This window comes from Enhydra lutris, unplaced genomic scaffold (assembly GCF_002288905.1).
Source record: "Enhydra lutris kenyoni isolate GAN:26980312 unplaced genomic scaffold, ASM228890v2 scaffoldscaffold28, whole genome shotgun sequence".
NCBI lineage: Eukaryota > Metazoa > Chordata > Mammalia > Carnivora > Mustelidae > Enhydra > Enhydra lutris.
In genome coordinates this window covers 11691665-11904163 of record NW_019154112.1, presented here as the reverse complement: position 1 = coordinate 11904163, position 212499 = coordinate 11691665, and the positions used below count along the sequence as shown (strand labels likewise).

General features: G+C 35.8%; 1 protein-coding gene across 1 annotated transcript; it reads right to left on the bottom strand.

Moving 5' to 3' along the window:
- Positions 1–43168: 43168 nt before the first annotated feature.
- LOC111152167 (LMBR1 domain containing 1) lies at positions 43169–197192 on the bottom strand. Its single transcript, XM_022510527.1, has 16 exons — positions 197002–197192; positions 189686–189862; positions 178691–178751; positions 163931–164028; positions 161676–161743; positions 150768–150856; positions 147700–147773; positions 130492–130617; positions 125635–125787; positions 100749–100813; positions 100302–100404; positions 99634–99738; positions 97212–97361; positions 94918–94996; positions 43876–43967; positions 43169–43734 (listed from the first exon to the last, which is right to left on the bottom strand). The coding sequence occupies exons 1-16, from the start codon at positions 197077–197079 to the stop codon at positions 43618–43620; spliced, it is 1635 nt and encodes a 544-aa protein (XP_022366235.1). The 5' UTR covers positions 197080–197192; the 3' UTR covers positions 43169–43617.
- Between the last annotated feature and the right edge of the window lie 15307 nt (positions 197193–212499).

The window sequence follows — 212499 nt, the reverse complement described above, 5'->3', positions numbered from 1 at the left end:
AAACCAGACAAGGATCCCATCAAAAAAGAGAACTACAGACCAATATCCTTGATGAACACAGATGCAAAAATTCTCGCCAAAACACTAGCCAATAGGATCCAACAGTACATTAAAAGGATTATTCAGCACGACCAAGTGGGATTTATTCCAGGGCTGCAAGGTTGGTTCAACATCTGCAAATCAATCAATGTGATACAACACATTAATAAAAGAAAGAACAAGAACCATATGATACTCTCCATAGATGCTGAAAAAGCATTTGACAAAGTACAGCATCCCTTCCTGATTAAAACTCTTCAAAGTGTAGGGATAGAGGGCACATACCTCAATATTATCAAAGCCATCTATGAAAAACCCACCACAAATATCATTCTCAATGGAGAAAAACTGAAAGCTTTTCTACTAAGGTCAGGAACACGGCAGAGATGTCCGTTATCACCACTGCTATTCAACATAGTACTAGAAGTCCTAGCCTCAGCAATCAGACAACAAAAGGAAATTAAAGGCATCCAAATCGGCAAAGAAGAAGTCAAACTATCACTCTTTGCAGATGATATGATACTATATGTGGAAAACCCAAAAGACTCCACTCCAAAACTGCTAGAACTTGTACAGGAATTCAGTAAAGTGTCAGGATATAAAATCAATGCCCAGAAATCAGTTGCATTTCTCTACACCAACAACAAGACAGAAGAAAGAGAAATTAAGGAGTCCATCCCATTTACAATTGCACCCAAAACTATAAGATACCTAGGAATAAACCTAACCAAAGAGACTAAGAATCTATTCACAGAAAACTATAAAGTACTCAAGAAAGAAATTGAGGAAGACACAAAGAAATGGAAAAATGTTCCATGCTCCTGGATTGGAAGAATAAATATTGTGAAAATGTCTATGCTACCTAAAGCAATCTACACATTTAATGCAATTCCTATCAAAGTACCATCCATTTTTTTCAAAGAAATGGAACAAATAATCCTAAAATTTATATGGAACCAGAAAAGACCTCGAATAGCCAAAGCAATATTGAAAAAGAAAGCCAAAGTTGGTGGCATCACAATTCCGGACTTCAAGTTCTATTACAAAGCTGTCATCATCAAAACAGCATGGTACTGGCACAAAAACAGACACATAGATCAATGGAACAGAATAGAGAGCCCAGAAATAGACCCTCAACTCTATGGTCAACTAATCTTCGACAAAGCAGGAAACAATGTCCAATGGAAAAAAGACAGCCTCTTCAATAAATGGTGTTGGGAAAATTGGACAGCCACATGCAGAAAAATGAAATTGGATCATTTCCTTACACCGCACATGAAAATAGACTCAAAATGGATGAAGAATCTCAATGTGAGAAAGGAATCCATCAAAATCCTTGAGGAGAACACAGGCAGCAACCTCTTTGACCTCAGCCGCAGCAACTGCTTCCTAGGAATATCGCCAAAGGCAAGGGAAGCAAGAGCAAAAGTGAACTATTGGGATTTTATCAAGACCAAAAGCTTTTGCACAGCAAAGGAAACAGTTAACAAAACCAAAAGACAACTGACAGAATGGGAGAAGATATTTGCAAATGACATATCAGATAAAGGGCTAGTGTCCAAAATCTATAAAGAACTTAGCAAACTCAACACCCAAAGAACAAATAATCCAATCAAGAAATGGGCAGAGGACATGAACAGACATTTCTGCAAAGAAGACATCCAGATGGCCAACAGACACATGAAAAAATGCTCCACATCACTCGGCATCAGGGAAATACAAATCAAAACCACAATGAGATATCACCTCACACCAGTCAGAATGGCTAAAATTAACAAGTCAGGAAATGACAGATGCTGGCAAGGATGCGGAGAAAGGAGAACCCTCCTACACTGTTGGTGGGAATGCAAGCTGGTGCAACCACTCTGGAAAACAGCATGGAGGTTCTCAAAATGTTGAAAATAGAACTACCCTATGACCCAGCAATTGCACTGCTGGGTATTTACCCTAAAGATACAAACGTAGTGATCCGAAGGGGCACGTGCACCCAAATGTTTATAGCAGCAATGTCTACAATAGCCAAACTATGGAAAGAACCTAGATGTCCATCAACAGACGAATGGATAAAGAAGATGTGGTATACATACACAATGGAATACTATGCAGCCATCAAAAGAAATGAAATCTTGCCATTTGCGACGACGTGGATGGAACTAGAGGGTATCATGCTTAGCGAAATAAGTCAATCGGAGAAAGACAACTATCATATGATCTCCCTGATATGAGGGAGAGGAGATGCAACATGGTGGGTTAAGGGGGTAGGAGAAGAGTAAATGAAACAAGATGGGATTGGGAGGGAGACAAACCATAAGTGACTCTTAATCTCACAAAACAAACTGAGGGTTGATGGGAGGAGGGGGGTTGGGAGAGGGGGGGTGGGGTTATGGACATTGGGGAGGGTATGTGCTATGGTGAGTGCTGTGAAGTGTGTAAACGTGGCGATTCACAGACCTGTACCCCTGGGGATAAAAATATATTATATGTTTATAAAAAATAAAATTAAAAAAAAAAAAGAAAATGTAGTTTTCTCAAAATTGTTGTCAATATCAGCTGCCTGGCAAACAGTAAAACCTAGGAATAGAGAAAACAATGTAACATTCAGCTTTTAATCTCTGTCCTCTCTTTTGTTCAGAATATATCAAAATAATACTTTGTTTTATATTATAGAAGAGTAGCTTCTTGAAGTTTTAAGAAGGATATTAAAACATGGATGTCATACAGCTCATTAAATGGGGAACTTTTACTTCCATACCACAGAATAACTTTTAAAATTGGAACCTGATATTTTTATTAAGGAATTGTGATCTTATATTTTAAATCCAAAGTAATAAATGTGTCCAATATAATAAAAATAAATTTTATATTTTTCTGGAAGTATTTTTTGTGCTATAATTATATAGAATTAAATGTACTTACTGTTTGCATAATTGTGAATTTTAGAAAGAAAATTGAGTCAAATTGTAGGCTGACATTTTAAAATATGTAGTATATACAAATTAGAAGTAGAGTAACATGTACTTTTGTAATTATTGAGCTATAGTCTTTTGTATTCAGGGCAGGAAATATATTTGTGTGTCACTAAAATCAATACCATGCATGTTGTCAGTTCTGTAGATATAATAAATTCTGTGCACATTTATGCCAAAGTTTCACTTATAATTCACATATTTGGTTTCCTAAAATTTCCCAGTCTAATTATAATATGTTTAACAACTTGACTAGATCAACATTTGATCCTACTTTTGAAATTCAAGAGGTTTTAAATATTGATAACTAATTCCACTTGTAAATCATTAATTATCTTTGTTTCTCTATTCATTCTCTGACTTGTTTATTCCTCTTTCCCCCACCCTACCTCCCACTTTTACCTCATGTGGCCCAGGATCTTGATGAGCACACATAATTCTTGGCCCTTGTGGTCATTATCCTCATGGTGGTGTCCTGTGTTTGTCCAGGAGAAGTATAATCCTAGTCCCTGAAGAACTTCCTAAAAACTTCTAAATTAGAAGAAAAAGGAGTTTAATTAGAGTTCAAAAGACTGAGGTAAGTGAATTCAACAAAGTCCTATAAATATAATGACTGAAAAGGCAAACGGACCCTTTACACAAATTGGCAATTGATAAAACTGCTATCCAATCTACCATCTATTTTGGATCTTAATCTTTATATTCTTTCAGTGAGATGTTAAGAAACAAAGGCATTTTTAGCTAGCTGCTACAGTGTAGACTTATAGACATACACACACATTTCAGAATCTGTTGGTTCTTTTAAAAAGTGATATGTACATTTTTTCATGTGTCAAATGTTCATCCTCACTAGCCATCAGGGAGATTCAAATTAAAACCACATTGAGATACCACCTTACACCACTTAGAATGGCCAAAATTAGCAAGACAGGAAACAACGTGTGTTGGAGAGGATGTGGAGAAAGGGGAACCCTCTTACACTGTTGGTGGGAATGCAACTTGGTGCAGCCACTTTGGAGAACAGTGTCGAGATTCCTTAAGAAATTAAAAATAGGCCTTTCCTATGACCCTGCAATTGCACTACTGGGTATTTACCCCAAAGATACAGATGTAGTGAAAAGAAGGGCCATCTGTACCCCAATGTTTATAGCAGCAATGGCCACAGTTGCCAAACTGTGGAAAGAACCAAGATGCCCTTCAACAGACGAATGGATAAGGAAGATGTGGTCCATATATATTATGGAGTATTATGCCTCCATCAGAAAGGATGAATACCCAACTTTTGTATCAACATGGACGAGACTGGAAGAGATTATGCTGAGTGAAATAAGTCAAGCAGAGAGAGTCAATTATCATATGGTTTCACTTACTTGTGGAGCATAACGAATAACATGGAGGTCATGGGGAGATGGAGAGGAGAAGGGAGTTGAGGGAAATTGGAAGGGGAGAGGAACCATGAGAGACTATGGACTCTGAAAGACAATCTGAGGGTTTTGAAGGGGTGGGGGGTGGGAGGTTGGTGGAGCCAGGTGGTGGATATTATGGAGGGCACATATTGCATGGAGCACTGGGTGTGGTGCATAAACAATTAATTCTGTTATGCTGAAAAGAAATAAATAAAAAAAATTGATATGTACAAAGGCTTTTATTTTATAATTGAGGGGAAAAATTAGCTAAAATCCAGATATATGTACATCACTGATCTCTGGGTTAACATCCTACAATGTCTCTTAGACTTCTAGAATGTTAGTGGACATACTTGACTAGTGGGCATTTGCAAATGCCTAAGTAGAGGAGCCGAGAGAAAAGATTTCATCTCCCTGCGTGGAATATGAAAAAATGCTCCAAGGAATCTTAGACCACCCTGCTCCTTTCAGCTGTTGATGGAAATCGAGACCATGGCCATGAGTTTCCTGGGAGTACTATTTAATTTAGATTACAGCATCATCATCACTGGGACCTAGGAAGAGCCTGAAAATCCTCTCCTTGTGGCAGTGGACTTCCTTGGATTTGTCCTGTGACAAATGTCCATTTTGCTACACTTCAAGCAAAATCTATAACGCATTAGAAAGCTACAACAAGAAATGAGCTTCACCTCAGAAAAGATAGAGCCAATGCGTTAATTATAGATAATTAAAGGTAGTCCTGGGTCCAGTGTCTCACGGGAAGACACGAATATAAGAAAGAGGAAACCTCAAACCAGAACTCCAAAATAAAGACTAAGGATAGGTTCAGTTTAAGTTCCTATAGCTGTAACTATTGACCAGTCAAATAATATTTTATATAATTTTGTGCTAGTTCTGAGAGCTCAGAAATTATATCATATCAAGACACTGACATCAAGAAGAAGCCTATAATAAGGGCTAATACTTATTAAATGCCAGGCATTTCCCTGGCATTTCCCACATATTAATTTATTTAGGTTATTTAATTCTCACAACAAATCTCTCTGATCGCATTTTACCTGTAAGATAATTGTAAAGAAACTGGCATTCAACTCCAGTTGCCCTGCTCCAGTGCCCATTTTTAAAAATTTTTTTTAAAGATTTTATTTATTTATTTGGCAGACAGAGATCACAAGCAGGCAAAGAGGCAGGCAGAGAGAGAGGGGGAAGCAGGCTCCCTGCCGAGCAGAGAGCCCGATGCAGGGATCGATCCCAGGACCCTGAGACCATGACCTGAGCCAAAGGCAGAGGCTTAACCCACTGAGCCACCCAGGTGCCCCTCCAGTACCCATTTTTAATCAGTATACTTTGCTTTTCTAGCTTTTGCCAGAAAAAAGTTTTTTTTTAATTTTTTTAATATTCTAATATGTGTATATATAAATATATAAACATAATCAATGTTTCTCTAATTTTCATAAATGATCTAAAGAAAATAAATCAATATAGTGGTATAGAAAGCAACTTCTGGGTGAGGGGATGCTACTTTCAATAAGGTGGTCAGGGAAGGCCTCTTTGAATCTGACATGATACGAAGGACATAGATAAGTGAAGAACTGGAGATAGAGCATTCCCAGCAAAAAGGGACAGCTAGTACAATGACCATGATGGAAGGACATTTTTGAGGAAAGGAAAGAAGGCAAATGTGGCTTATCATGGTTAGAGATAAAGCGAAAGAGGTAGAGAGGGGCAAAATTATCTAGGACTTTCTAATTCTATAGTAACTATTAAGTCTTTGGCTATAAGAAAAAGTTAAGGTCCCCTATCATTAATTTTAGCCAGTAAATGTATGGAGGAAATCCCCCTGGAGAGAATCTAGATAAGGGGAGTGATCCAAGAGAAATCCTGAGGACTCAAGGCAGAAAGAATTAATGCTTTTTTTCCAAAGCAGTGGAGCTCTTGTTTCTAGCTTGTCATAGACCAGGACCGAAGATGGGAATTTGGGAAGAACAAGAACAATGGTTTATTCCAAGAATATCATCCCATGGTCCTGAGAGACAGAGAAAACACTACAACTTGTGTTTTTATGCATCTCTTTTATTTTGGATTGGATCTAAGATAGGTAGAAATTCAAATTTGAGATAAAAAATGCATTCAAAGAGGTTTTTTTCTGTATCTGTTCCTACATCCAAATTTGCAGTACTTTTCTGATTTGATGTCTCAGTTATGAACTTGCTTCTCTTATACTCCAACTTATTGTCTAAGATACAGAAATGCAGGGGCACCTGGGTGGCTCAGTGGGTTAAGGCCTCTGCCTTCGGCTCAGGTCATGACCCCAGAGTCCTGGGATCGAGTCCCGCATCGGGCTCTCTGCTCGGCAGGGAGCCTGCTTCCTCCTCTCTCTGCCTGCCTCTACCTGCTTGTGATTTCTGTTTGTCAAATAAATAAATAAAATCTTTAAAAAAAAGAAGAAGAAAAAAGAAATGCAGAGTAACCTGCTTATTAGCCAGAAAGAGGGAGGATTTCAGATTAAAACTCTGGTACAAAGGAATAAGGGTGTTGCTGAAATTGGAAATGGTTGGCCACATCCTACTGAGCTCAGAAACTAGAAAAGGCAATTTAAAAGGAAAGCAAAAGTGGTCAAAGGCTGAAAGGGCCTGTGGATATTCTACTACTTGCACTGATTTTTATTCATTTACTGATATCATCAGTAGGGGAGAGGGCTAGTCCCAATTGTCAAATGTATGGTATCTCAGAGCAATAGACAAATAGTGAATGATGGGGTGACATTTTAGATATTTGGGATATTTTAAAAGTTATTTCTCAAGAGTCCTCTCAAAACCACGTAGATATATAATAGCTTAGCTGTCTCCATGATAACATCCTACCAATGCTGCTAAATCTGAAATCAGTTCTAGGACCTTCAGTTCCTTCATCTTGCCAGGACTATGTTAGGAATATTTCCTCCCCTGCCATTTGCTTTGCTTCCATTTTCTACTCACAAGTTTCATTTGTCTTTTTCAATTTATCTCAAAAAATGTAATGAACACTAGCCAAAAAAGGGCATAATTTAGTGAAATTGCACATACTGAAATTTTGCATAGGCAAACTCAGTGTTGTGCAGGTGATTTTTGGCTCCTTACAAATTATAAGGTCAAACATCCTATAAAAGATCTTTATCATTATTTCCATGTATAGGAATTCCTCAATTTTATATAGTCTTCCCATCCCTTCTAAGCTACCCTCGTCAGTATACTTAAATACCAGAAGTTTCTTAATAACTTTCTGATACTCTGTCTCTTTGATACCATGTACATCAATTTCTATAGGATTTATTTGCTTTGGTGTAATGCAGTAACTCACAAGACAAGTTCACCCAAGGTTGAGATAGGAGCAGCCTTTCATAGACACTGTTATTAATGAACACATTATCAATCACTTCGTCTCCATTCTGAGGTTTGTCACCCTTTATCTCCCAGCTCTTCATACCTCTTTTGCTCCCTTTCCTTTACTTTTTACCACATCTTTTAATAGATCTACTTAAGATCCCTGTCATGCCTGCCCAACTAGTTGACATTTCTGGGTGATCTGCTTCATGTATTTAGTATTTAGGTAATGTAACTTACTTAGGTATTTAGGTAATGTAACTTAGTAGGCTCACTAAGCCTGTATTTCATTGCTTATACAATCTCTGGAAGGAAGAACAGAGAAATCTAAGTACCAAAATTCGATCTTGGTTAAAAACTTATTTAAATGAATTATTGGAATGTTGTTTGGAGACACAAACATAATTAGAAAAGGTTTGATAACCTTCGGATTACTTTCCTGAAAATTTATGCATCCCTAAGATTTAACCCCTCTATTAATTTAATTTCTGAAGTAAACCTAACAGGTTATAAGTGGGAACAACAAAGATGTCATTTTTAATCATCCTGAACTATTTTTAGTCTGAATAATTTGACAACAGAAGTAAGGTGGGGCGAAAGCCAGCTTGCAAACCAACCATGTTTGAGAATGATAGATAAATGTTTTTCTCTCCTCATATATTTAGTTAAAGTGAATCGCTACATGTAGAGTTTACTTGCATAGCAAGAACCATCTGTATAATGTAAGACCAGGCTATCAATTTCATTTCATATAAGTCACTGGACAGGAATAAGGAGCCCTGATTAATTTAGTTTCTTTTTTGCTCCAAGCCAAACACTTCAAAACAAAGTAGTTCAAATGAACAACTAGAATATTCCTCAGTATTATCAGACAAGCAGGAAGTAAAGAGATGTCATGTAAGTGGATATTTTGCAGGTACTAATCAGTTTTTTTATTCATGATAACTTGAGAGCATCTACTGAGGATAATCTAGTTTCCAAATCTAGTTTCCAAAATTTCCAAAATTTTAACCGTTGTTATTTGAAGGGTAGTTTTAGAATGTAGAATTATAATAATGATTGAAAGATCTTGTAAAAATCATAAGATACTAATTGTGATGTGGGGAAGTGGTCCTACCTTATATAGAATTGGGCAATTTAAGGGATAGTCAACAAAAATAATATTGTTTCTTTAAGGCACAATCATCCTTTACAAAAATGTTGGAATATTTATGTAAGTTTGTGGATTTGTCATGTTATGCAGGTATGTATTTCTCAAAAGTATATAAGCAAGCAAATAAGCAAAAATGATAGGTACATCTCCATGTATGTATACACACATACACATATATATGTTTAAACACACACACACAAAGATCATTTTCAGCAGAAACACAAAGTTCCACAGATTAAATTCAAGACTGTGTTAGTATAAGAAAAAAATAATCTGTATCATTGAAAAACTTTTGTAACACTAAAGTAGAGCAAAACTGTGGGAGCTCAGAGATAAACATAACCCCAAAATAGATTTGTAGCAAGAAGATTTTAGAAAAGGGATAAAATCTATTCTCAAAGAGATAAAAAGGGACAGGACATCTATTAAACAAGAACAGTCCAGGATAAAGTAAAAAACAAAATGAAATCTGTAATAGGCCAAATAAAAGCACTGTTGGAAGCAGCCAAAAGCTGGTTATTATGGGGAGCTGTTGTATGATAGAACAAAAAGAATGTGAAAATCGGAGTCCAAACATCTGATATTAAAACTGGCTTGGCTATTTATTCACCATATGATCGTGAGAAAAATCACTCAACCTCTCTCTGTTTCTCCATATGTAAAACAAAGTTAATGGTATGTTCTAGGCTAATCAGAAACACCCCACTGTACAATCCTGAGGATTATAAAGTAAATGGTGTCCTGCAGTTGTATAACACAACATGCTAAAGTTCTCCAGTGGAAAATACTATTAATATTGAACCTATTCCTACTATACAGTAGGCATTTTGAACATGTTAATTTTGCCTGAAACCATACAAAACCAAGCTCATGACTAAATGTTGAATCAGTAAGATAGAAGGCAAAAGTGACAACCATAAACTTGTCACTGAAGAAATAACTGTATATATTATAAACTTGCAGAAAGATGAATAAAGAAGAATAAAGCAAGAACTCTATCCTAAAAATGATAGCATTATCCTAAGAACACAGGATGAATGGATGTTGGCATCACTAATAAAATCTGTAACTTAAAAAAATTTCCACACATAAGTAAAATTGTAACTTAGAAATAGGCATCATCATGTTTCAGGTTTTAAAAAATAATTGGCTACAAGTAAAAATGATTTTCAAACATATAATTTGAAAGGGGTATTATATTAAAGGAGTCAAAAATAAAAAGTCAGAAACATTTTTCTCCTCTGGATCAATATAGGCCAGAACAAAAGAGTTATATCTGAAGAAATCTCGTAAATAATCCAAAAAATGAATCAAGGTATTATTTGTATGGAAAGTCACCAATATGACATTCTCTGGTATGCAGAGTATCTGAAAACGTATTAACCTTTTTAAAGGAGCCAAGTGAAGACATGCTCCAGAATATTGGGAACGAAGATAAACTTTTTAATGGAGATGATACCATTAAAAAAACATAATCAACACTTGATATACATTGAATTTAATGAGAAAAAAAATAAGGCATGTAAAGAATAATTATTTGAAAGTATAAAGAAAAATAATCCACAACCCTGGAATTCCAGGAAGATAATGACCTGAATGTAGCATTCTTCTTCTCCAGCACCAATTTCAATCATTTGGTCCCACTTGAGTCAAATGGCAACTAACAGGCAACCAAATGAAGTGAAGCTTTGGATCCAGTGGGCCACCTAGATGAAAGAAATGGTGTGAGGCTAACTGTTGCAATAGGGTTAAAACCTGGAAACCAGCACCAGAAAGCCCTAGGTGGAGGATCATAACCAGGTTCTTATGAATCCCAGATGGAAAGGTCAACAACAACACTGGGCAAGCATGTGAAGACTCCCTGGCCCTGAAAAGACCAAGGAGGAGCTAAAGTGATGGAATGAGTGATCTTTGGCCTGGAGCATGCAGAGTATAAAGACAGCAGAAGGTAGGCAGTCTCCCTCTGGGTATCTTGATTAGGAGACTTACAGCTTATCTGATTTTCCATGGCTGGATTATAGATAGAGATAGCTGTGCATTGTACCAGTTGTGGATTTCCCAGTGAGCTGGCAAGGAAATATAATGACACATCATGTAGGACCCAGCAACCAAAAAAAGAAGTGTATCAGTCAGGACAGAATGTTCAACAGTAAAGGAGGCACAGGAAAACATGAATATAAAAATAATAAGTACACCTAAGGATACTTAAGAGTGCACACAAAAAAAGAATTTTTAAGATAGTGGAGTAGGAGCTTTCTAAGCTCACTTCTTCCCATGGGTATACCTAGATAACATCCACATCAGTGTAGCTAACCCCCAAAATGACCTGGAAATGGGAAAAAATATACTCTCCATATATTACCATAGAGAGGCTGTCATACAAAAAATAGTAGAAGGACAGACTCTCACTCAGGAACCAAATTCCCAGAGAGACTAACCACAAATGAGAGGGACACCACAAGCACAGAGAATAGAGAGGAATGGACCCTACACTAGGCACCCACATACTAGGGACCTACACTGAGAAGCCAAGTCCCATAACATTTGGTTCTTAAAAACAGCAAGTCTTAACGTTGTGAATTTTTGCAATTAGTGGGACTTAACTCCAGGTTAAAAATCAGCCAAGGGATAACACCCCACTTACATCAATGGATAGATCATCCAGCTGAAAAATCAACAAGAAAACAGTGGTTTTGAATGACACATTGTATCCCATAAATCTGACAATTATATTCAGAACATCCCATTCAAAAACAGTGGAATATACATTCTTTTCAAGTGTACATGGAACATTCTTCAGAAGAGATCATGTTAGGCCACAAAACAAGACTCAGTAAATTCAAAAGCATTGAATTATATTGTGCATCTTATCTGACCACAACAGTTTGAAACTAGCAATCACAAGAAAAAAATATAAAAAAGAACACTAATATGCAGGGGTTAAGTAGCATTAAAAAAATGAATGGGTCAACCAAGATCTCAAAGAAGAAATTAAAAACCACATGGAGACAAATAAAAATGAAAACACAGTGGTGCCAAATCTTTGGGATGCAGCATAAGCTGTTTATGAAGGAAGATTATAACAATACAGGCTTCCTCAAGAAGTAAGAAAAATCTCAAATAAACAACCCAACTTTAACCTAAAGAACAAACAAAGTCCAAAGCTGGTAGAAAGAAGGAAATAATTAAGATTACAGCTGAAAAAAAAAAAAATAGAAACTAAAAATAAAATAGAACAGGTCCATGAAACAAAGAGCTGATTCTTTTAAAAGATTTTTTAAAAATTGATAAAACTTTAGCCAGACTCATGGAAAAAAGAAAAAGAAGGAAGGGATTCAAATAAATAAAATAAGAACTGAAAAGGGAGAAATAACTGAAACCACAGAATACAAAATATCATAAGAAAATATACCAAAAAATTACATGGCAACAAATTGGAAAACCTAATAAAAATAGATAAATTCCTAGAAACATATAACCTTCCAAACCTAAATCAAGAAGAAATAGAAAATTTGAACAGAATGATTATTAACAATGAAATTGAATCAGTAATCAAAAACTCCCCACAAACAAAAGTCCAGAAGACAGATGGCTTTACAAGTCAATGTTATCAAACATTTAAAGAAGAGGTAATTGCTATTATTCTTAAATTATTCCAAAAATAGGGACACCTGGGTGGCTCAGTCAGTTAAGCATCTGACTCTTGGTTTCATCTTAGGTCATGATGTCAGGTTTGTAAGATCAAGCCCCCATGTCAGGCTTCACACTGGACACAGAACCTGCTTAAGATTCTCTGCCTCTCAGGAGGAGTCAAGATGGCAGAGGAGTGGCAGACTGAGATGACATCAGGTCACAGGAGTACAGCTAGATAGTTATCAAACCATTCCAAACATGTACAAACCCAACAGGAGATGGAAGAGAAGAAGAGCAGCAATTCTAGAAACAGAAGATCGACCACTTTCTGAAAGGTAAGATGTGTGGAGAAGTGAATCCGAAAGCCACAGGAAGATAGACCACAGGCGAGGGGCACACTCCTGGCAAGTGGAGGAGCAACAGAGCACAAAATCCGACTTTTAGAAGTCTGCTCAACTGAGGGACATCACTCCAGAGGCTAAGTGGGGGTGGAGCCCTCATGGGGACAGTGTGGTCTTAGGTCCCATGGGGTCACAGAAGGATCATGGGTGTCTGAGTGTAGCAGAGTTCACAGGTATCAGAGCAGGGAAGCTGACTACAGAGAAGGAGCCAAGGAGTGAGCTCCCAGCTTGGTGTTACCTTAAACTGTGATCTGTAACACAGTTGGGCAAATGCTCTTTGAGCAGGGACCCCCACAAGTGGCAGATCTGGGGAGATCCACCTTCCTCCACCAAAAAGCTATACAGCAGGAATCTGTGTGCCAAACACGGCTGTGTGCCAGAGAAAGAAATGCTCAGTCACAGGCCAGGTGAGCTCAGAGTGTGGCCAGAGACCAGGGAGATGGGAGTGATTGACCACTTTTCTCCAAGGGCACACTGAGGGATGCAGCTCTGAGCTCTTGGCTCCTCCAGGCAGGAGACTGGGAGGCTACCATTTTCTTTCCAGTCCTCCAGAGCTCTACAGAAAGTGTTCAGCAAACAAAAGTTCCCGAGAGTGAACTCGAGCAGATTACTTAGCCCAGCCCCTGGCAAGGGCGGCACAATTCCACCTCAGGGACACATTTGAGAATCACTGTAACAGGCCCCTCCCCCAGAAGATCAGCAAGAACATCCAGCCAAGACCAAGCTCACTGATCAAGGAGAACAGCAGAATTCCAGAGGAGGGGAAAGCAAAGCATGGAATTCATGGCTTTCTCCCGATGATTCTTTAGTCTTGCAAAGTTAATTAAATTTTTTTAATTTTATTTTTTTCTTATTCTATTTTTTTAACTTTTCCTCTTTCCTATTTTAATGTTAACTAGTTTATCTTAACAATATCTTTCTTAAAAAAAAACTTTTAAAATCTTCATTATTACAGTCATATTTTATTCTTCATTGTATCTAACTTTATTTGTTGTTTACATATAAGGTTTCTTCTTCTAAAAAAGTTTTGGGATACAATTTCTTCTAATAGATCAAAATATATCCTAAATCTAGCACAGGGCTTTGTTCTAGTCTCTAACCCGAGAAAATTCTCTCCACTTTCTTTTTCATTCCTTTTCCAACCAACTTATCAACTCCTTTTTAAGAATTTTTTTCTTTACAGTCATATTCCATCCCTTCATCATGTTTACCCTTCTTTTTGTGTATATATATAAGTTTTTCTTTAAAATTTTGGGAGGTGGTTTCTTCTAAGATACCAAAATACACGTAAAATCAAGTGGGTGGCTCTGTTCTATTCACCAGTCAAATTTATATATATGTATATATATATAATATATATATAATATATATATATTTTATTTTTAATTAAAAAATTTTTTTTTAATTTCTTTTTATGCCCTTCATTCTCCCCCTGATTTGGGGTCTCTTCCGATTTGGTTAGCATACATTTTTCTGGGGTCTTTGCCACCCTTTTAGTATTTTATTCTCTCCTTCATATATTCTTATCTGGATAAAATGACAAGGCAGAAAATCTCACCACAAAAAAAAAGAACAAGAGGCAGTACTGAAGGCTAGGGACTTAATCAATATGGACAGTGGTAATATGTCAGATCTAGAGTTCAGAATGACAATTCTCAAGGTGCTAGGTGGGCTCAGGAAAGCATGGAAGATATTAGAGAAACACTTTCTGGAGAAATAAAGAACTAAAATCTAACCAAGCTAAAATCAAAAAAGCTATTAATGAGGTGCAATAAAGAATGGAGGCTCTTACTGCTAGGATAAGTGAGGTAGAAGAAAGAATTAGTGATATAGAAGACCAAATGATGGAGAATAAAGAAGCTGAGCAAAAGAGAGACAAACTACTACTGGACCATGAGGGGAGAATTTGAGAGATAAGTGATACCATAAGATGAAACAATATTAGAATAATTGGGATTCCAGAAGAAGAAGAAAGAGAGAGGGGGGGAAGTATATTGGAGTGAATTGTTATAGAGAATTTCCCTAATACGGCAAAGGAAACAAGCATCAAAATCCAGGAGGCACAGAGAATCCCTCTCAAAATCATTAACAATAGGTCCATACCCCATCATCTAATAGTAAAACTTACAAGTCTTAGTGACAAAGAGAAAATCCTGAAAGCAGCCCAGGAAAAGAAGTCTGTAACATATAATGGTAAAAATATTGTATTGGCTGCAGACTTATCCACAGAGACCTGGCAAGCCAAAAAGAACTGGCATGATATATTCAGAGTACTAAATGAGAAAAACATGCAGAATACTATATTCACCTAGGCTATCATTGAAAATAGAAGGAGAGATAAAAAACTTCCAGGACAAACAAAAACTAAAAGAATTTGCAAACACCAAATTAGCCTTACAGGAAATATTGAAAGGGGTCCTCTAAGCAAAGAGAGAGCCTGAAAGTAGTAGACCAGAAAGGAACAGAGACAATATACAGTAACAGTCACCTTAAGGCAATACAATGGCACTAAATTCCTACCTTTCAATAGTTACCCTGAATGTAAATGGGTTAAATGTCCCAATCAAAAGACACAGGGTATCAGAATGGATAAAAAAAAAAAAAAAAAACCATAAATATGTTTTCTACAAGAAACTCATCTTAGACCCAAAGACACCTCCAGATTTAAAGTGAGGGGGTGGAAAATAATTTACCATGCTAATGGACATCAGAAGAAAGCTGGGGTGGCAAACCTTATATCAGATAAATTAGATTTTAAGCCAAAGACTATAATAAGAGATGAGGAAGGACACTATATCATACTCAAAGGGTCTGTCCAACAGGAAGATCTAACAATTTTAAATATTTATACCCCTAACATGAGAGCAGACAACTATATAAAACAATTAATAACAAAATTAAAGAAACACATCGACAATAATACAATAATAGTAGGGGAATTTAACACCTCCCTCACTGAAATGGACAGATCATGTAAGCAAAATATTAACAAGGAAATAAAGGCCTTAAATGACACACTGGACCAGATGGACATCACAGTTCTATTCAGAACACTCCATCCCAAAGCAACAGAATACACATTCTTCTCTAGTGCACATGGAACATTCTCCAGAATATATCACATCCTGAGTCACAAATCAGGTCTCACCCAGTACCAAAAGATTAGGATCATTCCCTGCATATTTTCAGACCACAATGCTCTGAAGCAAGAACTCAATCACAAGAGGAAATATGGAAAGAACTCAAATACATGGAGTCTAAAGAACATCCTACTGAAGAATGAATGGATCAACCAGAAAATTGAAGAAGAATTGGAAAAATTCATGGAAACAAAATGATAATGAAAACACAACTGTTCAAAATATGTGGGACACAGCAAAGGCAGTCCTGAAAGGAAAATATACAGAGATACAAGCCTTTCTCAAGAAACAAGAAAGGTCTCAAATACACAACATGACCCTACACCTAAAGGGGCTGGGGAAAGAACCGCAAACAAAGCCTAAACCCAGCAGGAGAAGAGAAATCATAAAGATCAGAGCAGAAATCAATGAAATAGAAACCAAAAGAACAGTAGAACAGATCGACGAAACTAGGAGTTTGTTCTTAGAAAGAATTAATAAGATAGATAAACCCCTGGCCAGACTTATCAAAAGGAAAAGAGAAAGGGCCTAAATAAATAAAATCATGAATGAAAGAGGAGAGATCACAACCAATGCTAAAGAAACACAAACAATTATAAGAACATATTATGAACAACTATATGCCAGCAAATTAAGACAATCCAGAAGAAATGGATGCATTCCTAGAGACATTTAAACTACTAAACTGAACCAGGAAGATATAGAAAACCTGAACAGACCCATAACCAGTAAGGAGATTGAAGCAATCATCAAAAATCTCCCAACAAACAAGAGCCCAGGGCCAGACGGCTTCCCAGGGAAATTGTACCAAACATTTAAAAAAGAGTTACTAGCTTTGCATAGTGTCAGTATCGTAGCCAATGAGGTTTATCCAAGGTGCGATTATTGTTAATTAAAAAAGAATTACTACCTATTCTCCTGAAACTGTTCCAAAAAATAGAAATGGAAGGAAAACTTCCAAACTCATTTTATGAGTCCAGCATTACCTTGATCCCAAAACCAGACAAAGACCCCATCAAAAAAGAGAATTTTAGACCAATATCCTTGATGAACATAAATGGGAAAATTCTCACCAAAATACTAGCCAATATGATCCAACAGTACATTAAAAAAATTATTCACCATGACCAGTGTGATCCAACAGTACATTAAAAGGATTATTCACCACGGCCAAGTGGGATTTATTCCTGGGCTGCAAGGTTGGTTCAACATCCACAAATCAATCAATGTGGTAAGTACATTAATAAAAGAAAGAACAAGAACCATATGATACTCTCAATAGATGCAGAAAAAGGATTTGACAAAGTACAGCATCATTTCTTGATCAAAACTCTTCAAGCTGTACGGATACAGGGTACGTACCTCAATACCATCAAAGCCATCTATGAAACACCCATATTATTCTCAATGGGGAAAAAAATGAGAGCTTTTCCCCTAAGGTCAGGAATATGGCAGGGATGTCCACTATCACCACTGCTATTTAGCATAGTACTAGAAGTCCTAGCCTCAGCAATTAGACAGCAAAAAGAAATAAAAAGCATCTGAATCGGCCATGAAGAAGTAAAACTCACTCTTTGCAGATGATATGATACTTTATGTAGAAAACCCAAAAGACTCCACTCCAAAACAGGCATTCAGTAAAGTGTCAGGATATATAATCAATGCACAGAAATCAGTTGCATTTCTATACACCAACAGCAAGACAGAAGAAAGAGAAATTAAGGAGGCAATCCCATTTACAATTGCACTCCAAACCGTAAGGTACCTAGGAATAAACCTAACCAAAGAGGCAAAGAATTTGTACTCAGAAAACTATAGAGTACTCATGAAAGAAACTGAGGAAGACACAGGAAATGGAAAAACGTTCCATGCTCATGGATTAGAAGAACAAATATTGTCAAAATGTCTATGCTACCCAGAGCAATTGACATATTTAATGCAATCCCTATCAAAATACCATCCATTGTTTTCAAAGAAATGGAACAAATAATCCTAAAATTTATACGGAACCAGAAAAGACTCTGAATAGCCAGAAGAATGTTGAAAAAGAAAGCCAAAGTTGGTGGTATCACAATTTCAGACTTCAAGCTCTATCACAAAGGTATCATCATCAAGGCAGTATGGTACTGGCACAAAAACAGACACACAGATCAATGTAACAGAAGAGAGAACCCAGAAATAGACCCTCAACTCTATGGTCAAGTAATCTTCGACAAAGCAGGAAAGAATGTCCAATGGAATAGACAGTCTCTTCAACAAATGGTGTTGGGAAAATTGGACAGCCACATGCAGAAGAATGAAACTGGACCATTTCCTGACACCACCCACAAAAATAGACTCCAAATGGATGAAAGACCTCAATGTGAGACAGGAGTCCATCAAAATCCTTGAGGGGAACATAGGCAGCAACTTCTTCGACCTCAGCTGCAGCATCTTCTTCCTAGAAACATCACCAATGGCAAGGGAAGCAAGGGCAAAAATGAACTACTGGGACTTCATCAAGATCAAAAGCCTTTGCACAGCAAAGAAAACAGTCAGCAAAACCAAAAGACAACTGACAGAATGGAAGAAGATATTCACAAACTATATATCAGATAAAGGGATAGTATCCAAAATCTATAAAGAGCTTAGCAAACTCAACACCCAAAGAACAAATAATCCAATCAAGAAATGGGCAGAGGACATGAACAGACATTTCTGCAAAGAAGACATCCAGATGGCCAACAGACACATGAAAAAGTGCTCTACATCACTTGGCATCAGGGAAATACAAATCAAAACCACAATGAGATACCATCTCACACCAGTCAGAATGGCTAAAATTAACAAGTCAGGAAATGACAGATGCTGGCAAGGATGCAGAGAAAGGGGAACTCTCCTACAGAGTTGGTGGGAATGCAAGCTGGTGCAGCCACTCTGGAAAACAGCATGGAAGTCCCTCAAAAAGTTGAAAATAGAGCTATCCTATGACCCAGCAATCAAAGTACTCGGTATTTACCCTAAATATACAAATGTAGTGATGTGAAAGGGCATGTGCACCCAAATGCTTATAGCAGCAATGTCCACAATAGCCAAATTATGAAAATAACCTAGATGTCCATCAACAGATGGATGGATAAAGAAGGAGTGATATATATATATATATATATATATATATATATATATATATATATATATACACACACATACATATACATACATACATACACTATGCAGCCATCAAAAGAAATGAAATTTTGCCTTATGCAATGACATGGATAGAACTAGAGGGTATTATGCTGAGTGACATAAGTCAATCAGAAAAAGACAATTATCATATGATCACCCTGATATGAGGAATTTGAGAGGCAAAGTGGAGGGTTTGGGGGGTAGGGAAGGAAAAAATGAAACAAGATGGGATCAGGAGGGAGACAAATCGTAAGAGACTCTTAATCTCACAAAACAAATTGAGGGTTGCTGGAGGAAGGGGGGTTTGGAGAGGGTGGTTGGGTTATGGACATTTTTGAGGGTATGTGCTATGGTGAGTGCTGTGAAGTGTGTAAGCCTGATGATTTACAGACCTGTACCTCTGGGGCAAAGAATACATTATATGTTAATTAAAAAAAAAAAAAAAAGATTCTCTGTCTCTGTCTCTGTCTCTGTCTCTCTCTCTCCCTCTGCCCCTACCCCTGCTCACACATGCTTTCTAATGTAACACTGTATGTTAGTTATACTTGGATAGATGGATGGATGAATAGATAGACAGATATTTTAGTAGGAAAAGTAAGAGACAGACTAAAGTTTTTGATACTTGAATTAAAGGCATAAAGAATCAGCACAAGAAATATCTCAATTATGGTTTAAAATATTAAAAATCAGTATATTAATTTCTTATTGCTGTTGTAACAAATTACAATAGACCCAATGGCTTAAAACAATACAAATTTATTACCTTATAATTCTGGAGGTATTTAGAAGCTTAAACTAGGCTATTAGGGCTATTTCTTTCTGAAGGCTCTTGGAAAGAATGTGTTTTACTGTGCTTTCCAACTTCTAGAATCACCTATATCCTTAATTCATAGCTCCCTCCTCCACCTTCAAACCAGCTATACAACATCTCTCTTTTATAACACTCTGCTTTCCTTAAAAAAAGGAAGATCCATATAAAAGTGTTCTTGTCATTATCTTGGCTCAACAAAATAATCCAGGATAATGTCCTAAGTCAAGATCCTTAACTTAATTACCTCTGCAAGGTAACATATTCACAGGTTCCAGGGATTAGGATATAGACAACTTCAAGAGGAGGCATTGTTTAGCCTGCCCCAGAGAGAATGATGGAGAAGATACGAGTTGAATGAAAGAGTTGGGAGATATAATATGAAAATCATAGTAGTTTCCATTGAAGACAAAAAAAAATTACAAAACCCACAGGGAAGATGAAAAATTATTTAAATATTTGATAATAATAATAAAATGCCTAGACTGAAGAAATCTTTAATTTGCAGATTCAAATGACACGATGAGTTTCAGGCAGGATCCAGTAGGAAAGGAGACATCTAGGCATATTCTGGTATATTATGGCATATTTGCAAGCTCTTAAGATAAAGGAAAAATCTAGCCTTGGAACAGAACAGCAAGGTATTTTTTTTAAAGATTTTATTTATTTATTTGAGAGAGAGAGAGAGCACAAGTGGGGAGAGAGTGAGAAGCAGGCTCCCTGCTGAGCAGGGAGCTTGATGCAGGGCTCCATCCCAGGACCTTGGAATCATGCCCTGAGCTGAAGACAGATGCTTAACTGAGTCACCCTGGCACCCAAAATAGCAAGTTATGTAGATGAAAGAAGACTCATGTTAGCATTGAACTTCTCATATATAACACTGGTAGTTGGAGAAGGCAGTGAAAAAAATCTAGACTCTGAGAGTTCATGCCTTTCCTGTCACCAGCATTGCTTATGAAATCCAATGATATATAGACTCTTTCTCTCCAAACAAACTGTAAGAGACAACTAATGGGAAGAAAGTATTACAATCTAAGAATTCTCTAACCAGCCAAAAATACTACCTAAAAGACCTTTATATACATGTAAGAAGTTAGAGAGCATATCACATACTCCAGTTGAGAACAATACCTAGAAAACAACTTCTACTCAAACTGTAAAAAAATGAAGCAAAACAGAGACCTCAAGATTGAGGTGTAAGAAAGAAATAATGGAGAACACGGATTAGTGTGAATAGATTTATCTCTTAGACCTTCTGGAAATGTTAAATATATGTAATTCTAATATATTATATATTTTATAGGTGATATTAAATCATATTATTATTAATGTTAATATTATTTAAACACAAAACAAGCACACTAAAACAAAGTAGTTTTCTTGCAAAGAAAATTCAGTGGAAATTCTAATCGTGATCTTGAACTAAAATACACAATTAATACACCAAAACCTAAGATTTAATATAGTGAAAAGGATATAAGGAAAGCAAATTTTTTCCAGATATTTCATGTATCTGGGAGTGACACAGAGAAGAAGTCAAGATATTACATGGGTCTCACTTAATAAAAGTTGGGAGCAGGGGAAAAAAAACAACTAGGTAGGAAAACAGAACATCTGAATAGACAAAATAATTGGCAATATATTTTAAATAATAGCAGAGAAATAGATGACAGATTACGAGTGCCAAGAAAAGCAAAGTAATGATTCATGAGAAATGGAAAAGTGTACTTGAGCTCCAAATTAACAAAGGAAAAAAACAGCAAATTGATGCAAACTACAAAAATAAAGAAGAGAAAAAAGCAATGTAAAGCAAATCATTCAAACAAAACAAAATAAGACAAATCATCAAATAAAAATGTTTCAACCCTGGGATGCCTAGATGGCTCAGTTGGTTAAGCGTCTGCCTTCAGCTCAGGTCAGGATCCTGGGGTCCTGGGATCCAGCCATGCATCTGGCTCCCTACTCAGCAGGAGGCCTGCTTCTCCCTCTCTCTCTGCCCCTCCTCCCCCTCATGCTCTCTGACTCTCTCACTCTCTGTCTCTCAAACACAATAAAAATAAAATGATAAAGATATATTACAAATAAAGAGAGAAGTAAAGAGATTCCAGTCAAATGCAACAAAAATAAAGATGTTATAATATTAATTTCAGACTAGGTACAACTAAACTTGAAAGGACCAAGTAGAATTAAAGAACAGTATATAAAAGTAAAAGGCACAATTCATAAAGATGTTACAGTAGTCAAAAACTTACACATGCAGTTTAAATATTAAAAATACAAAGAGAACAAAGTGAACAAAGTCTTTGCATGATCAGGGCTCTGCATTTCGTTCCACCCTCATCCAAAAACAATTCTTGCTTTCCCTGTTCATTTAGTTATTAGAACACATCTTTTCTTAGTTATTAGAATATATCAAGCACATTTATTAGAATATATCTTTTATTAGAATATTAGAATATATCAAGTACCTTCTGTCTTGAATGTGGTTACTATTACAAGCAGGTTAAAGGTTATAATCCAAGTCATACCTAGTTCTAACCAAGTTGTAATAACAGGGGCCAGATTTACCTTCCAACTAAGACAACTAAAAAGTAAAAACAGATAAAGTATTAACAGTTTTTAAGATATTGAGTACCAGGCAATAAAGGGCAGTGATCCCTGAGAGCCAGGAAACAAATGAGGATAGCTCTAGAATCAAGCCATCTCACTACCTTGGGAGAGAGTTCGATAGTGGAACCAAATTTTTAAAATGAGATTAAAACATATACATTAAACATCAGATTAGAGATCTGGATTAAGGTGTATAGTGATTCTGGAGAAGTTATTCAGAATGAAGCCCAGAGAAACAAAGAGATTAATACTATGAGCAGAGATTTAAAACCACAGAGGAGAGTCTAAAATACATTTTACTGGAATTCTAGAAAGAAGGTAAAGCCTAAGAATCTCCCAGAATTTTTTTTTTTTTACAATTATAATCCTCATTTGGAAGAAGGCCAGTGAATTCCAAGGGAGAATGATGATACTGTATTCTCTGATTGATTACTCCCATCCTTAACTCTCCAACGTTTCTCACACTCCACATCTAATCTAGCAGAAATCCTGTTGGTCCTACCTTCCAAATGTACGCAGAATCTGAACACATCTTATCACCATCACTGCTGCAACTTCAATCTAAATCACCATCATCTCTTACCTGAGTTACTGTAATAAATTTCTGTAATTCTTTCTGCTTCTACCTTTGCTTCCTAAAACCGATTCTCAACTTAGCAGCTGGTCAGTGATCCCTTTAAAACAGGTGACTTCTTGTCACTCCTTTGCTCAAAATGTTGAATAAATATCCACTCCCTACAGACCCTGCATCATGTGCCCTCTGTACTTCTCTATTGTTTCTTCCTATTGCTCTATCTCATACTTGCTCCATTTTAGCTCATTCTAGCTACACTGATCACAATGTCATTACTTCAACACAATAAGAACATTTTGACCTAAGTGCGGTTGTTTCTTCCACCTGGAATGCCTTCCCCCACGTGTCCATTTAGCCAATGTTCTCATTCATGTCTTCCCTCATCAACTATCATCTTCTTAATGAAGCATACTCTGACCACCTTGTTTTCTGCTGCAGTTAGATCCATTCTCTCAGAAATCCTGATTACCTTTATTTACCATGATCCACATTTCCCCATAGAACATAGCTAACATATTGTTCATGAAGTTTATTTTTTTATGTCTCTTCCTACCCCCACAGACTATAAACTTCCTTGGAGGTTTTTGTCTTCATTCTTCACTGATGTATTCCAAATTCCTAAAAGTGTGCTCAACATAGAGTAGATAGTCAATATATCTGCTAAACAATTGAAATCCAGAACAAGACACATTATGATGAAACTGCCAAAGACATTTTAGGCAGCTAGAGAGAAAGGGCACCAACGGAGAGCTGCAGTCTCAGCAGCAAACAACAGAAGCCAGGAGGCAGTGGAGTAAGTTTTAACTATTAGATAATTATGCATAGAAAAACTACTCTCCAGGAATGAGAGTAAAATAAAAAACATTTTCAGATAAAATGAGTTTTCGCCAAAAGATATTCACTAAAAGAAAATCTAAAAATACATTTCAAGATAGAGAAAACAATTCCAAAAGTAAGATCTTGGAAATAGGAAATAATAGTGAAGAAAATGGTAAATACATGGAAAAAACTAAATACATATTAATGTAAAACAACAGTAAGTAAAAATTTTTAAAAAGCAATAAAATATTATCCAATTTGTAGAATTTTTGAAAAAGAAATTGCTAGATTGCATGGTAATATTTTTTTAAAGATTTTATTTATTTATTTGACAGACAGAGATCACAAATAGGCAGAGAGGCAGGCAGAGGGAGAGGAAGAAGCAGGCTTCATGCTGAGCAGAGAGCCCGGTGCAGGGCTCGATCCCAGGACGCTGGGATCATGACGTGAGCTGAAGGCAGAGGCTTTAACCCACTGAGCCACCCAGGCGGCCCATCATGGCAACATTTTTTTATAAAGATTTATTTATTTATTTGAGAGAGAGAGAGTTGGGGGTGGAGAAGAAGAGGGAGAGGGAAAGAGAATCTCAAGTAGACTCTAGGCAGAGCACAGAGCCCGGAGCCAGGCTCAATCTCATAACCCTACAATCATGACCTAAGCCAAAACCAAGAGACACGCTCAACCAACTGCCCCACTAAGGTGCCCCATCATGGCAATGTTTGAATGTAGACTGTAAACGAGTGGAATGGCTAGTTTTGAAACATTCTAAACTATTTGATCCTCCTGACAGACGTTGCCAAACTACAGTGCTTGGACTAAACCTCGTTTTTCTCCTATTTTATTTTAAGACAATAGAAATTTCTTCTCTCACAGTTTGGGAGGCTAGAAATCCAAAATGGTGGAGTTGGCAAGGCCCTGATCCCTCTGAAGTTTCTAGGGAAGAATTCTTCCTGGCCACTTCTTAGATCCTGGTGGTTGCCAGCAATTCTTGGTGTTCCTTGGGTGTAGCTGCATCACTCTAATTCCTGCTCTGCCTTCACCTGGCCATCTTCTCTTGTATCTCTTCATGGCCCTCTAACAGGAACACCAGTCATTAGATTTGTGGTCCATCCCAATCCAGTATGGCTTTACCTTAGCTTGATGGTATCTGTAAAAAGACTCTATTTCCTAATAAAGACACATTCACAGATACCGGGAGTAAGAACTTCCCCATATACTTTTGTGGGGGCACAATTCAACTCACAATAGTCTGTGTCTTGATATTCTACCTTCCGGACTGTTGGCATTGGAGGAGGCTCCACCCTCTAGGCAACTGGTGGCAGCTCAGCATCTAGTTTTATAAAGTTTCACTGGCACACCACCATATTTATTTGTTTATTTAGTGTCCACAGCTGCTTTCATACTACTATGGCAGAGTTGTAGATGCTGAATGACTCTATGACCTGAAAAGCCTAAAATACTTACTATCTGCCTCTTTACAGAAAAAGTTTACCAATACTCTGGTACTAAAGATACTGATACTGACTATAAAGATACTGACTATATCTAGACTTTAAATTCCCTGAGTATGAACTGAAATAATAGGAATAGAGATAATTCCCAGTGCAATACAGCTTGATCAATTCAAAAGAAGAAAAGAAAGGAGAGAAGGAAAGAAGAAAGGAAGAAATGAAACTAAAAAAAAAAATCAGGATAAATAAAAATCTCAATAAAATACGTAAGAAAAAAAATCCATGAATAATCATTGTTATATATATGAATAATCATTGTTAGACAGAACTAAGAAATCAACTAAAAATCCAGCTATACTGAGATTACAAGGGACAGAGAAAGTGTTAAGTAAATGGATAGCAAAGATATACCAAAAGATTGCCAATCAAAAGAAAATTCATAAATCCAAAGTAATATCAGATGAAATAAGTTTTAAAACACGGTTAAGTCTTAACAATGTTAATATGTCATTTTCATTCAAATTTAAGCTATATATTTAAAGAGATTCTAGAAAAATATTCTAGAATAAGAATTTAGTTGAAAAACTGTATGTTATCAGTAACTTTCTAAAATTTCCATCCCTAAGCATTCAGAAATAGAAATTTTAAATATCAAAATATGAAGCTACTATAATAATGCAATATGGAATGAACAGTTATATTTTAAACACTAATCAGCTTCCAGAAGTATTTTAGTGTATATGACGATTAACATGATCACTTTATATTATAACTCAGTGGGAGGATGAATTAGTTAATAAACTGCAATTCCAACTGAGTATTCATTGGGAAAAAAAATTAAAATGTTATCTTTCTCTTATACAACAATCCAAAACCAAATTTCAGATATATTAAGTATTTCACTGTATAGAAAATTAAGAATTATAAGAAAATCTAAGATATGCACAAACTAATGTTTAGGAAATATATTAAAAAATAAAAGCCTACAAGTTTTTACAAAATTGTGTATTAGTCAGGATCCAATAAGGAAAACAAGAAATGCACTGATTATTTCAATGAAGGGAATTTAACGTACCAACACAGGTGTTGGAGGGCTCAGTGAGCAAGAAGACACTGAGTAACTCAGAGACAGTAATTGCACAGAGAAGTGCGTGCGTGTGCACTCACTCACTCACTCACTCCAGGACTGGGAGAAAGACGGAAGAGATTGGAGTTATCAAAACCTGGACACCAGGGCTCTTATAAGCCTGGTCTCAGACGCTGCCTCACACCCAACAGGAAGCCAGCTCCAAGGAGAAAAGTGGTTTGCAGAGTCTCAGCTCCAACATTTGGAATAACTTTGGAGCTAAAAAGAAAAATTTCATAACTGGTACAGATAGAGTTGACTACATAATCCTTGAATGCTTTATATGGCAAAAAAGATCATAAACACAGTCAATAGACAACAGATTTTCAATAAGGACAAAATCACCATTTTCTTGGTGATCTATCATACAATGTGTAAGAGCATCATGGAGAACCACCTCTGACACCTTCTTGCATATAATAATCATAAATTCTGAAAAAAATGTAATATTAAAAAAGTATTTAAAAGCAATGGAGAGTGACCAGAAACAGGCAAAAATTGGAAGGGATTCAAGCCTTGAAAGAATGGAAATGCATGGTTGAGACCTACGTTTAGGCAGCTTTTTTTCCTGAGAGCCCACTTTAACCCAAAAAGAACAGAGCCACTAGAATTCAAGCAGAAAATACTTTATTTGCCTGAGATGTCAAGGATAGAATTTGGGGCTACCAGAGTAGCTGAAAATTGAGAGGGGAAAAAAATCCTCAAAAGAAACAACCATTCATTGGAAGTAGCCCCAAAATTTGTGAAAACAAACAAACAAACAACTTTCAAATCACTGGATGATATCTAAATTGAACTTGTTTAGGGAAGACTCCAAAGTCAGTAACAAGAAATTGTCTATTGAAAATTTAACTTCTATAATAATTATGTAATTTGAATTAAATTTTAGTTAAGTGGTTACATATTAAAGTTTAAATGATCATATGCTAAATATGTTAAATCATTTAAATTATATACACATATTTTTCCTAGAAAGTCTGTTTTTGCGTTCTAACGTCATCTCTTTAAGATTTATTTTTAGTTCTTTTGTGTCTTCACTTCCTCAAAAGGAATGCTGTGTTCTCTATGATCCATTTGGCTTTCCTTTTCTGGGGTTACACAGTCGCCTGAAGTGTACTCTGATTTTGCTCTGCTTGCTCATGTTATGCTACTTCAACATTCAGATTGCTTGGCACCCTCCATCACTGTCCCCAGTGAGTGTCTGTTTTGGTGAGTCAGTGGTGAATCAACTGACCAGTTCTAGGAGAGAGGGAGCCTCTGTCAACAGGGACAGGAAAGAGGGCAATTAAGTCCACCAGGTGGTCCTCCCCTGAGCTTCCCCTCAACCAAGCCTGTTAAGATGTGGCAAGTCCTCATAAGACCAAAGACAGCAAGCAAGCAGATCCATTCCCATGCTGGGTCCTGTGCTGCCTCAGGGAACCACAGAAACACCAACATTCTTGAGTCCTGGAGGAAAGACAGGGCCTCTGAGCCACCGTTGGTACATCAGCTGTTTCAGTCATCAAGGAAAATAATTTCTATGCCTACCTTCTCCACTGGGGATCATGCCTCCTCAGATGTATATGCTACCCTCTACCAGTTTGTCTGCCTTCTTGTTTGAGTCCACCAGAGAAGAAACGAAAGGGAGATACAATCAAACTACTAGAAGAACTGTATTTATTAGATGACTTTACTAATTCTAATAGTTTCCTTAGCAAATACTTTTATATTTTCAATGTACACAAAAGTATAAACCATATGTAATAAAATTTTTTCTTTTTTATGAAAAAGGGCTGAGTCATTCATTTTATTACTTTTCCAAACAATTGTGACTATTAGTTCTATATAATTTAGCTTGAACTCAAGCTTTGGCACAGATTAACCACATCATTACATTATGAAGGAAATGGAGACATTGCATTGTATTTCCTTGCAGGAATCAGATTTAGGCCTAAGTGTAAGAAAAGTTTAAGATATATTTCAGGAGCTTTAGATCCAGTTCAGAAGGCATAAATAAAATTTTAAATACCACACTGCTAGAAAGGAAGTAAATACCTGCCACGAAGAGAAGTCTTTCCCTACTAAGAATTGATTGGATTGGTTTATGATGGAAGTAATAGCCCCTTATTTTATTTCATTTTTTATAGCTCTTTTTAAAATGTTGTTTCGTTTTTGTTTTTTTTTTTTTTTCATATATACACTTTATGAAGTACAACTGCACTCCATAACCTCTCATGTGAAATATTCCTCCTGGGGTTGTGTCCTGTAGCACCCCTGGTCCACATATAACTTTATGTAAATGTATACACGTGATCATGCATGTACACTGATCACAACTTAGTGAAGTCTCTCTGGGTACCCCTCTTGCTCAGCTGAACTCTATCTACCCTTCATCTCTTTCTTTTATACTGTTCCCTACCTCTGCAAACCATAAACCATGTATTGACCTACCATGTTAGAAACGTCTTATATTATTCCGTGTTTAAATAACCATGTTTATACTATATTTAAGCAATTATAGGTAATCTACAGAATCCTCTTTTTTCTTTTTTTTAAGATTTTTAAATTTATTTAAGAGTGAGAGCACAGAGGAGGAGAGAGAGGGAAAGGGATGGGGGCAGTGGGGGGGGGAAGCAGACTCCCTGCTGAGCAGAAAGCTTGATGCAGCGTTCAATACCACCCTGAGATCATGACCTGAGCTAAAGGCAAATGCTTAATCAACTGAGCCACCCAGGTGCCCTCTACAGAATCTTTCATTTTAACCTTTGTTTTATAGGAGATATTATACATTTATTTCTTTATTTCCTTATTTCCTTACTGGTTGTACGAATGTCAACAAATCATCTGGCATATATCTATTTTCTTTTTAAAAACCTTTTTTTTTTGTTTATTTTACATTTTAAAATTATTTTTCAAGTAAAACTTGCATCTGTGAAATACACAGATCTTAAATGCTTAATCTTTAAAAAATATTTTATTTATTTATTTGAGAGAGAGTGAGCATGAGAGAGAGCATGCACAAGTGGGAGCAGGGGCAGAGGGAAGGGAGAAGCAGACTACCTGCTGAGCAGGGAGTAAGACGTGGGGATTGAGCCCAGGATCCTGAGATCATGACTACTTGAGCTGAAGGCAGACGCTTAACTGAATGGGCCACCCAGGCGTCCCTAATTTAATGATTTTTGACACAATATACACATCCTTGTAATCAATACCCCAATCAACACCTTCCATCATCTTGGAAAGCTCCTGAGTGGCACCTTGAAGTCTGGTTTTCAGTTATTACTAATAAGGTTGCTACAAACATTTGCATACAAGTTACTGGACAAATGAATTAACTTGCCATGGAAGGATTAAAAATAGCTAAAACTAAAAGGATGGGCCAACATGAAGTGTTGGTGAGAATGAAGAAGCAAGTGAACTGTCATGAGCTACTGGTGGGAATGACAATGGTACAGTCACATTAGAAAATAGATTGCTTCTTTAAAAGCTAAATAGGCATTACTGTATGATCCTGCCATTCTATACTAGATAGTGTTGAATGAAATGCATGCATCTGTCTTTCCTTCAGGACTCAAGAATGTTGGTGTTTCTGTGGTTCCCTGAGGCGGCACAGGACCCAGCATGGAAATGGATTTGCTTAGTTGCTATCTTTGGTCTTATGAGGGCTTGTCACATCTTAACAGTCTTGGTTGAGGGGAAGCTCAGGGCAGGAATCACCTGGTGGACTTAACTGCCCCCTCTCCTGCCCCTGTTGACAGAGGCTCCCTCTCTCCTAGAACTGGCAATCACTGGTCAATTGATTCACCACGATCCACCGGAACAGACACTCACTGGGGACAGTGATGGAGGGTGCCAAGCAATCTGAATGTTGAAGCAACATACCATGAGCAAGCAAAGCAAAATCAGAGTATACTTTAGGGGACTTTGTAACCCCAGAAAAGGAAAGCCAAACTGATCACAGAGAACACAGCATTCTTCAAATACAGATAACAAACCGGTGATTGCAGGGGGGAGGCGGAGGAGGGAATGGGTGAAATTAATAAAGGTGATTAGGAGGTACAGACTTCCAGTTATGAAATAAGTAAGTCATAGAGATGAAAGTACAGTATTGGGAATATAGCCAATAATATTTTAATAACATTGTATGGTGACCACACTTATTGTGAGTACTGAGTAATGTATAGAATTGTAAAGTCAGTACATTGTATATATGAAACTAATATATAACTTGTAAGTTAATTATGCTTTAATAAAAAAAAAACCAAAGTATTCTTTTTGAGGAAGAAGTGAAGAAACAAAAGAATTAAAGATAAATCTTATAAATGACATTAGAGCACAAAAATAGACTTGCTAGGAAAAATGTATATGTTACTTAATTAAATGATTTTATTTAGCATGTGATCACTTAAACTTTAATATATAATTTAACTAAAATTTAATTAAAATTATATAAGTATAACATATAATTATATGTATAATTAGTAGTTAGAAATTTCAATAGACAGACTAAAAAGGAAGACAGTCACAGCTGAGAGCAGGTTTACTAGTCTGTAACATAAAAAAAAAGTCTAAAATACAGAGAAAAACATGGTGCTGAAGAGGACAGAAGGGACAAGGGAAAGACTGCTCTGGAAAGCTGGAAAGTGTGGGGGTCTTTTCAGGGTACCATCTGGATAAATCATCTCCATTTGAGTCTCCTTCTCCCATCACTTTTCTTGTGATGCTGATGCTCCTGGTATGGGAGTCACACTTTGAGAAAAATGAAACCGGAGAAACCAGAATGTTCACCAAATAAGTTACCACAAAGCCTAGCTCTTCTGCCTTGTAAATATAACTTAGTTTTTAACAATTGAAACTTCAAAAAAAATAATTGAAACTTCATCAAAAAAATATATAAAAAGTAAAAATTTAAATATATTTAAAGTGAGAAAATCATAGAAATAATGAATTTCACCATACTAACCAATTCTTACATTTTGTCCAAAGTAAGGATACAGTACAAGGAATTTGACATGAAAGATTATTATCCAAGTTGGCAAGATTCTATAACTTTTTAAGTCAAAATCATAAACCTAATGTTAATGCATACACCAGATTCATCTCCTTGCACAGCTTAAAATAAACCTCCCAAAAGTTATATTCATAGTGAATTTCTGAAAACTAAGCTTTCCTCACTGACCATTTTTACTTTTAAACAGGAATGTTTCCCTTTCAAAAATAAATGGATATCCCAAGTCTTAATAAGAACGAAAGTATAAGATTGAACATGTAGGTGAAAAGTATTTTTTTGAAAAGTCAATTTGATTAATGTTTTTAGTATGGTTTATTAGAAAGTACAAACTACAGTGAACCCAAATCAAGCCTTTGGGCTCAAGGAACATGAGAGGGAGACAACACAGAGGTCACAGCACTGTTTCTAATCTCTCCAAGTATAGGAATGGAGCCCCCTGCTTCTCTCTGGTATGAAAGAATCTATTTACATGTCTGTAAATATTTATTTTTAAAATCTCAACATCATAAATCAAACCTCAACATTAATATTTCCTAATCCTTTACTTTTGACAGGGTGTTTACCTAAAGATTTTTGTATTTAAAAGGATCCACACCTTCAATTTATTCGTAAAAACCCTGACTTCTTTCATGCTCAATTACCAGTAAGGTACAATAAACAGCCACAGTTGGTATTCTGGCCAGAAAAAAATGATGAGGAGTATGTCAATTACTAGCTTGCTGGGTACAGTTAAGAGTTGAAACAGAGGTACACACATGCACTGTATAAGGTGTGTTCTAGAATGCCTGGTGATTGATGGAAAATACCATTACAGATCAAGTGGCTTACAATCAAATAAAAAACTTTTTAGCAAAGTCCACCAATTATTTGTGGAGAAGATGCTGGAGGACTTTGGAAACAATGTCTATAACCAGCAATGTCCAGCCAAAGGTGGACAGAAGTCACGGTGATGCAGACTGCCTCACACACTGTCAACTAGAGTCATACAATCTGGTTTTCTGAGAGCTTCTGTGTAAACCCATTTGTGAAATGTGACTTCCTCAAAGGTGTGGAAGGATTCTGTCTTGCAGGTTACATTTGTCTTTGTAATCTCAGCATTGCCAGGAGTCTGGCACACAGTAAAAGTTCACAACATGTTTCTGACTGAAAGAGCTTTGCATTTGGAAGTCACCATGACTCTTTAAAATAATTGCTGTTCTCTGGCAAATAATGTCATAGGAATGCTGCTGTAAATGTAAAGAAAGATACATCTTGAAATGTCAACATAGCTACAGCTAGATTACCTTCTCAATATCTGTTAATTGAAGGTTGAACAAAAGACTAAGGTCTCTACACTTTCAAAAATTATGTAATTCTTGAAATAATTGCACAAGTTCCTTTTCACAGAAAACATCTGCTGTGCCTACATGCCTAAACATTCCCAACAGGGATGACTTTTATCCAGGGAGGGTGGGGGAACGTGGATGGATGGAATCAATTAGCAAGTCATTATTCCAGGTACGAAGACAGAGAGACTGTTGGGAAGGTCTAGCTCTGTTTGCAGGAATACCAGTGTGTGTAAAATAATGGCAGCTACCTTTTGTTGAATGCCTACTACAAGTCAGGTATCACACTAGGCACTTTACATATGCTGTCACTAATGTTGTTGAAGCAAGCTGCCCCGGATCCCAGCATTAACAAGCAACTGGGCCAAATGCAAGCCCAGGATCTGCCAGAATTCCAAGTCCGTATGTTCAGGTTGGTGGGCTTCTCTAGGGGCTGTTCCAGCAAAGCCAAGGTGCAGGGGGGGGATCAAGCAAAATTGCTGGGCAGCAGACAACCGAAGGTGGGGTAACAAGCTGAGACTGGGTGGGAAATCAGAAAGATGGAGACTGAGATGGAGGGCTCAGAGGAAACCATGTCTGAGGAGAATGACAAGGCAGGGTTATTCAGTTCTCATTAAATATCAGTCAAGCTTCAGGGATAGTTATGTAAATGATGACACAGAACTGGAAAGCCCTCACGGGGCGGGGGGGGTGGTTCCTAAGGCTATAGCCAGGGCCTTCCCCTTGACCCCACTTTCTCTTTTGTGGGGTCATCTGGAAATTTGTAGATTCCAATTATTTTACTTTTCTTTAATGATTCTAAAAGTGCTTTATCTAACAAATACATGCTATTTATATCTCTATTTCAAAAGGACAGTCAGACCAGAGTATGTAACTTTGATGTTGGTGTGATTTTTATGTAGTGAGAGAAAACTGATTTTTGTTTGGTTTTTGATTACTTCATTTAAAAATTTATAGCAAGGGAACAAATTCATATCTAGCTTTAAAATGTGTTGAGTTGTTTAGGTGCATTTTCCAAAGTTTTAATATATACAGGGGAATGTATGATGCTTTTACATAAGGACAACCTGGATCAAGGCAAAAAATTTGCAAAAGCTATAAAGAAATTCAGGAGAAAGTTTACTGTGACAGAAAAAGTGAGAAATTTTACTCTATATTCCTGAGTAGAAAAATAGTGTCATGCTGGGAAATGTAGAGCCTCCACAGTTGAAATTTCTTCTTTTTCTGTCAAATTAAAGAGAAGAGAAAGATAGTTTTGAAAGGGAGAAACACAAAATCCTTGGAGATTACTTCAACAACTAAATAGGGAGAGGCTGACATAACAGACAGCTACCATGTTGAGAAAGGCTCCTAGGGGTCGTTCATCTTTGATAGTGTGAAGCTGTATTTTTATACCAAAAATTGACACTTGATGTAACATAGGTGAAAAATTAGAGTTCAGTCTTTATTTTTTAAAAGATTTTATTTATTTATTTGAGAGAGAGAGAAAGAGAGCAAGAGAGTGAGAGAGCACAAGGGGAGGGCAGGTCAGTGGGAGAAGCAGACTCCCTGCTGAGTGGGGAGCCTAATGCAGGACTAGACCCTGGGACTCTGGGATCATGACCTGAGCAGAAGGTAGTCACTTAACTGACTGAGCCACCCAGGCACCCCAGAGGTTCAATTTTTAAAGCTTTAGGAAAGGATTAAGACTAAGAAGACATAAAGGTGAAATAGAAAATTAATTCACTATGTTTTGGTATTTACATTCTTTCAAATATTGCCACACCAATTTGCCCTAGTCATAATATACTACATAATTTTAATTCCAAATTTCAGAAAACTGTGGAATGGAATGGAAAATGAATGGAAGAGCTCCTTTGACAGGGACAACACTATATATCTTTGTGGCTCTCCACTTCTGTTCATAGTCAGTCCACGGGAAGTGTTAGTAAATGAATGAGGAAAGAAATCTGTGTTTTTCACATTACTGCTCCTTTGGGAAGCTCATCCTTTGAACCTAGACCAAGAACCCAGGTCTCAAGGCCAAACTCAAAAGCCTTCTTAGAGCATGTATTTGCCCATGTGGTGCTATTGGGTTGGAAGTATGGCCAATTGGAGAATATATGCCCCACCCAAAAGTATTCTTATTCATTTTAGGTTTAAAACCTGTGCCTTCCTAAGGCTGCAGGTATGCACAAGAGTCTTTGGTGACATTGAGTGCCTACTATGTGCTGGGTGCTTTGAATTCTTTTGAAAACTCAGAAGGGTGGGTAATGGGAACCCATTTTACAAATGAAGGAATAGGCCTATAGAAGTAAAATAACTTACTCAAGTTCACGCAGCTACTAAGTAACTCAGGTTGGATTTTGATCCATGTCTATCTTTTCTACTTTAACCACACTGCTGATGGAAGCAAGCTTGTTGGAGGTGTGAGTATGAGGAAAAATCTTACGTAATAAATTGCAAAGTCCAGCCTCTGAAGTGACAGCAAACATTTCATTTCTCTGTTTTTGCACTCGGTAATGATAGTACATGTATAGTATTTTATTCACTGTAAAAGAAAAAAAAAAAAAGCTTTACAAGTGTTATTTTTTAAATTCACAATGTTCCCATGATGAACTGAAGAGAAATTCTTCCCTTTCTGCATTTAAGAGAAAAAAACAAACAAACAAAAAAAACCACCAAAAAACCCTACATGACAAAGACTATAATGTAATCTTTTCAAAGCAACCCAGCAAGGGAGCATAATGGCTTGGGCTTCCTCAACACACCACTGCTAGGCTGGAAATAACTGGGACGTTGCATTCTCGAATTTCATTATTCGGAGGTTTGAAATACAATTGGAAGAAAATAAGATCTCTAAAAAAGAGAGACCTTAATAGTGATGAATTATATTATAAAAGTTCTTTAATGCCTCAAAAATATTTACTCTCTAGGGTTTCTTACACTCTGAGCTTTCATAATATAATCAAATGCTTGTTTTTGAATCTATTAGGTACTTAGCCTATAGGCCGAGGTAGAGGATCATTTCTCAAACATAAAGTGTGTGGAGACTTGATAATTAAAGAGCATTACGAAATAAAGGAAACCATCTTAGAAATAACAATAGCTAAGAAATACTGAAGGTTAGCCACCTAAAAAAGCACTATACTAAACATTTCATACTAATTTAGTGTCTCTAATAACCCCATGAAGGGGATAGTATTAACATCTCAATTTTACAAATGAGGGAACTGTGATACACACAAAAATTACTAGTACAATTTTCAACCCTGGAGTCACATATATAACTCTCTATGACCAAGAGAGGAATAGTATACAAACATTAGAAGTGGAAGGTACCTTATAGATCATGTTGTCCATCATTTCTCCCACAGGGTTCCATGTAAGAAGATATGGGTCAAACAGATTCCTGTCAAATAGATTTGGAGATCACTGCCTTCTCCTCTCTTGGTCAGTCACAACTTCAGATTGTTTAACTTCTTTTACAAGTTCACATCACCTTAGAATAAAAGTTAAGTGTATCCATTAAAAAAAAAAAAAAAAAAAACAAAAAAAACTGGGGCACCTGGGTGGCTCAGTGGGTTAAGGCTCTGCTTTCGGCTCAGGTCGTGATCTCAGGGTCCTGGGATCGAGTCCCACATCGGGCTCTCTGCTCCGGAGGGAGCCTGTTTCCTCCTCTCTCTCTCTGCTTGCCTCTCTGTCCACTTGTGATCTCTGTCTGTCAAATAAATAAAATCTTAAAAAAAAAAAACAAACATGAAACATGCTAAAAGCATTTGAAAAAGTTTTTTGTATATATTAACAATTCTCCTTCCATAATTTTATATTTTGTATGTCATTAGCCAACTTCACTTTGCTTAGCAAAACTACCTTAAGCAAAATAATTAATTCAAGATTGGCACACTACAACTACGAATCCAAATCCAAGAGAAAAAAGTTTTTAAGTTTTTGTACAGGTTATAAAAAGAAAAAAGGAAGGAGAATATATGATAGAGTCCTTATGTGACCCTGCAAAGCTTAAAATATATAGTATCTGCTCCTTTAGAGAAAAAGTTTACCAACCCTTGGAATAATCAAACACCAAAAGGGGAGGTACAGTCTAAGGAGGCTTTTCTTGTTTGAAGTAAATATGAGGTTGTTTTCTCTATTCCACTACTGGAATAACTAATTTACAGAATTAAGTGGCATTCAAACCAAAATGTTTACTAAGTGTACTTAGCTTTGACAGGCAAAAACGTTTAAAAATTTTTTTTTAAGATTTATTTATTTGAGAGAGACAGGATGCGAGTGGGGTGAGGGGCAGAGGGAGAGGAGAAGGAGAGAGAAAATCCTCAAGAAGAGTCCCCACCAAGTGCGGAGTCCGAAGCAGGGCTTGATCCCACAACCATAAGATCATGACCTGAGCTGAAATCAAGAGTGGGACACTCAACCGACTGAGCCACTCAGGTGCCTCCGAAAAACACCATTCTGAAAACTCCGGAGTATAAGAAATAGAACTTATTTCTGTAACAACTTAATTTCTATTTCTCATTCTACCCAGGGAGTTGAAAGTTAATGCCAATTTGGGATTCCCTTCTTTTTCCCAGGGTTGAAAGTAATTTTGAGAGGACATTTGGTTACAAAGTACCACATGTGGCTACTGCTGAAACAGGCCTTCCCTTTTCTGCTCCTTGATTATTGGTCTGTCTTACCTCTATGCAGCCTTCCTTCCCACTCACATGGCCTTTTCAAGACTTCCCCACAGTTACCTCCTTACTGTCTAAGGCCATTATAACCAGTCTCTTTCTGGTTGGAGAATTTATTGCCTGTAATTGTTAACACTTGCTTGTCTCAAGTCTTAGGCCTTCCCTAAGCTTCAGAAGATACCACTCTTAGCTTCACTATATTCAGTAATACCTCTCATAGCATTTGTTTACATTATAATTACCTATGTTTTAATTTGTTTGCTCCATGGCTTCTAAATACCTTTTGAGAATAGGCACCATTTTTTTTTTCATTCATGTGTCTCTTGTTCATAGCAGTGTCTGATACATATTAGGCCTCAATTTTTGGTTCATATTAATGAGTCACTAAAGTCTCTCCATTATAGAGGACTTTTCAGACTTCATCATAGTTCGGTCAGCATTTGAGTTACTGTATACATCAGGAGTAAGCATTACACTTCCCTTATTCTTCTACTGGACAGACTGGTATTCCTTTACATCAAATGAGATTTTTGTGAACGTGTGTAAATATTTACACACATACACACACTCCTGAGGTCTTTAATGGAACAGTGCATCAAAAACTAATAATGTGTTTTATAGTGACTATCATAACACAGTTAAAAAAGTTGCAGATAAATGTAGTAAAAAGTGGAACTAGAGCTGGTGAGAACATTAGATATTACCAAATTTGATAGAGCTTTTCATTAAATATTAAAATAAGGTCCAGATAGCACATGGTAACCACCAGCTGGATAGACGCTGAGTGAACTTAGTACAAATATAACAATTATTTACTTTAGTACACATTTTGTCTTGGCCTACAAATACCCTAGCTCTTGATATGAAAATAGAATAGCTCTAAGTGCCTCCTAATTTCTCCAGGTGTTAACTTTGTTGCTTGCCCATCCACTAAACAATAGAAGACGTTGCTTTACATACCTGTCAAGTAGCTCAACCTTGATCAGAGTTCCATCCAGTAGCCTCAATGTAGAGCTGAAGCAGGTATGAGCTGATGAAGGAACCATGTGGAAAGCTACATACCTCACTATACTAGCTTAGTTCTCTACAGAAACATTATCCCTAAATCATGACTTAATATTTGCTTATTGGCTTTGTTTTGAGAAGCAAGTTTAACACACTCCCCGTGAAATCACAGTTGAAAACAATGGGTGGTTTTAGAAGGGGGTCAGCTGAAATTCAGTTAAACACATTGATATGTGTCCAGGACTGCGTCCAGAGCAGCACAACTCAATCTGGGGAAGTGGACAATCTGGTCATTTTGGAGGTGGTCTCCGCTGAAAAAGAGGGGGGTACTTAATCAAGCATCACCAAATACCTGAAATGCCCCTTAAAACTACTTATCTCACATCACTTGAACTCCATGCTCAAATAGCATTCTGATTCTGACATGAAGAGAGAAGGTGTTGTGGCTTAGAAATGAGAGCATTCCAGTTACTGGAATGTTTTCCATTTTAACTCAAAGTTGATAAAAGTGATTTTTAAAATGTATTTGTAACAGACACATACAATCTTAGTAATTATTGATAAGGTCCAGTTATTGCCAAAAACCACTCAGCTACAAAGTCCTAGACCAAGTTCTGAAAGGTTGGGGAATATTTTCCTTAATCCTAGAAAATCAGTAGCTGTCATCCAATGCCTGGAATATGTAGGAGATTGCGTATTTGCTGAGTGGAATGAATAAATGATGTACACATGAAGCTAATTCATTTTGAGGCTTCTTGGTAGCCAACCATATTTCTTCCTGTTGTTCCCAAATTCTGTCTCCTTGTATATGCCTATTTAAATTTTAGCAAAGACATTTGTTCATTGTTAACATTCTTTACATAAGAACTCACAATGTAACTTCCTTCTAAGTTTTGGTGCCAGAAAAATTGTCTCCAGGAAAAACTACGTGCTTCCTTTTATCAAATGCAAAAACTTCATCATCCATCATAGTCTTTTTGTCCTTGCTGCCAGGAAATTCAAAGATATATTTACATACTATTGCAATGATTATTTTATCTTCTGATAACATTTCTCTTTTAAATACTTGTTTTAATATTTTGTTACATTTTAATATACTATTTCTAAGTTTATCCATCTGAAATATCTACTAACTTCCCATGGAAAAAGAGAATTTTTGCCTGCTTGAGACAGTTTCCCCTTGCTTTCTTTTCTCCGCCCAGCCCCCAAATTATTAGTATTTTATAATGCCTTGTTGGTGTCCTTTATAACTTTTTTATCTTTATAACTTTAATATGCCCAGACCTTTCTTCTTTGCTCCCTCTACCAGAGATAGTGTCTCTCAATTTCTTTCTTCATGTCTCCCCTTTACGACTCTCCTGTGAAGTAAGGATATTAATACTTTCTCCCCTTAGGTCTTCTTCCATCAGCTCTTTCAATCTTCCAACTTTTAACGGCCGTGTTTTTACATTGTCAAGGTTGCCATTTACATTCAGCGCTATAATCAATGCCCACTGTATTCTATAGATTAATTCTGAAACAGTGTATTACTGTAGCTATCATTCACTGAAGAGCTCAGTCGTATACTTTGAAATATTCTTTTCTTGTATTGCTTGTTGTTTTTCCTGGAGCTCCTTTTTTTCCTTTTCCTTTAAAAAAAAACAAAAAACACTACGCATTTTAATTTTCTTTGGTATAGGGGCACTGAGACAGAAGTCAGTTCCAGTCAGTTGCAGTCGGCTCTTTATTTTGCCAGTATCTTGCTGCATGGCTGAACAAATTAATTACTTGTTTGAAGTTTACATGGAATAAGAGGGCTTTGACCTTTTAGAAAGTCATCACTATGGATGATCTCTAAATTAGGCATTTTCAGAGGACTTCAAAGAAAATACATCCTTCATTAGTGAAGTCACAACACTTAAATGAGCTTCATTTATATATATTTATATTTATATTATATATATGTAATATATATATATTATAAATTATATATATTTATATTTATATATAAATATAAAGTTAAAGCCATTCCATGACTGAGAGGAAGGAAAAAAAACTTTGTTAGAGTAAAAGTAAACTTCTAAGTAGGCAAGAGGCAAATGTATAGGATGTAAGAAAACATATTTAAAAAATACAACTAGCCAAATAAAAAGCTAAAAGGTTGGTCTAACACAAAAACAGAAAATATTCCTAGCAGTAGTAAAATGTATACATAGTATTCAAGACAAACACGGCAGTTATTTTCAAAATACAGCAAAATAAATCTTAAAAATAGGCTAAATATACATTCCCCTTAATCTAATGCTTTATTATATAGGCTTAATCCATATATTCAGACTTCAAGCTTCTAACTAGCAAATTCAGCTATCAACTGTGTGCCTTCCGTGTGCAAGGAACTATTCTAGATACCAAGGATGACAGACCCAGAGGGGTGTTTAAGGACTTACTGTCCAGAGGCAGGAGACATGAAAGCCATAAATCACAACACACTGTACAGGGTGCCATGTGAGTATAGAAAAGACCACCTAACTACCTGGAGACTTAAGGGAGGGGTACCTGAGGAGATAATGTTGAAGCTGAGATTTCAAGAATAAGGATTTTCTTAGATAAAAGGAAGGGAAAGGTATAGGAAGAAGGAACAGTTCAACACACATGGGATAGGGGAAATCCGAGCCATTTGGATAATGCAGAGATATTTTGCTCATATAACCAGTGTGACGATGACAGAGAAGCAGGATAGTCAGGTAAGAAATACACCAGAAAGGTTTTATCCATTACATTAAAAAAAAAAAAAAAAAAAAAGGATTTCATTATAAAATAACTGAAAGCTTTTCACAGAAAAGAAATGAAATAATCTGATTTATATTTTCATTATCAAGGAAAGACTGAAAGAAGTCAGGACTTGGCACAAAATCCACTGAGAAAGTTCAAGAAGTAGTGTGTATTAGTCTGTTAGGGCTGCCATAACAAAATACCACAGACTGGGTGGTTAAACATGAGAAATTTATTTTTTCAAAGTTCTGGAAGCTAGTAGTCCAAGATTAAGATACTGGCAGGGATCGATTCTCCAGAAGCTTCTCTTCTTGGCTTGCAGATGGCCTCCTTCTGTGTCCTCATGTGGTCTTTTTCTCTCTGTGTATACATCCCTGATGTCTCTTCCTCTTCCAGGAGGGCATCAGTCATACTGGATTAGGGCCCTACCTAATGGCCTCCTTTTACCCTAATTACCTCTTTAAAGACCCATCTTCAAACACAGTCATAGTTACTTGAAGTTAGGACTTCAATCTAAGAATTTTGAGAGAACACAACTCAATCTAAAACACAGTGACTGGCAATGAGAATGGAGAAGAAAGGACAAATGGAAAGACACTTAAGAAGTAGAAATCAAATACTTGGTTGATTGAGGAGTTGGGGTACACAGGAGATAAGCAGGTCTGCCTGATTTCTGGTTTAGGCAATGAGGTATATGCTGGTACCATTTGTAAAAACAAAAACAAAAAACTAAAAACGATATAGAAGGAGGAGGAGGAGGAGGTTTGGTATGCCCAGTAAAATGAGGAGTTCAATTTGTAATTGAAGTCATAATTTCTAGTTAACAGGTAAGTTAAGCTTTGGAGTTTAGGAAAAAATAATGTACATATATTAGTAATAAGACATATAGATGGAAACCAAGGGTATAGGAGATAGTCCAGAAAGAAAATACAAAATAAAAACAGAAGGGAAGGGAATTTGTTAAATAACATTAAAGGCTGCATGAAGAAGCCAAACATGAAGGTTATGAAAGTATATCTAGACAGACAATCAGAACAGAGCAAAGTGGCACAAAACTTAAGGGCAAGAAGAACTTAGTGGGAGATGGTTGCTAATTCCTAAGACTTTTGCAGAAAGTTAATGATATTTTATTTCAAAGATGTGTTTTTTATGAATTCTAATTTGTGCTTTTTATGAGTTCTGATTTGCTTATGTGAGTAAACTATAATACCATTTGTAATGATTTCTCACTACCCAAAGTGTGTTCAAAATACCCTATCAATATTACATAGCATTCCTTATAACTTTTGAAAAGAATAAATCTTTAGAATGAAAAAATTAATTAAGAAAATTTTTAAAGCCAAAATATGATGTCATATATAAGTTGGTTCTATGCTGGCGAGGAGTCCAATATGGGGCTTGAACTCACGACCCCAAGATCAAGACCTGAGCTGAGATCAAGAGCTGGATGCTTAACTGACTGAGCCACCCAAGCACCCCAATGTCACATACCTTAAACTAATCAGTCAACTAAATTTTTTTTCCCTGAAGATCAATTATTCTTGACAACATTCCCATTTATGTTGGAAGGCAAATTTTGAGGTTAGCTATCTACAACAATGTATATGCCTTAAATATGACAGAGATGGTAAGATACCTAATGGATTAATATCTGAACAATACAACACATCTTGGAATGAATGCTGTGATCTTACAGCACAAAGTAGCTTGAAATCTGCTCATGAAATATATTTGAATGGCATTAATGATTTAATGTAGAAAATAGGAAACTAACTGCATAGAGGAGTAACATTTATTTATCAGCTATATCGTATTATACTTAGACAATCAGTTATAGACACTAGAATTCCACATTACTCTAGAGACCCAAATGCACAGGTACAAGTGATTTATTATGTTTTTAAGAAGTGACAAGAGGGAATATTAATTCTGGAAGATTTTTAATCAATTTAACACTATTATACACTAGAGAAAAAAAATTTCCACAAACATTCCCTCACAAAGTCCATAGTTTTATATTTACATAGAATTATTACAGCAATTTTAAATGTTAATCTATGATACAATAATGTTACTTCAGATAACATAAAAAATATAGTTTTTTTAATAGCCATGCTCCCATTTTTGACGAATCTAGTCAGTTCATCCTAATGTTAGTTTAACACTTAAAAAATGCATAATAGACATTCAGTCAGCCTTATAAAACCCCTAAGACAGAGGCTGTCAAACAGAATAGACAGAGGGCTCATCATCACTTATGTCTGAATCATCTTCATCTACTCCTTCAATGACTGATTTCTTCCCTTTACAACAGGATACAATTAATCCAATCAAGAATACCTGTAAATTTAAATAAACTCCATGTTATTTCTTATATCTAAAATCATTCAGAAAGCAATGAATTTAAAATCCAATGGCACTACTGTTATACAAATGGGCAAGTAAGAATCAAATTATCACCAGGATACCTGTACTACTTACCACAAGAAAGGCCCAGTTACCAAAATAGTATGCAGCACTAAAGAACCAGAACTTGTGAAGGAACAGGTATGTCCGGGTAACAGTACATTGATCTATAAGGTAAATAAGGACAACAGTGAGATAGTTTCTTTCTTGAAATGGACTATTAAAAATATATCTATAAGATTATTAACCAAAACATAAAGTCATACAGTCAATAAGTTTAAAGATAGGATTGAAATCTAGGTTTTTCTCCAAAGTCCACTCCTCCAGTGTTAGTACAATATTAAATTACCAAATAATATGACATTTAAAAAGATGAATGCCAACAATGTAATCCTGGCTCTTTGGTATAAGAAAAATTATAGTGGATAGTTCACTTTATTTGAAATAGAAGCAGCATTTTAACCTAGAGTTCCAGACATGTCTTAAACTAAAATAGATAAAGTTTTCCTGATGAAGGTAAGAAATAAAAATGAACAAAGTAATCAGATGTGATTATAATTAAGTTGTACTTTTCTAAGAATCCAATTCTTAGGACAGCTCAAATTTGAGAGGTGTTTCGAGATTTTTTTTTCATTTTAGGAATGCTATTGAAAAGGCTGCTGGTCCTACAGAAATACAAAATTGTTATTTACTGATACCATTTGAATTTTAGATTAGTATTTAAGCTTGAATTAAAAATAGATCATATACCAAATGCAATCAATCATATACTTTTCTCTTTCAAAAAAAAATGCAACCCTAAAGAGACAGTGGCAGACTGGTTATTTAACATTTGTGTCAGACTTCATACTAATTTTATCCAAATACATTATTTCCATTAGCTTACAAAGTCCTCTATATAGACATAGGTCTGAGAAATAATATCTAAGGAAATATTTACTTAAACCATTCAGAAAGGTCTGGGACAGCAGAATATAATGTATTTGACTGAAAAATTATATATTCTGCAGCTAGCAGAGGATTCTAACCTTCCAAACTTCAGAGGGCCTTTACTCATTACAGAAGAAAATCCTTATCTTACAAGGCAACTTCTTTTTTAGTCTATCAATTACAAAAATGATTATGATTTCTTCATATTTTAACCAATATTGACAATAGCAAGAAATTCCACATGCAATTAGGAGACTAATATCACACCCTATTGGTAATTAAGAAAATGTATTATTGGTTTCTAATTTTATGAACTCTCTTTTCAGTGTCAATACATAAGTGCTATTTTCTCTTAAAACATAAAATTGAGCTGGGAATTCTGTAGCCCAGTTTATTACACAAAGGTTCTAATACACTTTATTTGGGGGGCTATTGCATGGTTTTCTGAAAAGTAGCCTTTAGGTTATAGTTTATGCAGATCTAAGACTTGTTACATAAAGTTTTAGATATGTTATATAAATATATAGATAATCTAAATCTTACCTGGTTTAATCCCTTCCACTATACTTCAACATTTACTTCTGAATTATTCACTACCAACTGGACAAAGCAATCTTTTTTTTTTTTTTTTTCTGGCAGAGAAACATGCAGTTTAATAAAGAGGCAATATCTTCCTTTCACAAGCTGGGACTACCAATCTAATGATGATCTATTGATCCCCATCCCCACAAGGGCCTCCTTCAAATTTTTGCTCTCTTTCTCAACAGAGAAGTCTAGAAGGAATATTCAAAGCTTCCTAACAAAACCCAAAAAGGTTTTAAGCAATAGTGGCTGAATAAATGTTTCTCTCCTCTCCTGCGGTTACTAGCACCCAACATTATAGCTGGGTGCTGTGCTGGGAGCTCAGTCTAGCAGAGGAGAAACCTAGTCAGGAAAGCTGTTAGTCATTTACTCTGCTTCCACAATATTCTACTCTCAGCTCTATTACAGAACTTGTTCAAAGTAATATAAGTACAGCCATACCTCAGAGATACAGCAGGTTAGGTTCCAGGCCACCTCAATAAAGTGAATATTGCACTAAAGTGAATCAAATGAACTTTTTGGTTTCCCAGTACATACAAAAGTTATGTTTACACCAAATTGTGGTCTATTAAATGTGCAATAACATTATGTCTAAGTAAACAATGTATATGCCTTAATAAAAAAAAATACTTTATTGCTAAAATCTAACCATCACCTGCGCTTCCAGCAATGCATAATCACTGATTGCAGATCACCATAACAAATATAATAGTAATGAAAAAGATGAAAATTTTACAGAAATTACCAAATATGACAGAGATATGAACTGAACAAATGTTGTTGTAAAATCTGTTCATGCAGATTTGTTCATGCAGGGTTGCTGCAAACCTTCAATCTGTAAACAATATAGTATCTGCAAAGTGCAATAAACCCAAGTGCAAAGAAATGAGGTATGCCTCTATTCAATTTGTCACTTTTAGATAAGCCTGAGTATTCCAAAGTATGCATCAGTGTACTTGGCATTCATATTCAACATTAACTGCCAAACCAAGCTAAACTTTTTAAAAAGGGTATTTTATTTAAAAATTATATTGCTAAATAATACATTTTCTAATTTAACTAAAATCTGACAAGATTCCAAGGATGTCAAAACAAGATACCTGCATATGTCTTGAAAATGAAAGTATAACTAAAATGTCCAGTATGGTGAAGGAAGAGCCCAGACTGTGGTCTCCGAGAAACTTAGTGTCAAATATCATTTGGCTCCTTCTTTGCCATGTGAATGGGAAAATCTGAACTCTTCAGACTCTGTGCATGTAAAATGGAGATACCACCATATTTCCTTATAGGGTCATTCAAAAGATGAAAAGAGATATACCAAAATCTCCATACAGTTAATATTAATTTTTTTCCCACTTCAAGGTATAACTGAACCCATGATAAAGAACACAGTTCTCAAGAGCTGCTCAAGTGGTCTCAAGGAAAACAACTAATATAAAGATTTTATAAGTAGTAAAATAACAGTTTTGTAAACAGTAAACAGTAGTAATGCTTAGGCATCAGTATCATGACTACAGCATCTATGTTCATTATTTTTCTGTATCTATAGTCAAAGTGTCACCAGGTAGACCCCAACACCTGACCTTTACTGCCCACCCCCTTACATTCACTAATCTCCATTTTACATTTTTCCTTAAGCTCTTCTTTCTGGCTTACTTCTTAACTCAGGCAAATGAAACTGGAAACCACCCCTCAGGTGACGACAACTGCCCTGAAAAGACCTCCCGCTGGCCTGCACCACTCAGACCATTTGAACTTAACTTGTGCCTGTGCAGATGGACCAAGGAGTGACACTTGGAATGACCAGCAATCACCTTTACCTCAATATAATACTAAAATCTCTGCCCAAAGAAGAGCCACAGCCTCATTCACATAACATCTAACATATGTGTAGACATGTTTTCTTAAGGTGCATGCGTAACCTTATGCTTACCTCCACACAAAGACAAGGCTTCGCTATCTAAATATTCATTCATCCTAACTCTAAACAAACAAACCCAAACAAAAGGTACTCATTCACCCCTTCTTGAGGAGTCACAGCTTTGGAAGCCATTCTTCATGATCTCCTTTTTGCCACAAATAAAAGTCGTCTTTGTGCGACTCAATCTGGTGCAGTTCCTGACTAACCAAGAAGCAAACTTGCGTTGGTTCAGTTACAAATACAGATACAAATGGATTTGGTGAAATCTGTATCTGTATAATTCAGTAATGTGCTATCTCCTAAGCAGTAATAAGCCTTTAAATAAACATAACCAATTTGAATGTTTCAAAAATGAAGAGAAGAACAGGCTGGGATTTATGCAAAGAATGCCTATTCACAATTACTTTAAAAACAAGAACAGTATGTTCCGTGGTTTAAGCATTACATGAGCTTCATCTTACAAGTATAAACATATTTGAAAAAAGTCATTCAACCTTCTCAGCATTGTTACAATGTTCTAAACTTAAAAAATAAAAGTTCTATTAGCCATTGCCATACTTAAAGATACTTTGGGGTCAAAAATTCACTGAATTAGAAATCTCAGGGCCAGAACAAAGATTTTAAGACAGAGGCTGAGCTAGCAGAAGCAAGTAAAATCAAATCATTTTTCCACAGAGGTCTAATAATCCATCCAGTGACATTTTAAATTGACTTATTATATTCACTGATTCTTTTGCCCACCACAATAAATATACCTTAAGTATTTTTCCTTATCATATTATTTTACATGTTTACCATTTTCAAAGGTTGTAGATTTGATGCAAACCTTCTAACACAAGATTAAAAGGTAGTCATTGTTAGGTATATGTCATTATGTTTATATTTATATAAAGTGGTATATGACCATAGAAGAATTCTAGTTAGTAAGTGCATGCATATATTTTATATTCAAGTGATGATTCCACACTGAATAAACAGAAGGGGCTTCTCTCCTCACCATCTGTCATCTTCTAGCTGTTTACCTGAATCACAGATACCTAGGAGAACTATAGATGTCTTTCTGCAGTTATCTAAAAAATAATAATTAGGTATTTTGAATTTGGTTTGACCTTCAAAGTCACTAGGTGTTTAAATCACTAGGTGTTTCATTTAAGGACTGTGTTCTAAAATCAAAAATGTTCAGGAAACTTCTGACTGTTGTTCCTCAAAAGGACATATAAAAGTTCTAATTAAACTAGAGTACAGTTAACAATGAAAAATTAAAATAGGGGAGCACCTGGGTGGCTCAGTGGGTTAAAGCCTCTGCCTTCGGCTCAGGTCATGATCCCAGGCTCCTGGGATCAAGCCCTGCATCGGGCTCTCTGCTCAGTGGGGAAACTGCTACCCACCCCCCCCCCCCCCCCCAACTCTCTCTGCCTGCCTCTCTGCCTACTTGTGACCTCTGTCAAAGGAAAAAATAAAATTTTTAAAAAAAAAAAAAAAAAAGAGGGGCGCCTGGGTGGCTCAATGGGTTAAGCCGCTGCCTTTGGCTCAGGTCATGATCTCAGGGTCCTGGGATCGAGTCCCTCATCGTGCTCTCTGCTCAGCAGGGAGACTGCGTCTCTCTCTCTCTCTCTCTCTCTCTCTCTCTCTCTTTCTGCCTGCCTCTCTGTCTAGTTGTGATCTCTCTCAAATAAATAAATTTTTAAAAAAATCTTAAAAAAATTAAAATAGGGGTTCAGATAAGACATTTTTTTCTAAAAAAAAGTACAAAAAAGGTCAAAATTAAAGGAGCCAAGAAAGGGCATCTGGAGCACATAATATAAATCAAAAGTCTTTTGAATACCGACACTACTACCCTTCCTCCATCTCTTCTCATTTATCATCAAATAGGTAAATAACATAAAGTGTAATTAAATCTGTTTTTCAGTGTAGCAGCAACCTTTGTAAATATAACAGATATACTTTTACTATATATTTGTTTCCTTTTGGATTATTTGTTACGTTATTATTGATATATGTTGATTGCCGCTAAGATAACTTTGGTTATTAACTATGATAAATCACACCTTCTACTTCAAATACATTTCTAAAAGATTTAGTGTTGATTTAAGCCACAATTAAGCCATCATCATGTTATACTTTTACCTGAAATCAACTTAGAATTAATTACACTCTATATTTATACTTTATTTATAAAACAAATCCTTATATTACATATGCATATATAAAAAAGGCCTTGGAGCAAAATCATGTATCATGGGAGAATGAACTTTAAAGCGAATATTTTGTTTGACTAGTGACAAAAAACTGGCAGAAGACTGGACTCTTTAGAATACCACCTCATTTCTCATGGTTGTCCATGATTATACTAATTTTGATTTCTGATTAGCGTCTTGATACTACTGAATATTTAAAACAGACATGTAAATCTTAACTGTATACAAACTAAGGAGGCTTGACTTTATTGTGATATGATTAAGAATTATTTATCAAATGATTTTAAGAAAGAGAATTACATGAGTGGCGTATAAACTAGCAAAAGGGATTGAGAGTAGACAGAGGCTTACTAAGTCAGGAGACAATCCAAGAGAAAACGTGAGCTGTCAGGACAGAAAAAAAGGGTTGGATTGAAGATTTTGAAAGTAAAATCCCAGTTAATCACCACTGTCAAACGGACTTATAGCACAGAAAATATATACACATAAGAAGTTTTGAGATACAACACACATCTAAATTTAAAAAAAAGGGGGGCACCTGGGTGGCTCAGTGGGTTAAGCCTCTGCCTTCAGCTCTAGGTCATGATCTCAGGGTTCTGGGATCGAGCCCCGCATCAGGCTCTCTGCTCAGCAGGGAGCCTGCTTCCTCCTCTCTCTCTCTGCCTGCCTCTCTGCCTACTGTGATCTCTGTCAAATGAATAAATAAAGTCTTAAAAAAAAAAACTCATAAAAAAAAGGGCAGAAAAAATAAAATATGTAATAAAAACCAAAGTTCTATATTTATCTTAAAATTTAACAAGGAGGATATTGTTAAATCAATATTTTGTAAATTTTAATGGGGGGATGGGTAAAAGGGAAAGAATTGGTAAACATACAGAATCACAGAAATTCTAAAGGAAATAGTTTATTATATTTTATGAATATACAAATTATATCAGGTTAATAAAGATAGGACTTGCCAGATACTTTACCTTAAAGATTGAGTTTTACAGTGATTATTTTTAAGAACAAATGTAATTTGTGTTGAGCTCTGTTACATTTATGTAACTTTAATGTATTTCAAAGGTGCTAAAATACGTAGTGATCCAAGAAAGAATGTTCCTAATTTCATTTGTATTACTCACTGTCCACATAAGACTTATAAAAAAGGAGCTACAAAGATAAGCATTAGCATATAACCTATAGAAATAATCACAAACTTATTATTAAACTCTAAATTAAAAAGATTTGCTATCTATTAGTCTTAATTGACCAAGGATAGTCAAATATAAAATAAACAGAAAACAATTGTTTTCCACTTCTTTATTTCTTTCATAAAACAATAATAGTTTAATGGGTATAGTAGAAAATATTAAAGGTCAAGATAGAAAAGTGAGATTTAGTTCTTGAGTCTGCCCCATATACCATGAGATTCTGGGGTGAGTCATTTAACTTCTAAGTATCAGTGTCTTTGTAAGTGACAATGAGATAATATCCGCTTGTGGTATATAGTGACAGGATAAACTGATCTTTCAAGAATTAAATTTAAAGAGAAATCTACATGTGATTTTTTTTTTTTTTTTTTTTTTTTTAAAAGAAAAGACTGTTTTAGGAGTTAGCAGCCTTGATTAAGAATCCCTATGTAAATGGCTGAGAAGTTTCACAAAACTAGGTTTTGGCATAGACTCCAGAGAACTTAGGTTGGCTTTGGCATAGACTCCAGAGAACTTAGAAAGCTTATACCTAATTAACTTTCCTATTCTGTCTTAGTTTAGCTTTTATCAACACAATCAAAATGTCACCTAGACAATGAACTTTAACATCAAGAGACTTTCTGGGTCTCAGGCAAAATCCAAGAAAAATGATGCTCTGGTCAATACCTAATTTTCTGGTCTGCATGGCAACCTCACTTCACAATGGACACTACATCAAGCTATCTCAGCTGGATGGTACCAGTCAATAAGATCAATGAGACCCTTTTCTTGACTACATGCCTACCTAGAAAGAATGTGACTATAAATTTGGTTTCCCATACAGATTCCTTCTCTCTGGTGAGAATTCACTAACCCTGAGCCTCTAGTCTCTTTAATGGTTATACTTCCCATGGCAAATTAATACACTTATATCTGGCTAATATATTAGTCCCTTCTCTGTTCACTCAGTTATCTGAAGCCAAATACAGATAATGAAAACAAAGGTATGGTAGCATTTGATGGGTAGATTGAAATCAAATAAAGTTATCAATTCACAAACTTATTATTTGTCAAGTAAAAGATTATAAATTTATAGTACTTAACCAAGAAGAACTATTTCAATCTGCTGAGAACAAAGCTTTTTGGTTCAAGATGACAGACTGGACACAGTCATTTGTTTCTTGTCTTTCCCAGGACCTCATTAAAGTTATAGTATAGGAATAAAGCCAGCACCAATCTTTTAACAGCAAACAGAATGGGAAGAAAGCCATCAGGTGATGAGAGATGTCAATAATAATCTGGAATATGAAAAGCCACACTAAAAGGTCTCTAATCAAACAACTGGTTTCCCTTCCATTTATTTTAAAATATAATTTAAGGATCACTAGAAACCCCAAGTCACAGAGTTCCCATGATGAGGCTTCCTAGAAGTTTCCGATACTTAAATACAAATTAACATAAATATGAATACATCATCAGATATATATAGAAAATATCAGCATGAAGAAGAAAGAACAAGATCAACAGAGCTGTTCCAAGATAAACAGAATTATAATTTTATTTAAAGGAAACCATTAAGATAAAGGTTTAGACCATCAGGAATTGAAGAAAATATTACATCCATAAAACAAGGACGCTTAAAAGATCAGAACAAGTACTTGAGGAAAGTTAAGACTTTGTTATATGAAACAAAAAATTTGGGATATAGTTTGAAGATAAAGCTAAACATACACTCAAGAATCCAAAGTAAAATGGTAGGCATAAAATATAAAATACAGATAAAACAGATGATCAGCTGAAGATACTCAGCAACTAATGAGGACGAGCTCCCCAAGAGAGGGTGGAGAAAAGAGAACTTATAAAGTTAGCTTCAAAAGAAGAAATAGACTGGCATTAGATTTCTCACTAGTTAAAAATGAAAGAAAGATGATGATGCATGCCTTTAAAGCTCCTGAATAAATAATAACATAATAATAAATAAAATAATTTAATAATAAATACATACATACATAATTTCTTATGTAGAATTCTAAGCACAACCAAATTACCCATCAATTATATCAGTTGAGGGCAAAATACTTTTCAGACATACAAGGTGTTTTGAGTATTTCACATAAGCATGTCTTTTTTTTTTAACTCAATCAAAACTAGAGGCTTGGGGGAGGAAATCAAGAAAAAAGATATGGCTTATAGTGCATCAAAAGTCCAAAGAACAGAAATTATAACACTATAGATGAGCAGCAGAATCAGGAAACATAAGGTACATAAGGAAATCATAAGGTACTTAGAAGGTACAATGGATTTCTTCCAACACATAAAGTAAGCAAGAAACTATAAGATGATAGGTATACTAATATTTTGTGATACTTTAATAACACTTTTTAAAATATAAAAAAATTAAAAACTGGCTTATTTCTAGAAACTGTTGCTCTGAGGGAGAAAGAAAAATATATTTTTTTCTTATCGTCAAGGAGCTTAAGTTCCTATAAAAGACAAGAACAGGGGCATCTGTATGGCTCAGTCAGGACAGCATGCAACTTCTGATCTAGGGGTTGTGAGTTTGAGCCTCATGTTGGGCATAGAGATTACTTAAGAAAATGTTTTTAAAAAGTAGAAGAGGAAAAAAAAAGTATAAGTGAGATAATATATATAAATGACTATAGGGACGCCTGGGTGGCTCAGTTGGTTGAGCCGCTGCCTTCGGCTCAGGTCATGATCCCAGCGTCCTGGGATTGAGTCCCACATGGGGCTCCTTGCTCAGCGGGGAGCCTGCTTCTCCCTCTGCCTCTGCCTGCCATTCTGTCTGCCTGTGCTCACTCTGACAAATAAATAAAATCTTAAAAAAAAAAAAAAGACTATAAATTAAGAGAGTAAGGTAATGTCATAAAAAGTAAATGTCATGAGAATTCATAAGATAAAAAGAGACTGAACATGTGTAAAGGTTCAAAAAAGAGGGTCAAGTTTGATATAAACATCAGATAGGACTCCGAGTGATGAATATGGGCTGGGCGGCACAGAAACTAGTTGTGAAATTTCAAGAACAAACAGCTGAAAAGCAAAGGTGGAAAAGATGACCATGTTCAGAAGATGTATGAAAAAACAGAGGTAGTCCTTCAATCCTAGACTGAATTTGTCAGAGGTACTTAAGGTTTCTAACTGGAGGAATGGCATTAGCAGAGTACTTTAGAACAGTGGTTTCCACAGTGTGGCTCCCAGACCAGAACCCTCAGAAAATCCTGGAGTCCCACCTCAGATTTACTGAATCAACAATCTGCCATCTGTGTTTAACAAGCCTTCAAAACTCAGATCATGTGTAAGTTTAATAATCACAGCTTCAGAACAATTAAGCTAACAGCACTGTGTAGTGTGGGTCAGAGTGGAGCACTAGTTAAAAGGTAGAGCAATTCATGTGAGACATGAAGGTCATTCTGGCAACAAGCTGCATCCCTTAGCAACTGACAGGGCATGGAGAAAGAGCGAATGAAGGTAGGTGTGCTTCGAAGACTGGTGGTAGTGTGAGAAATAGTGAAGTTAGTAAGTATAGTTCAAAGGCTTTATCTAATAGTTTATACACACTTCATCAAGAACTATTCATTTTAAACATTTTAAAAAACACATTATTTTTTTTTTTAAAGATTTTATTTATTTATTTGACAGAGATCACAAGTAGACAGAGAGGCAGGCAGAGAGAGAGAGAGAGAGGGAAGCAGGCTCCCTGCTGAGCAGAGAGCCCGATGCGGGACTCGATCCCAGGACCCTGAGATCATGACCTGAGCCGAAGGCAGCGGCTTAACCCACTGAGCCACCCAGGCGCCCCTAAAAAACACATTATTAAAATAAGGCAGCTCTTTATATTATTTTCATAGGATTGGTAAGTCTTCTAGAGCAACCCTTAGATAGCTAACAGGCTAACATCTTTATTTTGCTTGCTTTCTTGACCATGGGTAATGCCCTAACCCCACATACCACATGACCACACTTGCTTTCAGCTGTGAGGGAAATCTAATGAGAAAATGTGCAATGACCAACAGTGAGACTAAGAAGTTAATAGGTTATCTTAATAGTCCTCAATTTACAAAGGCATACCAGGAACAAAACAAAGGCTCAAAGAAAAAAAAAAGATAATCTAAGTAGCTACAAACAGATTTTAAAGACAATTATTCTAGATATAACCTAATAGGTAGAATATAAAATATTAAGTAACATTTTCTAATTAAAATGCTAAAAAACATAGTCATCACCCCGACTCCTTTTTCTCTCCTATCCTATAGCAGATTCCTCAGCAAATCCTATTGGCTCTACCTTCAAAATACATCAGCATCTGACCACTTCTTGCCACCTGCATCACCACCACAAGCCCTCTGCTGATTACTGCAAAAGCTTCCTGTCAACCTGTTTTTGTCCTTGGGTTTATTATGGTCTATATTTCAGGGGTTGGCAGATTATAACCCAAGGGTTACATTTAGCCCATCAGCTGTTTTTGTAAGTTTTACTGGAACATGGCCACAGCCATCCATAATGTACTGTCTATGGCAGCTTTTATACTGCAAGGGCAGTTGAACAGTGTGTCTCACAACACCTAAAATATTTGCCATCTTATCCTTTTTTTAAAAAGATTTTTTTGAAATTTTTTATTATTTATTTGACAGAGATCACAAGTGGGTGGAGAGGTAAGTGGGGGAGAGGGGAAGCAGACTCCCTGCTGAGCAGAGAACCCAATGTGGGGCTCGATCCCAGGACTCTGAGATCATGACCCGAGCCAAAGGCAGAGGCTCAACCCACTGAGCCACCCTGGCACCCCTTTGCTATCTTATCCATTTACAGAAAAAGTATTCCAAGCCCTGGTCCATATGCAATACACTAATTAAATGATCATGAGTATATCATGTGATTCTTCTGCTCACAATCTTGTATCTGAAAGTAAAAGCTAAAGTCCTTAAACTTGACTGTTCTTTGTTCCTCTACTTCCTCTAGCATACGTCCGCTCTGCACTTGCTGTTACTTCTGTTCTAAGGCAGTCTTCCCCAGATAGCTGCCTTTGCTCCTTACTTCCTGAAAGTCTTTTTGCTCAAATCACAGCTTCTTAGTAAGAATTTCCTTTCTACTCAAAATTTTAAATCATCTCTACTTCTGGCCACTACTCACTCTCCTTTAGCACTTTATTTTTCTCCCTAATACTTACCACTTGACATACTTATCTCCTTCTACTAAGTAAGCTTCATGGAGACAGGAATATAGGACTGTTTGGTCACTGTTAAATCACTAGCACCTAGAATAGTGCCTGACACACAGTGGACGTTAATAAACACTTGTTAAATGAAAAAACACAGGAATAATAGGTAGTAAAACTAAATGACCATATCGAATCCTAGAAATTAAGACATCTATAAATTTACCTTAGAATTTCAAGACAAATAGGACTATGATTCTCAGCAAAATATGTCAATATCTTCTAAAAGTGTGCGAACTGTAATAGCTATTAATGTTGTATTCCTCAAAGAAATGATGTAACTTTCTTTAAAAAGGCTATCAAAATTATCACTATTCTAAGAGCTGATTTATCTTCATCTTATGGACTAAATCTTTGTCTTATAGAATAAATCTAACTACGCTTAACTTTCCCATCCCCACCCCCATATTTTCAGACTATAAAACAAAAAGACTATATACAGTTGTGTGTGTGTGTATGTGTTTTAAAGGCCATTGCATGAATCCTGAATTGGATCTTCTTATTTAGTGACAAAATTCCTGAAAGCTAAAGTTAATTAGCTTCACCCAATATGCGGTAGAAGGTGTTAAATTGATAGTCCATATTCAAATAGTCCATATTCAAATTGGCCTTCTAAGAAATCACCACAGTAAGAGTCTGGTACCATTTTATTTCAAATTATATTTATGGACCACCCAAGTGGGCACACAGCACCACAGGAGACATTAACAAATACTGTCATCACAAAACAGCAATGTCCTTTTTTTGACCTCAGCCCTTAAGGCTTACTTTCTAATGAAATCTCTTGAGCAACTTCATTTTCAGACTGTTAAGACTGGCTTTCTTAAAATGTGCATTTTATTTATAATTATATAAATCAAACATCAAATGTCAACTAGTGTAGTAACTCCTTTAATAACACTGGTTTTTAAACAGAAATAAACGTCTCCTGAAAAAGATTTTTTTCAATTCTTTTTTCTTTTCTTTTTTTTTTATTGCTTACAGGCCTAAAAATGGGTGAGTGGGTAAAAAAATCACCTGAATCCACTGTTAGTGATCATGTAAAGAGCTCTGAGCAGTACTGCTTAGTAACCTAGACCTCTAAATAAAATTTCCTGGAACCTCAGAAGCTCAAGTAGGAAAAAAACAACATTCAACAACCTGGGCGAAATGACGGTACTAAGAATTCCAGAATTAAATTTTTCAAAGTCTCAGTAACTACCCAACCTACTCCCACATTTCAATAAAATGGGACAAAAAAGTCTTCTCTAAAACCAGTATGTACGGTAGATGTATGCCACTATTTTATCTGTCATTATTTTTATCCATAAAAAGGCTTAACAAGGTCTTTAAATTTAAATTTAAATAGAATAAAATCTATTTATTAAAAAAGAGTAATATCTATTTATTAAAAAGGAGTAAATATTCACTTTCTGTCTTTACTCCAAATTTCATTTCCTTGAGAAAGCAGCCAGACTTCTAATGTGTTTATGTGCAACAGCATAAAAAATGAGGTAATAGATACACTGTTCTACCTACCATCATATCATCATACAGTATATATTTTTCTATATTGAAAAATAAAGCTATATCATTACATTGTATGTAATGTTATTTCAAGTATTCTCACTGATGGATAATCATCCAGTTGTTTCTTTTTGTTTGCTATTTCTATCAGTGGGACTTGGGAACTGGTTAGCTATTCAAAGGGCAAAAAAATGTGAATATGATTTCAAGACTTCCAATTGAGAAAGTAGTTGTGGGCACAGAAAGGGAATAGGACAACTTCTCCTACCCCATGACATGATGGTGACAGGTGGGAAAAGTAGGAGAGGGAAGAAAAGGAGTTCAGTCTTAGACTTGAGGTTTGAGGGGTTGGCAGGACATGCATTTCCATATAGGTAAACCAGCAGGCAGAAAACAAGAACAGAGATTTAAGATTCTGAATCTACTGACTATATTATTAATCCTCCTTAAATTATTCAGCGTGATTAGGTTTATTGTCAACTAGCAAAGCTAAGTTTATTAGACTAAATGTAGTAAGGGAAAACAAGAAAGAGAAAAATAGGATATTTATAAAAATTTAAGGGATTGGAATGGGCTGGACCACTTTAATTAAGGCTTTGAAAGGTGAAGAACAGGGTAGAATTGGGCTAAATGTATGATGTAAGTTTTGGATTAGTGGATATAATGAAATGAGAAGTCTTGAAGTAAGTCCTACTGAGCCACAAAGCTATTTTAGTAGTTTCATGGTCAGGAGCATTTCCTAAAGGAAGCAGATTAACTATTTTTGTTCTCAGTATTATTTAATACAGGGATAGGGAAATATTTCTGTGCCCAGAATTACTGAACATTAGCACATTATATTGGTGTCAGTTCCCTACCTTTTATGAGATTAAAAAGGGTTTAAAATTTATTGATGAGCATTTGGGAATAGTTTGGACTTTAGATAGTCTATCATGTATTGTTAAAATATACTCTGTAGTGGACAATATGCTAGAGTTAAAAGAATAAATTTGCAAAGTTTTCAGAAAAAAGGCTAGGTTGCTGACATGATCATAAGAAACCACTTTAGTTAGAAAATCCACCTGTTTCAGCTCATAGCTTTCAAAGCAAAAGCTTCACATAAGAAAATGTAAAAATTGTTCTATCATTAAAAATAGGTAATAAATTTATAGAAAAATCTTAAATTGTTTAAAGCAGTTGGATTATATTACCAAATATAGAATATAATCTTTGCACTTACTGGATTATTAAAAATATGAAAAAATTCTTCAGTAAGTTTTTTTTGTTTTTTTTTTTAAAGATTTTATTTATTTGACAGAGAGAGATCACAAGTAGAGAGAGATCACAAGTAGACAGAGAGGCAGGCAGAGAGAGGAGGAGGGAAACAGGCTCCCTGCTGAGCAGAGAGCCCGATGCGGGACTCGATCCCAGGACCCTGAGATCATGACCTGAGCTGAAGGCAGCGGCTTAACCCACTGAGCCACCCAGGCGCCCCTCTTTAGTAAGTTTTAAAGTACTATGTGCCTTTAGAGAAGAGGTTTAATTTCTGAAGAGTTTTTAATATGTTCTTTGTGGATATAAACTGTCCTTCTGCATAGAGCCTCAATAGGAATACGTTCTGTAAACCTAGCCAAAGAATAACTCATTTTACATGATTGAATAGGTCTATAATTAAATCAAGGTTTATCTGATGCTAGAAATTTATACCAGAAGTGACAGGAAAATATGAGAGATGAATTATTTTGTAGCAGATTCAAAATTAAAAATAAACAACAAAGATTAACTCACTTTCATAAAAAGTTATACCTTCTATTCTAAATTGCTTAGGGAATTCACTAACTTTTACGTTCAAAATGTGTTCTGTCATTTTGTAGGGCAAATACATCATGTCGAACCTGGATATAAACTGAAATTTATGGAATTTAAGAAAAATAACATTTAAGTGTAAATTTTTAACAGTATAAAAATAACGTGAAATTATATAAATAGTATAATGTTTACTACCCCCTAAACAGAAGCTAGAAATGATTATCTTTAGGAGTTTCATATCTTGGCCTATACTTGGGACTACGTTTTTAAAAAAGTTGTCATTTGGTGGTGTACAGCAGGTCTCATGTGGTTTTTTCCCCCTTTTATCATTCTCTCAATATATACACACTTATGTTTTCTGAACCATGTATGGTGACTTAATATTTCATCATTTTTTTAAGCAGAAGGATATTTTCTTACATAACCGCAGTCAGTATAGCTACTGAAGAATTTTAACATTGATACTATATTTTTAAAACTTTACAGTTAATATTCTAACTCTGCCATTTATCCCAATGTATTCTTTCTAGAAGTTTTATCCTCTAGTATTGGATCCACTCCACGATCATGTATTACTTTTGGTTAACATGCCTAATCAGTAAGTTCCTCAACCTGTCTTTTATGAAAATCTTGACATTTTTAAACCATACAAGCTACTCACTTTATACCATGCTTGTCAACTGTCAATTTGGTTTTGTCTCATATTTCCTCATGATTTGAATCATGCTCTCTGTTCTTCTCAGGGTGTCATATCCTTAGGTATGTCATGCACTGCCCTTCAGCGATGGTAATTTTGTTCACCTGATACATACACTGCCCAGTTTCTCTGATGTATAGATATGACAGCTACTACATTTCCTCTTACAACTAATATTCAAGTACGCAGAACTTACTGTGGTTTTAAACTATAGTTCCCTGAAGTGTGTTTAATTCCCATAACTGTATGTTCATTTCTAAATATTATATTTGGGTCCATTATAAATCTGTCACACTTTCTTTTATTTATTCTGTTTGTTGTTCCCTGCCAATATTCTGATCTGGTCTTATTCCTTTTATCATAACTTACTGTTCTATAATCTGTGTTGATAATTCCAATATCTGGTCTTAGCAAGTCTCTTCTTGCTGCCTGCTATTTCTTCTACCTTTCTTTCATGGTGTTTTGTTGCCTTGTGTGCTTAAATATTTGGCTCCAATGTCTTCATTTGTGTTCCTTTGCAGGAATTCCTTGAGGCCGAGAATTAAGGTACATCCCTTGCTAAGCATTTTATATTTACTTGTGCCCTGTGCCTAGTATGCCAGTCTGAGATGACAATGAAACAAATTCACTCTGGTGATGGGTATGTAGACTGCAAATCTGCAAAGAGCTGGTAGTTCTGTAGTTACAGTTTCATGGGGATGTGATTCTTACCTTCCTGTTCTTGACATTAAGGCCAACTTTGCCTTCAGTTTTCTGCAAGTAATATAACTTTGCTACTTATTCACCTCAGATAGTAATGTAATACTTGGGAGATGGAAGGGCTCAGCTTTACAAGAGGACACATGCATCTACAAGATGCCACCACCCATGTGTGCTCTACATTTGCATGTCCAATATAATAGTAACATGTCTATTAAATAATTCACATGTGACTACTAAGGAACCGAATTTCTAACTTTATTTTGAATTTTAATTCAAATATAAATTAAAAACTGAAGCAGTATAAAATATTTTTTCATAAAACACAACTTTATTGCTTTGGTAGAACTGTATTTTACTTTAATAAATTGTTTCATTTAGATGATGAAAATTTGGAGTTTGAATTATGGTGTTATTTAAGTGCAAAATATACACCAAATTTTGAAGATTAGTATGAAAAAGGATATAAAGTATCTCAGTAAAACATTATGTTAGTTACATGTTGAAACAATATTTTGGATATAAGTAGGTTAAATATAATGCCATTTAATAAAATCAAAGTCATCAGTTTCTCTTTTAATGAGACTGCTAAAAAAATTTAAATCATGTATATGATTCACATTATATTTTCATTGGACAGGACTGCTCTATTATTTTCTGTTCCTTTTGCCTCAAAAGGCTGTGAAAATTGGAGCTTAAATCACTGGATTTGGTAAGTACCCTCAGAACAAAGCAGCTCAGCACTCTACTTACTACTTTGTTCTGGTTTCTTTCCTTCACTCAGACCAATGCAGCATCAGAATCACTTGGAGAGATTTTTTTTTGTTTTTAAGATTTATTTATTTATTTTAGAGAGAGAGAAAGAGTGCGCATGTGGGGTGGGAAGGGGGTAGAGGAGATTGAGGGAAAGAATCTCAAGCAGATTCCACTCTGAGCCCAAAGCCCGACCCAGGGGTCCATCCCACGACCCCTAAGATCATGACCTGAGCTGAAACCAAGAGTTGGACATTTAATTGACTGAGTCACCCACGCACCCCTCCTGGAGCAATTATTTAAACAGACTGCTAGGTTACATCCCTAGAGTTTCTGATTCAGAAAGTTTAAGGTGGGGTCTAATAATTTACATTTCTAACAAGTTCCCAAGTTCCCAGATGCTGCTGGTCTAATGATGATGACTGAGAACAACTGAGATTTTTGTCTTAAGACCTTATCAGCACTTTGATACTTTCAAGAAATTTGGTTACTTTACTCAGCAGTTATTTTTTCTTGATAATTATTTCAAACTTTAAGCTACTCCAGTCCCCATTCCATCTTTAACCTGCTCCAATCAGGTTTCTGCCCCACAATCCCATCAGAACTGTTCTTGTCAGTCACCCAATTAACCCCACCAAGAGTCATTTCCTAGTCCTTGTCTTACCTGATTTATCCTGACAATGCTGAACTTGACCAGAGCCCTGTGATTCTGGAAACATGATTAAAGAAATCTCTCTACTCTTTGTGCATTTACTGCAAGAACTCCCCTTCCCATAGGACTTGGTTAAGACTCATGGATGTCCCCTACATGCTTACCTTTGACAAACCAGACATAGGCTCTCTAGATTCCCAGTCTCTGCTTCAAAAAAGATTACCTCAGCTGTTTGTCCACACTGGTCAATCAAAGCAAAAGGCTTATTAATTGACTTGCCCAAAATTTAAAATCCTCTCCTTCCCTAGACACCTGAAATTTGGCTTACCCTAGCCTACACCCACTCCTGAACAACACACCTCTTCACTAACCTCAGGGAAAAACATTCTCTGATCATCCTACTCCCTAACACCTGGATCTTTCTAGCCTTATTTACTCTTCCCTACCTAGAAAACATACAAACAAACCAAAAAAAACCCTTTTCTGCCTGATCTTGAAACAATTACCGATCTCACGGTCAGAGAAGTTTTCCTTATTTTAACAGTCCCCCTTTTCCTACTGTTATCATCTGTTTAAATCCAGTTTCTTTCTCTCTCTCTTTTAATATGACAAATGCTAGCACTTGAAATGGTTCACTCTTCCCTTGCCTAATTTTCCAGCTACCTCACTGTTTGTCTGTTCTTAGTTCTTCTCTGGTTGCTCTTCTCTCTAACCTCTTACCATTGGATAGTCACAGAGCTCAGTCCTTGTACCTCTTCTCCATTTATACTCAGTCTATTGATGATCTCTCATCCAGTCTCACATCAAACCCTGACTAATCCAGCATAAACTTCTCCAGAACATTAGATCCAATTCAAATTCTAACTCAAGACCTCCACTTGGATTTTAAGGAATTCTCAAATAAAAATGATTCAAAACTGAACTTTATGTTCTTCTTCAATGCATGAATTAAGGAAATAGAGATCTGAAATTAAGAATACATTAACTTTGCAAAAAGACTCAAGGACCTGGCCAAAGAGCAAGCTCCTGAATGCATTTTAATATGATTTCATACTAGAAATTAAACTGATATACAGCTTCGGTAATATATCCATGCTTTTAGTTCATGTGCCATTAAATATATGGGATTTTTAAAGGCCATGTAGATAAGCATGACAAAAATCACAAACCAAAACTGCATCAAGGTAAGATAACTATCTTCATTGTTAAATCTTTTTACTTAATTCTCTACTACTTTAGCCCCATACTCAACCTGCTAAAACTGCATTCTCAAAGGTTTAAGATTTGCTTGTTAAATCTCTCTCTGAAGCATCAGCACTACTGACTCATGGGTACAACACTCTTGGATACCATAATGCTATAGTATTCTGGCTTTCATCTCTCATTTTCCAGATTCTTATGTTTCCTTCTCCAATAATCTAGTTTCAGTTCCTCAACCTCTGAATTTCCTTTATATTGTCTGTGACTTTCATTCTCTCATGGCTTCAAATGGCTATCTCCATTAAAAAAGCAGTAACAGTCTTATTTTTAAAATTTAAAGGACAGACAATGCAAATAAAACACAAAACATAGAATGTACCTAAAAAAAGATATTGGGAGATGAATGGAAAAAGAAGATGTGGGGTGTGTGTGTGTGTGTACGTACATATATGTGTGTATACACACACACACACACACACACACACACACACACACTGGAGTATGATGCAGCCATCAGGAAAAAAAAAAAAAAAAAGAAATCCTGCCATTTGCAATGACATGGATGGAACTAGAGGGTATAATGCTAAACAAAATAAGTCAGTTAGAGAAAGACAATTTTCGTATGATCTCAATGATATATGGAATTTAAGAAACAAGGCAGAGGACCATAAGGGAAGAGAGGAAAAAATGAAAAAAAGATGAAACCAGAGAGGGAGACAAACCATAAGAGACTCTTAATCATAGGAAACAAACTGAGGGTTGCTGGAGGGGACAGGGGTAAAGAGATGGGGTAACTGGGTGATGGACACTGGGGAGGATACATGTTATAATGAGCAATGGGTATTATATAAGACTTATGAATCACAGACCTGTACCCCTAAAACCAATAATACATAATACCTTAATTAACTAAATTAAAGAAAAAAAAAACTGGGAATCCAGACACTTGCATTATCGCCCCAAGTCTCATCTGTACACCTTTTAATTGTCATTTTCTAGGGCTTTAGTTTCTGTATCTGCAATAAAGAGGATTACCTGAGTTAGATGGCCTCTCTAAAGGTTGTTTTTTGTTTTTTGTTGTTTTTGATTTAACATTGTAATTTGTATTTTAAAACAGTTTACAATTTATGTATCTCTTTGTGGCCTGTATTTCCATTTCTGTAATTCTCACAGAGAAAATGGGGAGAAAAAAAATTCTCTAACCCAGACATACTATGTTGGATAAATGTTTTTAGAAGGACAGGTACTTGAGGTTCTAAGAAAACAGGTCAACCTGTTTATTTGCTGGCAACACAGAGACCTAAACAAGTTTTACTTATAGAGACCGTATTTTGAATCATGTCTTGATGATGGGCTTGTTTACTGCAGAATTTAGTGTTTAACAACTTTCTTAAGTATCATACACATTTTACTTTATTAACTTTTTTCCAACATTATCTTTAGTGATTCAAAGTAATTCTCACTTTCCCTTTGTACTTAGTGTATATAATTATAATCTCACTTTGGCTTTTTAAGTCTGCTCAGTTTTTTGTAATTCATGTGGTTTAGTTTAACACATCAACTTCTATTTTAGCATCACCAGCTAACTTGAGTCATCTTAACCATTTGTCCTAGTAAAATTATATCCTAAAGCTAAAATCAAAATTATATAGATCATTTGATTATTTAAGACCGGCTATATATATTTACAAATATACTTAACCAGAATAACCTAATAACAAAAATCAAGTTTGACTTATACAGATCACTTCATTTCCAGTTCCAAGTAAGTCAACACAAATTTATGTCAAGAAAAGAGAATTAAATAGAACAGCACAAGTCTAAGACTTGGGATTCATGGATTTTTAAAAATAGTCATTTGGAAACATATTATCTTCCTTCATCCCTCACTGGAGCATATTCAATGCTCCTGCCATAATTTATTGTTACTATAACATGCCAAATATATTTATGTCTTTAGGCCTTGTTAATGCAGGTGCCTTCTCTGCTTGGAATATCCTCCAATTTTTTGTTGTTGTTGCTCATTTAGATTTATTTAACTTACGCTTTTGGGCCCAGCTGAAATGTTATACTGGCCCCTGGGCAGAATAAATCATTATCCCCTCTTGCTTTCCCACAGCACTTTGTCTATCATTGCTTTATAGCTTGACACTTACTTTTCCTTCTATTACAATTATTTATTTTCATATCGAAGTCCATTAGGCTGTATGCTATTCAATGGCAGAGAGACATATAATAGGTATCTGTGTTTCTCTGACACTTTTCCAAAATCTACCCCAGTAGTACTCAAAATGCCTATTGTGTTTATCCATTAAGGGACAATGATCTCTCATCTTCCTATTTTGATTCAAGTATTTATGTACATTTATGTTACTTGTAATAATTCTGTGTTTAACTATTTTATTCACATTAACACATAAATTGTGTATTAATGTTTGTTAGATTAAATAGCAATTAAAGAATATAAAACTGGAATGCAAACATCCTTTTTGCCAAAATGGCATACAAAATTCAAAACTTGATTTCTGATTTGCCAAGTTGACTCACTTTAAACATGTCAACAATGCACTACCTGTCAAGATAAATTATATAATACTGTCACTTTAGGAGAACTTTATAAACATAGTATGATAGGTATTCCTCATAAATCTGCTCAACTATTCTATTCTGAAGAGGTTATTTTAAACAGAAAAACCTAACTATTTTTAGATGAATGACTCTCTTTTGAATCTTAGATACTATAAGCACTTAAAACTAGGGTGTCAGTAAAGTTTTCTATATGCTTAATAAGTGCAAGACTATCTCATACATGAACAAAGTATTACTTAAGGAAAAAAGTCTCTAAAATACACTGACTGATAAGAGATTCATATATGTATTTTTAGAAACTGCTGCTTTAATATCTTTCCAGGGAGATTATCTTTTTTCAGAAATAATTTTAAGTATAACATTGTAATTTTTGCTTCTTTTTTTTTTTTTAATTTATTTGACAGACTGATCACAAGTAGGCAGAGAGGCAGGCAGAGAGAGACAGGAGGAGGAGGCAGGCTCCCTGCTGAGCAGAAAGCCCAATGCGGAACTCGATCCCAGGATCCTGAGATCATGACCTGAGCCAAAGGCAGAGGCTTTAACCACTGAGCCACCCAGGCGCCCCGTAATTTTTGCTTCTAAATCTAAAGCTCACGCTTAAAGATTCTGTTATTTGCAACAGACATATAACAAAGGTGCCATCAAGTGTCTTATGGTATATTTATATGATAGCACCATCTACTCTAGTCAAATGTGCCCACCAAAATGTCAAAATAAGAGTTTTTTTTTTCTCTGTATGCTGAGATTTCCAAGTTTGTGTTCAAATGGATGCAGTCATAGCAGCCTGTAATTATATATTCCACACACTCCCCACCCTATGTATCAAATCTCATGTCCTAATCTGCTCATCTTTCTCCATCACTATTTTTATTTAAAAGAATCTACCCTACTACCCCAGATCAATGATATTTCTGCCAAGAACCTAAGGATGAGCTAGAGAACAAAAGAAAAGGTTGAGAAAAATTAATCAAAATCATAAACCTAAAGGGTATGTTTTGTACTGCAAAGTAACATTTCAAAGGATAAGTCAACTGAAATATTTAAGAAAAATATTCAACAGTTCAGAGAGAGTCATTTTAACTACTGTAAATGAGATCAGACTGAAAAAGAAAAATGCTAAATAGGATTCATAAAAAATTATGGTCAAGCGTATCATCTGACTGAAGCTTATTGAGCTATAATACACAAATTCACTCAGTTCAGCAGTACAGGAGCATCTGAATTCCTTTTACCAGTGCAACATAATTTTGAAATCTTATTTTGTTTTTATTTATTTTTCCTGCTAAGATTTCAATACTGCCATAAGAACTTTTAAAGCAGAATCTATTTTAGATATTTAGGGTCAATGTCTTCTTAGCTCAAAAAAAAAAAAATTACAAATCAACTCAGCAGTAATATTTCATTCTATTTTCACTTAGCTAAAAATGACAATCCAAAGCATTTCAACTATCCACTCTGTGATGTGATGTATGTGTACATTTCAAAGAAAAAAATCTGGGACTAAAGTCATTACAAAAGGAGAACTGGAAAGTCATATTTATTTAAACTAGAAATATTTTACTATTATTTCTTTAGGCGACAAAAGATGTCTCACTGGATTTGTTTTCCCATCTCTTCTCTATTTTGTTCTTTTATCCCAGTTTTTGTCTCTTCCCTTATTTCCTTATGCATCCGAGGCTCTGTGGTTGGTCACTTTATTCTGTCACTCTTTTGCTTTGCATTTACTTTAATCCTTCAAACTACCCTCCCTAGACAACTAAGCGTTGATGGAGAATAATCACACTGGTTGTACAGATCTGTTCAATAAAAACACAAATTGATAACTTCATCTCTATCCCCTGACATATTTATCTATCACTGATTTATTTTCCCTCTTTATTAACTTCCATGACCTATCAAAAACTTTTGCCACTTTCCTCAATTATGTGCCCCAATGGCCTACTCAATTCTCAGCATGTGACATGAACTCACACTTCACAGCAAACTAAGACAATCAGATACAAATGACAACTTCCTGTCCATACTCACTAAGAAATTACTATCTGAGTAGTTCCTTACAACCTAGAGGAGGTACCCTTCATTTTATCTAAAGCACCCTGTCTTGGATGTTCTTAATACTCTCTCCTCTAGAACTGTATATTGTCCCATCATTCAGCCCTTCTGATATTTTTCAGCTTCTCCTATTCCATTAGTTTCATCCCATCATCCCTGAAGTCTCTCCTAATCTATAAAAAAAAAAAAAGAAAAGAAAAGAAAAATAAAAAAAAAGAGAAACAAAAATTTCCTTGACCCTGCATGCCTTATTTAGTTTCTGCCTAATCTCTCTCAATCTCTATGAAGAATTTCCATGAAAACTAATATAAACTCAGTCAATGACTTAAATGCATTTTTATTCAATGCAATTAGATTTCTCTTCATCAACATTTTTCTCACTTTTTGTTAGTCTTCTCCTCTATACCTTCTTTTTCCGATTCCCCTCAGATAACACTTTTTCTGAGGTCCAGTCTCTGTGCTCCTTTCACTCACTCTCTTCCCTCTCAGTTCCTTACGTATACATTCAACTGCCTATGAAACCTCCACCTCAATGTTCTGGAGATATCTCAGGTCAACTAATCATTTCTTACAATTTTCTCTAATCTTAGTATTTTTATCTCAGTGCGCTGATACCAAAATTTACCAAACTACTCAGTAACTACAGGGTTATTCTAGAATCTACTGTCTTTCTCGAAATTGCTCTGGATCCAAACAATCAGAAATCCTCTTAATTCACCCCTGAATTTCTTTCTTCATTTCATATGCTCATTACCACTGCTTAATTCAGGCTTCTACCATTTCTCCTGGATTACTGTGATAGCTCTTTCTGGCTATGTCTCCCATCTGATCTATGCTTTGGTCCCAAATCCAGGCTCTATATAACTGTTATCATTATGTTATTGACAATAAACCAGATCATAACTTCTACTTTCTAGTTTAAAACCCTTCACTGAAAAAACAGAACAAACAAAAAATCCCTTCACTGACTCTTTACTTTCTAAAACATTTTGCAATCTGACGCCTAACTCTTCAATCTCATTTCCTCCCTCCCTCCAACCTCCTATGCCTGTAATATAAAATACAAAACAGTAACAATGTTTTAAATTCTTTAAACACATACCCATAATATAGTTTAAGACAATTTTGTGTATTTTGTTCCTCTGCTCAAAACAACTTCCCTTGATGCACACAGCAGATAAATTCTGCTTTAACCTTTAAATGCAGCTCTGATGTCATTTTTCCAAAAACCCTTCTTTTGACTACCACTGCACAGTGATCTCCTCCAGGTAGAGGTAATTACTTTCCCTCTGGGCTTTCTCTGTATTCCATGCTTATTCTTCCTATTACTCCATCACAGTCTGTAGTAAAACTCAGAATTTATCTTTATATAATGGTACCCATGAGTGATTTATGAAGAAATTTACTGTATCTGACATATTACTTATCCTGATATAAAAGCATTTTGAAGATAAAAGTAGGGAAAAAGTTGCAGGGATGCCTGGGTGGCTCAGTTGGTTTTAAGTCTGTCTTCTACTCAGGTTATGATCCCAGAGTCCTGGGACTGAGCGGTCTCCCTGCTCCATGGAAAGCCTGCTTCTACCTCTCCCTCTGCAACTCCTTCTGATGCTCCCTCTGCTTGTGCTCTCTATCAAATAAAATAAAATCTTAAACAAACAAAAAAAAAAGAAGAAAAGAACCACAAATTCTGAGAGAATGAGCCTGGAACCCTTAATCAGGAAAAGAATAATACTCAAAAGAAAAAAAATCACCTTAATGAACAGAAAGAAGAAAAATATTCTCTAAAAAAACAGAGGTTAAAAGCATAGGATCAGAGAGTTTTTCTCAGAATACACATGAAATCTTAGCATAGTGCCTGGAACACAATTATATGTTCTTAAAAGTGAACTGCTATTATAATTAACATTATTATTATTAAGCAAAATAACTAGACGTGTATGAATGAAAAGTTCTAAGTCATAGGTACTTTTGGTCTTGGTCCTAGGAATTACAGGTTCCACCAAAACTATCTTGAGTTTTTCAAGGAAAAAGACAATCATTTAAGAGTGATTTCTTATTATATTACTAAATGTAATAAATAAGAACTACCTTTTGTTACTTGATAAGTAACTAATTTATAACGGTCCTTTCCCTACTGGAAATCAATAGATCACCAAGAAATTCTATTGAAAAGACTTACCAATTTGTTCCTGCCAGAAGTTCCTTTATCACCACATATTAGAACAGATGCATCAAATGATTAACACAGAAAAATGCAAGCCAACTCTTTCCTCATGGAGTTATAAATTCTAAGATAGTTGATAAGAGCTGCCTTACCTTCAGGGGCATCAGCATCACATCTCTTTGGCACAGGGAAGGCTGAATTGTTTTTATGGTCATCATAAGTTATATTGCTCTAAAAGACAAAAATAAGGCTAAAATGTAAACAAATTAATAAATATTTGGATCAAAAAGTAATCACATTATGAATTTTATACTCTGTTTTCTATTAAACTACATCTAGCTAATATTCTAAAAGGTAAATTTTACACAAGATTACAATTAGAAGAAAAAGATTTATGGTAAATTTTAACATTAGGGCTTTTTTGCAACAATCTTTAGATTCTGGACTGAACAACAGAGCTTCTTCCCAAAGAAACAGCCTACTTATTTTTCCACTGTGAAACGAGAAAAGGCTATCTTTTGTTCATGCAAATCCATGATCTCACTTCATTTATTCATAGGAAAAACTTTAATAAGCATGACCTAGTGAACTAGGTGGACACAATAAGGCAAGAAGAGAATAAAAAGATTTATGAAGTGGAAAATAGGATTCAGGTGATTTTCTAGTACTGTGTTTCTCAAACTCAGGTTACTCATGTACGTCTATTACAATTTGTGCCTTTTATTTGTTCCACCTACATTATTACTTACTATTTGTCAATGAACTAATTTTTCAACCATTGGTAATATTATGTATAGTACTGACGGAAACTTTGATGTGCTTGTTAAATTTTTGTTACTAATTACATGTTAAACTAAAGAAAGAACAGAGGAATACAGTATAAAAAAAGGGGTGATCTGGACAGAATAGATTAGTAATCAAAGACTCCATTAAAGCAAGGCTCTAACTAGAACCTGAAACACATACTTGATTTCCATTCTTAAGTAGAGGGAGAGGTATTTTAGGAAAAAGAAACAAATGACACAAAGACTGAGTCAGATATAGTCAAAATATTTTAAACTGTCAAAAAAAACAAATTAGCTGTCCAGTTACAACCAGGAGCCACAGCTGGTTTCTGAAAAATTAACATAGAGTATAACAGGTAATACCTATCATGTTGAAAGAAAGCTCAGATAACCACAAATAAAAATTTGGGGGGGGTTCTTTTTAATTTAAATTCAATTAATTAACATATAGTATATTATTAATTTCAGAGGTAGAATTCAGTGGTTCATCACTTGCGTACAACAGCCAGTGCTCATTATATCATGTGCCCTCCTTAATGCCCATCACTCAGATATCCCAACCCTCCACCCCCCACCCCCTCCAGCAACCCTGTTTGTTTCCTATGCTTGAGAGTCTCTTATGGTTTGTCTCCCTCTCTGATTTCATCTTGTTTTATTTTTCCCAGGTTTGTTTCTTTTACTAACCAGAAGCATACCGTGTGTATTGTTCTTTGATGTGCTTGTTGGGAGATGTTCTCAGCCTAGCACACTCCTTTTATCCATCATACATTCCACATAAGTAGTACCACTGTTTTGGGTTGCTTCGTTCTGCTGTTATAATTATGCCACCTTTTGTGCACAAACTTGAGCACAGGGGCTGAAATTTGAGGGGGAGAGTGCCAGTTTGAGTTCTTGGCAATGTGAGGTGAAGGTATGCTGACTTGACATTGATCAGGTGGCAGGCCGTGCATGCTGACTCGGGCAGGAGGGCAGCTAGACTGTGAATTTGAGACCCACAGGCTGATGGCATTGTGTATGACAAAGACGTAGCTGGTTTTGCTTGTAACATTTGTTTTTCTGGGAAATTCTCTCTTTCTCCTTCTATTCTAAATGAAAGCCTTCCTGGATAGAGTATTCTTGGCTGTAGATTTTTTCCTTTTAGCACTTGGAATTTATCATGCTGCTCCCTTCTGGCCGATAAAGTTTCTGCTGAAAAACCCACTGACTGCTGTAAGGGGTTTCTCTTGTATGTCACTGCTTTCCTTTGTAACACTACAAATAAAACATGTTTTAAAGAATCTCCTGTGGGATTCACAGTACTGGTGACCAGACATACTTTGTTCATCAAAATTTTGGGGAGCCATATTAATAAAACTACTTAAAATAGTATTTTAGAGAAAATACTCTGAGTTTTAATAAAGTGCTGAGATAAAGTTCAGTAGCTTGGCATCATGGGATCCATTTAAGGAACTATAATAATAAAATTCAGTGCGGTTATTAAAAAAAACCTGAATAAAACAAATATAAATATGCTCAAAAATAGGAGTGAAACCCGTTTTAGTGATATTCAACTTGATCTGATGAGCTATTATCTTATGCCAACCTTCACACATTAAAATTTGGTTTTAAATACCACCCTCTTTAAAATATCAAAATAATGAAGTTAAACATTTTGTACTTACCTCTATTAAGTAATTTTGGCTTCCATACATGACATATTGGGGAGCAAGACTATAAATCATGTAGCTAGTATGAAGGACAATAAGCAGAAGTATCATGCAAAGAAATAAGAGGGCCTGGGGCCTGGTTCTACCTCTTCTAATTTTATATAGCTGGAAAGAAAAAAAGACAGTAACAGTATTTCAGCAATATGCTTTATTTGTAAGGCATTAAGTTCTGCTTTTGTGTTAGAGGTAATGAATACAGGTCAACCAATGATTTCTTTTTCTAAAATAAATATTAAAAATTCTTAATCATGGGGCGCCTGAGTGGCTCAGTGGGTTAAGCTGCTGCCTTTGGCTCAGGTCATGATCTCAGAGTCCTGGGATCGGGTCCCGCATCGGGCTCTCTGCTCAGTGGGGAGCCTGCTTCCTCCTCTCTCTCTCTGCCTGCCTCTCAGCCTACTTGTGATCTCTGTCTGTCAAATAAATAAATAAAATCTTTAAAAAAAAAAAATTCTTAATCATTTCAAATGATTATGAGATTGACAATTTTTTCTCTGCAAAGCTTTTAGTTTTACATTCATGTTTATTTAAAAATCACAGCAAAGCATCTATATTCAAAGGATTCTATAAATGATCCATGAAAAACTCAAGACCTAGAGAACATATAGAGTATTCATCTGGTTTGTTTCCAGGCAAATCTAAACTTATTATGTAATAGCATCTATTAGAAGTTTATAGAGCTAAGAAAAATTATGAACTACCACTAATGCTATCTGAAGGTTAGAGGAAGGAGTTTAAACTATATGTATTAGTAATATATTTGTGGTTTTACATATTACTGCACAAGAACAGACATGTCATACATTTATAAATACTCATTTCTATGAAATACTCATGACATCCTTCTATTATACTCTAAGTTCTAGTTTATCACGATTTATATCAATCTGACTACAAATATTTTCATATACATTTACAATAAAGGAAAACTAAAACATGATAACAAATACAATAAGCCAAGGGACTTGCTTCATTTCAATGGCAAGAGCACATTTTTATTTTAGCAACTAAGAAATCACCACGCTATTTTATTAACAGATGTTAGTACAACAAAGAGTAGAAGAACTTCAGTTCTGGATGGGATGACAATAAGAACACCTAAAAATTGACACTTCCCAGCTTCCCTTACATCTAGTCATAACTAACAGTGATAAAACATTAAACACTGAAAGGAAAGAAGTTTGCTGGGGCCTTCTGGGAAAGTGTTTTTTTAATGGAGCATGAACAAGATAAATGGAGCTGCAGAAGCCATATTACAGTCATGAGGAAGAAGCCAAGAGCAATACAGAGATGTTGGACTTGACATTTTTGAACTAAAAAGCAATGCTAGATTTTTAAAAATTTTCACAGGAAATCTTTTATTAGTTCAACTTTTATTAGTTAACTGTTTTTTCTTTTACTCCCGGGTGGAAGTAATCTCTAGTCAAATCATCTTCATTTTGAAAAAAAATTTTTTTAAGATTTATTTATGTATTTATTTAAAAGAGAGAGAGAGAGAGAACATGAGCAGGGAGAAGGAGCAGAGGGAGAGGGAGAAGCAGACCCCCCTGAGCAGAAGCCTGATGCGCGGCTCAATCCTAGGACCTGGAGATCATGACCTGTGCTGAAGGTAGATGCTTAACTGACTGAGCCACCCAGGTGCCCCTTGAAATTCTTAATTTATCTCAAAATGAGTGTAAGAAGAAAATAACCCTTCTCCAATCATATAGCAATTTTAACTTCTAGTAGGAAGGGTCATCTTGAGAGCTACAGTGTATTCATTTATACTTCAATGTGTTTTCATGCAGCCAAACACTAAGGAAAATAATGTAACTTCCAGATCAGGTTTTCTCAACCTTGGCATTATTGCCATTTTGGGCTGGATAAGTCTTTGTTATGGATGGCCACCCTGCACAATCCAGAATGTTTAGGGTTTCTATCCATTAGACACCAGTAGCACCCACTAGTTTTTTGGTTGTTTGTTGTTGTTGTTGTTTTTTACTGTGGAAGGAGCCAAGATGCCCTTCAACAGATGAATGGATAAAGAAGACATGGTCCATATATACAATGGACTATTACTCAGCCATCAGAAAGGATGAATACCCACCATTTGCACTGACATGGATGGAACTGGAGGAGATCATGCTAAGTGAAATAAATCAAGCACCCACTAGTTTCAACAACTGCAAATATCCCCAGCATAGCCAAATGTATGCAGGAGGTAAACCTGCCCATTTAAAAACCACCACTTGGACAAAAAGCACCTTTATGCTAATGTGAAGTGAAAAAGCTAGTATTTCCTTTTAATATCAAGATATTTACAAATTTATATTATAAATCTAAGTTAACATAGTAATGGAGATTATGTACAAAATTATGAAAACAATATTGTTATACTTACTCTAACCCAAAAGAACCATATGCCAATATTTCGAATTCCCGCCATTGAAGTAAAAATAAAGTACATAATAATAATTGTTATAAGAATATAATCAAGAGGAAACACCTGAAAAAATAAAATTTAATTTAATACATAAACAAATAAATACACAAATTTAATACACAAAATACACAGGGGTCTAGAAGTCATATAAAATTAACTGAAACTTCATTATTCATATTTGACAAATGTTTAAAATATCAACCCTGATTTTGATCAGGTTACTATGATAATACAAAAGAAAAGAATCCTCCAAAAATCAATTACTACACTGTTACTAAATTGTTTAGTACTCATTATCCTAAGGAAAATCCTATAATGAATTAAACTAAAATTATACTTATATATGGAATAAAAGACTTCATTAAAAATTAAAAATAGGGATTGGAAAAGTTCATTAGGTATTATAATATATCCCAAATCAAATTATGTGTAAGAGTTCAGCAATGTATCAATATAATCTTTAAAGTAATGTATCAATGTGGAAATTACACATGAATGAAGAGCCAAATCAGTAGAGGGCACAGCCTATATTGCCAAGTATTACTAGTTTGTTAATATAGTAATTTGACAGAATGACAATGTTGGCTGAAGAATAAAATGTTTTTTTGTTGTTGTTGTTTACTCACTGTTTGTAGTACAGGCAAAAGCATATTCAGTGGATTACTCAAGTTAGCTCCAAAAATTATAAAACCAGAATCTATTCCAGCTGAATGAAGGGCTTTATCCAAACTAAAACAACAAAAATGATAAAGAGTGAATTTACATATTATACTGGCATATTTTCAATTAACTTAGAAAAAATATCCTAAGTTAAGCATGCAGATTCAACAGAGTCAAAGAAAACCCCAGGTAACAAATTAAACCTCACTTAAATATCTTACAGATACTGCTCAACTGAAACAAAACAAAGAAACACTGTCTATTATTGCACCTTTTTAGTCAGTCTTTGAGTTAATGCTGTAGAAAACTTCAAGTAAAACAGCTAAAGATGAATAGGCTACTAATGGAATCAAGTATGGAAAATGTACGACATACAGGATGTGTGCTTTGGAAAATACGTATACTATACTTACTTTGACAGGAAGAGAGAAATTATAAACAGCAATGCAACTAAGATGAAAAATATTCCCCAAATGATCTAAAAGTAAAAAGAAATTCATTAAAATATAGTTCTAGAAGTTGATATTAAAAGCACAAAACCATTATGCTCAATATGAGTTGCAAGCATATGACAATGATCTAAACACAATGATCCAATGTCTATTTCAATTTAGTAATCTTAGACATTTGTCATCTAAATTTTCATTATGAGACTGTTTGAAAACACATACACAAAAGAGACAAAGTATTTAAAAGTCTTAATTAGTAAGTAAACAAATGAGATTCTGCTAGGCCATATAAAAGGTTTATATTCAGTTACAATGAAATATAAACTTCAAAGATAACTGAAAACTAAATTAAGACTTACATACATACATAAAAAACCAAACCCATGAAACTCATCAAGTTATATAAACCTGTTATTAAAAAAGGGAACGTGGAACATTTCCCATGGAATTTTTATATAAACACACACACACACACACACACACACACACACACACAGAGGTATATACACACACATATATACACATGCACACACAAGCATATAATTTACAGTTTTTGTCTACATGTTTTGTGTGTGTTTGTATGTGTGTGTATATCTATCTATATCTTAATACCATGGCCCAGAAAAGTCTATATAACTGCTACTATTCCTGAAATAGAAAGTATTAACAGCACTGAAGAAACTGTCACCTTAATAATATTTCTGGGAAGAAATGTATTAAGCATTGTAATTGGTAGAATACATTTCCTTCTACCATATGAACTTTACATAAGAGATAGTAAAAAACAAGTGAAAAATTTTTGAAACTGGGTCTCTAAGGAATAAAAAAAAGGGCTGCAATCTATGTTAGTAATAACCTTGGCTCTTTTTTTACCTGACATCTTCTCTAACTTCTAGCAACAAGAAGGCTGAAGAATCCACAAAATCAGAACAAAAAAAGAAGATTCTGATTAAGCACAATTAAGTGTTTTGGGCTTCTCTTTTGGAGAAAGAATTGGAATTGATAGGAATAGATGGATAATATCATGAATGTGAAGGTGATTTTCATCTTATTCCACATAACTGCTAAAGTATACTTTAGAATTCTGCCAGGATAAATGAAACAAAATAGTAACACATCAGCCTCCCCACATATAAAGATGAATTTTGGAATAAATTTTAGGCTGTGTTCTAGAATATTCTTCAGTTCTGAAAGAGTGCCTCTGGAACCACTGGGAAAGAAAACTGGTAAGAGAGAACCAAAAAGGATATAGTCATTACCTGAAATAGAAAACACCACTTGTATGTATTTTACATACTGGAATTTCATGTGAGAATTCATTTATTTAAAAAAGGTATCACTGCTGGTGTTTCTGGGTAGCTGGCTGTTGAACAGCTAGCTCTTCACTTTGGCTAAGTCATGACCTCTGGGTAATGGGCTTGAGCCCCACAACAGGCTCCCTGCTCAGCATGGAATCTGCTTATCGCTCTCCTTCCCCCCTCGGCCCCTCCCCCTACTTGTGATCACCTGCTCTCCCTCTCTCTAAAAGAAATAACTAAATCTTAAAAAAAGGTCTCATTGCTAAAGAAGTTTGAAATGACCCCTTTATAGTAACAAAAGTTCATTAGTAGAAGGTATAAAAGAGCCTACACAATCTTTTTCTACTAGATTTGAGCACCTTTATTTGATACCTAGGTGAACCAGAAGACAATATAATTACACTGAGGATCTACAACTGAAACAAATTATTTCCTAATAGATTGCTAATAAGAAATAGTTTGTAGCATGAGGGCATATAACTGCCAGATGCCAATTAGTAGTACAAAGACATAACACAGAAACAGCAGAAGTTAAAATTCCCTTTCCTTGATGTACATTTTGGGGAAAGAAAAAAAAAAAGGAAAAAAAAATCCTGGACTATTTTCCCAATCTGTTGGGATGAATGACCAAAAGTTACATTGTTTAATCATAGCCACCCAACAGAAAACAGAATGTAAAAAATATAACTTTTACAAAAACCAAGAAAACAACATACATTTCAATGAGACCCTAAATTAGCACTTCCAGAATCATGTCAGTGATGACCCCCTTGAACTGACCTAAATATCCCACTCTTAGGTATAATGTCAATTTTGAAATAAAGATTAAGCTATAGAGGTGACATCAGTAAAGAGAGAGAGGGTAAGAACGTCTGAAAATCCTCTCCTCCCTAAAAGCAATGAAGAAACTGGCATAAATTCTCAGAATCAACTTTTTCAACACTACGGAAATTTACCAAAGCCATGCAACAACCTAAGGACATTTACCAAGAAAAATGACTGATTCTCAGTAAGAACACAGAGCATTATGGCATTTTAACTTGTAGTCCCAAACACTTCTCTCTAGTGTATGGTAGAGCCTTGAAAGATAGTCTGTAAAAGCCAGAAGCCTAGCAGCCACCTGAGGAAACAAAAAGGGGATGGAGCTCTTTCAAAGTCTCATTCGCAGAGTATTGTTATTATTTGACCTGTTGGTTAATTCCATGGAAGATCCCACTTGCAAGACCATCTGTTTGACAAGAACTGAAGCTCACACAATACAAAAATCCCTTCTCAGGAGTGTCTGTCAAAAAACTACAGGCAACCAATTAATATTATGGCCATAAGAACTGGTAAGTAACAGGCAAAAAATAAACTACCCAAAAAGATGACTTCACTAGTGAATTTTACTAAAGGTTAAGAATTAATACCAATCTTTTACAAACTTTTCCAAAAAAGAAAGGAAGAAAAGGAAGGATGACTTCCTAGCTCAATCTATGATACCAGTATTACTCTGATACTAAAACCAGTCAAATACAATCACAAAAAAATGAAAACTATAGACTAATGTTCCTTATAAAAATGACTGCTAGAGTCCTAAACAAAATATTAGCAAACCAAATTGGGCAACATGTGTAAAAAAAAAAAAATTATGTACATAATCATGTGCAATATATCCAAGGAATACAGGTTGATTCAACATAAAGAAATCAATATTATACAATGTTTTAACAGAAAAAAGGTCAGAAACCACATGATCTCAACAGGCACAGAAAAAGCACTCGACCAAATGCAACACACTTTTATTAAAAAAAAAAAGGCACAATAAATTAGAAATACATGGGATAGTCCTCAATCTGTTAAGTGTATCTACAAAACTTATACAGCTAATATTATATTTAATGGTGACACACTAAAAGCTTTCCCATTAAAAGCAAGGAAAAAGCAAGGATGTTCACTTTTTTTTTTTTTTTTAAAGATTTTATTTACTTAGAGAGAGAGAGACAGACAGAAATAGAGACAGAAAGCACAAGCGGGGAGGAGAGGGAGAAGCAGGCTCCACACTGAACAGGGAGCCCAACTTGGAGCTTGATCCTAGGACCCTGGGATCATGAGTTGACAGCTTAACTGACTTCGCAAGCCAGGTGCCCCAAGGATGATAACTCTTGCCACTTCTTGTCATATGTGTATGTGTGTGTGTGTGTGTGTGTGTGTATATAGAAAGAGAGAGAGAGACCTATCTCTCTCTCTCTATATATATATATATACCTCTGCAGATGACATTTTATAGACAGAAAATCCTAAGAATATTACAATAAAACAATCGGAACAAATAAATGAATTTTAAAAGACCGCAGGATACAAGATCAACATACAAAAATTAGCTGTATTCTGTATGCTAGCAGTGTACTGTCTGAAATGAAAATATACAAAAACCCTCCCACACATATGGAACAATAAGGCTAGCTTGAATAAAACAGGAGATTCAAGGGAGACAAGAAACATGAGAAGTTGGGAAAAGGTCTATTACCAAATGGGGACAGAAAAGAAAGACACCCTTAAAAAAACTGGCATTTAAAATTAGGTACAAAGGTTGGATAGAAATTTAAAAATTGAATAAGCCTCATTACTAACCCCTAAGTCTTCAGTTCCACCCCTCAGTGGTAACTACCACTAATTCTTACAAATCCTGTCCAAAAGGTGTATGCTGAGGGGTGTGTGTGTTTCAAAAGAGTATCTACCATACACAATATCTGCAACCTGAACATTAATTTCAATTAAAATACAACACACATCCTGTAGACTACTTTAAGCATTTAAGAAATGATTTCATTTTATATATAACACATATAACTTCATTTTAATGGCTATAGATAGAGTACAATACTTCCAAGTATGGAGGTAAATAATTCATTAAGCCAATCTCCTACTGATGGACACTAGTTATTTTTACATGTGTTTATTAGAACCAAAGGTGCAACAAACAAAAAGTGATTCTTAAACACTTAATAGACTTTTATAACATTTTTGAGTTTACAGAAAAATTGAGGTAACAGTACTGAAGTTCTCATAAACCTCTCCCATATAGTTTCTCCTTTTAACATTCTGCATTAGTGTGGTACATTTGTTACAACTGATAATACTGACACATTACCTAAAGTTCATAGTTTACATTAAAATTCAATTTTTGAAAAAAAAAATTTTTTATGTTATAAAGTTCTATGGGGTTTGCCAAATGCATAACCTCCTGTATCCACCACTACAGTATCACACCAAATAGCTTCACTGGTTTAAAATCTCCTGTTTCGGGGCACCTGGGTGGCTCTGTGGGTTAAAGCCTCTGCCTTCGGCTCAGGTCATGATCCCAGGGTCCTGGGATCGAGCCCCGCATCGGGCTCTCTGCTCTGCGGAGAGCCTGCTTCCTCCTCTCTCTCTCTCTCTGCTTGCCTCTCTGCCTACTTGTGATATCTGTCAAATAAATAAATAAAATCTTTAAAATAAATAAATAAATAAATAAAATAAAATCTCCTGTTTCACCTATCCATCTTATTTTACCTCACTCTAACCCCTGACAACCAGTGATCTTTTCTCTGTCTTTACAGTTTTGCCTTTTCCAGAACAGAGCTAGAATCATAAATTATGTAGTGTTCATACACTGCCTCCTTTGCCTTACTATACATACATACATATACATACACACATATATATATACACACACACATATGTGTGTGTGTGTGTGTGTGTGTGTGTGTGTATATATATATATATATATATACATATATATATATATATATATATTCCTTCATTCTTTTGTGTGGTTTGGTGGGTCATTTCTTCTTCTTTACTGAGTAATATTCCATTGTATGGAAATACCATAATTTGTCCATTTACCATGAAGGATATCTTGGTTGCTTCAAAGTTTTGGCAATTATGAATAAAGCAACTACAAACATTCATGCACAGATTTTTGTGCAGACATAACCTTTCAACACAGCTGGATAAACACCTAGGAGCATACCTGCTGGATTGTATGAAAAGACCAAGTTTATTTAGTTTTACAAGAAACTGCCAGTGGTGCCTGATGGTGCAGTTGATTAAGTGACTAACTCTTGGTTTCAGATTGGGTTGTGATCTTAGGGCTGTGGGATAGAGCCCTGCATCACACTTTGTGATCACCCCCAAGTCCACCTGGGATTCTCTCTCTCCCTCTGCCCTTCCCGCTTGCATGCTCTCTCTCAAATAAATGTTTTAAAAAGAAAAAAAAACCTGCCAAACTGTGTTCCAAGATGGCAGTACAACTTTGCATTTCCATCAGCAACGAATGAGTTCCTGTTGTTCTACATCTTTGCCAGCATTTGGTTTTGTCAGATAATTTTTAGTGTGAAATTTTTCACTGGTTTAATCTGCAATTCCTTAAAGATATATTATGTTAAGTATCTTTTTATATGCTTATTTTCCATTTGCATATCTTCTTTCGGGATGGGTGTGTCAACTTTGGCCCATTTTAAAAAATTATATATTTTTTTCAGTGTTCCAAGATTCACTGTTTATGCAGCCCACCCAGTGCTCCTCCTTAATACCTGGGCGAAATGACGGTACTAAGAATTCCAGAATTAAATTTTTCAAAGTCTCAGTAACTACCCAACCTACTCCCACATTTCAATAAAATGGGACAAAAAAGTCTTCTCTAAAACCAGTATGTACGGTAGATGTATGCCACTATTTTATCTGTCATTATTTTTATCCATAAAAAGGCTTAACAAGGTCTTTAAATTTAAATTTAAATAGAATAAAATCTATTTATTAAAAAAGAGTAATATCTATTTATTAAAAAGGAGTAAATATTCACTTTCTGTCTTTACTCCAAATTTCATTTCCTTGAGAAAGCAGCCAGACTTCTAATGTGTTTATGTGCAACAGCATAAAAAATGAGGTAATAGATACACTGTTCTACCTACCATCATATCATCATACAGTATATATTTTTCTATATTGAAAAATAAAGCTATATCATTACATTGTATGTAATGTTATTTCAAGTATTCTCACTGATGGATAATCATCCAGTTGTTTCTTTTTGTTTGCTATTTCTATCAGTGGGACTTGGGAACTGGTTAGCTATTCAAAGGGCAAAAAAATGTGAATATGATTTCAAGACTTCCAATTGAGAAAGTAGTTGTGGGCACAGAAAGGGAATAGGACAACTTCTCCTACCCCATGACATGATGGTGACAGGTGGGAAAAGTAGGAGAGGGAAGAAAAGGAGTTCAGTCTTAGACTTGAGGTTTGAGGGGTTGGCAGGACATGCATTTCCATATAGGTAAACCAGCAGGCAGAAAACAAGAACAGAGATTTAAGATTCTGAATCTACTGACTATATTATTAATCCTCCTTAAATTATTCAGCGTGATTAGGTTTATTGTCAACTAGCAAAGCTAAGTTTATTAGACTAAATGTAGTAAGGGAAAACAAGAAAGAGAAAAATAGGATATTTATAAAAATTTAAGGGATTGGAATGGGCTGGACCACTTTAATTAAGGCTTTGAAAGGTGAAGAACAGGGTAGAATTGGGCTAAATGTATGATGTAAGTTTTGGATTAGTGGATATAATGAAATGAGAAGTCTTGAAGTAAGTCCTACTGAGCCACAAAGCTATTTTAGTAGTTTCATGGTCAGGAGCATTTCCTAAAGGAAGCAGATTAACTATTTTTGTTCTCAGTATTATTTAATACAGGGATAGGGAAATATTTCTGTGCCCAGAATTACTGAACATTAGCACATTATATTGGTGTCAGTTCCCTACCTTTTATGAGATTAAAAAGGGTTTAAAATTTATTGATGAGCATTTGGGAATAGTTTGGACTTTAGATAGTCTATCATGTATTGTTAAAATATACTCTGTAGTGGACAATATGCTAGAGTTAAAAGAATAAATTTGCAAAGTTTTCAGAAAAAAGGCTAGGTTGCTGACATGATCATAAGAAACCACTTTAGTTAGAAAATCCACCTGTTTCAGCTCATAGCTTTCAAAGCAAAAGCTTCACATAAGAAAATGTAAAAATTGTTCTATCATTAAAAATAGGTAATAAATTTATAGAAAAATCTTAAATTGTTTAAAGCAGTTGGATTATATTACCAAATATAGAATATAATCTTTGCACTTACTGGATTATTAAAAATATGAAAAAATTCTTCAGTAAGTTTTTTTTGTTTTTTTTTTTAAAGATTTTATTTATTTGACAGAGAGAGATCACAAGTAGAGAGAGATCACAAGTAGACAGAGAGGCAGGCAGAGAGAGGAGGAGGGAAACAGGCTCCCTGCTGAGCAGAGAGCCCGATGCGGGACTCGATCCCAGGACCCTGAGATCATGACCTGAGCTGAAGGCAGCGGCTTAACCCACTGAGCCACCCAGGCGCCCCTCTTTAGTAAGTTTTAAAGTACTATGTGCCTTTAGAGAAGAGGTTTAATTTCTGAAGAGTTTTTAATATGTTCTTTGTGGATATAAACTGTCCTTCTGCATAGAGCCTCAATAGGAATACGTTCTGTAAACCTAGCCAAAGAATAACTCATTTTACATGATTGAATAGGTCTATAATTAAATCAAGGTTTATCTGATGCTAGAAATTTATACCAGAAGTGACAGGAAAATATGAGAGATGAATTATTTTGTAGCAGATTCAAAATTAAAAATAAACAACAAAGATTAACTCACTTTCATAAAAAGTTATACCTTCTATTCTAAATTGCTTAGGGAATTCACTAACTTTTACGTTCAAAATGTGTTCTGTCATTTTGTAGGGCAAATACATCATGTCGAACCTGGATATAAACTGAAATTTATGGAATTTAAGAAAAATAACATTTAAGTGTAAATTTTTAACAGTATAAAAATAACGTGAAATTATATAAATAGTATAATGTTTACTACCCCCTAAACAGAAGCTAGAAATGATTATCTTTAGGAGTTTCATATCTTGGCCTATACTTGGGACTACGTTTTTAAAAAAGTTGTCATTTGGTGGTGTACAGCAGGTCTCATGTGGTTTTTTCCCCCTTTTATCATTCTCTCAATATATACACACTTATGTTTTCTGAACCATGTATGGTGACTTAATATTTCATCATTTTTTTAAGCAGAAGGATATTTTCTTACATAACCGCAGTCAGTATAGCTACTGAAGAATTTTAACATTGATACTATATTTTTAAAACTTTACAGTTAATATTCTAACTCTGCCATTTATCCCAATGTATTCTTTCTAGAAGTTTTATCCTCTAGTATTGGATCCACTCCACGATCATGTATTACTTTTGGTTAACATGCCTAATCAGTAAGTTCCTCAACCTGTCTTTTATGAAAATCTTGACATTTTTAAACCATACAAGCTACTCACTTTATACCATGCTTGTCAACTGTCAATTTGGTTTTGTCTCATATTTCCTCATGATTTGAATCATGCTCTCTGTTCTTCTCAGGGTGTCATATCCTTAGGTATGTCATGCACTGCCCTTCAGCGATGGTAATTTTGTTCACCTGATACATACACTGCCCAGTTTCTCTGATGTATAGATATGACAGCTACTACATTTCCTCTTACAACTAATATTCAAGTACGCAGAACTTACTGTGGTTTTAAACTATAGTTCCCTGAAGTGTGTTTAATTCCCATAACTGTATGTTCATTTCTAAATATTATATTTGGGTCCATTATAAATCTGTCACACTTTCTTTTATTTATTCTGTTTGTTGTTCCCTGCCAATATTCTGATCTGGTCTTATTCCTTTTATCATAACTTACTGTTCTATAATCTGTGTTGATAATTCCAATATCTGGTCTTAGCAAGTCTCTTCTTGCTGCCTGCTATTTCTTCTACCTTTCTTTCATGGTGTTTTGTTGCCTTGTGTGCTTAAATATTTGGCTCCAATGTCTTCATTTGTGTTCCTTTGCAGGAATTCCTTGAGGCCGAGAATTAAGGTACATCCCTTGCTAAGCATTTTATATTTACTTGTGCCCTGTGCCTAGTATGCCAGTCTGAGATGACAATGAAACAAATTCACTCTGGTGATGGGTATGTAGACTGCAAATCTGCAAAGAGCTGGTAGTTCTGTAGTTACAGTTTCATGGGGATGTGATTCTTACCTTCCTGTTCTTGACATTAAGGCCAACTTTGCCTTCAGTTTTCTGCAAGTAATATAACTTTGCTACTTATTCACCTCAGATAGTAATGTAATACTTGGGAGATGGAAGGGCTCAGCTTTACAAGAGGACACATGCATCTACAAGATGCCACCACCCATGTGTGCTCTACATTTGCATGTCCAATATAATAGTAACATGTCTATTAAATAATTCACATGTGACTACTAAGGAACCGAATTTCTAACTTTATTTTGAATTTTAATTCAAATATAAATTAAAAACTGAAGCAGTATAAAATATTTTTTCATAAAACACAACTTTATTGCTTTGGTAGAACTGTATTTTACTTTAATAAATTGTTTCATTTAGATGATGAAAATTTGGAGTTTGAATTATGGTGTTATTTAAGTGCAAAATATACACCAAATTTTGAAGATTAGTATGAAAAAGGATATAAAGTATCTCAGTAAAACATTATGTTAGTTACATGTTGAAACAATATTTTGGATATAAGTAGGTTAAATATAATGCCATTTAATAAAATCAAAGTCATCAGTTTCTCTTTTAATGAGACTGCTAAAAAAATTTAAATCATGTATATGATTCACATTATATTTTCATTGGACAGGACTGCTCTATTATTTTCTGTTCCTTTTGCCTCAAAAGGCTGTGAAAATTGGAGCTTAAATCACTGGATTTGGTAAGTACCCTCAGAACAAAGCAGCTCAGCACTCTACTTACTACTTTGTTCTGGTTTCTTTCCTTCACTCAGACCAATGCAGCATCAGAATCACTTGGAGAGATTTTTTTTTGTTTTTAAGATTTATTTATTTATTTTAGAGAGAGAGAAAGAGTGCGCATGTGGGGTGGGAAGGGGGTAGAGGAGATTGAGGGAAAGAATCTCAAGCAGATTCCACTCTGAGCCCAAAGCCCGACCCAGGGGTCCATCCCACGACCCCTAAGATCATGACCTGAGCTGAAACCAAGAGTTGGACATTTAATTGACTGAGTCACCCACGCACCCCTCCTGGAGCAATTATTTAAACAGACTGCTAGGTTACATCCCTAGAGTTTCTGATTCAGAAAGTTTAAGGTGGGGTCTAATAATTTACATTTCTAACAAGTTCCCAAGTTCCCAGATGCTGCTGGTCTAATGATGATGACTGAGAACAACTGAGATTTTTGTCTTAAGACCTTATCAGCACTTTGATACTTTCAAGAAATTTGGTTACTTTACTCAGCAGTTATTTTTTCTTGATAATTATTTCAAACTTTAAGCTACTCCAGTCCCCATTCCATCTTTAACCTGCTCCAATCAGGTTTCTGCCCCACAATCCCATCAGAACTGTTCTTGTCAGTCACCCAATTAACCCCACCAAGAGTCATTTCCTAGTCCTTGTCTTACCTGATTTATCCTGACAATGCTGAACTTGACCAGAGCCCTGTGATTCTGGAAACATGATTAAAGAAATCTCTCTACTCTTTGTGCATTTACTGCAAGAACTCCCCTTCCCATAGGACTTGGTTAAGACTCATGGATGTCCCCTACATGCTTACCTTTGACAAACCAGACATAGGCTCTCTAGATTCCCAGTCTCTGCTTCAAAAAAGATTACCTCAGCTGTTTGTCCACACTGGTCAATCAAAGCAAAAGGCTTATTAATTGACTTGCCCAAAATTTAAAATCCTCTCCTTCCCTAGACACCTGAAATTTGGCTTACCCTAGCCTACACCCACTCCTGAACAACACACCTCTTCACTAACCTCAGGGAAAAACATTCTCTGATCATCCTACTCCCTAACACCTGGATCTTTCTAGCCTTATTTACTCTTCCCTACCTAGAAAACATACAAACAAACCAAAAAAAACCCTTTTCTGCCTGATCTTGAAACAATTACCGATCTCACGGTCAGAGAAGTTTTCCTTATTTTAACAGTCCCCCTTTTCCTACTGTTATCATCTGTTTAAATCCAGTTTCTTTCTCTCTCTCTTTTAATATGACAAATGCTAGCACTTGAAATGGTTCACTCTTCCCTTGCCTAATTTTCCAGCTACCTCACTGTTTGTCTGTTCTTAGTTCTTCTCTGGTTGCTCTTCTCTCTAACCTCTTACCATTGGATAGTCACAGAGCTCAGTCCTTGTACCTCTTCTCCATTTATACTCAGTCTATTGATGATCTCTCATCCAGTCTCACATCAAACCCTGACTAATCCAGCATAAACTTCTCCAGAACATTAGATCCAATTCAAATTCTAACTCAAGACCTCCACTTGGATTTTAAGGAATTCTCAAATAAAAATGATTCAAAACTGAACTTTATGTTCTTCTTCAATGCATGAATTAAGGAAATAGAGATCTGAAATTAAGAATACATTAACTTTGCAAAAAGACTCAAGGACCTGGCCAAAGAGCAAGCTCCTGAATGCATTTTAATATGATTTCATACTAGAAATTAAACTGATATACAGCTTCGGTAATATATCCATGCTTTTAGTTCATGTGCCATTAAATATATGGGATTTTTAAAGGCCATGTAGATAAGCATGACAAAAATCACAAACCAAAACTGCATCAAGGTAAGATAACTATCTTCATTGTTAAATCTTTTTACTTAATTCTCTACTACTTTAGCCCCATACTCAACCTGCTAAAACTGCATTCTCAAAGGTTTAAGATTTGCTTGTTAAATCTCTCTCTGAAGCATCAGCACTACTGACTCATGGGTACAACACTCTTGGATACCATAATGCTATAGTATTCTGGCTTTCATCTCTCATTTTCCAGATTCTTATGTTTCCTTCTCCAATAATCTAGTTTCAGTTCCTCAACCTCTGAATTTCCTTTATATTGTCTGTGACTTTCATTCTCTCATGGCTTCAAATGGCTATCTCCATTAAAAAAGCAGTAACAGTCTTATTTTTAAAATTTAAAGGACAGACAATGCAAATAAAACACAAAACATAGAATGTACCTAAAAAAAGATATTGGGAGATGAATGGAAAAAGAAGATGTGGGGTGTGTGTGTGTGTGTACGTACATATATGTGTGTATACACACACACACACACACACACACACACACACACTGGAGTATGATGCAGCCATCAGGAAAAAAAAAAAAAAAAGAAATCCTGCCATTTGCAATGACATGGATGGAACTAGAGGGTATAATGCTAAACAAAATAAGTCAGTTAGAGAAAGACAATTTTCGTATGATCTCAATGATATATGGAATTTAAGAAACAAGGCAGAGGACCATAAGGGAAGAGAGGAAAAAATGAAAAAAAGATGAAACCAGAGAGGGAGACAAACCATAAGAGACTCTTAATCATAGGAAACAAACTGAGGGTTGCTGGAGGGGACAGGGGTAAAGAGATGGGGTAACTGGGTGATGGACACTGGGGAGGATACATGTTATAATGAGCAATGGGTATTATATAGACTTATGAATCACAGACCTGTACCCCTAAAACCAATAATACATAATACCTTAATTAACTAAATTAAAGAAAAAAAAAACTGGGAATCCAGACACTTGCATTATCGCCCCAAGTCTCATCTGTACACCTTTTAATTGTCATTTTCTAGGGCTTTAGTTTCTGTATCTGCAATAAAGAGGATTACCTGAGTTAGATGGCCTCTCTAAAGGTTGTTTTTTGTTTTTTGTTGTTTTTGATTTAACATTGTAATTTGTATTTTAAAACAGTTTACAATTTATGTATCTCTTTGTGGCCTGTATTTCCATTTCTGTAATTCTCACAGAGAAAATGGGGAGAAAAAAAATTCTCTAACCCAGACATACTATGTTGGATAAATGTTTTTAGAAGGACAGGTACTTGAGGTTCTAAGAAAACAGGTCAACCTGTTTATTTGCTGGCAACACAGAGACCTAAACAAGTTTTACTTATAGAGACCGTATTTTGAATCATGTCTTGATGATGGGCTTGTTTACTGCAGAATTTAGTGTTTAACAACTTTCTTAAGTATCATACACATTTTACTTTATTAACTTTTTTCCAACATTATCTTTAGTGATTCAAAGTAATTCTCACTTTCCCTTTGTACTTAGTGTATATAATTATAATCTCACTTTGGCTTTTTAAGTCTGCTCAGTTTTTTGTAATTCATGTGGTTTAGTTTAACACATCAACTTCTATTTTAGCATCACCAGCTAACTTGAGTCATCTTAACCATTTGTCCTAGTAAAATTATATCCTAAAGCTAAAATCAAAATTATATAGATCATTTGATTATTTAAGACCGGCTATATATATTTACAAATATACTTAACCAGAATAACCTAATAACAAAAATCAAGTTTGACTTATACAGATCACTTCATTTCCAGTTCCAAGTAAGTCAACACAAATTTATGTCAAGAAAAGAGAATTAAATAGAACAGCACAAGTCTAAGACTTGGGATTCATGGATTTTTAAAAATAGTCATTTGGAAACATATTATCTTCCTTCATCCCTCACTGGAGCATATTCAATGCTCCTGCCATAATTTATTGTTACTATAACATGCCAAATATATTTATGTCTTTAGGCCTTGTTAATGCAGGTGCCTTCTCTGCTTGGAATATCCTCCAATTTTTTGTTGTTGTTGCTCATTTAGATTTATTTAACTTACGCTTTTGGGCCCAGCTGAAATGTTATACTGGCCCCTGGGCAGAATAAATCATTATCCCCTCTTGCTTTCCCACAGCACTTTGTCTATCATTGCTTTATAGCTTGACACTTACTTTTCCTTCTATTACAATTATTTATTTTCATATCGAAGTCCATTAGGCTGTATGCTATTCAATGGCAGAGAGACATATAATAGGTATCTGTGTTTCTCTGACACTTTTCCAAAATCTACCCCAGTAGTACTCAAAATGCCTATTGTGTTTATCCATTAAGGGACAATGATCTCTCATCTTCCTATTTTGATTCAAGTATTTATGTACATTTATGTTACTTGTAATAATTCTGTGTTTAACTATTTTATTCACATTAACACATAAATTGTGTATTAATGTTTGTTAGATTAAATAGCAATTAAAGAATATAAAACTGGAATGCAAACATCCTTTTTGCCAAAATGGCATACAAAATTCAAAACTTGATTTCTGATTTGCCAAGTTGACTCACTTTAAACATGTCAACAATGCACTACCTGTCAAGATAAATTATATAATACTGTCACTTTAGGAGAACTTTATAAACATAGTATGATAGGTATTCCTCATAAATCTGCTCAACTATTCTATTCTGAAGAGGTTATTTTAAACAGAAAAACCTAACTATTTTTAGATGAATGACTCTCTTTTGAATCTTAGATACTATAAGCACTTAAAACTAGGGTGTCAGTAAAGTTTTCTATATGCTTAATAAGTGCAAGACTATCTCATACATGAACAAAGTATTACTTAAGGAAAAAAGTCTCTAAAATACACTGACTGATAAGAGATTCATATATGTATTTTTAGAAACTGCTGCTTTAATATCTTTCCAGGGAGATTATCTTTTTTCAGAAATAATTTTAAGTATAACATTGTAATTTTTGCTTCTTTTTTTTTTTTTAATTTATTTGACAGACTGATCACAAGTAGGCAGAGAGGCAGGCAGAGAGAGACAGGAGGAGGAGGCAGGCTCCCTGCTGAGCAGAAAGCCCAATGCGGAACTCGATCCCAGGATCCTGAGATCATGACCTGAGCCAAAGGCAGAGGCTTTAACCACTGAGCCACCCAGGCGCCCCGTAATTTTTGCTTCTAAATCTAAAGCTCACGCTTAAAGATTCTGTTATTTGCAACAGACATATAACAAAGGTGCCATCAAGTGTCTTATGGTATATTTATATGATAGCACCATCTACTCTAGTCAAATGTGCCCACCAAAATGTCAAAATAAGAGTTTTTTTTTTCTCTGTATGCTGAGATTTCCAAGTTTGTGTTCAAATGGATGCAGTCATAGCAGCCTGTAATTATATATTCCACACACTCCCCACCCTATGTATCAAATCTCATGTCCTAATCTGCTCATCTTTCTCCATCACTATTTTTATTTAAAAGAATCTACCCTACTACCCCAGATCAATGATATTTCTGCCAAGAACCTAAGGATGAGCTAGAGAACAAAAGAAAAGGTTGAGAAAAATTAATCAAAATCATAAACCTAAAGGGTATGTTTTGTACTGCAAAGTAACATTTCAAAGGATAAGTCAACTGAAATATTTAAGAAAAATATTCAACAGTTCAGAGAGAGTCATTTTAACTACTGTAAATGAGATCAGACTGAAAAAGAAAAATGCTAAATAGGATTCATAAAAAATTATGGTCAAGCGTATCATCTGACTGAAGCTTATTGAGCTATAATACACAAATTCACTCAGTTCAGCAGTACAGGAGCATCTGAATTCCTTTTACCAGTGCAACATAATTTTGAAATCTTATTTTGTTTTTATTTATTTTTCCTGCTAAGATTTCAATACTGCCATAAGAACTTTTAAAGCAGAATCTATTTTAGATATTTAGGGTCAATGTCTTCTTAGCTCAAAAAAAAAAAAATTACAAATCAACTCAGCAGTAATATTTCATTCTATTTTCACTTAGCTAAAAATGACAATCCAAAGCATTTCAACTATCCACTCTGTGATGTGATGTATGTGTACATTTCAAAGAAAAAAATCTGGGACTAAAGTCATTACAAAAGGAGAACTGGAAAGTCATATTTATTTAAACTAGAAATATTTTACTATTATTTCTTTAGGCGACAAAAGATGTCTCACTGGATTTGTTTTCCCATCTCTTCTCTATTTTGTTCTTTTATCCCAGTTTTTGTCTCTTCCCTTATTTCCTTATGCATCCGAGGCTCTGTGGTTGGTCACTTTATTCTGTCACTCTTTTGCTTTGCATTTACTTTAATCCTTCAAACTACCCTCCCTAGACAACTAAGCGTTGATGGAGAATAATCACACTGGTTGTACAGATCTGTTCAATAAAAACACAAATTGATAACTTCATCTCTATCCCCTGACATATTTATCTATCACTGATTTATTTTCCCTCTTTATTAACTTCCATGACCTATCAAAAACTTTTGCCACTTTCCTCAATTATGTGCCCCAATGGCCTACTCAATTCTCAGCATGTGACGTGAACTCACACTTCACAGCAAACTAAGACAATCAGATACAAATGACAACTTCCTGTCCATACTCACTAAGAAATTACTATCTGAGTAGTTCCTTACAACCTAGAGGAGGTACCCTTCATTTTATCTAAAGCACCCTGTCTTGGATGTTCTTAATACTCTCTCCTCTAGAACTGTATATTGTCCCATCATTCAGCCCTTCTGATATTTTTCAGCTTCTCCTATTCCATTAGTTTCATCCCATCATCCCTGAAGTCTCTCCTAATCTATAAAAAAAAAAAAAGAAAAGAAAAGAAAAATAAAAAAAAAGAGAAACAAAAATTTCCTTGACCCTGCATGCCTTATTTAGTTTCTGCCTAATCTCTCTCAATCTCTATGAAGAATTTCCATGAAAACTAATATAAACTCAGTCAATGACTTAAATGCATTTTTATTCAATGCAATTAGATTTCTCTTCATCAACATTTTTCTCACTTTTTGTTAGTCTTCTCCTCTATACCTTCTTTTTCCGATTCCCCTCAGATAACACTTTTTCTGAGGTCCAGTCTCTGTGCTCCTTTCACTCACTCTCTTCCCTCTCAGTTCCTTACGTATACATTCAACTGCCTATGAAACCTCCACCTCAATGTTCTGGAGATATCTCAGGTCAACTAATCATTTCTTACAATTTTCTCTAATCTTAGTATTTTTATCTCAGTGCGCTGATACCAAAATTTACCAAACTACTCAGTAACTACAGGGTTATTCTAGAATCTACTGTCTTTCTCGAAATTGCTCTGGATCCAAACAATCAGAAATCCTCTTAATTCACCCCTGAATTTCTTTCTTCATTTCATATGCTCATTACCACTGCTTAATTCAGGCTTCTACCATTTCTCCTGGATTACTGTGATAGCTCTTTCTGGCTATGTCTCCCATCTGATCTATGCTTTGGTCCCAAATCCAGGCTCTATATAACTGTTATCATTATGTTATTGACAATAAACCAGATCATAACTTCTACTTTCTAGTTTAAAACCCTTCACTGAAAAAACAGAACAAACAAAAAATCCCTTCACTGACTCTTTACTTTCTAAAACATTTTGCAATCTGACGCCTAACTCTTCAATCTCATTTCCTCCCTCCCTCCAACCTCCTATGCCTGTAATATAAAATACAAAACAGTAACAATGTTTTAAATTCTTTAAACACATACCCATAATATAGTTTAAGACAATTTTGTGTATTTTGTTCCTCTGCTCAAAACAACTTCCCTTGATGCACACAGCAGATAAATTCTGCTTTAACCTTTAAATGCAGCTCTGATGTCATTTTTCCAAAAACCCTTCTTTTGACTACCACTGCACAGTGATCTCCTCCAGGTAGAGGTAATTACTTTCCCTCTGGGCTTTCTCTGTATTCCATGCTTATTCTTCCTATTACTCCATCACAGTCTGTAGTAAAACTCAGAATTTATCTTTATATAATGGTACCCATGAGTGATTTATGAAGAAATTTACTGTATCTGACATATTACTTATCCTGATATAAAAGCATTTTGAAGATAAAAGTAGGGAAAAAGTTGCAGGGATGCCTGGGTGGCTCAGTTGGTTTTAAGTCTGTCTTCTACTCAGGTTATGATCCCAGAGTCCTGGGACTGAGCGGTCTCCCTGCTCCATGGAAAGCCTGCTTCTACCTCTCCCTCTGCAACTCCTTCTGATGCTCCCTCTGCTTGTGCTCTCTATCAAATAAAATAAAATCTTAAACAAACAAAAAAAAAAGAAGAAAAGAACCACAAATTCTGAGAGAATGAGCCTGGAACCCTTAATCAGGAAAAGAATAATACTCAAAAGAAAAAAAATCACCTTAATGAACAGAAAGAAGAAAAATATTCTCTAAAAAAACAGAGGTTAAAAGCATAGGATCAGAGAGTTTTTCTCAGAATACACATGAAATCTTAGCATAGTGCCTGGAACACAATTATATGTTCTTAAAAGTGAACTGCTATTATAATTAACATTATTATTATTAAGCAAAATAACTAGACGTGTATGAATGAAAAGTTCTAAGTCATAGGTACTTTTGGTCTTGGTCCTAGGAATTACAGGTTCCACCAAAACTATCTTGAGTTTTTCAAGGAAAAAGACAATCATTTAAGAGTGATTTCTTATTATATTACTAAATGTAATAAATAAGAACTACCTTTTGTTACTTGATAAGTAACTAATTTATAACGGTCCTTTCCCTACTGGAAATCAATAGATCACCAAGAAATTCTATTGAAAAGACTTACCAATTTGTTCCTGCCAGAAGTTCCTTTATCACCACATATTAGAACAGATGCATCAAATGATTAACACAGAAAAATGCAAGCCAACTCTTTCCTCATGGAGTTATAAATTCTAAGATAGTTGATAAGAGCTGCCTTACCTTCAGGGGCATCAGCATCACATCTCTTTGGCACAGGGAAGGCTGAATTGTTTTTATGGTCATCATAAGTTATATTGCTCTAAAAGACAAAAATAAGGCTAAAATGTAAACAAATTAATAAATATTTGGATCAAAAAGTAATCACATTATGAATTTTATACTCTGTTTTCTATTAAACTACATCTAGCTAATATTCTAAAAGGTAAATTTTACACAAGATTACAATTAGAAGAAAAAGATTTATGGTAAATTTTAACATTAGGGCTTTTTTGCAACAATCTTTAGATTCTGGACTGAACAACAGAGCTTCTTCCCAAAGAAACAGCCTACTTATTTTTCCACTGTGAAACGAGAAAAGGCTATCTTTTGTTCATGCAAATCCATGATCTCACTTCATTTATTCATAGGAAAAACTTTAATAAGCATGACCTAGTGAACTAGGTGGACACAATAAGGCAAGAAGAGAATAAAAAGATTTATGAAGTGGAAAATAGGATTCAGGTGATTTTCTAGTACTGTGTTTCTCAAACTCAGGTTACTCATGTACGTCTATTACAATTTGTGCCTTTTATTTGTTCCACCTACATTATTACTTACTATTTGTCAATGAACTAATTTTTCAACCATTGGTAATATTATGTATAGTACTGACGGAAACTTTGATGTGCTTGTTAAATTTTTGTTACTAATTACATGTTAAACTAAAGAAAGAACAGAGGAATACAGTATAAAAAAAGGGGTGATCTGGACAGAATAGATTAGTAATCAAAGACTCCATTAAAGCAAGGCTCTAACTAGAACCTGAAACACATACTTGATTTCCATTCTTAAGTAGAGGGAGAGGTATTTTAGGAAAAAGAAACAAATGACACAAAGACTGAGTCAGATATAGTCAAAATATTTTAAACTGTCAAAAAAAACAAATTAGCTGTCCAGTTACAACCAGGAGCCACAGCTGGTTTCTGAAAAATTAACATAGAGTATAACAGGTAATACCTATCATGTTGAAAGAAAGCTCAGATAACCACAAATAAAAATTTGGGGGGGGTTCTTTTTAATTTAAATTCAATTAATTAACATATAGTATATTATTAATTTCAGAGGTAGAATTCAGTGGTTCATCACTTGCGTACAACAGCCAGTGCTCATTATATCATGTGCCCTCCTTAATGCCCATCACTCAGATATCCCAACCCTCCACCCCCCACCCCCTCCAGCAACCCTGTTTGTTTCCTATGCTTGAGAGTCTCTTATGGTTTGTCTCCCTCTCTGATTTCATCTTGTTTTATTTTTCCCAGGTTTGTTTCTTTTACTAACCAGAAGCATACCGTGTGTATTGTTCTTTGATGTGCTTGTTGGGAGATGTTCTCAGCCTAGCACACTCCTTTTATCCATCATACATTCCACATAAGTAGTACCACTGTTTTGGGTTGCTTCGTTCTGCTGTTATAATTATGCCACCTTTTGTGCACAAACTTGAGCACAGGGGCTGAAATTTGAGGGGGAGAGTGCCAGTTTGAGTTCTTGGCAATGTGAGGTGAAGGTATGCTGACTTGACATTGATCAGGTGGCAGGCCGTGCATGCTGACTCGGGCAGGAGGGCAGCTAGACTGTGAATTTGAGACCCACAGGCTGATGGCATTGTGTATGACAAAGACGTAGCTGGTTTTGCTTGTAACATTTGTTTTTCTGGGAAATTCTCTCTTTCTCCTTCTATTCTAAATGAAAGCCTTCCTGGATAGAGTATTCTTGGCTGTAGATTTTTTCCTTTTAGCACTTGGAATTTATCATGCTGCTCCCTTCTGGCCGATAAAGTTTCTGCTGAAAAACCCACTGACTGCTGTAAGGGGTTTCTCTTGTATGTCACTGCTTTCCTTTGTAACACTACAAATAAAACATGTTTTAAAGAATCTCCTGTGGGATTCACAGTACTGGTGACCAGACATACTTTGTTCATCAAAATTTTGGGGAGCCATATTAATAAAACTACTTAAAATAGTATTTTAGAGAAAATACTCTGAGTTTTAATAAAGTGCTGAGATAAAGTTCAGTAGCTTGGCATCATGGGATCCATTTAAGGAACTATAATAATAAAATTCAGTGCGGTTATTAAAAAAAACCTGAATAAAACAAATATAAATATGCTCAAAAATAGGAGTGAAACCCGTTTTAGTGATATTCAACTTGATCTGATGAGCTATTATCTTATGCCAACCTTCACACATTAAAATTTGGTTTTAAATACCACCCTCTTTAAAATATCAAAATAATGAAGTTAAACATTTTGTACTTACCTCTATTAAGTAATTTTGGCTTCCATACATGACATATTGGGGAGCAAGACTATAAATCATGTAGCTAGTATGAAGGACAATAAGCAGAAGTATCATGCAAAGAAATAAGAGGGCCTGGGGCCTGGTTCTACCTCTTCTAATTTTATATAGCTGGAAAGAAAAAAAGACAGTAACAGTATTTCAGCAATATGCTTTATTTGTAAGGCATTAAGTTCTGCTTTTGTGTTAGAGGTAATGAATACAGGTCAACCAATGATTTCTTTTTCTAAAATAAATATTAAAAATTCTTAATCATGGGGCGCCTGAGTGGCTCAGTGGGTTAAGCTGCTGCCTTTGGCTCAGGTCATGATCTCAGAGTCCTGGGATCGGGTCCCGCATCGGGCTCTCTGCTCAGTGGGGAGCCTGCTTCCTCCTCTCTCTCTCTGCCTGCCTCTCAGCCTACTTGTGATCTCTGTCTGTCAAATAAATAAATAAAATCTTTAAAAAAAAAAAATTCTTAATCATTTCAAATGATTATGAGATTGACAATTTTTTCTCTGCAAAGCTTTTAGTTTTACATTCATGTTTATTTAAAAATCACAGCAAAGCATCTATATTCAAAGGATTCTATAAATGATCCATGAAAAACTCAAGACCTAGAGAACATATAGAGTATTCATCTGGTTTGTTTCCAGGCAAATCTAAACTTATTATGTAATAGCATCTATTAGAAGTTTATAGAGCTAAGAAAAATTATGAACTACCACTAATGCTATCTGAAGGTTAGAGGAAGGAGTTTAAACTATATGTATTAGTAATATATTTGTGGTTTTACATATTACTGCACAAGAACAGACATGTCATACATTTATAAATACTCATTTCTATGAAATACTCATGACATCCTTCTATTATACTCTAAGTTCTAGTTTATCACGATTTATATCAATCTGACTACAAATATTTTCATATACATTTACAATAAAGGAAAACTAAAACATGATAACAAATACAATAAGCCAAGGGACTTGCTTCATTTCAATGGCAAGAGCACATTTTTATTTTAGCAACTAAGAAATCACCACGCTATTTTATTAACAGATGTTAGTACAACAAAGAGTAGAAGAACTTCAGTTCTGGATGGGATGACAATAAGAACACCTAAAAATTGACACTTCCCAGCTTCCCTTACATCTAGTCATAACTAACAGTGATAAAACATTAAACACTGAAAGGAAAGAAGTTTGCTGGGGCCTTCTGGGAAAGTGTTTTTTTAATGGAGCATGAACAAGATAAATGGAGCTGCAGAAGCCATATTACAGTCATGAGGAAGAAGCCAAGAGCAATACAGAGATGTTGGACTTGACATTTTTGAACTAAAAAGCAATGCTAGATTTTTAAAAATTTTCACAGGAAATCTTTTATTAGTTCAACTTTTATTAGTTAACTGTTTTTTCTTTTACTCCCGGGTGGAAGTAATCTCTAGTCAAATCATCTTCATTTTGAAAAAAAATTTTTTTAAGATTTATTTATGTATTTATTTAAAAGAGAGAGAGAGAGAGAACATGAGCAGGGAGAAGGAGCAGAGGGAGAGGGAGAAGCAGACCCCCCTGAGCAGAAGCCTGATGCGCGGCTCAATCCTAGGACCTGGAGATCATGACCTGTGCTGAAGGTAGATGCTTAACTGACTGAGCCACCCAGGTGCCCCTTGAAATTCTTAATTTATCTCAAAATGAGTGTAAGAAGAAAATAACCCTTCTCCAATCATATAGCAATTTTAACTTCTAGTAGGAAGGGTCATCTTGAGAGCTACAGTGTATTCATTTATACTTCAATGTGTTTTCATGCAGCCAAACACTAAGGAAAATAATGTAACTTCCAGATCAGGTTTTCTCAACCTTGGCATTATTGCCATTTTGGGCTGGATAAGTCTTTGTTATGGATGGCCACCCTGCACAATCCAGAATGTTTAGGGTTTCTATCCATTAGACACCAGTAGCACCCACTAGTTTTTTGGTTGTTTGTTGTTGTTGTTGTTTTTTACTGTGGAAGGAGCCAAGATGCCCTTCAACAGATGAATGGATAAAGAAGACATGGTCCATATATACAATGGACTATTACTCAGCCATCAGAAAGGATGAATACCCACCATTTGCACTGACATGGATGGAACTGGAGGAGATCATGCTAAGTGAAATAAATCAAGCACCCACTAGTTTCAACAACTGCAAATATCCCCAGCATAGCCAAATGTATGCAGGAGGTAAACCTGCCCATTTAAAAACCACCACTTGGACAAAAAGCACCTTTATGCTAATGTGAAGTGAAAAAGCTAGTATTTCCTTTTAATATCAAGATATTTACAAATTTATATTATAAATCTAAGTTAACATAGTAATGGAGATTATGTACAAAATTATGAAAACAATATTGTTATACTTACTCTAACCCAAAAGAACCATATGCCAATATTTCGAATTCCCGCCATTGAAGTAAAAATAAAGTACATAATAATAATTGTTATAAGAATATAATCAAGAGGAAACACCTGAAAAAATAAAATTTAATTTAATACATAAACAAATAAATACACAAATTTAATACACAAAATACACAGGGGTCTAGAAGTCATATAAAATTAACTGAAACTTCATTATTCATATTTGACAAATGTTTAAAATATCAACCCTGATTTTGATCAGGTTACTATGATAATACAAAAGAAAAGAATCCTCCAAAAATCAATTACTACACTGTTACTAAATTGTTTAGTACTCATTATCCTAAGGAAAATCCTATAATGAATTAAACTAAAATTATACTTATATATGGAATAAAAGACTTCATTAAAAATTAAAAATAGGGATTGGAAAAGTTCATTAGGTATTATAATATATCCCAAATCAAATTATGTGTAAGAGTTCAGCAATGTATCAATATAATCTTTAAAGTAATGTATCAATGTGGAAATTACACATGAATGAAGAGCCAAATCAGTAGAGGGCACAGCCTATATTGCCAAGTATTACTAGTTTGTTAATATAGTAATTTGACAGAATGACAATGTTGGCTGAAGAATAAAATGTTTTTTTGTTGTTGTTGTTTACTCACTGTTTGTAGTACAGGCAAAAGCATATTCAGTGGATTACTCAAGTTAGCTCCAAAAATTATAAAACCAGAATCTATTCCAGCTGAATGAAGGGCTTTATCCAAACTAAAACAACAAAAATGATAAAGAGTGAATTTACATATTATACTGGCATATTTTCAATTAACTTAGAAAAAATATCCTAAGTTAAGCATGCAGATTCAACAGAGTCAAAGAAAACCCCAGGTAACAAATTAAACCTCACTTAAATATCTTACAGATACTGCTCAACTGAAACAAAACAAAGAAACACTGTCTATTATTGCACCTTTTTAGTCAGTCTTTGAGTTAATGCTGTAGAAAACTTCAAGTAAAACAGCTAAAGATGAATAGGCTACTAATGGAATCAAGTATGGAAAATGTACGACATACAGGATGTGTGCTTTGGAAAATACGTATACTATACTTACTTTGACAGGAAGAGAGAAATTATAAACAGCAATGCAACTAAGATGAAAAATATTCCCCAAATGATCTAAAAGTAAAAAGAAATTCATTAAAATATAGTTCTAGAAGTTGATATTAAAAGCACAAAACCATTATGCTCAATATGAGTTGCAAGCATATGACAATGATCTAAACACAATGATCCAATGTCTATTTCAATTTAGTAATCTTAGACATTTGTCATCTAAATTTTCATTATGAGACTGTTTGAAAACACATACACAAAAGAGACAAAGTATTTAAAAGTCTTAATTAGTAAGTAAACAAATGAGATTCTGCTAGGCCATATAAAAGGTTTATATTCAGTTACAATGAAATATAAACTTCAAAGATAACTGAAAACTAAATTAAGACTTACATACATACATAAAAAACCAAACCCATGAAACTCATCAAGTTATATAAACCTGTTATTAAAAAAGGGAACGTGGAACATTTCCCATGGAATTTTTATATAAACACACACACACACACACACACACACACACACACACAGAGGTATATACACACACATATATACACATGCACACACAAGCATATAATTTACAGTTTTTGTCTACATGTTTTGTGTGTGTTTGTATGTGTGTGTATATCTATCTATATCTTAATACCATGGCCCAGAAAAGTCTATATAACTGCTACTATTCCTGAAATAGAAAGTATTAACAGCACTGAAGAAACTGTCACCTTAATAATATTTCTGGGAAGAAATGTATTAAGCATTGTAATTGGTAGAATACATTTCCTTCTACCATATGAACTTTACATAAGAGATAGTAAAAAACAAGTGAAAAATTTTTGAAACTGGGTCTCTAAGGAATAAAAAAAAGGGCTGCAATCTATGTTAGTAATAACCTTGGCTCTTTTTTTACCTGACATCTTCTCTAACTTCTAGCAACAAGAAGGCTGAAGAATCCACAAAATCAGAACAAAAAAAGAAGATTCTGATTAAGCACAATTAAGTGTTTTGGGCTTCTCTTTTGGAGAAAGAATTGGAATTGATAGGAATAGATGGATAATATCATGAATGTGAAGGTGATTTTCATCTTATTCCACATAACTGCTAAAGTATACTTTAGAATTCTGCCAGGATAAATGAAACAAAATAGTAACACATCAGCCTCCCCACATATAAAGATGAATTTTGGAATAAATTTTAGGCTGTGTTCTAGAATATTCTTCAGTTCTGAAAGAGTGCCTCTGGAACCACTGGGAAAGAAAACTGGTAAGAGAGAACCAAAAAGGATATAGTCATTACCTGAAATAGAAAACACCACTTGTATGTATTTTACATACTGGAATTTCATGTGAGAATTCATTTATTTAAAAAAGGTATCACTGCTGGTGTTTCTGGGTAGCTGGCTGTTGAACAGCTAGCTCTTCACTTTGGCTAAGTCATGACCTCTGGGTAATGGGCTTGAGCCCCACAACAGGCTCCCTGCTCAGCATGGAATCTGCTTATCGCTCTCCTTCCCCCCTCGGCCCCTCCCCCTACTTGTGATCACCTGCTCTCCCTCTCTCTAAAAGAAATAACTAAATCTTAAAAAAAGGTCTCATTGCTAAAGAAGTTTGAAATGACCCCTTTATAGTAACAAAAGTTCATTAGTAGAAGGTATAAAAGAGCCTACACAATCTTTTTCTACTAGATTTGAGCACCTTTATTTGATACCTAGGTGAACCAGAAGACAATATAATTACACTGAGGATCTACAACTGAAACAAATTATTTCCTAATAGATTGCTAATAAGAAATAGTTTGTAGCATGAGGGCATATAACTGCCAGATGCCAATTAGTAGTACAAAGACATAACACAGAAACAGCAGAAGTTAAAATTCCCTTTCCTTGATGTACATTTTGGGGAAAGAAAAAAAAAAAGGAAAAAAAAATCCTGGACTATTTTCCCAATCTGTTGGGATGAATGACCAAAAGTTACATTGTTTAATCATAGCCACCCAACAGAAAACAGAATGTAAAAAATATAACTTTTACAAAAACCAAGAAAACAACATACATTTCAATGAGACCCTAAATTAGCACTTCCAGAATCATGTCAGTGATGACCCCCTTGAACTGACCTAAATATCCCACTCTTAGGTATAATGTCAATTTTGAAATAAAGATTAAGCTATAGAGGTGACATCAGTAAAGAGAGAGAGGGTAAGAACGTCTGAAAATCCTCTCCTCCCTAAAAGCAATGAAGAAACTGGCATAAATTCTCAGAATCAACTTTTTCAACACTACGGAAATTTACCAAAGCCATGCAACAACCTAAGGACATTTACCAAGAAAAATGACTGATTCTCAGTAAGAACACAGAGCATTATGGCATTTTAACTTGTAGTCCCAAACACTTCTCTCTAGTGTATGGTAGAGCCTTGAAAGATAGTCTGTAAAAGCCAGAAGCCTAGCAGCCACCTGAGGAAACAAAAAGGGGATGGAGCTCTTTCAAAGTCTCATTCGCAGAGTATTGTTATTATTTGACCTGTTGGTTAATTCCATGGAAGATCCCACTTGCAAGACCATCTGTTTGACAAGAACTGAAGCTCACACAATACAAAAATCCCTTCTCAGGAGTGTCTGTCAAAAAACTACAGGCAACCAATTAATATTATGGCCATAAGAACTGGTAAGTAACAGGCAAAAAATAAACTACCCAAAAAGATGACTTCACTAGTGAATTTTACTAAAGGTTAAGAATTAATACCAATCTTTTACAAACTTTTCCAAAAAAGAAAGGAAGAAAAGGAAGGATGACTTCCTAGCTCAATCTATGATACCAGTATTACTCTGATACTAAAACCAGTCAAATACAATCACAAAAAAATGAAAACTATAGACTAATGTTCCTTATAAAAATGACTGCTAGAGTCCTAAACAAAATATTAGCAAACCAAATTGGGCAACATGTGTAAAAAAAAAAAATTATGTACATAATCATGTGCAATATATCCAAGGAATACAGGTTGATTCAACATAAAGAAATCAATATTATACAATGTTTTAACAGAAAAAAGGTCAGAAACCACATGATCTCAACAGGCACAGAAAAAGCACTCGACCAAATGCAACACACTTTTATTAAAAAAAAAAAGGCACAATAAATTAGAAATACATGGGATAGTCCTCAATCTGTTAAGTGTATCTACAAAACTTATACAGCTAATATTATATTTAATGGTGACACACTAAAAGCTTTCCCATTAAAAGCAAGGAAAAAGCAAGGATGTTCACTTTTTTTTTTTTTTTTAAAGATTTTATTTACTTAGAGAGAGAGAGACAGACAGAAATAGAGACAGAAAGCACAAGCGGGGAGGAGAGGGAGAAGCAGGCTCCACACTGAACAGGGAGCCCAACTTGGAGCTTGATCCTAGGACCCTGGGATCATGAGTTGACAGCTTAACTGACTTCGCAAGCCAGGTGCCCCAAGGATGATAACTCTTGCCACTTCTTGTCATATGTGTATGTGTGTGTGTGTGTGTGTGTGTGTATATAGAAAGAGAGAGAGAGACCTATCTCTCTCTCTCTATATATATATATATACCTCTGCAGATGACATTTTATAGACAGAAAATCCTAAGAATATTACAATAAAACAATCGGAACAAATAAATGAATTTTAAAAGACCGCAGGATACAAGATCAACATACAAAAATTAGCTGTATTCTGTATGCTAGCAGTGTACTGTCTGAAATGAAAATATACAAAAACCCTCCCACACATATGGAACAATAAGGCTAGCTTGAATAAAACAGGAGATTCAAGGGAGACAAGAAACATGAGAAGTTGGGAAAAGGTCTATTACCAAATGGGGACAGAAAAGAAAGACACCCTTAAAAAAACTGGCATTTAAAATTAGGTACAAAGGTTGGATAGAAATTTAAAAATTGAATAAGCCTCATTACTAACCCCTAAGTCTTCAGTTCCACCCCTCAGTGGTAACTACCACTAATTCTTACAAATCCTGTCCAAAAGGTGTATGCTGAGGGGTGTGTGTGTTTCAAAAGAGTATCTACCATACACAATATCTGCAACCTGAACATTAATTTCAATTAAAATACAACACACATCCTGTAGACTACTTTAAGCATTTAAGAAATGATTTCATTTTATATATAACACATATAACTTCATTTTAATGGCTATAGATAGAGTACAATACTTCCAAGTATGGAGGTAAATAATTCATTAAGCCAATCTCCTACTGATGGACACTAGTTATTTTTACATGTGTTTATTAGAACCAAAGGTGCAACAAACAAAAAGTGATTCTTAAACACTTAATAGACTTTTATAACATTTTTGAGTTTACAGAAAAATTGAGGTAACAGTACTGAAGTTCTCATAAACCTCTCCCATATAGTTTCTCCTTTTAACATTCTGCATTAGTGTGGTACATTTGTTACAACTGATAATACTGACACATTACCTAAAGTTCATAGTTTACATTAAAATTCAATTTTTGAAAAAAAAAATTTTTTATGTTATAAAGTTCTATGGGGTTTGCCAAATGCATAACCTCCTGTATCCACCACTACAGTATCACACCAAATAGCTTCACTGGTTTAAAATCTCCTGTTTCGGGGCACCTGGGTGGCTCTGTGGGTTAAAGCCTCTGCCTTCGGCTCAGGTCATGATCCCAGGGTCCTGGGATCGAGCCCCGCATCGGGCTCTCTGCTCTGCGGAGAGCCTGCTTCCTCCTCTCTCTCTCTCTCTGCTTGCCTCTCTGCCTACTTGTGATATCTGTCAAATAAATAAATAAAATCTTTAAAATAAATAAATAAATAAATAAAATAAAATCTCCTGTTTCACCTATCCATCTTATTTTACCTCACTCTAACCCCTGACAACCAGTGATCTTTTCTCTGTCTTTACAGTTTTGCCTTTTCCAGAACAGAGCTAGAATCATAAATTATGTAGTGTTCATACACTGCCTCCTTTGCCTTACTATACATACATACATATACATACACACATATATATATACACACACACATATGTGTGTGTGTGTGTGTGTGTGTGTGTGTGTGTATATATATATATATATATATACATATATATATATATATATATATTCCTTCATTCTTTTGTGTGGTTTGGTGGGTCATTTCTTCTTCTTTACTGAGTAATATTCCATTGTATGGAAATACCATAATTTGTCCATTTACCATGAAGGATATCTTGGTTGCTTCAAAGTTTTGGCAATTATGAATAAAGCAACTACAAACATTCATGCACAGATTTTTGTGCAGACATAACCTTTCAACACAGCTGGATAAACACCTAGGAGCATACCTGCTGGATTGTATGAAAAGACCAAGTTTATTTAGTTTTACAAGAAACTGCCAGTGGTGCCTGATGGTGCAGTTGATTAAGTGACTAACTCTTGGTTTCAGATTGGGTTGTGATCTTAGGGCTGTGGGATAGAGCCCTGCATCACACTTTGTGATCACCCCCAAGTCCACCTGGGATTCTCTCTCTCCCTCTGCCCTTCCCGCTTGCATGCTCTCTCTCAAATAAATGTTTTAAAAAGAAAAAAAAACCTGCCAAACTGTGTTCCAAGATGGCAGTACAACTTTGCATTTCCATCAGCAACGAATGAGTTCCTGTTGTTCTACATCTTTGCCAGCATTTGGTTTTGTCAGATAATTTTTAGTGTGAAATTTTTCACTGGTTTAATCTGCAATTCCTTAAAGATATATTATGTTAAGTATCTTTTTATATGCTTATTTTCCATTTGCATATCTTCTTTCGGGATGGGTGTGTCAACTTTGGCCCATTTTAAAAAATTATATATTTTTTTCAGTGTTCCAAGATTCACTGTTTATGCAGCCCACCCAGTGCTCCTCCTTAATTAACATAACATAACATAACATAACATAACATAACATAACATAACATAACATACGTGCTCTACTTAATACCCACCACCAGGCTCACCCTTTTTAAAAAATTGGGTAATTTCTTATCATTGAGTTTTAGGAGTATTTTGTATATTTTGGATTGAGGCCCTTTATCAGATATGCATTCTGCAAATATTTTCTCTCAGTCTGTGATCTTTTTATTCTCTTAACAGTGTCCTTCACAGAGCAGAAGTTTCTAATTTTAGTAAAGTTATCAAGTTTTTCCTTCATGGATCAGGCTTTAGTGATGTATTCAAAAACTAAGGTAAGCTAGATTTTCTTCTACATTACTTTCTATAACTTTTATATTTTTTTAATATACTGGGTCCATAATTCACTTTGAGTTAAGTTTTGTGAAAGGTATAAGGTCTATGTCTTGATTCACTTTTTTTTTTAATAAATGCCAAATTTTTTCAGCACCACTTGTTGAAAAGACTATCCTTTCTCTAATGAATTGTCTTTGCTTCTTTATCAAAGATCAGTTGACTACAGTATGGGTCTATTTCTGGGCTCTCTATTCTGTTGCACTGGTCTATACGTCTCTTCTTCCACCAATACTATGCTGTCTTGATTACTGTAGCTTTATAGGAAGTCTTGAAGTTGGGTGGTATCAGTCCTCTGACTTTGTCCTTAAGTATTGTGCAGGCTATTCTGGGTCTCTTTTCCTCCACATCTGTTTTAGATCAATTTGTCAATATCCACACAATATTGCTGGGGTTTTCATTGGAATTGTACTAAATTTACAGATCAAGTTGGGAAAAAATGTTGTTTTAGAAATATAAATATATAGAACAGAAACCAATTTTTTCCTGTGTATTAATCAGATAAAAATCATGTTACTTTCGTTAAAGCACAGTAAAAAGTGAAATGTTATAATCTATGAAGAATACCAAGTAAGACATTACTTTTGTCGAGTAAAAATACTGTTAATGCTACTAACTTTATATGCGATGTTTTCTAAACCAATGATGGATCAACTGGCTAGAAAATTCTCCATTACCTGCAAAGAAAATTTAAGTTCCTCTATGTCATGAAAGCATTACCATCCCCCAAAATCTCTTCCCTTCCCCTTTAACATTAAGTTTTAAAAACCCTGTGTTCTTTTCATTTAAATCAGTAGTTCTAAACTGGACAAATCCCCCTTCAAAGGACATTTGACAATGTTTACAGAAAGCCTGTCATGATTTAGGGGGAAGGGAAGTTTACATCAAGCAGTTAAGAATGAGGCTAAAGGAATGCTGTTAAACATCCTACAACACACAGGACAGTACTCAGCCTCTCCAACAAAGCACTATTGGGCCGCAAATGTCAAAGATGCTGAGATGGGGAAAGTGTGATTTAAATTGAACCCTGCATGGTATTAGAAAGGAGCATGAGTAAGCTATCATTTTAGCAAAAATAAACTTATCATTCTCTTCAAATTATTTTAAGATGCTTATTAGCTTAAAATAGATCTCTTATCCTAGAATTTGATATCATCTGACAATGTGAAACAAAACTTCCAACCAATATAAAAGAAATAATATAGGTGAGCTGGTTTTTTTTTTTTAGACACACCTCTTATCAGATTTCATAGGTTAATTTCCCATATCCATAAATAACTTTTGTATATCCAGGAATATGATAAAAAACAGTAGGAAGGTGCCACACATCTAGAAATTCAAACAAAAGTTAGAGGATAAAATTACAGTAATTTCTATTGTATTTTATTATTAAAATATATACCTTATATAAATATTTATTTATTTATTTATATATTATATATTTATATATATAAAAATTATACCTTAAGTAAAATACCATGTACTTTTTCCTTTTTTGTCAAAAGCAATAGCTGGTATCAAGAATGTTTTAAAAAAAAGTGTAGTTTTCTAACTCTTTAATAAGAATGAGGTTAGGAAACAGAAGCATTCCTTCTTTAAAATTGCTTAGAATCTTGTTAACCAAAGAGTGGTCATGGACCAGTAGAATCAGTATCACCTGGGAGCTTGTTGGAAATACATACTTTTGGGGTCTAATTCAGGTGGACTAGATCAGAATCTGTATTTTAACAAGATTCCTGAGGAATACTTACATTAGAATTGAGAAGCTGTGCCTTAAAAAAGTCATTTAGAATGTTAGATGACTACATTAAAAAGATACCAAGTAAACCCAGGTTAAAAGTTTGAAAAGAGAATTTTGGAATGGAGAACTGAATTGAAATTTTAACCCAAACTGAACTTTCTTCTCTCCAGAGGCTATCAGACATCATATGTCAAGTATTACATAGCACCATCTGACTTTATATGTTAAGTATTACATAGCCAGTGGCCATGGGTCTCAGTCTCCTAACTCTAGAGCCCAAATCAATTAGTCTTCAAGACTTTCCTCATGGGTAGAAGGTAAGAACATACGATTTCCACTATCAAATTTGATATAGTTTGTAAGTTATAGTTTTATAGGTTGTTTTTGAAGTTTTATAGGTTGCAAATGTCCTACAAAAGTTTTTTTAAAAAGTTAGAAAATCAGTAATATTCAGCTCTGGCTATAAATTATATTACAAATAAAATATTTGCAACATATTGCATGGAACACTGGGTGGTTACATGTAAACAATGAATCCTGGAACACATCAAAAACTAATGATGTACTGTATGGTGACTAACATAATAAAAATAAATAAATTTAAAAATAGAAAATTATTACTATTGCAAAGATCCTCACGGTGATTTGTCAATGTAGTACCAGCTTATGATACTTGGTCATGGTTACAATTTTCCTTATATTAGAAGCAATTTCTTCAGTTCAATACTATTCTGATGGAAGAGACTTTCAAATGGAAGTGGTAAAAGGATAATGCCAAAAACTGGGGGTGAGGAAGTAGGGGAAATCTAGTAAAAGTTAAGACTTTAATGCTTTATTTTAGTATAATTTCAGATATATGGAGAAAACTGCAAAAATTGCACAAAGAATTTTGATATATCTTCCAACCAGATTCAACAAATCATAACATTTACTTTGCTTTATCATTCTCCATCTGGCTGAACTATTATTATTATTATTTTTTTTTTTTATTTATTTGTCAGAGAGAGAGGGAGAGAGAGCGAGCACAGGCAGACAGAATGGCAGGCAGAGGCAGAGGGAGAAGCAGGCTCCCCGCCAAGCAAGGAGCCCGATGTGGGACTCGATCCCAGGACGCTGGGATCATGACCTGAGCCAAAGGCAGCTGCTTAACCAACTGAGCCACCCAGGCGTCCCTGAACTATTATTTTTGAGAATGAGTTACAGAAATATATTTTAATACCTATTCTCTAAAAGCAAATTCTTTCACATTATCATATTTCAATTGTCAAAATCAAGAAATTAATACTGATAGAATGCTATTATCTAATCTATAGACCTTATTCAAACTTCAATTGTTCCACAAAAAAAAAGCTGTTTTTTTTTTTTTTCCTGGATCAAAATAAATTCAGCATTATACATTGCTTTTGTTTAGCATTTCTGTTTAGCATCCTTTAATTTGGAACAGCTCCTAAATCGCTTTTATTTTCATGACCTTTAGATCTTGAGGAGTAGAAGGCAGTTATCTGTGTTGTCCTTCAACGTGGATTGCCTATTTCCTCACACTTAATTCAGCTCATGTATTTTTTAGCAAAAATGACAGAGGAACAATCATACCTATTGTCTCATTACTGATGAGCTTAACTTGGATCACATGGTTAAGGTGGTTCTGGTCATATTTCTCCACTGTAAAATGACTACTGTCCTCTTTGTAAAATTAGTAAGTCTTGTAGGGATATAGTCTGAGATTATGGGAATATCCTATTCTCTCCAAACTCTCACCTTCTAATTTTAGTATTCATTTATGTCTCTTGCAAGAAGCAGTATGTGGTGTTTACCAAACATTTTCTGATACTCATTCTACATTTATTAGGATTCCATAGCAGGGAAGAGCCTTCCTTTCTCCATTTACTCATTTAATAAATATCAATATATTCATATATTTTGATACTTAAATGGTCCCAGATTTAGGAAGTGGGAGTCCCTTTAAGCTAGTTCCTTTAATCATACCCCAGCTACTCCTCAGAACATCCCCTCCTTCTGACATAAGCAGGTGTGGGCTTATATATTTTCCCAGCACCTGTCTCAGTACCATTTCTCCAATCAGCCCTGTCTTCTTTCAATGCAGTTAGTGTTTTATCTATTTATTAAATTAATGTTTTATTATTAATTAAAACATACACCTAGAAATTATATTAAATGATCTGTTTTTCCTCTCTGATTATTTTCTGCTTTTATGTTTGTTCTTTTCCTTGTGTTTTCTTTTGGTATACTTTGCTCACCTTTTGTGCTTGGAATTTAGTGTGTGTGTTTTTATCCTTTTATTTTTATGAATAAGTGTGTTTATGGCTTTGAATTTTGTGATCACTATTTCCTGAACACTGTTTTAAATGTATCCCATAGATTCTAATATGGTGTTTCCATCATTAATTTTTAGAAATTTTGCCATTTGTTTTTCTCCTTTCCTTTCACCCAAGAGTTGCTGAATAGAAGGTTAATTTCCAAGTGAAAAGTGCCTTAGCTTATTGATTTTGTTGTAATTTCTAGTTTTAATGCTGCACTGCAATCAGGGAAGAGTTGTTTGTAATACATCTACTCTGTAGAATTCACTGACAGCTTCTTCACGACACAATATATGATCAATTTAGTGAATATTCCATGTGCACTTGGAGAGAAGGTACAGTTGCTATTATTGGGATGTAAAGTTCAAAAGTTATGATACACCTTATTGATTAAATTTAAGTCTTCTATAATCTTACTCAATTTTGTGCACCTCAAAGTCTTCCCCTGAGTATGGTGTTATGTTATTCTCATACCGTTAACATATTTCAACCTATGTCTTCTTGATCTCTCATACTTCTTGCTTCATAAGATTGGCTGTGTTCTTTGGTACATAACTATTTTATCTTCCTTGCAACTTGTGAATTTTCATATTAACAGGTATATTAGTTTTCTATTGCTACACTGACAAATCACTACAAATTTAGTGGCTTAAAACAGCAACTACTTATTATTCTGTAGGTCAGAAATACACACACAGCACAGTTCTGCTGGTTCTCTGCTTAAGGTCACATAATACCAAGTTGTCAACAGAGCTGTAATCCCTTCCAGAGACTCTGGGGAAGAATCACTTCATGCTCTTTGAGATTGTTCACAGAATTCAGTTCCTTGAGGTGACAAGGCCAATAGTCTGCTGGCTATCAACGGGGAGCCTCTCAATTCCTTAAGCTGCTGGCATTCCTTTTCACACTGCACCCTTCATTTTCAAATTAGTAATGGCAAGTCAAGCCTTCTCACATTTTTAACTCTCTCTCTCTAACCTAGCCAAAAAAAGTTCTATGATTTCAAAAGCTCATGTTATTAGACTGGGCCCACTCAGATAATCCAGGATAACCTCCGTAAAGTCTGTAACCATAACTGCATCTGCACAGTCCCCTTCACCACTTCATGTAACATTCTGAGGAAAATTAAAATTTTTCTTTTAATAGTGAGTTAGTTCCATTCATATTTATTGATATGCCTGAAACATTAATCTCAACAGTCTTACTGTCTGAGAATTGTGTGTATATTTCCTGTGTTTCTTACTTAATGTGTGTTCTTCACTGTTTTAGTTCCTTTTTGTCAAGAGGCTTATACTTTTTTTTTTTTATTTTTTATTTCTTTTCAGCGTAACAGTATTCATTGTTTTTGCACCACACCCAGTGCTCCATGCAAATGTGAAGAAGGTTTATACTTTTGTTTTGGTGTACTTCAATTTTCTTATTTAGCCCTTTGGTATAGAGTTGTTTAGTTTTTATGTATCCAACTTCCACCTAACTCCCCACACAGTAATCTATAAGAAATCCTACTTCTTTTTCCTTTCTCAATTGCATGATTTGTTTAATCAGAACAGTGTTTATACATAGTCTCATCCTTGCCCACATCTTTTCTTCACAGATCTGCAATATTAAATATTCCCCTTTATTTCTTTTGCTGATGTTTCTCCTCTCACTTCTTGGTTGGTTAGAACTTGGCAATTAGTGGCTTTCTCAAGAGCACATGAGTACAGAATTCTCTGAGTTTTAAATGTTTAAAAACTGTTTTTCTAAAAGATAGTTTGGCTATATATAAACTTCTGGCTTCATACTTTTTCACTGAAACTTTTTTTTAAGTTTCCCCCATTCTTGCCTTGCTTTATCATGTTTTTTGAGGAGTCTGATTCTAACTCTGTTGCCCTTGTAAAGTCAGTTGATTTTTTTACTTGGAAATCTGGAGGGCTCTTCGTTAATTTTGAAGTCAGTGTTATAGAAAAATGCACATAAAATTTTCCCAGGTACAAGGTGGCTATTTCAATATGGAGATTTATGTATGTCTATTTTTAGGTGGATTTTTGGAATACGGCTTTAAATATTAGTTCTGCTAATTTGTTTTGTTTTGCTACTGCATGGACACCAATTAAACATGTAGTTTCTCTTTCTTCTCTTCCATTTCAACACTTTTTGATCCTTTTTATTTCACCTTGTTTTCTTTCTCTTGGTTGTTACATACCTTTATTCAGTGCCACTTACTAAATTTTATTTGCTTCTATTCTCCTTTGGACACCCTATAATTTTTCTTCATTTCTGAAATTAACTGTGTTTTCCTCCCATTTTTTTCAGACAGTCCGACTCTTCATTTCTCCCTGGTTTTTGGCCATTTGTTTTTTTTTTTTTTTTCTATTTTTTAAATAGTGGTAAAAGATACATAACATAAAATTTACATCTTAACCTTTTTTAAGTGTACGGTTTAGTAGTGTTAAATACGTTCACATGTTTGTGCAACCAATCCCCAGGAATTCTATCTTGCAAAACTGAAACTCTGCATCAATTCAACAACTCTCCATGTCTCTCTCCCCAGCCCCCGGCAGCCATCATTCCTTCAGTTTCTATGAATTTGACCACTCTAGATATCTCACATAACTGGAATCATACAATATTTATTGTTTTTTTGTTTGACCAGTTTATTTAACTTTTACGGGATTTCAGATCACTCTTAGGCTCAACCTCCAAATTTCTTCTATCTCTCATGCAATTTTCCCCAAATTATCTTTGTTTAAACACAAAGTTTTACAGTAAGAGCTGGAGATAACACTTGCTGGATTTGGGGATTTTTGTTTTGTTTTCACTTATAGGTACAGTTGAGTCTCATTTGCAGATCTGCATCTGCAAATCCATCTACTCATTAAAATTTATTTATAAACTTAAAATCAATACTTGGGGCACTTGTGGTCTTCTGGGATATGTGCAAAGTAATAAAAAATGTAAGTCACCTGATTTGCAAGTTCCCAACTTGCACAACAAGGCAACACTTTATTTCAGCTCACATACTGTAAACAAGTATCCTTTCTCTATTTAGTGTTACATTCTTTATATTTTTGTGCTTTTGTGTTGGTAGTTTTGCTCTTTCAAACAGCCCCCAAGCACAGTGATGAAGTGCTATCTAGTGTTACTAAGACTAAGAAGGCCATGATTACTGAGAAAGTACATGTGTTAGGTAAGCCTTGTTCAAATATAAGCTATACTACTGGTAGTCTTAAGTTCAATGTTAATGAATCAACCATATATATTAAACAGGTTGTTCTTCAACACAAACACAAAAAAACAAGGTTATGTATTGTTCACTCACTTATTTCCAAGACCCAATCCAAGGTTTTCTATATACTTGAGTTTCATGACTGTACTTATATAAAGATGGGTTAGGTTGCTTACTAGGGGGTTTATTCTTATATGAACTTCAATGTCCATACCATAAATTTACTGGTAATCTATAAGACACTGTAGGTTACAGGAACTTTAGCACAATTAATACCAACCTAAACCACCCAAAACAGATCTTAAGAAGCATCTACACTAAACTATATCTATCAATAGCGATCAAGCAAAAACCTGGAATGCACGATTATACTTCCAATAAAATACTTAATAAGACTTCTTTAAAGTTAGAAAGCGCCAGTCTTTGTCTTTAGACATACTCAAATGGTATGGCTTAAAACAAACCACCACCACCAAAACAAAAACAGACATGCTTTAAGTATTATTCTGAGAAAGGAAATCTGCTACATCTTTAGACATAATTCACAGTAAATTTCAAAGGGTAAAATGACATGACAAAAATATCAGTAAAGAAAAATTAAAATATTCCCACACAACTTCAAAACAACAATGCACTGTCTGTGTATGATGAAATTATTTTCACTGTTTGCTTACCTTATGAAATTTTGTTATGTTTATGTTTGTATATGTGTTGGGGGGGGGTTAGGATATTGGTGGGACAAGCAGAAATAAAAATTTTGCTACTTCTTTATTATGGGTCTGATTCAAATAAACAGAACCAAATATAATAAAATGCTTAGGAATAAATTTAATAAACAAAGAGACAAAAGACTTAATACACTGAAAACTAAAAAACACTGCTGAAAGAAACTCAAGTAGACATAAGTAAATGTAAAGACATGCCACGTTAATGTACTTAAAGCCTTAATATTGTTAAAGTAACAGTATCACTGAAAGTATCTAGACAATGAACACAATGCCTATGAAAAGTACAAAGGTGTTTTTGCAAAAGTGGTTTTTTTTTTTTGCAGAAATAGAAAAACCCATCCTAAAATTCATAAGGAATTTCTAAAAACCTCAAATAGCCAAAACAATCTTACAGAAGAAGAAGCTATAAGCCTCATATTTCCTTATTTCAAAACTTACTACAGAGGAGCACAATGGTAGAGGAGTAAGAGACCTAAATTTCATCTGGTCCCAGGAATTCAGCTAGATAGTTATGAAACCATTCTGAACACCCACAAACTCAACTGGAGATTGAAGAAAAGAATAACAACAATTCTATGAACAGAAAAGCGACCACTTTCTGGAAATGTATATTTTCCAGGGGTCACTGTTACCCTTTTAGCATTTTTTTCTCTCATTCATCTACTCTTCTCTGGGCAAAATGACAAAACGGAAAAACTCACCTCAAAAGAAAAGAAGCAGTACCGACTCCCAGGAACCTAATCAATACGGACATTAGTAAGGTGTCAGAACTAGAGTTCAGAATGACGATTATAAAGATATCAGCTGGCCTTGAAAAAAAGCAAAGAAGATACTAAAGAATCCATTTCAGGAGAAATAAAAGAAAATATAACCAAATCAAAATCAAAAAGGCTATTAATGAGGTGAACTAAAAAATGGAGGCTCTAACTGCTAGGATAAATGAGGCAGAAGAGAATTAGTGATACAGAAGACCAAATGATGGAGAACAAAGAAGCTGAGAAAAAGACAAACAACAACTGGACATCAAAGGGAGAATTTGAGAGCTAAGTGATACCATAAGACAAAACAATATTAGAATAATTGGGATTCCAGAAGAAGAAGAAGAAAGAAAGAGGGGCAGAAAGTATAATGGAGCAAATTATACAAGAGATTTCCCTAAAATGGCAAAGGGAACAAGCATCAAAATCCAGGAGGCACAGAGAATCCCTCTCAAAATCAATAACAATAGGCCCACACCCCATCATCTAATAGTAAAACTTACAAGTCTTACTGACAAAGAGAATAAACCTGAAAGCATCTCAGGACAAGAAGTCTGTACCATAAATTGGTAGAAATATTAGACTGGCAGCACACTTATCCACAGAGACCTGGCAGGCCAGAAAGAACTGCCATGATATATTCAGGGCACTAAATGAGAAAAATATCCAGCCAACGAATACTATATCCAGTTAGGCTACCATTGAAAATAGAAGGAGAGATAAAAAGCTTCCAGGACAAACAAAAATTAAAAGAATTTGCAAACACCAAACCAGCTCTACAGGAAATACTGAAAGGAGTCCTCTAAGCAAAGAGAGAGCCTAAAAGTAGTAGACCAGAAAGGAATAGAGACAAGGTACAGTAAAAGTCATCCTACAGGCAATACAATGGCACTAAATTCCTACCTTTCAATAGCTATCCTGAATATAAATGGGCTAAATGTCCCAATCAAAAGACACAGGGTATCAGCATGGATTTAAAAAAAAACAAAAACAAGAACAAAAACAAGATCCATCAATATACTGTCTACAAGAAACTCATTTTAGACCCAAGGACACCTCCAGATTTAAAGTGAGGGGGTGAAAGACAATTTACCATGCTTATGGACATCAAAAGAAAAGCTGGGGTGGCAATCCTTATATCAGATAAATCAGATTTTAAGCCAAAGATTACAATAAGAGATGAGAAAGGACACTATATCATACTCAAAGGGTCTGTCCAACAAGAAGATCTAACCATTTTAAATATCTATGCCCCTAACATGGGAGCAGACAACTATATAAACCAATTAATAACAAAACCAAAGAAACCCATTGACAATAAAAAAATAATAGTAGGGGAATTTAACACCCTCCTCACTGAAATGGACAGATCATGCAAGCAAAAGCTCAACAAGGAAATAAAGGCCTTAAATGACACACTGGACCAGATGGACATCACAGTTCTATTCAGAACACTCCATCCCAAAGCAACAGAATACACGTTCTTCTCTACTACACATGGAACATTCTTCAGAATAGATCAGATCCTGGGTCACAAATCAGGTCTCACCCAGTACCAAAAGATTAGGATCATTCCCTGCATATTTTCAGACCACAATGCTCTGAAGCAAAAACTCAATCACAAGAGGAAATATGGAAAGAACTCAAATACATGGAGGCTAAAGAGCATCCTACTAAAGATGAATGAGTCAATCAGAACACTAAAGAAGAATTGAAAAAAATTCATGGAATCAAATAAAAGTCAAAATACAACTGTTCAAATCTTTGGGACACAGCAAAGGCGGTCTTGAGATGAAAGTATATGACTATACAAGCCTTTCTCAAGAAACAAGAAAGGTCTCAAATATACAACCTACCCCTACACTTAAAGGAGATGGAGAAAGAACAGCAAACAAAGCCTAAACCCAGCAGGCGAAAAGAAATAATAAAGACCAGAGCAGAAATCAATGAAATGAAACCAAAAGAAGAGTAGAACAGATCAAGAAAGTAGCAGTTGGTTCTTAGAACAAATAAGACTGATAAACCCCTGGCCAGATTTATCAAAAAGAAAAGAGAAAGGACCCAAATAAATAAAATCATGAATGAAAGAGGAGAGAACACAACCAACGTTAAGGAAACACAATTATAAGAACATATTATGAACAACTATAGGCCAGCAAATTAAGACAATCCAGAAGAAATAGATGCATTCCTAGAGACATATAAACTACTAAAACCAAACCAGGAAGAAACAGAAAACCTGAACAGACCCATAACCAGTAAAGAAACTGAAGCAGTCATCAAAAATTTCCTAACAAACAAGAGCCCAGGGCCAGACGGCTTCCCAGGGGAATTCTACCAAACATTTAAAGAAGAATTAATACCTATGCTCCTGAAACAGTTCCAAAAAATAGAAATGGAAGGAAACCTTCCAAACTCATTTTATGAGTCCAGCGTTACCTTCATCCCAAAACCAGACAAAGACCCCATCAAAAAGGAGAATTACAAACCAACAATCCTGAGGAACATGAATGGAAAAATCCTCACCAAAATATTAGCCAATAGGATCCAACAGTACATTAAAAGGATTATTCACCATAACCAAGTGGGATTTATTCCTGGGCTGCAAGGTTGGTTCAACATTCACAAATCAATCTATGTGATACAATACATTAATAAAAGAAAGAACAAGAACTTGTTGATATGATGCTCTCAATAGATGCTGAAAAAGCATTTGACAAAGTACAGCATACTTTCTTGATCAAAACTCTTCAAAGTGTAGGGATACAGGGTACATACCTCAATATCATCAAAGCCATCCATGAAAAACCCACAGTGAATACCATTCTCAATGGGGAAAAACTGAGAGCTTTTCCTTTAAGGTCAGGAATACAGCAGGAATGTCTAGTATCACCACTGCTACTCAACATAGTACTAGAAGTCCTAGCCTCAGCAATCAGACAACAAAAAGAAATAAAAGGCATCTGAATTGGCAAAGAAGTCGTCAAACTATTACTCTCTGAAGATGATATGATACTTTTATAGAAAATCCAAAGACTCCACCCCAAAAATGCTAGAACTCATACAGAAATTCAGTAAAGTGTCAGGATATAAAATCAGTGCACAGAAATCAGTTGCATTTCTATATACCAACAGCAAGATAGAAGAAAGAGAAATTAAGGAGTCGATCCCATTTCCAACTGTACCCAAAACCATAAGATACCTAGGAATAAATCTAACCAAAGAGGCAAAGAATCTGTACTCAGAAAACTACAGAATACTCATGAAAGACATGGAGAAAGACACAAAGAAATGGAAAAACTTTCCATGTTTATAAATTGGAAGAACAAATATTGTCAAAATGTCTATGCTACCCAGAGCAATTGACATATTTAATGCAATCCCTATCAAAATACCATCAACTCTGTTCAAAGAAATGGAGCAAATAATCTTAAAATTTGTATGGAGCCAGAAAAGACCCTGAATTGCCAGAGGAATGTAGAAAAAGAAAACCAAAGCTGGTGGCATCACGATTCCAGACTTCAAGCTCTATTACAAAGCTGTAATCATTGAGACAGTGTGGTACTGGCACAAAAACAGACACACAGATCTGTGGAACAGAATGGGGAGCCCAGAAATGGACTCTCAACTCTATGGTCAACTAATCTTTGACAAAACAAGAAAGAATGTCCAATGGAAAAAAAGACTGTTTTTTAAACAAATGGTGTAGAGAAAGTTTGACAACCACATTCAGAAGAATGAAACCAGACCATTTCCTTACACCACACACACACAAAAAGATTCAAAATGGATGAAAGACCTAATTGTGAGACAGGAATCCAACAAAATCCTTGAGGAGAACACAGGCAACAACCTCTTCGACCTCACCTGTAGCAACTTCTTTAGAAACATCGCCAAAGGCAAGGGAAACAAGGGCAAAAATGAACTACTGGAACTTGATCAAGATCAAAAGCTTTTGCACACAAAAGGAAACAGTCAACAAAACCAAAAGACAACGGACAGAATGGAGAAGATATTTGCAAATGACATATCAGATAAAGGGCTAGTATCCAAAATCTGTAAAGAACTCATCAAAGTCAAAACCCAAAGAACAAATAATCCAATCAAGAACTGGGCAGAAGACAGGAACTGATATTTCTGCAAAGAAGACATCCAAATGGCCAACAGACACAAGAAAAAATGTTCAACATCACTCACCATCAGGGAAATACAAATTAAAATCACAAAATCACAAAACCACCTCAGACCAGTCAGAATGGCTAAAATTAACAAGTCGGGAAATGACAGATGTTGGTGAGGATGCAGAAAAGGGGGAATCCTCCTATACTGTTGTTGGGAATGCAAGCTGGTACAGTCGCTCTGGAAACAGTATGGAGGTTCCTCAAAAAGTTGAAAATAGAGCTACCCTACAACCAAGCAATCACACTACTCAGTATTTACTCTAAAGACACAAATGTAGTGATTCATAGAGGCACATGCACCTGAATGTGTATAGCAGCAATGTCTACAATAGCCAAACTATGGAAAGAGCCTAGATGTCCATCAACAGATGAATGGATAAAGAAGATGTGGTGTGTGTGTGTGTGTGTGTGTGTGTGTGTGTGTACAATGGAATATCACACAGCCATTAAAAACAACAACAAAATCTTGCCATTTGCAACAACACGGATGGAACTAGAGGGTATTATGCTAAGTGAAATCAGTCAATCAGAGAAAGACAACTATCATATCTCTCTGATTTGAGGAATTTGAGAAACAAGACAGAGGATCATAGCGGAGGGAGGGAAAAATGAAACAAGACAAATCCAGAGAGGGAGACAAACCGTAAGAGACTCTTAATCTCAGGAAACAAACTGAGGGTTCCTGGACTGGAGGTGGGTAGGAGGGGTGGGGTGGCTGGGTGATGGGATACTGGGGAAGGTATGTGCTATGGTGAGTGCTGTGAATTGTGTAAGACTGATAACTCACAGACGTGTACCCCTGAAACAAATAATACATTATATGTTAATTTAAAAAAAAAAAAAAAACTACAGGGGCGCCTGAGTGGTTCAGTGGGTTAAAGCCTCTGCCTTCGGCTCAGGTCATGATCCCAGGGTCCCGGGATCAAGCGCCGCATCGAGCTCTCTGCTTAGCAGGGAACCTGCTTCCTCCTCTCTCTCCTGCCTGCCTCTCTGACTACTTGTGATCTCTATCAAATTTAAAAAAAAAAAAAAAAACTACAAAGCTACAGTAATCAAAACAGCTTGGTACTGGCATAAAGGCAGATATATAACCAATGGAAGAGACCCCAGAAATGAACTCTCCTCTATATGATCCAGTGATGTTTGATAATGGTGCCAAGACCATTTCATGGGAGAAGGCCAGTCCTTTCAACAAATGGTGCTGGGTAAGAGTCATCCAAATGCAAAAGAATGGAACTGGATCCTTACCCTTAACCATATACAAAAGTTAATTCAATATATAGAAAGACCTAAACCTAAGAGTGGAAGCTATTAAACTTTTATAAAGGGGGAACATCTTCATGGCACTGGACTTGGCAATTGTTTTTTGGATAGCATACTGAAGGATAGGTAAAACAAAAACATTAAATAAATTGGACTTCATCAAGATTAAAAACTTTAGTGTATCAAAGACACTATTAACACAGTGAAAAGGCAACCCAAGACTGGGAGAAAATCTTTGCAAATCATATATATAAGGAGTTAATATTCAGATTATTAAAAAAAAACTCTTACAACTTGACAAAATATAAATAACTTAAAAATGGGCAACAGACTTGAATGAACATTTCTATAAAGAAAATATACAAATGGTCAATAATCAAATGAAAAGATGCTCAACATCACTAATTATTAGGGAAATGCAAATCAAAGCCACAATGATATATCACTTCACAACCATAAGGTTGGTTATTATCAAAACAATAGAAAATTAAGTGTTTGAAAGAATGTGGAAAAACTGAAAGCCTTGTGCATTTCTGGTGGGAATATAAAATGGTACAGCCACTGTGAAAAATAACTCAAAAGGCTAAACACAAAACTGAAATATGATCCAGCAATTTCATTTCTAAGTATATACGCAGAAGAATTGAAAGCAGGGACTCAAACATACTTGTACATCAGTTACCAGAGCAGCACTATTCACAATAGCCAAAAGCTGGAAATGATCCAAATGTGTACCAACAGATAAACAAAATGTGAAATATACATATAACCCAATATTATTGAGTCTTAAAAAGGAATGAAATTTTGATACATCTACAACATGGATGAATCCTGAAGACATTATACAAACTGAAATAAGCCATACATAAAATAACAAATACAGAATAATTCCACTTACATAAGATACCCCAAATAGGCAAATATCTAGAGTGTGTGTGTGTATAGTAAATGTAGTGATATAATAAAATCAAAAATTATATTTAAAACCTAGTGAATCTATAGGTTACCCAGGCCAATTAGCTGTAAAAGTTCATAGAATGCCTGTCAGAGGAGAATTTATTGAAGTATTTAATTAACATTAGACTGTATGTTTAGAAATGTATTCAGTATTATATATAAAAGTTGCTTTAAGGAGCCATTAACTTATTCTAATTAGATGCTTAGTTTTATAAATGTCTACAACATAAAATGGATTTTTTTTTCCCTTGAGTTCTATGGCAGCATTTAAGAAGTTGAAAAATCCTATATACAGAACTCTAACAATAGCAGCCTGCAGCTTTCTGAGCTGTTTTAATCAAAAGGCACTAACACTACATACCTTATTTCTTTTAATTCCCATAACAAAAATAAAGTAAGTATATAACTCCATTATAAGGATGAGAAAAGTTAAGGTTTAGAAAGGTGAAGTAATGGGGCACCTGGGTGGTGCAGTGGGTTACTAATCTGACTCCTGATTTCGGCTCAGGCCAAGATCTCAGGGTTGTGAGACTAAGCCCCATGTCAGACTCCAAACTCAGCATGGAATCTACTAAAATTTCTCTCTCCCTCTGCTCCTCCCTGCATTCGTGTGTGCGTGTGTGCGCTCTCTCTCAAAAATAAATAAATAAATCTTAAAAAAAAAAAAAAAAAGAAAGGTTAAGTAACAAGTTTATATAGCTGGTAAGGATAGGAACAAGCACTCAAAACCAGATGTATGTGACAGCAAAATCTATGCCTCTGAAATGAGGTATGCAGGGACACCTGGGTGGCTCTGGCAGTTAAGTGTCTGCCTTTGGCTCAGGTCATAATTCCAGAGTCCTGGGATAGAGACCCGGCATCTGGCTCCCTGCTTAGCGGGAAGCCTGCTTCTCCCTCTCCTTCTGCCCCTTCCCCCCAACCCCACTTGTGCTCCCTCTCTCAAATAAATAAAAATCTTAAAAAAAAAAAAAAAAGAAAAGAAGAAACGAGGTATGCATACCCTACAAAATACATGGCAATGTGAAATCACAAGATCAGCAGTTATCTCATGGGGATCTAATCTTAAGAAATTATAGTATTTTTAACAAAAAATTGTAGAATCATCAAACTCTAAACTTCTGCATTTGCAAAAAAAAAAGTCTAATTCATTTTATAATAAACATGGATTCGAATACAGAGTAAAAGGCAATACTAGCACAAAATTTTGAGATGGAGCATAACTTCAAAGAAATTTTCTATCAGGAGCTTCTCACAGGTCTGTCACCTCTAAAATATACTGAGCAATGCATAGGAATGAGTGGGCCTGTCTCTACTTTCTTTGACTAGGACTACTTGGATCCTAATGTTGAAGAGACACTAAGAGCACGTGGCTTCCTATTTCTGAATTATATCAACTGTGCATAGAATGATGAATAAACAATTTTCATATTTCAAAGCAGTGCTTATCCCTTCACATTCATGTTAAACCCTCAATTATATAACAATAAGTTTATATGCCCAGAGTTTTTCTCCAGGCATGCCTATTACTCCTACCTGTTCCTAATTATTCCTATTATTCCTAACAGGCCCAGAAAATGAAAAGTAGATAAAAATTTCAATCCATATTCAAGAATAATACATTTATATAACAAAAAGAATAAGTGGTAAATTGTGTGGCAGGTTTTAGCCAGTGTAATAAGAAAAAAAAAACACACATGGAACTCTTAGATTGAAAAGGAAGACATAAAATTGCCTTTTAGCAGCCAACATGTCCATGTACATAAAAATTCCTTAGGAATCTATAAAAAGACTACTAGAAGTAATAATTTAGCCAGGTTGCATGATATGACATCAATGAACAAAAACAAATTTCTACATACTAAAAGTCAAAAATTGAAAACTGGAATTAAACAAAATCATGTGTAACAGTATAAACAAAAATACAGAAAAATTTATCAAAATATTCGAGAGACCTTTATGCTTAATATACAAAATACTGCAAAGAGAACCTTCAGATACAATAAATAAATGGAAAGCTCTCATGTTCACAGACTAGAAATTTTTAACATAAAGAATAAAGGTATTTTTCAGATTCTGAGCCTTTTGAGATGGAAAAGACCTCTGGGGTACCAGACAAAACCGCTAACAGCTAACATGGGCCTCCAATCAGTGGGGTTGACCTTCTCAGGAGGCCTCCTCCCCCAAAATCTGCCTTTAAAAACCTTCACTTGCAGGGGCGCCTGGGTGGCTCAGTGGGTTAAAGCCTCTGCCTTCAGCTCAGGTCAGGATCCCAGGGTCCTGGGATTGAGCCCCACCCTGACCCGGCATCGGGCTCTCTGCTCAGGAGGGAGCTTGCTTCCTCCTCTCTCTCTCTGCCTGACTCTCTGCCTACTTGTGATCTCTGTCTGTCAAATAAATAAATAAAATCTTTAAAAAAAAAAAAACAACAAAAAACCTTCACTTGCAAGCCATCAGGCAGTTCAGATCTTCAGAGCATTAGCTCCCTGCTATCCTAGGTGGTGCCACAGCAATAAATAGCCTTTCTTTCTTCACTGCAAAAGGCTGATGTCAGTTTTAGTGGCTTACAGACTCTCATTTGGTTCAAGTTTACAATGTCAATTCTCCCCAAATTTGCCTACAGATTCAAAGTAATCCTAACAGAAATCCCAGTGGATATTCTGTAGAATTCTAAGTTGATTCTAAAATTTACATGAACATGCAGAAAAGCTAGCATAGCTAAAACAATATTGAAAAAGAAAACCAAAACTGAAGAATTTATACTCCTTGATTTCCTGACTGACTGTATAACAAATCAGTAATCAAGTTTCATCATAAGGACATACGAATCAATGGAGCAAAAGAAAAAGTCCTGAAATAGACCCACACATACACATGATCAATGGGTTTGACAAAAGTATCAAGGAACGTCAATGAGCAAAGAAGAGTCTTTACAAAAATGCTGCTGAAACAATTGAATATCCATATGGAAAATAAACCCCGAGGTTATACCATCCCACAAAATTAACTTAAAATGGACTATGAACCTAAAATTTATAAAGCTAAAACCATAAAATTTCCAGAAGAAAACATATGAAAAAATGATTGCAATAAAAATTTAAGATCTCTTTGAATAACAGTTTAAGAAAACATAAAGGCAAGCTATAGAGACAACATTCACAATATATATATTTCACAAAGTACTTAATGCAGAATATATAAAGAATTCCTGTAACTCACTCATAAAACAATTTCCCAGCACCTCTGTTATAACACTTGCTGTACACATGAGTAAATGAATGAAGCTCAGAGAGGTGTGTAACTGGCTGAACTACCAAATGACAGAACTATGAATCAAAATCACTTTACCTCCAAAATTCATGCTCACAAGTACCACACTGCAATGCCTCACAAAGAGAACTCAATTACTCTAAAAGGTCTATATAAACTTGGGAAAAGAGTGACAACATAATTTTTTTAAAACTCCATTTACCTTCAGGGGACGCAGAGCACCACAAAATTTTGTCCACCAGCTGTTTTCAATGAATTCTAAGTGCCTCTCTCTTTTCCTAAGTGTTCGTAACCTTTCTTCAAATTGTTTTAAGGCGCGTTTATCCCTTGCTGGCAAAGGTCGACCATCTTTGCTCTGTAAATAACAGAAGAAAATATAACAGTTTTTTACAGTTAAGGTCTTAGTAAAGTACCCATCAGATTTAGCAAATCATGCAACAAAACCTTTTTTAGGTTGGATATGCCTTAGGCAAATTTACAACCTGAAAAAAAAAAAATGACATCATCTTTGTGAGAATACACATCTCTGAAACAAGATCAGCATCAAAATGTAGATGTGTGTACATTTACTAATGAACTTCTTGATTCCTGTTTTCCAACTATATGGTAAAGTTATGTGGAAAGAAGATAAATATCTTGAAAAATGCCTTTTTAACAGGGTACTTTATTCAATTTGCGCCATTACTCTTTCTCACCTCCAAGCTCCTCTTCTATCCCTTATCTTAATATATTTGGTTCTACCCCTTATCTCCTTTTGGTCAGCCCCTGATTCAGATACCAGCACAGAGATATAATACTAGTATGTGCTATGCAGAGATATTTATAACAATTGCTAAGAACTGTCACTTTCTTATTCTCCTACTACTTTTGCAAATAAGTTACATTTTCTTTGGCCAACCTACTGATAGGTAACTTTCATCCATCTATTTTTATGTGATGCTTACTGTAACCACAAGCAGTACCCATACCATTGTGGTTAAAAGATAACACTCCTTTAAGTCAAGTACAATGGGTACTATTCAAACTTTTTCCCAAAGGCACTTCAGAGAAAGGTATTTTAGGAATCTGCTTCTCCCTTTCCCTCTCCCTCTGCTCCTCCCCTAACTCATGCTTGCACTTGCTCTCTCTCTCTCAAATCTTTAAAAAAAAAAAAAAAGTAAAGACATCAGATATTAAAATGTTAATATCCCTATTCAGGTTTAAATAGGTTCTTAAGAGAGAGACAACAAAATTGCTCTCTAGCATATGCCAGTGCAGCCTCATCTGAAATCATAGATATAATGAAGACAATATTCAAAAATATCATTTAATAAAGAGATCTATACAGTTATAATGATTATTATAATATTATTATTATTGGCACTGCCATGCTCTTCTGGAACTAGCTGTTGTCTTCCATACCTTAAGATAATTGCCTCTCAAACTTTATCATGCATAACAATTACCTGAAAAGTTTGTTAAACACAGATTTCTAGATCCTATAAATAAAATTTAGTTGGTCTTGGGTGGGGCCTAATATGTGCATTTCTACCAAAGCCCTAGGAGATGCTGGTGCTACCGCTCTAGAGATCATACTTTGCATACGCTACACTATATTTAATTATCTTCACTCCTTTAAGTCAAGTACAATGGGTACTATTCAAACTTTTTCCCAAAAGGCACTTCAGAGAAAGGTATTTTAGGAAGGACAAAGAATAAAATAAACATTCCCTTCTAGAAGACAGATCCAGGCAATAATACTTCAAGTGTGTGTCATGAGAAAAAAACAGTACTTTGTATCCTAAACATATAATTTTTCTCAGAAATGCCATTCTAGTATCCAAAGGATAACAACATGAGGTGGCTTTACTTAACAACTAGCGTTCACTATTTCAGGAAAAAAATCAGTATATTAAGGGTCCACTAAAAATAAACCCAAGTTACCTATTTGGTGAATATTTCAGTGCAGTGAGGGCTAGAGGCCCACTCTGCTTTGCCTACTGACCAAAACAACAGAAGAAGAATTTTGGTCAGAGAAACAAACACCAGGATAGAAAATCAGCAGTTAACTATTTCATGGTGGCGGGGTGGGGGGGGCTAGTTATAAAGCATATGAATACATACCCTTTGTTTAAAAAAAGTAAAATGTGAAAGCTTCCTTTTACACTGCCCTTTCCTACTGTTACTACCATTAAGCAATACAATATCCTTCTACACATTTTCTACGTATTTGCACACATGCATATATGCTAATATGAGTTTTTGTTGTACATAATAGCTAACATTTCTTGAGCACATTTCTTGTACCTAAAACTGATCTGTTCTTTAGCATTTATTCTCCCTAATCTTCTGTTCTTTAACATTTATTCTCCCCAAATCTTCAGAATAAAACTTTGAAGTTGGTAATAATATTATTTCCATTTACTAAATGAGGAAAATAAGCCCCACAGATAATTACATGCATAATAAGGAGGGTTAGAATTTTAACTGAGTCTGCTTTAATTCTATAAAGATATATTCTTTAGTCTATATAAATCCAGCTCATTTTTTTTCATCACTGCATACCACATTATACCATGGTATATTAATAATTACCTTATTTTTGAAAACTTAGATTGTTTTATTTTTTGGGAGCATTAACAATGTGCATGAACATCCTTTTTCACCCAGATATAAGTATATATACATACTTGAGTAGGAGATGTTCCTAGACATCAATAGCTTTTAAACTTTAACTTTATTAAATGGGAGTAAACTTTATTAATTAAACTTTATTAAACTTTCATTAAACTTTAAACTTTATTAAAAAGGGATGTGTTTTTGTGTATAGGCACACATCATATTATTTTCTTTAAAAAGCTGTATATTTTACATTCCCACAAGCAGTATATCTATCCCCAAAATCCCATTAACACCTGACAAAGATAAATACTGTAAAGACTTCTAAAAGTTGGGGCACCTGGGTGGCTCAGTGGGTTAAGCCTCTGCCTTCAGCTCAGGTCATGATCTCGGGGTCCCAGGATTGAGCCCCGCATCGGGCTCTCTGCTCGGCAGTGAGCCTGCTTCCTCCTCTCTCTGCCTGCCTCTCTGCCTACTTGTGATCTCTCTCTCTCTCTGTCAAATAAATAAATAAAAAAGACTTCTAAAAGTTAAAAGTAATATTGAGTTGCTCTAATTAGCATATCTCTGATTACAGGGGGACCAACCATCATGGTCTCCATACTCCAAATTCCACATTCTGGAAAATCCCCTCAAGTTCCAGGCAAACTGGGATGCATGGCAAACCTACTTACTGCTGAAGAGCTGAAGCATCATTTTACATTTTCACTGGAGAGTTTAATTTTTCCTTCAGTAAACTCTATTTGGGTCTTTTGTTCATTATCTTATGTATTGCTTGTCCTTTTTTCTTACTGATTTGAAGATGTTCTTTATACATATCCATACTGCGATATCCTCCTATATTATAGACTTTCTTTTGGTGGTGCTTTTGGGTCCATAAATTTTAGAACTCAAAAATGTAAAACTCACCAATCTCTCAATTAGCATTTGGGGTTTTTTGTGGCTTGTTCAGAAAGATCTTCTATACACCAAGATAAAATTTTACTTCCACTTTCTCCTAATGTCTTGTAAATTTTGTATTGATTTGAATTCAGGATTGTTTTACTATATGGTAGGGGGGTCTACAAAAATTTCATATTTTGTCTTTTATAAATTTCCACCTAAACTTTAGAAAAACTATCATCTCTACATTACTCAATCTTCCCAATCAGGAACGGATGAAGTTCTCCATATATTTCAGTCTTCTATTATGTATTTCAGTAACTTTTATAATTTCTACCAGGATGATTCTGACATTTCTTATTATTTTATAGTTTGCAGCTATTGTGAATGAGACCATTTTTTATTACATCTTCCAACTAGCTAATGATTTCTATATGTTTATATCCAGGTACTTTGATGAACTCTTATTAGTTCTATTAATTTATCAGTTCATTCTTTCATATTTTCTTAGTGTATGATATCTGTGAATAATAAAGGATATTGCCCTTTTCCTCTCTCTCCCTCCAATGTTTATACCTGCATTCTTTCTTATCTGACAAAGACCTCCAGGAATATGCTAATGAGCAACAATGATACTGACTGCACTGACCTGTGTCCGACTTCAATGAGAATGTTTAATTCATCATTTAAGTAAGATGCTCATTATAGGCTTCCTTTCCTAAGTACACTCTTCTCTTCTAATTTGGTAAGGCTTTTTTTTAAATCATAACTATAAATTGACTTTTATTAAATATTCTTTAGCATCTATTCAAATGCTTATTTCTCATTTATTCTCAATACATTAAACTACTTTAATAAATTTTTTAATGTATCATCCTTGAATTTCTAGGATAAAACTGATCTGATAATTATAAAATATTCTCTTATTACAGCACAGGTTTGAATTGCTAATATTTTTCTTTATATTAAAACTATGTTCATAAGAGAGACCAGTACATATGTAGTCTTCTTTTTTGTATGCAATGATCATCTGGTTTCTGTATCAGGATTATGCTAGTTTAATACATACTTAAAAATGTTCTATAAATAGGTTTTATATGTCTACAAGTATTATTTATCTGTTCTATAAATACGTTCTATAAATTATGTTCATCTGTTACTTCAAGGTGATAAAGAAGAAACTTCTTTGTGTTTTTAGAAGTACACTCAACTGGAAAGTGATTACATGTAATTTTTACCTTATTCCACTAGTAAATAAAACTTGAACATAAGTGATACAGTAAAATATGATGTTACACAAGAAATCAATATACCTGGGAATAAGCAAGGTCTTGATCATACCTGAGCAAAACTTCTGCTTTTACGTATTAGAACACTGATAGAAATTCTCAAATTTTTAGTGTCTTGCATTTCACAGAAGACAAATTTTAAAACCATGGACATATTTTGCTAAGGACATGTTGCAAAAAAACTCAAACGACATAAAAAATATGGGGTTGCAATGTCTTAGAATAATTAGAAAGTAGTGCAAAGACAATGCACTTACATGCTTTCCAATTACAATAAAATAACAACTCACTTTTGATTTAATCGTTTGAATGTGTTGCTCCACTTCTTCAATGTCTTCGGTGTTTTCTAAACGTTCATAAGCAGCACTTCTAGTGCCTTTTATTAGATTTAAAGGTAATGCAGACATGCCATAGGCCTAAAAGAACAAAATAAAAATGTGTTTCATTAATACTATTTTATACATATTATACACAATTTTGAGGTTAAAACGTCCTTTAAACTTTAAAGGAAGTGCCAGGGTACAGTTGTGAAGGATTACAGTCACTGAAGAACAAAGTACCTGGGAGTGAATCATATACTGTCTCATAATTCTCTTGTTTATTTCACACTTACAGTTATATAAACTGACATGAGTAATACTAACTATTCATAGAAGAGATAATATATATTCTTCAAAGGGTAAGTTGCCAAATTACTGTAAATAGAATACCAAAGTAATAAACTGTAACTCCAGATTAATGAGGGGTTAACAGAGTGTGAATTAGTAAAAACATTTTATAGAACTATTTTCTATGGAAAAAACAATTTTATCCAACTATATATAGTAAACCCTCACTAAAACATATTTTAATAAATGCATGTTATTTAATTAGCATACCAATTATCTGTACACAATTTATTACAAGTTTTAAGTATAATTAATCATTTTGCTAAGTATTTTAAATATTTTCCTACAAGTAATTTTCTGTTGATTGCATTAAGAATAAACATATTATTTTATATTTTTCCATATCAGCCAGCCCCAAATGAAGACTTTTAATGGTAACTGTTAAAAACACTTAATAATGGCAGTTGCCACATAACTGTTACTCTAAATCATTAAATCTTTAGAAACAACACTGACAACTATCACTTCCCAACTGCAGCAACAGGCTCTAAAGCAGACACATTATATATTTAAATCTTTTTCATTTTCCTGCTGAGCACACAGCCAAACTACTTTAGCCAGTCTCCCTGAAGTTAAGTAAGCTCATGAAATTGAGTTCAAGACAACAAATGTAGGCAGAAGTGATAAACGCAATTTCTTGGGCTTAACCCCAAAACTTCAAAATATCCTGGGTGATCCTGAATATTTTCTCTCAAAGTCTCTGCAACTTAGATGTCAACTCCGAAAAAACTTCAGTGACAATTTTAATTACAGTTGACCCTTGAATAACTTGGGTTGGAATTACATGGGTCCATTTACACATGGATTCTTCATAAATACAATATAGTACTACAAATGTATTTCCCTTACGATTTTAACGACATTGTTTTTCCTATTTTATTTTAGGAATACAGTATATAACACATATAACATACAAAGTATGTTTTAATTGACTATTTATGCTATCAGTAAGGCTTCTGGTCAACAATAGCCTATTAATAGTTAAGTTTGGGGAGAGTCAAAAATCATATGCAGATTTTCACACATGTGGAAAGATCAGCACCCCTAACCCCATGTTGTTCTCACATACACATCACATCTTCTTTATCCATTCACCTGCTGGACACATAGACTGCTTCCATGCCTTGCCTATTGTAAATAATGTTGTAATGAACAGAGTGGTACATACGTCTTTTCAAATTAGTGTTTTTATTTTCATCAGATAAATACCCAGCAGTAGAAATGCTGGATCAGATGGTATTTCCATTTTTAATTTTTTGAGGAACCTCCATACTATTTTCTATAGTGGCTGCACCAACTTGTATTCCCTCCAACAGTGCATGAGGGTTCTCTTTTATCTTCACCAAATGTGTTATTTCTTGTCTTCTTGATGTTAGCCATTCCAACAGGGTAAAGTAATACCTCATTGTGGCTTTGATTTGCATTTCCCTGATAATTAGTGATGTTACATCTTTTCATGTGCCTGTTAGCCATTCATCTCTTCTTAGAAAAATATCTATTCAGTCCCCATTTTTAAATCAGATTGGGATTTTTTTTTTTTTTTTTTTTTTTTTTTTGCTACTGAGTTGTACGAGTTCTTCCTATATTTTGGGTACCAACTCCATACTGGGTATATCATTTGTAGGTATCTTCTTCCATTCAGTAAGTTGCCTTTTCCTTTTGTTGATGAGTTTCTTCACTGTGTATAGTCCCATTTATTTATGCTATTGTTGCCTTTGCCTGAAGAGATAGATCCCCCCAAAATACTGCTAAGAGCAATGTCAAAAAGCTTACTACTATATTTTCTTCAAGGAGATTTATTATGGCTTCAGGTATTATAGTCAAGTCTTTTATTCATTTAGAGCTTATTTTTGTATATGATTTAACAAAGTGGCTCAATTTCATTCTTTCTCATGCAATTGTCCAGTTTTCACACCACCATTATTTTAAAAGGCTCCCTTTCCCCATCACCTGTTTTTGCCTCCTTTCATGAAGATTAATTGACCATACAAATGTGGGTTTATTTCCAGGATTTCTATTCTATTCTGTTGATTCAGGTGTCTGTTTTGTGGTACCATACTATTTTCATTACTGCAGCTTGGTAGTATAATTTGAAATCAGGCAGCATGATTCCTCCAGCTTTGTTCTTCTTTCTCAAGATTGCTTTGGCTCTTTGGCGCTTCACAAAAATTTTAGGATTATTTGTTCTAGTTCTGTGAAAAATGCCATTGGCATATTGAGAGGGATTACATAGATTCTGTAGATTGCTTTGGGTAGTATGAACACTTTAACAATATTAATTCTTCCAATCCATGAGCACGGTGTATCTTTCCATTTTGAGGGTTGCCTTCAATTTCTTTCCTCAAGGTCTTATGGTTTTCAGGGTATAGATCTTTCACCTCCTTGGTTAAATTTATTCCTAGGTATTTTGTCCTTTTTGATACAACTGTAGATGGGATTTTTAATCTCTCTGCTACTTTGTTATTAGTGAATAGAAATGCAACAGATTTCTGTATATTACTTTTGTATCCCTCAACTTCACTGAATTCATTTAGTAGTTCCAGTAGTTTTTTGATGGTCTTTAGGATTTACTCCATATAGTATCATGTCATCGACAAATAGTGAAAGTTTTACTTCTTTTCAGTTTGGAGGCCTTTTCTTTTCCCTGCCTACCAGCAGTCACTAGGACTTCCAATATTATGTTAAATTAAGATGGCACGAGTGTGCATTCTTGTCTTGTTCCTAATCTTAGAGAAAAATTTTTCAGCTTTTTACCATTGAATATGATGTCAGCTGTGGGTCTGTCATGTACGGCCTTCATTAATGTCATACACAGCCTTCACTATGTTAAGGAATGTTCCGTTTATACCCATTTTGTTGAGAGTTTTTATCATAAGCAGATATTGAATCATGTCAATGGTTTGTCTGCATCTACTGAGATGATCATGTGATTTTCATCATCTATTTTGTTAGTGAAGTGTATCACATTGATTGATTTGCAAATGTTAAACCATCCTTATATCTCTGAAATAAATCTCACTTGGTGATGGTGTACGATCCTTTTCATGTATTGCTTTGGTTTCTTGAGAATTTTAGCATCTGTGTTCATCAGGGGTGTTTGCCTATAGTTTTCTTTTTCTGCAGTGTCTTTGTCTGGTTTTGTTAATAGGGTAATGCTGGCCTCATAAAATGAGTTTGGAAGTGTTCCCTCCTCTTCAGTTTTTTGTAATAGTTTCAGGCAGATAAGATATTAACTCTTCTTTAAATTGTGGTAAAATATATGTGTGAAGCCATCTACATCTCACCTTTTATTTCTTGGAGTTTTTGGTAGATGACTCAGTTTCATTACTAGTAATTGGTCTATTCAGATTTTATATTCTTCATGGTCAATTTTAGAAGACTGTTGTTTCTAGAAATTTATCCGACTCTTCTAGATTGTCTAATTTGTTGGCATATAATTGTTTATAGTATTTTCTTATGATCCTTTTAATTTCTGTTACTAGTTTTAACTTCTTCTTCATTTCAGATTTGATTTTGTTTTTTTTTTTCATTTCAGATGACTTATTTTATTTTTTTATGAGTCTGGCTAAAGGCCTGCCAATTTTGTTTATCATTTCAAGGAACCAGCTCTTTGTTTCATTGATCTTCTCTGTTGTTTTTTTAGTTCCTATTTATTTCTACTCTGATCTTTATTCTTTCTTTCCCTCTACTAACTTTGGGGTTGTTTGTTCTTCTTTCTCTAGTTCCTTTACGTAGATTGTTAATGTGACATTTTTCTTGTTGCTTGAGGTAGGCTTGTATTGTTATGAACTTGCCTCTTAGACCTGCTTTTGCTGCATCCCAGAGATTTTGGAATGTTGTGTTTCATTTTCATTTGTCTCAAAGTACTTTTAGATTTCCTCTTTGATTTCCTTGCTGACCCACTGGTTGTTTAATAACATGTTGTTTAGCTTCCACATATTACTGTTTGTTTGTTTACTTGACAGAGAGAGACAGAACAGAAGCACAGGGAGTGGGAGAAGCAGGCTTCCCACCAAGCACGGGGCCTGATGTGAGGCTCGATCCCAGGACTCTGGGATCATGACCCGAGCCGAAGGCAGATGCTTAACAACTGAGCCACCCAGGTGCCCCACGTGTTACTGCCCCCCCCCCCCCAGTTTTCTTCTAAGATGTAACTGATTTATAGTTTCATAGCATGAGGTTGGAAAGATACTTGATATGATTTCAATCTTCTTAAATTTACTGAAACTTGTTTTATGGCATAACATATGAACTATCCTAGACATGCGTATTTGAAAAGAATGTGTATTCTGCTGTTTTAGGATAGAACGTACTATACATATCAAAGTCCATCTAGTCTAATATGACACTTAAGGCCAATGTTTCCTTATTGATTTTGTCTGGATGGCCAATTCATTGATCCAAGAGAGTACTAAAATCCACTACTATTATTGTATTGCTATTTCTCCTTTTATTTCTGTTACTATCTACCATTTATATTTAGGTACCCCAAACTGGGTACATAAACATTTAAAATGTTATATCCTCTTGTTAGATTGAGACCTTTATTAATATGTAATGCCCTTCTTTTTCTTATCATCTTGGTTTCGTTAAAGTCTATTTTGTCGGATAGAAGTATTATTACCCCAGCTTTCTTTCCATTTCCATGGTATATCTTTTTTCTATCCCTTCATTTTCAGTCTGTGTGGGTCGTTACATTTGAAGTAAATCTCTTACAAGCAGCATGTAGAAGGATCCTGGCTTTTTTTTTTTTTTTTTAATCCATTCAATCACCTACATCTTTTGATTGGAGAACTTAGTCCATTTAAAGCAATTATTGAGGGGCACCTGGGTGGCTCAGTTGGTTAAGCATCTGCCTTCAGCTCAGGTCATGATCTTAGGGGGGACTGAGTCCTGCATCGAGCTCCCTACAGAGAGCCTGCTTCTCCCTCTACCTCTACCCCTCCTCCCCACTCTAGCTCTCTCTCACTCTATCTCAAATAAATATGTAAATCTTTAAAAAAAAATATTGACAGGTATGTATTATTTTGCTAATTGTTTTCTATTTTTGTGGTTTCTCTTTGTTCCTTTCTTCCCTCTTCCCTGTGGTTGGACTTGTTTTATTTAGTGTTTAGTTTCCTTTCTCTTTTCCTTTTGTAGATTTCCTAAGTTTTTTCGTTGTGGTTACTGTATTGTTCATATAGAATATCTCATGTAAATAAAATCTCTTTTAAGTTGAAAGTAAGGTAATTTGGAATACATCCCAAAGCTTTTATATTTACTTCCCCTACCCACATTTTGTATTTTTGATAACACATTTTACATCTTATTTTATGTATCCCTTCACTGATTATATAGATATTTTAGAAAGAGAGCATGCATGTGCACGTGTTTAGGGGGAGGGGCAGAGGGAGAAGGAGACAGAATCTCAAGCATATGCCCACTGAGCACAGAGCCCAACATAGGGTTCAATCTTACGACTCTGAGATCATGACATAAGCTCAAATCAAGAGTCAGACACAACTAACTGAGCCACCCAGGCACCTAATTATATTTTTAATTTTACTATTCTTGTCTTTAACCCTTCATACTTTAGGGGCAATGAATTCCCTCAGCTTTTGCTTATATGGGAAACTATTACCTCTCCTTCAATTCTAAATGATAATCTTGCCAGGTAGAAAATTCTTAGGTAGCAGCTTTTCCCTTTCAGCACTTTAAATATGTTATGCTTCATAAATAAATGTTAGTTATGTCACTCCCTTTTCTGGCTTATGAAGTTTCTGCTGAAAAATCTGCTGATGGCATTAGAGTTTCCCCTGTATGTAATATGTTGCTTTTCTCTTGCTGCTTTTAAGATCCTCTCTTTATGCTTACCTTTTACCATTTTAATTACAATGTGTCTGAGATTGTTTCTTGTTGAGCTCATCTTGTTTGGAACTCCCAGGGCTTCCAGAACCTGGATGTGTTTTCTTCTCCAGATTATGGAAGTTTTCAGCCATTATTTCTTCAAATAATTTTTCTGGCCCTTTCCCTCTCTTATCTCCTCTGAGAACTTTTATTGCTATTCCACTTGATGTAGTTCCTGAAGTCCCTTAAGTTGTCCTCACTTTTAATTCTTTTCATTTTACTGCTCTGTCTAGATGTCTTCCATTACTTTGTCTTCAAGCTTTGCCTTCATGCTCCTGTTTTACCATTTCTGCTACTGAACCTCTCTACTGTATTTTTCAGTTCAGTTATAATTTCTATTTGATACTTTCTTGTATTTTCTCTGGCTCTGACAAGGTTCTTGTGTTCATCCACTCTCCCACCAACACTGCTAAGTATCTTTATGACTATTACTTGAATTCTTTATCAGGTAGGTTGCTATCTCCCTTTCATTAAAGTTTTTTAATGGAGATTTACCTTATTTTTTGGTATGGAACGCATTCTTTGATCTCCTCATTCTGCCTCTCTGTTTGTCTATATATTAAGTGAAATTGCTACCTCCCTCAGTCTTGAAGGGGTGGTCTTGTTTAACAGCTGGTTCATGTGGGCCATTAGAGCAATCTCCCTTGGCCATCAGAGCCAGACACTTCATATGGGCAACCACTCTATGGGCTACATGTGCCCACCAGTTGTGATACAGCCAACACTATTGTACGGGGAGGTCAGGGCTCAGGGCACTCACCCTGCCCAGCTGAGGCTCAGACACTGTGCAGGTAGACTGGGGTTCTAGCTGCTTGCCCATCACAGTTATGGCTCAGTCTCTGTGCTGATTAGGTGGGGCTTAGGGTGTCCCTGGGAGCTAATTACAGCTTACCTGCTGCTAGGGGAGGACGCGGCTCTGGCGCTTACCAACCGAGTTGTATCCCATGTGTGGCACAGGGAAGGTGGGACTCAGGTCACTGGACCAACTGGTTTGGGGTTTGGGTGCTGCACAGTGAGGGTAGGGTTCAGTGCACTTTCCCAGGCCAGTTACAACTTGGTTCTCTGCATAGGTCGGGCAGGATTTAGGGCAGCCACCTGGACTCATTGCAGCTTGGTTGCTACATAGGAGAAGTAGAGATCAGGTGCTCATCTGGCCCATTTGCAGCCCAATCGCTGAGTGAGGAGAATAGGGCTCAGGACACAAGCCTGGCCCTTTGTAGCTGGGGTGCTGTGTGGCGTGCGGTGCTTGCCAGCTAGTTTAAGAGTTAAGTGGGCAGAATATGTCCTCTAGTGCTTGCATGTTAGAGGGAGAGCACTAGAAATGGCACTCATCTGCTCTGTCACCAGCAAGTTAGAATGACATTCCAAAAATGGACTCCAACAATGCTTCTATCACCAGACAAAACGTCTATAGGTCCCTGCCTTTGCCACAGCCTCCTTAAAATTAGTTAGTGGTTCTCCCTCATTTACAGGGTAGGCACTTTTCAATTTGTGGCTTTTGTGCTGATCTCAGGGAGAGCAGGTTTGTATACAAGCCACAGCAGGATCTCTGTTACCTATCTTTCTATGATTCTCCCTCTCTTAACTCCCCATTGATTTTCAAAACCAGATGTTTGTGGGGGGGTCATCTTTCCAGTGCTAGCCCCTAGAGTCAAGATGCCTGATGAGGGGCACAATCTCCTTACCCCTCAAAGAGAGTTCCTTATTATGGGATACCTCCTGATTGTGGGGTCACCTGGGATGGGGTTGGGGGTGAGGCCGTGTCTTTGACTTGCCTACACTACTTGATGTGTTTCTTTAGTCTTTTGTTGTGGAGGTGCTGTTCTTCAAGTTCTCAGGTGGTTTTCAGGGAAAATTTATTCCAGATATAGCTGTAAGTTTATTGTGTCCATGGGAGAAGGTGAGTTCAGAGTCTTCTTATGCAACTATCTTGAAACTCCCTCCATGGCTTTGTTTTGTTTTGTTTTGTTTTGTTTTAATTAAGGGAGAATATGAGCAAAGAACGTGACCAAAAAGAAATCCCAGAAATCAACTAGTTCTATCAAATATCAACTATTTATGGCACAATGTAACTAGATAATTAATTTTGAACTTATTACCCAATATTCAAATCCTTGTATTTCTAATGAAGAAATACCTTAAAATCTTGCATTTTACATATTATTAAAACCTAAGTTAATGTTCTCATGATTTCCCCATCATCTCCCCTCCTTCCCGCCTCCCCTGCTGAAAAAATAGAAAAGATTGTTTCATGTTATAAGGAAATTTAATTTAGACAGAGTAATTTTCTTGTAATTAATCAATTCTTATCAACTTTATGCTTGTAATGACCTTGGTAAAGTATAAAAAGGAAAGAATACAAAATATCATAGCCTTAAAACACTGAAAATGTAAATAAAAAAGTCTATGGGAACCAAAGTATCCCACAGCTCATCTAATCTTTCCTTACCGAGCTTTCCTAACCCAATTATCATTTGACCCATTTGTTTCTTCTAGTAGTTCCACAACTTTCTAAAACATTGAAAAAGAAAAACATAAAACTTGAAGACTCTGATAAATAAGCAGTATTTACATAATAATTATTTACCAATTATCCACAGTCATATATGATTTTTAACACACCTATGTTGTGTTAAACCAAATTCCAAAGCAAAAATATTTTGCTAACCACAGTTTATACCCAAATAAATCCCCTGTCTTCTCAAACACCTCCAAACAAGCTTATTTTGCCCCAATGCTTATTTAGATGGATTTGGTCCTTAAGTAGGGAACCTCAATGTTCAATATTATTTCCCAAGGAATCTTTTGCTCTAGTCAATATCAACAATGTGGTCCTTATTTAGAGTCCACTGTCAAACACAATGTCACCTAAATTCTCCTTCCTGGTCTGCTGTTCTCACTTTCTATAAATCCATCTTCTACACTGTTTCCAAAGTAATCTTTAGATACCCATGTCAGATTATGTCACTCCTGTTATTAATATCCATTAAGATCTCCAGGACTAACTAGAAGGTTTTTAAAGTGCTCTGGGAGGACATCCTAGGATTTGGGGTAGATGACTTTAAGGCCACTACAGGAGAAAAGAAGACAGGTAGCCACACAGGGATCTGCTACTACTTCAACCAGCGCAGTTCTATGTTGCACATCTAACTTTTTTGTGTATCAGAATTTCAGGTAAGGTTGTTCAAAAGTTGTTTTGTTATTTTCTCTATGAGAGGTAGAATTACGGGTCTTATGAACAGACTGCAATTATCTAATCCTGGCATACAAAACCTTCAAAACCTGATCCCTACCAACCTCATCTCATGTCTCACACCTCTGAATTGTTCAATGTTCTTAAAACACTCTGGTTTTATACTACTACTGGCTTTGTCCAGTTTCCACACTTTAGTACATGTAGTGCCTTCAACTAGAATGCCTAACTTCTCAACCCTATTTCTTCAGCAAATTTCAGTGTCTTTCAGGTCTAAACTTAATTATACCATGTCTGAGAAATATGTCTTGACTTGTAAATGTGCCTTGCTTATAACTCAATTATAGTACAAACGCCATATTGGTCTGCACATTTGCTTCATCGCTAGATCTGACAAACTTGGCTAATCAGAATCACTCAGAAAATTCTTAAAAATACAGATTCCTCAGCCAGACTAGTAACAAGTGCAGTAGACTATTTGGAATGTAAAAACTAGGTCTTAATTATTTTTTCTCCTACTTTTTCTCCTAATAAACCAAAAATTGTTTTAAAAAAGAAATCTTAATTTACATGAACTTATTTCCATACATGAAATTTACATATGTATTAGAAGAGCTGAACTAAATTCGGAAATAACTTCATATAAAAATCTTAGGAAATAAAGACATATCCTTGGTAACACCTTGTGGTAATATGGGACCAGAATACAGTATCTTCTTGCGAACTTTTAAGTCTAATAAGAACAGTAAAAGAAAGTTGTCATTGTTTTGGATCATGTACCTTTTAGCTTTTTTTTTTTTTTTTTGGACTGCATGTTTAAGTTTTAAGGATTAACAGGAAATTTAACTGTAATATTTAGATTATGATAAAACTAACATAAAACATTACATAACACACTTAATCATTACAACCTGAGGTCTTTAAATAATAATCTTCTGAATTTAGCCTCAGACTTCTTTGAAAAAAAAAAAGTATAAAAAAGCCATCCTTTTCAGAAACAAAACATTTATTGCTTACTACTGCCCTCTAGTGAATTATCAAAAAATCAACAAGGCTAAAGAGATTACGTCCTTTAAAATGCTTCTAGGTTGGTCATAATTGCCTCCAATTTTATTTGTTCAAGTTCCAAAAATAAATCACAGTATGTATTAAAACCTAAAATGTTTGAATGAATACACATAAATGTTTGAAAGAATACATACAAACTACAAACATTTTTTAAGATAATTTTTTTTTAATATTTTATTTATTTGTCAGCACAAACATGGGGAATGGCAGGCAGAGGAACAAGCAGGCTCTCTGCTGAGTAAGGAGTCCAATGTGGGGCTCTATCCTAGGATCCTGGGATCATGACCTGAGCCGAAGGCAGATGCTTACCCCAATGACCCACCCAGGTGTCTCAACATTTCTAATACCTTCTTACACTGCCCAGTTTAGAACAGCACCTTTTCCTTATGTACCTCTCTAATATCTAGAATAATAATTCCCAACCTGTGATCCTTGGATTACTGTAAAGGTTCAACATCAAGTACTACTTATACACTGCATAAATGTCGAGCATATATTTGTTACACCTATTATTCGAGGATATGTATGAGCTTATGACTAATGAAACAATTCATTACGCATACTCAATTAAGATTTCTCCTTTAGGGGTGCCTCAGTGGCTCAGTTGTTAGGCTTCTGACTTCGGCTCAGGTCATGATCCCAGGGTCCTGGGACTGAGCCCATGGGGCTCCCTGCTCGGCGAGAAGACTGCTTCTCCCTCTCCCATTCCCCGCTCCCCCTCTCCCTCCTTATATTCCCTCTCTCTCTCTCTCTGTCAAATAAATAAATAAAATCTTAAAAAAAAAAACTTCTCCTTCAATTATTCATTGACTCCAAGACACCTATATATTTTCTCACATTTAACACTGGATGCATCTTACAATCATCGGCTACAAAGAAGTCGTCATTGCTGTCATTACCTGCATGGTCACAAATTTGGTCACAGCTGGTTACATTAAAGCTACTTCTCTATTTGAGTTACATGCATTCTTGCTACCACTACTGAGTTTAACTGCCACTTAAAATGTTTTTAAGATAGTACTGTTGATTTGACATTGAAACAAAAAGTTAACGTGCAAGGAGGAAGAGAACAAAGGAGCAAACAGTGAAGCAAATATTTATTGAAACAAGGAGCAGGGACACCTGGGTGGCTCAGTGGGTTAAGCATTTGATTCTTGGTTTCGGCTCAGGTCGTGAGAACGAGCCCGCATGGGGATCCGCACTGAACATGGAGTCTGTTCGAGGTTCTCTCTCTCCCTCTCTGCCCCTCCCACATGTGCGTACTCTTGCTGTCTTTCCTCTCAAAATAAATACATAGATCTTTAAAAAAAAAAAAAAAAAAGCATAATTCCATATTTTCTTACAAACCAACAACCAAGTGCTTTATGAGCTTAAAGGAACATACCTAAACTAAAAGCCATTTCCATTTGCCCCTCACATGGCAAGACAAGAAACAACAAAAACAGCTTACAGTTAACAGTGGGTATGTTAGCAGCTTCAAAGAAAATTCCAGAGACCAGTGGAGGACTTAAGAAATGCTGCATCATCAATTCTCTTGAAAGCATAAAAGAAACAATCTTGTACAATAAAACATGGACATGAATAACTAATTTTAAAAAGTGATTCAGAAGACTCAGATTGCAAATGTGAAGTTTTCAGGTACACTTTTCCAATTTATTTCACTTATACTTTCTTTATTATGTATGGAGAATGATATGTTTTTTTAAAGTATTTATGTAAGTCAAGGTGCCTCGTTAGTGCAGTAGGTAGCACGTCAGTCTCATAAAGTATTTATATAAGTCAAAAAATTAAGAAACAGAATTATTTATATGTATAAAAAACTCACACTAAGTATAAAACAAAAATTATAAATGATAAGAAAGAATAGGCAGGTACCTCTTACAATCAGGAGCACAGATTCAATGAAACAGTACCACAAGGAAGGCTGAAAAACGACTTTTAAAGAGCATTTCTCTCTTCAAAGACTACTAAAAACCAATGCTCTATTTCTATTTCTGAATCCTTAATTTACCACTTTAATTTTCTTTAATTACTTCATATTTTATATTAAATGTATATAGATTAGCATAATGTCATATGTGTAATACGTGTGTGCATATAAATATACATGTGTGTATATATATATATATATTTTTTTTTAAGATTTTATTTATTTATTTGACAGAAAGAGAGATCACAGTAGGCAGAGAGGCAGGCAGAGAGAGAGGGGGAAGCTGGCTCCTTGCTGAACAGAGAGCCTGATGTGGGCCTCGATCCCAGGACCCTGAGATCATGACCTGAGCCGAAGACAGAGGCTTAACCCACTGAGCCACCCAGGCGCCCTACATGTGTATATTTATATGGACCATATGACATGATCAAGTTTTCACTGATATGTGTATATAATAAGAAGTTCAGTAGTCACTGTTTCTACAGGTACTTCATTTGTCCATAAGCTACGTTTTGTATGAAAGTATCATTATTCAACATTTCCCCACTTGGTGGCACCAAAAAATTAAAATATCTACATAAATATTTGTGTCTAGAGGTTTCATTTTTTTAATTTAAAAAATAGCATTCCCTTTCAATTTAAGATGAGAACAATAGGCAAGCTGTATGTTATTTGACATTCTTCTAATATTAAGTGCCTAATTAATAGGTTATCCCTTAAGACATGGTAGAGTAGATACAATCCTGGCAAAATTTAAATAATCAACTAGTTTCTAAACCAAACAATAATGGGTAGCTAAGAAAATCACACTCTACCGACACATTACAAAAACTTTTCTGATCTCAATACTAACAGTTACAGAGTCTATAGTAATAGTCTTTAATAATTAGTTCTTTGTCCTCAGGGTCAAAGTACTCTAAGTATTAACTTCCCACTTTGGGAACTTTAATTAAGATTAATCTCTTGGACAGCCTGCATGGCTCAGTTGATTAAGCATTCAACTCTTGATTTCAGCTTAGGTCAGGATCTCAAGGTCATGAGACTGAGCACTGTTTAGGCTTAACACCAAGGGTGGAGCCTGCTTAAGATACCCTCTCTCCATCTCCCTCTGCTCCTTCTCCTGCTTGCATGCATATTCTCTCGTGAAGTGAAGTGAAGTAAAATAAAATAAAGTAAAATAAATAAATTTCTTCTACTTTCCAAGAATATATACTATGCCCTCTTTCCATGTTCCACCATATGAAAAACTCAATTCTCAAGCCTTTCCATAACAAGTTAGGACAAAACTTTCTATCTGCAAGCAAATATGATAATTAGTACTATTAACCACCTCTCTATAATAAAACCACCTATCTATAAACAACTGATTTTCAACTAGCTTTTTTAATAAAGTTTGAGTATTAATGGCACATTTTTACAGATGGGGAAGCTAAGTTCAGATATTAGATTTTATATAAAGACTTTCACTCATAACTAGTGCTCAGGTATAAATGCCATGCTCTCCCCTTAAACAGGGTCTCCTCTATACACAGTAGATAGTAAAACTGGCCAGACTGGTTTGGTAGCAAAACATTCTTCCACTGAGTTCTGACATAAATGATGTTTGTCTGTCTATCCCTTCCCCCAAGTAACTACCACACAACTCTGAATACCTCCTTTGACTTACTCATCTTTTGATAAACCACCTTCTCAATGATCATGATACAACTGCTATTAGCATCTGGTTTACTTTCACTACAAGATGTGGAAAGAGCTGTAAATTATAGTTTACCATACTAAACTGTGAATATTCAACAATTTGAGCTACTACTGACTGCTGGGTGACCAATAAATTCCAAGACCTGGTAAATTTCTAAATTAAATCCTCACAATCTTATTAAACATTATTCCCAGTTTAGAAATTAGTAAATTTAGATAGTAAAGTTCAAGAGATGCACAGATTTAAAAAGAATCTACATATAAGACTCTCTACCAAGGATCACATTTTATTGCTTATGCTACTTAAAGAAAAAATATAACTCTTAGATAGTATGACCTGACTATGCTGTTAAATTGGCCCCCCTCCCCCTCTGGGCTTAGATCTTAAGGGACCCCTCCCTACCTATTCAGCATACTTTCTATGTCTTTTAGCTTCCCAACCTAGGCCCCATCATAAAGTCCTCTGTATTCTAAAAAAGTAAAGTTCTTCTAAGGATATCTTAACTATGGTGGTATGACTATTTTATTTGGCTTGATTATTTAAATGATAACTTTCAGTTTGAGTTAGAGTAATATAAAATACTAGTTCAAAATATTTACAGTAATAATACAGAGCTTTACAGGGAAGCTCTCTTTCAAAGAATTTTATTTTTTTTTATTTTTTTTCTTTCAAAGAATTTTAATAATTTCACAGATTTTTCCCACTCCCACTCATCACTGCCACAGCTTATGTAATTCAGAGCCACAAGAGTAATAGTGTTAAAATGTTAGACAGATCTTACTACTTCTCCATTTAAAACCTTCCAATGGTTTCTAATCTCAATCAAAATAAAATTCACAATCCTAACCATGGTGCATAAGGCTCTACATAACTTGGCCTCTGGCTATTTCTCATCTAAATCTCAGCCATCCCTCCCCTGGTTAACTGAGCTCCAGCCACACCGGCTTTGCCTCTTTGCTCTTACCTGAACACAGCATACATGTGCCTACCTCAGGATTTCTGCTTATTCTTGCTTCATGGCTGGCTCAGTCACTTTACTCAGGTCTCTGTCAAGTGTTAGAGAAGTCACTCCTGACCTTTATAGTAGAACCAGCTTCCAGTAGAACCAGTTCAGTAGAACCAGCTGTCTTATTTTTTTCATAGCAAATACCATTTGACTATTGGAAGACAATCTTCCATGGATCTCTCATTTTTGCACACCTTGCAAACCAGGCACAAATGCTCATTTTTTTTCTATACTATCTTTTCAAGGATGTTTATATAGCAAAATAGCCTTGGAAAACAAAGACTGCATCTTCCCCTGGAGCAAAGGGCAAGTAGACTTACTGTCCATTATAAAAGCTTTAGCTTCCCTAAGTTCAAAGTTCCTCTTCTCTATGAGAGTATCATCTGGTGTGCCTCACATTGCCTCATTGGAACCAAAACTCAGGAAACCAGCACAAGAAAATGCTAATGCTATGGCTACTGTTATTGCTGTAATATAAAAGTCTTAGTCTTTGACTCAGAAGTCTTGCATTTATAGCCAACATCCACAGAACTATAGCAGGCTACAAATAGGTTAAAATCTTAGATTTTAGACCCTTCAAAGTTCTTGATGTTGACTTTACATATTGGTTTCCTCTTTTTCCATTTGTTTCTCCTGACTAATCTTTTATCAACTGTTATATACTCATTTTCCTATAATTTTCAAAGCACTTTTACACAGTATCATTTGATCTTCAAAAATCTCTAAGAGGCATTTTTTTAATCTAATTTAATGGGAAAGACACCGACCCAGGAAGGCTAAAAAAAACATGCAAAATTACCTTACCACATCAATCACAGAATAGCAATTAGAGAACAGGTTGAACTCCTAATTTGTTGTTAATTTGTGACTGTTTCTTACAAGACGAGGAGGGTATCTGGGTGGCTCATCTGGTTAAGTCATGATCTCAAGATGGTGGGATCAAGCCCTGCGTGGACTCATGCTGAGGAAGGAGCCTGCTCAGGATTCTCTCTCTCTTCCTCCCTCTACCCCTCATCACCCTGCTCACACCCTCTCTCCAAAAAGGTGAAAAAAAAAGAAAAGACAAATAAGTAAGATAGCACACATATATTCTGTAAGATGGAAGGATAATTATCCACTAATAGTAGGACAAATTCCTTATGTAGTAATCCATGGAAAAAAAGAGCAATAAAGAAAACAGATGATCCAAATAAACACCTGACAGATATTAAAATGCATGCATTTTAGACTGCTTTTATTCTAAATGATGACCCTTGAATAATTATGTAACAAAATTAGATTCTGCTATCACACTAAAAGCCCATTTCTTTCATGTCTAAAGACAGATATATCAGAACAATATCCAAAAATGTTTTCTTTGTAACCAGTATTTCCCATTTCTGCAAGAATTAAGAATTCTGTAAACAAACTCAATTAATCTGAAAAGATTCTAGATAATTTAAAGCTTCCTACACCACTCTCTTTCAAGAGGTAGGTAAGAAGCACTTATTGTTGGTTTTTCCTCTCTAATTTGAGCAAAAATTTCAAAAAGCGGACTGTACATAAGTTTGGCAGGCTATAACTCATACCTTACTATCTCTAGAAAAACTGGGGAAAAAAAAAAAAAGAAAGAAAAGGCAGTTTCTCAGAGAATAAGATTAGATTCTATATGCTAAGGAAATATTATATTATTTAACATATCTAACTTTAAAAACTCCATATACCCAAGTAGGATGAATCTACTACATCAGTAATAGATACTGATCTACATTTCAGAGCTTATAAATCACTAAATCTACTACTGCATAATATATAACCATCTTCAAGGTTCACAAGTTATAAAATGTTTCTGAATATTAAATTTTAAAAATATAGATAAAATTATTGTGACTAAGTAGTGACTTAGTAGTGACTCCTCTTCAATAAAGAAAACTTAAGGAAATGAAGACGCAAAGCACTAAAATATTAAAGAGGAAAATATAATTAATTGAATACATGACTAAGGTAAAATGAAATTGCTTCATAAAGTAATTTCTTAATTTTAACTCAATTATCACCATTACACTTACTGTGTAAGTTATAGCTGCCAACATTCCAATCAAGGTCAGAGAACTAATAGAAAATGACAATGCAGCTAAACCATCTGCAAAGGAAGCAGAACTTTGTTAAAAATGTACACATATATTATTAAAATGTTTATATTCAAAAAATCAATATAAAGATATAAAAACTGGGTTTCTTACACATTCTGAAGGAAAAAACCTAATGTGTATTCCTCATCTTTGAAGTGCCAACTCCAAGTGGAGAAAATCTCTGCACCCAACATGGGGCTTGAAACCACAACCTTGAGATCAAGAGTTACATGCTTTATTGATTGAGCTAGCAAGGTGGCCTGAGAAAAGAGTTTGGGTTTGTTTTTTTTTTTTAAGATTTTATTTATTTATTTGACAGACAGAGATCACAAGTAGGCAGAAAGGCAGGCAGGGAGAGAGGAAGGGAAGCAGGCTCCCCGCTGAGCAGAGAGCCCCACTTGGTTCTCGATCCCAGGACCCTGGGATCATGACCTGAGCCAAAGGCAGAGGCTTTAATCCACTGAGCCACCCAGGTGCCCTGAGAAAAGAGCTTTTTAAAGGGCTCTTCACAAACTGATTTGCAAAAGATCTTTTGGACTAAGATTTTCTTTCTTTCACTTCTTAAAGAGAGAAAGTATTATCTAATTATTGAGCCTAAAATGAAATCACAAAAATATTAGATGCTCAAAAGGTGGCAAAAAACAGTCCTAGACTTTCTGAATGGCAGTCCTTGAGAAATAACATTACATAGGAAAGCCACTCACACTGACTACTTCTCTTCCCTCTGCCCTCAATCCTGATACTCCCAGTTTCTTTCTTAATTTTCAAACACGTTTTCAACATACAGTCTAAACTAAAATTTAAAGAGTTTACTTCATTCTTTAATTTGAAAGGAGTTAGACTGCCCATCTGGCAGGTAAAAAACAAAACCAAATAAAAAGCAAACACAAACAGGAAATAAATTCCAACAAAGTACCAACACAGGAATACTATGTTAACAAGTTAGACACAGTCAGTTACTTAAGGGAAGGCCAATAAGTCAGAGGCAAGACTGACACTTTTAAATAATTAGATTATACAAAGAAACACTTTGAATATTTGAATATTCATAAATGGGTGTGATACTAATTTGAATATTCATAAATGGGAGTAATACTAATTTTTTCAGTTTCAATACAGGTCCTACTGAACCTGTTTTGATTTAGTTAAAATGCAGGTCCTGTGGAACCAAATATAATTTTAATTTAATGTATATTAATCTTTAATGAATAACAATAAAATCAGAATTATTTATCTTCTTAAAACTCATGTCTCAGTTTTATGTAACACCTGGCAAAAGCATATTAATAAACAAATTCATGAACTATGTATGCCTAATTTTTAAGCCTTCATTTCATAAAACTAAAATATTAGATGTTATTAAGTCAAAGACATTCTGATGCTATTACCTTCTTGATCATACCAGAATTATCAACAGAAAGTATTCATAAAACTAGCAGAAGTGCACCTGGATGGCTCAGTTGGTTAAGCAACTGCCTTTGGCTCAGGTCATGTTCTTAGGGTTCTGGGATGGAGCCTGGTGTTGGGCTTCCCGCTCAGCAGGAGTCTGCTTCTCCCTCCTCCCCTGTTTTCTGCCCCTCCCCCCTGTTCATGCTCTCGAATAAAATCTCTTAAAAAAAAAAAAAACCTAGGAGAGATCTGGTAGTTAGCTAACAGCAATACATCACAATATCAGAAATAGAAAAATGTGAGAAAATATGCACCCTGCAACTGATCTGGAGTATTATGTTAACATATTTGGCCAATCAAAAAAGTTAGTATTACTAATACCAATAAGCAAAATGTGCTCTAGGGTATGGTGTTTAAGATTTGAGATAAAAGAAATAATGCTAAGACTAAAGAGCATGAGATTACAGAAATTAGAAAAATGCTACCTATGTAATTACTAATCCAAGTTATACTAATACTCAAAGACTAGTGTATAACTTAATGTTTAAGGCAGAAGAGTGGTTACGCAAGAGACCTGAAGGAGTTAACTATGAGAAAAGAAGCAATGTATTTCTCAGTAATGGGACCAGGAGCATGAATCCTGACAATTCAATATTAGTACATGCCAGAACTGCTATCCTAGTTCTTGCTAGTATCAGCAAGATACTAATGGACCATGATTTACACAATGAAATCTTAAGTGGAAAGCAAGAAAATTAAGAAGTTGTATAGCAAAGATTCCAAGACTTAATTTAATCATCATTTAATATTGTAACTAGATCAAGAAAAAGAAAAGTTGATCAAGACTATATATAGTACTTATTAAAAAGAATAAATACAAAAGCAATAAACATTTTTCAGGTTTATAAAATAAATATTCTAGGTTTCCTTGAAAATAAAATTATTACCAAGTTCAAACGCACATGAAATTCTGAGTAATAAGATACACATTCTTATCTGATACCGGTTTCTAATATCAACTGCATTTTTCAATGACTATGCATCTTTCTATAACCTAACTTCCTGAACCTGCCTACTTTTTTCCCTCTAAAAACCTAAGTCACACTAATAAAGTTAAGGAAAACTTCCGGAAAAGCAATTCCAAAATGTTTTGGTGAGGTAAATTTATAATAAAATATTATTTCATTTGTATGAAACATGTGTAATTTATATTCTACATAAAAATGACTTAATGATCAAACAGCAATATGTATTCGCTCACTGGCTAAAGATTACAAATAAAAAACAATATATCAAGCACATTTCTTTAACATATTCTATATAATCCCAAGTGAATTAACAAACATGTAGGAATCATAAAACCTACAATGCTAAAATACTTTGAAGATTATATTTTTGTTTCAACTTGGTAAGTATATGAAGAGATTTCACTACATAATAGCTGGAATTGAGTCTTAACAACACAAGGCTCCTAATTTTTCTAGCACACGTTTAATCACAAGGTAAAAGAACTGTGAGATTAAATTCTTAACATTGTAAAAACAGACTACTCAGAAAAGTCCCAAGAGTCACAAAATATGAACTATTATGAATATTTTTTTAAAAAGAATACTTACGACTACTTCCAAGTTCTTCAAACAAGAACTTCACTTTTTCCCACTCTGTAGAATTTTTGTTATTAGGAACATTCAGAGGAACAAAAGCTCTACAAAAAAGAAAATAAATCTGGTTAATGGCTGTTAAAGATAAAAATTTAAATAAAAGGAAATGGTCTAAAACTCAATTCCTTTTTTTTTTTTCTCTAAGATTTTATTCACTTATTTATTTGAGAAAGAGAACAAGAAAGCAGAAGCAGGGGGAGCAGCAGAGGGAAAGGAAGAAGCAGGCTCCCCACTGAGCAGGAAGCTGATGAGGGGCTGGATCCCAGGACCCTAGGATTATGACCTTAGCCAAAGGCAGATGCTTAACCAACTGAGCCACACAGGCTCCCCTCTAAAACTCAGTTTCTAATAAATCAATAGATCTATAGATAATAAATTTCTAATAAATCAATAGATCAATAAATCTAATAGATCAACTGCCCCCACCACACACACACAAACAAACCAAATCTGCACACGTACAGAGGGGTTTGATAAGTTTCCTACCTATGTGTTTACCATATTATAAATTTCATTTAATAATTTTATTATTGCGGGGCGCCTGGGTGGCTCAGTGGGTTAAGCCGCTGCCTTCGGCTCAGGTCATGATCTCAGGGTCCTGGGATCGAGTCCCACATCGGGCTCTCTGCTCAGCAGGGAGCCTGCTTCCCTCTCTCTCTCTCTCTCTGCCTGCCTCTCCGTCTACTTGTGATCTCTCTCTGTCAAATAAATAAATAAAATCTTTAAAAAAAAAATAATTTTATTATTGCATTCAAAATAATTAGTTTCCTTTGTGGTCCTACGTATTTTATTTTTTGCATTTAAAATATTTTGAGAAGGAGCCATGGGCTAAAGATGATCAAAAAGGTCCATGGCCCAAAAAACCCAAGAATTTCTATATTAAATTGGAAAAAGAGAATATAAATATATGTAATGATTTCAATATATTTATATACATGGAAAAGAATAGAAAGGAAATATACCAAAATAAACAGTAAATATCTTATTGTAAAACGAGGGATAATTTTTACTTTCTTCCTAGCATTTTTTTATGTCATTCAAGATTCTAAACAATACACATAGTGAAAATAGTTTCTATTTATTTTTCTGTAGCTTCATTTTTATGAAGCTGAAGGGGCATCATAAAATAACAGTGACAGCTTCCTAGGACTTGCTCTAGATGTTTAAACTGGGAGAAAATAGAAGAAAGAAATGAGAGAAACAAACAAGAAAGAAAGGACAAAAAAAATCAAGAAAATAGAAAGAAAGAAAAGATAAGGGAAAGAAGAAAACAAGTCAGAAACAAGACTACAGGGCTGGGTATCCATTAAAATGTGTATGTGCAGAATCAAACAGAAATATAAGAAATAACTCTAATACTACTGCCTTTCTAACCTAATTTTAATTGTAAACAAAGCACAAAGATCTATCCTCTTTTGTAAAGAAGAAATACTAAAAGAGTTCAACAATATACTAAGTACCTTATAATGTGTACAAGTAAAACAAAGTAAATCATTCAACTTTTTTTAAACCTTTACTCCTTGGTACTACTGATACTTATTATTCTTACAAAAAGATGAATGGTCTGAGCATGTCAGGAGGTTATTTAAATTTCTAGCCATTTGCACTGATGTACATTTACTACACTCTTAATCTTGGAGACTTACTTCACACCACTTTCAGAAAGGAAAGTGATTACTCACACAGAGAGCAATAAATGTAAAAAGTTCACCACTGCTCTGGCCATAAGATCAAAAACGAGTAAAAGAAGTAAAGTGGAATCAAAAAATTAAAAAAAAAAAAACTTGCAAATTATACTTCTATAATGATATTAACTTATTTATTTGCATTTGAACTAAAGTATAAACCAAGCAAGGAAAAACTACCTATATAATATCCCTCCATTTTATTTGGACAGGGTTTTTTTTCTTTTCCAGATATATATATATATATTTTGAAAAGTTTATTTTGAATTTGCTAATTGGGAATGACCAATTCTGTGAGTGTGGGAAAAACTTCTATGTTGTATAAAATATCACCGATTTTACTATTAAAATAGAAATATGTATTACAAATATCTAAACATAGTATTCATACTTAGAAAAATTTTTTATCTATGTCACTTTTAGGTGACCAAAGGTTCTGCCCAATAGGAGAAGAAAATTAATTCTTAGTTGTTGATGACAATTACATGTTCAAACTCCTGAGCTGGACTCTCTAGCAGTTCAAAATTTAACAAAGAACTTTCTATGACAAAAGAAAAAAAAATGTTTTGGTTTAAAGGTCAATGGCCCAAACTACTATCAGAATGACTTCAGGAAAATACTTATTTTGAGGAGATCCAGCAGAGTTAACATTTTAGCACTTACTTTTAGGTAGGAACTAGAGGGAGTAACAAAAGCACAAACCCCAAAGCAGGTTCTCCTCAACTAGGGCAATCTTTTCACCAGGACTATATAATCTAAGAAATAGATGTGAAATATTTTCACATAAACTAAGAAAAACATATATAGGCTGAATTCATCTATATATCCTGAACAATAATATTCAAAACATTTCACAACCAATTTGGCAAAGATACAAACTAGTCAACAGAGACACTGGCCTTAATTCTGGAAGACCCTGCTGAGCCAGGCTTTACCCACTTTAAATGGGCCTAGGATGAGTAAAGAAGACTCAGGAAGGCAGAGCCACAGCTGACTGACATGCAAGCATTTCAACTTCTCAACAACCAAAAGGGGCAAACTAATGTTCATTGGAGAAATGTCAACCTGTAGACAAAGATGTATGAAAAGAAAGGAATACCTCCCAACAGATACAAAGGCAACCAAAACTAAAGTCAGATATGTCTTGAATATAGATACATCAATTTTGATGAGGAGGTAGCATTTCATAAGGTTATCAGCCATTTACTAAATGATGATGATAGTAAAGTAACGAGGAGTAAGTGTATAATGAGATTTATGTGGTAAAAAGTACAGATATTTTCTTAATCTCAGTTTCTCTCAAAATAAAAATGCAGAAAAAGAACCTTAGCTTCCAAAAACACACCACACTAGATCAAGATAAGACCTGGAGCCTCAAAGGTTATAAATTTCTTTTACAATCTTAAAAAGAGTAAAACTGAAAAACCACTTATTAAAAATACTTTATACCCAATCTGACTCACTGTATTAGTTTCATACAGATTATCTCTTAAGGAAAAGACAAAGGAAAGGCTAACAAATTTCAGTAGATATGAAACTGAAATGATAAATTCAGTAGAATAAAAAATATGATTTTCACATCTTATACCCAATCACCAGTCATATTTATCTTCCAAATAGATTAGCTTCTTCCTCTCTGCTCTCTTTGTAACTACTCTAGTTCAGACCCTCATCTGTCACTGGAACTATTACAATGATTACAACGATTACATTACTATTACAATGATTCCTATCTACCATTTTTATTTCAATTCTCCAACCCAACTCCCAAATGCCCCTTTCAAATGCATCCTTCATGGTGCTTTAACTCTTAGAATAAATTTATATGTAATTACTTTCATGCATTCACACACACACACACACACACACACAAATGTATACACATATTCACTGTCTTTCAATTGTTCAGCAGGATAAAACTCAAAATTTCTTTAACATTGTTTATAAGACCCAGAGTCTACCTGGCTAATGTCATAGCCTATCCCTTACCTACACCAATACCTGAAATGTCACATACTTTTTTTTTTTTTTTTTTTGTATTGAGGTGGGTAAGAGTTTAAATTCACATTACCTGTAGGGCGCTTGGGTGCTCAGTCAGTTGAGTGTCAGACTCTTGATTTTGGCTCAGGTCTTGATCTCAGGGTTGTGAGATTAAGCCCTGCGTCCAGCTCAGCACTGAGTGTAGAGATTGCTTGGGATTCTCTCTCTCTCTCTTTTTTTTTCTCTCTCTCTCCCCACCCTCCTCTGACCCCTCCCCCTGCCCCTCTTCAGCAATCTCTCTAAAAAAAGAAAATAATAATAAATTACATTTAAAAAAATATGGTCACCTGGGTGGCTCAGTCAGTTAACTCTCTGCCTTTGGCTCAGGTCATAATCCCAGAGTCCTGGGATCGAGCCCCACGATGGGCTCTCTGCTCAAAAGGGAGCCTGCTTCTCCCTGTCCCTCTGCCTGCTGCTCTGTCTACTTGCGCTCTCTCCCTCTAATAAATAATCTGAGTCTTGGTTTCTCTCTCTGGCTCTCTTTAAAAAGAAAATTTTCACATTATATATTTTCTATCATTCTTCAAATATTCCATGTTAACTGCAGCTTCTCAGTTACCACAATGTTATGGACTCAACTCGTCCCTCTAAAATTCAAATGTTGAAGCCCTAACCACCACTGTGATGATATTTGGATACTGGGCCTTTAGGGAGGTAAATTAAGGTCAAATGAGGTCCTAAGGGTAAGACTCTAATCCAATAGGATTGATATCCTTATAAGAAAGGGAAGAGATGCTAGACAAGTACTCTCTCCCTGTTAGCACAGAGTAAAATAAAGGCCATGTAAGGAGACAGTGAAAAAGCAACCATTTACAAGCCAAGTATCTTCAGCAGAAACCAAATTTGCTGACACCCTGATCATGGCCTTTTAAGCCTCCAGAACTCTGGAACTGAGAGAAAATAAATGTTCACTGCTTAAGCTACCCAGTCTGTGCTATTTTGTTATGGCAGCCCAAGTAGATTGATACAGATTTTGGTACCATAAAGTGGATTGCTACTGTAATAAACACCTAGAAATGTGGCTGTCTCTTTGAAACTCAGTAATGATCAGAGGCTGAAAGAGTTTTAAGATGCAAGCCAGAAAAAGCCTAGGCTGCACTGAAAGTAAAAAGAAAGCAAGGAAGGAAGGAAAAAGGGAAGGAAGGCAGGCCCCAAATGGAGTCACTTGTGCTAATCCCCACCAAGATTTAAAATCTAACCTAACAGCAGTTTCAGTCTCTACCAGGAGTGGAATTTTAAGCCTATCAGTCTGGAATTTCCTAGTAAGGTAATCTGCCTGATAAAACCCCCTGTATGCCTTCAGGGAAGGTGACCTTGCTTGAATTAATTCCCTCTTTGAACTTCCTTATTTCACTTCCTTCTACTTATAACAATCTTCCATTTTGCATAACTCTTTAACTCCTTTCTACCCACTAGATCAGATGCTGCCCAATTCACAAACTGCTGAATAAAGCCAACCAGAGCTTCAAATTGACTCATCTGAATTTTGTATTTTAACAAAGAGACTACTGATAAAACTATGGATGTTAAAGGCAAGAGGGAAGACTCAAAAAGAAGAGTTACAGAGAAAGCCTCTGTTGTCTCAGAGAAGACATATATCATCATGAACAGAATGTTTGTAGAAATATGGATGCTAAAGGTCATTCTGGTGAAATCTCAGCTAGAAATGAAGAACATGTTATTGGACACTAAAAGAAAGAAGATAACTTGTAATACAGTGTAGGGACTCTGGCTGAACTATTTTTGTGGTTCTATGGAAAGCAGAACTTTTAAGAGATGAAATTGGGCATTTAGCTGAGGAGGATTCTAAGCAAAGTGTTGAAGGAGTAGGTTGGTTTCTCCTTACTGTTTACAGTAATACGTGAGAGGAGAGAAATGAGGTGAAGGAACTAGTCCATCCGTATTATAAAAGGACAATGAAGCCTGTGCTAAGAGTGTGGCTGAACAACCATCCAATAAGGAGAGGAGTACAGGTGGAAACCATGGGTTTGATCAACCATCTTGGCAGAAACCAGGAACTGTGGTAGGATGACACTAGAAGGGACACTGACAATTTCAAATAAAGGAAGAGAGACGGGACAAAATAAGGTAGCCTATGAGATTTTAGGGATTCTACAAGACAGGATGACAGAATTAATCAGCTAAGAACATGCTTCATCCTTCAAGAAAAATTATCCAACGCAATTCATGTTATCATCAGGGCTGCCACTCCCACCACAGGCCCAGGGGGTAAAGCTGCTTGCTCCTCAGTTTCCTCAGTTATGGCCACCAGGCAACTGCTACAAAGAGTCAAGGGAACAGGACCTATGCCCAGAACCAAGAAGGCAGGGTCACTACCTAGGGTCATGGTCCACCTACCCCTCAGTGGGCCTGGAGCACAGAGCATCCAACCAGAGATGATTATTCTTGAGTCTTAAGATCTAATATAATTTGCCTTGTTAGGTTTTGGACTTGCTTAGACCCATAACGCCTTTTTTTCTTTCCTATTTCTCCCTTTTAGAACAGAAATGTCTATCCTATGCCTGCCCTACTATTCTATCTTTGAGGCACATAACTTGTCTGGTTTCACGGGTTCACTGTTAAAGAATGAATCCTACTTCAGGTCTCACCCATACCTGAATTAGGTGATATTTTGATTAGACTTTGGACTCAGAACTAATGCTCAATTAAGACTTTGGGGGCTGCTGGATGGGATGAATGCCGTTGCACATAGTAAGGACATGAATTTGGGGGGCCCAGAGAACAGAATGCTATGGACTGAATTTGTCCCTACAAAATTCCTTTGTTGAAGGTCTAACCCCCAGTGTAATGGCATCTGGATATGGGGCCTTCAGGAAGATAATAAGTCAAATGAGGTCATAATGGTGGTACCCTAGTCTAAGGGGATCGAGTCCCTTTAGGAAGAGGAAGAGACACCAGAGGGCACTCTTTCTCCAAGTGAGAGCACACAGGAAAGATCACGTAGGACACAGTAAGAAAGGCAGCAGCCAGGACAAGAATTCTCACCAGAAACTAAACTTGCCAACATTCTGACCATGGACTTCTGTCTAACCTCCAGAACTGTGAGAAAATAAATGTCTGTTATATATAGCACTCTGAAAAGATTAATATACTATACATGCTATTTATCTTTTTTCTTAGTCTGATGATCAATTTCCACTCCTCAAATTTCAATTCAAATATTATTCCCTAGTAGGTTTTCCCCGATGTCTTCAAGGCAAGACTAGGAACTTGCTACTCCATCATCAAAACCTAGTACTTATCTCTTATTAGAACACTTAAATATTATAGCTCAAGTTATGTTATTTGTCTCTCCCTACTGTGAACCTTGAGGAAAGACAAAATGACCCTCCATCTTTATCCCTAAGACCTTGCACACTACATACACTACATAACCACACACTACACAACAAAGTGCTCCAAAAATGTTAGCTACATGAATTAGTTAAACCTCAACCACACTTTCGCCATAAAATTATCTACTGTTTTAAAAGAAAAACATACATCACTTAACAAAAACTAGGATAGGTTACCTTCGGGAAATTTCAGGAATTTAGTCAATCACTGAACCTAAAAGTATACCTCATTTAAATATGGTAACGAGAAGAACACTACCTTGGGTAACCAAAACATTCTTAGTCTTTTATTCACAAATTTCAGGCTTGTGAAATACAGGAGTTCATATACTCTCCCCACCATTAGTGCCCTCAGCTAAGACCTCAAATACCAATGAGAAAATAGAGGCCAATCAGAGAGGAATTCTTTCATTTGCATACAAACCTTAAGAACCTACTTGTACCTCTCTTCTCATTTTTATCACTCTTATAACAACAGAGGAAATCTCTTTCAACCTGAATCAAAACCTTCAACCTGTATGGTTGCTTTCTATGCCCTTCCTTCTAACCTATTACCCACCTGAGTGCCAACATTATCAATTCAATTACAAAAGGACTGCAGTACTGAGAAAGGTGGGCGGTGGCACAGGGAATAATATTTAGCAATCCTGTAGCTTATCTTTTACATTTCACAAAAGAAAAAACTCATTTTCTCATTGGAGCGAGATATTGCTTCTCCAAGAGCAGAAACTATACTTTGACTTTCCCAAAGCCTGATTTGGTGGCTTACTCACCATCTCTTCCTGACTGCCTAGAAAACTTAACATGAAATAAACTGAGATTCCGATACTCCCCACCAGATCTGCTCCTCCTTCAGATTTGCCTATCTAAGTTGATGACAACTTCACCCCTTCTGTGTAGCAAAGAATTTGGCTTTGCCCAAAAGAGGTGCGAATTTTGCTCATGGTTCTGGCAGGTACTCAACGTCTTTGTTTAGGGCAGAAGCTGGCAATATCTTAAGTGGAGGGCCAAAAAGACCAATCATGTGATTTTGGGTGAGAACTCTGAGTCACATGGAGTCCACTGTCTTGGAAGCTGAAATAATTGTGGGCAATCAATCAATCCAACTTGCCTAAATAACCAAGTTTCAATAAAAACTGTGTTAAAGCTCATGTGAGTTTCCCTGGTTGGCAATATTCCATGCATACAGTCATACATCAATGCCAGAAGAGTAACATATCTTGAGGACAATGGAAGATTTATATTTGGAATCCTCCCAGACTCTATCTTATACATCTCTTCTTTTGGTTGGTTTTAACCTGTATTCAATTATAATAACTGGTAACAATGAATATAATTGCTTTCAGTGATTTCTATGAATCTTTCTAGAAAATAATCAAACCTGCGAGTGGTTTTAGGAACCTCCCAAAGTTGCATCTGGTGTCCAAAGTGATAGAAGTGTTCCAAAGACTATGCAGTTTGACCAACTGCAGGTACATTCTCAATTCCTCTTTCTCTCACACCCAACCTATGTGTTCTATCAGAATATTCTGCTGGCTCCTTCTCCAAAAGATAGGCAGAATCAAATCACTACTGCTACCATCATGCCTTGCCTCAGTTACAACAGCTTCCTCACAGTTCCCTTATTTTTTCCCTTACTGCCAAAGTCAAGTCTTAAAACACCATCCAGGAATCCTGTTAAAATGTCAGATTATGTCGTTCAAGGACAAAAATCCCTCTGATAGCTTCCCATCTCTCTCACAATAAATATCAAAGTCATAACAATGGCCTATGATATCCTACTAAATCTGGCAGCTTTAGTTACCTCCGGCCATATTTTCAGCTACTCCCGCCTTCATTCACTCTACTCCAGCCATACTAGTTTTTTCACTTTGTCTTAAATATGCCAGATAATTTCTTGCCACAGGGCTTTTCACCTGCTGTTTCCTCGGACTGGAATGCTCTTCCCCCCACATATATTCATGGCTCCCTCACTTCCTTCAAATATCTTCTCAAATACTACCTTCTCATCAGTGTCTTTCCTACCATTTCATAACCTCAACACAACCCATTTTTTGTTTATTTTCTTTCTCTGCCCCTCTAAACCTCTTGAATGTATGTATGTTCCATGAAAAGAAGTTGTCTTTTCTGTTAACTGCTGTTTCACCAGTACCTAGTACAGTATCTGGAACATAACTAGTACATAATACTATTTGGAAAATAAGTGAATGTTATATTGTTCAAAATGGCTGGTCAAACTGTTGCTTCTTGTTACTAGCATATTTGCAAGGAAACATTTGCTTAATTTTTAGTATACCACTTCTAAATAAACAAATGTCATCTACAGAATCTGTTAAAGCTTTATCAGAATTGTACAAAATGTAACTCTAAATGAGGACTGAAGATAATATTCCATACAAAGAACAAGTTATTTTACAAGTAAATTTACAAATATGCAAATTTACCCCCAGATACCTTTGGTCTGGGACAGATACTCTGGTTGTTATAAAGATTTGAGGTTTTGCTGATGGTACTCAGTCACATTCTAAATCAGGAGATGGCAAAATACTGACTGCCTCTGTTTGTAAATAAAGTTTTATTAGAACTCAGCCATGTCCTTCTGTTTGCATCTTGTCTATGACTACTATAAAGGTACAAGAGAGTTGAGTAGTTGCCACAAAGAATATATGGACCTCTAACTTAAAATACTAACTACCCTTCAAGAAAAGTTTGCTGATCTCTGTTCTAGAAAATTTAAGGTTCTAAATGACAGACCTTCAAATTAACAAAAGCAAATTCACCTGTCTTTCTTAAAAGGCCAAAAGAGAATTAAAAAATATATTCAACAGCTGAAGATAAAAACTACTTAAAAAAAAATTGTCCTTTCAGTAAGTACTCTTTCTCATGACACATCAAGGCAGACAAAGGGTACTGGAAATATACCTTGATTATAAAAAGCATTGGTATTCTAAAATTCCTATAACTACAAAAGCTTACTGACCAATTTTATTCCACCACAAATTGTATTCAATAAATGACATTTTTTATTTACTAAAATTTCTGAAACCAAATTATAAGAACGACCTTCTAAAAGCTTATTAGCGCCACACGTATTTCCTAACATAAAAAAAAAAAAGAATCAAAACCTATTTTAACAAGGATAAATGTATTCTATTAACAAGGACAAATGTTTTCCAAAGAGAAAATTTTAAATGTATAAATAAAATATGCAAAACATTATTGATATTAGTAGAAAACCTTAAGGAAGAAGATTTAAGAAAGGAACTCACTGACAAAGATTAATTCAAAAATTTAAAGACCGATGCACCAAATCTGAAAAGATGCACAGAAATGTTTCATCAAAGAGCTGTTTATAAAAACAGAACAATTTCCAACATCATAAATGCCCAAGTAATCATCATTAGATTAAATAATTATTATATCCTAAAAGGAAAATGCAGTATAGTCAAAATTGATGAATCTACATTTACTATTATAAAGAGATGCCTTTAGTATGTCAACAAGTAGATTACCAAGAATTCATAAAATAAAATCACATTTCTGTAAAATTATAACATGAAGGGTATGCGTATGGGAAAGAAGGGCACTCTGCATGTATCTGAGCACATAAAAAAAGTCCAGGTAGAAAAACGTATATAAAAAAGGTTAACTGTGGTTATTGCTTGGTAGCAATATAAAAGGTGGTTTATTCTTTTTCTTACATTTTTTTCTAGATTTTTCTGAATGAGCCTTATTATTATTACTTTATTTCCATTGTCAGGGGGAAAAAAATCGAGACTTACCCAACTAAAAGAAGAAGTGCACAAATTACAGCAAATCCCAAAGTATACTTGAATGCAGTTTTAATTTGCTAGAAGTCAAGGGAAAAAAGTATACCATTTACTAAGACCTTTAAAATATAAAATATTCTTAAAAAATAAAATATAAACTATTTTACTATGGTGTAAAAGTACTTTCACACCAAATGTACATTTATAGTCAACTGTGTAAAATTTCCCTGTTGAAAAATAATCTTAAAATTTAAGGAAAAACAATGCAATGCCACATCATAAGTTACGTTTGCAAACCACACTAGACCTTAAAGTCTTTTCAATGATTAGACCTCATGGAAATCAGTACTCAAAAACATAATCAATTCTTCAGTGGGCATAATCATTAGTAAAATTATCAGAATATTTACTAATATATTCCCCCAAACAGTATGCAATCAGAATCTATAATACCCCTCCCCCAACTCATTTAAATTGGTTATAATAATTACAATATTCAATATGCATACATGTGAACATATATATGTATGGATATATATATGTTCTTGAATATATATGTACTTATTTTATATATAATGTATATTATATTTACATAAAATAAAAATATATAGAGAACATATATATAAAAATATAAAACATTTATCATTATCTTTGTCCAAAGACAAAGAAAAACACAAAGCTGGATATTTTAAATATGGAAAGAAAAGTTAACCTCAAGAAAAAAGGTTAAATCAGTAAAAAACAAAAACAAAAAACCAAAACATTGTCTCTCAGATTAATGAAGTCTCTAAAAGTCACCGTTTAAAATTTAAATTCAAGCTTCATATGACAAATTCTTCACAAAGTAGTTAAGACAATTTTTAGGGAAAAAAACCTAAAATAAAGGTTGAGGAGGATCTTAAGATCAAACAAAAGGGTTGGGGAGGATGAACTTTAGAAAAGGTGAAAAGAGAAAACCTGTATCTCATTCCATTTTTAACATGAAATTCCTAACACTTTACCTTACATATGCTGGGTTTACAAATCCAGAGTTACATAAGTATCTGCAAATAATTAATTTTGACTTTCTTTATAAATACTTAAATACTGTATTTTTTTCTATAACTGTACTGATTACCACTTGGAATCACTTAAAATAATGTTATGTACTTGCTCCTGATCTAATGCAAATATTTTAAGGGTTTAATAAACATGATTAAGAATAATGCTGGCTTTTAAGTGAAAGCTATACATAATTTTTTTTTGTACTTAAATACAAAACATAAAAAAGTATAAAGCAAATTCCTGTAACTCAATAAAAACATTCCTTTTATGCTGTGTTTTCCCCCTTAAATCAGAAAAAATGCTCAATTTTAGCAAATACTTTTCAACATACAATTTCTTTTTGACGTATTAAATGACTATATATTAACAGATGTGCTGATTCTAAACTACCCATGCAATCTAGAGACAGGCCCAACTCAGTTATACTATAGTCATATATTTTTAAGGTATCTCTGAATTCAATTTGCTACTATTTCAGTTAAAATTTGTATACCAATATTTAAGTGATGTTGGTCTGAAATTTTGGACATGTACGTATGTTATATTTATGAGATTCTTCTATCAGTGTTATCCTGGATTAGTAAAAACAGTCTCCAAATATTCCTCCTTTATGCCCTAGAACAGGGGTCAGCAGACTGTCCCATGGGCCACAGGTAGCTCACCTCCTATTTTACTGGATCACATCAAGCTCATCAAGTATTAGCTCTGACTACTTTCGCAGTACAAAAGCAGAGGTGAGTAGCTGAGACAGAAACTATATGCCCACAAAGCCTAAAATGTTTACTACCTGGACTTTTAGAGACAATGTCTGCCAATCCCTGCTCTAGAATTGCTGTCTAAACAATAGTCACAAGTCACATGTGGCTACTGAGCTCTTGAAATATCGCTAGTTCAAACAGAGATGTGCTGCAGTGTAAAATACATTTTAAATTTCAAAGGCTTAGTGTGAAAAAAGAAATTTAGCATCTCATTAATAATGTGTTTTGACTGTATTTGAACTGATACTACTTGGAACCTATCACATTAAATACAATGTATGGTTAAAAATAATTTCAACTGCTCCTTTTTACTTATTTTAATGTCACTACTAGAAAATTTAAAATTTCATATCTGGCTCACATTGTATTTCTATTAGACAGTGCTGCTCTAGAATAAATTCAGTCATGTCATTCCTGGAGAAAGGAAATCATCTTTCCTCCTCCCCCTAAAATAAACATACTTACAGTACATTTACTAGTATCATCATCATCCTTTTCTTCATAGTAGAAGTAGACAAAAGGGATCCAGAAAAACACACAGAATAATATAACAGAATATAAGGCTGTGGAAAGAAATAATAAGCTAAGTTCTACCGAATACATAAAAACTTAGTAATTATTATATATATACTTACATTGTGCATATTAACATACAAACTAACTTACCAAATTCACATTTACATACCAAATTCACTCCATCTGATCCCTATACACATAACTTTTGTGTGTCTTTTTTTTTTAAGATTTTATTTATTTATTTGACAGAGAGAGAGCACAAGTAGGCAGAGTAGCAGGCAGAGGGAGAAGGAAAATCAGACTCCCCACTGAGTAGGGAGCCTGATGCAGGACTTGATCCCAGGACCCTGGGATCATGACCTAAGCCAAAGTCAGATGCTTAACTGACCAAGCCACCCAGCAGCCCACATAACTCTATGTTTATATGTAATATCCCAATCAGCCTTTCTGATCTCAATCCCAACAAATCAACAGCACTATTAGGTAGATCATAATTCAAGTTAACCATGAGGCAATTTTCAACAATAATGATAATACTTATGCCTATAACAAGTGTAGCAGCTAAAACCTGAGCTCTTACTAGGTACTCACCACAGCGTAAGAACTTCCTGTAACCAACTCATTTAAATGAACATTAACTTTTGGGGGAACTGGCTGGCTCAGTTAGTTAAGTGACCAACTGGACTTCTTTCAGCTCAGGTCATGATCTTGGGGTTGTGGGGTTGAGCCCCACAAGGGACTCCACACCCAGGATGGAGTCTGCTTGTCATCCCTCTTCTTCTGCTCCTCCCCCTACTCATAATTCCTGGTATCTCGCTCACTATGACTCTCACTCTAAAATAAACAAATAAATAAAACCTTTAAAAAACATATTAAATGAGCATTAACTTTTATATTCCTTCCAACTTAAAATCAAATAAAGTAGACACAACATTTCCCAGTCACTCAAATTAAAGAAACAGCTACAATCAATACTATCCTTTTGGTACAAATAATTTTCCCTAAGTTTAAAATATGTAGTGTTATAAAACTGACTGTATACAAATCAAGACAAAGAAAAGGTAAGAATGGTAAAACAGCAAAATCAGATTCAAAGTTAACTGATACAAATTACTATTTACATGCTTTAAAATAATATTAGATACTTTGACCCAGTAGTCAAAATATTTTTTAATTCAATGTACTATTTAAAATTTGAACAACAAAAGTATATTTAACAATTAAAAAAAGAACAGCATAAACAACTTTTCAAGGCTTCACAACCTAAAAAAAAGTGCTTTTAAAATCTTCTGTGAAGGAGTGCCTAGATGGCTCAGTCAGCTAAGCGACCAACTCTTGATTTCCACTCAGGTCATAACCTCAGGTTCAGATTGTCTCTCTGGCTCTCTCTCTGCCCCTCTCATCCCCTACCCAATGCACATGCTCTTTCCCTCTCTCTCAAAAGAAAAATTAATAAATTTTTTTAAAAAAATAATGAAAAAATAAGGGAGGACCTGGGTGGCTCAGTTGGTTAAGTGTCTCACTTCAGCTCAGGTCATTACCTCAAGGTCTTGGGATCAAGCCCCACACAGGGCTCCCTGCTCAGCGTGGAGTCAGCTCCCCCTCTCTGTCTGCTCCTCCCCGTGCTTGTGCTCTCTCTAAGTAAATAAAATCTTTAAAAAATAAATTAATAATAATAATAAAATAAAATCTGTGAAATTACATTTATTTGCATGTGCATAAGTTCATGGAAAGAGTGACAATATATATTTAAAAAATCACAGGATAATAGTTATTAACACTCCTTTGTAAAAAATATTTGTTAGTAATCTACAACTATATATAAGATATGTAAATATATAACATAGATAAAGATATTTATATATATATAACTAAATATAAATATGTATTTATATAACTAAATATAAAGATACCAGAACTACAGGCCCAAAGCAGGAAGCAAGTGTTGACCAAAATTCATGTTTTGCTGAGTGAAATAAGTCAAGCAGAAAGAGCCAATTATCATAAGGTTTCACTTACTTGTGGAGCATAAGTAATAACACGGAGGACACTAGGAGATGGAGAAGAAAAGTGAGTTCGGGGAAATCAGAAGGGGATACAAACCATGAGAGACTGTGGATTCTGAGAAACAAACTGAGGGTTTTGGAGGGGAGAAGGGTGGGAGGTTTGGGTAAGCCCGGTGGTGGGTATTAAGTAGGGCATGTATTGCATGTGGTCTATATGCTGCACAAACAATGAATTTTGGATCACTGAAAAAAAAAAATTAAAATTTAAAAAAAAATCATGTTTTGCACAAATTATTCTCTTGGAAGGAAAGATTGTATAATTTATAGAATTTTTAAACACGATCTTAATACTTGATAGTACTATCTCATTTATCCAGAGGCCACTTATGAAAGAGACTCCATTAAATTCAGCATCACTACTACAACTCAGCAAAGTCCTAAATAACCAACAGAAAGGTAAAAGGTTAATTTTTATTGACCAATCGTAAAATAACTGTCAGCAAACTGAATTCTGGCACTTCACATATTTAGTGAAATGTATGCAGTCTTTTAATATTATAAGAAATTAATAATGACAGTAAATCTTTAAAGGTAATGAATACCGGTGTTTCTACTACAAAACAGAAAGTACAGTTAACCGCTTAAGTTGGATGAGGCACCAAGTCCCTGCAGAGGTAATAATCTACATACAACTTTTGATTCCCCTAAACCTTAACCAACAGCCTACTGTTGACTGGAAGCCTTACTGATAACATAAAAAAAGTCAATTAACACATATTTTGTAGGTTACATGTATCATATACCATATTCTTACAATAAAGTCACCATGAGAAAAGAAAATGTTATTAAGAAAATCATAAAGAAGAGAAAATACATTTACAGTATCATATTGAATTTATTAGAAAAAAATCCACATTAAATGGGCCCAACACAGTTCAAATTTATGTTGTTCAAGGACCAGCAATAGTTAGTATTAATATTTCTATCATAAGTCTAACAGCCAATGGAAATAAACATATATGCAAAAATGTAACCAGGGCGCCTAGGTGACTCAGTCACTAAGCCTCTGCCTTCAGTTCATGATCCTAGGGTCCGGGATCAAGCCCCACATCGGGCTCCCTGCTCAGTGGAGAGCCTGCTTTTCCCTCTGTCTCTGCCTGCCATTCTGCCTACTTGTGCTCTCTACCTCCCTGTCAAATAAATAAATGAAATCTTTAAAAAAAAATTGTAACCAAAATAAATATTCTAAAAGTTTTAAAAAATTAAAAGGGTCAGGACTATAAATCACTCTAATTACCATTCTAATATTATGATTTAAAAGATCAAATAATTTGTATACAATAGGAGAAATCCTAAATTAGCAGAACAGAGTTTAATGAGCTGATCATCATATCCCAGAAATTTTGATACAATAATGTTTGGCTTCACTCTCAGCATGTTGCTTATGTCTACTACTTGATGGCCTAAGCCTTCGGCAGGCCAGAGAGCCTATGGCTATTAACATTCCTGGTATTCTGTAACTTGTATGATCAAAGATCTTGTAAGCTGCATAGTTATCACAGTCAATTAGAAAAACAAAGTATAAAATTAATTCCTATAACTCAAAAAATACAAATAATCCATTTTTAAAGTGAACAAAAGACAGATACTTCACCATAGAAGATATTGGCCAAAGATACAAAATGGCTAAAAACCACATTTTAAAAGGTGCTCATTATCATTAGCCATGAAGATGTAAACTAAGCCCACAATGAGATACACATACCCCAAAGAATGGCTAAAATTAAACTGGCAATACCAAGTGCGGCCAAGAATGTAGAATAATGTAAACTGGCAATACCAAGTGCGGCCAAGAACTGTTTCCGCATACTTTGCTAGAGGCAGTGTAAAGTGGCACACCACTATAAAAAACTGTTCAGTAGTTTCTTACCAAGTTAAACATAAAACTACCACATGATCCAACAATTCTACTCCTCTGACAATGAAGAGCCACAACATATGCAAAGGGTATCTGCCCAGAGAAGCCTGCCTGAGTTAGAGAGTCCAGGGCTTTTACTGGGGACTTACAAAATATGCACGTTTGCCTGAGTGACCAGCTATGTATGATACCAGAACTACAGGCCCAAAGCAGGAAAGCCAAAAATCATGTTTTACACAAACAATCAAACAAGCTGATAATACACAGTTCCATATTCAGCTATACAAAACCACCTTATCAATTAGTAATACAGGTCACATCCCAGGGCTACGTTCACAGGAGTTAGTCAAGGGTCAACCACACAACCTGAAAGTATGTGGTAAGTGAACATGCTCAGGTGTCCCACATTAACGCTTTCGTTTGTTTGTTTGTTTGTTTGTAGGCTCCATGCCCAGTGTGAAGCCCAACACAGGACTTGAACTCACAACCCTCCTGAGATCAAGACCTGAGCTGAGATCAAGAGTCGGATGCATGTGGCACGTGGGTGGCTCAGTACATTAAGCATCTGCCTCAGCTCAAGTCATGATCTCAGGGTTCTAGCCGTGAGCATCAGGCTTGCTGTTTAGCAGGGACTCTGCTTCTCCCTTTACCTCTGCTGGTCCCCCACTTGTGCTCTCTTTCGCTCTCTTCTCTCAAATAAGTAACTAAAATCTTTTAAAAAAGGAGTGGGATGCTTAACCAACTAAACCACGCAGGCACTCCCCTGCATTAACTCTTTCATGAAAAAAATGTTCTTAGCAACATTATTCACAATAGTCAGAAACTGAAAATGATTCAAACATCCATCAACAGGTGAAAAGATAAGCAAACTAAATGGTATTATATTTATACAAATGACTAGTATTCAGCAACAAAAAATAACAAACTATGGATACATGAGAAGAGGATGAATCGCACAGACCCTATACTAAATAAAATATGCCCACTCACAGGAGTACATTTCCTATGACTGAACTTAAGGAAGTTCTAGATCTGGCAAAACTAATTTGTTACAACACAAGTCAAAAAGTGGTTGGGGCAGCTACTGACTGTAAAAAGACATGAAGATGTATGGCAACGAAAACTCTCATTATGTTGCTGGTAGGAATAACCAGAAAAAGGCAGTTTCTAGCAATCAACACCTGGAGGAAGGAGATGGGGAAAAACACAATTCTGAAAAGTCTCCATAATATCCGCCCCCCCCCAGCAGTCTGTGACTCAAAATAGGTCTAGAACAACTGCTCCAAATCTTTGTTTTGCTAACACCATACTCTAAATAAACTATCTTCTGGTAATCTGACTGTTCTTTTTTCATAAAGATCTCTTCTTTGTCCTGCATCAGGCTCCTTGCTCAGCAGGGAACCTGCTTCTGCCTCTCTCTCTGTCAGCCTAATGCTCCCCCTGCTTGTGCTCTCTTTCTCTTTCAAATAAATAGATAAAATCTTTAAAAAATAAATAAATAAATAAAGATTTCTTCCTTTAGCCCATAAATATTAATCTATAAGAAACATAAATTAAGTAACATTTTTGTTGGCTTTGGATCAGTTCTAATGTCCAGTTGGGTTTATATACCTGTAAATTTAAAAAAAGGTGCTGCTGCCACTATCATGAAAACGAGAAATTGCTTCTTTTACAGCTCTACTTCAAACTGATAACTATTTTCAAAGGAAAATTATTCTTAACTCCAACAGTGACGACATTCTTCATATCCTGACATCTTTATAAAGTATGCTTTTACTTGTAAATGTTTTTGTTAAAAGATTGCTACTAGCAAGTGAAAGATAAACAGACTATTTAGTTTAATAGTCCCACTAACATCAAAGAAAACATATTAAGAACAAGTTTTAAAACCTCATGTCCACAAAAATTGGCAAAAATTAAACTCATAAAATAAGTTCTTTTTTTAAAAACAACTTAGCAAGAACTAGCAAAAACAAGTGAACAGTCATCAACTCTTAAAAGGACATAGACAAAAACAGTGGCAAAGAATATATAATATTCTATATAATATGTTATGATCTTTTCATATACACAAAACAATCTACTTTTTACAAACTTCATATCATTAAATTATAACACACATGAAAATTAACTTTGATAAATTAGGCTTTGGGATTTTCAGACATTCTTTATTCCTCCCAACTACTGATGAAAACACCAAGACAAAGAATAATGTAGTCAATACTATGATAGTAAAATTAATCATAACAAAGCTTTTTTTTTTTTTTTTTAAGAGGGTCAAAGTATAAAGATATTCTGGGAATTCTAAAAGCCTTCTAAAATTATACCATTTACCCAGCTGAAGATATTTGGGGTCAAGACTGCTAGCTGCGTATCCAAATACCCATTTTCATTTCAGCTGGCATTCCCCTTTTTGTCTTTCCCCTTTTCTCCTGCTTCCTGTCTGAAATGGATATATGATAGCTTAAACTCTAGCCACCATTTGGACTCTGGTGACCTTAAGATGGAAATCAGGTACTAAGGATGGAGCACAGAGGAAAACAAAACACAAGTTTAAGATCCTCATGATGCCATAATGCTGTCATCTGAGCCCTGGATAGCCCAATTCTAGACTTATTTTAAGTGAGATTTTAAAACCACTATACTGTTTAAGCCATGTATTTCCGGTCTGTTAACGTTAGCCGCCAGGTGTAATTCCTGAAACAGAATCTGATATGCGAAATGGGGAAACCCGAACATTTCATTCCTGAACTATCCTGAGCCCTTTGTGGTCCTGCTTGTGAGCCATGAGTCTAACAGATCTCAATTAACTTTTACCATTGAACATGATAGCATCATGAGGTGCCCCAGAATCTCCCGGGTTCAAGATACAGTTCTTGCCTTCACAGTGTAGTAGTAGCAACTCTATTTCCCTTAATAACCAGCATCAATCACTCCAGCCCACATAGTTAACTATTATTGCCTGTTCATTCAATAGAATAAGGCAACCAAATGGTCAGATGGAAATAATACCTCTAATTCAACAAAACTATTGTTTCATCTTTGTTGGAAGTACTTTCATATGGCTATTGAAAATTCTAAACAGCAGAACTCAGCTACAAGAAACAAGTTTTGTGGCTAGTTCATTAGGACTGACTGTATAAACTCCATGCTCAGTTCTATCCCTCAGTTATCAGACATGGGTACAAACTATGGGACAAAGAGAAGCATGTAATGCTCACTGGTCCACAGCATTCTCTAAAATAATAAAATAATATAAAAAAATACTTCTCAGTTCATTTTATGAAACTAGCAGGGTCTTCATAAACAAACCTGATAAAAATAGTAAGATAAAGGAAAATTACATACCAGTCTCACCTCTGAGTCGATTTTTAAAAGAATCCCAAATAAGATAACAGCAAATCAAATCCAGCAAGAGATTTAAAAACCAAAAAAGCCATCATCACGACCAACCAAGGTTTATCCTAGGAATGCAAAGCTGACTAAAGAATAATCTGTCTATATATTACTTGAAAGATTAAAAATTCACATGATTATCTCCCCTGATAAAGTATATTCAACAAATATCTAATTAGTATGTTCCAGGCATCACCCTAGGGTTCATGAATATGGCTAAATCAAAGCTCAAAAGTCCCTACTCTCTTAAGAATTCAGTGGAGGAAAAAATAAAATATTTAGAATCACTGTGTGAACTACACAAAGTACATATAAAAAAAAAAAAAAAACCTCTTAAATAAGAAAAACACAAACAACCCAGCTAAAAAAGGTAATTCAAAGAGAAAGTTGAAAAAGCCAGTAAATTTTTTAAAAACATGCAATTTTATTTTCAAATAAGAGAAATACAGATTAAGGAACTATCATTTCACACTTGCCAGACTGGCAAAAACTAAAAATACATAGCAATATCAAAATTTGGCATATATATAGAATACCTGAAATTAATGGAACATTGTATGTCAGCCATACTCAAAAAAAAGTATACTATGATTTCTAAAATTACAACTGCAGTGTTGATGCCCCATGTTATCCAAATAATATTAGTCTTGTCACCAGTATTTTATTAGGTTAGCATTTCCTTGCTATTCCAAGGGCTCAGATACTATATGAACACCTTCAAATGTTCTTTTTCTCCCCTTCAATTTGGAGGTAGTATATACTCATTTGGGAAATTTTGTAAAATACAAAAATATACACAAAATAAAAATTACACATAATACAAGTCCCTAAATGCCACCCAATTTAATCTTTGGGACATTTTCTTATAGTCACTGATTGTATACACAGTGTGTTTATTTTTATTTGCTATGTAACTATGATAGATTGGTCCAGGTGCCAGAAAACTACAGCCTGCAGGCCAAATCTGGCCCACCACTTGCTCTTGTAAATAAAGTTCTACCAGAACACAATAGCAGAAACAAAAATAAAAACAAAAACAAAAACACTAAGTTTAGGATACAGAGCAAATGGAAGGTTTATATCCTTTTAATGGGAGTTAAAGTGGTAAAACCACTTAGATAAATAATTTCTCATTACTTAGAATACTGCAGATGCACATAACTCTGTCCATCAACTCTATGTACACATTTTGCATATATGCAACAGGAAACGTGTACAAACATGTTCAATGCAATTTTTAACAGCAAAAAATCCAAATGTCCAGACTGATTAACGTGTTATATTCATACACAATAAAAATAAGCTACACTTTATGCAAGAACATATAAGAATCTTAGAAACATGGCTGAATGAAAACAAGCAAGTAGATTCATATAAAGTTCAAAAAATATGTAAAACTAAAGATACAGCCTGGTAGAACTAAGGCAAAGCAAGGGATTAACGGAGACTAAATTAAAATAGTGGTTACTTCTAAGGGCGTTGGAGAAAAGATGGCATCAGGGAAAGGCACACAAGAGACATGCTTAATAGATATATTGCAAGTATAAAATCATTATATGTTGAATAAACATCAAAACTGTCAATACTTGCAAGACTGCTATATAGTTAGCCTTTAAAATGGCTCCTGATAATCCCCAAACCTTTATGCAAGCCCCTTTCCCTTGAGTGTGGGCTAGATCACTGACTTGCTGATGAAAAAAATGTGATTCCTAAGATTAATTACTAAAAGACTCTGACTTCCATCTTGCTTACTCTCAGAGACCTCGACTGCCATGTTGTGAACTGCCCTATGAAAAGGTCCCCGTGGCAAGGAACCAATGTTGCTGACAACAGGCAGCTAAGACGTGAAGCCAGTCTACACCCACATGAGGGACTTGGGAGCCAACTCTCCCCAAATGCAGCCTTAAGATGACTGTAGTCCCAACATACACAACTGCAGACTTATGAGGAGAAAACCCAAGCTGAGGACCCATATCAGCTACATCTGGATTCTTGACCCAGAGAAACTGTGAGATAATGTTTGTTTTAAGCTGCTAAATTTGGGGGTAATTTGGTACACCACAAGAGGTAACTACTACCACTGCTGATAGTACTTCACTGACTGAAACATTAAGGGGCATGATCTGACAAGATACAACTTGGAGAACAAAATTGTTCACAGGCTTTAACTTAGATTACGGACTCTGAAAAACAGTCATTTCCCTGAAGGATTTTTTTGGCTGTTTGTTTCCTCTAACTAGGCCACTGAGTCTCATGGCATCATTATCTAGTGAACTTCTTGAGCAAATATAATCGGAAACCATTTAGAAAACTCCCCCAGCAATGGCGCTTGGGTGGCTCAGTCATTAAGTGTCTGCCTTCAGCTCAGGTCATGATCCCAGGGTTCTGGGATCGAGCCCTGCATCAGGCTCTCTGCTCAGTGGGAAGCCTGCTTCTCCCTGTCCTACTTCCCCTGCTTGTGTTCCCTCCCTCACTGTCTCTGTCAAATAAATAAATAAATAAATAAATAATACAGTCTTTTAAAAAGGGGGAGGGAAAACAAGAGATACAACCACATCTCATCGAAAAGAACTTTACAGAACTGAAAAAGTCCCCCAAATTAGTCCCAGTCTATCTTATCTAGAAAAGCAATTAAATATATTAGAGATGCTTCTAAAACAATAAAGAATCAAAAAGATGCTAGGTCAGATTTTTTCACATTAATTTTCTCATATCATTGCATTGAGGTTTACTTTCCTTGCTCTTTAGCTAATTTGAATTAAAACAGCAGCAGATATCAGCTATTCAGCACTAATCACATGTCTCACACTCCTAATACCATGAAGCAGATATTACTTATCACTATTTCATAAGTGGAGAAGACACAGAGAAGTTAAATGACTTCAAGGTCTCACAGTTCTCTTCTCAAATTAGACACCAGAAGGTTGTAAACCCTAAGTTCAAAATGCATAGTAAAGACTTCAGGTACAATTTTTCAGCAATTAACCAATAAGGAATAAGGAAAAACTCCCTAAAAATTCTCTTAGGTGCTCTAAAAGGCACAGCATAGAAATAGGATTCTGAAAGTTTCTTGGTCCATCTTATTCTTCCTTAGTTCCATAACTTACTTCACCCAAATATGTATAAACCTATTTTCACTACAGAAATACTGAAGCAAAAAGTAAGAACTTATGAAAACGCCTAATAATCTGGTATTATTTGAAAAAGAGCACCCACACAATGGAAAACAATTTTTTTTAAATATATACATATACTAGATCCCCAAAGCAGCAGTATTTTAAAGAACCAAAAACTGAACTTAATTAATCATCAATTTTAGAACAGATAAACAGTGGAATATTTACAGCAATTACAATCAATGAAGTACTGTTACCTGCAACAATACAGATCAGCCTCAAATATAATGCTGAGCACTATAGCAAACAGAAAACAATACATATGAATTCAATTGGTATCTACACAAAAAATGACAGCCCAAGAATCAGTGTCAATAGAAAAAAGTGTCTGTAGGATAAAGTCATAGGACAACTACAAAAGCCTGAACACAACAGTCTTGCGTAAGTCTTATGGTTTCAGTTCTCTCTGTTTCTACAACTTCTGTATACATGCAAAATCAACATAAAAAGTTAGAAAAACTATTAAAACGAAAATTCACTTAAAATAAATTAAAGTGGTCAGCGAAAGAGTTAAAACTAAAATTTCAAGAATGGTTAGAGAAAATACTGGATAAACACTTATAATAAAGTACCACAGAAAGTAAAAATTTGAAGGTAAAAATAAATTGAAACATAAAAATAGGACTCAGATAAAAGGCTAAACACAATATATAAGAAGTAAAATCTTGAATAGGTTCAAACATAGGATTAACAGAACTTAGAACAAAAAAGTCAGACAAGAGCAGCCTTTTAAAGGAAAATATCAAAGAAGTTTAAAGACATAAATGAAGAAACAAAACATTCAAAAAGGAAAAAAGGACTGAAATGTTTCTGGGATGCATACAACATCCTCAGATGAGGGGGTCTCCTTCTAAGAACAGGGTCCCTACAAATATAGGACAAAAGGGCAGAATTGAGTAACTTTACTCTCTCATCCTTCAACAAGCTCCAGGAACCTGTTTTTCCTAGCAGTCAGTTTCAGATAACTGGACTATTCATAACAAATGAAGAGCTAGTGAAGGACCAGTAGGTAGAAGCAGTAATTCACCTGACTTTTACAAGCTGTCCAGGAAAAAAAAAACACCCAAAGTTCCATTAATATAATGGAAGGATCTCAAAAATGTGGTTTCCAGACCCTAGGATTCACAGGGATCATTTGAGGGTACCCAAAACATGAAAATTATTTTCACATTAATACCAAAATGTTGTTAGCCTTTCCACTAGCAGTTACTAAATTTTCCACCACCAAGCACTCACCAGTGAGGAGCACTTTCATTCAGAAAAGTCCCTTTTGAAGCAGTAATAACTCCATTAGATGTCTACCTCAGAGTACACATCTTTTTAATATTCTGCGAGAAGGGAAGCACACATAAATTGTACTTGTGAGAAGCACTGTGCTATTTTACTTATGAGCTAGTCACTTTCTTTCAAAGAAAACCATTTTTTTACTTGAAAGAACAACTGACAGACAAACCATAATTATCCAGGCTTGAGTATTAGATGGACTTTTTCAAAAAATGAATAAAGTGACCCTGTCACTTCAAAGAAAAAAAGTGACAGTATTTGCTGCCAATGATAAAACCCAAGCTTTCAAAAGAAAATTGGGATTTTTGGAAAACTTGAATCTACCACCTTAAGCCGTACATCTTTCCAATACTTGAACACATTTCTGATACAGCAGTGGTGACACTAATGGAATAGGGAATTCATTAAGAGAAATTAGAATCTCTCTGGATATAATCTAGCATTCCTTATTATTTAAAGGGTCCCTGATGATTTTTGAAGCTGCCTTGGGTGTTCAGTGCTGCTAAGCATTCTCATAGGAAACATCCCCAGAACCATTTATTAAAAGGCAGCTTACTTAATGTCACAAAGCTCCAGTTTAGGAAATAAAATCCACTTTAGGTTATGCCACTCACTAACAAGGTGATCATTAATATCTCTAAATATCAATTTTCTCCATCTGTAAAATGTAGAAAACACTTCCCAAAAGATGACATTCATGAAAATTAAGTAAAATGTTGAATGTGAAAGTCTCGTACAGGTCTTGGCAAGGTTAGACAATGAAATGTGTTGGTATGTTAGGAGAGATCAGATGAACTATGGAATCTCACAGAAGGAATGTATAAAAATAGTGCTTTGAATTATTTGGAGTCCATGCTGTTCTCAGGATCCAGGAGGAGACAGCTAATAGGCAGTTAGATAATATCTAGAATTTTTGGAGAAACAGCTGGGCTTGAGGATAGGAACTATTTCAGAAGCTACACAATCCTTTTAGACTCCTCACTGTAGGTCACCATCTAAGTCAAAGTGGACATAACTACTTTAAGACAACAACCATTAATATTATTGAATAAACCCTGCTTTGGATCTAGTCATCAAGAAATCTTTTATCATTATTTGGCTCTTCATACAAGTTCCTTCCCTAGATCAGTATCTCAACTATCCTATCCCAAGATAGTTACATTTCTAACTATGACTCAAGTTCTGCAGAAAATCAAACCCTAAATTCCTTAGCCAGCTATTGTTTGTAATGATTAACTTATTTCCTATGCATTTAAAATACCTGGGACATACTACCCTTAGGAGAATTGAGCAAAACACTCACTAAAATCATTTTGGTAGACCTAATTCTCTCCATAAAATAAATGGAAGGGCTGCATGAATTAACATTCCTGTTTAGAAGTCTTTGTAACCTTGGTTACAATGGATTAATCCAGTAGCCTCTAGGTTCAGTGATAAGATATGGCTCAGAGACCTGGACTGCACCAAGATAAAAGCTGCTTTATCTTGTAAATACACTTTACTGTCACAAAGAAGAGAGGCTCTACTTCCCCCCCAAATTGTTTTTGAAGTGTTTTATATCCTCCCAAAATTTATACTGAAAGGCAACATTTTGCTTAATATAGCACCATTTCAAAGGTTTTAACATAAGAGGTCAAATTTATATTTAAATAATTTATATTTATATATAAATATTTTTAAATATTAATTTAATGTATTCATCAGAAATAATGAATTCTACATTAAAATACCAAAAATATTTCTAAAGTACACATCAAAGGGATAGAATTTCATGGGTCTTTAGGTTTCAGATTAGGAGAAAAGGCAAAGGTAGAGCCAAAGCAGCTAAATTAAAATTCAATGAAACCCTTGAAAAAATTATCCCATCAAAAGAAGCTTCTATAAGCTGGTATTTTTCAGTTTCCAATTTAGTGTCCTACTAAAATCTTATTCAACATCTTGATTAGTTGATGAAAAAAATGACATCCCTTCACTTACACATTTTTTTAAAGATTTTATTTATTTATTTCAGAGACAGAGTGAGTAAGAGAGCAAAGGGCGAGGGGCAGACAGAGAGAGAGGGAGAAGCAGGCTCCCCGCTGAGCAGGGAACCAGATGCAGGCCTGGATCCCAGAACCCTAAGATCACAGCCTGAGCCAAAGGCAGACGCTTAACTGACTGATTCATCCAGGCGCCCCAGCACTTACACACTTTTTTAAAGACTTATTTTTATTTTAAGGAGAGAGAGAGAGAATGCACATACACTCAGGGGAGGGGGGCAAAGAGAGAGGGAGAGAGAGAATCCAAGCAGATTCCTTGCTGAGTGCACACTTGACATGACTGAATCCCAGCACCCTGAAATCATGACATGAACTGAAATCAAAAGTCTGATGCTTAACCAACTGAGCCACCCAGAAGCCCCACACTTACACACTTTTATAAAAACACAAGTCTTATGCACATTCAAAGAGAAAATCTGGGAAACACTTAGGTGCTTACTATAAAGCTTTTATAATTGAACATTCAGGAAGGAAGGGAGAGGGAAGGCCCAATCAACCAGAATCCCTTAAACTGGCTCTGTATAGTACAATAAAGTTGATGTTACAAACTCCCTGGGGTACCCTTTACTCGTGTCAATACTTGGAAAGAATGTCTAGAAAACTGAGATTTTTAAAATCAAGAGCGCAAGTAGGAAACTGGTATTGTTAACAAAGGAAGACACTTGAGATTTAAAGTAACTTGACTAAAACTCCAAAAAGACATTACAAGTGAGCCTAAATGAAGCAAAGTAGGTTCAAAGTTTCCAGATTATAAGAATGAATGCTGTATTTCTTACTCCGGGCGTTGAAACAATAATCACAAGTGTGATATCAAAATTAAATGTTTATGCACAGCTTAATTCTACATTTTGGTTAGCAGCCCAGATAGGAAATGAAACTGAAATACTTACTGTAGTAACCATATAACACAGTGTCCTCGATCTGTCTGCTGACATTAGCATTGGCCCAGTCCTAGGATAAAAAGGAAACAATAGAAATATTAATGAAACATCCACTTGTTTAGCAATTATGATTAAGTTTTAATATGACTGAATGTCACTTATAAGTGTATCATCAACTCAACCAAGTCTGTGCCTTCAATAATTGAGAAAACAGATAAATAAGCACACAAATTTCAATAGGTAAATGCTGGGATAAGATGACAATATAGTTCTATGAAAACTCATAAGCAGGAGGCATCTAACTTGGTCTGAAGATCAGGGACGGCTTCCCAAAATGACTCTAAAGTGAATAATGAAGGAAGAAAGGTTGTCCTCAGAGAAAAGGAGAAAAAAAACAGTAGGAAGGATGAAAGAGAGAAGAAACACAAAGGAAAGTTTGAAAAAAACTGCAAGCAGATAAATATAGATTCATTAGAGCTGTTAGAAAGGTAAGAAAAAGCTGGTGAAACAAGGCAGAGAAGGACACAGGTTTAAGGGGACTCATGGGTCATGCCAAGTATTTTTGGACTTTGTCCTAAGGGCAACAGAAAATAGTGATGAATTTCTATACAGAGAGTGAAATATGATTTATATTCTAGAAAGAAAATATTTGAGCACAACATATTTTTTAAAAATACGTAAAAGAACAGTCAATCTAAACTTCTTTGCATTCATCCCACACAAGTATTGTTTGAATTAGTAATTTAACTTAGAAAATATAATTCAAATTAACCTTATCAAATAGAAAAAATATCTGTATACTAATGAATCAGAACTCAGGTTATAATGGCAAGTTTTTTTGTCAAATGTCCTAAACTTTAAGCATATGAAAAATTAAACCTGGAAAGTCTAAGTGATTACTGCTATTAAGTATTAGTATCCAGGTCATCTCTTTCCTATAAACACTTTAAGAGCTCAAGACGGTATCAACATCTCATTACACTGGCACTTAAGGAAGGATATCAACATTTCAACCTCCTAAAATAACTAGTTTTTTCTTTTTTTTTCACCTACAAAGAACTCTAAGCAAGGAACATCTATGAATTTCTGACAAATTCCTAAAGGAACAAAAATGTGGAAAATCCGAATTTAGCACTACAGAAGCAAAATCTTGACAGAGAAAGTACAATAAAAATAGTATTTTTCCAATAGCAATCAAGATTATAAAAAAACTTAATAAGCTAAATAAAAACTTTATTTTAACTCTTTAAAGAAAACTAAATTATAGAATATTAAAAAAAAAAATAAATGGGAAGTCACATGTTCCTACATGAAAAGACTATAAGTAACAAATCCCTCCAAATTAATCTATAAAAACTATATATACTGTCAATCCAAATCCCAATATACTAAGAGGCAGAGTATTTTGACACGGTAATTACAAAAATCATCTGTAGAACATATAGGCAAGAGCTAGGAAATTTTTTGTAAAGGACCAACTATGAGGAATTTACCCATTACTAGATTTTATTAATAAAACATGAAAATCTATTATTATAGTAACCTTTCATTTACCCAAGTGGCAAAATTTAAAACATGTTATTAGTGGCAAATGTAGAGGGAAAGTCATCACCTACACAGCAAGAAAAATCGTCTATGATCTAGAGATTCTAGATTCTAAATCCTAAATCCTAAAAAGAGTCACACAAATCAGGACAGATAGCAGTATACAGCTAAGTTTTAAAGACAAATAGTACCATCTAATAAATGATCTTAAGAGATCTTACTGGGGGCGCCTGGGTGGCTCAGTGGTTAAAGCCTCTGCCTTCGGCTCAGGTCATGATCTCAGGGTCCTGGGATCGAGTCCAGCATCGGGCTCTCTGCTCAGCAGGGAGCCTGCCTCCTCCTCCTGTCTCTCTCTGCCTGCCTCTCTGCCTACTTGTGATCTGTCTGTCAAATAAATTAAAAAAAAAAAAAGAGAGAGATCTTACTGGGTTGCATGACAAGCTACCAAAATGGGGTCTCCCCTTCCCATACAGTAGGAGGAGCTCACCCCATCTCTATTACTCACAGGACTAAAGGGGCCCAAAGTCTCTAGGTGCTCAGCATCTGGAATGTCCAAGCACCTCATGTACCCTTGTATCTAAGTTCACGCCACCTGGCACCTAAGTCCATACTGTTTACCTATCCGCAAGGCCATTCTCCTTGCCTTTTAAGAAGGGAGAACCAAAGAAGGTAAAGGTACCTCTGCTGAAGCACCTGTACTTTGGGGAAGCTCACCTTACTGCAGAACATCACAGAATATCAAGAATTTAAGAACCTGTGCACTTGCTGACCCTAATCCTCATAAATTCCAGCCTATACCAAATAATGTTTATTGTTCCCTTTGTTCCTAACCCAGCAATATTCAATGCAGTGTTTTTAAAAAAAAAAAAATTAAGAAACAGTAATAACTAGAAACAATCTAAATGTCTGAGGAGAAACTGTATAGACATTAAAAACAATGAAATCTGTATAAACTGGTATATGTAGATATCCATGAAGTATTTTTGGAGGGGGGAGCCACAGAATAAACTACAACTAAGAGTTTCAACACATGCAATTTTTGCCTAAAAAATAAAACATTCATACACATATCCATACATATAAAAAAAAATGGAACAGTGCTTTTGCCACATGGAAAGCGCTAGAGATGTTTCTGTGCAATAATTGGAAATTTTTTCATCAATGATTCAAGTATCCAAAGAGATATGTACATAATCAAAACTTCAGTTCCTAACAGTTTCTTTAGTTACTATACATGCACAAAACAGAATTTTAAAAAGATTTTTAAGAGGCGCCTGGGTGGCTCCGTCGTTAAGTGTCTGCCTTCGACTCACGTCATGATCCTGGGGTGCTGGGATCGAGCCCCGCATCAGGCTGACAGCTCAGGAGGGAGCCTGCTCCTCCCCCTCCCTCTGCCTGCTGCTCCCCCTACTTGTGCTCACTGGCTCTCTGTCCAAAAAAAAATAAAATAAAATAAAAAAATTTTGAATCTTAACGATTTTTTGAAACAGAATAATTCACCTATTCCTGCACAAGCTACCTTCCAATTTCTAAAATAGTCCCATAAGGTATTAATGTACCCACTGAGAACTACTTCAAGTTAAACTTTAAAATTAAGCAAGACCCCAACCTCAGAAAAAAGTTAAAAGAAGAAAGAATGTAGGTTATTTAAAGCCAAAGATTCACTGACACTTAGAACCTTTTACCCTGCAAGGTTCTTTTGTGTTAAACCAAATATTACAGAAATAAGAAAATATTAACATTACTATTTTAAGCCTAAAAATATGCGTAAAATATACAACATCATTCAAGTACTATTAGTGCATTTGGCTTTTCTACCCTGTCTTGCCTCCAAGGTACATAATATCAAAAGAGCTTAGTTTATGAAACCTTCCTCCATTTACATTTTGAGAACACTATGCCCTTGATACATTTTCTAGACCACGGCCTCCCAAAGTAGAGACCAAAAGAAACTACAGAGTGATTTAAGACCCAAAGGGTTGAAAGAAAAAGAATACTAGAGAATATTAAAGAATATTTCAGATGAAAGGGAAAGAAAATAAATTCTACAGAACACAGATGCAGTGGGTCATGTACGTAAAATTTCCTTTCCTATTCTTCAAGATGACTTTTAGAAATGCTCAGCCCAACCCAAAAGTATTCAACTCTCCTCAATTTCACCTGATATTCTCACCTTAGACCAGTGGCTTTCACTCAGGGGTGACTTCGTCCCCCAGAGGGATTTGGCAATGGAGCCCCAGGAGGTTGGGAGAGTGTTGGTGTACTAGCGGCATCTTGTGGGTAGAGGCAAAGATCTGCTGTCTATGATGCCCAGGACAAAATCCACAACAAAGATGAACCAGCACAAAATGTCAATGGCCAAGAAACAGTGACTTTGAGGTCCCTAAAACAATCTGGAGCCAAAAGACAGGAACTAACTCAACTTACTACCAAATCTAAAACCTACTTCCATCTGTATTCAAATGTCAGTCCTTCCTTCTGCCAAGTACCTATACTCCTATTTATAGTCAATCCTTTCACATTAAGACCTCCACCCTTTTGCTTTCTCAAAAACACTGTACCTGCAATAGTATCTTCTCTTCCCTCTAAAAATTTCTCCTACTCCACTGAATCCTTAAGTAAACAAACCCTGGTAATTTCCACTAAACACAGGGATATACACACAACCACCTCGAATAAAAATACCCCCCTTGACCCCACTTCTTACTCCCTTAGAAAACAGAAGTTCTTGAAAAGTTTTCAGCATTCCCTATCATTCTGTCCACAGTTAACCCACTCCAACCCTAACGCTCCACTGAAATTATTTTCTTGTTCTTTGATCACCACTGACCAAAAACCAGCAGTCACTTCTCTACCCCTCTCACTACACCTCTCAACACCACTTCCAACTCCCTACTTGACACCTCCACTTGAATATTTAGGATAGGACTCTGAAGGTACTTTGTCCAAAATACAGCTCTTTTAACATGACTTAAACATCGTAAACAATTTGGCTCTGTCTTCCTCTTGATCTTAGCTGGTACCAAAGTGCAACCTCCAATGCTACACTTCAGCCAAATAGGCCAAACTCACCTCTGTCTAAAAGCTTCTGTATTTGCTGTTCCCTCTCCCTTTCACTCTGGACCTTCACCTGACTGGTTCTTCCTCATCCAGGTCTTATCTCGAGTAACCTGTTTCAGCAATTTGGCCTTCCTGTGCCCCTATCAGAATTACCCACAACTTAGACTTCCATAGCAATCTGTTATATTTCCTCATAAAACGTATTGCTCTGAAGTCAGCTTGTTTTGTTTACTGTTGGCCTGATCTCACAGAATGTAAGCTCCATGAAAACAGCAGCCTCATTTATTAATCTCCCGCACCCATGGGTGTCAGGTACATTCTACATGCTTATTAGATATTAAGCAAATAAATGTATTTAAGCTGCAGTGAAGAATACAAAGTTCTAAGACACAGTTTGAGAGTACAAATGAGGCAATATTGGAGAGTTAAACCCAGACATCCAACACCAACAGGCCATGAAGAGAGATTAATCATTGGAGGAAGGGATTTAGATATGAACATTTTAGCTGTCAAAACACAAAAGGTTTCAATGCCATATCTTAACTACTAATTTTTTTAAAAAATGTTTACACACTGTATAAAATAAAAAATACTTATTCATGATAATGTCAATTTTTAATTTTTATTGTGACTGGTACATTTTGTGTTATATCATTATCCAAAGTTATTGGTCAACTATATAAGACACTGTAACAAAACACTTACAGCTATTATTTAAGGTTTTTTGTTTTGTTTTGTTTTGTTTTTTAATCTGAAAAGTTAATTGTTTTGTAAAAGAACCAGAAACAAATTATCTGGCTAAAATTATTCACAGTGCCATGTGTAGAGAAAAAAAAATGGAAAACAACTCATGCATTATTACAATATACCCCTGCCATAAGGAGGAAGAGAAAGCAAGGAAGGGAACTAAGACAAAATAGAAAAGTATTGTTTACTACCTGGTTATAGGAAAGCTTGAGCACCCTCCATTCACAATCACTGACATCTGCAATTTCCAAATAATTATATCTTATAAACAAGCCTACAATCATTTAAAGACTTCAAAATAAGGGAGGTGAAAATGGATAAAATGAATACATATATTCATTTAGGAGTAAGAAATGCACATCATAAAAATTAAGATAAAATGTAATTCATTATAGAAAACAGTTATCAACTTGTACATTTCTCCTAAGTACTAAGGAAGGATAGGATAGGTTAAAGCTATTATGGCATACTTTTACTCTACTATGACTAAACTTACAATTGTGGTATGAAGTCTGAAGAACTAATTCTTAAACATTTGTATTTGTCTTTCTTTCACTAAATACCTCAAGAAATTTCATCAGTAACTCTTTGGAGAAAATACTTTCTACAAATTATTAGGAAAAAGTTTTTTAAAAGTCTAGTCAGTTCTACTTTTAAGCATTAACAAAGATGCCCTTCAAATGAAAACTCATGAATTTCACTAGTCCCCCAGCCTCCCACCTAAAAAAACAAAGAGAAAGAAAGGGAAGAAATGTTTTAAGATACCAAGGAAAAAAGCATCAAAGTATTGGGGGGCAAAAACTGATATATTATCTCAGCTCTAAAGTAACTAAAAATAGAACAAAATAGAGATAAGTAAATGCAAAGTAGAAAAAAAGAGAACATAAAATTAATAAATAATCTGATAATCAAAGAAAGAAGTCTGTAATAAGTGGAGAAAAAAAAACTAACATTTTTCTCTTGTAATTACTGGTACCACATTTACATTAAGCAAATATAAAATAAGCACATTAACTACAGTTATGCATTTTCTTCTCTTAGGAAACAGTTAATAAAACAAGTGCCCTAATTTTTTACAAGTTAATAGTTTTGCTTTCGTAGTGGGTGAATTCTCAAACTCTTGCTCAAACCAGTAGACTGCATCTCACAAACTAAAAAACAAAAATTAGTACCCAGTGTCTATTAATTTAAGCATAGTCCCAAACAACTACATAATCTAAGAGAAAGTTCAAAATTTCATGAAAATAATTAAAAATTTTAAGAAAACATATTCCCCTACAAAATCTAAACAAACCAAATATTATAAATTCAAAACTAAGAAATCTCCTATTCAAGCAATAATTATATAAGGGATAATACAACTTCTATATCAGATATATCTATGTCTGTATCTTTATAGTACCCACTGAGAATATATATATATATATATATATATATATATATATATAAAATCTAGTGAACAAGGAGTTCTGAAGCCAGACTGCAGAGTTTCAAATCTTGGCTATAGCTCTTACAGGCTATATGACCTTAAACAGGTTACTTTACCTCTCCAGACTTTGGTTTCTTGTCCGTAAAAACATGGGTAATACTATACCTCACAGGGTTGTTTGGGAGGTTAAAGAGTGGTAATATATTATTAACCATTGAGAACAGGATCTGACACAGTAAATATTCAATAGATGTTAATTATTATCTTCATACAGCACTTGGCACATGCTAAGTGCTCAATTAACACTTGCTAAATAAATGAGTTGACTGGGGTGCCTGGGTGGCTAAGTTGGGTAAGCACCTGACTTGGGCTCAGGGTCATGATCTCAGGATCCTGGGACTGAACCCGGCATTTCAGGCTGTGTGTTCAGTGGGTCAGTTTGTTCTCTTCCCTTTCCCTCTGCCCCCCCCCATTGCTCATGCTCCCAGAAAGGGAAGTTACGTGCACTCTCTCTCTAATAAATGAAATCTTTTAAAAATAAATAAATAAGTAAATAAGTAACCTACAGTAAATAACTAGTTTTCACAGCAATCATAATATATCTAAACCTAACTACAAAAATGTTTTCAAATTTTTTAAGTCCGGGGCATCTGGGTGGTTCAGTGGGTTAGAGCCTCTGCCTTCAGCTCAGGTCATGATGCCAGGGTCCTGGGATCAAGCCCTGCATTAGGCTCTCTACTCAGCTAGGAGCCTGCTTCCCCCTCTCTCCCTCTCTCTGCCTACTTCTCTGCCTACTTGTGATCTCTGCCAGATAAATAAATAAAATCTTAAAAAAAAATTTAAGTCCAACTGGCTCAATTCAGGAACTTATTTTGGAAGCATGCAACACTGAGTTATCTGAAATAATATTTCATTCAAGTATTTAAGTATCTACTTTGTGCTAAACACCTGGGATACATCAATAAAGAAGACACAGTTCCTGCATCAAGAAACTTAAAACTGTTGGGCGCCCAGTTAGTTAAGCAACTGCTTTCAGCTCAGGTCATGATCCCAGAGCACCCGGATCGAGTCCTGCATTAGGCTCCCTGCTTCATGGGGAGTCTGCTTCTCACTCTGACATTCTCCTCTCTCATGCTCTCTCTCAAATAAATAAATAAAATCTTATTTAAAAAAGGAAACTTAAGCTATTAAGAAACTTAAAAATGGCTGCTGGGAAGATGGTGGAGTAGGAGGACCCTGCACTCACCTCTTGCCACATGGCCATCTAGAGAACACCCACATGAGCATAAATAACCCAGAAAGTAACCGGAAAACTGGTAGAACAGACTCTCTGCAGCCTGACATAGACAAGAGGCCACAATGAAGCAGATCCACCCCCTCTGATCATTCCTGGCAAGATCTCCTCAAAAGTAGTGCCACAAGCTTGGCAGTGTGTGCGCAGTCCAGACAACGGTAGGCACCACCCCAAAGTGAGTCCTGCTCCAGGGAGAGGGGAGGATAACCACACACCAGTCTGACTATGAGCCCAATAGTGGGCTGGGGGCAGGCAGCTGGTCTAACTGCAGGCCCCACCCACCAACAAAAGCTTCCCTGGGGCGGGGGTGGGGGGGGGACAACAACACAGGGAAAGTGCCTGCAGTTTGGTGCTACTTCATCTATGGTAAATGCCTGGTCTTACTCAATTCAAGCCCAAGGCAGCCCCAGACTGGACCACTAACACAACTGGCACCAGACTCTGCCCACAATAGGCAGAGAGCCATTGCAGGCTGAACTGAAGGCAAACACAGCTCCACCACAACAGCAGGACATCTCTGTACACACATCAGAGACTCCCCTGAAGCGCCATTTTCTGGTGAAAAGGAGACATTACACTGCAGAACCTCTTCTTCATGAAGCCACTACTCTCAAGTGAGGGAGACATAGCTAACTTTCCTAACACACAGAAATAGAGACAGCAATAGACAAAATAAGGAGACAGAGGAATGTGTCCCAAATTAAAGAGTGGAACAAAATAAGAGCAAGAGACCTAAGTGAAATGGAGATGAGTAATATGTCTGATAGTGAATTTAAAGTAATACTCATAAAGATACTCGCTAGAATTGAGAAAGGAGTGCAGAACCTCCATAAGATCCTCTACTAAGAGACGGCAGACGTAAAAAAGAACCAATAAGAGCTATGGGATTCACTAAATGAAAATAAAAATAGACCACCTGGAATAAATAGCAAAAAAGAGGAAGTAGAAGAACAGCAACCACCTGGAGAACAGAGTAATGGAAAGTAATCAAGCTGAGCAGATGGGAAGGGAGGAAAAAATACACAAAATGAGAACAGATCCAGGGAGCTCAGCAACACTGTCAAGCATAACAGTTGCAAGATAGGGATCCCAGAAGGTGAAAAGCAAGAAAAGGGGGCAGAAGATTTTGTGAGGAAATAATAGCTGAAAACTTTCTGAATCTGGGGAAGGAAAGAGAAATCCAGATCTGTGAAGTCCCCAACAAAACCAACCCAAAGAGTTCTACACCAAGACACAAAGTAAATAAGATGGCTAATAGTAGTGACAAAAAGAATTTTCAAAGCAGCAAGAGAAAGGAAAACAGTGACATACAAGGGAAACCCCATATGACTATCAGTGGGTTTTTCAGCTGAAACTCTGCAGGCCAAAAGGAAGCAGCATGATAAATTCCAAGTTTTAAAAGGTAAAAATCTACAGCCAAGAATACTCTATCCAGGAAGGCTTTCATTTAGAATAGAAGGAGAGAGTTTCCCAGAAAAACAAAAGTTAAAAGCAAAGCGAGCCATGTCTCTGTCACACACAATACCATCAGCCTGTGGATCCCAAATTCATAGTCCAGCCACCCTCCTGCCCGAGTCAGCATGCACAGCCTGCCACCTGATCAATGCCAAGTCAGCATACCTTCACTTCACATTGCCAAGAACTCAAACTGGCACTCTTCCCCTCAAATTTCAGTCCCTGTGCTCAAGTCTGTGCACAAAAGGTGGCATAATTATAACAGCAGAATGAAGCAACCCAAAACAGGGGTACTACTTATGTGGAATGTATGATGGATAAAAGGAGTGTGCTAGGCTGAGAACATCTCCAACAAGCACATCAAAGAACAATACACACAGTATGATTCTGGTTAGTAAAAGAAACAAACCTGGGAAAAATAAAACAAGATGAAATCAGAGAGGGAGACAAACCGTAAGAGACTCTTAAGCATAGGAAACAAACTGAGGGTTGCTGGAGGGGAGGGGAGTGGGCAGATGGGGTAGCTGGGTGATGGGCATTAAGAAGGGCACATGATGGGGCACCTGGGTGGCTCAGTGGGTTAAGCCTCTGCCTTCGGCTCAGGTCATGATCTCAGGATCCTGGGATTGAGTCCCGCATCAGGCTCCCTTCCCCCTCGCCCTCTGCTGCTCCCCTCACTTGTGCTCTCTCTCCTTCTCTCACTGTCAAATAAATAAATTCTAAAAAAAAAAAAAAAGGCACATGATATAATGATCACTGGGTGTTCTATGCAAGTGATGAAATCACTAAACTCTATCTCTGAAACTAATAATACACTATATATTAATTGAATTTAAATAAAAAAAGGAAACCCCCCCAAAAAAGAAACTTAAAAATATGTTAATTGAAAGGGAGCACAGAAACCTTCCAGTTCAACACCCTTCATTTTAAAAATGAAAAACCTGAAGTCCAGAAAACTTAACTAATTTAGCCAAAGATACAGCCTAGACAGTAAAAAGTCAAGACTAGAAGTCACATCTTGTAACTCCCAGCTAGCTTAGTGGTCTTTTCCGCATACCATACTGAATCAAAGTACTCGATATGAAACAGATTGAGAGTTTGATCCACCACTAACAAAAGCCCTACTAAATTATTTATTTTACTGCATTAATGTAAATCAACTCAAACTTCAAGGGAGCTATGAGAGACACAAAAATAAACTATTGCAATTACTTAATATATTTTCAGATCAACAAAAGGGATTCTTCACATTTGGAGGGTTGGTGAATTAATAGTTCTTAAGTCAATTAACAGTTTGTTTCTAGTCTTCCATGATGGTTGTCCCACTCTCAGTTTCTATGCTGCATTTCCACTTGCATTCGTTCCCTGGAGACAACAATAAAAGCACAATATATACTGGACTGCTAAACTTAAACACTTAATTGCCAAGAACTTGAAAGGAGGAAAAAAAATCACATAGTATGACAGTAATTACCTTAAATGTACCATTTTGATTTTTCATGTAAGAAACCAAAAATATATCCACTGGTAGAAGTGCTGATGTGATAAGTGCAATCGCCAGAGAAAAAATTGCTGTTATGGTGGAGACAACTTCACTTTCCCGCTGACTCTGGTATTTACGAACATATATCCAACAGAATGCCAAAATAGCCTGAAAGAGAACAGAAAGAAATGTTTCGTTACTGCCTTATGTATTCTCTACACAGAGGACAGTATGTGTTTGAAAGTTTCCAATGGGAAACTGTCAAATGAAGGTTCTTTTAGATATGTAAGGAAGGTGTACTACCTCTTATAAACTGGTGCAAGATTTATAAATTTTCAAAGCCCAATTCATGAAAGCAGCACAACTTCACTTAGATGCAAAGACACATACACACACAAAAGTTATTGATAACAATGCTCCATTACATATATCCTCATTGAACCTCATTAATGTTTTCATGCAACATCATAGTTTTAATTAGTTTTGAATAGTTTTTACCTACAGATTTCTCCAACCTAAGAGAATATAACTTGAAGTGAAATTAACTTCTGACCCATTTTGACAGTTTAAGAATACCACTCAGCTAAAGATTAACTGCCCATAATCACCATGCAATTAACACATTATACTACAATTCAAATTTTAAAGGACCTTAAACAAAGAAAAGTGAACATTTAAAATAAGTACACATGCACTGCAAGGAATTTTCCAGCGATAAAAATACACTCAGTTGGGGGCGCCTGGGTGGCTCAGCGGGTTGAAGTGTCTGCCTTCGGCTCAGGTCGTGATCCCAGGGTCCTGGGATCGAGCCCCGCGTCGGGCTCTCTGCTTGGCAGGGAGCCTGCTTCCTTCTCTCTCTCTCTCTGCCTGCCTCTCTGCCTACTTGTGATCTCTGTCTGTCAAATAAATAAATAAAATCTAAAAAAAAAAAAAAAAATACACTCAGTTGTATTAAGGATGACAACCTCTAATCCACCAGGTACTCTTAATAGTTACCAATGCCTTTCTAATGACTAACACGGAGTATAGGACTTTACTCGCAATTCTCCAACTTTAGGGAGTATCAAAATCATGTGGAGGGCTTATTATAGTAGAGAATGCTGGGACCCACACCCAGTTTCAGATTCAGGGGTTTGGAGCAGGCCCAGAAAATCTGTATTTGTAACAGCCTTACCAGGTAAGGCTGCTACTGATCCAGGAACTACATTTTAAAAAGCTCTGCTCTACTCAAATTTAGGGAATTGCAGATAGGTACTAATCAGTAATTCTTAGCCTAGGTTGTGTAACAATCACCTGAGCAGTTTTTAAATACCCTTAACATGGGCGCCTGGGTGGCTCAGTGGGTTAAGCCGCTGCCTTCGGCTCAGGTCATGATCTCGGGGTCCTGGGATCGAGTCCCGCATCGGGCTCTCTGCTCAGCAGGGAGCCTGCTTCCCTCTCTCTCTCTCTGCCTGCCTGTCTACTTGTGATCTCTCTCTGTCAAATAAATAAATAAAAAATCTTTAAAAATAAATAAATAAATAAATAAATAAATAAATAAATACCCTTAACGCCATCCCCACAAACCAATTCAGAGTGAAGCTCCTCCAAGCAACAGCACTTTAAAAGCCTGAGGAGGGGCACTGGAGTGGCTCAGTCAGTTAAGCGACTGCCTTAGGCTCAAGTCATGATCCTGGATTCTGGGATCTAGCCCCATGTTGGGCTCCCCGCTCAGCGGGGAGTCCACTTCTCCCTCTGTCCCCACCCCCCACCACCCCTGCTCATGTTCTCTCTCTCTCTCTTTCTCAAATAAATAAAATCTTAAATATATAAGAAGTAAAACTAAAAAAGCCTGAGGATTCTAATCTGAGCCAAACTTGAGAACCACCGCTATTTGTTTCCCATTTTATTGAAGTATAGTTTACACACAATGTTACATTAGTTTCAAGCCTACAACATAGTGATTCCACAATTCTACTCCCTATGCCATGCTCACAAGTGTAGCTACCAACTGTCACCACACATTACTACAGTATCACTGACTCCCATGCTGTACCTTTCATCCTCACGACTTACTCATTCCATAACTGGAAGCCTGTACCTCCCACTCCCCTTCACCCATTTTGTTCATCCCCTCCCCTCCGGCAGCCTACAGTTTGTTCTCTGTATTTATGGCTGTTTCTGTTTTTTTGTTTTGCTTTTTATTTTGCAAGTGAACTCATATGGTATTTGTCTTTCTTTCTGACTTATTTCACGCCTCGGGTTCATCCATGTTGTGGCAAATGACAGTGGAATATTACTTAGCCATAAGAGAGAACCATTGCTTTAAATAAACTCTATTAAGAGCTCTGAGATAAAAGTATGGTTTTGTCCTTTCACTCTTGAACAGATTCAATTGTTACTTCCTTTGTGGGTATCCTAGTTCAGGAGCAACTAACAACAGCAGCTAATTTGTTTCACAGCTTCCAAATTCCCCTACCACAATCAAGATGTAAGAACAGTTCTACCACCACAGAAAAATCCCCTTTGCCCCTGTGTAGTTAACCCCTCTCTCTACTCTCCACCCTTGATGACCACTATTATCTGTCCCTATAACTTCTGCCTTTTCCAGAATGTCATAATGTACTTATATAGCGTATCGTCTTCTGAGTCTTCCTATATAGCTTCTTTCACTTAAGATAATATATTTTAGATCTATCTAGGTTGTTTCATGTAATTCCTTCATATTACTAACATTTCAGCTGGTGTCAGAACAGCAGGAAAAAATAAAGTAAGAACAGACTGTAGACTTTGGAACCTGATGTCGGAAGAAAAAAAAGACCTAGGTTCAACTTCTGTCTACTTACTAATTTATTTTAGTTTGGGGAAGTTATTTTCTCATATATTTATATTAATATTTTAATGGATTTTTTAAATGAATTCACAAATATTTAAAACATTCCTCAAATTATTCTGAAGGCACTGGAAGCTGAACTTAATCATTCTATCCTTAGCAGAACCTGACACATAGTATTCAATAATTTTTTTGATGGATTTCAAAAAGATCTGCACTTCTACAAAGTTTAAAGTGATAGGTATTACTGCAGAAGAAGCTGTTTGCCAATACCAGGCAGACAAGCAGGGAAAGGGCAACCAGCCAAAATACTTAAGCCAAAGGATCCTGAACTTTTTGGTCTCACAATCCCTTTATATTTTTAAAACTGAGAACCCCAAAGAGCTTTTTGTTTATATGTTAAATCTATCAGTAGTTACTGTATTATAAAATAAAACAAATGTCATCATCTATAAAATAGTAATAAGAATACTTCATAGCAGGTTATAAGTATTAAATAAGATGTAAAGAGTTTATAGCACAGTGCCTGGCCACAGTAACTGCTTCCCAAATAGCAACTGTCATATGAATTGCATATGTCCATATATATGAACCAAATGTCATATGAAAGAACATCTTAGGAGCATTTCATAAAAGAAATATGTAATTTTGCTAACAATCATAAAGAAAGGTTTAGAGCAAGCCCAAGCCCCTCCCACAAAATTTTAATTTAATTGGCCTGCGTATTAGGATTTTTAAAAACTCCCTAGTTGGTTTTGATGAGCAGTCAAGGTTGACGACTAAGGGCAGAGGTAGGAATGAGAATAGATGTTTCTTAAACTAATGAGCATATATACTGCCTGGGATCTTGTTAAACTGCAGATTCTGATTCAGGGAGGCTAGGGTCTTACATTTACTATTTCTAACAAGTTCCCAAGTGATGATCACTTTAAGTAACAAGAATGAACTTGCTTTACAGTAATGAAGACTCTGTCTTATATAGCAAAAGGGAATGTAATTGAGGGGAATGTAATTGGGGACTTAGGAAGAAACCCTTAGATTTCGTAAAAGAGACAAAGTTAGATTATAGAATTGGGAGGACCAAACCTAACCATTTCCCATGTGGCAGAAGACACTGTATAGTCCACTCTGTTCGCCCAGGATCATTCAAGTAGTCAATCTTAGTGTTCTGATTCTTTAGTAGATCACTGGCAGCAGTTCTCAAAGTGTGAAGTCCTCCAACCCCTAGCATTCCCAGAACCTTTTCCAGGGATTTACAAATTGAAAACGATGCTCATAATACTAAAAAGTCATTTGCCTTTTTCATTATGTTGACACCTGCACGCATGCTGCATAAGTCAGTGGTAAAACTGCTGACAAATCAAGCATGAATCAAGACAATGGCACCAAATTGTGCCAGTAGTTATTTATATACTTCACCACCACACACACACACACACACACACACACACGACTTAAGACTGATCTTAATGAAGCAGTAAAAATTAACTTTATTGAACTTCAACCCTTGAATCTTTTCAATACTCCATGGGAGAAATGGTGAAGTATGCATTGGAGTTCTCCAGCTGCACAGCAAGGTGTGATGGCTGTCTCCAGGAAAAGCACTACCAAAGCCACATAAGACATTCTATTCAAGGAATATCACTTTTAAGTACAAGTGATTATGGTTATTCAGACTTGGATATCTCGCATATTTTGTTGAAATGAACAATGGGAACCTATCATTTCACAAAAAACAACTGACAGTATCCGTGCCCAATGATAAAATTTCCCAATGATAAAATTTCAACCTTTCAATGAAACTCAGAATTTTGGAAAACTTGTATCCATGATGGCAAGGCTGACAGTTTCTCAATACTTATTTCTGGGATATTTCTTCTGACAAGATCAGTAATATAATGAATGGGATATTTTGTTATTATGTAATGAAATATATCCATATTTGGAATATCTGCATAACTCAGTGAACCAGATTTTCTAAATAATCAATGCTTCGTGTTATAAAACCATGCATGGGCAAAAGATCCAAAGTGCAACATGGACGAACAAATTTTAACGTAACAGAATGAAAAGTTTAATGATAGGGTTTCAGATTCCATTATTTCAACTAACCTTTAGAAAGTTTCCAGTTACTGAGTTTTGGTGTAGTACTTGACAACATCCACAGTTACCTAAAAATTACTCCTCTGCTTCCAAGTACATACCACTAACATAGGATATTTTTCATTTATTTCAACCAAAACACTCAAAAAACTGAATATACAAGCAGACATGAGAATCTAATCTCTCTTCTAATACACCAGGAATTAAAGAAATTTGCAGAAAATTAAATAGCCCTTATTACTAATTTTTTCTGCTCCAACATCTAGTTTCAAACTCCTTAATTCCCCTCTCATTTTCTCTTTTCCTTCTATACTATCACCAACTTCAGTACCTTCCCTTCTTCATCTATCCAAAGTTTACCTCAATTCCACTTCCTTCCACATTGCTCTCTATTCTCTGAAGTCCTAGCTCATTTATAAAATCATACTTTGGTTTTCAGTACTTAAAATACCTGTTTTAATAATTTTTGTTCTCGGGGTGCCTGGGTGGCATAGTCAGTTAAGCGTCTCGCCCGCTCTTAGTTTCAGCTATGGTTGGGATTTCATGATTTCAGGGTCATGGGATCTAGCAGGGCATGGGGATCCACACTCCCATACTCGGCGGGAAGTCTTCTTGGAGTTTCTCTCTCCCTCTCCCTCTGCGCTCTGCCCCCAACCAAATAAATAAATAAATAAATAAATCTTTTAAGAAAAAGTAATTTTTGTTTTCCCATTATCTTCAGGCTCCTTTTTTTTTTTTTTTCAAGATTTTATTTATTTATTTGACAGACAGATCACAAGTAGGCAGAGAGGCAGGCAGAGAGAGGAAGGAAAGCAGGCTCCCTGCTGAGCAGAGTGCCCGATTTGGGGCTCGATCCCAGGACCCTGAGATGATGACCTGAGCTGAAGGCAGAGGCTTTAACCCACTGAGCCACCCAGGTGCCCCTCTTCAGGCTCTCTTAAAGGCCATTTTGTTTCCATCCTCCCACAGTTTATAGCACAACTCACAGACATTAAACATTTATTAACTGATAACTGCCAAGCTATTCCCACTAGATTTTGATACTCATTACATACTCATTTGTTTTTTCCTAAACCAACTGAATATAATGGCCTGAAAAGTGACCTCCTCAAGTACAGGACTGGATGGGCTTTGGGGCCAAGGCCAGCCACCCTTTACTGTTCCCATTTTCTCCACCAAGAGGAGTAAAGTATGCTGCAGTGTAAAGGCAGTATTATTTTCTGGGAGAGTGTTGGTAGCAAGAGATAACTTTCCAGAAGTTTCATACTTTTTTTTTTTTTTTTTTTTTTTTTGGCAGGAGTAAAGTTTCTGCTGAAACATTTACCAGCAAAACACACCACTTACTACCTAGGTTGCAGACACTGCAGTGGAACCTAACAAATACAAGCCTTGATTTCCAAAACTGAAGTTACTGGGTTTGGCGGTTGATTCTGTTTTTTTGTTTCAGTAATGCAAAGCAGCAAAATACTTTGGGTCACAATGCTACAACAGGACAGGATAAAGACAATGAAGAAAGAGGGTGAGAATGGGGAGGGGTACGGAAAAAAATAAACTGAACCCCCAAATAAAATAAATCCAAGGGTTTTAATATGAGACAAGGAAGTAAAAACTAGGCCATTGGGGCTACTGAGGCCCACGTTTTGATCACTAGATAAACAGAATTAAGATGGTAGGGAAAGAAAGCACCTGAGTTCTGAAAGGCTGTTGCATATACACCCTGATACTGGCAGTAAAGAGGGCTACAGATCTCCCCTGCGTAAATTTTTACATCCATCAAAAAGACTCGAAAGGAATGTGAAACCTGCAAGTCAGAACACCTCACGTCATCAAGGCAGAATCGCACAATGGGTAGAGAAGGTTGGAGACTCGATAACCCCAGGGGTAAGGAACACGGACAAAACCCATTTAGAGAAGCAAAGAGTCCCCCCTCCTGCTCAAGGCCAGCGGCTACTTAACTTGCAAAGATCAGGCGCTGCTGCCCCACACCTCGTGCTCACGTCTCATTTGGGGACTAGAGGCCACTTCTCCCTTCTCAACCCCCAGGGTCTCCACCATCCCCAAACTCCACCCGTCCCGGTGCCCTGGTCAGGGATAAGGCCAAGAGTTTCGAGAACGGAAATCTGCAACATTAGACGTCATCAGGGAAAAGACAGGAAAGGCGGCCGGAAATCAGTGAATCAGTGCCTCCCTTCCCCACTCGCAGGGCAGCCCCCGCCCCGGAACAGAGGAGCGGCACCCCCCCCACCGCGCCCCTCCGCCACAGTCCAAACTAAAACGGGGGCGGGGCGGAATGAGGAGGGTCTCCCGGGCCCGGAAAGGCCAGCTACAGGGCCGGCCCCTCCCTCTCCTCCACCAGTCCAAACACTGGGATAACTACGAGTACCTCCCCTACCAGTAGTAAGAGGCCGAATATGCACCAGCCGATCACCAGCTCCGCCGAAGCCGCGCCACCAGGCGCCGCCGCCGCCATCTTCACTTCCGGCCCCGACTCCTCGGGCAAAGGGGGGGGGGGAAGGGGAGGGGGAAAGGGGAAAGAGTGCGAAGGACTCAGCGCCCGGGCACCCTAAAGGTTAAAGGGCCTGAGGGGGCGGAGCAAGTAGTTGCCAAGGAGACCCAGCCCTCGAGCGTCCCCTGGCGTTGAGCCGGGCAGGGGCGGGGCGCGCCCGCGACGCCGTGACGTCACCGCGCTGCCTGCTCCGGAGGTGTTGAGAAGGCACTATGCGAGGGTGGTGTTTTACAGCACAGCAGCCTCGTTGGAATAGTTGAATCCGACTAAGCTGATGGACTGGAAAAGTGAGGGGACTCCACAAGGGCCTGGATTGGTTTTTTTCTAGAAATTCAGGCCAACATTAAGGATTTTTGACTTCCTCCTGGAAAGGAAGTTCAGCCCTGATGTCTAAGACAGAATGATCCATGTAGTTGCACAGCTCACTAGGTTGCAGGAATGGACATCTGAAGAAAAAACAAATGACTTTATAATCTGCTGGCATTGGGGCCCAACCTGAGTAACTATTTGGCTGGACGTTGCCTTAGCACATCATGTTGTAGCCTTTTTACTTAGCGCTCTACATACCTGTGAATTTCAGTAATGACTTTGTGAACATATTCATGGTGAAATTGCAGGCTTTCTAATATTCATAAATTAACAAAACTGTGCGGTAGGCCGTAATGAGGCAACGGCATAGATAGTTCCTGGGATAGCTTGCCTGGGTTTCCTGGAGTGGGGGTACTTAACCACTGGGGCGGTATTTAACCACTAAGTTGAAAAAACATAACTTGTAAATCAAAACAGAACTTCGAGTGAATCCTACCTTTACGATGCATCTTTACGATGCATTATGTGGTGGCATTAGGTGCCTAAGACCTACTTGTAGCTGAATCCTGAAGTAGGAAAAGAAGAGGGAAGAAGGGAAAAGGAAAGAAGGAAATAGAGGAAAGAACGATTTTAACATGAATTGGTGCCATCATCAACTGGCTTCATGTTCTCTGGACCTACAAATGTTTGATCATGACTTTCTTCTGTGGAACATTCATTTCTCTGGTAACCTCTTTCCTATAGTTTCCTTCAAGTGCATAGAGACATCTCTAATCCAAGTGGTCACTTAGATTATTTCACCAGTTGTCAGGCATAATGTGGTACTTCTTTGTTTAAGATTTTATTTTAAGTAATCTCTGTGCCCAATGTGGGGCTCAGAGGTCAAGAGTAGCATGCTCTATCAACTGAGCCAGCCAGGCAACGCTGTGGAGATATTCTGCCTCTTTCTGCTAGTCTCCTAATCCTCTCTTAGGGGCTCCCTTGGCTAGAAGGAGAGGTCTAAGACAACCCCAGACCAGGGTTCTCCCTATTCCCCCATGGCCCTAATCCCCCCTATCGGAAATGATTGGGCATACCTTGCATAACAACGTTTGGAAGCACATGCCAGTCTCAGTGTTGCTGTAGTCTCCGGCTTCTACCATCAAAGCAATCGGTGAGCCTGGTGGTAGGTATTAAGGAGGGCATGTATTGCATGGAAAGCTGGGTGTGGTGCATAAACAGTGAATCTTGGAACACTGAAAAAATTAAATTATTTTTTTTTTTAAAAAGCAATCAGCCCTTCTTGGATATTCCAGAAGGAGTAAGCCTGCACTCCACAGTTTGCTGTACTTTTCCCAGGCCTGAGTCAAGTACAATCCCTCTGTATCTCTCAATTGTGGGAAACATATTTCAAAATCTCCAAGTGGCTCCCATGAGACCACCCTTACTAGTCTAAGTTTTAGATGGGAACATCCTAGCCCAATGTTTCCACACCCTCAAACGCACACTGTTCCTTGTGGTTAAAGGTAGAAAATCCACAAACCAGGAGGAACAAATCTCATGAAAGAAATCTCTTCAAAGGAAGGAAGGAAGGGGAAAAGGAAGAGAAAGAAAGAAAAGAGAAGAAAAAAAAATCTCTTCAATTTTTCTTCTCTCTATTCCAATCCATCTACTGACATTTTATTTGGCTGAGGGTTCAAGAATTGTAGAATAAATTCCTTTCACAGCCCTTTTAATTTCTGCTTATGAAGGAGAATTTATGGGTGGGAGGGAGACAAAGAATTAAAAACTAAAATCTTCCACACCACTTTAAGTTTTATGTGAAATTGGAGTTTTTAGCAAGACCAAACTGAACCTTTTTAATAACTGATATAATGTCCACTGAATTAAGCCCATTTAATAAACTGCTTTAGCTCTTTTGCTGACTCTAAATGTTTAAGTACTGGGGACTGGTTGAGCAATTGCTTGATTTTCAGGTAGGCAAAACCTTACAAACCTGTGTTGCTCATAAGTGTGACTAGTTACAAGAATAGAAATAGTTTGAATAAGGAAAGTTGGGAAAGAAAAGAGAATGTGAGGCATCTGAACAAGTGGAGATGCACATAACATCCTGTCTTTCCATTCTTCATCTTGGTCAGGATGTACTATTCATTTCACATACAGACCAGTCCAGCAAAGATGAAATATATTCTCCTGGATGATGTTATTAAATCTAAGAAGCCCTTAATTGTAGACTAGAGCTCTTTAAAAATAATAATCTTTATTGGTTGTTTGCAATTATAAAAGAAAGATCACTTACTTACAAAATTTCCAAGCATAAATAATTTAGAAACTGAAAAGATCCTAATAAATTAACACAGTTCTTCTCATGCCAAGATGCTCACCTTTAAGAGCTTCAAGGATTTTTGTGTATGCATTCTAGTATGTTCCACTAGGGTGTAGAAAACCAACAGATAATCCTTTCCTGCTACCCTGGTGCTGTAGACTGAATATTTGTGTGTCACACACACACACCGAAATTCATATATTAAATCCTAATACTCAAGGTGTTGGTTTTTGTTGTCAGGGCCTTTAGGAGGCATTTAGGCCATGAGGGTGGAGCCCTCATGAATGGTTATTGCCTTTATGGAAAAAGACCCCAGAGAGCTCCCTTGCTCCTTCCACCATATCAAGTTACAGTGAGAAGACAGTACCTATGAACCAGGAAACAGTATCTAGCCAGTTAGTGAATCTGTTGGCACCTTGATCTTGTACTTCCTGGTCTCCAGAACTGTACAAAACAAATTTTTGTTGTTTCTAAAGTCACCCATTTATGGTATTTTTGTTACAGCAGCCTAAAGAATCTAACACACCTGGCATTACAAAAGAATGCCCTTGCCCTCCTCCCCATCTAACTACTCTTAGGAAGGTACCAGGATTTCTGTGGACTCTTGTATTTTTCTAAGACATATTTATTCATTTGAGAGAGAGAGAATGAACAGGGGGATGGTCAGAGGGAGAGAGAGAAAATCTCAAGAAGACTCCACACTGAGCACAGAGCCCACCTTGGGGCCAATCCCAGGACTTCGAGATCATGACCTGAGCTGAAACCAAGAGATGGGTGCTTAACCAACTGAGCCACCCATGCGCCCTGACTCTGTTCCATTTTAAGTTCAAAGAAAGGGCCATGTAGAGCCCACCACTCCCAAGGGATTTAATAAGAGGACACATTGCAGAAAACCTTTGATAAAAACCTAGCCCCATTGACTAGAGGGCTAGAGACCTCTGGAGGAAAGCAACATTTGCAAGAAAACAAGTATCCTCCCCTCATTCATCTGTCCTTGACCTTTTTTTTTTTTTAATTTTTGAAGATTTTTTTTTTAAGATTTTATTTATTTATTTGACAGACAGATCACAAGTAGGCAGAGAGGCAGGCAGAGAGAGAGGGAGGGGGAAGCAGGCTCCCTGCTGAGCAGAGAGCCCGATGCAGGGCTTGATCCCAGGACCCTGAGATCATGACCTGAGCTGAAGGCAGAGGCTTTAACCCACTGAGCCACCCAGTCGCCCCTGTCCTTGAGCTTTTAAGTAGCCCTCCTCCCCTAAAGCCAGTAAGAGAAGGAGACACATGAGAATCACCCATATGTTAAAAGGTGTGACCTGAATGTTGGGAGAGGCCCAACATCTTGCTGTAAGGGCTGAGAGTGGCTGCCTCACAGAGGTCTGTGGAGCTGAGCTAGCAAACAAACCTGTACTGGGAATATCTTGGTGCAGAAAGGGTGCAGATTAGCCCCTCCCCATCCTTACTCCCAACCCTGCCCCACAAAAGCCCATTAAATTCACACTGAAGACTTTGGTAGAAGGCCTCTGAGAACCACCCTATCGCTCATTCCTGTGGATGTGTTCAGCAATCTCTGTTGGAAGAGTCTTTCTAAGAATTCTCTTGGTCTAGCCCAGGAACTTGTGGAAAGCAGAGAGTCTGGGGAATAGTCCCAAGTGGGACAGGCAGTGATGACCTACAGAAAGGCCATCTTGTTTCCAAAACTGGACAAAGATGGAATAAAGAAAACAACAATGAACACAGATGCCAAAACTGTCAACGAAAGAGTTCAGGAAGGAAGGATAACCATTCTTCTCATCCCTAAACCTTATAGAACTCAAGAACCCTAAGGTGGAGGATTGGGGATGGGTTTGGGAAACAAGAGGCATGAAAGTGGTTTCTCTTTTCCTTTACAAAGTACTTTCAGAAAACCAAAGGTTGGATTATGATCAAGTGACACATGTTAGGAGGTAAAATTTATGAAAAGGATCTTAACATAGGAATTGGTAGAAATGGCAAAAAGCAAACTGAATGTTTTAATTTATTAAGAGGAAAAAAAGTAACAGACTGGGAGAAAAACTTAATGTCAATGAGACACAGAAGAGGTAGAGAATAAAGAAAGGAAGTAGGACATAGAGGTCCAAGGTAGGGTAGTAGGGTGCATAAGTCAGGACCACATAAGGGTCAAGGTCTAGCAAAGGGGTCAGTAATCTAAAAAAGTCCTATCATCAAGCTAACCACACAGTGGGAACTATACAAGTTGATGATACAACTTGCACTCTGAAATTACATTTAGACAAGACAATAGCAAAGCCTATTTATGCATCCAAATTAACTGTATGTATTAGTCTACCAGATGTTAACATGTGTTTTCCTCTTGAAATAGCTGATTTTTATACATTGTTCTTTTCCTTATTTTGTTACCTTGTTGAAAACATGAAATATTGGACTTTCTGTCCAAATAAGACACTTGAAAAGCCTCAAAATTCCTCTTTCTGTCATATTGTCTGTGCTTCTATCGTTAACCAATAATCCTTCTGATAGACAAATTCTTTGCCTTGTTTAATACCTTCAGTCAGGTTATAGTTAAGCCTTGCTGGCCTCAGATCCTAGTGACTTTGCACATGTCTGGCCTGATCCATCATGTGTTAATGTAGAATTTAGCTCTCTGTTGTGCACCATGTACTGCCTATACTTAATCTTCTGTCAAAAGGATTTAACAGTGATCCTGAGTGAACATTACTGTGGGCCTGAGGAGGTTTGAACAAACCTTTCTCTCCTGTTACTACATTATCTCCTTCCCCCCCAATCTTTCCACTGTCATCCAACTGAATTGGTCATCACAACCCTAAGAAGTTTCTTATTTTCTTTGTGAAAGGGCTTAAAGTGTATTTATGGGGGAATTGGCACATATGGTAGAGAGGCCCATTTGGTTCTGTTAGAACATTTGCTCATTTGTATATAATTCTGTGGGGAAGCTGGAGGTTCTTGCACAAGAGCTAATCCATGAAAAATTAAATGTTTATGGTCTACATTTTTTCATTTAAAATCAAAATGGCTTTTACTGAGCCCCAAAGTAGAAGATATATTCAAAACTATACTTCATTGGTTTCATTGTTTTCTTAAAGAAAATGACACTGAAATGTTAATATCTGGTGTTTCTGATTTGTGGACACAGAAGCAACGTTCCAATTTGTCATCCTAAAATTAGACTGCACACAGTTTCATAATGTGAACTGTAAAATTCACATTTCCATATTTCTGCAATTATAAACTCTTAATGGATACCATTTATATACTTCCAGTGGAACAAACATTCCCACATGAACTGATGATGCATGTTAGTTTTCTTCTTAAGATTTTTCTCCCGACTATGAAATAAATTATTTAAACATAGTCTAGACATAGCTAAAATATCACTTAATATACCCAAGTGTTTTTCATTGTGTCAATTCCTAAACCTGGTGTTTATGTACTTTAAGGTATAAAAAGTAAGTTTGCATGTACAACTCAAACATAAGGTAACATCAAAGACAGTTTGTAACACGAGTAGAAATTACAAGAGAAACTGATTTTCAATTGATATTTAAAATGATCCATAGCATGCTCAAGAATTTTAATAAATGATGTATTTTTTATTTGTAGCATATGTTGAACTTTTTTCTAACAATAGGGTTCCTCTACTGACTCCAATGTCTATTCTCGTTCATTGTGTGGTTCTGCTTGCTTCAATTCTGGACAGAGTTTCTCAGCTTATATCTGAAATCAAATGGAACTTTTGGTGTTAAATTCCCACATGTTAATAACTTATAAGTCATAAAGTTATGTAAAAATGATTGTTCTTATTAGAAGTTATGGAGCTAAAGTAGGTCAGGTCTAGATAGTCGTGTCTGTAGCAAGTATGAAAGAATTTTAAGTTGATCTTTACGTTTTTAAACAATTGATAAAGACATTTATCCTTGTGTTTTTATTTGTTGCCAAATAGATATTGTAAGTTCTCCTATTGTTTATTTTTAAAAGATTTTATTTATTTATTTGAGAGAGAGAGAGAGCAAGTGAGAGAGAGATTGAGAGAACAGTGGAGGGAGAGGCAGAGGGAGAAACAGACTCCCTGCAGAGCAGGCAACCCAACATGGGACTCAACCCTGAGCTGAAAGCAGATGCTTAACTGACTGAGCCACCCAGGCACCCCTTTCTTCTACTGTTTTTTTAATGATATAAGGTAGGGAATTTCAACCACTATGTCCACATCTTTTTAAAAAAAAATATTTTAATTAAAAACACAAAATATATTAATTGAGGTTTAGAAAAGCTTCTAGGAGGAGGTAACATTGGACCAGGTTTTGAAGGATGAAAATGAGTTTATCAACACACACACACAGGGAGAACACCATGTGATGATGAAGGCAGAGACTGAAGTGATGTGTCTATACGCCAAGGAACACCAAGGATTGCTAACAACTGCCATAAGCTGGAAGACTGGCAGGGAACATAACCCTGCCGCTGTCACCTTGATTTTGGACTTCTAGCTCCCAGAGCTATGAGAGACTTTTTTTTTTTTCCTTTTTGAGAGTTTATCAGACTAGGAGAAGAGTGAGCACAGATTCCATCAAGGGAATAGCATGTGTAAAGGCACAAAGCATGTGATAACATATTCAGTATTACCTGAGCAATCAGTGTGAGTAGGGGAGGAATTAGCCAATGCAGAGACCAGTCAGGAGGGGATGTATAGTTCCCACTAAGAAACTTGGGCTTCATCCAATAGGCAATGAGAACCCATGAAATGTTCTGAGCAGGAAGAGGTATAATAAGACTTGCATTTTGGAAAGTCACTTTAGGATAATCTGAATGCTGAGTTAGAGATGAAGCATACTTGAAGAAGAGTTTATTTCAGTTAAGATGCTGTCACTACAGTCAAGGCAAGAGATGATGAAAGCTAAACAGGCTGTCAACATGAAAGGAGAAGATAGCTTTATGAGATAGTAATAAAGATTCATTTTCAAGACGTGGTGTCTAAGTGTGAAAGGTGAAAAGAGAGAGAGAGATTTATGGGGAGGAATTGGTTTATGCAATTATTGGGGCTGGCGAGGCAAGTCTGAACTCCATAGAGCAGGCCATCAGAAAACGCAGGCTGAAAGCTCTCAGGCAGGAGCTGACATTGGCAGTACACAGGCAGAATTTCCTCTTTCTCAGGGGAACCTCAGTTCTCCTCTGAAGGCCTTTTAACTGATTGGATCAAACCAATCCAGATCATGGAAAATAACCCTGCTTAAGGAATCAACTGTAGTTGTTAATCATATCTAGGAAATATCTTTACAGCAACACTGTTGCTGGTTCAACTGAGAGATGTAGAGAATGAAAGTGCCACTAATTAAGATAGGGAACACATGAGGAAGAACAGCTTAGGAGGGGGGGAAACAGAAATCTACTGTATTTCATAGATTCTAAGATGCACTTTTTTTCTTTACATTTTAATGCCTCTGAAGTTAGGATGCATCTTATAATTGATGAGTTCTTACAACTATAATTAGAATCTTTTTTCCTTAGTGTTTTATAAAATGATGGTGTATCTTATAATCAATGACACAACAAACTGAAGAAAAGAAGGTAGTAGATTTGATTTGGTATCTTGAATTTGAAGTGCCTACTCCAGTTCGCAGAACACATGGGTAGGAAACAATGAAACCCAGCTAAGTGCTCGTCATGGAGATAGGTCTTCTAGAGTCATCTGTTCTCAAGTGAAAGTTGAAGCAATGGAAATAGATAAAATCCCTAGGGAAAGCAGATAGAGTGAGATGAATAGGCAGTTGTAAAGAGCTCAAAAGTTTAAAGAAGAAAACGAAAAGAAATGAATGAGTCATCAAAAAAATTTCGACATAAAAAGCAAAGGGAGAAGATAATTTTTACAAGCTGTGAGGAGTTATCAATGTCAAATGCAATGAGAGGACAAGTACCCACTGACGATAGCAAGATGGGGGCCACTAACAGCTTTTAGAATGACTTCAGTGGAGAAGTGAGGGAGAAGACAGGTGTATTGGATTGAGGATGAAAGAGAATTAGGACAGCAGAGGTCATGAATGTGAACACTTCTCCAAGGAAGCTTGACTAAGAAGGATGGAACAATGAAAAAAATGGAGAGAATGCGGTCGAAGGTGATTTGGTAGAAGTGACTCAAACGTGAACTTGTTTCTAAGATAAATAGTAAAGACGGGAGCCGCAGTTAACACATCAGTCTAAATTTGGTTATCAGGTCATCTTATTGATGACTTGAACTCTGAAGAAATGAGTAGTTAGGTGAAAGGAAGGGGATGAGTCAATCAGACACTATCTGGCAGAAAAAAAGAGTATAGCCAAAAGGGTGATTCAAGACAGTTTAATGACTGGACTATTTATAAAAGTGTGAGCATCATAAAGTGAAACTAACCCTAAGTTTGTTAATAGCAGGAAGCCAGTACCATTCCTAGGATAAGAACAATAAGTTACTGAAATCTGGCAAGACCTATAAACTTAGGAGAAAGCTTCATAGCAGTCATTGTCCACACAAAGTTCCCTAGAAAGAGAGCCATGGGGATAAATACCCTAAATTCTGTCTCCTACTATCCTCTCACTTTCTGCCAGTACCTCCTTTGGATGAACTTAAGAAGTCAAAGGGCAAGGGAGTCCGTTTGATGCAAAGCATAATAATCAGCTTCCCTGGGTACAGAGCATGGTGGAGAAGGGTGGAGAACAGATCTAGAAGAGCAAATGGAAAACAATAAACAGAAAAGGAAGGGTTTGTCCAAATGGGAGTTAAGACCCAAGACAATAGAACTCCTGGTGAAGACAAAGAGAGCATTTTCTGCAGATTCTATGATTTATTCTAGCAGTAGTGACAACAAAGACTATTCTAACTTTTGCCTAGTTAATGAGAAACTGATATTTCTAAATAAAAAAAGGCCTAACATCCTTATTTAATTAATACCCATTGTTCATTTTGCATTGTGTATAATGAAAACAACCAATGATATCTATGGATTAAAAAAAATTCTAATTCTCTGCAGGATAACAGAACCATTCACATGTTTCATCTTTTCGTATAAAAACAGATTTCCAATTAAGAGGATGCTTCTTTTTTCCAAAGATTGGAATAAATTGATATTTAAAAAAATAACTGCCATTGAAAAAATGTTAGCCTTGAGAAAAATGAACAATGTTAAAGATTTCTTTAGGTTTTTGTGTCTATTTTTCTAACAGCACCATACTATTTTGATTGCTATAGCTTTATGTAACTTGAAATCTGGAATTGTGATACCTCCGGTTTTGTTATTCTTTTTCAAGATCACTTTGGCTATTCAGGGTCTTTTGTGATTCCATACAAATTTTAGGATTGTTTGTTCTAGTTCTGTGAAAAGTGCTGTTGGTATTTTGATGGAGATAACATTAAGTAGAACAATGGAACAGAATTGAGAGCCCAGAAATAAACTGATGATTATATGGTCAATTAATCTTTGATAAAAGAGGCAAGAATTGCAATGGGAAAGGACAGTCTCTTCAGTAAATGAGACTAGCAAAAACTGGACAGTTACATGGAAGAAAATGAAACTGGACCATTTTCTTACACCAAATGCAAAAATAAATGCAAATGGATTAAGGACTTAAATGTGAGACCTGAAACCATGAAAATCCTAGAAGAGAGCTCAGGCAGTCATTTTTCTGACATAGCAATATTTTTCCTAGATATGTCTCCTGAGATAAGGGAAACAAAAGCTAAAATAAACTATTGGGATTACATCAAAATGAAAAGCTTCTGCACAGCCAAGGAAACCATCAACAAAACTAAAAGACGACCTACTGAACAGGAGAAGATGTTTGCAAGTGACATATCTGATAAAGGGTTAGTTTTCAAAATATATAAAGAATTTATACAACTCAACACCAAAAAACCCCCCATGTAAAATGGACAAAAAAAATGTGAATAGGTTTTTCCTCAAAAAGACATGCAAATGGCCAACAGATAAGTGAAAAGAGACTCAACACCACTCATCATCAAGGAAATGCATATCGAAACTGATATGGTTTGAAGTGGTGGTGCTTGGAGTCCACAGCCAAGAAAGAATTCTTGAGACATCTTTGGTGCAAAAAGGTGATTTTTGTTTTTGCTTTTATTTAGAGAGTAAGAGCATATTCAGAGAGAAAAGCAGAGGGAGAGACAGAATTGCCAGCAGACTCCACGCTAAGTGTGGAGCTGGATATGGGGCTCAATCTCACGATACTGAGATCATGACCTGAGCTGAAATCAAAACTCAGATCAGATGCTTAACCAACTGAGCCACCCAGGTGCCCCACAAAAAGGTGATTTTATTAAAGCATTGGGACAGGGCCCCGTGGGCAGAAAGAGCTGCCCTGGGGTCCTGAAGAGTGCCTGATTATATATTTTCAAGTTGGAAGGGGTTAGCAATAGCACAAACCTTCAAGGTGTTTTGAAAACAAGGTTTCCAGGACCTTAGAAGGCTAGCTATTGTTAGGAAAAGGTCATTTATTACTGATTAGTAAAAACTCAGTCATGAGACCCTTCAAATGTATATCACCGGGTCATATTCTTGGGGGATGACTGCTAGCATGTATCTTGGTGGGTAGAGATAAAGGAAGTTTCCAAAGGAATTTCTATGTTAAAGAAAACTTTTAAAATCCTGGAGGTTGGGCTCAGATTTCCTTTCGCCCTTAGTAAAGTGTCAACATTGAGGCAGCTGAGCTCCGAGAGAAAGGTCACTCTACCTGTTTCAAGGACTTGTCAATGGGCTGTAGAAACTAAGGAAATTTAATTTTTTCTTTTGCCTTTGTTTACCACATCAAAAACCACAATGAGGGGTACATGGGTGGCTCGGTTGGTTAAGTGTCTGCCTTTGATGCAGGTCATGATCTCAGGGTCCTGGGATTGAGCCCCAGGTCAGGCTCCCTGCTCACCAGAAGTCTGCTTCTCCCTCTCCCTCTGCCCCTTTCCCCACCTTCCCTGCTTGTGCTCTCTGTTCTATCTCCCACTCTCTCTCTCAAATAGATAGATAGAACCTTAAAAAAAAAAAATCCACAATGAGATATCACCTCACACCTATCAGAATGGCTAAAATCAAAAACACAAGAAACAAGTGTTGGCAAGGATGTGGAGGAAAAGCAATCTTCCAGAACTATTGGTGGGACTGCAAACTGGTGCAGTCACTCAGGAAAACAGTATGGAGTTGCCTCAAAAAAATTAAAAATAGGACCACCACATGACGCAGTAATTCTGCTACTGGGTGTTTACCCTCAAAACACAAAAACACCAGTTTGGAAGGTTATAAGCACCTCTATGTTTATGCACCATTATTTACACTAGCCAGAAAATGGAAGCAGCCTGTGTCCACTGATAGATGAAGGGACAAAGAAGATATGGTGTCTGTGTGCACACACAATGAAATATCACTCAGCCATAAAAAAGAATGAAATCTTGCCCTTTACAAAATGGGTGGATGTAGAGAGTATAATTCTAAGCAAAATAAGCCAGTCAGAGAAAGACAAATACCATGATTTCACTCGTATGTGGAATTTAAGAAACAAACCAAATGAACAAAGGAAAAAAAGAGACAACCCAAAAAATAGACTTTTAACTATAAACAATTAACGGGTACCTGAAGGGAGGTGGCCAGGGCAGGGGGGATGGGTGAAATAAGTGAAAGGGATTAAGATTATACATATCTTGATGAACACTGAGTAATGCACATAATCGTTGAATCACTATATTGTACACTTGAAATTAATGTAACACTGTGTTAACTACTGGATTAAAAAAAAAAAACACCTTTCTACAAGTCTTATAGACCAAGTGACTTCAGTAATGTTGACTCCATATCTATTTCCTTTCTAGCATCAATTATAGATAACTTTACCTAGCAGATAGTTTAAGACTTATGTGAGATAAAAAGTCTGTGCTATTCCTACAAATATAAGACCTCAGAGAAAAAGAACCTAGAAACAATAGGTACCAAATTTTGATTTTTAAAATTATTCTCATGAATGCATAAATGTGTCCACATGTATGCTTTTTTTTTTTTAAAGATTTTCTTTATTTATTTGACAGAGATCACAAGTAGGCAGAGAGGCAGGCAGCGGCGGTGGGGGGGGGCAGTGGGGAGAAGCAGGCTCCCCACTGAGCAGAGATCCCAATGCAGGGCTCGATCCCAGGACCCTGAGATCATGATTTGAGCCAAAGGCAGAGGCTTTAACCCACTGAGCCACCCAGGTGCCCCCACTTGTATACTTTCTGGATTGATAGCTCATTGTCACTCAGACAAGCCTTTTTCTCATATTAAAATGGAAGGCAGCTTTGGTAATAAATCTGATAGAAAACCTTAAGAAATTTCCTTTTTATAACTTTTAAGCAAACTCAAACAAAAAAGAAAAATCCTAAGCCATTCCACCAATTAATATCTGATCAATCCTAAAATATGCTTAATTTTGAAGGGCAAATGAAGCTCTATACAAGATAAGAAATTATCCCATTTCTGATGGTTGTAAACTTTTTTCCTCAGGCCAGATTTGTTTTCTGATAAATACATGCAAATTTAAGTTTTCACAACTTTTTTCAAAAACTATTTGGTCTTTATTTTTACCACCTACCAAAGTCAACTATCAGATTACTATTACCCAATTATCTTATAACCTGTAAAATTTTTAAAGATTTTCTTTATTATTTGTCAGAGAGAACACATAAGCAGGGGGAGCAGCAGGCAGAGGGAGAATCAGGATTCCCACTGGGCAGGGAGCCTCATGTGGGTCTCGATCCCAGGACCCCGAGATAATGACCTGAGCTGAAGGCAGACACTTAACAGACTGAGCCACCCAGGCATCCCATAACCTATATTATTCTGGGGCAACTCATAATCCAGTATGGATTATACAGTATACAGAAATATACCATGTGGGCATATCTTGACTGAGTATCCTGAGAAATCACCAAAGGATAATTAGGGTAATTAAATTTCTTTAAAGTCCTCTATAAACCTCACTCTCATTTCTTCTCACATGTCTCCAGGGGCAGATTTACACTGACACTAATGAAACATAAACTTCAACGACCCACTGCATACACATTTTCCATGGTCCCTGAAAGAGGGCCTAGCAATGTGTTCACATGCTTTCATGTTATTTGTAAAAAATGTTTAGAGTAATGTATTTTCACTTTAATCTTTTGACACCACTGTCTCTTTCCATTTAAATGATGTCTCTATTACAGTTCCCATCCTATGAGAGTCTTGAGTGACCACAGGCATTCTGAGAATCCAGCTCTGGGCAAATAGGGTTAGAGTTCCATTTAGTTGGGGTTAAATGGAATATATTTGTATGGCTCATAGTTATACTCTATATAGTTAAGTTATTGCTAGGCATCCTGTTGTAGGAATGGCATCTAGGAATGCTTTTATGGCCCACTATCCCAATTGTGATGTAAGAAATGTATTTGGTTTTTGTCCCTGATTCCTGGCATAGAGCTTTGAAAACCCTTGGAATTTCCTGAGTAATAAGTGTCTTTTGTTATTTAGAATGAACTCCTTTTGATCACGCCTAGACAAATGTTAATGAAGTGTGCATTAGGTGGTTTTGTAATCCAATTATTGTTGGAATGGGGAATAGAGCAATTATTGCTTATTTTATGCCAACAAAGAATTACAAAGTGGGATATACACTGATAGAATTCTTAAAATCACTTGTTCACCGGGTGAATATAACATCGACTCACCAAGGAGGTTACGGTAAGTGTGGTAAGCCCACATTATCTTGTGTCATAGGACCATTCAGTTCTACCATCACATTTTTCTATTCCAACCAATGAACAACTGTCATACATTCAATTTGATATGTTTTCTGAGTTGCACTTGGTGCCAGTGGGGTGGGAAATAGGAACTGCAAGATAGTATTCAATTATCAGGTGCTTCAAATGATTCATATAGGTTCAAATATGTGCTCAGATTATATTTTGTAAGATTTTTGTGAAAATACAGACAGAAAATGAAAAAATTGACTTAGAAAATGCTCAATGTTTTTTTTTTCAACATTTTGAGGAACCTCCATGCTGTTTTCCAGAGTGGTTGCACCAGCTTGCATTCCCACCAACAGTGTAGGAGGGTTCCCCTTTCTCTACATCCTCGCCAGCATCTGTCATTTCCTGACTTGTTAATTTTAGCCATTCTGACTGGTGTGAGGTGATATCTCATTGTGGTTTTGATTTGTATTTCCCTGATGCCAAGTGATGTGGAGCACTTTTTCATGTGTCTGTTGGCCATCTGGATGTCTTCTTTGCAGAAATGTCTGTTCATGTCCTCTGCCCATTTCTTGATTGTATTATTTGTTCTTTGGGTGTTGAGTTTGCTAAGTTCTTTATAGATTTTGGACACTAGCCCTTTATCTGACCCAGCAATTGCACTGCTGGGTATTTACCCTAAAGATACAAATGTAGTGATCCGAAGGGGCACGTGCACCCGAATGTTTATAGCAGCAATGTCTACAATAGCCATACTATGGAAAGAACCTAGATGTCCATCAACAGATGAATGGATAAAGAAGATGTGGTATATATACACAATGGAATACTATGCAGCCATCAAAAGAAATGAAATCTTGCCATTTGCGATGACGTGGGTGGAACTAGAGGGTATCATGCTTAGCGAAATTAGTCAGTCGGAGAAAGACAACTATCATATGATCTCCCTGATATGAGGGAGAGGAGATGCAACATGGGGGGTTAAGGGGGTAGGAGAAGAGTAAATGAAACAAGATGGGATTGGGAGGGAGAC

Excerpts from the sequence above, each read along its gene's own strand:
- LOC111152167 (XM_022510527.1), bottom strand. The coding sequence starts at position 197,079 with ATGGCGGCGGCGGCGCCTGGTGGCGCGGCTTCGGCGGAGCTGGTGATC. Across the intron at positions 161,744-163,930 it reads ATGATACTAGTAAATGTACT|CAAATTAAAACTGCATTCAA; the intron begins GTAAGTATGTTT and ends CTTGACTTCTAG. Across the intron at positions 94,997-97,211 it reads GCCAAAATTACTTAATAGAG|AGCAATATAACTTATGATGA; the intron begins GTAAGTACAAAA and ends TTTGTCTTTTAG.